This window comes from Acomys minous, assembly GCF_964271855.1.
Source record: "Acomys minous genome assembly, chromosome: 3".
NCBI lineage: Eukaryota > Metazoa > Chordata > Mammalia > Rodentia > Muridae > Acomys > Acomys minous.
Window position 1 is genome coordinate 94,613,747 of NC_140485.1, and position 204,505 is coordinate 94,818,251.

The following is a 204,505-nucleotide window of genomic DNA, read 5'->3' on the forward strand; positions in this document are numbered from 1 at the left end:
TCACATAGATATACCTGCCTCTGCCTTCCGAGTGTACCACCGTGCCCAGCTTCAACAACACACTTTGTTTTTTGTTTTTTGTTTTTTCCCCCTTTTTTTTTCCTGAGACAGGGTCTCTCTATGTAATAGCTCTGGAAGTCTTGGAACTCACTCTGTAGCCCAGGCTGGCCTTGTACTCATGGAAATTCACCTGCCTCTGCCTCCCAAATGCTGGGATTAAAGGCATGCACCACCACCCAGCCAAAAAAAAAAAATCTTATAAGCTAGACATGATTCCAAGTCTGGGGACACAGCTGTGACCAGAACAGACACGTGAGCTTAAGTTCTAGGGGAGCAGATAACAAGCTAAGACATTAGCAAAGGGTGCACGGTATTGTGGTGTGGGCTGAAGCTCTCCTGCTCGCCTAGTGTGCAGAGCACTTTGAGTTCAGTCTCTAGTGTGCAGAGTGTGTGAAGTAAGGCACCATATGGTGCTGAGTGTTGTATGAGATTATAGTTTTACACTGGAGGTAGTAGTTAGGGAAGCCCTAACTGGGGGTCCCAGGGAAGTGAAAGCATGGGAAAGTGAGCCAAGTAGGATTTCATTCATTCATTCATTCATTTTGTTACAGGGTTTCTCTATGTAGCTCTGGCTGTCCTGGGACTTGATCTGTAGACCAGGCTGGCCTCAAACTCAGAGATCTGCCTGCCTCTGCCTCCCAAGTGCTGGGATTAAAGGTGTGTGCCATCCTCCTACCCCACAACAATAAATTTTTATTTATTTTTATTTTTTTATTTTTGAGACAGGGTTTCTCTTGTAGTCCTGGCAGTCCTAGACTCATTTTGTAGACCTGGCTGGCCTCGAACTCACAGCGATCCACCTGCCTCTGCCTCCCGAGTGCTAGGATTAAAGGCGTACGCCACCACCGCCCGGGAAATTTTTATTTTTTTAAAGACAAAGTCTCACTATGTAGCCCTGGCTGGCCTACAACTTACTGTATAGACTAGGCTGGCCTTGAACTCACAGAGATCCACCTGCCTCTTCCCCCATTGCACCTGCCAGATACATTTTTTGAACATGTTTTATTATTTTTATAGGTGGTGTGTGTGTGTGTGTGTCTGTCTGTCTGTCTGTCTGTCTATCTGTCTGTCTGTCTACACCATGGTGAATGTATAGATGCCAGAGGACAACTTTCAGGAGCTGGCTGTCATCTTCCACTGTGAAGGTCCCAGCAATGAACCTCAGATCATCAGGCTTGGAAATGGGTGCCTCTGCCCTTTGAGCCATCTTGCTACCCCTCCTTGATTAGGTATCTTGAAATATAGAGCCTTTCAGACAAAAAAAAAAAAAAAAAAAAAAAAAAAAAACCAGGACATCCAAAAGATTTAGGGTTAAAAAGCAGGCCTTTAGTAATGGCGGTGGGCCAAACACAGGCAGTCTCAACAACCCAGAAGAGAGGTAACTAGTGACCTAAACCAAGGTTTGTGCTCACAGTGTTGGTGGTACAAATTGTGAGAGTCTGGATAATTTTGAATATGGAACCAGCAAAACTGGAAGGCTGCTCACATTTGGAGAGAAAAAGCACAGGGGCGAGGCCTCAGCCCCTGGAAGGCAGTTCGCATCGGATGAGCCTGCAGAGATGCATATGGGTGATGCAAGTGTGTCATGTGCTTGCTAAGCTCCTTTTATGTGAGTTCTCATGTCACCACCCTTCTCCCCTCCAGTGCCTTCCAACCCCACAGCACTGGGTAGACGAGAAAGGTTAGAGGGAAGAAGGGTTGCAGACCTCGTTGGGCTACTTCCTGTTGATTAGAGCTGTCCAGTGCCCAGGGGCAAGTCCAATCTTTGTCCAGCAATCCAGCCAACAGCCATAGCAAACACAGCAGCAGCAGCCACCTCTTCAGAGCCTCTCTGGCCTCTCCTATAAAAGTCCTTAGAATTCCAAATGTAAACTATCCTCAGCTGGCAAAATCACACCCCTGCCAGAGTATAAGATGCATTACAACAAAACAAAACAAAACAAAAAACCTCAAACAACAACAACAACAACAACAACAACACACACACACACACAAAACACAAAAACAAAAACAAAAGAAAAAGATGCATTACAGGATGCTGATATGGACAAGTTGAAGCAGCCCCATAGCCCACACCTGGGATTAAAACAAAAACATAGTCACATAACATCACTGGGTTTTAAAAGAAACCAAAATTCTCAGTACAGAAGTGGAAATCAGTATTTGGTTTGGGGAAATCATCATAAGAAGATGACTAACAATAGGATAAGCAAGTGGTCTGCTGCCTGGTTTATGCCAGTGACCTTCTCAGCCAGTCTCTGCCAGTGACCCCACGGCACATTTCAAGATGGCAGCTCCATCACCTTGGAAAAGGAAAAATGACAGTGTGCCAGGCCCAGAGAAAAAACGAGACATTCAAATGATCCATATGTTATGGGTTATTAGTTTATTTATTTGATTTGTTTGAGACAGGCTTCTCACTCTGTAGCCTAGGCTAGCTTCCGTTTCATGACAGTCCTTCTGCCTGTGTCAGCAGGATGCTAGAATTACAAGCATGAGGTATCACTTAATTTAATTCTCACGTTAGTGAAGACTAGGTTGGCCTAGTTTTACTGAGCCTAGGTAAATTAAAAGATCCGAAGAGAACCTCTTTTTGTTTCCCCCAGTTTTGTTTAACCCACTGTTGGCTGAGCCAACTCCAGACTCAAGCTGCAGGGAAAGGATTCCCCGGTGGACTCCCTTTGTAAACTTCTTATACTTGGTAAACGTTTTTGGAAACTTTGTTTATTCCGTGAGCTCTCAAGGTGGGAAAGTGGCCGGCCCCTCCTGGAGCGCTCCAGCAGGCAGGCCCCTCCCCCAGGCCGCCCCAAACTGTACTAACAGCAGTTCCAGCCCGTCACTGTCACATCCAGATGTAAAGTTCATCTCCAGCTCTTCCACAGGCCCCTTCCCAGCTCAGGACTTGAAATCCCACCAATCCTCACCCTGAAAATCTCTGCCCTAGAAAGTTCCACCAGCTAGGATCCTATTGAAGGGATGACCTTTGTGACGATTACAGAAGCCAGAACTGCTGTTATGACAGAGAGGTCTGGGAGCAAGGCTTAACTGCTGGAGCTCTCCAGGCAGGGGTCTGGCTGCTTCCCTCCCTTGAGGGTTCACAAAGTTTACAAAGGGAGTCCAAGGCAGAGGTTTCCCTGAGGACACATGAATAGCCAACACCAGGCCCTTTTGTGGAGCAGTTTAAAATAAAGACAGTGCTTTATGATTTCCTGTTTCACTTGTAATAATGTTTCTAAAATGATTAAATCTTTCAGGTTTTTGTTTCAGCAGTAGCAGGAAGAGCAGGATTGACAGTAAGTTCCTTACAACAGTTACTTCTTAATTTTATGTGTATGGATGCTTTGCCAGCATGTCTGTGTCATGCTTGCCCAGTACTCAGACCAGAAGAGGGTGTCAGATACTCGGAGTGACAGATGGTTGTGAGCCACCATGTGAGTGCTGGGAGTTGAATCCAGGTCCTCTGGAAAAGCAGCTGGTGCTCTTAACTCCTGAATCATGTCTCCAGCCCCTTAGTTTTCTTTCTTTCTATCTATCTATCTATCTATCTATATTTTTCGAGACAGGGTTTCTCTGTATAATATCCCTGGCTTTGTAGACCAGGCTGGCCTTGAACTCTCAGAGATTCACCTGTTTTCTTCTTCTTCTTCTTCTTCTTCTTCTTCTTCTTCTTCTTCTTCTTCTTCTTCTTCTTCTTCTTCTTCTTCTTCTTCTCTTCCTCCTCCTCCTCCTCCTTTTCCTTCTTCTTCCTCCTCCTCCTTTTCTTTTCCTCCTCCTCCTCCTCCTTCTTCGGACAGGGTTTCTCTTTGTAGCCATGTCTGTCCTGGAACTGACTTATATGACGGAAAGGTTTTAAGTTTAAGCTGGGCATGGTGGCCCACGCCTTTAATCCCAAGGGGCAGAGGCAGGTGGATCTCTGTGAGTCGAGGCCAGCCTGCTCTACAAACCAGCCAAACAAAAACACAACAAAAAGTTTTTAAATTTAAATTCTTGTGTTTAAGAGCTCTATAATGCAAAAGTGCCTTTAACCTGTAAGCCCCACTTGCCCAAGGACAGATAACTTCCTGTAATTCTGGGGGCTGTTGTTCATGTAAGCTAGCTTTTTTTTGCTTCTGTAAAGAAGCTTGGTTGCCCCAATTGCCCCAACTGCTTGATCCTACTACATAGGTGCAAGGTACGTAGGCAGGAAGTACGTCATGACGTATGCTTGTCAGTGATTGGACCAAGGCAAGCAGTGCCTCTTTGGGGTTTGCTTTCATATGCCTCGGACTAACGTAATTTACAGCCATTCTCTGGGAATCCTGGATATGGACTTGGCCAGTGTCCATCAACCTGGCCAGTATTTAATAAACATTGCTTTAAATTTGGCCTTAAAAAATTGTGGTAGTGTTTTCATTCTCTCCTGGTGGGATTAACATATAAAACAGGTTGGCCTTAAACTCAGAGATCTGTCTGCCTCTGACTCTCCAATGCTGGAATTAAAGACGAGGACCATCACTGTCTGGCTAGTTTTCTTAACTTTAAAAAAAAAAAAAGACAAACTTATTTCCCTCTATATTATGCTTATTTAAGTAATGTTCAGTTTGCCGCTTCTGACTACTTGCACAACCATGCCAAAAATTCCGCTATTCCTGCTCATCTGGCACTAAATTATTCATGACTACCAATCTCATGTTTGTCTGCAGTTATTAAGCCGCTGGAATCTCTAATAACGGATAATCTCACTGACTAAGGCAATTGTTTTTCCAGGACAGTGATAGTGGTACCGAAATGCTCCCTGGGAGCTTTTGAGTAGGATAAGTAAGTCAGTGAAAGGAGATGAAACCTATTTTTTCCCCCAGAACAGGGTTTCTCTGTGTAGCCCTGGCTGTCCTGGAACTTGTTTTGTGGACCAAGTTGGACTCAACTCAAGAGACCTGCCTGCCTCTGTCTCGTAAGTGCTGAGATTAGAGCGATGTGCCACCACTGCCTTGTTGAATCAACTTGTTTTTTCAATTTTTATCTACTTTAGGTGTATGAGTGTTGTGCCAGCATGTATGTCTGTGTATCACACATGTGCTGGTGCCCAAGGCGAGAAGAGGACATCAGCTCTCCTGGAACTGGAGATGGATGGCTGTGAGCCTCCAGGTGCATACTGGGAACTGTCCTCTTGACAGAGCAGTCAGTGCTCTTAACTACTGAGCCATCTCTCCAGCCCACAACCTAAGTTTTTAAAGTTCTTTCACTACTCAGAACTGTCAGGGTTCAAGAATAGCCCACATTGACCACTAGGACACCAGACTCAGAAGGATGAAAATTTATTGAATGACAAGGAAAGACTGACCAGTCAGGGACACAGTGTGGACTTGGGAGCCAAACTGTGACTGGTCTGTTTCTTTCTTTTTTTGTTTTGTTTTGTTTTTCGAGACAGGGTTTCTCTGTGTAGCCTTGGCTGTCCTGGACTCACTTTGTAGACCAGGCTGGCCTCGAACTCACAGCGATCCACCAGCCTCTGCCTCCCAAGTGCTGGGATTAAAGGTGTGCGCCACCACGCCCGGCCTGACACTGGTCTGTTTCTAAGGCAGGCTTTTTATAAGAAAAACTGTAATCCCAGAACAGGGGAAGCCGAGGCAGGTCCCTGAGAGACCAGCCTAGTCTACAAAGGGAGTTCCAGGACAGCCAGGGCTATACAAAGAAACCCTATCTCAAAAGAGAGGGGAAACACACAGAGAGGAGAGAGGAGAGAGGAGAGAGAGAGAGAGAGAGAGAGAGAGAGAGAGAGAGAGAGAGAGAGAATAGTTAAAAGTAAAAGCACGGAATACTTTAGGAAGAGAAACAAAGAGAGCCAGTAGTCCCACTTCCCGAATCCATCTCTTGGGTCCTGACCTGAGGCTTAGGTCTAAACCGTAGGGAAGAGGAAAGAACTAAGCAGTCCAGGTCAAGGCGTGGTCCTGCCCATCACTGACCCACCATTGCCCCGGCTCCAGTGCGTCCTACACGGTGGTCTGGCAGCTTGTCAGAACTGTGACGTCTCTTCCCTGAAGACAAGTTCCTCCCCTTTCTCGTTGGCTCCAGGCTTCAGCCTTTTCCTTCTCCCAGCCTGAGAGCTTGGCACCATTCCAATTTCTTACAGACCATTGTTTCAATAGGTCTAACAGCCAAAGAAAGGGACATAAGTGTCTCACTTTATGTTGTCTCCACTAGTGCCAGGTGGGTGCAGGCTTTGGCAAAGCAGCAGAGCAAAGTCTGGAACTTACTCTGCCACATTACACCTTCCTTTTCCTGTTTCTTTAGAAGTCCTCTTCTGGTGAGCACAATCTCACTTCCTGGAATTCCTCTTAGTGTTCTCTTTTCTGGTCACACAATTGCCACTTTGTTCTCTCCCTCCTTCCTCTATGCTAGGCTTTCTTGTCTTCCATAACTCCCAGCTAAACGCTCAGGCCTTTTAGATGCGATCCATAGTTGAAGGGTTCACATTTTAAAAACTTTATTTAAAGGGCCTCATGTAGGCCAGGCTGGCCTATGTAAGTACGTAACTGGCCTGCTAATCCTGCCGTCTCCCTTTCCCAAGTGCTAGGATTACAAGTCTGTGTGCTATTCCTTCCCAAACTGGTGCTGGGGGTGGGGGTGGGGTGGAACCTTGGGCTTCAGGCACGCTAGCAGAATCCAACACGCCCTGCGAAGGCTTTATCTTTCGTTAAAAGTTAATCTTGCATGGGCTGGAGAGATGGCTACATAATTAAAAAGGATGAGTAGCTGACAAGAGTTCGGTTCCTAACACCCAACCCCTGGTGACTCACAGCCGCTTTTAAGTTCAGCCAGCTATAGAGGGTCAGTGGCTACTTATGGCCTCCACAGAAATTGCTTTGGCTATAACACACACACACACACACACACACACACACACACACACACACACACACAAACATACTTAGACAAAAACACACTCTTTTTCAAAAGTCGAATCTCCTTACTTCACTATAACCGCGCTCTCTTCTTGACTATTTGTCATTTGTCTTTAACTAGCCTCAAATGGGGGCAATCGCTTACAAGTTAGTTGCTCTTGTTTATCACAAACACATCTGGGGCCATTTCAGATACTCGTCAGAGACACACGTTGGACACCGGAAGAAAAGAAAATTGAGGGTATATTATACAGGACTGGACTAGGTAACGACCCACTGGGCCACCTACCTATTCCGCACTCTTAGAAGGCGCAGGAATTGTTACTACAAGCCTCAGTGAAACTCCAGCCTGGAAAACCCTGATTCCCTCCGGGCAGGGCGGAGAGTTCGTTCCTGTTGGCTCACGGTGGGCGTGGCGCTCCCTCTTTCGGGCTCCGCCCCCTTAGGGGCGCGCTGCCTGTCGGGACTGGTAGTTCCAAGGCCCACCGGAAGGCGTGAAGCGCAGGCGTTTCTAAGCTTGAGGTCACCTCTCTTTTAACGCTCCCTGGTTCTCAGGCGTGGCCTCCTGGAGCGCCACGGCACCCGGCTGCTACGCCGCGTCTTCTGGTTTTTCAATAAAGTTTTCCTCCCTGTACGGAGCTCAAGATGGCGGCCTCCTGGTCGCCCTTGGTTACCCTGCGCTCCGCGGCGGCGTGCAGCCGGCTGACTGGGAGAGGTGTTGGGTGCGGGGCTCGGGTCGTCGCAATCCCTCCTCCGGCCCCTGGCCCTGGGAAACCCCTTTGGAAAGGTCAGTGGCCGTGTCACGAGCGGGCCGCGCAGGCCCTGGGGTCACCCCACTCTCTGGTCTCTCCCAGCTGCACCCCTGGTTCATAGGATCCTAGAGAAGAGTTCGTGTCTCTTGTTGAGCTTTTGCATTTAGTTGCCCTGAAGGAGCTCTGAGCACCCCAGACAGCTGCCCACCCACAGTATCTTCCATCTGAGGGTCAGAGGTCAGCCCAGTTCTTTCCTAGGCAGCTGGGGAGCTGGCGAGCTCAGGTGTGCCAGTGCCTGGGATGGGGTAAGCAAGAGTGGGGTTGCTGCCTGGGGAGGCTCCCACCTCACCCCATCCAGGTTCTTAAGGCTGGTGGTAATGGGCTAAAAAGTCACGTCAGAGACCCTGTGCCCTACCCCCACCTCGTTCTAGAAGCAGTCTCAAATGAGGGGCCTCTTCCTAATGTTCAGATTCCTAGAGGTGCCAGGTTTTGGGGGAAGGGAGTGTTGTTTTTGGTCACTGGGCTTCGATTCATTCCTTCTACTGTTGTGTGTTTGTCAATGAGTGGATTCTACTTTGACTAGTCAAGCCTAATTTATTGTTTGAGACGTGTGGTCTCACTGTGTGGTGCAGGCTGGCTTGAAACTTGAGCTCCTGCTGCTTCCGGTTCCCAGAAGGGCTAATTTTACCTCTCTGTTCACCGAATAGGTTATTCAAAGACAACAAACCCTGTGTCGTTGTTTCCTCACCACCTAGGCCAGTGATTGGGATCTGAGGAGCAGATAGTTTTGAATGAATGAAATTATTCTCACGGCCTCCCCCATCCACAATTGTGCTTTTCCCTTTCTGATCTCCAAGCGCTTCTTTATATGCCTTAATAAATTGATATAACTTTACAAAGTATATATGTTAATACTGATTCTCATCAGCTCAAAAGATTCCGTCATTGAAATTAATACTAGAACTATCAGCCTTAGGTGGCTCAACTGGCCAAGGGACTTGCTGTCAAGCCCTAGTTCAATTCCCATGATCCCACCACTTGTACACACACACACACACACACACACACACACACACACGTAACATTTTTTATGTAAAAAATTCCCTTCCATTTTATAAACGAGAAATATTGAAATTTAAATCTGATCTGTTGAGTCTGATTTAGTTTCTGCTCCTTTCTTGACCTCCCATAACCCACTCCCCCCCCCCACCTCCTAGCTGACTCCCCCAACCCCTCACCCCCCCCCCATCAAGAAATAACTCCGGGGCTTATTTAGTATTTGCACTTCAGTTTTATGTCCATTTTCCCCTCTTGTTTGAGGTTTCATTTAGCAAAACATTGGCTTACACAAAGGAAGGAACTAAGTGATGGAAAAGGCGGTGAGGAAAGGAAGGGCGGGGTTTTGCTCGATTTGTGGGCAGCACAAAGCTGTGAACCCGAGGTCTCCTGTGTGCTAGGCAAGCCCCCTGCCGCTTAGCTGTATTTTTAGTTCTCTTCACTTTGGCTTTGGGGTGGGGTCTAAAATTGCATCCTAGGCTGGCTCTGAATTCACTCTGTAGTTCAGGTGGGGCTTGATGCTGTGGGCCGTCTTCAAACTCCCGAGAAGCTGGGATTGCCGGCCTGTACCACCAGATCTGGCTGATCATGCCTTAGTTTTTTTCTTTTACCACCTTTTATTGTATGTATATGAGTGTTTATCTGTCTGCACGTATGCATTCTACATGTATGTGTGGTGCCTGCAAGAACCAAGCCTGAGTCCTCTGCAAGAGCGGCCAGTGCTCTTCTCCACGCGGCCATTTCTCTAACTCCTTTAAATTGGTTTGATGTTACTTTCATACCAGGCCTGCCTCAGCCATTTTGTAAACTCCACCTTGAAAAGCGTATGGGCCCTGAAATGCTACTCATCAGGCCCTTTAGGAAGCACATTATGATCTTCAGCCTGGGATATGTGTATCTCATACTTATTGGTATTTTCTGCTAAGTTCTATAGCCCTGGCTGTCTTTGAACTCACAGAGGTCCTCCTGCCTCTGCCTCTGCCTCTGCCTCCTGAGTGCTGGGATTAAAGGTGTGTACCTGGCTAGTTTTGAACTTCTAAATATTTAAGGAAAGACTTTTTTTTTGTTTTTGTTTTTGTTTTTGTATTATTATTATTATTATTATTATTATTATTATTATTATTATTATTATTATTATTATTATGCATACCATGCTCTGCCTATGTGTACACTTGCAGGCCAGAAGAGGGCACCAGATCTCATTACAAATGGTTGTGAGCCACCATGTGGTTGCTGGGAATTGAACTCAGGACCTTTGGAAGAGCAAACAGTGCTCTTAACCTCTGAACCATCTCTCCAGCCCTGACTTTTTATTTTTTAGACAGTAGAGATGCCATCCGTGCTCAGGGGCTCAGGTGATAAGTGTAGCATTTTTTTTTTTTTGCCCCAGGCTGGATCATCACAGCAAGTTTAAGGCCAGCTTGTGCTACATAGTGAGTTCCAATCCAGCCCAGGCACAACAAAGCAACAAACACCTAACAATGAAGAAATCGTATGACAACACCGTTGATTCAGTTGATGTCTTAAACTAAATGTGTGAGTGAATTGGGCCCCAGCTCTTGGAAGGGAGGCAGAATCACAACACTTCACATTTGATAGCTAATATGTGATGAGCCTTCTCTCTTTTTCTTAAAAACAAACAAACAAACAAACAAACCACAAACAAAACCAAACCCAAAAAACCAAAATATTTACATACACACACACACACACACACACACACACAGAGAGAGAGAGAGAGAGAGAGAGAGAGATGTTGTTTTTGTTTTTTTTTTAAAGAAGATCTTGGCTAGAGCTGGCTTAGAACTCACTTGCTATGAGTTCACAAGGCTGGCCTCAAACTTGCAGTCTCCCTCTCTTGGCCTCCCAGCTGTCATTACAGGCGGGAGCCACCAGCCCCAGCTGAGCCTGTTCAGTATTCTAGGCAGTCTCCTGGCCATTTCCTTTCTTACAATCTGCGCTTCGTTTGTTTGTTTTTCAGCCAAGTCTGGAGAGAGCAGCATATGACCCTTACTGGTTTTTATGGTTCTGAGGGAGAGAACAGCCAGAGGCGAAGCTGGGATGGGGAGCCGCCATTTGGGTTCAAAGAGCCAAGGGGGCAGGCTGTCTAAGCTTAGGAAGCTACTAGAAGAGATTTCTTTCAAAGCGATGTGGTCAGCTCTTTCTGCATGTGTGCTCCGGGAAGCAGCAGGCATGCCTGTGTGGGGGAGTGAGGGGCGTTGAACCTGGAAGGAAGTTCAAATAGTTGAGAAGGTACTTTGGTCAGGCCTAGTTATTGCTGTGGTAAAGATGGCCAGGAGGGAATTCAGAGATGGTTTCTTGGTACGATTGACTGTCCTGTAGTTAATAACGTAAGGAAAACTAAGTCAAAAGGAGAAACGGAACCCAAAGGAGTGATTCCATATTTTGGCTTTTTTTTTTTTTAAATAAAACAATTCAGGGCCTATGGAAGGAGCACTTAGAGCAGCAAGCACTTAGAACCACCATCTCTCAAGCCCTGAGGTTCAGTTTGTGATGGTGGCAGGCAGATGATCTGGGCAGGTTTCTAGAGTAGAAAGTCCAGAGGAGGTTTTCCATGGCCCAGGAAGAAGGCCTCCATGATACAGGAAGAAGGCCTCCGTGGTCCGGGAAGAAGGCCTCCATGGTCCGGGAAGAAGGCTTCCATGATCCGGGAAGAAGGCCTCCATGGTCCAGGAAGAAGGCCTCCATGGTCCAGGAAGAAGGCCTCCATGGTCCAGGAAGAAGGCCTCCATGATACAGGAAGAAGGCCTCCATGGTCCAGGAAGAAGGCCTCCATGATACAGGAAGAAGGCCTCCATGGTCCAGGAAGAAGGCCTCCATGATACAGGAAGAAGGCCTCCATGGTCCAGGAAGAAGGCCTCCATGATACAGGAAGAAGGCCTCCATGGTCCAGGAAGAAGGCCTCCATGGTCCAGGAAGAAGGCCTCCATGATACAGGAAGACGGCCTCCAAGAAAAGCAGAGCACACGTGGAGATCTAGGGTAGACACCAAAAAGGAGAGTGTTTCTAGGTTTTCCAAAATACAAAAAGTGCTGCCTAAAATTCTGCTTTATTTAAGCTTGCCTGAGAAAAATGTGTTTCGTGGAGGCCAGAGCCTATGAGGGCCACGTGCCATGATTTCTCTTCGTAGCAGCACCTTTTGGAAGCAGGTGCTATATTTTTAGGTGTTGCTACTGAATGGTACCCTGTTTCCCTTCAGCTCAGTCTGATCTTCAGCACAGGAGCACGAGAGATCCCACCCACCCACCCCAGTGAGAGTGGGAGTAGCAGCAAGCCCCATTCCACCACATGGCCTCGTAGAATTAGTAGTAATGTAGACTGGTGGTTAAGGAAGTTATCTTAGGACTTATTTCATGTGGGGTGTGTGTGTGTGTTGAAGGCCAGAGGTCAACTTTGAGTATTGTTCCTCAGGGTCTATCCACTGGCTGTCTTGAAAAAAAGGTCTTGAGCAGGCCAGGCTGGCTGACCAGTGGCTGATAGGGATCTGCTTGTCAGCTCCCCAGCCCTGGATTGTGAGCGTGCTCTGACTGCCGCGCCAGGCTTTCTGAGAGGGCTGGGGATGAAGGTCAGCTCCTATGCTTGCGCAATAAGAACTGCACACACTGAGCTGTCACCCTAACCCTGTGATGTCCTTTGCATTTCTCAATGTAGTGACTGTGTTTATGTGGAACAATTCAAGCCCGTTAGCATTTCTTAGTAGAAATGCTTCATACCCACTCTTTTTCCCCTCAAGACAGAATTTCTCTGTGGAACCCTGGCTGTCCTGGAATTCATTTTATAGACCAGGCTGGCCTTGAACTCAGAGATCTGCCTGCCTCTGCCTCTCAAGTGCTGGGATTAAAGGTTTGCACCAACCAGCGTCACCTTCAGGTTCTCTCTTGAGAGTGCTTTTTTCTTTTCTTCTTTCTTTTTTCTTTCTTTCTTTCTTTCTTTTTTTTTTTAGGATTATTTTTTAAAAGACCATTATTCTTTTAAACACTAGCTATAGTTCTGGGATAAACTGAGGGTTAGGTGCACTAGGGCTGATCTATAAAAGGGCTGATTAAAACCCCACAAACTTCAGGAGCCCAGAATGGAGCTTCAAAAGCTTCATGGGCCAGGTGACGGTGGCGCACGCCTTTAGTCCCAGCACTGAAGGCAGAGGCAGGTGGATCTCTATAAGTTCGAGGCCAGCCTGGTCTACAGAGTGAGTTCTAGGACAGCCAGGGCTGTTACACGTAGAAACCCTGTCTTGAAAAACAAAACAAAACAAAACAAAAGCTTCATCCTCCTTAAGTAGGTGATGAATGTGAGATATAAATGGTTTTGGTTTGTCTTTTCATGAAAAGAACCACAGTAACAAAAGATGTCAAAAGCCTAGAAATTGCTGGTACAGTATTGGGGCAGTATAGAAATATGCTATCGAAATTCTCCAGCAACAACAAAAAAGGCATTTTGGTTTCTGCACAAATGAAATACTAGTTTTCTTATGCTGTTTCTTTCTGACCTGTGACCAAGCTTTGTCCTAGCTTTCCTATTTTGTTTTGTTATTTTATTTATGTGTAGGAATGTTTTGACTCCATGTATGTCTGTAAATCGCTTGCACTCTTGGTGCCTATGGAGGTCACAAGAGGGGGCTAGATTCCCTGGAGCTGGAGTTACAGACAGTTGTGAGCTGCCTTGTGGGTTCTGGGAATTGCACCCAGGTCCTCAGCTGGAACAGCTCGTGATTAATGAGCCTTTTCTCCAGACTCCTCTTCAAAGCTTTTTTTTGATTTTTGTTTTTGTTTTTGATACAGGGTTTCTCTGTGTAGCCCTGGCTGTACTGGATTCACTTTGTAGACCAGCCTGGCCTCGAACTCACAGGGATCCACCTGCCTCTGCCTCCCAAGTGCTGGGATTAAAGGCGTGCGCCATCATGCTTGGCAAAGTTTTTTTTTTGGGGGGGGGATCCAACTGTTACTCTCTTCTCTTGAAGATGTCTGACGATGACCATACTTTCATGACTGTGCCTGGCCTTGTATGAATTAGTCTCTCCATTTTTGTTTGTTTGTTTGTTTTTTAAAATTTTTTGGTTTTGTGAAAGTAACTTTTTTCGGGGCTGGAGAGATGGCTCTGCGGTTAAGAGCACTGACTGCTCTTCCGGAGGTCATGAGTTCAATTCCCAGCAACCACATGGTGGCTCACAACCATCCACAATGAGATCTGGTGCCCTCTTCTGGCATGCAGTACATAAATAAGTAAATAAATAAATAAATAAGTAAATAAGTAAATAAATAAATGAAAGTAACTTTTTCCACCTGATGTAATTGTCATCTCTGAGGCTTATTGCTTTCGTCTGCTAACCTAGGCTCTGTACATCTTATGTAGATCTGGAATGTTTTCAGCTTCTGAGACTTACTGCTGAATGAGGTCACCCTTTCTAGTACTTTCTAAACTCTGTATATAGTTTATTATATATATGTGTGTGTGTGTGTGTGTGTGTGTGTGTGTGTGTATTTTATATAAATGTGTAGTAGGTAAAGCGGGGCTTTTTATTAGAACAAAAGGGGGAATTGTGGAGGAATTCCTTGAGTGGATGTAGCAGTTGTCAATAAAGTGCTGTTTAGCCAATCAGCTGGGCAGAATGACAGGAAGTAGAAGGTGGGACTTCCACAGGAGGTGGGAGGAGCCTGGAGGGCTTGACAGTTAAGAGTTGAGGGTTGGCAGTTGGAGGAGAGAAGCCACCTGAGAAGTACCAGATTGGCAAGTGCTTGGGGTGTGTAGGTTATGAGGATTAGAGTAGTTTGTTGTTAGATTAGTAGCAGTTTAGACTCTGCCCAGGGTGGTGCTTGCAGCTTTGAATTACGTTTCAGTCTCTTTGTGTCAGTTATTGGCATCCTAGGCCAAATGTAACAGCTGGCTGGTTCAACTCAGCTGTTCTGACCTAAGCGCCTCTCCAAGCTGACTGATTCAAATTGGCTTCTGACTGAATTGCTTTGCTTGGCCTTAAAATAACTCAAGCAATCTGTTTTAGTCTCCTGACTCCTCATCCTCTGTTTAGTTCTTGTCTACACCTGTGTCTACCTTGTTTTCTCTTTAACCTGTCTCTATAAAACTGTCTCAGTAAAAACTACCTCCTCAGCACCAACTGAACTGAACTCAGCTTCTCTGCCTGCACCCTCTGCACTGACTCCCAACTCCACTCCACTGAAGAGAACCAGCGGAAGAGAACTGACTGAAGAGTACTGACTGACTAGAACTCAGAGATCCTCTTGCCTCTGTCTTCTGAGTGCTGGGATTAAAGACATGTATGTACCACCAGGCCTGGACCTAAGCTTTTCTTTGCCTGACACTCGCTCTGTACCAACCAGGCTGGCCTTGCTCAGAGATCTGTTTGCCTCTGTCTCCTAGAATTAAAGGAGTGTCTGTATTCCAACCAAATCACGCAGACCTAGAAGGCCTTTGGATGTGATTCCTTGCCAAAGCAGCTATGTTATCTCATGTATCCCTGGCTGTTTTGGAACTCGCTCTGTAGACCAGGCTGTCTGAGCCCATGGGACAAATCAAACCAGGGTTTACCTGAAAGAGAGGGTGCGGATTGAAAGTGGGGACAGAGACTCGAGAAATAAGGAGTCAAGTCTGGAAATTTCTGATCAAGACTCTCTTTAATGCCGCCGAGTAAGACTTTATATATAGCAAGGTCAACTGGACCTATTGTAATCCCACTTTCCCTAGCCCCCAGGCAAGAATACAATTGCCTGAATAGCTCCCTGTAAGAACTTCCTTAATCCTCTGGGTAGTTCCCTGTAAGGATTTACCTATTTCTCTGGGTAGATAATCCAAAAATAGCTTAGAACAGGAGACCTCCTTCAGCAGGGGTCAACAACTCGAGGGTCACAGTGTGAAGCCTAAGCAGGGGATTTCTAGCATGGCTGAATTTAGCATGGCTCCCCACACCAGGCTGGCCTTGAACTCACAGAGATCCACTTGCCTCTGCCTCCTGAGTGTCGTATGAATCTCTTAACCACATCACACTGCTTTGATGATTTCTTCTTTTAAAAAAATTATTAATGTTGTGTATGTTGTGTGTCTAGCGTGTGTGGGTGTAGGAGTTATGGCCCACGTGTGGAGCTCAGTCAGAACAGCTGTGCGGGGTCAGTTCCCTTCCCATCTTTATACGTGCTCCAAGGCTCGAACTCAGGTGGTCAGGCATGTGCAGACAGCACCCTTCCCTGCTGAGCCACCTTGCTGGCCCTGGTTCTTTCTTCTATTGATGTTTTCATCCTACAGGCCGCTCTTTTCGGTCTGTGTTCTCTCCCAGGTGGCAGTTTTCAGTTATGACATTACAGAGCCCGAACATGCAGTTCCTTTTTTTTTTAATTCATGTTTTAAATGTACTCTTTGACAACTTAATGCATGTACACAGTGCGTTTTGATCTTCTCTACTCCCCCAAGACTCTTCCGACACAACCCCATTCCACCTTGTCCCCTTCTTTTCTTTTTTTTTGTTTTTTGTTTTTCAAGGTTAGGATCTCACTATGTAGCTCTGGCTGTCCTGGAACTCATTATGTAGACTGGGCTGGACTCAAACTCACAGAGATCCACCTGCCTCTGCCTCCTAAGTGCTGGGGTTCATGGACCACTATGCTCAGCCTTTTTTATTTTTTTATTTTTTATAACCCACCAAGTGTTACCTATATTATTAACATTGTGTGGGGTGGACACTGGAGAATGGGCAATGTAGCGTGGATACACTACCAAAGAAAAATTATTCTCCCTCCCTCATCAGCCACCAACTGCTAATAACTCCTCAGCTAGGGGTAGGGTCCTGTGGGCCGCTCCCTCATTCATGCTGGGATGTTGGCTGCCTTGCTCTTGTGTGTTTAACCATTATTGCTGTGAGTTCATTCAAGCAACAGTCCTGTCATTTTCAGGATACAGTATTTTTGTTTGTTTGTTTTTGTTTTGTTTTGTTTTGTTTGCCACTAGTCCCGTTCTCTGGCTCTTACATTCTTTTTGGCCCTCTTTGGTGTTCCCTGAATCTTGGTTGGGCATGTGTATTTGGGAGCTGGTAGAAGTTGATATAGATGTCCCATTTAAGGCTGAGCACTTAACGGTCACTACTCAGCACTTTGGCCAGTTAGTTGTGAAACTCTGCGCTAACTGCTACCCACTGTGGGGCGGGGGGGTGGAGGGGTGGGGGGAGAGGAATTCTCTAACCAAGGTTCTGTGAGTATAGGTGAACGTATTTATTTATGTTTTAATTAGGGTTTTATATTTATTTTACATACACTGGTGTTTTGTATGCACGTAGATCTGTATGAGGGTGTCGGATCTCTTGGAACTGGAGTGACAGACAGTTGTGAGCTGCCATGTGGGTGCTCGGAATTGAACCCAGGTCCTCTGGAAGAACAGCCAGTGCTGTTAGCTGCTGGTCCATCTCTCCAGCCCCAAGTGAATATATTTGGAAGGCAGTTTGACTACATGACCATCTAGCAAAACAAAACAGCAGTAGTAGGTCCTCTCCTTGCCATGTCCCAGTGATACCCACACCCCCACCCCCGATGCATCCCCATCTTTTGACTAGATTTATAGCACCATGTTTGAATTCCCTCTATGGAGCGAGCCTTAAATCCAGCAAGAAAGTAATTGGTTGCTCCCATAACGGTTTTGCCATCACTACACCAGACACATCTTGTTTGGCAGGTCAGTACTGTGCCATTCAGGGTCCAGCTGTGGGTAAGACCATTGATGTTTTCTCTTCCTTTGTGGCTGGTATTGCCTCCAGCACTGATGAAAACTAGTTGCCAGGGAGGAAGTTTCTATTTTGTCCTTTTAAAACCCTTTCCCAGTTGTGCACATGTATGGTGTGGAGTACAATACTTAGATACATAGATACCGTACATAATGATGCTATCAAGATAATTACCAGTCTCATCTCCTTCAACCTGCATCACTAATTTCTGCTGGGAACCCCCAAACTCCCCTCTACCACATCATAAGACACGTAGTAAATTGTTATAAACTGTAGTCATCCCACTGGATTTTGATACCCGTTACCTGGCCTTCCTCTGTCCCCCTTCATCTCTAGCCTGTCAGCTGCCAACTACTCAACGCTTGACTTCTGTGGAACTCAGTTCTAGCTCCAGGTATAAGTGAGAACGCGCAGTAGGCAGCACTTGTCTGTCTGTGCCTGGCTTGTTTCACTTGCTGTAATGCCATCCGGCTCCGTCCACGAACAGGCATTTCTTATGGTCCTTCTCTCATAGGATTATCATATGCCTCATATTTTAAATGCAGCTCCAGCAGACTCCGTTTTAAAAATCCCCACTTGTATGTGGATGAATCTATCCAGGTGAAGATGAGCTGGGGCTAGAAATGTGGCTCATCTCAGTAGGTAGAACACTTATGTAACATGCACAGTGCCCTGGGTTTGATACCCCCATAAAACCAGATGTGGTGGAACCCACTTATCACCTCAGCACTCAGGAAGTGGGGACGGCAGGATCAGAAGCTCAAGGTTATATTTAGCTCCGTCGTAAGTTTGAGGCCAGTCGGCCCTTGTGAGACCCTGCCTCAATTAAACAATGCAACAAAGAGATCAGTCATTTTCTTTATAATTTGAAAGAAAACAGATCTCTTAGGCCTCATTGTCAAATAGCGTGTGAACAGGGCGAATACTAAGGAGTTACTCAGTATGCTGTGCCGTGCCTGTGATTGCTTCAGAATGCTTTTATTCAGATTTTTAGGCAGTATTTTACTGATTTGTTATCATGAAATTTAAAGTACTGCTCCCCCCCCCCCTTGTAACGTTATACACATCGGCACATTTAAGATTAACTACTGTCTAACGGAGAAGAATGATAACCAGGAAGCATTTAGTTTTAATTTTCATAATTTTTCTATTTAAATCAAAAGCACCCTTTTAAAGCCCCCAAATCAGCCTTTTATAAGTAAAGTAAATCATCGTGTGATGCATGCCTTGATGATGGCTTATGTTGTTTGTCTAAAGAAAGAGTTTAATTAAGATTTGATTTTCTTTATTCTGCACCTTGTTTACTCATCACCAAATCAAACACAGGTCTTTAATGTCATGGAGAAGGCTTGACTTTTTGAGTCCTTCACGACCATTTCAGTTCTCAAAAAAGAAGCTGAATATTTATCTTTTGGGTATGATTAGACCGTGACAGAACACAAAGGAACTGCCTCTGACCCCAGGAGAAGCTTCTGCCACCATAGCAGGACATCGCTGGCCAATGGCTACTATTGACAGTTTGCTGGAATCAACACAAATGTACAAATAACTCAGGAATAATTTGTACACAGTATTTGAATGATGTTTAATAAATATGCATTAAAAATCTAATTACAGTAATGAAGTTTACAGCTGAGATTTTAATCCAGCCCTTTAGAAATATTAAATGTGTTTTTCCTGATTGTGCATTTTTCTCACAGCAGTTGGGTAAACATTTTAAACTAGAAATCGAAATGCCTTATAGAGTTTTGATTTCATTTAACTAAGCATGGGTTTTTTCCCCTCCTTTGTGAAGAAGTGAAGATTCTTCAGTCTGTAATGTTGAAGAATTTTCTGTTAGTTCTGTCTTAGGACCAGCAGACATATGTGCTCCCAGATGACCACTGACACGTGACCTGGAGAGCTTTGACTGCCATCTTAATTCCATTCTGGGTCTACTTTCTTGTCTTCAGATGGAGCTGACTATCTGTGTCTTTCTTGTCGATGACTGATGAGGCTCGCTATTATATAAGGCTCGCTATTATATATCAAGTAGCTATTATATGAGACAGTCCTTTGAAAGCTGTCAGAAATGTATGGCTGTGCCAGCAATAGCCGAGCCCCTGATAATGAAGCTACCGGAACGGTGGCTTTCAGTCAGCGAGTAACACTAGTTCAGCTTGTACAGAAGTTGCCTGAATTCTAGAGAATGCTTAAGGTTAACTGTGGCACAGGGAAATGGAAGTTATGCATCCTGAGGCTTTGATGGTTACCACCCCATCCCAGGGGCACTTGACACCCGAGTTATGTTGCTATGAGTTTGTCTCTTTCTGATTACCTGTTGCCTGCCTCTGGTCCATTTGATACAAACTCGACAGACCTGGGAAAAAGGAACCCCAGTTGAGGAGTTGCATCCCTTAGATTGGCCTGTGGTTATGCCTTGGGGGCATTTTTAAAAATTGCTAATTGATGGAGGAGCTCTTATCTCACCGTGGGCGTGGGAGGCAACATCCCCAGGCATGGGGTCCTGGGCTGTGTAAGAAATGTAGTCCCAGCAAACCGGTGAAGAAAGGCAGCTCCTCACCCCCCTGCCCCCGCCCCCCCCCCCAACACCTCCTGGTCTCTGCTTCAGTTTCCTGCCTCTCGGTTCCTGTTTGAGTTCCTGCTGTGACTTCCCTTGGTGGTGGACTTGACTGGGACCTGTAAGCCAAATAAACCCTTTCCTCCTGAAGTTGTTTGGTCAGTATTTTATCACAGGCTTGTAGCGCCACCCCCAGATGTTTTGTTGTTGTTGTTTTTTTAAAGACAGCTCCCGTGTCACGTGTCATGTAGGCAGATCTTAAACTCCTGGACTCAAACAATTCTCTTGCCTTAGCCTCATTAGTAGCTAGGACACTGGCACCCACCTAAGAATGCCTAGCAAACAACTGTTCCCCCCTTTTTACTCTACTGGCTTTAGATACGTTAGGTAAACATTCACCATTAGGCGAAACTTCTAATTCCTAATGCCAATTAAAATTATCTTTAGATTTATTTTAGTTTATACGTATGAGTGTTTTGATTGCATATATGTATGTGTGCCACACAAGTGTCTGATACCCACAGAGGCCTCAAGAGGGTATTAGATTCCCCGGAACTGGAGTTACATATGGCTGTGAGCCACCGCATGGGTGGTAAGGCTCAAACCCAGCCCCTCTGCAAGAGCAGCAAGTGTTCTTCTCAACCTTTTCTCCAGTTCCCCAATACCACTTTTAGGTACTGGGTTACTTTTATAGTCTTAGCTAATACTAGTTACGATACTGCTATGAATATGTCTGCATATATTTTGGTACAGATATATATGTTTTGTAGAATCTATAACTAGGAATATAATTACTGCCTCATATAGTATACATATATTTAGCTAGATTAGATAACTCCAGTTTTCCAAAATGTATACATCAACTTATTTAATTATGGTTTGTTTGTTTGTTTGGTTGTTTTAGTTTTTTGAGACAGGGTTTCTCTGTATAGCCTTGGCTGTCCTGGACTCGCTTTCTCGACCAGGATGGCCTTGTGCTCACAGAGATCCACCTGCCTCTGCCTCCCTGAGTGCTGGGATTACAGGTGTGCATCACTGCACTTGGTTCCGTTTCTTTCTCATTGTGTATCCCAGGCTGGCCTGGAACTCCCAGATATCTGCCTGTCTCAGTTTCTCGAGTGCTGGGATTAAAGGAGTGAATCACTTTTTTTTTTGAGTCCCTTTTAACCCAGGTTGAATTCATGCTGGATTTGTAGTAGAGGCTGACCTTGAACTCCTGTTTTTTCCTGCATCCACTTCCCAAGTTCTAAGGTCAGGAGAGCCCACCTTTCAATCCTCCTGCCTCTGTCGCTTGAGTACTGAATTGCAAGTGTGGGCTAGCACTCCTAGCTTCTCAGAGCATGTCGCTGCCATTTTGTGAGATTTTAGTTCACAAACTGTACTACTGCTTAGTATTTTAAAAAATATTTTAGCCACTTCAGTGAATATGCTCCAATGTTTATTATATATATATATATTGTTTTGTTTTGCTTTTTCCCTGGCAACAGTTAAATAAAAAACAGTTTATTCTGGAGCCCAGTATTAGTAACGATGGCTCATGTATTCAAATGGCCCCAAATCCCCTGTTCATTACCATATTGGAACAGGGTCTCTGTCTCTCTGTGTTGTAGCCTTGGCTGTCCTGGACTCGCTTTGTAGACCAGGCTGTCTTTGAACTCACATCCATCCACCTGCCTCTGCCTCCTGAGTGCTGGGATTAAAGGTGTGAGCCACCACGCCTGACTGGATCCTTCTATTGGAGTGTTTCACACTCGTTTCCACACTTGCTAGTGGGGATCTCTTTATCACTTTACTGCTGTGTGTGGTAAGTGTACGTGTTTGTGTAGCATGTTCAACGTGCCTGTTCTAGTGAGAGGAGAAGCCAGAGGCTAGAGGCCAGAGGTCCTGTAGGCTGTCCTTTTCCCCTCCTCTCTACCTTGCGTTTTTTTTTGTTTTTTGTTTTTGCTTTGTTTTGCTGTGCTTTGTTTTATTGGTTTTTGAAAACAGGAGTTTTCTGTATAGCCTTGGCTGTCCTGGACTCACTTTGTAGACCAGGCTGGCCTCGAACTCACAGAGATCAGCCTACCTCTGCCTCCCTAATTTTGGGATTACAGACACCTGGCTTCTACCTTGGTTTTTGAGACTGGGTCTTTAGCTGAACTGGAGCTTATGGATTGGCTGGCCAGGCTGGCCAGTGAGTTCTAGGTGTTTTCTGTCTCTGCCTCTCCAGTGTGGGGCCGTCTGTGCTGCCCTCCGTGGGTTCACATGGCTGCTGGGGTCCTGACTCAGGCCCTCAGGCTTGGGTGGCAGACACTTGGCCAGTGGAGCTGTTGCCAATAGCCCGTCCTCTGTTATTCTCTAAGGATTTTAGGCTGGGATTTTGGTAGAAGTATTTATTTTTAAAAATTAGTTGGGAATAAATGGTAACTTACAATGAATATTTTATCTTTAGTTCCTATAACATGTTTCTTTTTTTCTTATTTTGCTTATGCCTTTGTGAAAGATTTTTGATGTTTTTCATATGCACCTTGCATATTGATCGATATTATTATTTAGATTTTTTTTTTTTTTGAGATAGGATCTCTCTATGTAGTCCTGGCCCCTCCTTCCATGTGATGCCAGAGCCACACTGAACTCGGTTTAAGAGTCTGTGCCCACAGTCTTGCGTGTCTGAGCATTCTGTCTTGCCAGTGCGCCTCCTCCCTTCCTTCCCCCGGCTCGCGGCTGAATTCTTTGTGTCCTTTTGATCTCCGTGGAAATATCATTTCCTCTCATCCCCTTCCTTATTCCGGACCTAGGCTGCTGCTATCTCTGGCTCTGTGATCTCACAGCCTTCGTCTTTCCCGAGTCTTTGTCCAAGTCTGTAGTTTTCTGAGAGTGCGGCTCCTTACAGGTCATCCGGCTCAGCGGGTTCCGCGTTCACAGGGGTGCGCACAGAGCTTCGTAGTGTAGACGTTGCGTGTCTCCAGCTGTTTACTGCTGAAAGAAATTCTTCTGTTTAGGGTTTTTTTGTTTTGTTTTTTGGTTCTTTTACAGATAATTCTTGTTAAAGTAGTGGCTAAATTCTGTGTTAGCAGGTTCATCCATTTATTGTAGCCACTGATATTTTGAGTTTCCATTGTGATCTAGCTTGTTGTGGTGGAGGGCTGTGTTTTTTCTGTTTTTATCTAGTATCTGTATGATATATGTAACACATATAATTATATATAAATCTAATTACCCTCACAGTTTCTCTTAAGTCAGCTTTGTGAAACTCCAGGGCTTGTAGACTCACATGAAAAGAGTTTCTCTCTGACCCTTTGACTTTGGGCTTTTAGTTGGCAAAGCCACCGCTCTGGTGGGGCTCGGAAGAGTTTGGTCAGCAGTGGTGATGGCCCGCGACTCTACCATGTTGGAGGGCAGTGCCAGTAAGGAGAAAGGCAGGTACTGATTGACCAGGGAGCTTAGGGAGAGCCTGAGAGATGTTTGCCTTTGAGTCTCAGTTGCCTGGCCACGAGAAACAAGAGCACAGCAGTTGTCGTTGCATCTGGTGGCTTTAATGAGGTGGCGGACAGGCTGGCCTTCCCACACTTCTCTCCCCATCCTGGCCAGGTTTCTGCTCACCTGACCTTTTAGTTATTTTGATTTTCTCATGTGAGGAAAAGATGCCAACTTCTGGAAGCTGTCCTCTAACCTGACATGTGTGATGAGACACGATCATGCTCACACTCAACATATCAAATAACACACACACATACACACACACACACACACACACACACACACACACACACACACCCACACACCCCTACCTACCTACCTAAGCATTGGAATTATATGCACAAACTGTCACTGATGCCTGGTTTGAAAATAGGCAGACTAATCACAAATTCTATTGACTATTTCTGGATATGTATCTGTCTTGGAGTGTCCTGGAGATTAAAAAAAAATATTTTTTTCTTTACCTTGGAAATATTCTATATTTTTTATAGATGTGTGATAGCTTGCTTATCTTTAGTGTTTTAAGTTAGCATTTTTGTTTGCCTTCTCCTTCTTCTCCCCTTCCTTTTCCTCTTCCTCTTCCTTCTTTTTTTTTTTTTTTTTCTTTTTTTTTGAGGGAGGAAGCTGGGGTCTTACTATTCAGCCTTGCTTGGTGGCCTGGAGCTCACTGTGTACACCAGGCTGACTTTGAACTCACAGAGACTGGCCTACTTCTATCTTCTTGGTGACTCTTGATCTTTCTGTGGCCCCCTGAACTCCCTCTTGCACACCAAACCCAGTTCTCAGGTGTTTGGGGCTCAGAAATTGTCAGAGTCTTTTTCCTTTTTGGTGTATATGTGTAGTCATGGGGATGGAGCCCACGGCTAGCGGGGCCATTCTGATTTTATTTTGAGATAAGGTCTCGCTAAATTTCTTAGGCTGCCTTCAAAGTTGTGGCTCTGCGTAGCTAGGGTTGCAGGCACAGACCATCACACATGGCATGGAATGTTTTCTATCACCGTCTTACTTTAGACAAATTGTACACAAAAGTATTTTTCATATTTGAGTACATTTTTGCTAATTTTGAGTAAGAAGTAACTAAAAAAATAGCTACCTTTATAAGGTCGTGAGTGTGTGTGTGTGTGTGTGTCCCCTCAGTGGTAGAGCAGTTGCCTAGCATTGATAGGGCCTTGGGTTGGATCCCTATTATTGCCAAAAAATAGTAACTTCAAGTTCTTGTGGGCTTTCCCCCCGTTTTTATTCCCCACCTGAGTCCATAGAGGTTTTTCATTTATGTTTTATGTCTCTAGACGAAGAGTCCCAGGATTTTACCTCCTGTGCTGTGTGCTTTGACTAGGAATGGCCCCATAAGCTCATAGATGTCAATGGTTGGTCATTAGGGAGTGGGGCTACTTGACAGGGGTAGGAGGCGTGGCCTTAGGTAGGACTCTTTCCCTCCCTCTCCTGCCTGCTCGCCCCCATGCGTCCCACCATGCTGACAGTGGACTGAACCTCTGACCTGTAAGCCAGCCCCCATTAGGTGCTCTCTCCTTTATAAGAGTTGCCTTGGTCATAGTGTCCCTTCACAGCAGTAGGACACCGACGAAGACATGTGTGGATTTGTGTTTCTTCTTCAGAGTCCATGATGCCAGCTGAGGTGATCTGTACAGTGAAGCCAGACTGGCTGGTGGGGAGCAGCCTATTCCGCCATTTCCTCAGGTCTCTAAGCTGCACGTCAGATCTAGGGTTGGTCACTGCACACTCTTTCAGCCTACCTATGAGGCCCCCAGCGGTTTCCCCCCGCTCGGTGCTCAACAACCATGTCCAGTTCTCACCATGTTTTATGGGCACAGTAGTGACCCCATGATGACCTTGGAGCACGGCCTGATGAGGATCTGGCATTTGCTTCTGTTCTCAGTGTTGTGGATGCTCTTGAGAGCATCTGCTGGGACATTCGTGCCCACCATGGTGACAGTGAGGAAAGATGGCAGGAGGACCTTTTTTCAAATCTTTCTAACTCTTCTCTTTATCTTTCCCTCCTTTCCTTTCTTCTTTTCCTCCCCCTTTACTCCTCCTTCCTTCCTACCTTTCCCTTTGCTGGGACAGGGCCTCATCACTCTGCCCAAGCTGGCCGAAACTCCCAGGCTCAAGTTGTGCCTGCCTCAGGTTTCCAGTAGCTGTGACCATCTGCAGTCACTAGCTAAACCCCAAGGCTGGGACAGTGTTTAAATATTTCTTGAAGGAAAAATGAAGAAAAATATTTCTTGAAGGAAAAAATTCCTGCTGGATTTTCCTTTTGTATTTTAAAATTTTATCCATTTGTGCATATGGATGGCTTGCCTGTGTGTTTGCCTGCGCACTGAGGAGGTCAGGGAGCTGCATCCCCTAGAACTGGCATTGCAGACTGCTGGAGGCTGCCGTGTACATGCTGGGAATTGAACCTGGGGCCTTTGGAAGAGCAGCCAGTGCTTTTAACCACACAGTCATCTTTCCTGCTCCCTCTTTGGTTTTCTTCTCTGCCACTTTGTCTAATGTCCCAAACTCTCTGGAGATAATGAATCCAACCCTATAAATACCTCCTGACGTTCCACAGGCCCCGGGAGTGCTTTGTTGTTGCCAAAGAGTGAAGGCAGAGGAGTAGAAATTCCTGCTTCTGAAGAGGTCTGGGGGACACAGCGGAATCAGGTGTCACTGTGAGGGAGGCCATCATAGGCTGCCAGGGGAAATGACAATACTGTGGCTGAGGGCCCAGACTGAAGGTTAGAGGGACAAAGGGCTCCCCAGAGATGGAGCTCCTTCCCTTTCTGCACTCCCGGGTACAGGTGCTGCCCACGCTGCCGCTGCCTCCTGACCCAGGAACATGGACCAGTTACTAAGCCTGTCAGTGCTTCAGTTTCCTTAGACAAGGACTAATGTAGCCAGCCTAGCCTTGAACATGCTGTATAGTCGAGGGTGACCTTGAACTCCTGATCCTCTTGCCACTGCCTCCAAGTGCTGAGAGTGTGGGCCCGGCCCGCCGAGTGCAGCAGTTTCCTTATTTTTGAAGCTGGCATGATGCATCTGTCTTACTGGGTGGAGGTGGAGACAGCATGAGTTGGTAGACAGAAGGTGCTCAGTAAAGGTCAGTGGCTGTGCTTGCACCTGTTCTTAACTCCTGGGCCAGCTGTCAGTGGCACCCTAGTTCTAACCACCTCTCCGTCTCTGTCCCCCCCCCCCCCCCACACACACACATAGCTGGGATGACAGGCAGTTGCCACTACATCCAGCTCTGACTAAGCTGTATATACAGTGAGCTCTGGAGTATAGCTGAATCTTCCAGAAACTCGGTTTGCACAAAGCAGGGACATAAGGTATAACATTGAGGTGTTAGAAGGAACAGCACACCGACTTCTTTGGGCTTCTACAATCTTCCATTTTTGTTTGTAGATTAGTGTGTGGAACTTCAGAATGGCATTTTCCCACTGTCCATTTGGAGTACAATAAGACAAATTAATACAAATCAAAATAATATGGTAGCGGCATTACATAATTTATGTATACTGATGTAGTAACAGATTTAATTTAGTGCAGCTTTGGAGAAGTCTTTTGTATTTCAATTTATACAGCTGCTATCCAGGGCCAGGCTGGCCAATCTCAGCCTTGAGCATCTTGCAGTGAGAATCTGTTTTCACGTCTCCTGACTGGCTGAGCAAATGCCTCTTCCTTAGTTCATCTTCAATTTCTCTTTTGTAAAAAGGAGACTGTGTGCAGTTCTAAGTGAAGGTGACTGCTGAGCACTGGTAAAAGCAGTAGGAAATGCTAAACTGGGAGCGACATGGCGTGCTTTGTCCCCAGGTTTCCTAGTCGCAGTCCTTAGAAGCAAAATATTTTACAAATGTAAACGAGGATAAGAAGACCAAGCAGTGGCTGCTGCCTGTGGGAGTCCCTCTGGGCCTGGTCAGGAGCCATCTCACCAGGATGTGACTGACCAGTGGCTGTGACAGGAAGGGAGGGGCCACATGGCCCATAACAATGGGACTCAGGACGCTTTGCTGTTATTTTTGTTCTTTTTTAAAATAGATGAGAATTGAGTGACAGAAAAAAATGAGTAGAAAACCTGGTGTGGTGACACACACCGAGAAGCCCAGGCTCTAGAAGGCAGAGAGGAGGGGGGCTGTGAGTTGGAGGATAGCCTGGGCTACATTGTGAGACTCTAAACACAAACAAAAAGTAAGGAAAGAGAAAAGGCAACTGTTAGGAAGTAGAGAGGGAAAGCTGATGACGAACAAGATATTTGGAAAGGTATGCAGAAGATTCAAAGCCATCTCATGGGGGTACGACAGTGCACACTTCTGGCTCAGCACTGGGGACACAGAGGCAGGCAGATTTCTGATTTCAAGGCTCCCGTGGTCTACAGAGTTAGTTCCAGGCACACGTGTGGAGGTCGGGGGACAGCTTGTGAAAGTGGGTTCTCTCTGTCCCACTACGCAGGCGCTAAACAGACACCATCAGGATTGGTCACAAGTGCTCTTGCAGGGTGAGCATCTCGCTGGGCCAGCATAAGGTTATAGGTCCTGGCTGCTTAGAATGTTCCAGAATTCTGATTGGATGAAGGAAAGTAGATGCACAATGAAGCTACATTGTTTGTAGAGCATCACTCTTTTCTTTTACACACACACACACACACACACACACACACACACACTCACACCAGTAACTCAGGTATTGTCAAGAGCCACTCTTGTAAGCAGTCATTGCTATGAATGGCAGCCTCAGGCCTTCCATGTTAACCTTTGCATCCTGTTTGTACTTAATGTGGTCTTACAAGGTGGGGAAGTAGCCATGTGGGAAATAAGAGTGATATGGGTCCATGTGTGTTCCTCTCTTCCCGCTTTTCTTTAACAAACGGAGGACTTGTAAACTTTGTTTATTATTATGTATATGTATGATGTGCATGTGTAAACAGGTACATGCCACAATCATATATGTGGAGGTCAGAGCACAGCCTACCTTTCATCTTCTTGAGGGTTCCAGGGATTGAAATCAGGTAAGGGCAAGTGCCTTCACCCACTGTACGTCTTCTTGCTAGGCCTAAATTGAATGGGAGATTTCTGTATATAAAAAAGTTGGCCCTATGAAAACCACTCATTAAACAGAATGTCAAAGCCCATAGCAGGTTGCTTTTGGTTTTGCTTCTGGTTTCTTCAGCACTTTGGGAAACCAATATCCTCTGCCCAGCCCACTGGAACATGGGCTGGTTTTGTGGAATGTTGTGTTACTTGATTCTAGAGTTGCAACGAAAGCCAGCTAAGGCCATAGGATGGGTGGCAGCTTTGTCTGTTGATACAAACCGGAAGTTGATGGAATCACATTTGGGTTGGTGGAAGGTATTCTAGGGAGGGTGATGATGGGGAGGGCATCAAAGGCGACTTAGGCAAGAGCTAACGGAAGTCCGAGCTAGGGGGTGTGCCAGGCAGGGGAGGAGGGGAAGGATACAAGATTGAGTGTTCTTGAGGGAAGAAGAGGTTGTGAGAAAGAGGTGAACAAAGTAGTATTGCTTTGAGGTTTCCTAACTTGGTTAAACTCCAGAAAATTAAGAAAGTGAAAAGAAGCCTGGCTTGGTGGTGCACGCCTTAATCCCAGCACTTAGAAGGCAGAGGCAGAGGCCAGCCTGGTCTACAGATCAAGTTCCAGGACAGCCAAGCCTACACAGAGAAACACTGTCTTGAAAAACCACCAAAGCAAAACCAAAACCAACCAACCAACCAGTCAACCAACCAAACAAACAAACAAAAAAGGGGAAAAGAACATTTTTCTCTGATTGTTAGAGTCTTCATTTTTTTTTCCTGTTTGTTTATTTTTTGAGACAGGGTTTCTCTGTGTAGCCCTGGCTGCCCTGGACTCACTCTGTAGACCAGGCTGGCCTTGAACTCACAGTGATCCGCCTGCCTCTGCCGCCCGAGTGCTGGGACTAAAGGTGTGCCACCACTACCCAGCTTCTGACATCAATATCAGGTATAATTCCAAGAATCAATCCAATGCGAACATGGCTCCCAAACCTAGCTGGCCACAAATGGGCAGTCCTGGTCACCCACACCTCTGCCTGGCAGGCTAGGGACTCAGGGGCTCCCATAACCTTTCCCACCTCAGGTCTGGTATTTATCTAAAGGAGCTCACATAGCTCAAGCTTATGACTCATTTATTATAAAGATGCCCTGAAAAGTGAGAAGAGAGCGTGAAGCAGGCATTCTTCCTCCCAGCCCTGCCCCCACATGGAGCTCAGCCCCAGAGTTCTGTGCGCGGGGTTGAACATCAGTCCTCTGCTTGCTCCATCTTTTGACTGCCATCTCTGTCTTGAAGCTGTCAAAGTCAGAATGGGGATCATTGTGAATAACAGAAGGCATACCACACAGGGGATTAAAGGATGTTATTAAAAATAAAAAGAGTAGTGCTGGTGGTGGCTGCTTTAATCCCAGCACTTTGGGAGGCAGATTCACGAGGTTCTCTGTGAGTTTGAGGCCAGCCTGGTCTACAGAGCGAGTTCCACGACAGCCATGGCTACACAGAGAAACCCTGTCTCGAAAAACCATTATTTATGTGTATATACGGATTTATACGCATTACTTTACATGGAGGGTGCTGGGTATCCTGTAACTGGAGCTACAGATCGCTGGGAGTTGCCTGATGTGGATTCTGAGAACTGACCCTCCTAAAAAGCAGTTAATGCTCTTTTCTGCAGAGCTACCTCTCCTGCCCCCTTTAAAATTTCTGTGAGACAGGGTCTTACTTTATAGCTCTGGCTGGCTTGGAATTTACTATGTAGACCAGTGTAGTCTACTATGTAAACTATGACCTCAAATTTATAGAGCTCTGCCTATAACGGCCTTTTGAGTCTTGGGATTAATAGCATGTCCTACTACTTTCTCTGCCTCTTTAAAAAAAAAAGGGGGGGGGCTGGAGAGATGGCTCAGAGGTTAAGAGCACTGACTGCTCTTCCAGAGGTCCTGAGTTCAATTCCCAGCAACCACATGGTGGCGCACAACCATCTATAATGAGATCTGCTGCCCTCTTCTGGCCTGCAGGTGTACATGCAGGCAGAGCACTGTATACATAATAATAAATAAATAAAATCTTAAAAAAAAAAAAAAGTCTATGGGTTTGTCATTTGAGTGCAGTACCTTCACAGGCCAGAAGGGGGCATCATATTTTCCCCCTTCTGGAGCTGGAGTTGTGAGGCTCTCCACGTGGAGCTGAGTTCTGTTCTGTATCTTACCACCAAGCCATCTCTCCAACCCCTACACAGGGAATTCAGAGGATTATTTTTTAGGAACTCTTGACAAGAACCAGGAACAAGGACCAACTATCCTGGTCATCTCCTCCCTTGGGAGACAAAGGCAGGAGAATCTGCAGCTCAGAGTCACGCTCGGCTGTGTAAGGAATTCATCCGCTACCAGAGACCTTGTCTAAATGAACGAATGAAGTCTAAAATCTTGTATGTTTTTGTTTATAGCCTACACGGTCCAGACATCCGAGGACGTGCTCCCAACAGCCGCTTCCGAGGCCCACTCAAAAGCTTTGGCTGTTTGCCACGGACCTCTGGACCACTATGACTTTCTGATCAAAGCTCAGGAGCTGAGGGATGACGGACACCAGAGAAGAGTCATTCAGTGCCTGCAGAAGTTACAGGAAGACCTTAAAGGATACAGCATAGGGGAAGAAGGGCTCTTTTCAAAGGTGAGGTTCTTGAATTTCCTAAAAAGGATTTGGTGCTGTGGGGGGTGGGGTGGGGTGGGGGTGGGGACAGCCGGGAAACCACATGAAGGTTTTCCATAGGCTTGGCTGGCTCTCTGTTTCTGTCCTTTTGATGTCCCTTAGCGCTCCCTTACCTTCACGGATTCAAGCAGGTTCATAATTATTACATCGTGTAGTCCTGGCTACACAAAGTTTCTATGCGATTCCCTCCATCCCCACCTCCCAATCCCACTCCCCTTTCTAGGTCCTCCCGCCTCATCCTGGAAAGCAGCAGGAAGGGTGTGGCCACTTCTCCTCTAGTCCTTTGCTAAGCTTCGCTTCTGACTCTCAGGCGGGGTGAACAGAGTCTTAGGTGCCGTGGCACAGTAGGCGAGGTTGCTAGCTAGCGCTGTTTTGAAGGGCACCTTGGTGTGTTCCAAAGGCCTCCTGGGGACTGTCATGGTGTCCCTTGCCTTCTTGTGATTTGAGAAACACCTCCCGCCTCCCCCTGCCTTTCGCTGAGACCTCCTTGCCCCGCACTCAGCCATTTTTGGTCCTTTCAGAATGCTCTCTGGAGAGCTTTTCATGGCTCCACGGAGGCCATACGGAACGAGGCTTTGTCTCTACAACTTACTCGGTTACTCTGGCTTCTCCTCCTCCTCCTCCCCTTCCTCCTTTTTCTTCAAAAAGAAAATAACTTATACAGGTGTAAGTCTTCTGTCTGCGTGAACGTCTGTGCACCACGTGCCTGTGGCGGCCAGAAGAGGGCGCCAGATTCCCCTCGATGGGAGTTACAGGTAGCTGTGAGCAGCCGTGGATGCTGGGAACCGAGCAAGGTGCTCTGTAAGAGTGACCGACGCTCTTAACTGCTGAGCTGTTTTTCTAGTCCCCAGCCTGGACGTCTGTGGGCAACAAGTAGGCACCAAATCGACTTTGTCCTATATACCCTTGTATTTCTGAGGGTTCGTGCCAGGCTCCTCCACACCCTGCTGTGGTGGCTGCCTGCGGACTTCCTCACTCGCCGTGGAGGGCGATGTCCTCGGAACTCAAGCCTAACCTCTACATGCCTCTATGACCTTTCCTTGCTCTCCGTGCCCAGCTAACGACTTTCTGCCTTTATCGCTCTTACCACCCCCCCTTTGTCTTCTTATTTCTTATTAATTGACTAGTTAATTGATTAATAGGGTCTTGCTGTGTAGATCATGCTGGCTTCAAACTCTTGACAGTTTTTTTTCCTTCTGGTGCGTGGTACTGGGGACTAAATCCGGGACTCGCACATGCTTGTGGGCACTGTAGCCACCGATTACCACGCATGCGCCACTGTGCCAGGGCTGCCTAGTTTTTCCTTTTAAAATAATCCCGTGTGGATGTGAGCTCCTAGAGGTGGACGGAGCATTTGCTTCCTGTTTCCCTCTGCTTTGAGCTTTTGCTGAAGTTCGGCCACCATAGGAACACACACACCTTATCCCACTGTGGGATGTGCCCCATCGCCAGAGGCAGTGTCTTTAGAAGTTGCAGGAACTGCACACCGAGAAGCTAGCTCCTGCGTGATTGACTGGCCCCCACTCTGTTGCTTCCCCAAGCCCAACCATTCCTTCACTGTAAGGCCTTTAGAAAAGGGGGCGCCGGGTAACACACAGCAGTCGTAGTTTATATAAAACTCTGATGAGCGGCTGGAGTGATGGCTCAGGGGTTATGAGCCCTTGCTACCCTTCCAGAGCACCCATGTGGAGGCTCTAGGGGATCTGATGGCTTCTTTTGGCCGGAGAGGGCATCTTCTTATACACGGCATGCATTCATGCCTACACACACACACACACACACACACACACACACACACACACACACACCAGACAGATGACAAATGAGAAAACTCCAATGAAGGTAATTTTATTATTTTTTATTTATTAAAATTGAAATTTTTTTCTTTCTTTTTTTTAAGACATGCCCTAAACTTGCTTGATATATCAATCTGGCCTCAAACTTAGGTCGGCCTGCTTTTGTCTCCTGAGTGCTGGAATTAAAGACATGCACCATCACACCTACCCAATAATCTTAACTTTTTTGTTTTTGTTTTTGTTTTTGTTTTTTCAAGATAAGGCTTCTCTGTGTAGGCTTGGCTGTTCTGGACTCACTTTGTAGATGAGGCTGGCCTCAAACTCACAGTGATCTGCCTGCCTCTGCCTTCCAAGTGCAATTTTAACTTTTAAAATGCTCTTGAAGGATTTGGGACACTAGGTCTGTGATAGACTCTTGCCTAGCATGCTGGAGACCCTGGCTTTTATCCCCAGTACTGAAAACAAAACAAAACAAAAACCAAACAAGAAACAAACCCCCAAAACCTCATAAATACTGAAGAAGAAAACATCTTATGCTGGGTGTAGCACCATTGACTCCAGCTCTCAGGAGGCAGAGGCAAGTGGATCTCTATGAGTTTGAGGCCAGCCTGGTTTACAGAGAGAGTTTCGTGACAGCCAGAGCTACATAGTGAGATCCTGTCTCAAAAAAAAAAAGTCTTACTTTAAAAAATATTTTTATTTTGTTCTTTTATGTATGTGGGTGTTTTGCCTGCATGTGTATCTATACACCACATGCTTGGAGTGCCCTTGGAGGCCAGAAGAGGGTGTCCAACCCCCAGGAACCGTAGGTACCAATGGCTATGAACCACCATGTAGGCATGGGCGCTGGAAATCAAACCAGGGTCCTCTAGAAGAGCAGCAAATGTTCTTAGCCTCCTGGCCATCTCTCCAGCCCCAAAGTCTTGCTTTGTTTTTTTATTTTTCTTTTCTTTTCTTTCTTTCTTTCTTTTTTTTAAAGATTTATTTATTATTTATACAGTATTCTGCCCACACGTGTGCCTGCCCACCACAAGAAGGCACCAGAGCTCATTACAGGTGGTTGTGAGCCACCATGTGGTTGCTGGGAATTGAGCTCGGGACCTTCAGAAGAGCAGCCAGTGCTCTTAAACCTTTGAGCCATCTCTCCAGCCCCCCCAAAGTCTTGTTTTTTATATAAATAAAAAGACTAGCATTGTGTTACTATATTTTAATAAAAGGAATAGTGATTCCTCTGTGTTGAAATGAGAAATATTGAAAAATAAGAGCATGTTTGAAAATAGCAAGGAAATAAATTTCCATTATAACCAGGCCTTGTGGCACCTTGCCATTCCTTCAGTCCTCTGTCTTTGCCACTTTAGGCTGCTACAACAAAATACTTCCAGGTGGAGAGTATAAAAGTGGGAGGCCATTCCTCACCCTTGAGAAGCTAGGTTCGTGATGAAAGCGGAGGCGGCTGGTGATGGCTGCTGCCGGCTGCCGGCTGCCTCTGCCCTGCTGGGCATTCCTGGATTTCAGAAGGCCGGGGCTGGAGGATCTGCGCCTGTTTTAGACCAGCCTGTCCTATGAAGCAAGCTTTAGGCTGCCGGCTACATGAGACATTGTCTCAACAAACAACAAACACAAAAGCAACAATGGAAAAAGAAAAAAACAAACAAGACACATTTTACCTGATTTTTTTTCTCATGATCTAATAGGACACAGATGTTCAGCCAAGGCTTGTCCTGACTCTGTTATTCCTTTCCCTTGTGTTCATGTGGGTGAAGCTGCATGTACACATGTGTGAAGGTGTGTGTACACACGTGTGAAGGTGTGTGTACACATGTGTGTGAAGGTGCATGTACAGGTGTGTGAAGGTGTGTGTACACGAGTGTAAAGGTGCATGTATACGTGTGTGCGCACGCAGGTGCATGTATGCATGTGTGAAGGTGCATGTGAATGGTGCGGAGGTGCATGTTTACATGTGTGTGGAGGTGAATGTACACATGTGTGGAGGTACATGTACACATGTGTGGAGGTGCATGTGCACATCTGCGTGAAGGTTTATGTGTACATGTGTGTGGATGACACAAGTCAGTGTTTGATTGTCCTGCTCAATCACTTTCTATTTACTGCTCTAGCTGGCCGAGGGGCCCGTGAGAATGGGGCCTAAACCTGAGGCGGACTACAGTCTCATGCAACAGCCAACTTCATTCAGAGCATCAGACAAATTATACTCTGGGGGTTAAAGTCACGTGAGTCACGTACATAATCCCAAGGAGAAGCCGTACGTGGCAAAAGCATGCTTTTCCAGAAAGGCGCATAAACGAATAGCAACAGCCAGTTGTAATGAGTAATCTCAAGTGAGCTCACGCCGGCCGCCATGCTGGGGAGGGTGTGCAAGCACGTTCCAAGAACACATCCGAGCTCTGGAAAAAGCTCAGGCCATGGGACTCTTGTCTTGCTTGTTTGGGGTTTTCTCACAAGCGCTCAGAATTCGCCTCCAACAACTGCATTCTTGGACCATGTTCCTCAAATTTCCACCTTATTGACTTATTTGAGATCTCTCACTGAAGCTTGCCTACTGGCTATTGGCTAGCAAGCCCCAGGGACTGTCCAGTTCCCACTTTCCTAGCGCGGCCATTACAGATGTGGAGTGCCACGCCTGGCTTTCCTTGTGGGTTCTGGGGATTTGAACTGTGTAACAAACTCTTTGATTACTGGCCTCTTTCTCTAGCCCAAGACTCAGGACACTTGACATAGTCTGAGAAAAACACATGTAAAACTTTCTTTTTTGAAGATTGTAAAGATGCTACAGACCTATCTCTTTGTTCGTTTGTTTTTCGAGACAGGGTTTCTCTGTGTAGCCTTGGCTGCCCTGGACTCTCTTTGTAGACCAGGCTAGCCTCAAACTCACAGCGATCCGCTTGCCACTGCCTCCCGAATGCTGGGATTAAAGTCGTGTGCCACCACACCCAGCCAGACCTATCTCTTTTAAAACAAGGGGAGAAAAGGCACATGAATCTACCAGTTATCACAAAAGAGAAATCTGAGTGGCTGGGCTTCTCAGTTCACAGATGATGTTTGTGGTGTTCTTACTCTGGGCTTAGACTCACGATTCTGAGGACTTTGAGTATATTCTCCATGCAGATATTTTTGGTGTTCTTGTTTTGTTTTGTTCGAGGCAGGGTTTCTCTGTGTAGCTTTGGCTGTCTGAGACTCACTTTGTAGACCAGGCTGGCCTCAAACTCACAACGATCCGCCTGCCTCTGCCTCCCCGAGTGCTGGGAGTACAGGTGTGCGCCACCAGGCCCAGCTCTTATAGATGTTTAAAGGTCTACTTTGGTGCACTTCTATTGTAGTCCTAAGAAAATGTCCATAAGTCTGCACTATCATATAAAAATAGAACGTACCTTTTTCACCTGGCAATGCTACAGTAAACATTTGACAAAGTTCAGAGTGTCCCCTGTGCCCCAGGATCATCGGACTGCAAAAAATGGGAGCTTCTGGACACTTTGTTACCAAATAAAACTTACAACCAGGTTAATCCAACACATTTAATGTATGCATAATTGTTATTGTGCTGGGAGGTAATTAGGCATAAATGATAAGTAGTTCATGTAAATCACTATAATTAGAATTACTTTTACACAGCCAAATCAAGCGTTTCTGGAGTCAGGGAGGGAGAGAATTAAACAGCCTTGGATTCTTTTTCTCCATTAATCAGGGCTGTGCAGGCACCAGGGTTTTTCACCCTTTGGGAGGAGACTTCATAGCCCGTTTGTAAGGAAGTGAGACTGGGGCATCCATCTATAGTCACGGTTGTCACATAGCCGCGTTTTGCTCAGCAACGGGCTGCATATGCTTGGGCAGTTTCTGTGAGATGATCTTGGGTGAGAAAGCCTCACCTACTAGTGATGTCGTAACAAGCCACTCTGGTTTGTGTGACGCTGCGCAGACAGCTGTGTGAACACGTAGCACCTACAGCTATGAGCAGTGTGTTCTCCTCGGGGCTGGTAACAGGCATAACTTGTCCACAGGGGATACGTGCGCGGTCAGCTGTAAAGCTACATGTTGTGCTCTGACGGACTCTGACTTCCCACTGCTCAGCTAATCTTCCTCTGTGTGTGTATGTGGTGTGTGTTTGCATGTGTGCACGTGTAAGTGTGTGTTCAACATTTGGTGTTTTCAGATGACTAATGCTATGTGTTTTTTATTTCATATTTCATTATTTTGGGGGGCTTCCTTCTACAGTGTGGGTGGCAGGGGTCAAACTCCGATCACTCGGCGGCAGGTGCTTTTGTTCGCTGAGCCATCTCGCCAGTCCTCCACCTCACACCTTGAGATAAGGTCTCTCACGGAATCCGGGAGTCACTGACTGGCATTGGCTAGGCAAGCTGGATGGTGCGCCCTGGGAGCTCCCTGCCTCTGCCCCGAGTCCTAGGGCTACAGCTGTGTGCCTCCATTCCGCACCCAGCCACCTCCCCAACCACTTTTCAGCCACTGTTTTTCTATTTTCATGGTTTTTACTGATTCACATATTCATTCAGTAAGTTGACCAAACACAGCATTAAGCATCATATTTCAAAGGACGGTTTCTGCCAGGAGTGTTCACAGGGGTCAGTCCACCGTGGAGGGGAGGGCGTGGCAGGCAGAGCCTTTAACAGGATGCAATCACTTAGTCGCACCTCCCCCTTAAAGCTAGCCGTGCTGAGCTCCTTCCCAGCTATCCTTGCGCTCTCTGTTGCTGATGACTTTCTGTGCAGTTGGCATCTTTAAGCGCTGTCTAAGATGTTACATTCCTTTAAGCTTTTCAAGAATTAGATATTTTCCTTCAAAGCTTTTTGTTTTCAAAATTAGTTTTGTTCATTTGTTTGTTTGTTTATTATATTGTCTTTTGTGTGTACATGTGTGAACATGCACACACGAGTGTGCCAAACTGCACGTGTGAAGGTCAGAGGACAACTTTTGAGAGTCACTTCTCTCCTTCTGCCATGTGGATCCCAGAGCCTGGACTTTGTCAAGCTTGGTTACAGGTGTCTTCGCTCACAGGGCCATCTTTTCAGGCCTCAGTGACTTGACTTCACTTCTCTTCTAGTCTGGTCTCCCCTCCCCTCTCTTCCCTTCCCCTCTCTTCCCTTCCCCTCCCCTCCCCTCCCTTCTTCTCCCTTCCCCGCCCCTCCCCTCCCTCCCCTTTCTCCTCTTCTCTTCCCCTACTTTCTTGAGATAGGGTTTCTCTGTGTAACAGCCCTGGCTGCCTTCAAACTCACGATGTAGACCAGGCTGGATTTGAACTCCCAAAGATCCGCCTGCCTCTGCCTCCTGAGTGCTGGGATTAAAGGTGTGAGCCACCTTGACTGGCTTTATTTTCTCCTCCTCTTCTTTACATCTGTTCTTGTCTGTATGTGTGTGGGAGGTGCTCCAGTGGAGGCCAGCTGTTCTTTCCTTCTACCATCCTCAGCGTCAGGCTTGCTGGTGAGCGTTTTTATCTGCTTCGCTCAGGAGGTAGAGGTAGAAAGGCCAGAATTCTCTCTAGAGTACATAGGGGGATCAAGGTCACCCTACACTGTGTGAATCCCTTTCTCAACAACCAACCCAATAAATAAACAGGCATATAAACAACAAACAGAAAAGGTCCCCCTCGCCATCTGCATACTCCATCGTCCATGGAGTGTGCAGAGTCCAGCAGGTGAATGCGTGTTTCAGGACACACTGTCATGACTGTGGGCGGCTAGCTTCCCAGGGAGATGTGAGCCGCACAGCTTTGAGGCACTGCGTCACTGCAGTGGTGATGGAGACCATGGAGCTGTCCTGGTTTGCTTTCGCCCCACTGGGCCTCAGTGACCCTGCTTTCCCTGGACGCTGGCTTGGCTTGTGTGTGTGTGGAGCAAAGGAGTGTGGTATCTCTCCTACAACACGGTCCCATTCATCCCATTTGGCACTGTATCAAGAATATATATTTTTTTTAAAGATTTATTTATTATTATGTATATAGTGTTTTGCCTGCATGTACACCTGAAGAAGGCATCAGATCACATTATAGATGGTTGTGAGCCACTGTGTGGTTGCTGGGAATTGAACTCAGGACCCTTGGAAGAGCAGGCGGCGCTCTTAACCACTGAGCCATCTCTCCAGCCCAAGAATATTCTTAACATATGCTACTTCTTTGTTTCTTTGAGACAAAATCTCGGCACATAGTCCAAGTCCACCTGTTGCTGCCTCCCAAGTGCTGGAATTAAAGACATGTGGTGTCACCCTCTTTAGGGACCATCTTCTGTTGCCCACACGTGCCTTTGCTAACTTTCTTTTCTTGGTCTTCTTGAGCCTGTAAGGTTGGCACAGAGTAGGTGCTTAGTGTTCAATCCGTCTTCGTAGCTTGAATGAGTAAAATAAGTAACAAAGCTGTCACGGAAGAGGCATGAAATAATTCTATGTTGATTTGAGGGCAATGTGGCAGCTCTGGACCTGTCCATGTGCCCGGGAGTTCTTGTTTCTGTGTCTGTCTCTGGGAAGGAGTCTGTAGCAATAGTTCCTAGCTGGTATAGAGGATGCCTGCAATCCCAGTGTCATTCTCAGAGCTCACAGCAAGAAGCTGGTGTTTTCCCCAATCACTTCCTCTTAATGAGTTGCTGATCATTTTGAGGACTGTGCTTATGTCCTGGTGTCCCATTGACAGAGGCCAGGGTCAAAGTTTCAAATAGGAGCAGGAGACCAGCAAGTGTTTGTTGGAGAATTGCTTCCTGTCACTTGTCTCCCAGTGGCACAGAGGGGTCCCTAAGGTCCCTAAGGTCCCAGCACAGGGGAGGGTGAGGAAGGAGGAGCAAAGCTTGAAGCTAGCTTGAGCTACCTAGCAAGGCCCTGTCTTTAAAAAGTTAAAAACCATTTATATCTGTATATTTTGCTACAGTCAGAGACTGCACAGGTGTTTAGTTTTCTTTCCTCTGTGTAGACAGGGCCTCTCGATGTTTACCAGGCTGGTCTCTAATTCTTGGCCCCAATCCTACCTCAGTTCCTGGCTAGTTAGAACTGTAGGCGAATACCATCATGCTTAGGAGTGCTTCCTGTCGCCCTTTCTACCTCCCTTCTCTCTCCTTCCCTCCCTCCCTTCCACCGGATGCTTAAACCCCACAGCTTATTCCATCAACTTAAAGTACAAATACTGCCAGTCAGTGGATAGATGCACACACTGGGGGCTGTGTCCACACAAGAGGAAAGCTGTGTGGGTTTGAGTTCCTGAATTTGCTACCTCCTGTCACTCTGCCGCAGCAGCTTTTTTCCACGATGACATTAAGCCAACAGGACTGGGTTTGAGCAAGGGACACACACACACACAAACACACAAACACACACACACACACACACACACACACACACACACACACACACACACTCTGAAGGTGTCTGGGGTAGGTGACACATCCTTGTTCTGTCTACAGCTCCACGGCTGGCTTCTAGCTGCTGCTCTGCAAGCCATTTCTTGTGTGTGTTGTTGTAGAATTTGAAAGCCCCTTTATTTAGATACTTAAATAGGCTTAATTATACTAGTAAACTGAACAAATTGATGTACTTTAGGTTAGGAGGGCTCTTTTGAAAATCAGCTAAAGCCATTAAAAAAAACATTTTCATTTAAAGGGAGTTTATGGATGCTAGCATATAGTTCTTTTTTAGTTTTTAAAGATATGGAGAAACCTGAAGGATGTACTTTTATCAAAAGTGGTCCACGTGGAGGATGCTGTGATGCCAGTTTTTAAAAGATGTAATTATGCTCACACTCCAGCTGGAATCATTGTCTCTGATTCTGCCATTTGGGGAGATAATAATGCAGTTGGGGGGGGGGGAGATGGGGAAACAGGAAAAGTAATATTCCTGCATTTTAAACAAATTAAAAACAATACTTTTTATCTTAACAGCAACACCCTTGTTACCTAGTCGCCCTAATGAAAATTGTTGCTGGAGCGACAGAGGGTGATGATCCCGAGAGGCAGAGGGCGCACGCATTTTAGCTTAGAAAGCTTAGAACCACCACAGATCATTATGGATAGCATTAAAAAAAAAACTTGTTTTATTTTAATTTTTGAGATAATGTCTTGCTATCCTTGCTAGCCTTGCATGTGACCTCCTCCTGCCTCTGCCTTCTGAGTGCTGGGATTACATGGGTGCATCGTGTGCCCAGCACCTTGAATCTTTTTTTTTTTTAATGTTAAAATTGTAATAACACAGAAAACAAAAAGAGAAGATCTAGATCATTAAATGTAAGTAACTGGACCAGTGACTTCGTGTTTACAGCATTTAAAGCAAAGGAGTAGTATTGAAAGCAAATATTCTAGAACATCAATGTGCAAGTGGGCTTTTTCTTGTTTGTTCGCTTTTTTTGAGACAGGGTTTCAAGGACTTCAGGCTGGTCTTGAACTCACTGTGCAGCTAACGACCTTGAATTTCTGATCCTTCTACCTCCCTCAAGTGTAGGGCTGTAGAGGAGAGTTATCACACACAGTGGATGCTCTAATCCTAGCACTCAGGAACAGAGCAGGGAGGAGCTCTGTGAGTTGGAGGCCAGCCTGGTCTACAGAGTGATTCTGGGCACGCTGGGACTACAATGAGCCTTTGTCTCAAGTCTCTGAAGAAAGAGACGGAGGAAACACTAGAAAAATGGAAAGGTAACTCGTGTTCACAGATGGGTAGAATTCATATTGTGAAAATGACCACCCTACCAAAAGCAGTTTACGGATCCAATGGGATACCCATAGTACTCTTTACTGGACTAGAAAAAGACACCCTAAAACTTATATGGAACCAGAAAAGACCCTGGACAGCCAAAGCAACCCTGAGCAAAAAGAGCAGTGCTGGAGGGAGTGCCATTCCAGACTTCAAGATAAGTTAGACAGTTAGAGTCGCCAACCAAAATGGCGCTGGCACAAAACCAGACAGTGGATCAATGGACCACAATAGAAGAGCCAACGTGAGCACAGCCATCTAATTGAAAAAGAGGCCAAAGACATACATTGGAGAAAAGAAAACATCTTTGACAAATGGCATTGGGAAAATCTGATGTTCATATGGGCAGAAAAAAAAATTAAATTGGAAGCTATAGTGGTCTCTCCACACAGAAATTAACCCCAAGTGGATTAAAAAACAAAACAAAACAAAAAACCCTCAATGTGAAACCTGAAACATTAAAATTGCTAGAAGAAAATAGGCAGTAAGTGCTCTGAAGTACAGCATTGGGAGGGGCTTTCTGAAGTGGATCCATTTGCTTACATAGTAAGGCCAAAAAAACAAAAAACAAAAAACAATAAAATTAAAAATATATATACTTTAACAGGATTTGTCTTTTGTCCTTGTGGTTTCTGTTTTTGTTTTGTCTTGCCTATTGAGCTTCAACATTATAAGAACAAACGAGCAGGAAGGTAGGAATAAAGGTGTAAAGGCGGGCAGCCGGTTTACGTGAGAAGTATAATTTGATGGGCGTGGCCCCTGAGAGGAGGGGCGTGGCCTTGGAAAGGCAGAGGGGAAAGGGTTACTGACAGGGGCAGGGGGTGGGGGGCGCAAGGTTGTAGTTTCACACGGGAAGCTGCGGGATTCCAGACACCTTCTGCTTTCTCTCTATAACGAAGCGGGAACTGTATGTGAAAGCGGGGACGGGAAGTGTAGGCTAGCTCCAGGGAGGCTGAGGAGGCTGAGGAGGCTGAGGAGAGCCGCTGCAGAGTAGGCTAGAGGAGGTCTGGAAACGCTGCTGCGCTGCTCTAGGCTCGTCTGTGGTTCCAGGAAGCAAACCCTGGGGGCTGCTGCTCTGCTGTTGAGCTTCTTCCCCAGGCTGGATATAGATCTGAAATTGCTTGAGCTTACTAACTGTATTGTCTAGATTTTTTTTTGAGATAATTATTTTCTGTTCATAAGTGTTTTGTCTGCATATGTGAGGAGGCCAGAAGAGGGTGTTGGATCCCCCTGGAAATAGAGTGGATAGGTGGTTGTGATGCTTTGTGGGTACTAGGAACCAAACCCAGTCTTCTGCACATGGAGAGCTGCAGGTGCTCTTAACCTCTGAGCATCTTTTCAGCTCCCCCTCACTCTGCCATACAATTTTTAAATAATTTCCTTCCTTCCTTCCTTCCTTCTTTCTTTCTTTCTTTCTTTTCTTTTCCTTCCCTCTTCCTCCTCCTCCTTTTTTTTTTTTTTTGGTTGTTGGTTTTTCGAGACAAGATTTCTCTGTGTAGCCTTGGCTCTTCTGGAACTCACTCTGTAGACTAGGCTAGCATCAAATTCATAGAGGTCCACCTGCCTCTGCCTCCCAAGTGCTGAGGTTAAAGGCACGTGCCACCACCTCCCAGCTGTAGCATGGTTTTTTTTATAGTGGTTCTTTTTATTATTAGCTGTCACTGTTACTATCTTATCATAGGTAGGTGTATAGGGGAAAGTATGGCATGCACGAGGGTGAGGACAGTCAGAGCATGGAGGTGTTGGAGGCTGTGTTTCTTGAGAAGGGAGGACTGTTGTATGCAACATCACTTAAAGGGCCGGTGGGCGCGCTCAGCAGGTTACGTGCTTGCCACCAAGCTTGGTGTCCTCTGTGTGATCTCTAGGACTCACATGGTGGGTGGGGAGAGCGGACTCTCAGAAGTTGTCCTCTGACCTCAACGTGTATGCTGTGAAATACACGTGTGCCTCCACTTACACCCATATAAATAAATAAATAACTGTAATAAAAATTAAATGTCATTTATGTAGACTGTTCTCAGCCTTCATTGGTGGAAGGTATCCAGGTTTTATTTTTGTTTTATGTTAATTAATTACTTTTGTTTTTTGAGACAAGGTCTCTCTGTGTAGTCCTGGCTGTCCCAGAACTCTCTTTGTAGACCATGCTGGCCTCGAACTCACAGAGATCCGCTTGCTTCAGCCTCCCAAGTTCTAGAATTAAAGGCCACCACACCTGGCCTGGTATCCAGGATTTAAATTAAGTAGCCAGAAATTATCTATTTTGTTTACTAACTTTTTTTTTGGTGGTGCTGGAGATTAAATCCAGGGGTACCTGATGGGCTGAGGTTCTACCTCACAGCTTCATCGAGTCCTTTTTTTTTTTTTTTTTGAGGCAAGATTTTGTTCACTATGTAGTCCAGGCTAGCCTTGAACTCACTGTCCTCTTGCCTGAGCCTCCAAATGCTAGAATTTCTCTGGATACCAAGCAGTATCTCTTTACCATTAAAAAAAAAAAAAAAAGGTCCAATGCAGGGCCTGCCATGGTGGTGCAAGCCCCTGTCTCAGCACTCACAGGCAGAGGCAGCGAGAGTTCCAGGCCAGCCAGGGCTACATAGTGAGACCCTGTCTCAAAAACATCACTGCCCCATGATAATTTCACCAAACCAAGCCCAAATTCAATTTAATTTAGGAGAGGAATGGGAAGTTAATATGATTAAAATACATTATATTAAAATTTCAAAGTATATTCAAGTATATTTAAGAACATATAAAGCAGTGTAACAAACTGTACATGTAACATACAAAAACGTGGCAGGGTGCTCTTTCTAAAATATATTGGATTATTGAATAGGAAGGAAAAGAAGAAGACAGGCCCCTCAGTGCTTTTTCCTGGCTGCTTAAGTTCTGAGTGTGAGCTCTGGCCATTATATTTGACAGGAAGCAGTGTCTGTAGATGTTCATTTTGTGTGCAGTGGGACATGTCACGGAAATGCTGCGCTCTAAGTTGAATTTTGTTTATTTAGTATATTGATTGCATCATGTGAACGGTACCAGAGGGGTGGGGTGGGGTGGGGGTAGGGGACTATTTCCAGGTGTGGTGGTTCACACCTTTAATCCCAGAACTGGAGATCTTTATGAGTTCGTGCCAGGCTGATCAACATAGCGAGTTACAGGCCAGCCAAGGCTCTACTGTCTTAAAAAACAAACAAACAAACAAAAAACCCAAAACCTCCAAAACAGTAGCAGCAGCAACAACAAATTATTCCTACAGAACATATTTTGAAAAAATTTGAATTACCACAGCACACCCAGTTATCTAACACAGAATTGCTTTCAAAAGATTTCTAGCTGAACCATGGTGGCACACACCTTTAATCCCAGCACTCAGGAAGCAGAGGTAGGCAGAGCTCTGTGAGTTCGAGGCCAGCCTGGTCTACATAGTGAGTTCTAGGACAGCCAGGGCTACACAGAGAAACCCTGTGTAGAAAACCAAAACCAAACCAAAACACCCCTAACATGCAGAATATGCATAGAGATTATTGGCTTTTATGTTAGGTTGCAGATTTGATATTGATCTAAAATTATTTAAGGGTTTCATGCTTTGTGTGTGTGTGTATGTGTGTGTGTGTGTGTGTGTGTGTGTGTGTGTGTGAAGTTTAAAATAGAGAGACACAATGTTTCACATAAAAAAGAAAGAAAAACTGAGATGCTGGCAGAAGTGGAGATCTGTTTCCAGCCAACTCTTAGAATAGTGATGTGCCGGGAGCCGGGGGAAACGGTGCTGATGTTGGAATGAAGGTGGAGAAGATGCGCTTGCCTGGCCTGTCCCAGGGTGTGGCCCACATGGGGAGGTAGAAGGAGCCCAGGGGTTGTAAAACAGAAACAAGAACAGTATGGCTTGGACGCTGAGTTGAGTTTTCAAATTTTGTCTTTTAAATCACAGCTCTGGTTTATGTAGTCCAGACATCCTCCTGCCTCAGCCTTCTGAGTGCCGGGATTACAGGTGACTGCCACTACACTAGTAACTATTTTAACCACTTCTGACTAAACAGCTCACTGGTAATAAATGCAGACATAATTCTGTATATTACTTCTACCCATCTGGTCATGTTACAAAAATGGGACCCTATAACCCTACACAGGAACTTCTCGGTTCTCCTCCGCCCCTGGCAAGCATACTTTCTACTTCTTGCCTATACGATTTTTGGTTTATCTGAATACTTCATATAAGGGTCATAAGGATTCTTTATGTGACCAGCTTATTTTACTAATACAATGTTCTCAAGATTTATCCATGTTGTGGTCTATCAAAAATACCTTCCTTTTAAAGACTGCATAATATTTTGGCTTTGCAGACTTTCACAGCAAGTTTTTTCTACTTATTGTATGTAATGGCCCCTTGGTGTCCTATATATAGCACGGTTGGGAACATTATGTATATGATTATGTGTAATTATTTTCATGATAGAAAATTTGTAATCTGTTCTTAATTTGCAGCTTTTTTCAAGGAACAAACCTCCAAAGGGCCTGTATGTTTATGGAGATGTCGGTAAGTGTTGAGTAAGCGCTGGGCGGCTCCATCAGGAGGCTCTGCAGCTTCCCTCAGGGACAGAAGCTTCCACGGCCACACCTTTCAGTCCAACACCTGAAGGAGCACCAGGCTGGGGGAGTGGGAGGAGGGAGGAGGGACCTCGGCTTCCACCGTGGCTTCTCATAGGCTGTGGCCATATTCTAAGGCACAATCACATCACACAATCCCACATCAGAGTGCAGGATCTCATTACAGCACGGTTGTCTGGCTTACTTCTTTAAAAAAAAAAAAGCTTATTCTTTTTTACCTTTTAATTTCCACACACATTTCTATTAATAATCTAAGCCCTTAGAGTAATGACTTGGTTATTATCATACACCCCGCCCCCCCCCAAACTGGTCTTACTATGCTCCTTGAGCTGGTCTCAGTGTTGTGGACTGAAGTATTCCCCTGCCTCAGCACCACCCTGCCTTGCAGTTCCCTTTAAGTTAGTTAGTAGATTCTGTTAGGGCGTTAGTGGTCGTAGTTCCTTGCTCTCCTGCACTGGGCAGACTTGTCTTTTCTCAGCTCCGAGACTGGTTGTGAGTTGTGAGATGGATGGACGCGGTTCCTTTTCACTAAGAACAGGTGTTGTGTGCTCGCGCCTGGGACACTGCTCCCAGCCCTCGCTCTGGCCACCTCTGTTCTCTGGGAGCAGCACATCACACTTCCTGTGTGCTCACTTTCATGCTCAGTCATCGCAAAACTCTGTTCTTTGTTGTTCCCGTTACCTTAACCACTTCACCGTAAATGGAGATGGTTAGTGCAAAAGGCTGGACAGACAAGGCCGGTGAAGCTTGCTCCATAGTCTAGCTAATTGAATGGAGCTATGGTGTGAGTAATCGGTCTGAGTTCTTGAAAAAACAAAACAAAACAAAACTAGCCACAAATGAGGTGCAGACCTGTAATCCCAGCTCTCAGGAGACCGAGGCAGCAGGTGTGTGAGCTTGAGGCTAGCCTGGGCAATGTTGTATGGCCTTGTCTCAAACAAAACAAAGAGGGAGGGAAAGGGGAAAGAGAGGAGGTGAGGGAGGGAGAGAGGGAGGGGGACTGAGAAAGAGAGGGGGAGAAAGAGAGGGAGAGGGAGAGAGAGAGAGAGAGAGAGAGAGAGAGAGAGAGAGAGAGAGAGAGAGAGAGAGTGTGTGTGTGTGTGTGTGTGTTTGGATAGTTACCAGGATGGTAGGCCAGCCACAGGCATGGCCGATGGATGGCTTTCAAAGGCACTAAAAACAGCTGAGATAACTGGGCTCTGGTTTGCAACATTTTAACTCTCCTTAATCTTAGTCATCTGGCCTTGTAGACTATTTAACACAGGTGTAACTACTCTTCTCTGGAGAAAATGCCAGGTTTAAGTCATGACTCTTAGAGACTAAAGCAACATTGTGAACTTGGTAGAATTTAGTGTCAAGCTCTACTTTTTCCCAAGTCCTCTGGTCTCCTCCTCACCCCTTGACTGGTGTTTGCTGAGCATCTACCTGGTAACAGGCAGCGTGATGCTCTTGGGGATGTGGTGAATACACAGATGAGCCATTGCTCACTCCAAGTTTGTCCCTAGTTCCGCCCCACCCCCACACCCCACCCTCTAATTTTCTCCAGCCTTCAAGTCCTTGGAGACCACCCTTCTCTTCTGTGCTGTGAGTCTGATTACACCAGGCCCCTCACAGAGAGAGATTCGTCCAATATCTGGCCTTGCATGTCTGGCTTATTTTACTTAGCAAAATAGCTTCAAGATGCATCTATATTGTCCCACACAATAGATTTTTCCCCTTAGAGTCTTTGTTTTCACGGTCTTCCTATTTTCAAACCTTCAGTTTAGTTTAAATTTTATAAGTTTGAAGTGAGGTAATTTGAAGAATGTATCATGATATTTTTGCAGGGGCCAAAAAAGTCTAATCACACAAGAATTTTCTCCCTCTTAAAGGCTGAATAATATTCTGTCTCATGTGTGCCACAGGTTGGTATCTACTTATCTGTCAGTGGGTATTTTGAGTCACCCTGTCTTCAGTTATAGTAAATAATGTTGCTATGAACACTACTATATAGATCTTTGCTTGCATTCACACTTTAGGTTATTTTATATACCCCAAAGCGGAGCTGGTGGACAATGGTTGTTGAATATAAAAAGAAAGGAAAGGAAAGGATTGCACCTAGGTATGGTGGAGGAGAGAGTTTATTATAGATATGTTTTTATGTTTTTTTTTTAATCCCTCTCTTTAATCTTTGCTTAAAACGTCTTGACAACTGCAGCTCTGCTTCATACTGGCTCATGCTCAAAGACCTTTCTGTGGCAAAGTCAAGGATCTGACTTCACCTGAGTGGAGATGTCAGGAAAGAACTCAGGCCGCAGGGAATACTTATGTACATGTGGCTTAATTTCTAAGTGTCTGGTTGATCCCTAGTTGATTTTATTGCGGCCATGGAACATACTTTGTCTACTTCAACTCCTTTCATGCCTAAGAAGACTAACTGTGACTTAGGGTTGAATAGTGGGTGTGTACTTGAAACATTAACCCCTTACCGCTGTGTGTAAAATACTCTGTGCCTCCATTTTGTCAAATGTTATGGAAATCCGAATCCTTGCTGTTTTTCATTTCATCTTTACCAAGATAAGCATGTTGACACCTCCCACATTTATTAGATCATTTCTCCTTTTACTTTCACTTAATATGTGTTGAAGCCTCTATGTGAGCACATCTGCATTTATTTATTTATTAAGATTTATTTATTATGTATACAATGTTTTGCCTGCATATATACACCTGCAGGCCAGAAGGCAGCACCAGATTTTATTATAGATGGTTGTGAGCCACCATGCGGTTGCTGGGAATTGAACTCAGGACCTTTGGAAGAGCAGGCAGTGCTCTTAACTGCTGAGCCATCTCTCCAGCCCAAATATTTATTTATTTATTTATTTATTTATTTATTTATTATGTATACAGTGTTTTGCCTGCATGCACACCTGCACGCCAGAAGAGGGCACTAGATCTCATTATGGATGGTTGTGAGCCACCATGTGGTTGCTGGGAATTGAAGTCAGGACCTCTGCAAGAGCAGACAGTGCTTGCTCTTAACCTCTGAGCCATCTCTCCAGCCCCACATCTGCATTTAATATTGATGTTCTTCTTTCCTTTGACTGAGCCTGCTGTGGGCTGGGGTTCCAGCTGTGGGCCACTGTGCCCCCTTGTATTCCACCTTCTGGATGGATCGATTATCTTATTATGGATAAGATAATAAGATACTTCTTTCTCTAGCAGTGCTCCTTGATTCCTTGTCCAGTTTGTCTGGGATTTGTATAATTATTGCAAGTTTCTTATGATGAGTATTTGTGGGGTCGATCTTCTCAGTTTTTACTTTTACCTTTTAAATTTTTTTGAGGTTTAATTAATTCATTAAGTCTATGTGTTTGGGTGTTCTGCCGCCATGCATACAATCCCCAGGAGGACCAGACGATCCCCCGGAGCTGGAGTTCTAGATGACACTGTGGTGCTGAGAATCAAACCTGGGTCCTCTGGAAGAGCAGCCTCTGGGCCGTCTCTGAAGCCCTCAGTTTTCACTGTTGACATGCGTGTCTGAGTATCATGAGGAGAGTCTACACTTTTTACCTTTTGTTATTTATCTCGGGCCTTTTTATTGGACTATGTGGTCCAGCTAGTTTGATGGGATGGAAGGATTCCATTTCACAGCCCCGTTGCTGCTTTTGTTCTAAGATGGAGTTTCATACAGCCCAGGCTGGCCTATAGCTATTTCTGTAGCCTGAGATGCTTCTGAACTCCTGATCCTCCTGCCTCAACCTCTCCAGGGCTAGGAGTGCAAGCCTGTGTTACTATACCCATCTTGTTCTTAGCTGTTGTTGTTTTTAATTTAAAAATTATTTTATTACTGTATTAGTTAGTTTGCTTGTTTTAGTTTGTATGTACATGTGTCTCCATGTGTGTGTGGAGGTCAGAGAACAGCTCGTGGGAGTGTGTTCTCTCCTTCTACTGTGGGAACCCAGAGATGGAACTCTGGGGGTCAGGCTTGGTGTGTCCGTCCCTGCTACACTGGCCTACCTGCCCTGTCCTTAGTTCCTGAAGACTGTTTTGTATGTCCTGGTTTATTCATATGATTAGTTTATTTGTTGTATCTTTAGTATTTATATTTTAGTTACTCCATCCTGTGATTGTTTAAAACATCTTTATTTTGTTATAGTCTTCCTACGTGCGTGCCCAGCATGAATTACTAAGCTTACTGCTGTGTCATGTTCAGCCATGTAGTGTAGTACTTTTTTTTTTATTCCTCCCACCTACCTAAGACTAACATTTGTGCTCATATTGGCCACTACTCACATACGTGCTGTTAACCCTGTAATACGTCACTTTCATGGTTTGTCTTACATCTTATTGAGGCAGGACTTGCTCTGTAGTCTATGATGGCCTCAAATTCATTTTGTAGCCCAGATTGATGTGGAATTGATGCTGGTCCCCGGGTTTTCTTAGTCTTGTTCCTTGTTCTGCCCCAAGTACTTGTGGTAGCACCTTATCCGTGCAGGCATTCAGGCAATATAGTGATTAAGTGACTACGGCATATTTATTATGTTTAAGTAAGATTTTGAAAGTTACATGGTTAAATTAACATGTGGCTTAATATTTTCTTTCTTTCTTTCTGAGACGTGTCTTGCTCTGTAACGCAGCCTAGCTTCCAGCTCACATGATGATGACCTTGCTCTATGTTAAGCTCAATTGAAAGAGTTTGTACAAATATCCAGTATATATAGTCTTCCCATTTTTGGTTGGATTAGTCAAGAGCTTTCCTGGATCAGTGTTCCTTGCAGCAGCATTTGACAGTTCACCGCTTTACTGTTTTTTTGGTAAATGTAAAACTGAGACTCTGCTGTTCCTTATTCTAGCCAGAAGTTCTGTACTGAAGATTTTGGGAAGAGTCACTTTTCAATTTAATTTCAATTTTTATGACAAGTCTGACTGGGGATTGCATCTTCAAATGCAAAAAGACCTGGCGTTGAAATGCATGAGCTTAACGTATTCTACAGTGGAGGGCAGCCCAAAACTGAGTCTGTGTCTCCCTGCCTGCTCAGCTGTCTTTGAATTTTAGTAACTGCATCTCCTGATGCAATGTGGGGACGGGGGGGGGGGGGGGAGAAAGAGGAAAGAGAGGGCGGCAGAGGAGGAGGAGGACTGGAGATAGGACCCTTACGTCTTGGATTCTGAGGTATGAACTAAGTGTGGGTACTGCTGTGGTCCCCCGGAAGCTAGGTTTTCTGTGAGAGAGAAACATGGTTTTGTGCTCGCCTGTGCTCAAGTGACTGACATTCAATTGCTAGTACAATTCCAGGGAGTAACATTTTCGAGGATGGAAAACTAGATCATTTACATTCTAAAGCTTGATTATCAGAGTTTCTGAAGTAGAGCTTGTCTTAGTCAGGGTTTCATTGCTGTGAAGAGACGCCATGACCAAGGCAATCTTGTAAAGAAAAATATTTAATTGGGGCTGCTTTACAGTTTCAGAGGTTTAGTCCATTATCATCACGGCAGGAAGCATGGCAGCGTGCAGGCAGGCATGGTGCTGGAGAAGGAGCTGAGAGCTCTACATGTTGAGCCACAGGCAGCAGAAGGGGACCGTGTGCCACACTGGGCATAGCTTGAGCATGTGAGAACTCAAAGCCCGCCTCCACAGTGACGCACTTCCTCCAACAAGGCCACACCTGCTCCAGTAAGGCCGCACCTCCTAATAGTTCCACTCCCTATGGCCAAGCACTCAAACACATGAATCTATGGGAGCCAGACCTATTCAAACCACCACATTCTGTTCCCTGGCTCCCACAGGCTTGTAGCCATGAGATAATGTGAAATGCATTTAGTCCACCTTCAAAAGTCCCCATAGGAGCTGGAGGGATGGCTCAGAGGTTAAGAGCGCCACCTGTTCTTCCAAAGGTCCTGAGTTCAATTCCCAGCAACCACATGGTGGTTCACAACCATCCATAATGTGATCTAATGCAGACAGAACTCTGTATGCATAATAATAAATAAATAAAACATTAAAAAGTCCCCATAGTCTATCACAGTCCCAACAATGCTTAATAGTTCAGCTTCTTCTGAGATTTATGCAATCTCTTAATTGTAATACTCTACAAAGTCAAATAAAAAACAGATCACATACTTCCAACATACAATGATACAGGATGTACATTTTAATTCCAGAATGTGGAGGAGGGAGCATAGTAAGGAAACACTGGGGCAAAGCAAGAGGGATACCGAAGCCAGGCAAACTCCAAACTCAGCATCTCCGTGCCTGCTGTCAAAATGCTCTTCAGAGCTCGAACTCCTTTCAGCTTTGTTGTCTCTCTTGAGCTGGTTCCACAGCCTGTTAGCAGCTCTCCTTGACTGCTCTCTCATGGCTCTGCCACCTCTTACCTCTTGGTGTCTCCAGGGCAATCCAGGCTTCGCCTTCACAGCGTCACACAACGACCTCGCTAGGCCTCCATGCAGGGGCACCCCGGATGCACGCCTGCCTTTAGCAACGCTCCTTAGTTGAGGAGGGAGAATCCGTAAACCTTTTCTTCTATTCTTGACTCTAAAGGCAGAACAATATGGCTGAAGCTAACAGGTTCTGCTGGTCGTGGTAGCTGGAACATGGCTCCCTTCTTCAAACACATCTTCACCAGCTTTCTGTTTTCAATGGTTTCCTTTGCTGCCTAAGCTTTGCCACCCTGGAACATTCTCTATAGATCGGGCTGACCTTGAACTCAGAGATCTGCTTGTCTCGGTCTCCTGAGTTCCGGCTCCTTCTGCTGAGATTAGAGGCCTGTACCACCACGCCTGGACCTAAGCTTCTCTTTCCTTTTCACAAGATGGAAGCTTAGCTGGGTGGGATCTTGTCCTGAGGTCACCACTCTCTTAATTCCATTTAATCTGTTTACTCTGTTTATCTCCTCGAACACAGGATTTAGCTTCATTCTCCTTCCTGGTACCCCTTCAATCCTCGGACCATACATTTTGTATTTTTCCTTGCTCAGCTTGCTCCTACTCATCAAAATGCTCTTCATAAGAGTTGACATTAGTTACCCCACCACATAATCTATACTAGACTATTTTGAGATTTCCTTCCCTTTTCTTTTTGGTTTTGGAGACAGAGTTTCTCTGTGTGTAGCTCATGCTGTCCTGGAACTTGCTCTGTGGAACAGGCTGGCCTCGAACTCACAGAGATCTGCCTGCTTCTGCCTCCCAAGTGCTTGGATTAAAGTTGTACACCACCACGCCTGGCTTATTTTGAGATTTCCTTTGTCCATTCAATGAATCCAAAAACTCTTCACTTTAGCCTCAGACAAACTTTTCAGCAAGGGCAAAAGCAGCCATGTTCTTTGCTAAGACATCACAGGAACTCTCTCTAGGCTGCATACTAACATTCTTCTCCTCTGAAACCACTCAAGCCAGGCCCCATAGTTCAAATCACCCCCAGCAACACTGTCTACTGTTCTTTTACTGGTATGTCCATTAAGCAGCACTTAAAGACTCTACTGCTTAGCCGGGCATGGTGGCACACGCCTATAATCCCAGCTCTCAGGAGGCAGAGGCAGGTGGATCACTGTGAGTTCAAGGCCAGCCTGGTCTGCAAAGCAGGTCCAGGACAGCCAAGGCTACACAGAGAAACGCTGTCTCGGGGAAAAAAAAAAAGACTCTACTGCTTTCCCAATACAAAGTCCCCAAATCCACATTTCTCCAAACAAAAACACACTTAAGCCTATCGCAGCAATACCCCACTCCTGGTATCAACTTCTATCTTAATTTGGGTTTTATTGCTGTGAAGAGACACCATGACCATGGCAACTCTTACAAAGGAAAACACTTATTTGGGGCTGGCTTACAGTTCAGAGGTTTAGTCCATTATCATCACGGCAGGAAGCATGGCAGCGTGCAGGCAGGCACGGTGCTGGAGAAGGAGCTGAGAGCTCTGCATCTCGATCTGCAGGCAGCAGAAGGAGACTGTGCGCCACACTGGTGTAGCTTGAGCATAGAAGACCTAAAAATCCCCCTCTACTGTGACACACTTGCTCCAATAGTGCCTCAGCTGCTCCAGTAAGGCTCCGCCTACTAATTGTTCCACTCCCTATGGCCAGGGACTCACACACATGAGTCTATAGGAGCCATACTTATTCAAACCACCATGGGGCTCATTTTGAAAAAACGTGTTCTCAACAATAAATAGAACAGAGTATTATAACTGACCGTGTTCTTCTGCATTTATTGTTTAACTTTTTGCCTCCTAGAAAACCTTATTTGTATCTATTATTACTATGCTACTATTACTATGACATACTGGGGTGGGGTGTGGGACCAGGTTCAGGTGGCCAGGGCTGCCCGGGGTGGGGTGGGGTGTGGGACCAGGTTCAGGTGGCCAGGGCTGCCCGGGGTGGGGTGGGGTGTGGGACCAGGTTCAGGTGGTCAGGGCTGCCCGGGGTGTGGTGGGGTGTGGGACCAGGTTCAGGTGGTCAGGGCTGCCCGGGGTGGGGTGGGGTGTGGGACCAGGTTCAGGTGGTCAGGGCTGCCCGGGGTGGGGTGGGGTGTGGGACCAGGTTCAGGTGGTCAGGGCTGCCCGGGGTGGGGTGGGGTGTGGGACCAGGTTCAGGTGGTCAGGGCTGCCCGGGGTGGGGTGGGGTGTGGGACCAGGTTCAGGTGGTCAGGGCTGCCTGGGGTGGGGTGGGGTGTGGGACCAGGTTCAGGTGGTCAGAGCTGCCTGGGGTGGGGTGTGGGTGTGGGACCAGGTTCAGGTGGTCAGAGTGACCGGCACGTGCTTCACCCGCTGTGCCATCTTACCAGCCACCTTCTCTTGATATTCTTACTTTTACTTTCTGAATTCCCCACTGTTCCCAATATATAATAATGCCAATAGGTCAATTTATTCTAGTGTCTTTTAGAAGAAAAGACAGGAGGACAACAGTCATGCCAGGTTATGAGCAGACCTCTTAATGTTGACTACAAACAGGATTATGACGAAAAGGGACATCAGTCTTTTAAAGCCAGTTCATCCGGAAAGCAAACGCCTCCTCCGACCGGCAGAATAACAGCCTCTGGCTTCCCAGCGCAGAGAGCTCTCATTATCTCAAAGCTAATGAACAATCATTAGTGTAATCAGCACATGCTGTTTAATGGTGTTCTTAAATTTTCTCATTTTTGTTTTTAAGGTACAGGGAAAACAATGGTGATGGACATGTTTTATGCTTATGTGGAAATGAAGAGGAAAAAGCGGGTCCATTTTCATGGCTTCATGCTAGACGTGCACAGAAGTAAGTTAGTGATCCCCAGCAGCAGTTTTTTCAGTGTGATAACCACAAAATCATTTTCCTTTTCAGCGAATAAACATGTAAGCTTAAAAAAAAATAGGCCTTTGCTTGAAGTGAGAATTTCTTTGATATCTTTTGTTTTGTGGTATATGGAAAAAGGAATGCATCTAGAGTAGTGGCACACGCCTTTAATCCCAGCACTCGGGAGGCAGAGGCAGGCAGATCGCTGTGAGTTTGAGGCCAGCCTGGTCTACAAAGCAAGTCCAGGGCAGCCAAGGCTACACGGAGAAAGCCTGTCTCGAAACAACAACAACAACAACAATAACAACAACGACAACAAAAGACTTAGTTCTTTTTTTCTTTTTTCTTTTTTAGGTTTTTTGAGACAGGGTTTCTTTGTGTAACCTTGGCTCTCCTAGACTCACTTTTGTAGACCAGGCTGACCTCGAACTCACAGAGATCCTCTTGCCTCTGCCTCCCAAGTGCTGGAATTAAAGGCATGAGCCACCACGCCTGGCTAAAAGACTTAGTTCTTAAGATCACTTCAGTGATGCATATTAGAGCACAGAGGTTAGGCTTGGTGAGGAACGGTAAAGCCACACCTGTTTCAGGAAATTCCTACATTTCTTACTGTGTTACCTACCTATCTTGGAGGCACTCAGTTTGTATTTGCATGTAGATCTTATAGCTCTGTTTGGAAACCTTTCTGCCTGTCTGTCCATCTTGGGTTTTAAAGTTTCTATTCTATTTTACTCTAACTCTATTTTGTTTGCTTGAGATGAGGTTTCTCTGTGTAGCCCTGGCTGTCCTGAAACTTGATCTGTGGGCCAGGCTGTCCTTAATTTAACTCAGAGACCTTTCTGAGCCCTGGGATGCCACCACACCAGGCTTTTTGTTTGTTGTTTGAGACAGCCTGATATAACTTCCGACCCTTCTGCATCACCTCCCGCTGGTGGGATTCAAGTGTGTTCCATCTTGCTTATCTCTTGGTGTTTGTAGATTAGTTCATTTCCTGTATGGTTTGCCTGGCAGCTATATCTCCCTAGAATAGGAACACTGCTTCCCCACTCCCAGTACTTCAGTGTTTAGTATAAATATAGCGCAGGAGCAGGAATGGTTTGAGTGTTTTGGGTTGGAGGGAAGAGAACATTCTGATTAGATATGCCAGACAAGCTGTGTATTTCCCAGGTGGATTTCTGGCCTCTACTCTCATCACTAAAACCCTCGGAACAATCCAGTCTGTGGGTGCATCTCACTGCCTGATGTTGTTGCTTATAAAGTGATTCAACAATGAGACAGAATGACCTTGAATTCCTTATGGTTTTAAGACTACGGTATTTAAGTGAGTTGCTTTGAAGCAGAGAAAGTGCAGCTCCCTTCAATAATCAAATGGTGATGACTGAACTCCGTGCTTGTGGAATCTAAGCTTAATTCTTATGTCCAAGTTAACTTTCCTTCAGAGATTAAAACTGCCTTCTAGTTCCTTGAGTTTTTCTATTAATATAACATCCTGTCTGTTTTGTTTCATACATCTCAGGGATACATCGCCTTAAACAGAGTCTGCCAAAAAGGAAGGCTGGATTCATGGCTAAGTCATATGACCCGATAGCTCCCATAGCTGAGGAAATCAGCCAAGAAGCTTGTCTCCTGTGCTTTGATGAATTTCAGGTAAAGCGGAGATCTCTTCATTCTTTTTTTCTTAGGTTTTTCTTATTACTTTAAAGTGTGTGTGTGCGCATGCTCATGCGTGCACGTGAGCATGTGAATACTCACAAGTGTATACACGCACATATATGGGGATGTGTATTTGAGTGTGAGTGTTCACCAAGGCCAGAGGCATTGTGTCCCCTGGAATTGTTACAGGTGGTTCTGAGCTGCCTGACTTGGGTCTGGGGAATGAAACTCAGGTCCTCTTGCAGAACACTAAGTGTTCTGAGCTGCTAAACCATCTCTCTAGCCCTAAGTGGAGATTTTACACAGGTATAGAACGGCATATTGAATGAAGTATGAATACTTACAATTTGTTCCTGGTCTTTTCAATATTTTATGAATTGATTTCACAGATTCTCTGTTACTACTTCAATTTTACTGACTTGGGCTGGAGAGATGGCTCAGCGGTTAAGAGCAGTGACTGCTCTTCCAGGGGTCCTGAGTTCAATTCCCAGCAACCACATGGTGGCTCACAACCATCTATAATATGATCTGATGTACACTGTAAACATAATAAATAAATCATTTTAAAAAAAAAAAAAAAAAAAAAAAATTTTACTGACTTGTTTAAAGTTTCACAAGCCATGACCTACCCAGGATAAATTGGCCCCTGCTTCTGTGTGGCCACTGGGAAAAGAAAGATTTTATGTAGTTGTGCTTTAAGATCTATTTTATTATTCATTCATCTGTAAGTATGCATCTGTATGTATGCTTATGGCTTGTCCTATTGGCCAGAAGAGGGCGTCGGATGCCTTGGAGCTGGAGTTACAGGTGGTTGTGGTGCTGGGAACTGAATGTGAGTCCTCTGCAAGAGCTTTAGCTGCTTAGCCATCCAACTAGCTCTTTTTAAGTGGTAGCTGGAAGCAGGAGGAGGGGGAGGAGGAAGAGGAAGAGGAGGAAAAGGAGGAGGAAGAGGAAGCAGAGGGTGAGGAGGAGGAGAGTATATGGCATGCAAAGCCTGAAATAGTAATTTATTTTAAGAGAAGTTTGCCAACTTGTAAGTTACAGCAAATGGCATGTGTTTCTCTCCTCCTCCTCCTCCTCCTCCTCTTCCTCCTCCTCTTTTCTGAGACAGGGTTTCTCTGTGTCACTATGGATGTCCTGGACTCACACTGTAGACTGGCTGGCCTTGAACTCACAGCCATCCACCTTCTCTGTCTCCCGAGTGCTGGGATTAGACGTGTGTGCCACCATGCCAAGCTATGTTTCCCTTCTTCTATACCAGACATTTAGATTTGTAAAATAGTGTTTGAGTTTTAAAGGCAAACAATTGATAGATCTCATGTTAAGCTCAGGGGTACGGTTTGTGATAAAGTATGGTGCTTTAAGTGAGAACTGTTCCCATTGACTTCGGTGTTCAAATATAGTGGTGGAACTGTTTGGGAAGGATGAGGAAGTGTGGTCTTGTTGGAGGAAGTGTGTCACTAGGTGTGACCTTTGAGGTTTCAAAAGCCCAGGCCATACCCAGTTAGCTCTCTGTGCCTCCTACTTGCAGATCAAGATGTAAGTTCTCAGCTTCTGCTCCAGCACCAAGCCTGCCTGCTGCCATGCCAGGTGGTCATAGACCCTAACCCTCTGCAACCGTGAACCCAAAGCCAGTTTTGTAGAAGGGATCTGTTGTTATAAATATTAAAAAGGTCCCAGTCATTTGCTATTACTAGTAAAGACTGAGAGCCAGATATTGGGGTGAAAACCTGCTAGCTCAGAGGGGCAGACAAAGCACCCAGCTGACCGTCCGACTCAGCTATGATCTCAGAGGAAGTATCCCCAAAAACTTACTAGCTCAGCTGATAGCTCAGGAGGAAAAGCCAAAAAACTAAAAGCCAAAGAGCTTGCTTTCTCAAAGCTCAAAAAGCCCCCTCTTATTATCCATGCTGTCCTAAATACCCTTCAACTAAAAGTCCTTCCTACTCTTTAATCCCTGATAGGTGGTTTCTTGTTCTACCTCTTAACCCAGCGTTAACTTTATTAAATCCTGTGTACAGAAAGCTCTTGACTTAAAGGTGTGTGATAGGGCTGAGCCAGACCACCATCACCTGTTTACAGTAAACAGAAAGTTCCTGTGTTAAAGGTGTGTGTTAGGGCTGAGCCACACCACCATCACCTGTTTACAGTAAACAGAAAGCTCCTGTGTTAAAGGTGTGTGTTAGGGCTGAGCCACACCATCATCACCTGTTTACAGTAAACAAAAAGCTCTTGTGTTAAAGGTGTGTGTTAGGGCTGAGCCACACCATCATCACCTGTTTACAGTAAACAAAAAGCTCTTGTGTTAAAGGTGTGTGATAGGGCTGAGCCACACCACCATCACCTGTTTACAGTAAACAGAAAGCTCTTGTGTTAAAGGTGTGTGTTAGGGCTGAGCCACACCACCATCACCTGTTTACAGTAAACAGAAAGCTCTTGTGTTAAAGGTGTGTGATAGGGCTGAGCCACACCACCATCACCTGTTTACAGGAAACAGAAAGCTCTTGTGTTAAAGGTGTGTGTTAGGGCTGAGCCACACCACCATCACCGTTTACAATGAGCAGAAAGTTCTTGGATTAACGGTGTGTGTTAGAAGTCAACCACACCAAATAAGAAACAACGTTTTACAATTCACCATCTTGGGGTTCACAATGGCATCAAATATCCTGCCACAGAGATCTTTCCTCTTGTTTTCTTCATCCATATTAAGGCAGCTTGGCACTCACTCTTATATTCTGGAACCTCAAAGGTGTCCTGAGGCAAGGCTTCTCCAGAATAGCAAGTACTCCTTGCCTCTCTAAAGAGCTGCTTTAAGCACGCTAATGCAGAAAGAGAGGGCTTCGCTGGAGATGGCACCCAGTCAACAGTTATGCAGCTTCTAAGAATGTCAGTCTGTGATGATTCATGTATAGTTAAGGCTCCCATAGCTGCGGTAAAACGTCATCGCCAAGGGTTTTATATAGATTGGAGTCTACAGGGATAATAGTTCATGATGACATATTGCAGGTGGCAGGTGGCTGACAGCTACAGCAACAGCTGTGGCCTCACAAACAGGAAGCAGAGTGCTAACTCAAAGTGGCCCACGTCTATTGCAACCTCAAAGCCTGCCTCCAGCAAGGTCATCTCTTCTAATCATCCCCCAACAGCCACCAACTGGGGACCTCATCAGTATTCACATGCCTGAGACTTAAGGGGAATATTTCATTCATGCTACCATAACCAGGAAGGGCTGTATCTCCTCACTTGCCATTAGTATCCTTGTAACTAACATAGTTTTAAATATGTCAGTCTGTGTAGTTAATTTTTAAATTTCATTTCTTCAAGTTTATTTTGGTTTATGTGTATGAATATACATCAGATATATGCAGTACCTGTGGAGACCAGAAGAGGGCATTGACTCCTCTAAAATCTGAGTTATGGATGGTTTTAGCCTCCTTCTGGGTACTGGGAACTAAACTCAGGTCCTATGCAAGAGCACCAAGTACTCCTAACTGTTGAGCCGCCATCTTTCCAGCCCCTTTTATTTTCACTCTAACATTTTTTTAAAAATCAAGGATATGTTGCTATTTAACCTTTGAAAAATGATTCATGCTTTAAAATTTTTTATGTCTCTGTTTATCTCAGTAATATAATTGTCATTTTTTTTCTACTATGAGATGAGGATCTAGAGGTATCACAATTTCCAAGAATTGTCTCCCCTTTGCTCTGCTGAGATGGCTCTGCAGATAAAGATCCCTGATGCTCAGGCCTGGTGACCCAAGCTCAATACCTGGAACCCACAAAAAGGTGAAAGGAGAGAACTGATTCCATAGAGTTTTTTTTAATGATCTCCACACCCATGCCACCATTGCACATATACCCACATGCACACATTAACAAGCGTTCATGACATTTTACAAAAAGAGTAGTTGGGCTGGTGAGGTGGCTCAGTGGGTGAAGGCACCTGCCGCCAGCCTTGTGACTTGAATTTGGCTCCCAGCATCCACGTGGTTGTCATCTGATATCCACATCTATAACTGGACCTGAACATACATAAGTAAGTAAGAAATAACACACATAAGTAAGAAATAAAGTAATATGTAAGTAAATAAATTGACTAATAAGTAATTAAATAAATGTAATTTTAAAAAGAACTGTTACATTTAGCTTTAAAAATAAGTTAAAAACATTCAGAGAGGCAACTGTCATGTTTGCATGGCATGAGAGCTTTTGAAAAACAATACTAAGAAAAGTTAAGGAACTACTATACTTTGAATGTGCAAAGCATTTGGTCCTGAAAAGGCTCTATAACAAGCAGGGCTGGTATTATACCTGTTAGACATAGTGGGCACAGTGTCTGGGGCCCATGATATCTCTGGGAACTCTTGAAGGTGTTTTAACTTGGCTTCTTTCTTTCTTCTCTTCTTCTTCTTCTTCTTCTTCTTCTTCTTCTTCTTCTTCTTCTTCTTCTTCTTCTTCTTGTTTTTAATTTGGGGGACTTTTTTGTTTTGTTTTTTTAGACATAGTTTCTCTGTTTAGACTTGGCTTTCTTCAATATGTTTTGTAGATCAGGGTGGCCTGGAACTCACAGAGATCTGCTTACTTCTGCCTCCCTGAATACTGAGAGTTAAGGTGTGTGCCACCACCGGCTTACCTTGGCTTCTTTTAAAATTCAAAGAATGATGTAAATATGTAGCAATAAACAAGTTGTGTATATATTTACATCCATGTTATATTTGTTTTCATTTCATTTTTGCTTATGTGTATGTGTGTGTGCCTACATGAGTTTATGTGCACCATGGGTGTACAGATGGCCACGGAGGCCAGAGGGCACCAGATCCCCTGAATCTAGAGTCATAGGCAGCTATAAGCAGGCTAGCATGAGCGATGACAAACAAGCCTGGGTCATCTGCAAGAATATTGAGCATTCCTAACCACAAGGCCATCTTCTCAGCCCCTTAATTCTCTTCTTTCTTTCTTTCTTTCTTTCTTTCTTTCTTTCTTTCTTTCTTTTTCTTTTAGTTGTATGAGTAATTTGCCTGCCTGTGTATCTGTGTACTGTGTGTGTGTACATTGCACATAGAGGCCAGAAGAAGGCATCATCTCATCAGGAACTGAAGCTACAGACAGTGTGAGCTGTTACTTGGGTGCTGGGAATCAAACTGGGTCCTCTGGAAGAGCAGCCAGTACTCTTAGCCACTGAGCCAGCTCTCCATGCATTTGTTTTCATATCAACACAGTTATAGATTTTTGTTGTTTTTTTTATTAAGGAAGGATCCAATGAAGGTATATGCTTTTGGGTTCTCCAAAGTCATAATCTTCCATGAAATCCTAACAGGAACTTGGCTGTACTTTCCATTAAGTTCCTAATGGGAGGAAGGAATCAAGAATAAATGTCTAGATTACTGTTTAAATAAGCTGGGTCTTAAGAGAAACACAGGCAACAAAGAGGGTATTTCTTGTTACATATTGAGTGTCTTAGTTACTTCTCTATTGCTGTGAAGAGACACCAAGACAAAGGCAACTTATAGGAGAAAGAGTTTATTGGGGGCTTGACAGGGCTTGACAGGGCTTGACAGGGTTAATCCATGATCGTCATGGTGGAGAGCATGGAGGCAGACAGGCATGATGTTGGAGCAGTCGACAAGAGCTTACATGTTAAGATAACAACCATGAGGTAGAGAGGGAGAGTCAACTGGGAATGCCATGGGCTTTTTAAATCTCAAAGCCCACTCCTTGTGTTATACCTCCACCCCAAGGCCACACCTCTTAATCCTTCCCAAACAGTTCCACCAGCTGGGGACCAAACATCCAAACATATGAGCATATGGGGGCCGTTCTCATTCAAACACTACACTGAGTGAGAGAAGCTCTTAAAAGGATCTTGCCTGCCAACACAACTAATGGAGGTCTGTGTCATCACCTGCCTCATCCAAACTTGGTTTGATAGTCATCCCAGATGCTTGTCTCTATATCACAGGACCTTTTCTGTCCTACTACTAAATAGACTCTGCCTGTCTATAAGTAGACTACAAGCTTGTCAGCAACCGTGGATCTGTGCTTCTTATAGGTTTGATCTAACTAGGGAGACACTTATATAGGGGACCCTGTTGGACCAGTGACCTCTTTGTCTCTATGTGTTCAGGCACTACTTACTTAGGTACTGTATTTCCAAATGAATGTTGTAGGAAGATGAATCATTCTTTCTATATTAAATAATGCAATGAATTGTTTCAGCAACAGTTTTCTTTAACCAGCTAGTTTACCAGTGACTGACACAGGGAGACTATGACTTATTATTAAGCTGTAAGCACTATGCTGGGCAGATTCTGAGCTACTCTAATCCTAGTACCTTTAAAACCCACATAAAAGCCAATCACTTGACAATCTGATGACTCCAGGGGCGGCTTCTACTCCATCAGCTTGTCTTTAAGCACGTGTGCTTGCCGCCATCCTGTCTTATGGCAATCCCCCCCCCCTTCCTCCCCTTCTGCTACTCTGCTGCTTTTTCTCCCTCTCCTCCTTCCCCTTCCTCTCTCAAACCTGAAAACTCCGCCTCCCTCTCTTCTACCCAGTCATAGGATGTCATATTTAGCCAATCAGGGACAACTGGGGAACATTCCTTATCATCATGTGGTATCATGGGAGATAGTTCAACAGTTATAACAGTGCCCAAGGCAGGGGGGAACCAGATCTCAAGGCACTGAAGTTAGCATTTGAGAACACAATTGTACCTTCCTCCAAAACAAATACATTTTTATTTCTATTTTTTATAAATTGGAACCTTGGTTGAGGTCTTGCCTCAAGGCATCTTTCCCACTGTGCCAGCTGGGGTTTGAGCTTTCTCTTTAATGATGCTCTCTCTTAAATAGTTGCAGTTTTTACACATTTCGATCACAACCTCCTTTATGTATTTATTTGGAGACAGGGTCTCACTATGTAGCACCAGCTGGCTTGGGACTCTCTATATAGACCAGGCTGGCCTCAGTCTCACAGAAATCGCATGCTTGCCTCCTGAGTTCTGGGGTTGAGGACTGAATCACCATAGCTGGCCATTTACTTACTTAAGGTTTTATTTATTGTGTTTTATCTGTATAGATGTTAGCCTGTGAGTACATCTGTGCACTATATGCATGCTTGGTGCCCTTGTAGGCAGATGAGGGTGTCACATCCCTGGAAACTGGAGTTAAAGATTGTGAGTTTCCGTGTGGGTGCTGGGAATCAAACCCAGGCCCACTGGAAGCACAGACTGTCCTCTACTGAGCTGTCTCTCCAGCCTTCATTTATTATTATTATTATTATTATTATTATTATTATTATTATTATTAATCATCATCATCATCATCATCATCATCATTATTATTATTATTATTTAAAGATTTATTTTTATTTTAACTGTATGAGTATTTGCCTGCATGCATTTAAGTCCATTGCGTGTGTGCCTGGTGCTTGCAGAGGGCACTAGCTCTCCTGGAACTGTTGCTTATGGATGGTTGTGACTTGCTATGTGGGGAGTAGGAACCAATCCTGGGTCCTCTGCAACAGCAACCAGTGCTCTTAGCTGCTGAGCCCTCTCTCCAGGCCTGCAGAGGCAGGTGGATCGCTGTGAGTTCGAAGCCAGCCTGGTCTACAAAGTGAGTCCGGGACAGCCAAGGCTATACAGAGAAACCTTGTCTTGAATAAAAAAAAAAAAAAAAAGAACCCAGAAACAAACAAACAAACAAACAAACAAACACCTTGTCACAGCTTTAAATTCACTCACATTGTTTTCTTTGCCTAACCAAACTTTTTTTTTTCTTTACATCTGCCTGCTCTGTTTTTTGGCTCTGATTTCCCACTATAATAAACCTGACATCAAGCAATAACCATGCTTCAGTTGAATGCTATCCTATGTTGAATTTTCTCCAACAAATTAAAAGTCCATTGCTTTTGAATTCAGCCTCACTTAAACATTTGAGGACACGAGCAGATCATAGCACATTCGTTGACAGAGTAGAACACAAATGGCCTCTAGCCCGTTCCCAACAGAGTCCCTTTTGTCTGAAAGCTCGTGAACAGTCTTTACCATCCATACTTTGGCATTCTGGCCTTCCAAACTCCCACCAGAACGCTCCACTGAGCTTTGCTTAGAGCGCTCCCTGATTAAGCCCTTCGCTCCTCGTGTGTAATAATAGCACCTCTCAAGCGAAACCAGTTTCCCAGAACCCGAAGACTAAAACTTCAGCCCACGTTTTCTCCTGTCAACATCCTGAATTATCCGATCGTTTTTTAATTAATAGATGGAAATGATAGCATATTACTTAATTTATATTATTTTATGGGTTAATGTAGATTTTTCTCATTTGTTTACTTTTACTGGTTAAATTGACCTTTTAAGAACTGTTTGAGGTGTTGCCTTTCTCTTTGTTGGGATGTTAGATTCCACCTGTTATGTATACCCTTTTTCCCTCCCTTCCTTCCTCCCTCCTCCCTTCCTTCCTTCCTCCCTCCCTTCCTTCTTTTCTTCCTTTCTCCCTCCCTTCCTTCCCTCCCTCCCTCCCTCCCTCCCTTCTTTCCTTCCTTTCTTCCTCCCTCCCTTCCTTCTTTCCTCCCTCCCTCCCTCCCTCCCTTCCTTCCTTTCTTCCTTCCTCCCTTCTTTCAGTGCTGGAGATTGTTCTAGGGCCTCTCGCACACTAGACAAGTCATCCACACGCTGCATCTTGGCTGCTCATACACGCTCTGTAATGGCGGCTGCTCTTTCCTGGGCTCTTGCTCGGCGCCTCTGTGTTTTTGTCGCTTGTTTTTCTTTTTGTTTTCTCTGTGACAAGGCCTCTCTGTGCAGCCCTGGCTGTTCTGGAACTTGCTTTGTAAACCAGGCTGGCCTCAAACTAACAGAGAGCTTCTGAGTGTTAGAATTAAAGTATGTTTCATCCTGTCTGGCCCCTATGTTCTAACAAAAGGTTTGTTTTAATTTGTAATGGTCTGCATGCGTGAACTTAGTGTGGTTGTCCGTGAACTCCAGAAGAAGGAGCTGGAATTATAGGCAGCAGTGTGCTACCTCCCATGGGTTCTGGGAACTGAGCTTGGGTCCTCTGGAAGAGCAACTGGTCTTAACTGCTAACCCTAATGCCTATGTTCTTAAACATGCACTGTGAAATCTAACCTTCCATTTACAGTCAAAATCTACCACAATGCATTACTAACAGGAAAGCAAGTCGCGTATACACTATCTGTAGATAACAGCCCTAGTTAACATTGCTTGAGAGCTTAACATACATTGTACTAAAGTTTTACAACTATGTATTGTTGCTGCTTTTATTGTATTGATGAGGGAATGGAGATCAGAGAGGTTGTGTAACTTAATTGTGGTCACAGAGATAACGCAGCTTAAACCCCGCAGTCTGCCTTGGAACAGCCATGTTATGTATCTTTCTTAGTATACAAAGTCTTGTGCTATGTGCTTAACTGTCTAGTATATGGCGGTTTGGTTGATTTTGGTTGTTGTTGTTGTTTTGGTTTTCAAGACAGGGTCTCTCTGTGTAATCTTGGCTATCCCGGACTTGCTCTGTAGACCAGGCTGGCCTTGAACTCACAGAGATCCACCTGCCTCCCAAGTGCTGAAATTAAAGGCATGAGCCATGGGGCCTAGCTCCATGGGTGTTTTAATAACAGACCCTGAAAGTCATCCTTTAGCCTAGGATAATACTTGCTGGATTTACTAGAAAAGATTTGTTAGGTGCTTTATTCTTAGAGACGGTAGGTGGGCAACTGCCACATCACTTGTAAAATTGAATCATGTCATTAGTCTTGCTCTTTTCACTATTTATTATTGGCCTTTGGGGTGGTAATGAATATAGTGCTTATTTCATAGGGCGGCTCGTGGAATTATTGCTGCATAAAAGCAAGGTCTTATACTTTCTATCTGTGCTCTTGAATTTAAGGAGATTTTAAGGTTCTCTTTTGGCAATGTTTAGCTCACATTTTGCAGAGCGCGTTCTCTCTTCATCTTTATCAAATGTGACATCTCAGATACACTTCTTAGTTTGGTTGAGGGATGGGTCTGGACAGGCCTTTTTTCTTTTTTCTTTTTTCCCCTTTAACTGTGTTTTAGTGGCTGGAATAAAAGAATACCCCATTCTTAAGGTTTTCTTTCAAATCTTTATTATATCTTCTTTGAATATTTATGTTACCTGCCAAACCACTTATGATTCTGAAAACATCAGAATTCTGAGGGAAGACATGTCTAACTAATATAGTATTAAAAAAGCATTTTGATGAGAAGAATGCGGTGTAAAATGCCCCTCCATAGTCTATGAATATCCTTCAACAGATACAGATAAAATTTTTTATAAAGCAGTGCTATTAAAAACTGCTAATAAAAAGTAGGTGCTTGTTTTTGTGCTAATACTAATTACTGATAATGCATGCTTATATTTGCCACTCATTCCATGGTACTGTACCAATCAGTGGGTGACTGAGACTCAAGCACTTATACATGTAAATGAATTACTCCCCCGCCCCCCCTTTTTTTTTTACTTAAGTGAGTCATGCTGGAAGGCAACTCTAGGTCATAAAGATCTCTTCTCTTTAATGCTAATGAAATGTCTCCGCTCTCTGCTCGCAGACTACCCTTATTGGTAATCTGTAGCCTTGTCTTTTGTTCCGGGTGGTAATGAAATGCTGGGTGCTGAACACCCCAGCTCTCCAAGAATGTGGGGCCAATTGTCTTCTGTTCACTTATACTGTAAAATTACTGTTCCCCAGGAAAGCCGGACAAGCATGGGGCCAGGATCAAAGGGTGCACGCTGGCATCCAGCTGCACTGAGCGAGAGTGACTCCTGCTTTATTAATTAGTCATAGCTTCTCCAAGCTAATTTTCTCAGCCAGCACAAAAACATTCCATAATGTAAAAACAGTCTAGTGGAAGTCGACCACAAGTCTTGACTGTCTGTTCCATGCATTTCTGGTTTAAGCTTTTGCGCTGTGTTAACCAGCTGAAAATTCCGCTCTCAACCTCGGGGCACACAAGCTATTTTTCTTTTCTTTTCTTTTTTTCTTTCTTTCTTTCTTTTTTTTTTCTAAAAAACATTTTAGATATCGTCAAAGGACTGCCTTTATTTTTTAGTATTGAATAGCATGGCATTGATTTTCATTTTGAAGTAAATGTAATCGAATTTAAAAACGCAGTTGCTGCTGAATTTTGCAAGCCCGTTCTGTCCCCTCATCAGAAATGCCACTGGTGTTTAAGCGTTTGAAAAGGACCTTCTCTATGAATGTTTTTGGGGAAGCAAAATTTGTCCGTGATCCCGAGCTTCCAGCGGAGAGCCACCAGCAGCAGTTCTGCTCTTTCCTCTTTGGTCAAGGTCCAGGAGTCATTTTATAGAAGGCCTTTCCAGTAGTTTCTTTTAGTTACTGTTTTTAAGTCATTGCTGAGACAAAAAAGATCCCCCTCCTCCCAACGCCGCCCATCGTGGTTTTGTTTTGTTCAGGTGGGTAGGAAATCCTTCACTGTCTCTGGACGATTCCAGCCGTGGAAAGCGAGGTAGTTTTAGACCTGTGCAACTCAGCTTTGACCGGCCGCGTTATGATGGGTCAGTTGGTAACTTGTTGTTTCTTCTTCAAATGGGAAGATTTCCATGAGTTTCTGTGTCCTGTGAGAGAGGGAAATTAAAAATGTGATGCTAGCAAGCACAGGTAAGGCTAATGTTACTGACCGTTTGGAATTTGCTAGTCCAGAAAGTCCCAGCACTTTCCTACAGGGCATGTTGGTGCTCCGCAGCAGCGGTGGTCAGTGGGCATTACCAGACCGCGGCCTGTGGAGTTTCCCCGCTTGATTGCTGATTTCCTTGCGAACTGTAAAAAACTCTTTTAAAAGTTGCCATTAAGCAGGCTTTTTTGATTATGAATTTTGAACAAGAAATAATTTTGGAAGAGATGAGTAGCTGTGCTTCTGTCGCCTAATATACTTTTGCTGCACTGTGCCTTGTATTATCTGCCGATGCAGTTTTGGTTTTTGCCAGAGGTTGTTTTAAAGCACTGTATTAACTGTCCTTGTAAGGGATGGGTTTATTTTTGCCTTTTTTTTTTCTTTTTTTTTTTTTTCAAAGCAGGAATATTTGTGTTCGGAAGGTTAGCAGAGGCTGGCGTGCTGGAAGTGACTGTGGTGCCTTTGGATTATTCATGGACAGTAATAGAAGGCACTTAAAAAGAACAATGAAATTGCTTATTTCTGTGATGGACCATCTGTTGAATTGTTTTGTGCAACAATTGCACAATAGTATCTATGTCATATCATTCTATTTTCAACAGCCGCTGATTATGTCTCATTGGCTACTTGTCCTTATTTCTAAAGTCCCATGACCATTAAAAGTCACCTTTCCAGGGACCTTTGCCAGAAAGGTATTAGGAATTGCAAATAGCCTGTGTATTTTAATGGTGTTATTCTTACTCGCCCACCGTGTGTGTGTGTGTGTGTGTGTGTGTGTGTGTGTGTGTGTGTGTAGGGGGGAGGCAGTATAAGGAGAGTTGGTCATGTTCTAATTAATTGGACTTCCTAAATGTTTAGGACAGTTTCCTGTGCTTTCCACGTGTAGTTGATAAAGAAGTTAGCATAGAACCATTTGATAATTTGGGTAGAAATGATTGACTTGCGGCAAAGGAAGTGTGAGTTTAAAAGACCGTTGGACGGCCTCTCCTGCTTTTAATTATCTACTCTTTTCTTCGTGATGATAATTAGAATTTTCCTCTTGGAATTCACTTCCATCTTAATAAAAAAAAAAAAAGAGCCATTAGCAAATTTGTTAGAGCAGAAGTGAAATTAAAATAAAACAAATGTGTTGTTGTCCACAGGTCACTGACATTGCCGACGCTATGATTCTGAAACAGCTTTTTGAAAATCTGTTCAAAAACGGGGTCGTCGTTGTGGCAACATCCAACAGACCACCGGAAGGTAACACGCGGGCCGTGCTCTCCCAGCCCAATTAGAAGGAGACTTAAGAAGTTTGCAAAAACCCACGTTTCTGTAGTCATTTTCTCATGTTTGTAAACCTTGGTTTCATAACAGGCTTGATTTGAAAAATCAGTTTGAATTTGCATTGAAGAAATATTTCTTGTCTCGAAAAGCCAAAAAAAAAAAAAAAAAGAAAGAAAAAGAAAAAAGAAAAAGAAAAGAAATATTTCTAGCAGGGAGTGGTGGCGCACGCCTGTAATCCCAGCACTTGGGAGGCAGAGGCAGGCGGATCACTGTGAGTTCGAGGCCAGCCTGGTCTACAAAGTGAGTCTAGGACAGCCAGCCAAGATAACCCAGAGAAACCCTCTCGAAAAAAACAAAAACAAAAACAAAAACAAAAACAAAAAAACAAAAACAAAAATCTGTTTTTTAGCAAGCAGAGTGCAGTTGGTCTCTATGATGGATGTAGGTCACCCAACACTAGACACATGATGTGTACATAGAAAATGCAGGTCTTTGTAGCTGCTTTTTATGCCATAAAAGAAAGCTCAGTGAAATGAAAAACTCTTAATTAAATTTTAGAAAAAGATGAATCTCACTTTCATGAGTAGATTTTTTTTCTACTTCACTTAATTTATCATTTCTAAAAAGGCACTTGTGGCTTATTAGGAAAGTATTAAAGAATTAAAATACAAGTAGTAGTTAGACAAAAGTAACACATTTAAAATCTTGGTGGGTTTTTTTTTTTTTCGGTGCACCATGTGATCAGTTAAAGGTGAGGAATTCAAAATTATGTTTCCAGGGGCTGTGAGGTCCTCGCTCAGCATGGGGCCTCGGCCCGGCTCCCTGACTGCACTCTTACCCTCTTACCCTCGTGGTATATTTCCTTTTACATTTCTTTCTCTTTTTTTCACATCAAACTTATGCCCCTCAATATTTGACTTATTTACTTGTGGTTTTGACTCATTGTCTACCCAGGATGACTCGGCTTTCTGTGGGCACTGATGGGAGTCTTTCATCTCAGTCCGTGGGTGTGGGTGTGTTCCATGCACTTTCAGAGTGACTGGTACACAGATAGATCTCAGAAAGAGGCCACAGAATGGATGTGGAATTCGCACATTTCCACAGGGATCTCTGTCTGTAGTGGGCGGTAGCTTGTAGGGCTGACTTTTTGAGACTGGGAGTAAGGACTGAGAAGGCCGCTGCAACATCCTTAGAGGAGGTGGGGCTGCAATCAGAAATGGTCAGATGCCCTTTCTGTTATAGGCAGAGCCAGCAGGTCTTACTGATGCATTGGGTTTTAGAGAATGGAAAAACAGAGACAAAGCCAGCAGACTAGCACTGAACTATGTCCCCGTCCTTCAAGAGCTTTATAAAAAATAAAAATTACTGGCTGAGCATGGTAGTGCAGACCTTTAACCCTGGCACTCAAAAGGCAAAGGCAAGTGCATCTCTACAAGTTCAAGGCCAGCCTAGTCTACATACTAAGTTCCAGGGTAGCCAAGGCAACCTATGGAGACCTTGTCAAGGAAAAAAAAAAAAGAAATAAAGAAAGAAAAAGAAAAGTAAAGGAAGGGGGAGGCGTTGAAGGCTGTGGTTGTTTGAATGAAAATGGCCCCATAGGCTTATATATATTTGGATATTTGATTCCCAGTTGGTGGAACTGTTGGGGAGGGTTGAGAGGCGTGGCCTTGATGGAGGAGGTGTGTCACTGGAGGTGGGCTCTGAGGTTTCAAAAGCCCACACCACCCCCAGAGTCTCTCTTTCTCCACCTGCTGCCTGTGTGTCAGGATGTAAAACTCTCGGCCGCTGCTACAGCATCACGCCTTCCTGCAGGTTGCCACATGTCCCGCCATGATGATCATGGACTAAACCTCTGAAATTGTTATCAAGCCCCCAGTTGGATGCTTTCCTTTATAAGAGCTGCCTTGGTCATGGTGCCTCTTCACAGCAATAGGACACCAAGAAAAAGGAAATAAAGGAAAGCACATGATGTGGACCTGTGGCCTCACACATGTATGTGCTTTGGTGTATGTGCACCCCCTGCACATGTGCATATGGCAGTAACGCCACTCATACATACAAATACTACATCATTCCACTCAGTGAAAACGGTGTTGGCCTCTACTGTAGCTGACCCAGCAATGCCACCAGATTGTCTTTGCATAAGGACAACGTTATGCTCATAAGTGACAAGGTGCTAGAATAATCTAGGAAGGTCTAGCAAGGATTGCTGAAAGAAAAGCAGTGCTTGACGGTGTAGACTATTTGGAGTGGCAAAGCAAAGCAGGCAGTTACAAGGAGAGGCCAGGGGACATTTTGGAGCTCAAGATTTTGTAGGTGTGAACAGGGTCTGTCATATAGCATGCTGAAAGTGAGCTGGAGCTTCCCCTTGGAGAAGACCCAAAGTGAATTCAGGATGCAGAGTTGTCGGAGTTGGACACTAGTCAACTGACAGCCTTTTCTCCACAGGCACTGGAATATCCCCTATTGGCAGAGCAGGCAAAAGTCACCGTAGTAGGATGGATAATATATATGGCTAGCCTGGAACTCACTACATAGCTCAGGTTGGCTTTTTTGTTTTGCTTTTTGAGACAGGGTTTCTTTGTGTAGCCCTGGCTGTCCTGAAACTCACTCTGTAGATCAGGTTGGTTTCAAACTCATAGATCCACCTATCTCTGCCTCCTAAGGGCTAGGATTAAAGGCATGTGCCACCACCACTTGGGTAATCTTTTTATTTTTAATAACATCTTTTAATTCCCTGAGTGGTATGTCTTCCATTATTCATAATGACCCTGTTCTGACTTAGCTTTAAGTACGCTGGGATTAAAGGTGTGCGCTGCCACTGCTGCCACCGCCACCACTGCCGTCACCACTGCCACTGCCACCACCATCACCACTGCCACCACCATCACCACTGCCACCATCGCAACCACCACCACCACCACCACCACCATTGCCGCTGCCGCCGCAGCCGCCACCACCACCACCATTGCCGCCACCACCACCACCACCACCACCAGCGCTTTGGTGCTACATTGGCTTTTAACTTGTGGTCTCCCTGCCTCTGCTTTCTGAATGCTGGAATGAAATAGCTTACTATTCTAATGCAAAGGCATGGTGGTGTGCACATGTAATTCTATCACCTAGGAGGCCAAGTGCAAGTTAAAGGCCAGCCTGGGCTATGGAGTAAGTTCTAGGTCAGCCTGATTTATCTATCTCAACAAAACAAGAGCAAAGCACTCCTAAACCCACCAAATCAAACATCTTAACACATAGAATATAACACATATGTGAATGTGGGTATGCGTATTCATATGTGTGAGCTCATTCGTGTGTGTGTGTGTGTGTGTGTGTGTGTGCGCGCGCGCGCGCGCGCGTGCATAACTTTATTGGTGAAGAAAAAGACAGAATGTTGATATTAGGAAAAGAGAAGATGACAGATTAAGGAGTGGGCCCATGGTCTCGTGGGCTGGGGTGGGAGATTTCCATAGCAGGGTTACAAGAAGAGAGTGTTTCTTGGTGCATGGACTGCTCTGTATCTTGATTATGGCAGTGGTTATATGTGCTCAAGCACACGAAACTGTACTCCAGCCAGAAAAGTTAATTTTATTCTCTGAAAATGAAGAAAAACTGATCTGGCTTGCTTCTCCTTGATGGCGGAGAACGGTCGTGGTCTAACTGCCCCAGTTAAAAGCTGTTCTCTTTTCCGACCAGCAGAACATGCAGCTTTCCTGAAGGTTATAGCTTTGATCCCGCATCCCAGTTAGTGAAAGCTGTCCTTGAAAAGACAGAAGTAACCACTGGGTAGAGTAGTCCGTGTCTGCATTCCAGCGCTAGGATGGCAGAGGCAGGAGGATGGCCAGTGAGTCTGAGGCTATCCTAGCCTACATAACAGGTTCTAGGCCAGCCAGGGTTACATAGGGGACCTTTTCCTTTCCCACCCCCTAGCTAGCAGATTCTCAGATGGCTGTGCTACCTGGGGGAAGAAGGTTCTTGGCAGAGAGTTGGGTAAAGCTAAGTGACCAGAAAGAAAGTAGCATAGTGGAGGAGCTCAGAAGACAGCCTGCATGACCAGAAGGTGACAGGTTTTGGGTAAAACTGGAGGTTGGAGCTGTATTTTTATAAAGCAACAATAAGGATTTTGAATTTCATTCTAAGAGATAACGTAAGCCACTGAAGCTTGCCTCACGCAGGACCGACCAGATCCCAGTCAGGAAGATTGCAGTTTGAAGAGGGGTTTCTGGGTGGAGTGTACGAATGTGGGGGACCCAGGAAGAACATTAGGAAGCAGCCGTAGAACACTAAGCAAGAAGTGGCTGAGCCTTGGTACCAGACAGCGGCTCTCTCGCGGGGACTGTTTGGCTGGAAGGATATTTAGCAATGTCTGGCTGTTCTACCCAAGTGCAGGGTGCACTGGCAGGCAGCAGGGTTGAGGCTGGGACTGCTGCCAGCGACATTGTTAGTGCAAAGAGCTATTCTTCATACAAGGGATCACGTGGCCACACATGTCAGGGGTGCGCAGAATAAGAAACCTGGTAGAGCGTGATGGCAGCGGATCTGCAGAGAACGGCTGGAAAGGAAACCCACAACTTAAAATTTCACATACCCAATTCTCATGTTTTATGTTCCTGAAATGAAGTTGTTCTGTTTTCATAATACTCCAAATTTTTCTTGTTTCGTGATATTCCACTAGGGGAAAAAAATAGTAGAATTAATTGGATGATGACTGAACGAGGGAGTAGGTCAGTAGATCAAATTAGTTAAAAGTTCAGAATTAACGTAATGATTAAACTTGAGAACTCTATGTGAAAAACAGGAGGACAGTGTTAAAGGGAAATGGGTTGTGTCAGTTCGATGACTGTTTTTCATTGTCAGTATAAGTTGGGACACTGAAAAGAAAGCTGTCCCCGAGATTGAGCCCAGAGCTCTAAAGAAGATGTTAGAATTTCTGTTTTTGACTTTTTAGAAACTTAAAAATATTTTTTACTACTACTACTACTACTACTATTACTACTGCTGCTATTATATGTGTATGGTATGGTATTATTTTATGTATATGGTATGTGTGCACCACACACATGCCTAGTGCTGTTGGAGGCCAGGAGAGGATGGTAGAGGCCCTAGAGCAAGAGTTCTAGATGGTTGTGAGCCACCACGTGGGTGCCGGGAATCGAACCCACATCCTCCGTAAGAGCAGCCAGTACTCTTAACTGCCGAGTCCTCTTTCCAGCCTCCAGCCTTTTTTCGACACAGACATTTTTAACTTTTCTGTGTGTGTGTGTATGAGCACACAGGCACACAAGAGTGCCATGCCGTGGTGCGCATGTGGAGGTCTATGAACCCCTGGTAGGAACTCAGTCTCTTTTCCTGCCATGAGGCTCCCAGGAGCTGAACTCAGATCATCAGGTGTGGAGGAAACCCAAACCTGCCTTCACCCACGGAGTCATCTTGTTGGCTCAGATGTCTGTTTTCTGGGTGCTTTTTAGTATAATGAAGATGAATTAGGTAGCGTTGAGATATCCTGGCTGGAGAAGTTTGAATAATCCACTTTCTTAGATCATCATACAACGCTGTCTATGATTTATTTTCAGACTAGTATATTCACAGTGGACATAAGGTGTAGGTCTCGCTGTGATTTGGCTAGAGTGTGTGCACACTCACATTTATGCTATTTATCTTACTACTTAGAAGAAAAAAAATCGAGCTGGGCGTGATGGTTTAATCCCTTGCTTTACTTTCAGGATTTGAGAGGCAGAGGCAGGCAGATCTCTGTGAGTCTGGGGTCAGCCTGGTCTACATGGCAAGTTCCAGGCTCTTCAGAGCTAAACAGCGGGCCTCAGTCTCAACAAAACAAAGCAGCAACAGCGGCAGTTGCCTGGTCACTAATACAAAGGCTGAAACACATTTGGACAAACCTCTAATAGCCTCTCCCAGCAGAGTTATTTCATGAAATGTAACTGGAGTTATTTCTTTAGTATGATATCAGACCTATGTGTTTTACTTCAAAAGAGAGAATTACATTTAGCATTGAAACTATAGACCATTTCTACTCTGTGAGCTTATCAAGACCTACAACTATAGCTTTTTTTATTTTTTAGATTTATTTATTTATTATTATGTATGCAGCGTTCTGTTTTGCATGTACACTTGCAGGCCAGAAGAGGGCATCAGATTACATTACAGATGGTTGTGAGCCACCATGTGGTTTCTGGGAATTGAACTCAGGACCTAGGGAAGAACAGGCGGTGCTCTTAACCCCTGAGCCATCTCCCAGCCCACCTTTTTTTTATTTTTAGGAGTTAATTTTTTGAGAACTTCATACAGTTTATTTTGATCCTATTTAGCTCAACTCTTCTTCCTAGAGCCACCTCCTCCTTCTCACCAGCCCCAACTTTGTATCCTCTTCTTTAATAACCAGTTGACTCTAATTTGTGCTGCCCATATATTTCTGGGTGTAGGGCCTTTCATTGGAATGTGGTTGACCTATCAGGGGCCACACCCTTCAAGAAAACCAACTCTCTCAACCCTAGAAGCCATCACCTGTCTGTAGCTCCTGAGTTAGGTGTAGGGGCTTTGGATTTCATGTTGGAGTGTTGACGGGCTTGACCTTGCACAGGCTTTGTGCAGGCATCCACAGCTGCCATGATGTCTGAATGCAGCAGTCTTGTCAGGCCCACAGACAAGGTTTTCTTCCAGTCGTCCCTGACTCTGGCTCTGACAGTCTTCCCACTCTTTTTCTGTTATAGCTTTGAGCAGGAGATGGGATTCATGGCCTACTCATGGCTGAGCACTCCAGGAAACCTTTTTCTCTTCTGTTTGAGCACCAGCTTTAACTGTGTAACATGAAACTAAATTATAGACAAGAAGAGAAAAACAAGTTAGTGGGGGGTTAGGAGAACCATGCCAAACCTTGTATCTTATCTGAATTCCAGAATGATGAGCAAACACTATCTGAATTGCAGAGCTGCACTGAGCCTACAAATGGCACGTCTTATTCAAGTCTACATGAACAGAAAACACCATAGTATTAGGACAATAAAGATACTGCAACATCCAGTATGGTGACTAAAGACAAAAGAGCAACAGTTTTTTAAAATAGTTGAGTGGCCAGAGCAAAGAAAAGTATACTTCAGGAACTCGGTTTTGTGTTTTTTGAAGATGAGAATCTGGGCACGGTGGTCCAAGCCTGTAATCTCAGCAGCCAGACATGGTGGTCCAAGCCTGTAATCCAGCATGAGGCAACATGAATCAGGAGAGGCTAAATTTGAGGCCACATGGGCTACATAGTGAGATTCTGTCCCAAGGGGAGGCAGGGAATCAGGAAAACAGACTGCGTGGAGAAAAAAAGATTTAAGATTTTTTAAAAAAACAACAAATTGAGCTGAAAGCTTGTTTGCAGAGAAGTCATCTGAAATAAAGAAAGCAAATAAAATAAGAAGATATTAAATCTATGAATGTCAGGATTAGGGGTACCAAAGTATAGACATGAAACTGTAAGAAATGAAATGAGCCATGTTTGGAAGACCAGCTTAAGATGTTTGGCAGAATATAGGACCAGAATACAGAGACCAGAACAGTGGCGACGGAAGTTACATGAAAGAGCATGCTGTGATGGGACTTCACTGAAGAGAATAGTTTGGAGTAAGGAAACACTCAAATGAGGAAGTGGGTGAGAAGGTTATTCTGACCCCTGCTGAGGGGAGTTATAGACACTCAGTGGCAATGTCGCCATTTGGTGTGGCTTCATACTTGAGATCTTCCTGCCTGCACAGTCCGGTTGCTGGGATACAGATCTGAGCGACTCTGTCCAACTTTCTCTCAGAATTTAAAATATGCCTTTTACTGTCTAAATTACTAGAAAAGAAAAGAAAAAGAATTAAAGAATGCTTCTCAGGACAAAAATCTATAGAATAGCCCAAATGTATGAATAAAAACTGTGCAACAAGGTTAGGGGGGTCAGTGACAGGAAATGCCATGGGTGGCACTTCTCTACTGAACCCCATCTGAGCTAAGCAAGCTCCTAGCTCAGCAGCCTTCTTGCAGATAACGGTAAGAGGCTCCTAGCACAATGCTCAGCACTGATGTGTTGATGGTCCTGGAGGGTGAAAAACATACAGATTGCAGAGGGAGGCAGAACTTAGAGGAGGCCCGGTGTGGGCTTTGGCATTGGCATCTGGGGTTGTTCGAGAACCCACAGATTTTATGGCCTGAAGACTCAGATCACAGAGTTTGAGGTGACAGAGAACCAAACCGACATAGCTCCAGGTTCAGTGTGCAAATCCTACCTGTTCCTGAGACCTTCAAACCACACACAGCAGCATAGCATCTGGTCTCCATCGTCAACTTGACTGGCTTAGAAGCACCTACAGATTAGAACGGTGCTCTTCTGAGTCTGCCTGTAAAGTATGTCCAGAGACAATCAACGAAGGGAAAGATCTTCCTGAGTTTGGGCAGGAGCATCGCATAGCTGGGGGCCCAGCTGACATCAAAGGGGAGAGGGGCACTCCTGGAGCTTGGCTGCCTCGAGGGGAGCTCACTGGGTCCGCCACTCCCTCCTTGCCCTGATGGGCTGAGATTTCTAAAATATGAGCCCCAGTACATCTTCCCTCCCTCAAGTTGTTTTTCTTGTGCGTTTTGTTAAAGTGATGAGACGTTTAATGCAGAGAATTGGTATTAAGAATGGGGTCATTGCTGGGAGCTGGCCTGGCAATGTTTCCCAGGAGCCTTTGAAACTGGCTTTTGTAAGGAACTGGAAAAGGTCAATGATGTAGGTCACAGAAGTCCTAGAATACTACGAGAACAACAGTGATTGAGGTGTGTGCTGGTGTGAATGAAAATGGCCCCAAATGCTCATGTATTTGAGTGCTTAGTCACCAGGGAGGGGAACTGTTTGAGAAGATTAGAAGGATAGGGAGGTGTGGCCTTGGAGGAGGTGTGACACTGGGGGTGGCCTTGAGGTTTTAAGAGTCCAGGCCAGTCAGTCTCTCCCTCTGTCTGTCTGTCTGTCTGTCTGTCTGTCTCTCTCTCTCTCTCCCTGCTGCCCGAGGATCAGGTTGTAAACACTCAGCTACTGCTCCAGCACTGTGCCTGTCTGCTTCCCGCCATGATGATCATGGACTGACTCTCTGAAACTGTAAGCCAGCCCCCAGTCAGACGCTTTATTTTATAAGAGTTGCCTTGGTCTTGGCGTCTCTTCACAGCAGTACAGCAGTGGCTGAGGCGGAGCGAGGGCTCGGAAGTTGAGAATGCTGATAATGTGTGGATGCCGAAGCCTCTTGGGGAGTTTCAGGCAGGACCAAGTTTAGAATGGGACTAGGGGGCATGTCACACTGTGACAAAGCTCTTGTTGGCATTTTGTGGAGGGGGAGATACTTTCTTTTTTTTAAAAAAAAGATGAACTAGGTGCACTGGCACACACCTGTAATCCCAGCTCTCAGGGAGGAGACAGAGGCAGGCAGATCTTTGTGAGATTGAGGCCAGCCTGGTCTACAAAGTGAATCCAGGACAGCCAAGGCTATGCAGAGAAACCCTCCCTGTGTTGGAAAAAAACCAAACAAAGAAAAAAAAAGACCCCACACACACAAAAGTAATTTATGGTTGGGCATAGTAGTACACATTTTTAATCCCAGCACTCGGGAGGTAGAGGCAGGTGAATCTTCAAGTTTGAGGCCAGCATTTGAGTGAAAAAAAAAAAACAAAACAACCCAAAAGTGATTTATTATTATTATTATTAGTCTTCTTTTAAAGTTTAGAATATTTGTACTCTGTGCGTAAGTACGTCCATGTGAGTGTGGGCACCTCAGAGGCCAGAGGCATTGCATCTCCGTGGAGCTGGGGTACCAGGCATCTGTGAACTGCCGATCTGAGTTCTGGGACTCCAACTCAGGTCCCTTGTGAGAGCAGTATGTGCTGTTACACACCGTCACCTCCACAGCCTCTAGCAGAGCTAGTTTTGAAGCAGGCCAGCATTCAGACTGTGCTATTGTTATTTCCAGCTACTTTTAGCATAGTTTATAGAGAGACTTGTGGCCAAACAGCAGAACCACCAGGTTTGAAATTTTTTCAGTTTCCCCATGGGGGAAAAAAAAGTGTCCATAAAGTTAAGGACCAAGAAAAATATGGCTGCTGAAGAGATTAAAGCCATTACAAACAAACCAAGCACTTTGCATCAGGATAACGGGAAAGGCCCCTCAGGAGCTGGCCAGAACCCACCTGAAAGAGTGAAGAAGTGAGGGCAACTTTCCTTGGAGGAGAGAGCTTTAAAACAGGACATACCTGTAACCCAAGCATTCAGGAGGCTGACACAGGAGGACTCAAAGCTTGAGGATAGCCTGGGCTACATGGTAAGTCTGCCATAAGCCTACAGGTCGCAGCATGGTTAAAGAAGCTCGTTGCCTTTTAGCATTATCACGCTTGGCTCTAATTTTGCCAATTACTGGCAAGCTGTCTGCCAAATGTTGAATGTTAGTTTCTTTATAAACCACAAAATGGACATAAATAATTTCCTTTTTAGGGTTATTGTGCTTACGTGGAATACTTAGCAAATATGTGGCATCACGTACCAACTATTAAGTTTTAGTTCCTGCAGCTTTTGCCGTCAGTGCTCGCGTGCGGTACGCACACTAAGAGTGAGTGGCTGTGTGCTGACTTGATTATCTCCTTCTTCTCTGTCTCTCTCTGCCCTTGTCCCTTCTCTGTCTCCCATCAGGGTCTCACTCCGCATCCCAGACTAGCAGTGGACTCCCCTCCCTCCTGCCATCATTGTCACCTCCCAAGCCCTGGGATGACAAGCGCGTGCCACCTGCCCAGCTGTGTGGCTACAGTTCTCAATCAAAGGGAAAACTTAATCTACTGTATTATTTGCAAATTTAACAAAATACTGTTTGCACTCCAGTCTTGAATGAAGCCAAACACTGTGGGGAAAAGTATTCCAGCTTGCTGTATTGACCTGACATTGTACAGAAATGTACAGCCATGTTGATTGGTCTATAAATGTTCATTTTTCCCCACTTGTGCAGAAAAAATGCAGTGCTTTAAATATGAAAAGTCTCACCTATGCAGGTTGATTACAGAAACTAATAAAATATTTTCTAAATAAGGAAAGAGAAAAGCTAAATTGTTGTTGTTGCTTAAATGATCTAAAGGTGCTCTTAAAAAAAAAACTACGAGCCGGGCGTGGTAGTCCACGCCTTTAATCCCAGCACTCGGGAGGCAGAGGTGGGCGGATCGCTGTGAGTTCGAGGCCAGCCTGGTCTACAAAGTGAGTCCAGGACAGCCAGGGCTAACACAGAGAGACCCTGTCTCGAAAAACCAATAAATAAATAAATAAATAAATAAATAAATGAATAAATAAAAACTACAATAAAATAATAATATCTTTGAAGGCCAAATCATATTAACCCCATTGAGCCACATAAAGATAGTATGTCAGGAAATATTTTATTCCTACTCTATAGGGAATTTCTCTTGAGTTGCATTTCTACTGCCTTTCTTGCTCTCTTCCAGCTCGTACATATGTGAACAGGCGTCACTCATCCTCTGGGGTTTGAAGCTGGGCTCTTAAGGAACGGACCTGCGGCCCACGCGCATCTCCACAGATGTGCCCGTCACCGCTATAAACGTCCCCTGCATGCACTTCTCCTCTGGGCATTAGTCCAGTCCTTCACTCTGACCGCTCTCTACAAATGAGTGTCCCCAAACCCCAGTCCTCTGTCTTATAAGCCAAATGTTCATTTAGCTCTGTCCTGTCATTAAAAAACAATCACAGGCAAGAACTGGCGAATTTTAACTGCTGTTTAGTAAGTGACGCCAGCTGTTGATCTAAACATAATCAGGAACCTTTACATCTAAGAAAGTTAAAGCTAAATGTGAAAAACTTTGTAGCTAAATTACATTTCAGGAGATGGATCTATTGTATTGTAATTAGCATAATATTTGAATTGCAGAGAAATTCTTCAATTTAATGACTATTATCTCCTTTTTCATTATGAGTTCCATAAAAGCCTAAGGATTTTCAAGCAGACTGATTTCTGCTTAGGATTCTGTTTAGAAAACACTCCTCAGAGCTGACTGTTTTGAATTCTATGTCTTTGTAACGGCTGAGTTTTAAAAATGTAGGCCTTTGTGACATTAAATCTGTAAGGCTTAACAGCGACTGTCATTCTCCGTTAACATTGCTGATGAGCAGAAACGTTTTCATCACGAACACGCGAGCCTTCCCCGTGTTCGCGGGCCTCAGCATTCCTAAGGTGCCTGCTAGTGAGCTGCACAGGGAGCCGCCTATGGCACGTTAAAAAGATACCACGGGGTGCTGGCGCTTGCTTTAGTCCCAGCACTGCCCAGGTGGGGAGGCAAGGGGATCTCTGTGAGGCTGATGAATTCCAGGATAGCCAGCAGGGCCGCTTAGTTAGACCGTGCCTCAAAACGAAAACAAAAACAAAAGTACCTTAAAATAACACCTTAGAATTAATTAATTAGCTAATTAATCAATAATACTCTAGAATGTGGTGCCCATGCATGTTCAACAATGTTGCATATGTTTTTATAACAGATTTCTAATATATAATAGAAATAGTACATTTAAAAAACTGATACATTGAGGGGGGGTGATGTAAATACTATACTCATACATTCCAAAAAAAATATATTTTAAAGTTAAATTCATTGTTGAAACTATCACCTCAACTATGTAGTAAATATTTGTTTCTTCCCAGAGTTTCCCGAGTCCTTTTGTCACCATCCTGCCTTCCTTCCCCAGGCAGCCACTTACTTGCTTTGTTTCTACAGATGGGCTTGTTCTTTCTATGGTTTTATGTCAAGGGACCTGGCCAGGATGCATTGCCTGGGCTCCGGCTTCTATGGCGTCTGCTGTTGTACACTTAGTGCATCCTTCTCATTACGGAACAGTACGTCGCTGTGCAGCCCGCATGACTTGCTGTCTTCCCACGCTTGCTGCGCATCCGGGTCTCCTCCAGGTTGGGGATGTTACAGATAAAGCTCAGGGACCCTTTGCTTGCTTGTTTGGCTTCTTGCTTTTACGAATAAAGCTGCTAGAATGTGGACTGAGCTTCAAACCTTATTGTTTTTACTTATCATCATCATCATCATTATTATTTATTTATTTTGTGAGTGGGGGGGCTCTAGGGATTGAACCTAGAGCCTCATGCATGCTGGGAAAGCACTACCACTGAGATGGCCCCAAGGCCCCACTATGTTTTGTTTTGTTTTGGTTTTTGGTTTTCTGAGAAAGGGTTTCTCTGTGTAGCCCTGGCTGTCCTGGACTCACTCTGTAGACCAGGCTGGCCTCGAACTCACAGTGATCCGCCTGCCTCTGCCTCCCGAGTGCTGGGATTAAAGGCGTGCGCCACCACCGCCCGACTCCACTACATTTTTATATCTGTTCACCAGCAGCTTTTGCAATTGGTGAAAACTGTGGAAATATTTCATTTTAAACCCATTTCCTTACTTAGTGGCATATGGATTCTAGTAAAGAAATGATGTCTTGTTGAACTTTGACATCCACCTAGCCTGGTTAGCATTATCTTGCCTTTTGTGGTGCTGATGTCAGTGAACAGAAGCCTCTTCTAATGCAAACCTTCCCTCACTGTAATGATGCCATGGTTAGTATCTCTAAGAATAAATGGTTTCTAATGACCATTTCATTTTCATAAAAGTATGGCAGTCACAATCTACATAGTGATCAAGTTTTCTCTAAACAAGGAAATATAGATAAGAGCCTATAATGCTATACTTTAGAAAACTGAGACAGTGCAATCTAATTTGTGGCTTTTTACTATTTACTTTTTTACTATTTACTGTTTTCATTTTTATAGTTAAAATTTTTTTTCCTAATAGCTTTAGAGACTGGCCATAAAAGAAAATTGGCGCAATGAGATTTCTAACTCTTGAAAACATTTTCCCAAGAAGTCTTCCTTTAAAAACATTTTTAAGGATTTAGCAGTATTTTAATGTATGTGCATATACGTGTCTCCGCATGTGTGTGAGAGCATGCATGAAGGTGCCTGGAGGCACTGGAAGAAGGCATCCGGTCCCCTGGGCCTGACACTGTTGCTGGGGACTCTGGTCCTCTGTAGAAGCAGTGAGCGCTCTTAACCACCGAGCCATCTCTACAGTTCCTCTTTCTTTTTTGAAGACCTATTTCATTATTTATTTTCGTGGATGGGTGTGGGTGTGTGCACATGTATGTTTGTGCCCAAAGAGGCCAGAATATGTTATGGGATGCCCTGTAGCTAGACTTACAAGCTGCTGTGAGCCTCTGTTTTGATTTTTCAAGACAAAGCAGTTCTATATAGCTCAGGCTGGCCTCAACTGGAGTCTTCTGAGCCTGTGCCATCCTGAGTACTGCAGTTACATGTGTGCATATGTGTGCTGTCCTGAGTACTGCAGTTACATGTGTGCCATCCTGAGTACTGCAGTTACATGTGTGCATATGTGTGCCTCCTGAGTACTGCAGTTACATGTGTGCATATGTGTGCTGTCCTGAGTACTGCAGTTACATGTGTGCATGTGTGTACCTCCTGAGTACTGCAGTTACATGTGTGCATATGTGTGCCTCCTGAGTACTGCAGTTACATGTGTGTATTACATGTGTGCATATGTGTGCTGTCCTGAGTACTGCAGTTACATGTGTGCATATGTGTGCCTCCTGAGTACTGCAGTTACATGTGTGCATATGTGTGCTATCCTGAGTACTGCAGTTACATGTGTGCATATGTGTGCCTCCTGAGTTCTGCAGTTACATGTGTGCATATGTGTGCCTCCTGAGTACTGCAGTTACATGTGTGTATTACATGTGTGCATATGTGTGCCATCCTGAGTACTGCAGTTACATGTGTGCATATGTGTGCCATCCTGAGTACTGCAGTTACATGTGTGCATATGTGTGCCATCCTGAGTACTGCAGTTACATGTGTGTGCCTCCTGAGTACTGCATTTACACGAACATATGTGTGCCATCCTGAGTACTGTAGTTACATGTATGTGCCATCCTGAGTACTGCAGTTACATGTGTGTGCCTCCTGAGTACTGCAGTTACATGTGCATATGTGTGCCTCTTGAGTACTGCAGTTACATGTGTGTGCCTCCTGAGTACTGCAGTTACATGTATGTGCCTCTTGAGTACTGCAGTTACACGTGCATATGTGTGCCATCCTGAGTACTGCAGTTATATGTGCATATGTGTGCCTCTTGAGTACTGCAGTTACATGTATGTGCCTCTTGAGTACTGCAGTTACACGTGCATATGTGTGCCATCCTGAGTACCGCAGTTACATATGTGTGCTGTTATGTTTGGCAAAAGTCTTTCTTTTTTTAAAAGAAAAGTATAAAATTCTTAGTCTGTTGCCACTTTTTAGTTGTTTTTGAAACAAATGTATTTCTGTCTCTGTATTTTGTCTAAGTATGCATTCACAGTGATACATATGTTGGAACTCATCTAAGTAAGAAAATACTGCCAATAACATAATCACCTTATACCTTAGGTTATTAAGAAAATCATTTGGATTTTTAGACAGTTCATTCACTGGCTTTTCTTTACCTTTTGTCCAAATATGTGACCTTGGTACAAATTCAGGAGCAGTTTTCTGTATCAATGTGTTTCTAAAATAGTTAGTCTTACACATCTTTTATTTAGTTACTGGGAATTTATAGGACAAGAAAAGATGATTCCTTTTCTGATGGAATCCTCTCAATTCAAGGCTAAGTGCTTTTAGATGTGCTGTCTTTTTTGTTTTGTTTGTTTTTTCAAGCCAGGGTTTCTCTGTGTAGAACCAGGTTGACTTTAACTCAGATATCTGCCTGTCTGGGCCTGGGACTACAGGCGTGTGCTGACACCCATCCCCCACCCCACCCCACCCCACCCCCTGTCGGCTATGTAGACCAGGCTGGTCTCGAACTCACAGCGATCCACCTGCCTCTGCCTCACAAGTGCTGGGATTAAAGCGTGCGCCACCACACCCAGCCCATATGTCATTTTCTTAAGTTGGATGATTACTCAGGATCCTGGAAATCATTCCCTTACATTATCCACTGCATCGGCCTCCCACATAAAGCTGATTTGCTGGGGTGCTTCGGATCTCCTTTCCGACTGCTGTTTTTTTTTTTTTTCTTTTATTAAAAATGTAGTGAGTCTTATTGTCTGAATAAAAATAATTTAGGTCATTTTTTTTCTTGTGCTCCCTTAGTCAGTAGGAATCTCCATTTGCCAGGCTAAAAGATAAAATGTCATTGTGATACGCTAAAAAGCTTATGCATTTGTTTGTTTCAGATCTCTATAAAAATGGACTCCAGAGGGCTAACTTTGTACCGTTTATAGCTGTCCTGAAGGTAAGGGGCAATCATCTGTTTGCCCACTGACTAGACATGGGGGCGATCCCTGAGTGACTCTGTAAGAACACGTTGGTCTTGCGTCAAGCACAATTCACCTTCTTATTTTATACAGTGATAGTCAGAGACAGGAGCAGAAATGCACCTGTTTTTAGAACAGTGCATACATGGGAAAAATTATGAAGTATAGTCCAAAATTATTCCCTACCTGAGACATTTGATAGTTTACATTTTATAAATCTTAATTTAAGGTTTGCTCATAAATATTATCATAGCATGTTTAAACTTATACATTTCTTTCTGAAGAAAATGTGTGGTGTTCCTTGTTTCCTTCAGGCTAATGGCCATTATTAACATGTTTTCCTAGTTATTAAAGTTGCTATTCTAGAACACCATTATTATAAAAATATTCTAATATATTTAAATGTGATTGCCATCAAGTTATCATGAAATTATGTCAAGTTGAGGCACATAAATAGTTTAAATATTTGTGTGTATCATTGCTGCATAGAGTTTAAAATAGTCTTCATTACAATATCATTAAGAATAAAATAGCCTCCTTTTTTATTGTTAATTTTTAAGTAATTCTTGCATGATTATTCACTAATTCTATAGCCTACCAATATTTCTGGAAAAACCTACTCTGTGCGAAGTGCCAGACTAGTCATAGTAGGTAGTAGAATTACAAAATAGGTGGTTTTTTATCTTCAGATCTTATACTCTAGTTGAGAATGTAAAATGTACATAAATACTTACAGCAGAAAGCAAAGTATATAATTCCCAAATGAGGTACAATTATGTGCCAAATGTAATTTATCTAATTTTAGGTATATAAATATTCTTGGTCCGTATCAACATATTTGAAAAAGAATAAAGTTTTATTTAACAAAAACTAAACTTCAAAAATTCTTCCTAAGGAGGAAGAGTTGAAATAGCTTCACCTACTCTAAGCGCGCAGTCAGGCTCTTTGATAGAATACTTCAGCTGGATTACTGTTGGTGCTGCACTAACCCAGAAGAACTCAAACATCTGTTTCCTTGACCAATTTTATGTTCCCAGGGATTTTAATTTCTCTGAGATATTTATAGATGTGAGGAAAGTGCTTTCAGAAGATCCATACCGTCAGTAATGTCTTTGATGTTCGTGCTTCACACATGGGGAGAGGTGGGTTTGCAGTGTTTCCGCTGTACTCCAAAGTAATATGAGCTACAGAGAGACCAAAATACAAACAGAAATGAAGAAAAGTGGGTGCCCAAAATAGTATCTTCATATGGCACTAATACATAAGCTACAGAAAAAGAGGCTCACGAAACTTGGTTTATATACTTTGGGGGAGGGGGCTCCTTAAACCTTTTATTCCTTTTTGGCCAGTAATTATCATAATTCAGTACACAGTACCAGTAAGAGGCGGCTACACTAACCAATTGAATTCCATTCTCATTCTTTCCCTGCTCTTAATTTTTTTTTTGAAGAGAGAAGAACACCAGAGATGAATAATCCATAATTTCAAATTAAGCATGAACTTACATGCCCAAATCAAAGTAAAGATTGCATTAGAAAATATCTAAAATGTCCAGTTCATTCGAAAGATTTCTCATATAGAACAGAACACTGTCATGAACATAACACAGTTCTTGAACAGAACATGTGACTGGAAGCCAGAGCTGGCTTTGCTGGAGCTTGTCTCTTTGTGCCGGTTCATGTTTGGTCAACCTGACACAGATTAGAGTCACTGGCATGAGGGAGGCTCAACAGAAGCTCAGCTCCGTCAGATGGGCCGGGCGACATGCATGTGGGGCATTGTCTTAATTGCTAGTTGATATGAGAGGCCACGCCCACCAGGGTGGCACCATTCCTACACAGGTGGGGCCTGGGATGTAGAAAAAAGCGAGGCAGGAAAGCAAGGCAGTAAGCGTCGGTCCCCACCTCCAGGCTCCTGCTGTGGCTTCCCTCAGATGCGTTTGAACAGTGTTTTATAAAAGCAAGAGAAAGCAAAGTAGGGACGTTTGTGTGTATGAAGACTTCTTTGTAGGTAAAGATGGCCTCATATTTAATTGAATGACACCTTGCGGCCCAGCTGAGAGAAATGTATAGCAGAAACCAGCCTACAACACATAGAGGTGCTGACAAGATGGCTAAATGCATGGAGGCACTGGTGGCAGGGGAGAACTCACTCCCAAGAATTGTTCTCTGACCTCCACACACATGCTATGATATGTGTAGCTACACGCACATGTGTACACACACACACACACACACATGCATGCACGCACGCGCACGCACACACACGTTCTTTCTAAGTCAAGATATAAAATTAAAAATAACAGAGAATCTTAGCTCAATAAAGAAAAAGTTGGAACTTATTAAGGGAAAGGAATGATACATTTTTCCTTTATGTTCCTTCTTAATAAACAGAATTTGTAATTTACCATAGGATCTTAGAGTTTATTGCTTGATGTATTGAAAAAATAACAAGAATTTACACAAACTCTTAATAAACAATAGAATGTTCATTAGATAATTGGAATGATGGGGAATCACATGTGATTAAAAAGCTATAGGTTTATCAACAAATATGGTATAGCTATATAAAATTACATAAATAGAAAGTAATGTATACACATATATTGGATTAGTATACATATATATTAGGATTGTATGCATATATGTTGGAATAGTGTACATATATTAGAACAGTTTTCTGCCATAAAAAGGATTGAAATTCTGATACAGACTATACCATGAATGAATCTTTAAAACACTTTGCAAATTAAAATAAGCCAGGAACAAAAATAAATATTTTTAAAGCACAATAATGTGTAACTTATTTACGTATGTTACCTAAAACAGACAGATTTATAGCGAACAAGAGTAGACTAAGGGTGGCCAGGTGTTGGACAGAAGGAAGGATGGTTATCTGTTTTATTCTATATGTGTGAGTATCTTGCTCACATGTACGTCTGTGTATTATGCGCATCCTGGAACAGGAGTTGTAGGTGTTGCCATATGGGTTCTGGGAATCGAACTCAGATCCTTTGTAAGATCAGGAGCTCTTAACCACTGAGCCACCAGAAGAATGGATACTCTGTTTACTGAGTACAGAGTATCTATCTGGGTTATGAAAAGGTCTAGAAATGGATACTGGTGATGAAGAGCCGAGTGGATATGTTTAAGGCCAGTGGCTTATGGTGATACATCTATATTATGCATTTTTTCTTTTTCTTTTTTTCTAGATAGGGTTTCTCTGTGTTGCCCTGACTATCCTGCAACTAACTTTGTAGATCAGGCTGGCCTTGAAATCAGAGAGCTGAGTGCTGGCATTAAGACATGCACCACCATGTCCGGCTTTATCTTATACATATTTTCTATAAACGTCTATTTAAAATAAGATTCAAAGTCTCCTGAGAGATTATAAAAATATCCCCAGGTTTCAGTTGAAAAACATTCCTACCAAACACCAGGAAGACCTCAGATTAGGGTGAAAAGAAAATCTGTTGACAGTAGCATCGGTGAAATGACAGACATATTAGAATTATCTGATAAAAATATAAAGTACTTAATAACACTTGTTTCTACAGGCTATGTGCATGTGCCTGATACCGTGGTCTTAGCACTCCACGATTCTAGAAAGTTCTATTGGCAAGCGATGTTTAGTCATTTTAAGCCAGCAGGCCCTGTAGGACTTGGGCACCAGGTGTGTAAGGCAAATGGCAGAATCGTAAGAGAAACAGATTCTCTTAGGAGGAGATGCTTCTCCTAAGCCTTTCTGTAGCTGTGGAGGAATCAGTAGTAAGGACCCAGCGTAACCATGGGAACAAGTCTCCCCAATAAACATAACGACAGGAATCAGATAGAGCCCCGTCTCTGAGCACCATGCAGTCAGGCGTCTGTGAACAACTGCATTACGGAACGCTAAGTTAGAGTCCTTGTCTGCCAATGAAGACGTACGCTTCTAGATGGCACTTGAGTGAAAGAAGTTACCCAGGGACTGAGGACATGTATGTATAAAACACTTGCCAGCAAGCATGAGGCTCAGAGCGTGAACTCTCAGAAGCAGGAGGCAGAGAGAGTCTCAGAGCAAGCTGGTTAGCCAGACGAGCTGTAACAGGAAATCCCTGGCCCAGTAAGAGTCTCTGCCTATGTAAGTATATACGGTAGAGAGCAATTGAGGAAGACAGCCAGTGTCAACCTTGGTCCCTCCACATGCACATACACACGTGTGTGTACACCACACACAAGAAAAGAAGTCCCACAGAAAGTAGAAATAAACAGTGTTTTCGAGGTCTACCCATATTGTCCATACCCGAGCATTTTGGTCTTCATCTTCTCTCTGCGTTCTTAATGATAGCATCTCCCTGTGTGGCCAGGCTGGCCCTGAATTTACTGTCCTCTTGCCTCAGCCTCCTGTGAGCAGGGATGACAGATTGTACCACTGTGCCTGGCCTCTGTTCTTTTGAATGGTTTGATAACAATCTATTATTACGCAGCCTGCTTTGTTTACGCAGTCCTTTGCTGATGGATATTCAGGATGATTTGACATTTTCCCTATTGTGAATAAAGCCACTATCTGGAGGAGGGGCGGGTTTGAGGCAGGGTTTCTCTATGTAGCCTTGGCTGTCCTGGACTCACTTTGTAGAGGCCTCTGCCTCCCAAATGCTGGGATTAAAGGCATGCGCCACCGCGCCTGGCCGAATAAAGCCACTATTACATTTGTGTGCAGATGCCTGTAGTCTAAGTTAGGGTATACGTACCCAAAGCAACTCGGGTGGGAAAGAGCTTCTTGACCGTTCACATTCTGATCCCAGGCCATCACTGAGGGAAGTCGGGGCAGGAAGCAGCTGAGGCTGAGCCGGAAGGAGTGCTGCTTGCTGGCTTGCTCCTCCTGGCTTGTTAACCTGATTTATAGCACCCAGGACCCTTTACTTAGGAGTGGCATTGTCCACAATGGGCTGGGCCTTTGCTTTTTTTTTTTTTTCTGGGGGTGGGGCTTGAGACAGGGTTTCTATGTGTAGCCTTGGCTGTCCTGGTCTCACTTTGTAGACTAAACTGACCTCACAAAGATCTGTCTGCCTGGGATTAGAGGCACGTCCTTTGCATATCAAACACTTAAGAAAATGGTGGCACAGGCCTTTAATTCCAGCACTCACTCGGGAGGCAGAGGCAGGCAGATCTCTGTGAGTCTGAGGCCAGCCTGGGCTACAAAGTGAGGCCAGGTCAGCCAGGGCTGTCACACAGAGAAACAAAACAAAACAAAAACAAAAAAATGTACAGGCTTGCTGCTCTCAGTCCATCTGATATAGGCATTTTTCTCAATGGAGGGTTCTCTTCCCAGACAACTAGTTTGTGTCAAGTTGGCAGAAGGCCAAGCAGGACACCCACATTCTTTGGAGTTTACACTCAGAAGTGAACGTGTGGAATCTAAGGCACTTCAGTTATGTTTGTTCTTGCTGCAACAAGAGGGAGCTAGGGAGGGCAGCGTTTGTTTTCACTCGCAGTTTAAAAAGGCAAACAGTTCACCATGGCTGGGAAGGCGCGGCAGCAGGAGTGTGAGGCCAGCAAGCAAGGGACAGGAGTGCTGGGACTCAGGCAGGACGCTCTGTCCAGTCTGGGACCCAGCCCCAGGGATGGTGCTATCCACGCCCAGGCTTAGTCTTCCTTGCTAGGTTAAAACTTTCTGGAGACGTCGTCATAGATATACTTGTGATGTGTTTCCATGGTGATTCTAAATCCAGCCAAGGTGACGATGAAAATTAACCGCCACATATGGTAATTGTATATTAAGTTTATTTGAGAAGTGGGCATACTCTTTTCTATAATTGTCGTACCACTTTACCTTCCCAGCAGCAATGCTGTAGTGCCTCCACATCCTTGCCTATGCTTGTTTCTTTTATTTAAAAATAAACAAGCAAACAAACAAAAAGCAGTAATCATCCCACTGAGGCTGATGTAGTACCACACATCGTCCCTGAATGTCGTTTCCTCCTTTGAGGGAGCATGGTAGACTTTATCGGTGCCATATGCTCTTGTGGGACCTGCAGCCTCTTCTCTTCTCTGGGGAATCCAGTGTGGTCATTGTGTCAAAGAGGGCGCCAATCAGTGGATTGAGGGACTGAGGTGGGGAGAGAGGTATAAGCAGCTGGAGGAGGCCTTTTCTTTCTGCATGCTCCCAGTGGGGCTCAAGATCCAGAGGTCAGACTCCTCGGTGGTCATATGGGCCATTGCAGCTGACGGTTCTGTTTCTGTGGCCAAGTCCATGGTCATACCAGGACATGAACTTGATGGAGTGGTTGGAGGGAGCATTGCGGCCTCAGCATCAAACGTGGAAGAGTGGGGGTCACTGTTACATGAAATAGAAAGCCATAGCCTCAGTGCAGTCCAGGATACCCCCCCCCATAGAGCGTTTCAGTGTCTATTTAATCAGTTTGTTGCTATCTCACACCTGAGCCCTTTCTCCTCATGCACGTCAGATCCATCGTACGTTACGGGTGGGCACACCGAGAGCCATGCCAATTCAGAGCTGAGCTTTCCCACAGCTGTTTCAGTGCCAGAAGGTTCCCAGATGATTTTCTGGCCAACCCCATGGCTATTCTGCCACAGTGCCCTGGGGGAGCCACTTACAGCCTTCTGGGTGGCAAAATGATGTAGACCATGGTCACAAGTTCCATGGATGTCTTTGGTCAGAGGCTAGGCAGTTGGTGTTGGAGGCACATCTGACAATCTTGAGGGAGTTGAACTTGTTCTGGTTCATTCCATCGCACACATGAGAGTTTCAGCAGAATGCTATATGTATGTACACATATTATTAACATATGTATATACACACATATATATGTTTATGACATGGTGAAGACCCAATAGATAGGTCAGTGAGTAAGGTCATTGACCTGAGTCTGGAACCCACATGGTGGTGGAAGGAGAGAGCTGACTCCTGAAAGTTGTTTCCTGACAACTGTGTATGTACCATGGCACACCTGCACACACAGAGCACACATCCTGCCCCACTCCTCACAATCAATCAGTGTAAATGCATACATTCACACACACACACACATGCACATGCACACACACATGTACATACACATATGCGCATGCACACCAAAAAACAAAAAGCGTAAGCCAAGCTGGCACGGAGCTGGAGGCTTCGCCCTGCCAGCTGGCTTTCATACTGCGAAGGTGATATGCAGGGCTGCGGGGGGAAAAAGTCATCCTGCTGCTCATTACAGCGTTTTTCCATTTTGATGCTTTTCAGAGACTTTTAATATTTGTTCCATAAATAATTTTCAGGGCTTGAATTTACACATCTCCATATCCCCGAAAGTGGCTTTTGCCTTATTAAATGGCTTCATATGCAAAGTCTACCATCTCAGTTATTTCTGCTTGTTGGTTCCCCCCTCCCCCCCCCCCATATCTGGTAATTTAGATTGGATTCTAGACATAGTGATCACTGCACCGAGTCTTTTATTTTCTTTAAATGTGCCGGGGTGGGGGGGGGGAGATTTTTTTTTTTTGGCCAGTGGCTAAATTTCTTGCAGTTAAGCTTGATTCTTTTGAGGGTTTCTGTTTTACTGTGTAGCCCTGGATGTCCTGGAACTCACTCTGTAGACTACCAGCCTGGTCTCAAACTCACAGAGACCTGACTGCTCTGCCTTCAAAATGCTGGGCTTAAGGCTGCGGGTCACCACTGTTTTTGAGGGTTGTTCTTAAGTTATGTTAAGATGTCCGTACCTGGGTCTGTTCCATCACTTCCAGGAGTGACTCACTGAGACTCCAGGCTCTCAGGTGAGCCCGTCGGTGTTCAGGGAATGTTTGTTGACTCTGGCCGTTTAGAGTGCTTATATATTTCCCAGTTTTGTGTGACTTGTTCTTTGTTAAGTCACGTATCCTATGCAGCTATACTATGCAACGTTTGTGGTGGTTTGAATGTGCTGGCACCATAGTCTCAGGCATTTGAATACTTGGTTCCCAGTTGGTAGCACTGTTTGGGAAGGCTTGGGCGTGGCCTTGTTGGATGGTGATGTCACTGAAACTTCAAAGCCTAGTACTATTCCCAGTGCACTCTTTCTGTTCTGTGCTTGTGGTCTGAGATGTGTGCCCTCAGCAACTTCTCCCAGCCTGCTGCCATGCAATTCCTGCCGTTCTAGACCTAATCCTCAGGAAGTGTAAGCCCAAGTAACCTTTTTATTCTGTAAGTTGCCATGGTCATGGTGTTTTATCACAGCAATGAAAAAGTAACTAATGCAGAATTTGGTACCAGGAATGGGGTATGAATATTTTGAGCCATTATGTGTTGGAAGTATAAAATTTGATTTTTCTTAATTTTATAGGGGATTACAGTTAAGAGATAACTTTGTGTCTCAGAAGAGGTTTGGGCCTTCTAGACAGTGTTGAGCCTGCAAGACTTTGAGGACTTAGGGCTTTGGACTAGATGTGTTGTCATGACATAGCCATGAGCCTATGGAGACCAGGGAGTAAAGTGAGGTGGTTGAAGTGAGAATGTCCTGCATAGACTCAGATATTTGAGTATTTGGTTGCCAGTTGACGGAGCTGTTCAGGTAGGTTAAGGAGTTATGGCCTTGCTGGAGAACATATGTCACTGGGGTGTGGGCTTTGAGGTTCCAGAGCCATGGACCATTCCCAGTGTAACATCTCTCCATTGTCCTTGCAGTTCAAGATAGGAGTCTCAGCTTGCTCTCCTCTCTTTTCCTCCTTGCTAGGGGCGCACCCAGGGCCCCTGTGCTCAGCCAAAACTCACAACACCTTGGCTGTTCATAATAAACAAAAAAGATAGGTTTTCCCCACTAGCTGAGGATCTCTTTTATATTTTACCATAGACATAAAAAAGTATAACTATGAAAACTATTAAAAGCAGCAATAAGCTCCAAGTTTTTTGTTCCCACTTTATCTCACATGTTCAGAGGAGCAGTGAGGTAAATGATGGGTTTGCTCACATGAGAGGACGTTGTGTAATCACTCGGGGTGTTATTTTCTAAAGCTCCACAAAGGTATTAGGACAGCATAATGCAAGAGATTGCCCATCACCATGAAAGTCAGACCACAGTGCACATACCGAGAGACACATTGCAAGGAAGCATCTTAAATAGTAATTGAAATTGTGCCTGCCTGAGTAATATTTTCAGTGATTTAACTGTTCTATTTTAGCTATTTCCAGGATGTCTGAAATGATCATATATTATTATTCCAATAGAAAAAAATTTAAAAGATCACATGTGTTCATCGTTTTCAGGAAATCAGCAGATCTATATAGGACTCTCATATTGAAAGTTGAAGTATTAACAAAAATCAAAATGGATCGAACAGGACCACCTTAAAAGTAAATGTAATGGCAGGTGTCTGTCCAGTTTGGGATGCTAGGATGATACCAGCAACTGGGGGTGGGTTGTAAAGAACACAGATCAGTTCTTGACGCTCTGGAGACCAGAAATCCCATGATCACAGAAGCCACTAGTTGTGGATCTAGTGGGCCCTCACGCTGCATCCACTCCTGGCAGAAGGTGGGGGTGGGGTGTGGGGGGGGAGCACATCCATGTGTGAGGGAGAAATGTGGGGGGATGTACTCAATAGCTAACCTGTCTTGACAGCAGCATCAGTCAGTCCCCGAGGCAGCGTGCTCATGCCGCCACCACCTCCTAAAGTCCTCAGTGTGTCTACCACATGCCTCCTGGAGGACTCATTCAAAAGGCTGCAGGAGAGATGACTGAGAGGTTAAAGGCGCCTGTTCAAGCCAGAGACCCAGGTTCAATCCTCAGGACCACGCAAATGTGGAAGGAGAGAAAGGGCCACATAGAGTTGTTCCCTGACCTCCGCGTGCACAGTGGCAAGTCTGCCCTCTCTCTCTCTGTCTCTCTCTGTCTCTGTCTCTCTGTCTGTCTGTCTGTGTCTGTCTCTCTGTCTGTCTGTCTCTGTCTGTCTCTCTGTCTGTCTGTCTGTCTGTCTGTCTGTCTCTCTCTCTCTCTCTCTCTCACATACACACACACACACACACACACACACAGAGTTTTTTTCTTTTCTTTTCACAAAAAGGCCTGTAGGAAGGCAGGCTCAGGAGCAGGAAAGACATGACTAATTACTTGTTACTCCAAACACATGGTAATTGTGCCGACTCAGAAAACAAGAGAAAAGTAAGTTTTTAATTTTTTCAGAGAAATAAAGAAGTCATGTTACACCAGGCGTGGTGGTGCATGCCTTTAATCCCAGCACTCGGGAGGCAGAGGCAGGTGGATGGCTTTGAGTTCAAGGCCAGCCTGGTCTACAAAGTGAGTCCAGGACAGCCAGGGCTATACACAGAGAAACCCTGGGTGGGGGGAGACCATGTTACTAATACAATACAGTAAAGGAGATGAATCTAATATAAGATAGAAGAAAAGTGAGGTGACAGAAATAAAAGCAAAAGGAAAATTGTTGAGGGAAAAACTCCTATAGAGATGACACCAGATACGGAAAACAGGTAGAACCTGTCACCATTCATTCGATTCGTGTGCTTGTGCCTGTGTTTGTGAGTGTGCGTGAAAAGGCTTTGCTGTTTTGTTCATGGTGTACTCAAACACAGGTGTCCTCCTGGTCACCATTCACATGTCTGAAAAATAAAAAAAGACCTAAGGATATAGTAGAAAATAGACCTTATAGATAGAGTATAAAATAGAAAAGTCCAGAAGAGTGTTCACTGTGTATTTGTCTAACTCCACCAAGAATAATATATATTTTTTTTTCTGTTATATAATTTAAAAGAAAAATTCAATAGACAGCAAGAAAAGACATTAATGGGGAAAACCCCAAGTTGACCTGAGACCTGCCCATGCCAGGTAGATTCAGTAATAGCAGAATTTAATCATTCTTACTGTGTTAAAATTCAGTGTCATGGCCGGAGAGGTGACACAGTAGCTAAGAGCCCTGACGGCTCTTCAGGACTTGTGTTTGATTCCTAGCTCCCACGTGGCAGCTAACAACTGTCTGGAACGCCAGTTTCAGGACATCCAGTGTCTTCTTCTGCCTTCCAGGGGTGCTGCACAGAGGTGAGGCACAGACATACACTCAAGCAACGCCCCCCCCACATATTCTTTTATTTCATTTTATGTGTTGGGTCATTGTGTATATCTAAACCCCCAGATATGCCAAGTGAGGTAACGTACTCCTGTAATCCTGGAACTCGGGAGCTTAAGGCACTAGATTGCATGTTCAAGGCTAGCCTGGACTACATAGTGTGACCTTGCCCAAAATCAATAATCCAGTGAATAGATAAGTAAATCCCTGATACATTTCAGAGTGACTTAAATTAAAAACTCCACAAATAGGTACTTTTGGATGTATGGTAATGTAGGAATTACAGTCTTTATAAAATTTCCTGAGCAAATTACTTTTTAAGATTTCATACCACCAGTCAAAATGAATAACTTATAAATAGAGATATTACAGTAAAATAATTGGTGGTAGTTGAATTGAATCTGATTAAACATTTCAGGCAATAACATTTTTATCATGTCATGTGAGCACTTCTGTAATTGAATTAAGTACAAGACGCTGAAGTACGAGGCAAAGAGGCCTTGGCCTGAATGAGCGGTTTGAGCAGAGACCCTGGCGTATGCTGGATTTTCCCAGAGACCCTGGCGCATGCCGGATTTTCCCAGAGAGCATATGATGCCCCGAGACTTACAGAAGTCAGAAGTTACCAGGGAAAGCAAAAAGGCGTTGCTCAAAGAGGAAGGATGTATGAAAAGGATGAAACTGAAAAGAGTGTAAATTTAAAATGTGATCAATAATTAAGTTCATTAATATTTTATGAACTAATCATTACTATTCATCCACTTACTGAGGCTTTGAGAATTTGTATAAAACTTAGATTGCCCCCTCTCTGCCTCCAAATAAAAGCAAGATGTATTTGGTGCACGCAAATAAAAAAAAAAGAAGGACCATGTGGGCAGCACTTCTTGCTCTTATACAAAACGATGATTAATACAGTAATCATTAAAGTTTGCAGTTTGAAAGTCACTGCTGACCATATGATGCAATGTGGTATTTTTTGTTGTGGTATTTGCAAAATTTCAATAATTCTTCTAAGGAATAATTGTTTAAAAGTTTAAAACTGTCTAAGGGTATAATTGTACTAACAAAATTGTTGAAGCCTTTGCTGGCCTCTGCACAGGATCATCCCTTACAGTAAGATGTCTCTGTCTCAGCCTCTACACTGCAGTATTTTACAGAGACATCATAATCTGTATCAAAGCCAGCATATGTAGGTAGTAAACAAATCTAGCCTGCTACCCACTTTTGTGAATAAAGCTTTACTGAAGAACATCATGCTCGTATTGTTTTGTTTTGGTGGTTTTTTTTTAAAATATGTTGTCTATAGCTCTTTTCACACTATAGCAGCAGAGTTGAGTCCCTGTAGCATAGATGAATGGTCTCGGGAGCCTAGCCTTGCTGCCCTTTTCCAGGCAGGATATGGCCCCTCTCCGATGATGCTCGTGAGGACAGTATGTGTAAACAGCACATCCTTTCTGTAATATGTTACTTGCTCGCTGGACAGAACCCCCCCCAGCTAGGGCAGATTCAGTACTAGCTTTTGGAGAAAGCGTTACTTCAAAAGCTGGATAAATGGTTGATAGAAACGGGGAGCTTGGTGGGCCAACAGCCTAGAGGGTGGCCAGGGTCGGTTTCCGCTAATTCGGTAACTCGAAAGTATTGGCTATGCTAGAACCCAGTGAAAATGTCATGTTCATAGATACGTATATACATGCATACATACATACATACATACATACATACACAGTCTTTGTTAGAATCAAGTGAAAATGTCATTTACATTTGTATATGTATGTACGCATGCAATGTCTACATGCATACTATTTATTTGCAGTCTTCGAACTCAAACCCAGGCCCTGGTACAACCCTACAGAGCATTCTACAGTGTAATTTCCTCATTTGTTAATACTATTCAGAAAATAAAGTTAGAGAACAGTAAGGTCCTAGCATTAGCTCTTAGGAATTTTTTCATTTCTGACAAAATGTTGCTCATTTGGAAACATTTTATTATGATTTGGTTTAGCATGCGTTGATTTTAAATATGCAATGTCTATAAATGCTTAATAATAGAAGCGAGCAACCGTTTCATTGTTACTAAGTTTGTGCTATTTAGTATTCAGGAATGGCTGCATAGCTCCTACTTGGTTATATTTCTGGACTGTTAGATTTTCTTGATCAAAAATGTTAAAAAGGCAGTATGATAGATAGCCTATTATCGTGTTTCCTGATAATTGTATCCGGAGGACTCTTAACCTGTTAGTGAACACTCAGAGAGTGTTCTCCTGTGGCAGTCTTCAGCTGCAAACTTTAGAGTAGTTGTTTACGCCCGCAGACAAAACATCGCGGCCTTCATCTTCCATCCAGTACCGGCCCGGGGATCTTCGAGCTGCTAAATAAGTGGATCTCACACTTTGTCCTGCCACGGTTTTCATAGCTGCTGAGATGAGTTTGCCAACGTGTTTCTGGTGACTTTTGTTACAGGCGCTCTCAGTGTGTTAAAGCATCAGAATTAGTGTAGAGATTAGTGTCTACCTAACTGACCTCCACTGCTGTCACCTGACTCAGCCTTACAGGGGTGGCCCTTTGCTAGCGTGACGTCATCTTTACCTAGGGCTGCCCTTTTATTCCTTAAGACCCAGAGAAGTGAAGGAGAGCAGAAGTAGCAGATCAGACTCCTGGAGTCAAGAGAAGCTGGCTTCCCACAAACTACCAGAGTTCATTTGAATCCCATCGGGTGTTTGATGTCTTACAAAGACAAAAAATGATCATTTGATGTGTAATGCATTTCTGTGATTAGGGACTCTTAGGCCTAGGTAAAGTAAGGAAATCTACCCAGCATGTTGTTGTATGCTTGAGAAAAATCTACTTAAAATTACTGGAAAAATATATTGAGAGCAACAAGGATTAAACTTCATTGGTAATAGTGTTTTTGTTTTGTGTTCTTGAAATGGATAAACATGATTAAAAATGAAAAATTGTTGTGATATAATTTTAAGGTGTAATTCTTATCTATCTTTATTCCCAGATGAATTCTTTGTATCAGACAGCCTATAGGAAAGTAATTTGGGGTGTATGCTTTTAAAAATATTTTTTTCTGTCTTGTAAAATGAAAAAGATTGTCTATAAAATATATTAGCTATATACTTATTTTTAACTGAAATACAAGCAGCTGTGTCTTACATGAAAATAATATAGTTTAGGACTTGAATTCTTGTCCTTCAAGAAATAGTTATTTTCAGTTTAATTATAAGAAATCAGTTCTCTGGTGACCAAAAAAAAATGCTTTAAAGGAAGTGTGTCTTAAATATGAATTAGTGGCTTCTTTGAATCGTGAGATAAATTAGTTTAATTACACATGGCAATTTTCTTGGCTAGTGATGTAATGTGAAATAGAATTCTCCCTTTCTCCTTCCCTTAAAACTCAAGCCAATTAAAAGAACTTTTAAGCTCTTTGTCACAGGCCACCATGGAGGTCTGCAGAGAAGAACTTTAATCCAATAAACATTTCATTTAGATCATGAAAAGAAAACATGAGGAGACGCCCCTATAAAGGAGGGTGTTACTATGATTGTACCCATGAGAAGGTGCAAGGAATTTGCCAAATTAACCAAGAGGTCCTCATATTTAACGCACAAACGTGTCAAAACTAACAGAATCATTATTTAATTTGCTTGAACTCTATATTGAGGGAAACTCTGAAAAGCCACAACTGTTTTCTTCAAAGCCCTCACTGTGAAGCTGCATGGACAGGGCAGAGGGAGGTTGTGAGAAATCCAGATAGCACTTAGCCTTGGCCGGAGCTGGTCAGAAAAGGGAATAGATAATTAGGCATAATTAGCGTGTATGAATCGTTGTCTCTCTGCCCTTAGCTTGAATAAATTTTGAAGGAAAAAAAAAAACCCTCGTGGTGCAAAGCCTTTGATGTAGGAAGAGTCATTGTGGCTTGGCAGCATGAAGGCAGTGTTTTATACTTTTGACATAATGGTTGTGGTACAGAAAGCCTGAATGGGCCCTGCACCCCCCCCCTCCCCTGCCTCCTTTACACCAAGGACTTTTGGATTCTCTTGAAACAAAAATGCATCACAAGTTTTCAGTTGTCCCTAATGAGGTAGCGGACCTCATCAGGGCTCAGGCGAAGCCATCTTTAGCTTTGTTTAAATCTTAATCACAGTTTTTTTTTTCCTGGGGAATCTGTTTTTTGTGGTTTTTTTAAATCAACACTTCTCCCCCCGTCTCCACTCCTTAGCTTGCACCTCTAGTGAAAGAAAGGGACAGTGCACAGGAAAGCCAAGTAGAAAAATTAAACAAAGTTTACCACACTGAGGACAACATATTTCTGTGTTTTCAGTCCCTCCCGGTTTGACGAATCTTTCTGCCTTCAAATCAGTAACATTCTAGTAAGACTGCTTTATCGGCGATAAGAAACAACACAGGGAATAATTTTAGACTGTTGTTTGCAAAGAACTTATCTTAAAATTGGAATGACACTAAGTAAAATGAAACTGTGTGACTAGCCACCGTGTTTAAGTTTTTAAATGACATCAGTTTGGTTAGAATATTACTCAGTATGTTTACTGTAAACATCTTTATTTTTGAGTAACCTACAAATCTGAGAGCCTGGCTGTGTGTCCGCAGTGATCCGTGCAGTGTTGTTTCACTCTTGGGAAAGAAGAGCTTGTCCTTGAGAAAGCACTGCATTTATTATGACATTTTTGAGCAATCAGAAGCAACCAAGTCACCTGAAACCCAGTGTTAATTTATTTTGGTAGTTGATTTATGTTTACTTTGATGGTCCAAAATATTTTCAGATTAATCCTCAGCAAAAATAAATTAGTCACCAGAAAACTCAAAAGTAACCCATCTGCAAGGGTGAAGGAAAAACTGAGGTCACTCAGACAGCAGTGTCCCTAAGTAATTCTCCTGTTTCTGATATATTTTCAACCACTTCCATCAGCTGTTTGGCATCACATGGAAGAAAGAAAGAAAGAAAAAACTACCCAGATTGCATTCTAGTTAGTATCCTCCTTTCAACATATCTTAGTTGTAATTTAGTCATCAGCAATCCGTTCCTCCGTGTGTAATCTATGAATCAATTTTTGTAAGTGTCACTTTGCTTAAGGATAGCTTTCTTGTGACGTTGTGATTCCAAATAGACTTTGTTCAAGCCACAGCGCTCTGAGATGCTTTTGGCTACTTAACCTACTTTGCATATTGTGCCATTTGTAGAATAAAGTAGCCTTTTATACTTGAAGTTGATTTGAACTCTGAAAGGCAACACCTGAACATCTCACAAAACTGGATAATTATGGCTGATTGTGTTTTTCAGGTATAGGTCACAGGAAATTCATTTGGGGTAAAGTACGTACAAAGCTAAGAAATATGCAGATTTCCTGTTGTAGGATTGTGTAAAAATTATTTACAGTTAATACTTGCATAAAGGTTAGAAAGGTTGATGAAGTGATATTTAGTTTTGCTTTACTATTCACTGCATGTCAGAATGTAATTATGACTGATTCATGAAACTGTCTTAGAAACGAACCATCTTTATTAAAATGCTGATCAAGATAAGAGCTGACAGTAATAAAGAATAGAACATTTTAGTCTTGTTGCTTTTGAATGATTGCTAATTACCCCAGAGGTCACGTATAGTGCTTGGTAGGATTCATTGACATTATTTCTTTTAAGTCTGCTGTTTCAACAACATCTGAGCACGAAGACACAAACTGTGCACAGCGAACAATAGTTTGGCCAAGTTCCTCAGGCCCCAGATACCTAAGACATTTGTTTTTCTCTGTCAAAATCATAATTATACTAGAGGTCCTTGGCACAAAGTACTTTGTGTGTTCTTTTGCAGTTGACTGTGTCTGTGTCTACATTCCCCATTTTTAAGTTGGTCTCATGTATTGTGCATAGGCTACTGAGGCAGTGATGTCCCGTTTTATATATACACAGCAAAAGCCAAACTATGCATTGACCCATAAGTTAGAATGCATAAGAAGGACTTCCTAATGCATCATTAGAATATATACTCACCGTCAGTAGCTAATGTTTAGTTTCCTTTCTGCTTTTATTAAAAAAACGGATTTTGTCATAGTCTTTAAAGATGTGTGGGGATCTATGTATTTTATTCTTTAGCCTATTATGCTTGGTAGGATGCATATATTAGTAAGATTTAGCTATCTGGTTAAACTCTTTCATAATATCTCAAGTAACTTTAAACATTCTTTACAACCCAATGTAGTTTTTATATATAAATATATATAACACACACATATATACATATATGTGTTAGATGTGTGTGTGTGTGTGTGTGTGTGTGTGTGTGTGTGTGTGTGTGTGCCATTCCAGTTATCCCACATATTTGTATAGTTTCTGTATGACAGATAGACCAAGAGGTTGCTAAGGGCTCTTTAAATTGGACTTGATGATCATTATAAAAAAGGCGTACAGAGCAGCCATAGTGGTGCATGCCTGTAATCCCAGCACTCGGGAGGCAGAGGCAGGCAGATCTCTGTGAGTTCGAGGCCAGCCTGGTCTACAAAGTGAGTCTAGGGCACAGAAAACCCCTGTCCCCAAACACCAAGGAAGAGAGAGAGAGAGAGAGAGAGAGAGAGAGAGAGAGAGAGAGAGAGAGAGAGACAGAGACAGAGAGAGAGAGACAGAGAGAGAGACAGACAGACAGACAGAGAGAGACACACACACACACACACACACACACAGAGAGAGAGAGAGAGAGAGAGAGAGAGAGGGAGAGGCCTACAGTTGGGAGGGAGGCTGAGGGCTCTGGGGGACGTTGGAGGACTAATGGGGGAATGAATATGACCTAAATGCATTGCATGCATGCAGTTCTCAAAGAATTCATACATTTTATTTTAAGAGAAAGCCATCTTTGTCGGGTTGGTTCTGTCACTGACTGGAGCAAACCATTAAATCTTGAAAAAATTTTTTAACCTGTAAGTGATGAGATTGGACTACAAGACTATGCAGCCCTTGTAATTCCGTGCACTTTTTAATTCAAGCTTAAAAGTTTACTATACTTTCTTTCTTTCTTCTTTCTTTTTCCTCCTCCTCCTCCTCCTCCTCCTCTTCTTCTTCTTCTTTGCTCTGTGATGTATTTATTTTCTGCACTATGTTTTAAATGTGGTGCTAAAGTCCTAAACTAGCCAGTCTGAAGAAGTCTTACTGTCTTGCATAGCAAACAGTGTAGAACTTGTGAAATAAAAGAAAGTACTATTTTGATCTCAGGAGGCTGCTTGGTCACTGGCGGTGCTAGTGTTACTGATATATAAATCCTGCCATTAAGAAAATTAGGATTTTTAAAAAAATTATTTATTATTGTGTATGCAGAGCTCTGGCTGCATGTACACCTGCAGGCCAGAAGAGGGCATCAGATCACAATATAGGTGGGTGTGAGCCACCATGTGGTTGCTGGGAATTGAACCCAGAACTTCTGGAAGAGCAGTCAGTGCCCTTAACCTCTGAGCCATCTCTGCAGCCCAAGAAAATTAGGATTTTATAGTGAAAAAAAGAAAAGAAAAGAAAAGCCCAACAGATAACTATCATATAGGAAAAGTACTGTACTACAGAGAGAGCAGCGATGGTAACTGTTCAGTGGTGTAAAATACAGTGCAGTATATAAAAATCTCAAAGTTCAAAAGAATTGTCCTCCCTCTGTAACACCCTCCCTCCCGCTGGTGACTGTAGGGGTGAGTGACAGGCATGGGAACTGAGTGAGCTCTGGGTGGATTTGTGTGTTTACAGAGGATGAGTGATAGCCCAAGAATCTTCCTGCCTTTTGTTTGCTTTTTTACCAGGTCACACCCTTAGTCTGGGTAATGCTACTACAGTTGGAAAGGAGTGAAAATTTCCCTATGAAAAGTGGATAAGACTTAAAGGGGAGAAGTAGAGGAGCACAGGAAAATAAGCTAAATAACAATAACAACAACAACAACAACAATAATAATAGTGTTTTTGTGAGAAGTTATTTGACCTAGAGTTAAGTAAGTTAGAAATAGAGAAAACTGAGAAATACAGAATGAGGCATACATAGCTGCTCTTTTTGAGAAGGTGGCAAGGATGGATGGTGTTCTAGGTTAAAAAGCCCACAAAACATGGGAGTTCCTGATTGTGTATGGAAGACTGACTGCCAGGTGAGGTGTATGTGGGCTAAGTATCCTGTGATTTGGAGTGTCCTTGGAAATAAACTACAGTAACTGGGAGAGCACTGGGATAGCCTTGGCCAGACATTGGGCCTTAAAGTCATACCATATTGGTCTGTGCTAATGAGAACCAGGACAGAAAAATGCTTTGCCAATGTGTTCTCACAAGGTTTCAGATCTTGGAGGGACTTTGCTTCTCCTACGACCTTATTATAGACCATGGCCAACTAGCATCTGTCTGCTGCCATCTTCCTTATGATTGCCTAGCTAGTAGCAGAACGAGGTTAGGATCCTCGTTCCTTCCACCAAACCGTATGTGTCTGTGTGTGTGTGGGCATGGGTGTGTGTGTGTGTGTGTATGTGTGTGTGCCTGTGCGTGTGTGCACTGCGCGAGTGTGTGTACACATGCATGCTGCAGCAAATGTGGAGGTCAGAGGATAGCGTGGAGGAACTGGGTCTGTCCTCCCACCATACAGCTCTCTGAAATTAAATTCAGGTCCTAAGGCTGTGACAGGAAGCTTTACCCACTGAGTCATCTTACCAGCCCATAAATTTAACTTCTTCCAATTCTGGGGAAACAAAGATTTTAAAGGAATTTACTTGATTATTTTGGGAGGTCATGCTATGCCACAAATGTGAAAGCCAGAAGCAACGTGTAGGAGTCTGTTTTCTGTTCCCATCACGTGGGACTTGGCCATCAAACTCAGGGCATCAAACTTGAAGGCAAGGCATCTCTTACCTGCTGAGCCATTTTGCCAGTTCATACATTAACTCCTTATGAAATGATTGCAGTTATTATTATTTTGACTCTTCTGTGATGATATTATAAACATAACCGTGGTTTTGCAATGTCAGCAAGCCATCTTCTGGCATAAATGGAAATGGGATGTCTTACAAAGAGAAACACATGAGTTCCGTGTGTCTTTCCCTTCGACCGCTTTCACCTTTCTGATGAGCAGAAACAGCTCTTCCTACTAACCTGCCAAGTCTGTGTTTTGCTTTCTACCCATGTTATAAATAACTTGAATGGTGTACATGTTAGTCCCTTCCCTATTGCTAGTTACAAAAGGCCATACGCTATTTTTAATTGAAGAAAAGTTTTGTTTTGGTTCATGGCTCTGGACCAGGTGTCTGGGCAACATTTGCTGAGGGTCTTTTTGGTGCTGTACTCTGAGGTCGTGTGGGTATTACATAGCCAGAGACTGGTGGCATGCTTGCATACATGGTGCACATATGTGCAGGCTGTACATGTGTGTTTTCTGATGTCAGTGTTCAGTCAAGGATGCTCCAATCTTGGGACATATGCGAGTCACAATCGCCTTCTGAAAGCTCCACTTCTAGATCCTAGTGCGGCTAATTTCCCATCTTTTCATAACTTCACACTGGGGATTAAACGCCAATGAGTGAAGAATCAGCCAAATGCAATACGTATGAAAATCCCATTTAGAAACTTATTGCTTTCTAAGCTAGTTTTATAAATAAAGACAAAATATACTTATTAAAAATCACTGATATATGACTTCATGTTCACCCAAATTACTGACATAATCACTTAGTCAGTCAGTCAGTCAGTCAATCAATCAGTCACCTAATGTAAGACTGTGGCAGTGTAATGACGTAAAAAGAAGTTTTCTCACTTCTGATTAGATCACCGACTTAGCCTGGGAAACTGAAATGGCCTTAAATGGTATTCAAGGTCTTAAATAGTTGATTCAGGTTTTCTGCAGTTTCTCACTGATATTTTAAAGCTGATAAATAATTTATTTTATGAGTCCAGATATTTTAAAATAAATTTTAAAAATTTACTTACCTTTATTTTATGTGCATTGGTGTTTTGCCTACATCTGTATGTCTATGTGAGAGCATCAGATCTTGGAGTTACAGACAATTGTGAGCTGCTATGTGGGTGCTGGGATTTGAACCCAAGTCTCATGGAAGAGCAGTTAGTGCCCTTAACCACTGAGCCATCTCTCCCAGCAGAGTCCAAATGTTTTTAAATTTTACTTATTTTTGTTTTTTGTATATGATGTTTTGCTTACATGAATTTAAGTGCACCACATGCATGTAGCACCCTCAGAGACCAGAAGAGGGTGTCAGATTCCCTGGGTGTCAGATTCCCTGGGACTGGATAAAGGTTGTGAGCTCCCATGTAGGTGCTGGCAACTGAACCTGGGGCCTCCTCAAGAGCAAGCGAGTGCTCTTGGCTGCTGAGCCATCCCTCTAGCCTTCTAAATATTAAAAAGGAAGTCACTTTTTCTAAGGTTGAAGAGAGACAAAGTAAATCGTTAACATTCCAAGCAAGGCCTCCTGCAGACGACAGGGTTGCTCCTGGCTGGCGTTTCTCTTCCTTCTATGGATGGTGGCGGTGGTGGTGTCTGAAGTCCAAGCCCACTTCAGAGTTCTGACAACAAAGAGACCCCGCTTCTGTGTGTGCAGGTTTCAGTGCTACACATGGAATCTGCTCAGATATCTCAGGCCTGGCTACTTTAAGAATATTTTTAGTCACATGTGTAAAAACTCATTGCTTCAGGAGATGATTGGACGTTTGGACACCTTGGTGCTGCTCACAGCCCACCTCTGTAAGGGAGACTCCTGGTGTTTGAGTTGTTGGAATCCCTTTCTGTACCAGCCCAGTAGCTCGTTACCAAGGCTCTGCCTGCTCCTTGTGTTCACGTTCCCGGTGGCTTGACCAAGCTCCCATGATCCACTGCTCCAGCTTCATCAGTGTGCTGTTCCTCTTTTGTTCATTCAGATAGTTCCTGACAACCCAGGTGCTGTATGTCCTTTGTCGCCACTTAAAGGATGGCGTTTTCCTTGTTGTTTTATATAAATTTAAACAAGAGGAAGTTTGAGGCAGTTATTATGACCAGATATCTGACAGAAACAACTTACGGGAGGGAGGGTTTATTTTGGCTCATGGTTTCAGAGGGATTTCAGTTCTTCTTGACAGAAAGTCCTGATGATAAACCAGGAAACAAAACAAGGCTTGAACCAGGCGTAGATACACTTTTCAAGAGCCCATTCCTAGTGACATCACTTTCTAGAGGCTCCACAGCCTTCCAAACTGCTATAAGGCGGGTACCAAGCACTTAAAGCACAAGTCGGAAGGAGACACTGCATATTCGAATCACCACATCCCACACCTGGAACCCACAAGGGTCAGAGCTCTCTCACAGTGCAAAATGGCTTCAATCCAGCTTCAAAAGTCCCATAGTCTTAGCAGACCTGAAGTTGTAGGTTTAGATTTTCCAAAGACCTACTTTATTTAGGGTTCTTAAACACTTCTCCCTCCCTGCCAACCCATGGATTGACCAGAGGTAGGGGAGAAAGAAGGTTAGTTTAAAAAAAGGGATTGTGGACCTCTTTAGATGTAGTTCCTTTGGGCAATCCGAGTCTTTGTCAGGATACCAGAAGACCAACAAACAGCAAACAGCAAACAACAGCAGCAGCAGCAGCAGCACAACTCAGTAGAAACAGCAAGGCCAAAGCAGCCTGAGCGGCAGGAGCAGCAAGGCTCAGCCAGAGCGCCACGAGAAGTTCTCTGGAGCATTTCTCTCTGCAAAGTAAAGTGTAGAAAAGTTAAGACCAGCGAAGAGATGTGAACTGTTGCAGAGAGTAGTGATGCCAAAGCATTGTCTCACAGCCTGTGGGCTTCTATCTATCCTTTCTCAGGGTCCACGACCCTCACACAAGACAGCTTCCAGCCAGTCATCACGCACCATCTCATGAGTCTGTTTTCAGCTAACAGAGGTCACAAATCTGTTTTTCAGTGGTGGAAAAACATTCCCACATCCCACACCTGGGACCAAAACAAAAAACTTATTCATGTGACACAACAGAGTCTTGCCATCTACTGCTGGTAGGCAACCAATGGCGATGGCAGCATTCACTCGTGGCTTCCCCTGGCACTGGGACTTTCATTTGGTAGTCTGAGGCTTCTTGCAGCAGCGTTATCCTCTCACACGGGGCACCTGCATTCAAACTGTTTGCAGTTTTTAAACCTTATGGCTTTTTTTTTTCATGCATCATTAGTTTTGGTTGGCCTTCCCTGCTCTTCTCTCCTGCCCCCACTCCTCACCGCCCTCCCCACTTACACCTCCACTCCACAATTCCCTTCCACTCTCATATCAAACGAGACCTATGACAACCCTCTCTGCAGTTCTGAGAAGTTATTTCAACCTCCCTGTATCCGTTGAGACTCTAATTACTTTAGAGAAAGTTTCGTGGGCTCCTGAGAAAAATTAAAAGTTTCAGTGTTTGCCTGGAATACTCTATAGTTGACCTATGATGTCATTTATCTATAATGTTTCCATTTATTTTATTTTTTTGTTGCAATGACCCATCTGTTAATGGTAGTAGAGTACAGAAGTTACTCACTCTTACTGTGTGAGTCTGTGGCTTCATCTTGTAGAATTTATTTTATGAAGAGTTTGGTGCAGGTATGCTTAGAATTACAGTGTCTTCTTGAAGGGTTACTCCTCAGTCATAATAAAGTGACTTTACAATTCTCTTCTCACTAGTTTCCCAGGCATTACTGTTGCAATGCTCACTTGTATCCCAGCTTCTTCTGCTTGGAGCACCACGCCCCTTCTTTTTACCCTAAGAGGGCATCTACCTTTGGTGGGGTGTGCTTCTCGGAGGCAGACAATAGATGGATTCTGGTTTTGTTTTTTTAAATCCAATCTGTTAGTCTATGTCTTTTGTTTTAGGGAATTTGGACCCTTGATATCAGAGTTGTTATTGAGAGATGCATGTTAATTTTAGAAGGGAGCAGAAATTCTGAAACAGCTTATCGAGAATTCTGTTTTCTGTATCGTAAGATAAAAGATAGGTAGATAGATAGATAGATAAGGTAGATAGATCTATAGACAGACAGACAGACAGACAGACAGACAGACAGACAGACAGACAGATCACATAGCTCAGTAATTGGCAGAGAAAATCAGTTTATTAAATCTCGGAAAGTTTGCCTATGTTTGGGTGGAAAAGAAAATAGTGCACAACTTGAGGCAAATATCTGAAGCTAGCAAAGTGTCCAATCAAAAGCTCTGCACTTACCGCTACCTGCCCAGTCACCTGGGAAGCGCCATGCAGGCACCTGGGAAGCATCATGCAGGCACAGCTCCTTTGCATTTATTAGGCAGATCCGAAGTAAGCATCGAAGCTGATGGGGATTTGTTGAACTGCAAATGCACATCTTGTGATATAAAACAGTGTGGTGTATTTATGAAATATAAGAAGCATCTTTAGTACATTCTGCAAAGTCAGTCACAAAATTTACATGCATGAGAGAGATTACAAGGAAGCAGTGTCCATATTTTAGCATCAGTTGTGAGAGGTTGGGGAGCTAGCTCAGGCAATAAACTGCTAGCAGGGCAAATGTGAGGACCTGGGTTCATTCCCAGATGAACCCAGATAGGTGTGATGGCTGCCAATGAGTCCCTGGAGCAAGTATGCTAGTGACTAGCACAGATTGGCAAATTCTGGGCTTAGCAGGAGAGTCTGCCTCAGAAAATAAAGTGGAGAGTGGTGAAGGAAAACACCAAACATAAACTTCAGGCCTTGATACTAACAGGCATACTGATGTGTAACACACACACACACACACACACACACACACACACATACACCAGTTGTAAGCCAGTGGTGGTACTAACACTGTAATCCTGTAATCCTAACACTTAGGATTGGTGAGTCACCGATTTGAGCTAACGTGAGCTAAGTCATGAGTTCATGGCTGTCCCTGGCTACATACCGAGACCCTGAAATAACAAACAGGCAGGTTTCATTGTAAATTCTGTGCACCAGCAGCAGATAAGCAAGGATGTTCCCATACCACTGGTGTAAGTGCAGGTTAGTGCAGCCACCTTAGAAAGCCTCTAGTATCCACTGAAGGCAAGCATGTCCTTACTCTGTGTCAGATAGTTCCTGTTGTGGGCACCTCCAACAAGAGCACAGAGACACCTCCGCAGAATCACATGCGAGAATGTCTGTTGCAGTGTTAGCGGTAATGGTAGGTACCTGGGAACCTCAGCTGCCCACCAGTGGTAGAACAAGCTGAGCTCCATAGTGCATGCCTGCAATCCCAGCTGCAGGAGGATCAGGACTCCATGGCCATTACACAGTGACTTAGAGGTCAGCCTGGGCTACAGGAGACCCTGCCTTAAGAAACCAGAAACTGAGCTATAAACCAACAGACACACCCACAGTAGCAGGAATCTGTTCTGGCAGACTCACAAAGAAAATACTTCGGAGCAACAGATAAGCTAGTGACGTACAGTTGCTGGGCACGGGATCTCCACACATAAGGGAGTGCATTCTGTCCCGTTCCGCCACACGAAGCTCCACCGGCAGGCCAAGCTCTCCAGCAGGTGCTGGAGTCCTCATTCTGGGTCCCCTTGCAGAAGTGGGAAGTGATACCAGGACTGCGGAAGTCCTAGTGGTGTTTTGTTTAGATTGGGTGTTTATGTTGCATTTTAGTGACAAAAGCTAACCAATGCAGAAGCTCATGTATTTAAGTTTTTAGTCATTGTTGCTGGAGTGATGGCTCAAGTAGGTAAGTGTGCTTGCTGTACCAGTGTGAAGACTTGACCTTAGTACATATGTAAGAAAAACCTAGGTGTGAACACACGTGCTTGTTACCCCAACAGTGTGAGAGATGGAGATGGATGGTTGGCCAGACACATTGCCTGAAAACCAGTGAGCTCCAGGTTTGAGGAGAAACTCAGCCTAGTGTAGTAAGCTCGAGAGTCACAGAGCAGGACTGCCAATATTTTCATCTGGCATCTGCATGGGTATGCACCCCATGCCTTGCTGCACACACACACACACACACACACACACACATACACAAACACATTCACATGTACATACATGCACAAACATATTATGTGTGCACATTTATACACACATACACATGTACACACACATACACATATGTACACACCCATGTACACATATGCACATACACAAGTATACATGGACACACACATTTGCATGCACACATGTGTGCACATTTATACACACACATTCATATGTACATACATGCACATACTCAAGTACTCAGAGGTACACACATATGATGCACACATACATACATATGTACACATACATACACACATGTACATACAAATACATATCACACATATATTCATCTACACACACATGGGCGTGTGCACACACACATTCTTAAGCTTTAGAAATAGTAGGACATGGTTATCTTAAGTGAGACAGACTTAAGCTGTTGGGATGTAAAGCTGCCTCAGAAAAACTGACGGTATGGCCATTCCTCACCTTTCTGTTCTTGCCTCAGTTTCTCCCTTGTACTTGTCACTCACTCATGGAATTCTGTTCTTGGCATAAAAGGTAGTGTAGTATGTCATAAGCTATTTATTTATTAAGTTACTTTTTCTCATAGAAGTTTTAAGATGTCAAAAATAATTGAGCTTAGAGTCATGTATGTAACAATGTATTTCTCATAGATCTGTTTGTTTTGCGACAAGGTCCCAGGCTCACCCTGTAGCTGGTGCTGACTTTAAGCTTCCTGTCTCCTGTCTCTGGAATTACAGGCATGTGTCGCCATATCTGGTTCTGTGTGCTCCCGGGGATAGAACCGAGAGCTTTTTACACACGAGGCAAACGCTCTACCAACTGAGCTACAGGCGCAGGCCTCATCGGCTGTTTCCCATCTCATTCTTCCTTTGTGTGTGTGTATGGTTTTAAGATTTATTTTGTAGGTGCTGGGTGGAGATTCAGTCCAGCCAATACTCTCAGCCACCGAGGCGTCTCTCCAGCTCCTATGGTTTCTTTATATCTAGGAAAAAGCTAGAGCATGTAAGTTAGTAACACACTTATTTTAATGGAATAGAAGGAGACTTACTTTAAATGTCAGCACTCCTGCTTGGTTTGTCTGTTTATCTGTCTATTTATTTATTTATTTTGAGACAAAGTCTCATTATGTAGACCAGGCTAGCCTTGAATTTAAAAAGATCTGCCTGTCTCTGCCTCCAGAGTGCTGAGATTAAAGGCATGTGCTACCACACCCATTTTGAGATACTTTTTTTTTTTTTTAATTTTTGGAGACAAAATCTTACTATGTAGCTCTGGCTGTCCTGGAGCTCATTGAGTGCTGATATTAAAGGTGTGCATCCCTATGCCTGGCTTACTTTTACTTTTATTCTTTTAAATAGGAGTGGAGGTGTGTGTGTTAATAGAAGAATGAATAACATTTTTAGTTCAGAAAGATACAATTTCGAGAAGAATTAAGCAATAGGACTTATAATATTTGATTGCCTGGGTCAGGACAGTGTCAACCATTTGTCTTTTTACTGGTTACTTACTAATAGCTAAAACCAGCCAACAGTACTGACAGTTTCCATCCCTCAACTTTCTAGTTACTAGTCGCCCCAGGTAACACTAAAAACTCGACTGGTACTACTGTTTTCCCCTCTCTCATACTTTCTCTCTCTCTCTTTTTTTTTATAGGAAGCTGTTAATCTTTAAATAAAATGTATGTGAATTATAGGCACATCTTTTTAGCCCTTTCCTTAGAGGTTAATATGTTGTGGTCTTAAAGATTTTTCCCGACTGACTTCGTTGTTCCTCTGTTTGCACTGGGAAAGCGTGGATGCCTTTCTCCTTTTCAGTTCTGAGGAAGGACCTAGTGCCCGGCACACACGTGCTGGGCAAGTGCTGGACAGGTAAGCTCCAGCCCAGCATCAAACTGGGAACCAAGTAGATGCTACAGGAAGCTCGTCGCCTGTGAGATGCCCTGCTCCGTCCGTGAGGGCCTATTCCGAGTTGCTATGGATAGCGCAGTAGGTGGCGCAGTGCCAGTTGCCGTGGTGCGGTGGCTACTCATATATTTTTCTCTCCAAAGTCAAAGGCCTTTGACTTATGCTCTCGGCAGTATATATTCTCCTTCCTTTTTCTCCCCCTAATTGCATTTTCAGATTATTTAATTGTATTTGTCCTTTGTGCATAAATACACAAACTCTTTGAAAATAAAGTTCACCTGGAGGCTGATTGGTGTGGTGCGGATGCATGAGGACCAGTGCTGTAAAGAGCTCTTGGGGCTTGCCAAGGTACCTGGAAATTAGGGAAATTTCTAGAAACCAGACCCTTCGGGTTTATCCTCCACCTGGGGATGATGTAGCTTTCATTGCCTTCCACCCTTTTGCAAAGTGCTTTGGAGAACGTGGGCTAGAATGGGTGCAAACCATCTGAGAATTTGACATTTATTTTTCTCTAAAAATATAAACTGGGAGTTAGTCTTTGGCAGACAATTAAGAGCTTGCATCCTGGGGCTTTGGTTACAGTTCTTAGCTACTGATTAGGTGATTACTGAATGTACAAATGCAATCATTTCCTGAAGCTAATCACTCACGTGTTTGAGAAGTTAGCTACCCAGAATGAGAAAGTGAGGCTGTGTAACTTCCATTAGCCTTGTTTCTGAGAGACAGAGAGAGAGAGAGAGACAGAGAGAGACAGAGAGAGAGAGAGAGAGAGAGAGAGAGAGAGAGAGAGAGACAGACAGACAGACAGACAGACAGACAGACAGACAGAGAGAGAGAGAGGGAGAGAGAGGGAATTATGACTGAATTAGGAATATTGGGTCACATAGGAAAAACTGTAATTGAGAGGAGATCGTGGAACCTGGCAAATCCACGGCAGCAAGCAGGTAGGTTTGCTGTGTTATGCTGTTTTTGCTCACAGTCCAGGCTGCCTTCTTCAGAGATGCAGAGGGAAACTGGCTCTTTAATTATGTGGGTTTCTTTTTTTTCCTTTGAGCTGGTGGCAAAGCCCTCACTGTCACAGGAGGGGCAGAAGGGAGGGTAAATCTCTTTCCTCAGGGTTTCTACATTCTTCAGAATAGAAGAGAGACGGGTTTGGGAAGCCATGGATGATGGTGCCTTTTGTTCTTCTTTTTTAACAGGTCATATGCAGCAAGGGGAGAGTGGGATGGTGCATTTGGGCACTCCTCTCTGGTGTGGTGGGTTCCAGGCAGTTCTGAGAGTGCAGCCTGGACCGGTGGCTGTGAGGGCATTTAAGAAGCCATGCCTCGGTTAGGTTCAGGGGTCATCCTTTGAACGTGGGCTGCCAAGGCTTGGCTGTATGGTTCCTTCGGAGGTCCAGCTGCTTGGAGCTTATTTTATGCAAAGCCAATGTATGATGACTGTGTAATCCTAGTACCGCCTGCCCATGTGCCTTCCCTTTAGGCTAGTTTTCTGGATCTCTGCTCTTAAGGTGACTAGTAGGAGGTTACTCAGACTATCCTGGTGTGTCCTGAAAAGACCTCTGCCATGAAGAACCCCCTCAATCTCCAGAGCATTGGTCACCCCATTCCACCAGCTCCTTGGCGGCTGTATTGTGGGAGGAGAGAGGATGTGGGCAGTCTTGTGCCCCGGCTGCTGAGAAGGAGCCCTGCAGGGTATACAGCAGTGCACCTCAGCAGGAAGAAGGATGCTGCTTCTCTGGTGTGTCCAGCTGGTGTGTTCTGGAAACTCATTTGTAGACAGCCAATGTCTGTAACATCCAAGCTTAAAACTGGTACTTCTTAGCCGGGCGGTAGTGGTGCACGCCTTTAATCCCAGCACTTGGGAGGCAGAGGCAGGCAGATCTCTGTTGTATATAGCTTATTTTATTAAATAGAAAGGAAGAGATGAAGGAGAGATAAAACTGGTTTTGTTATGATCCCAAGTGTGGCATCAGAATGGTTTTGTGAGAACAGGTGAGGTTAATCCACTAGAAGACCAACCACCTCGTGTGGGAGCTTGATTGTTGCCAGCTGAAAAGATCCCGTGAACAGACTCGGGGAGGAGGTATATAAGTGAGCCAGAAACAAGAGGCGGGGCCTTTGGAGACTTGGGATAGTTTTGGCTGTTCATCGCTCCACTTCGAGACCCTCCTAGAGAGAACCACTTGAGGGAAGGCTTCAGGCCTTTGGGCTCCTGCTGAGGTTCCGGGTTCTGGTTACTCCAGGTTCCAGCAGAAGAAATCCTGGAGAATTGTTCCTCAGAACTGACATCCTTACGGTTTTGTTATTGTATTCTTTAATCCTCTTTTCCTATTGTTTTGGTTAGTTGGGTTATAAGGGATGTATGCTCGGTTAATTAGCTCATAATAAAATCTATTGGTTAAGGAAACTGAACCTACAAAACTCTGAGTTCGAGGCCAGCCTGGTCTACAAAGTGAGTCCAGGACAGCCAAGGCTACACAGAGACACCCTGTCTTGAAAAACCAAACCAAACAATTCAGTCATGGTTCAGCTGGCCATCCAGCTTCCTCAGCCCATGGTGAGCACCGTGATATGATGGCTAGCGACTGGTAAACGTGTTGTCTTCATGTTGTTGCAGAACCTTGTCGGGATGTTGTATGGAGAGTTGAGGTTTTCCTGTGGCGCAGTGGCCTGTGGGCAATTGGATACTTACCTGGCACTTTAGGGTACCAGAGGAAATATGCCAACCACTAGCTAAGAAGGTGCCTCTGACATCATAGGGGATTGGTAGCTATCCTCATTTCTGATTTTTGTTTTGTTTCCTTTATGGCACTAGAGGTTGAGTGTAGCCCTTGTGTGCTAGGGAAACACTCTATCAGAGCTATCCCTTAGCTTTATTTGTACTTTGTACTTTGAGATAGGATTTCACTAAGTCAGGAGGTCCAGTGTTTGGGAGTTTGTTTGCAACAGGGTCTGTGGAGACAGCGTTGGCTGACTTGGCACTATAGGCAGATTGTTTTGTTTTGTTTGGTTTTATTCATTTGTTTATTTTATTTCATTTCATTTCATTTTATTTTATTTTTGAGACGGGGGTTTCTCTGTGTAGCCTTGGCTGCCTTGGAACTCACTCTGTAGACCAGGCTGGCCTCGAACTCAGAGATCTGCCTGTCTCTGTCTCCCTGCGCTCTGGGATTAAAGGCGTGCACCACCACCGCCCAGCTTCCAGATGGTTCCCCAGCAGGACAATGCCTCTGGCTCCTGAGTGCTGGGCTGACAGGAGTGCTCCTACCCATCCCATGGAATACAGTTCAAAGGGCAGATCACACGCCCTGCTTCGTATTGGCTAACATATCAGCACCACATTGTAAGAACGTGTTAGGCTAGGGAGATTTTTTGAGGCGTTTTCAAAGTATTGTCTGTTGTCACTATCTTGGTCTCAGATATTTGAAACATGCAGATTTTATTAATAAAAAATAGTAAAGTCATAAAGATAAAACTTTTCCTCAACTGTTTAAAATGCAGTTTTGATTTTTTTTTTACAGAACTTTTATTTATTTTAATTCTCCTACATTTTATTTTATGTTCGTTGGTGTTTTGTCTGTATGAATGTCTGTGTGAGGACATCAGATCCCCTGGAACTGGAATTGCAGACAGATGTGAGCTGCCATGTGGGTTCTGGGAATTGAACCTGGATCCTCTGAAATTTCAGCTAATGTTCTTAACCCCCAAACCGTCTCTCTAGCCCCCAGTTTTCATCCTATAAATGTTTTTTGACTTGTTCTAAACACCCTGGGCTACTCTGCCGCTTGGTGAGTGAGTATGTATGTATGTATGTATGTATGTATGTATGTATGTATGTATGTATGTTTGTATGTATGTATGTAGTGTGTATGCATGTTCCTTTCATCCCCCAAGCATGTTGCAAAGTTCATGAGATTTGTTTTTGTTTATTTATTTATTTTATTATGTATACAATGTTCTGCCTGCACGTGTGACTGTCCACAAGTTATCATTATAGATGGTTGTGAGCCACCATGTGGTTGCTGGGAATTGAACTCAGGACCTCTGGAAGAGCAGACAGTGCTCTTAACTACTGAGCCATCTCTCCAGCCCCTAGTTCGTGAGATTTATAATAAGGTAATTGGAGTTTGTGTGTGTGTGTGTGTGTGTGTGTGTGTGTGTGTGTGTGTGTGTGTGTACAGCCTGGAGGATGTAAAAAGGATTATTAGGGTGAAGAAAGGATAACGATGCAGGATTATCCAGGCTGAAAGGAGGCATGTATAATAGGAAAGGATGCTAAAGACACGGTGGCTAGAGGGAGATCCAGGGGACAAGGCAGTTGGCAGATATTTAAACTGAAGGTGGGTCTGCAGAAAGTGTCACTTTAGTAAGGGCACTTGTGTGGTTTTAAACGTTGGCACAGATCTATGACCCTGCTCTCGGATTGCCTTTCCTCCTCTTCCGTGCTGAAGTCTTCTTTTGGAGAGATGGCTCAGTGGGTAAGAGCACTGACTGCTCTTCCAGAGGACCCTGGTTCAATTCCTGGCACCCACATGGCAGCTCACAACTGTCTGTAACTCCGGGATCTGACACTCACAGACATACATGCAGACAAAACACCAATGCACATAAAAATAGACAATTTTTTTTGAGCCATCACATCAGAGTCGGACAGGGCAAACCAACTGAAGGAAAAGAGCCCCAAAGAAGGCACAGGAATCAGAAACCCCCTCATTTACACAATCAGGCATCCAATAAAAACACTAAACTGAAAGCCATAGTGTGTGTGTGTGTGTGTGTGTGTGTGTGTGTGTGTGTGTGTGTGTGTGTAGCTGGGCAGGCCCTGTGCTTGCTGTTTCAGTCTCTGTGAGCCTGACTCAGTTGATTCAGGGACCTTGTCCTCCTGGTGCCCCCCATCCCCTCCGGCTCTTACACTCTTTCTGCCTCCTCTTCAGTGGGGTTCCCTGAGCCCTGAGGGGATGGATCTGGTGGAGACATCCCATTTAGGGCCGAGTGTCCCAAGGTCTCTCTCTGTAATATCTGGCTATGGGTCTCTGTATTTGTTAGCATCTGTTGTAAGGGGAAGCTTCTCTGATGATGGCTGAATAAGGCACTGATCTGAGCATAGCAGAATGTCATTAGGAGTCATTTTATCAGTCAGATGATGATGATGATGATGATGATGATGATGATGATGATGATGATGATAAAGACTAGTGATATTAGCCAGGCATGGTGGCATCTGCCTGTAATCTCAGCACTCAGGGAGGGAGAGGCAGGTGGATCTGTGAGTTTGAGGCCAGCCTGGTCTACAAAGCGAGTCCAGGACAGCCAAGGCTACACAGAGAAACCCTGTCATTAAAACAAACAAACAAACAAACAAAAACAACACACACACACACACACACACACACACACACACACACACACACAAAAGACCAGTGATATTTGATTCTTCCCTAGGACCCTGGGCTTTCTAATCTCTAGTATTTGGCCACCCAAGCACTGTTGGATCTGGGTTCCATCTCATGGAGTGGGCCTTAAGTCAAATCTATTCCTTGTTTAAAAAGATGTTTTCTATGTCTCCATTATAGGAATATTGCAATACAGTCCAGCTAGATTCTGGGATAGATTATCGGAAAAGAGAACTCACTCCTGCAGGAAAACTCTACTATCTGTAAGTATCTGTGTATGTGTGTGTGTGTGTGTGTGTGTGTGTGTGTGTGTGTGTGAATTTTCCAAGTTTATCCTTTAATGTCTTATCAGAAGTTTAAGAAAATTAAGTGTTTTATTAGAACCTTGAAAGACTAGTCTGAATTTCATAGTTTTAAAACAAAGTATTATGATGTTAACTTCTTTATACTGCCTTCGCCGTCCTTATTTGCAGCATCTTCTAATGGGTTATTGGGTGACACAGGAAGAACCTAATTAGGTTTTTGGGGAGGACATGACAGATGGTCGGGGATTAATGAGTGTCCCCTCAAAAGAGGCTGTAATATTAAGAGAGTATCTTTAATGTGCTAAAGGAATTAATTATTTGTGGGCATCTCTGACAAGTGTTCCATCCCCGTCCCCCCCACCAAATTGTTGCTGTATTTTGTCAGACAATCTGTCTGTATTTACCGTTGTTGACTGACTCCGATGCATAGCTGATGTAAAAATGTATCCTATATGCAAATACAACAAAGGGTATCTTCAAGTCTTTTAAAAGATTCTCCTGAGTAGGAGCGATGTATGGTAATAGATTATTCAGCACACGCTGAGAAAACAAATACAGTTTGTTTGAAAATGTCACTCGTGAGAACCCGGGTAGGAAAGAGTGCTTTACAGATGGAACTGTTGTTCAGCATGTGCCAACCGTGTTTGGCACACAGTGGGCTCTCAGGAACTATGCCACGGGCCTAATTGTAACTTAACTAAAAGGCATGTTTCTGGTAATTTAAATTTTGATGACAACGTGCATATGAGAGGTTGAGAAAACTTCTTGTCTTTGCCACCCCATAAGCAGAAGTACTTACTGTTTTTGAAGCAGAAATTAGGCAGGAAAAAGATCACATAATTAAAGTTGCATACTTTACAACACACCAAAGGGACTGTTGCGGCTTATGTTCAGATTCTGGTGATTTATTATGAAGCTTCCTCATCTCCCCTTAAGTGCTTAGTCCTTAAGCACTTTATAACTTAAAGCAGTTCTCTCAGCACCATTGTCCGCTTTCATATGGACGCTTTCTTCCCAGTTTCTTTTCTCTTGAGGTTTTCTGAGTCTTTTATTTTTCTGATATTAATGACCCTCCCCCTGACTTCTTGTTGCCTATTTCTAGGTGTTTCAGGTATGTGGTACTTTTCAATACATGGTTATTTCTTTTATTATTTTTTCAAAGGAATGCTCCCTGTTTTTAGGCAAAGTACACTATTATGGAAGAATTAAGTACTACGTAGTGAGGAAATTGTTTTTCTTTCTTTCTTTCTTTCTTTTTTTTTTTTTTTTTGTTTTTGGTTTTTCAAGACAGGGTTTCTCTGTGCAGCCTTGGCTGTCCTAGACTCATTTTGTAGACCAGGCTGGTCTTGAACTCCTTGAACTCACAGAGATCGACCTGCTGTTGCCTCCCGTAGTGCTGGGATCATAGGCACGCGTCACCACGCCCAGCTAATGATGAATTTCTTAAGGAAGACTATGGGCTGGGTCAGTCAGCAGAGTGCTCACCATGCAGTACCAGAGCCTGGGTTCAATGTCCCTCAGCCACGGAAAAGCTGGGTGGGGCAGCATGGGGGGTGGAGAACCGAGGCTGCTGGGTGGGGCAACATGGGGGGTGGAGAATCGAGGCTGCTGGGTGGGGCAACATGGGGGGTGGAGAATCGAGGCTGCTGGGTGGGGCAGCATGGGGGCTGGAGAACCGAGGCTGCTGGGTGGGGCAGCATGGGGGGTGGAGAACCGAGGCTGCTGGGTGGGGCAGCATGGGGGGTGGAGAACCGAGGCTGCTGGGTGGGGCAGCATGGGGGGTGGAGAACCGAGGCTGCTGGGTGGGGCAGCATGGGGGGTGGAGAACCGAGGCTGCTGGGTGGGGCAGCATGGGGGGTGGAGAACCGAGGCTGCTGGGTGGGGCAGCATGGGGGGTGGAGAACCGAGGCTGCTGGGTGGGGCAGCATGGGGGGTGGAGAACCGAGGCTGCTGGGTGGGGCAGCATGGGGGTGGAGAATCGAGGCTGCTGGGTGGGGCAGCATGGGGGGTGGAGAATCGAGGCTGCTGGGTGGGGCAACATGGGGGGTGGAGAACCGAGGCTGCTGGGTGGGGCAGCATGGGGGGTGGAGAACTGAGGCTGCTGGGTGGGGCAGCATGGGGGGTGGAGAACCGAGGCTGCTGGCTTCCTGGCCAGCCAGCGGAGTCAGAGCTGCCAGTCCTAGGTTTAATGAGAGATGCTGTCTCAAAAAAAAAAAATATGAAAGAGAGAAGTGATTGATGAAATCACCAGACATTGACTTCTGGTTTACACATGCACACGCACACATGTGTGCACACGCATGCACGTGCATGCACATACACACACACCTGCGTCATGAAGTCTCTGTCATGGTGCTCACACACTTTCACTGAGTTTTCTTGAGGTTGAAAAGCTGCTTTTGCTGAGAGAATAGGCATTTTTCTCTCTTTGACCTGGGGTACCTTTTCTTCCTGAAAAAAACAAGGTGATTTTATTTTATTTTTAAAAATGTAATTATGTGTGTGTGTTTATGTGTGTGTGTTTATGTGTGTGTGTGTGTTTATGTGTGTGTGTGTGTGTGTGTGTTCCCATAGCACATGTGTGGAGGTCAGAGGCAGCCTGTGGGAGTTGGCTCTCTCTGTTGTGTGTGTTATGGGGTCAAAATCTGGTTGTCAGCTTTTAGAGCAAGCACTCTGCCCTCTGAGCCATCTTGTCTGCACACAAAGCAAGTCATCTCTAGCGCAGTGGAACTTGGTTCCATTCCGAAGGCATGTAGGAGCAGAACACAGACTCATGCTAACATCTCAGGGAGCCAGAGTGCCCAAGGGACCTTGAACTACGGCAGGAAAAGGGGCTCAGGGTGTACCTCTTATTCCCTTGCATAGAGCTCCTTTGAGGCAGCATAAAAGAAAATCCCCTTAAGTCATGACAATAATTCTGCTTTAATTGGAATTTCTTTCTCTCTTTTTACGGTATTAAAGATTGAATTGAAGGGCTGGAGAGATGGCTCAGAGGGTAAGAGCACTGGCTGCTCTTCCAGAGGTCCTGAGTTCAATTCTCAGCAACCACATGGTGGCTCACAACCATCTATAATGAGATCTGGTGCCCTCTTCTGGCCTGTAGGCACAACACTATATACATAATAAATAAATAAATCTTAAAACAAAACAAAAAAAGATTGAACTAAGGACCTCACAAAGACTGTTCAAATGCTACACCCACTACATTACACCCCAAGTCCTGTTATTCCACTTTTTATTTATCACTTATTTTTAAAAGATTTACTTTTATTCTTTTAAACTATGTGTATGGATTTATGTCTGGGGTGGTGCGGTGTATGGGAGCGTGAACGCAGGCACCCTGTAAGCCAGAGATGTAGGTTTCCTTGGAGCTAGACTTACATAAAGGTTATTGTAAGCTGCCCAGAGCAGGTGCCTAGGAACCAAGCCCGGGTCCCCTGCTGATACAGGACAAGCTTGTAGCCGCTGAGCCATGCCTCCAGCTCCTGCACTTCTGTTTTTGAGACACTCTACCTCAGTTGCCCTGCCTGACCTTGAATTTCCTCTGAGACCATCAGGTCTTGAACTTGTGAACTTCCTGCCTCAACTTTCTGGGTAGCTGAGATTGCAGGCCCATGCCTCCAGGCCTAGGTTATCTCAGGGATATAGAAAACCTTACTACGTTTCCCCTCGCAGCAGACTCATGTGTCCTGTGTGTGGTAGTCTTTAGTCCTGTTAAAACTTGATTCTCTTCATTGCTCTCTGGCCCAAATCTGGAGTCTATTTCTGAATATGTGGGCCCCTTGTCAATTTCACTAGAGTCCAGCTGCCTGAAACGCAGAATCCTAGCTTCTCTCCAGGGACATTACCCACTGTCAGACTGTCTTACAAAAGCAAGCAAGCAAACAAATAAAACAGTCTCATATATAATCCTTAACTAAATAGAAATATTCAGGTGAGATTGGTGCATCGAGGATGGCTGGGCCTAGACTAGAAATATTTACTTATAAGCTCAGCATTTTACTCCTTAAAGTTTCTAAATGTAATGAAAAATGCCCCAAGCTAGGATGCAAATACTAAAAATTACCAGAGATTTCATTCAGAGCAACCCATGAAGCTGACGTAGAACAGCGTTCACAGCATGGGCTAGTGTCTGCTTCCTGAGTCACTCAGGCGTCGCCTGTTTGCTTGTAGTCTGTTAGAAATCCCAGGGTGTGGCATTTGTTTGTTTTTGTGTGTGTGTGTTGAGTGTGAGTGTTCATGAGTGAAGGGATGCTCATGCCAGGACATGCGTGTGGAGGCCAGAGAGCAGTTTTGGGTGTCAGTCCTTGTCCTCTGCTTTGTCTAAGTCCGGGCCGTGCTTGTTGCTGCACGCATACTCCAGGCAGGCGGGCCCTGGAGCTTCCAGTAGCTTCTCCTGGCTCCATCTCCCCTGTTGCTACAGGAATGCTGGAGTCACAGGCAGCATCCTCATAGATTCATTTACACCAGGTTCCAGTGACCCAAACTGAAGTCACCAGGCTTGTGCAGCAAGCACGAGTCCCCTTCGAACCATCTCCCCGGCCTTTAGAGCGCCTTCTGCCATGTCCCCGCCTTTAGAGTACCTTCCTGCCATGTCCCCGGCCTTCAGAGCCTTCCTGCCATGTCCCCGGCCTTCAGAGCCTTCCTGCCATGTCCCCACCTTCAGAGCCTTCCTGCCATGTCCCCACCTTCAGAGCCTTCCTGCCATGTCCCCACCTTCAGAGCCTTCCTGCCATGTCGCCAGCCTTCAGAGCCTTCCTGCCATGTCCCCACCTTTAGAGCCTTCCTGCCATGTCCCCACCTTCAGAGCCTTCCTGCCATGTCCCCACCTTTAGAGCCTTCCTGCCATGTCCCCACCTTTAGAGCCTTCCTGCTATGTCCCCACCTTTAGAGCCTTCCTGCCATGTCCCCACCTTTAGAGCCTTCCTGCCATGTCCCCACCTTTAGAGCCTTCCTGCCATGTCCCCACCTTTAGAGCCTTCCTGCCATGTCCCCACCTTTAGAGCCTCCCTGCCATGTCCCCACCTTTAGAGCCTTCCTGCCATGTCCCCAGCCTTCAGAGCCTTCTGCCATGTCCCCGCCTTTAGAGCACCTTCCTGCCATGTCCCCACCTTCAGAGCCTCCCTGCCATGTCCCCACCTTCAGAGCCTTCCTGCCATGTCCCCACCTTTAGAGCCTTCCTGCCATGTCCCCACCTTTAGAGCCTCCCTGCCATGTCCCCACCTTTAGAGCCTTCCTGCCATGTCCCCAGCCTTCAGAGCCTTCTGCCATGTCCCCGCCTTTAGAGCACCTTCCTGCCATGTCCCCACCTTTAGAGCCTTCCTGCCATGTCCCCGGCCTTCAGAGCCTTCCTGCCATGTCCCCACCTTTAGAGCCTTCCTGCCATGTCCCCACCTTTAGAGCCTTCCTGCCATGTCCCCACCTTCAGAGCCTTCCTGCCATGTCCCCACCTTTAGAGCCTTCCTGCCATGTCCCCACCTTCAGAGCCTTCCTGCCATGTCCCCACCTTTAGAGCCTTCCTGCCATGTCCCCACCTTTAGAGCCTTCCTGCCATGTCCCCACCTTTAGAGCCTTCCTGCCATGTCCCCACCTTCAGAGCCTTCCTGCCATGTCCCCACCTTCAGAGCCTTCCTGCCATGTCCCCACCTTTAGAGCCTCCCTGCCATGTCCCCACCTTTAGAGCCTTCCTGCCATGTCCCCAGCCTTCAGAGCCTTCCTGCCATGTCCCCACCTTTAGAGCCTTCCTGCCGTGTCCCCACCTTCAGAGCCTTCCTGCCATGTCCCCACCTTCAGAGCCTTCCTGCCATGTCCCCACCTTCAGAGCCTTCCTGCCATGTCCCCACCTTCAGAGCCTTCCTGCCATGTCCCCACCTTCAGAGCCTTCCTGCCATGTCCCCACCTTCAGAGCCTTCCTGCCATGTCCCCACCTTCAGAGCCTTCCTGCCATGTCCCCACCTTCAGAGCCTTCCTGCCATGTCCCCACCTTCAGAGCCTTCCTGCCATGTCCCCACCTTCAGAGCCTTCCTGCCATGTCCCCACCTTTAGAGCACCTTCCTACAGAAATTCCAGAGACTCTTGACTTATCTCAAGCAGTTTCCAACCTCACCTAATGACAAACTTAGAGAAGCCAATGTTAGCAAGTTGCTGGCGACAGAGAGTTTGGAAGTGCTCAAACACCCACCTAGATGAACACAGCCTATCATCATCTTCCAGTTTTTCACTCTACAGTAGCTGCATTTTTACTCCTCAGACAGGCCAAGTTTCTCCCAGGATTCTCGGCGAGATGGTCTGTGAAACCCAGCTGGCTCCCTTACGCCTCAGGTTTCCGTTTGTGTCTGGGTGACCTCTGGGACCACTGACTTATTTTCAACCTTATGGAGCTTGGCAGGCGTGACCTGTCTCAGGCTTTCCCAAGAATTCAAGTACCTCAGGTTAGCTCTTGTTAGGAGATGGTAACAGGAGATGACGTCATTTTGCATATGCAGTGAGCATGTCTTTCAGCAGGAGGCACAGCTGTGGGGGCCTATGGGTGCTGCCCCGGCCGTTTGGCTGTGGCTTCTGATCGCTACTGCAATCCAGTTGTTTCTTGAAGACAGGAGACTAGGTCACCTTAGTCTTACGTTTTCGGTTTGTTTGTTATTTGCTTCTAGGTACTAAGTTGTGTGTGTGTGTGTGTGTGTGTGTGTGTGTGTGTGTGTGTGTTTGATATGTCTATGGAAGAATCTAGAATGGGATGTTTCCTATTCATACAACACATCTTAAGTACATCCTCCATTCTCAGCACAGAAGCCATGGCCTCATAGAAAGATTTGATTTCATCTTCTCTTAAATTGTATGTGTGTCTATTAAATGTAATATATTTGTATATGTATAGGCAATAATCGTGTGTGTGTATGTTAGCATGCAAATGTGTGGAGGACAGAAGCTGATGTTAGTTTCTTCCCATAGTCACACTCTGTCTATTTTTTTATTTGTGTGTGTATGTGTTTTGTTTTTGTTTTTGTTTTTGGTTTTTTGAGACAGGGTTTCTCTGTGTAGCCTTGGCTGTCCTGGACTCACTTTATAGACCAGGCTGGCCTTGAACTCACAGTGATCCACCTGCCTCTGCCTCCCGAGTGCTGGGATTAAAGGCATGAGCCATCATGCCCAGCTCTGTCTTATTTTTGAGTTAGAATTTTTCTTACTGAGCCTGGGGTGCCCCATCTCTTCTAGAATGGCCAGTCAGTAAGCTCCAGGGAATCCTCCTGTCTCAACCTCCCCTCTCCCCAGAGCTTGAGTTACAGACTCATACCACTGCACTGGGCTGTTACATGGGTGCAGGACCTGGACTCAGGTCCACATGCTTCCACAGTGACCACCTTACCCACTAGCCTAGGTGCTCACAGGAAGATTTTAAACTGAACAGGGGGCAAGGGGCCCAGGAGCCATGTGACTATGGGAGCTGGCCTGGAGTAAGAGTGAGGTCAACGCATGTCTGAATCCCAAAAATCTCATCTAGAGACCAGCAGGAGTAGACCTGTTCCCTCACTGCCCTGACCCCCACCTCTGCTGCCCTTGAGGTGGTCATGCAGCCTGGTGGCCAGGTTACTTCCTTTCCCTTGTCAGGTCGTGTCCAGCAGCACCTGGAATTCCCCTTCATGCAAGTAAGGCGTTCCCAGCACCTTGGCCCTGGCCAATGATGCACACTCACCTCAAAAGCCTCTACCCAATCCCCAAAGGTTCAGAGAGGCTTTATTTCCCCCATATCCCCATTAAATGATCTGTCTCAGTGAAGCCATCTCCCAAAGATGCTGTTTCTTGTGCACTCACTGCTGACTGAGATCCTGCACTGCACCCACCTGCCCTGGCTAAGTTCCCTTTCCTCCAGGCCAGCTCAGTACACAATGAGCCAGGATACCCTGAGGGGAGAAGTGGACACCACATGCCAAGTGGTGCCCATTGTGGATGTAACAGATCTCCGGTACACTCAGGGGACAGGTGTATGCTCCCGGCCTTCTGGCATCAGCCCAAAGGCCCTCAGCCTCCCCACTCTGAGGGTCATCAGCCTATCTTTTCCTTCTCTGTTTTCAGTTAACACCATCACATTGGGTTCAGGCAACTTGAAAGGACAACTGAGTCCTTCTGGCCAGAGCGATTCCTTGACGTTGATCGAAAGCCCCGAAGCCTCTGCCTGGACCCCAACAGCCTGCTAGGATGTCATAAAAAACCCAAACCCTCCATCTTCTTTTCTCTTAAAAACAAAACAATAATCAACCAATAGTTATGCAAAGCCATTTAGGGCAGTCACTGGTTTTTTTGAAATTTGCAGTAAGGCTTACGTTTGGGGACTTTGAGAAATCCCTTACAGAGATGTATCTTCCCTGTCCCCCTGGGAATGTTCTTCTCTGAACCTGGCATTTCCTGATCTATCGTGGGAAATACATCATCACATCAAAAGAAACCCCAGATCAGGAAAATATGGGCCCTTTAAAAAATCCCATATAATAGGTACTGGAGAGATGCCTCAGCGGTTAAAAGCACTGACTGTTCTTCCACAGGTCCTGAGTTCAGTTCCCAGCAACCCATGGTGGCCCACAGCCATCTATAATGACATCTGGTGCCCTCTTCTGGTAGGCAGGCATACATGTAAGCAGAACACTGTGTATGTAATTAATTAATTAATTAATTAATCTTTTTTAAAATCCCATATAATAAGACTCACCAAAACACAAACCATTCAAATGCCTCATTGATACTGGAGCATATCAGACAATCTTAAGGGAACAAGACATCCCACAAGACTGGGAGCTAGTTCCTGGTCCCCAGCTTCTAGGCATAGGAGGCGATGCTCCCATGCCTTCACCACCAAACAAGCCTACAAATGGGAGGACCCTGATGGGTGCACAGGCAGTATATACACTCCTGTGGGCAGCACTGCCACCAGTATTCTAGGAAGAGACATTCTAGAAGCTCTGAGAGTCACCCTCACCAGTCAGCCTAAAGAAAGTTAGAGTAGGGTAAATGATTGTACCCATAATGACAACAATCCCCATACGAACCTTAATAATCCTTCCCTCGGTTACCCGCAATTCTCAGGGGCCTCTGTTAAATATAACACTCCTTGCCTCAACTGGCTTTCTAACGAGCCTATCTGGGTTGAACAGAGGTCTTTATCAAGGAAGAAACTTGAAGCCCTCGCTCAGCTATGAAAGAGCAGCGCAGCTTCTACTCCATCATATTCGCCCTCCCCGCAGCTCCTGGAAACCCCGTGCTTGCTGTCAACAAGAGCTCAGGGGGCTGGAGACTGCTACAAGAACAGCCAATAAAACCATTCGGATTTGGGGATTCCCCCAAAGGGGACTACCCCTTGTCTCTGTTGTTCCCACCAACGCCCCTCTCTTAGGAATAAACATTAAAGGCCGCTTTTTTTTCCCTGTCCTTCATCTTCAATACTGTGAATGCTTTGGATTTTCAGTATCCCAGCCCCATTAACAACTCTGAGCCAGCCTCACAGTATGAAGGGACAGTTCTTCCTCAGGGAATGAAAAACTGTCCCATTATTTGCCAAGAGACTGTTGCCACCACATTAAAACCTTACTTAGACAAAGGTCTCTATGTTTAGCATTATGTGGATGGTTGTCTGGTGTGGGGAGACTCTTCCACCTCCCCTTTGCAACTTACGGGTCAATTAATACCTTTTCTTTCCTCCCTCCTTATTTCACCCATCACATTCTTTGGATGGAAATTTCCCTCACTTCAATATTCCCACTTAAACCCACCTGTTCCTTCCCTCAAACTTTAACTCTTGCCTCCTTACAAAGGATTTTTTTTTTTTGACAGTATTTCTCTTTGTAGCCTTGGCTGTCCAGGACTCGCTCTGTAGACCAGGCTGGCCTTGAACTCACCAGAGACCTGCCTGCCTCTGCCTCCCTGAGTGCTGGGATTACAGGTGTGTGCTGCCATGCCTGGCTCCCTACAAGGCTTTTTTGGGAAACCCTAATTGGCTTCGACCATGGCTTTCCCTCCCCACAAGTACTCTACTACGTTTTTTTGATCGCCTAAAAAGGGATAAGAAATCCCGCCTCCCTGCAAGCACTGTCTTCTGCGGCAGTTGAGGCTTTCAATCCACCGATGCTCCCCTAAAAGACATGGCACTTGCTAGGTATGATCCAACAATGCTTGTATAGCTTCTTAGTTTTAGCTCTTCCTCTGCTCTCATGGGAGCATTTTTCCAGCTCCAGGGAGTGCTAGACTAGCTACACACCCCATTGGGTAGTGCTCCTAGAATTCTGAGGCAGGTATTACCCGCTGTTATGCTCAGAAATGGCAGGGACAGAGCTTTGGGAACCTTAAGAAGATAACTCAATAGCCTTGTCACCCCTTTTTCTCTCTGATATTCAATGGCTGTTCAGAAATCACTCATTTTGCCATTAACCTAATAGGATTCCTGGGACAAGTTGATAACCATTACCCTAATTAAAGGTGGGTTTCTGCCCTACCTCTGTTGAGATGGCTACTCCTTGTCCCTGGCTCTTTGCAAGGAAGCCCATCATCAGGGCCCCCTCCTTGGAGGGAAGAGGGAACCATGGTAGTAATATACAACTCCCCTGAGGACAACCCCCCCATTTTCGGTTCAAAGAATTGCCCCATGTTAGGCACCAGTTCCTGCTCCCCTCTTGGGGTATCCAGGGTCAGTGCACACTGAGCAGGACTGGAGGGAGGGAAGCTTAGCCAGAGTGGGTGGGTGCTACGCAGGATCTCGGTCAGTGGTGAGTACTCAGGGGAAACAGCCTTCTCAGGAGAGAGCTGCAGTGAGACAGCTCATTTAATTGGGGGGTGTGGGGGGGGGGGAACACAGGCTATTAAAACCTTTGAGTAGTGGGTAGAGGTTTTCAGGGTGAGTATGCATCATTGGCCAGGGCCAAGATGCTGAGGATACCTGGTTTGCATAAAGAGGAATTCCAGGTGCTGCTGGACATGACCTTATAAGGGAAAGGAAGTTTAACCTGTAACCTGGCCTCCAGGTTCCATGACCACCACAAGGGTGGCAGAGGCAGGAGATGTAAGGTTACATATGCTGGGACATGCAGGACCAGGGCAGGGAGGAAACATTGCTACTTCTGTTGGTCTCAAGATGAGATTTTTGGACACACCTCAACCTCACTCTTTCTTCCAGCTGGCTCCCCCAGTCCCATGGCTCCTCATCCCCACAAGAGCTGGGTCAGAAACAAAGGATTTTATTAGCCTGGTACAGAGAGCAGCCTGAGTATTATAATATGCCATTCCTTCCTTGTGCTGGGGGCCCCTGGGGGGTGGGAGGGCATTTTCCTGGGTCTCAGGATGATTTCAGAACAGGCCTTGAGTCCTGTGACATGGGAGGAGCCTGAGCTTGTTTGGAACCTGTCATTTTCATGTCTGCCTCCTGTCCCAAGGGTAACATCATCTCATCTCAGTGCAACTTTGGGGAGAGCCAAGGCCTTGCACGTCAGCTCAGTGTATAGGAGACAAAAGACCCACAGAAGGCTGGCTGTCTCAACAGGCCACTGACCAGAGCTGGGAACTTTTCTTTCACTTGGCTCCCAACTACCAGAGTCATGACCACTGCAACATCACTATCCAGCATTCACACGAAGCCGCTGTTAGTGGTCTAGTGTTGCATGACTGTCTTAGCTGCATGAGTGTGGGGATCATGGACCATCCTGAAAATGAAGAAAATATGACCTGGAATACTTTAGACATAACTTATTTTCACTTGACACATAACTTTCTCTCTCACACCCACACTCACACATACACACACACTCTCTCTCTCACACACACACACATGCATACACACATCCCTCCTTTGAATAGATTTCAAAAATAAGTTTCTTCTTCAGTGCTTTTTCAATTAAAGCTTCATCTCACAACCATTCTTGGCTTTCCTCTTCAGAAACATCTTTTCCAAGAAGAGAGCCATTTTGGTGACTGTGTCTTTGAATTATAGTTTTCAAGAAGCAACAATTAGTTGGCACAAAAAGCACCCCCACCCCCACCCCAGTGCTCAAAGACTGGAGCTCTGTTTAAGGGAAGAAAAAAAAAAGATCCAAAAACTAAGAATGACGCTTATGCCCACACACCCACAATTAAAGAGAGGAGGTGTCAGATCCCCTGTAACTGGAGGTACAGACGTTTGTGAGCCACCATGTGGGTGCTGGTTATTGAACCTTGGTCCTCTTGAAGAGCAGCCAGTGCTCTTAACCTCTAAGCCATCTCTCCAGCCCCTTATTTTAATTTTGATTATGACGTGTGTGTGTGTGTGTGTGTGTGTGTGTGTGTGTGTGTGTGTAGATGTGTGCCTATGAGTGTGGTGCCTGCAGAGGCCTCAGCATTGCAGATAGAGTTACAGGCAGTTGTACGCTGCCCACATGGGAGCTGGCGATCCATCTCGGATCCTCTGCAAGAGTAGTGTGTGCTCCTAACAACAGAACCATCTCTCCAGCCACTTTGCAAGGTTCTACTTCCTGCCTGCAAGGTTGCCCCTTCCTGATTTGGAAGGTGTCTGGGGCGCCTTGGGACCATTTCACCACACCCCACAATCACATTGCAGGTGCTTGCGTCCCAGAAAGTGGTAGCTGTAGGTGGGTCTCACCTTTCTTTGCCAGTTAGATAAGTCTATTTATTTTGGCTTTTAATCCCTTTCAACAGTGTTTTATAGTTTCCTGTATACAATATGATTTACAGTTCTTCCATTAAATTCATTTTTTGATAATTTATTCTTTTTAGACTCTATAAATGAATGAATTTCCTCCAGTTTCTTTCCTCCTCCTCCTCCTCCTCCTCCTCCTCCTCCTCCTCCTTCTTCTTCTTCTTCTTTTTTTGAGACAGAGTTTCTCTGTGTATCCATGGCTGTCCTAGACTCGCTTTTTAGACCAGGCTGGCCTCGAACTCGCAGCGACCCACCTGCCTCTGCCTCCCGAGTGCTGGAATTAAAGGAGTGCGCGACCACGCCTGGCCCTTCAGTTTCATTTTTAATGTCTTTATTACTACTATAAAATGCAACAGATTTTTGCTTAGCAGTCTTGCTGAACTGATCTGTTAGATTCTAGGAGTCCTGGAAATTTCTAAATACAAGATGATATTATCTACAAAAACAGTTCCCTTTGTCCTCTGCAAGCTGGGCATTTTTTAAAATTCAGTTTTCTTGTTCAGCTTTTCTTCCCAGAGCTGAGCTCTAGTACGGCATGAGAGACAAGGAGCCCTATCTTGTTTCCGGCCTTATAGAGGACAACTTCAGTTTTACCATTAATTACACCATTGTCTCCGGGTTTTCATAGATGTCTGTTACCAGTTAATAATATTCTTTTTCTTGGCTTGTTGAACATTTTTGTCATGCTAGATTTTGTGAAATGCATTTTCTGTTTTTACCAAGATAATTGTGTGATTCGGGGCCATTGTTATATTAACACACTTTATGTTACTAATTGATTTTTTTTAGATTTTACATTAGGCTTGCGTTTCTGGAATAAATATTGTCATGCTTGTCAGCTTTCCGTCCCTGAGCAGAACATCCGAGTTAAAACCCCGGAGCAGGAGGGGCTTCCTACTTCAGCCCCTGGTGTCATAGATTTGCATCCCCGTGCAGGTGGCGCCACTGCCTTAGGGCCTGTGCTGAGCCAGGCTGGACATCGTGGCTGGGAGTGCGCTGGGGCAAAGGCAGCTTTGGCTGGGAGTGCGCTGGGGCAAAGGCAGCTAGAAAGCGGAAAAGCGCAAGTAGGAGGACACAAGGTACCCGAGTCCTGAAGTCTCAGGCGAGGGCACCCCTCTTACCTAACTGCTTCCAATTAGTCCCACCCCCTAAAGTTCCCCCACCTCCCAATAGTGCTGCGAAATGGGAACCACACCTTTAACCTAAGTTTAACAGCAGAGAAAGAGGGGGTGTTTGGGGCTTGCGGGGAGGGCGGGCCCTTCAGCTCCAAACTTGTAGCGAGCACAGTGTACATCTTTTCTGTGCTTTGCTGGGTTAGGCTTGCCAATACTTTATTGGTGACTCTTATGTTTCTAGTTAGAAGAGATATCCGTGGTTAGTCATCCGTCTTTTAGTCTGGTTTTGATGGCAGGTAACGCCGCACCCTCCTTTTCTCCCAAAGCCCCACTTTTTGGGCCAGTGTCAGTGGTTGGTATCTTCCTAGGAATCTGTGCTTTTCATCTGGGTAGCTCATTTGTCCATTTGCAGCTGTAGGGCAGGTTCAGTGCCCCTCGTCCAAACTTCATAGATGTGATGCAGATTTTGGAGTTGTTTTTGTTGTTGTTGTTGTTGTTTTGTTTTGCTCTTGGAATGTTTGTGTAAAGTTTATGATTGAACACCCCCAAGCTGAAATCTAGACTTATAGATTAGAACTACTTACTTTATTATCTTAGAGTCCATCCGCTTTGATAGTGATGCCATTTCTCTCACTCCTGGTTTCTGGCTGATACTTTGTAAATGTTCGAGTTCATGTTACAGACGTGTAACCTTATGTTACTGGCTCATAGCCGTATGTTACAGGTGCATAGTTGTATGTTACAGGCACATAGCCATATGTTACAGACGCATAGCTGTATGTTACTGATGCATAGTCATATGTAACAGGCGCATAGCCATATGTTACAGGCACATAGCTGTCTGTATGTTACAGGCCCATAGCCGTATGTTACAGGCACATAGCTGTCTGTATGTTACAGGCGCATAGCCATATGTTACAGGCACATAGCCGTCTGTATGTTACAGGCGCATAGCCATATGTTACAGGCGCATAGCTGTATGTTACAGACGCATAGCTGTATGTTACAGGCGCATAGCTGTATGTTACAGACGCATAGCTGTATGTTACAGGCGCATAGCTGTCTGTATGTTACAGGCGCATAGCCATATGTTACAGGCACATAGCTGTCTGTATGTTACAGGCGCATAGCCATATGTTACAGGCACATAGCTGTATGTTACAGGCGCATAGCTGTATGTTACAGGCGCATAGCTGTATGTTACAGACGCATAGCTGTATGTTACAGGTGCATAGCTGTCTGTATGTTACAGGCACATAGCCATATGTTACAGGCACATAGCTGTCTGTATGTTACAGGCGCATAGCCGTATGTTACAGGCACATAGCTGTCTGTATGTTATGGGCGCATAGCCGTATGTTACAGGCACATAGCTGTCTGTATGTTACAGGCGCATAGCCGTATGTTACAGGCGCATAGCTGTATGTTACAGGCGCATAACTGTATGTTACAGGTGCATAGCCACATGTTACAGACACATAGTTGTATGTTCCAATAGCAGCTTCCTGGTTTATATCCTGAAGGGTATAATCACACAAAGTGTTTTCAAGTTTTTAACTGTTAAGACCACAGAAGTATTCTATTTGACATACTTTGGGTATACACTTAAGTAGTAATTAATCACACATTAACTCAAAGGCTACTGAGTGAGAAATTAATAGCAAGTGTGTGGAACTAGTTGAGATTTCAGCTAACAAACTGCTCAGCAAAGCAGTCCCTTGGACAGACTTCCCAGAGCAACCACATCCGTCTGCTCAGCACAAGTCTTTTCTTTCTCCTTTAAACTGCATGTGACAATGGCATCTCTCACCACAGGCCACTTGGGCTTGCTGTCACAGAATAAAACTGGCCCGTCTTAAGCACACTGACTGAAGTACCTAGTTGCAGATCATATGTGTAGGTGTACAATGGGTGAGCAAATAATGTTCGTGCAATTTTTCAGTTTTCTTAACATTATCTTCCCCTGCCCTGCTTTTAAGACAGGGTGTCCCTCAGCCAGGAGCTTACTCTGCAGCCCAGGCTGCCTTTGAACTTATGAAATCCTCCTGCTTCAGCCCCTTGTATCTTAGGATCCTCGGCATGAGATACCACGACCAGCTCTGGTTTCTCAGCATTCTTAACTGCTTGTTATTTCATCTTCAAGTAGATCATGCTTTGAACTGAAAGTCAGTCTGCAGTGTAAGAAACACTGATCTGGCAGAAATCCTGGGTCCTTAGTTACTTACTATGGACTTTTTTTTTTAAGGCTATTAAAACTCCCCTGCCTCTTTGCCTCATTATTCAACCTCTCCCTCATCTTCATTGATCTTAAAACCTTTTGTTCATCTTGCCTTTCTGAAATTATACAAAAAGAAACTTAAAAAAAAAGTATCAAGCTGTGGTTCCGCACGTTAAGCTACTGACTTCTTTTAGGGGAAATACAACACAGAAAGTCAGTCGGCATTTTATAGGGCGACGAGAGGGGCGAAGTTCTGCAATTTGAGAGGAGATCCCACTTTCTGCATTATGTACAGGTCAAGATTAATGGAACCAGGTAAATTATTCACCAGGTGATTGAGAAGGGTGGGAAAATAGAGACTGAAATGGATCTCTGAACAGTCAATTAAGCCTTTGCGTGATTGAGAAGATAAATAGTAGGATAAAAATCCATTTGAACAACCGATTCCGTTATGTAAAACACACCTTACAGGATTTGAAATGCAACCAAGTCTGTTTTCTATTAAGGCAAGTATAAACCAACTTAATTTTAGACCTGCCTCCAGTCCCAGATTATGTTTGGTGTGAGGACAAAGAGCCATACAGTATGAATGCACAAGGAATTAGGAGAGGGCGAGGACTCCCTGCCAGGAAAGTTTGGCAAAGAACCCCAAGAGGAAGGAGAAATTTCTCTGTCAAATCAGCTTTGGCTCTCTGGCATAGAGAGCACGGAGCGAGGGGGACTGAGGAAAGCCAGTCCTGCTCTACTTGTTGATACCTTAACAAGCTGTTGATTTTTGAAAGGGGACAAAGGAACAAAGTGTGGTTAGCATTCTGTCGCCCTGAGTCAGGCCTAATGAAGTGGGAGGTTCTTGAAAAAAATTAATTTCCATTTAAATTCATGCATGACCCTCTTCCAGAAACCTCCAAGTGTTTGGGAATTTTTGTGGAGAATTTCAAATGATCCAGCCATAATAAGCTCTTTTTCAACATGCTCTGTGTCTTTGGGGGCTAAGTTTCATGGAGAATGCCTGATTTCAGCCGTGAATTTTATTTTCAAAATTGGAACGACTGACGAGTTTCTTTTCTTACTGACTTGACGTGGAAAAGATAAACCAAGATTCTCATGCTTTCAAAGCACTCAGGCTTTTAATCCAGGTGCTCCACTCAGGGCTCCCGTGGGAGTGGGTGCCAGCTTTCCTGGCCGCTGAACAGTGATTGACTCCAGGGCTTTTCTGACTTAAAGACACAGTGGTACTGAGCAACAGAAAACAGAACGGTGCCCCCTGAGTACAGTTCCTGAGAGGAACAAAGGTGACAGGAGCAACGAAATGGGCGGCTTTCAGGGCATTGCAGAGCAGATGAAAAGGAGGCTGTGCTGTGCTCTGGAAAAGAGTGACTTTGCCTCAAATCAGAAGTGACCCTAACGCTCTTTCTGTGTCAACTCTTGATTAGCTGTGGAAGGACTTTCTTTTCTTGAATCTTAGCTACACAAAGGCTTAGTATGTAGCAGTGTCGTGCCATGAGCAATTACCCAGAGTCCAGCTGTCTCCAGGGAACTGAAGCAAGTCTGTTAAATTGTTGCAGAGCTAGAGCTCGAACTAGGGACCTGTGAGCACCCGGCAGCCACGCTACCACTAAGCCACGCCCATCCTTCCCGCTCATTTCCGTTTCCCTCAGGAGAGAAGGGGACGCTGCTCACAACACTGGATTCAATCCCCTTGTCTTCAGCTCATTTTGATGCTACTCCCTCGCCTTCAGGATATGACTTTTTATGATGAAAATGCAATGACATAAAACCGAGTGGGATAATTGTGTCATTGACATGTGGCACATATATTTTTGTGGCTCCAAGAGAAAACTCCAAATTAAGCTCATTTTGGGGGTGTATGGTTGGGCATGTGTAGGTGTGTGTGTGTATATATATATATATATTTTTTTTTTTGCACAGGTGGACATGCGCACATGTGTGCATACACATGAGGGCCAGAAGTCTATGTCAGACGTCTTCTTTGGCCTCTCTCTGTCTTATCTCTTTTTTCAGACAAGCCACTTACTGAGCATGGAGCTCACCAGTTCTGCTAGACTGGCTGGTTAGCAAGCCCCAGTGACCATTATGTCTTCACCTCCCCCGTGTTGGGGTTACAGATGTGTGCCACCCTGCTCATGTTTTTTGCATAGATGCTGAGTCATCTCTCCAGCCCCCAAAACCGCTTGATTAGTGCTTTCAGAGGCTGAGCTCTCTGTCGTGGAGATTGACCACAATCTTCTACTTTACATAACGTAACCATTCTTTTGTTTTAGGTCTTTAGGAAAAGGACACTGTGTAACATATATTTGTAAAAGTTTATTTAAAGCACTTATAAAGGCCTGGGAAAATGTCCCAGGGTTTAAGAACACTAGCTGTTCTTCCAGAGAATCATAGTTTGGCTCCCAGCCACCATATTGGATGGTACACAACAGCCTATAGCTCCACCTATAAAGGGTTCGACGCCCTCTTCTGGCCTTTGTGAGCATTTTCACAAATGTAGCATTCTATGTCCCCAACACACACACACACACACACACACACACACACACACACACACACATACCAATAAAAATAATAATAACAAATCTTTTAAAAAATTTTTTTATTTTTCTTTTTTACGTATACATTTATCTTATTACACATAAATACAATAAAGTACATACAGCAAGAAGAGCCAGGAAACAATAAGGAATTATAAAAATGTTACATTTATAATATTTTGGCTAGCTGAATTTGGCAACCTTGAAGAAAACATCTTTCCTATCTTGGTACGTCTAAATGTAAATCAATATCTATCATATCTCATCTCTATCAATCTAAAACACCTTAGACCTAGAAACATCTTAACCCCTAAATAACTAAGCTTAACTGTAAAACTGAGTTATCCGGTCTTAAGCTTCATCAGAGACTTGAGAAGGAATAAAAATTAATTATGTGAGTGTAGCAGAAGTGTAGGGTAGCAGCTTCCAAAGGGAAAAAATGACGGATACAGTTTGCTGCCTGAACAGTCACCCAAAATTCTCAATAACGTTGGAGCATCATCTTCAGCCTTCTGGCCCCAAATATCTGATAGATATATTTGTGAGATAGGAACTATCAAGGACTTGCTTGCCCTGTCTTAGCAGAGTTCGCCATCGACTCCACCTGCATCCAAGCTTGTCCATCTTTAGGCAGAATTCTGACTCTGGCCAAAACAAATCTTACCAAACCCCAAAGTAGCTAATCAAAACCACAGCAAATCCTGGTCTTTCATTAGGGCCGCATGGGTGTGGTTATATTTCTGAATAAGGAGTTTTAGTGAAAGGTGACATTATCCCTTAAATGGTTTCACTTGAGAGCTGTGACAACGCCATTGCTGCTCCTTGCCATGGCAAATGATATATTTTCTTTTTCTTTTTTTAAAATTTGAATGCATTTTCTCTGGCTGAAGCTTTTATAATAATGCTGTACACTTCAGATTTCCTGCTTAAAAGCAACCCAGGGTGAGGGCTAGAGAGATGACTCGGTGGTTCACTATATTGGCTGCCCTTCCAAAGGACCTGAGTTCAATTCCCAGCACCCACACGGCAGCTCACAACCATCTGTGACTCTACTTCCAGGGGACCTGTCACCGTCTTCTGGCCTTTGCAGGCACTATACACACGTGGTGCACAGGCATACATACAGGCAAAACGTCCATATACATAAAGTAAAAATAAATCTTAAAAACTAAAAAACAGTAGGGGAAATCTTAGAGTTTTGAAATATGCAAATTAACATATTATTTACATAAATAACCATGATATTTTATTAAGAAAATATTCCTGGGGCTGGAGAGATGGCTCAGAGGTTAAGAGCACTGTCTGTTCTTCCGAAGGTCCTGAGTTCAATTCCCAGCAGGCACATGGTGGCTCACAGCCATCTACAATCAGATCTGGTGCCCTCTTCTGGCAGGCAGGCGTACATATGAGCAGAATATGTATAAATAATAAATAAATATTTAAAAAAAGAAAATATTTCTGAAAAAAGAAAATATTTCTGGCTTAACTATTTCACTAATTTAATTACATATTACCTTATGTTCTATTCATACCTAAAAATAATTCGAAGCAACTTACACTGAAGTAATTTATAATGTAAGTTATTAGAAAAGTGGGTCACTGTGGGCGGGGGGATGGGGCATAGACTAACCAAGTTCAACCTCCAGCACTCTCTCTGTTGCGTGGTCATAGAGACCATAGCAAGCTAGCGCTAGGCTCCTAACACCTCAGAGAGGGATCCTGTCCCGACAGCGCTGACATCAGGAACAGATCCATCGTCCAGGCCACCCCTCAACATTGCTGTCAGCCCAGTCACTGAGCTACTTGGACATCGTCACCACATTGCTGTGACCAAATACCCCAAGAGAAACGATTGAAAGGGGAAATGACCTATTTTGTCCTGAAACGATTGAAAGGGGAAATGACCTATTTTGTCCTGTGGGTTTGGTCTGTCCACGGTTCTTGAGTCTGTTGTTTCTAGGCAGAACACCGAGGTGCTGGGAACCTGGATGGGAGCCTTACCTCCTGATGCACTTTCTCCCACCAAACCCACATCCTAACACGTCTCTTACTCCCTGTCATAGTTTGAATTCACTAATGCCTTAGTGCACCCATGAAGCCCATGCGCTCCTCAAATGCCCAGCATACCCCAGTAGTGAGCCCTGGAGGGCCATTTCCTGTTGCAACCCTAGTGTCATCTTCTTGCCTCAGCTTCCGGGGGCTGGGATTATAGGCATGCGCCACCACACTTGGCATGATTGGACAATGAGCTCCTTACCGACCAAGCTGTCTTTTTATGGAGCTTCTTAAAAGTCCTCTGGCAGTTGTTCTGTGGGATTTTTTTATATGGTTGATAAATTTTTATATGGTATGACATAAATACTGCCACGGTAGTCTGACTTTGGCCTTGCCATTTATATTTTCCGTCATACAGGAAGTTTATGTCCTTGCATATCCAGTTTAGATAAGTGACGTAGTTTTGAGTCTCTGATAGGACCTCCACCAAGAGGCAAGAGTGGTGCCAGGGAACTCACTGCTGCAGAGTGGCCCAGCGAAGGGCAGCTTTCTCTGTCCCACTGTCAACACACCGCAAAGTTTAGCATCGCTTAAGGCTTTTGTGGCAAGCGCAAGACATACTCAAAGCGGTTTAAATTTGATTTGGAAACATACCATAGGTAACTGAGCCTTTTAGACTAATATAATGGTTAATTATTTTTTTTTCTCTTTATTTTTCTAGTGCTCATCTTTTTAAAAGTTAATGCAGACTGGCAAGGTGGCTCAGTGGCTAAAGCGCTTGCTGTGCCTAGCTTTGATCCCCCAATTCCATGTAAAGGTGGAAGGAAAGAGCAGACCTACAGCGTTGTCCCTGGCCTCCACGTGTGCTCCACGCCCACATGTGCCTGCACATACACATCCTACAGACACACATGATAATGTACATAAAAATAACTGGGGTCTGCATAGATTGTGGGAAGATAAAGGTTTTCTGACCATCATTTGTTAAGGAATTTGAGAATTGTTCTTTCTTGGTTTTATGTCAATCTAGTTAAGTCTAAAAACATCAACCCATGGCATAGCCACCCACTCCACATGCCTTTAAGTCACTATAGAGATGAGGGCCCCGTGCTCTACAGCAGTGCAACGTACTCCTATGGCCAAGTGCATGTTAGCGCAGATGGGCAACAGTCACGTGCCACGCAGACTGCTTTTTTAGAAAACGCTTTTGCTTTGAGAGCCCTGAACACTAATACCTTTTCCTATTTTGGAACTTACAAGTATTTGTTTATGGGAGGGTGATAAAATTCTTATTAGACAGTGTTAAAGTAAAAATAATTTTGCGGTGGGTGTGGTGGCACAGGTCTATAATTTAGCACTCAGGAGATGGAGGCAGGAGGATTACAAGTTATAGGCCAGCCTAGGCTACATGGCAGAACCCTTTAAAACCCAAATAAAATGCAACATGAAATGCTAATCTTGTTATGAAGGAGAAGTTGGCTCTGTGTGTGTGTGTATGTGTGTGTGGGGGGGTGTGAGAGAGAAAGGGGGGGCAATTGAACCCAGGGTCTTGCTCTGCTGGGCAGGTACTACCCTAATTCTGCTTGCTCCACTCTGTATGCCTTTGCAAGTATACTATTAGGACCAGCAAGATGGATAAAAGTGGGTAAAAGTATTCACTACAAAAGCCTGGTGTCCTGAGTTCAATTCCTAGCCCCTGACTCCCCGGGGCTGTCCACAAACACACTGTGGCATATCATGCCCCCCCAATATACACTGGTAATAATACGTAAAATAAAATAAGTTTTACATGGATCATTAACCAGGCACTGTGGAAGCAGAAGCAGGAGGAATACAAATTCAAGGTCAGCCTGGGTTATGTACTGTGATTTTTTTTTTTAAGTCAGGGATGGGGAGATGGCTCAGCTGGTAGACTGTTTGCCATAAGGAAGGAGGCCTGAGGTTGGATTCCCAGCACCCACATGAAAGCCAGGTGCGGAGTCACACTCACCCAGTGCCAATGCTGGAGGCTGGGCTGGGGCTGGGCTGGGAGGCAAGGGGGTAAGCTCAGAGACAGGCAGCCCTGGGGTTCATAGCCAACTGGGGACACCTGCGGAAGACACCTGATGTCAAACTGGCTTCCATGCACTGCATGCCTGTGCGCGCATGCACACACACATACACACACACACACACACACACACACACACACACACACACATGCACGCATCCAGTTCTTAAAAAGATTGGTGTGGGTGTATACTTCCACTGTGTGGTAGAAATTTTTCTAAATGAATGACATCGATGCAGTTGATGTGACTTTTGACATTTACATTGACTTTGTAGTTTGTTGATGCATTTAAATTTGCTTTGCGGGGCTGGCAAAAGCACTGCTAAGTCTGATCACCTGAGTTGAACCACAGAACCCACACAGTAGGAGAAAACCAGCTCCCACAAGTTTTTCTGTGGCCTCCACATACAATGCAAGTATGATAATTTTTTAAAAAAAGTTTGGGTGATTATCTCTTTAAATCATTCTTTCTGTACTGTCATTTAGTTATATTAATGTGGCTTATTTAAAGGTCTTAGTGGGCTTCGTGAAAGTCAAATAGCATTCTCTGTGGAGTCAACCATGGCCAATGATAGTTTTGAGACCCACACACAGGTGGGGCCCCCTCAGGTGACTATGCTGCTGCATTTTATGTTGTTGCATTTGCTACAGGTGGGGAACTCTGCAGTTATGCTAAATGCCAGCAACCTGCTAAGAAGGATTTTGTTTAGTTTAAACTTAATGACTAATTGTCAATAATACAGTATTCAAGCAGGCGTCAGCTACTTCCACAATTAGTCAAGATTGCTTTGTGTCAAAATCAACCATATTGGCAGGTCACCTCGTGTAAGTTTGTATGAAGGACTGGAGGAACTTTGATTTTCACTCAGAGGTTTTTTTTTCCTAAGGCCTTTCTTCTACTAGTTATCTTCTTCTATTGACTGTTAATTTATCAACCCTTCTTTAAAAAAAAAAGTGAGAAGAAAAGAGGCCACAGCACTATCACATTTCTATATGTGAGCTCCTTAAACCATATGGTGATGTCTAATTAGAATACAAAAGATTGTGCGCTAGAGCTCACTCCATAGCTGCTGCGGTTGACAGCATCACAGAAGGACGGGGCTAGGGGGTGGGGATTTCCAACAAGGACACTTTTGAGAGAAACTGGGGTTGTCTGTACGTCTTCAGATGTATGGGAGTGTGACAACATTTCCGATGTGCAGATCAAGTTGGTAGTCGTCGAAGCCAGTAATTTAATTCTGAGTGCTCGGTCCTCTCAGTCAGTGGCTTTGACTCGGTTTTTCCTGCCCTAAAAACACCCTCAATATTTAATTTCACGTGTACCCTCTCAGTGGGGATTTCAAAGGATGCTTGCTGGATGCTTGACTGCCTTGCCTATTTGCTCTTGTTTTGCATGCAAGAGAGAGCCAGAAGCTTTCTTCTCATTGTGTACACATAGTATTAATGGATTTACTCTGCCTGGATCGTCTCATTACTGGAAACATCTAGAAGCTCAGAAGTCTTTCAATGTATGCAAATAAGGCAGGGTCGTCTACCTGAGAGTTAATATTCTCTGCTTTTAAGTGTATTCTAAATCTAATGTTTGTATTTAGACCACAACAGCCTGTTCTCCCTCTTCATGGGCAAAAAGCTAAGCAGGCTCAGGCAGCTGTTTGATGTTGGCTTCAAGTGTTATTAATTTCATATTCTATTATTCTTTTCACTGTAGCACAAGTGAGGCTGATGTGGAGGCTGTCATGGATAAGTTGTTTGATGAGCTGGCTCAGAAACAAAATGATTGTACGTAAGTTAATTTCTCTTGAAAGAGAATACATTTAGAACACAATGCCCAATCTCCACTGACCAATTAATAAGTTCCATTGCTGTATATGGGTTGATGCCACGTTCAAGTGGCAGTCATTGTATCAGCATTTTGTCTAATTTATGTGTTGAATCATGTGCTATTATTCATCAAGCTATGCATTTCCTATCTGTAAGAGATGAATTTTATAGTAATTATCCAGACAAGATTGAGTCTTTGTTCATGTTCCCATAGTAACTAGACCAAGGATTCTAAAAGTGCAAGGCAGAGAGCTGCGGCTGAATAAAGCCTGTGGAACCGTTGCCGACTGCACATTTGAAGAGCTGTGTGAGAGAGTAAGTATCCAGGCCTGGCCAGACTCATTGGCCTTTTCACATGGTAAAATACTTCATGTTTTCCCCTCAGCCAGTTTCAGATTCTAAAATGCTATTCACAGAGTCAGAACCGAGGTGAAAGTCTCAAAAAGGGAAATTTTCATCGATTTGCCAAGCAATTTTTCGAGGTGCTGGCACAAAAAAAAAATCTGCTCTTTGAAGGGCTTTCAAGAGAAATTAAAAATGCAGAGGCAACTGTCAACTGTTGCTGGAAGCAGAAGCAAAATCAGTGTCATGGCTCTTTTGTAAAAGCCGTATGCGAGGGAAGTAAGAAAAATTGAGGTAGGACTGGCAGGAAGGCGCAGAGGGTAAGGACACTTGCAGCCAAGCCTGACCACCTGAGTTCGATTCCCCAGTCCCTTATGGTGGAAGAAAAGAAAAGTGCATGTATGCGTGGGATAAATGGATAAGTGGAATAAAATACTTTTACAAGGAGGAAATAAATGAGGTGAGATTAGTGTGCGGAGAAAGGAAGAGAAGCGGGCTTAGGAGCATCTGAGGAGACGCTGCATACAGAACCACCATCCTTCACAGTCACTGTTCGCTGCTGTGGCGCCTGAGCTGTTTGGGCCTGGTGAAAGAACTTCAATTTCTAAACCATGACATTCGTATTATACTTTAGATAATATATCTCCCAGGTGAAATGTGGGCATCCCTCTCCCGTATTTTAGAACGTCTTTGACTGCAGATCCACTCACTATACATATGACTCTGTCTTTTCAAAGTTCCGGGCTTCTCGGTGCTCAGTGGAATATTTAGTGTCGTTTATCCAGTGTAAGTCTTGAGAAAGTCGAGTAACTTTACAGAGAGTTCCTCAGACGAGCATTATCCTTGGTCTCTGCTTCCTCACCTTCAGCTAACTAAGGAAGAGCTGCTTTGAGGCAAAGGGAAGAACATTTTCATTTATATGAGCATGTGTCTTAAAAGCCATTGACTTACTCCAGGCAAGAGTTCGTCACCTTTGAACCAGAGATGTGTCCAACCTGCAGTTGCTTAGCACTTTAGAAGGGATACGGTTAGGATTAATTAAACGCTTCTGTGGCCGATATGATTCCTCCTGCTTCTGCCAGCGCATCCGTCTTAAGGCCCTGATTCCCCCCTGTATTTGCAGGGAGAAAAATCTACTCAGCCTTGCACTAAGTTCTACTGTCTTTGCTAAAAACAGACTCTATGTTTCCATTTATTTTATGCATAACTGTCTTTGCATAGTTGTAGAGCAATGACCGTGTCCGTCCTTCACCTATGACTTGGTCGTTCAGTTGCACGGGATTGCTTTCTATAGAGCATTCCAGGATTTCATGTAGTTCTTGGTATCTTTCTAATGCATGAGCGTTACGGTTGTTTTTTGTTCGAAGTTCCTGTGACGTCATCACCCCTATCTCGGTTTCCCTTCCTCTAGTCACTAGCCCCTTCGTTCGCCAGTTGCTATGCCTGGGTAGGTTTGCCACTTATGCCATGGTAACTGAGATATTTTCTGCATCGGACAAACCCTGAACGACAGACAAGACGGTGGCTGAGGGTAGTGGTTAGTTCCCCAGTGCCGAGCTCTCGGCGGAGGATGTCTGAGGAAGGGCTACATTTTCAAGTGGCCAGTTCCTCGCTACTATTTTCTTATGATGGTGATTTTGCATTTCTTTGCAGCCTTATAATTGTGGCAATTCAGAGCCTGAATAGTCGCATGAAGAGGCTCCTTGAAATCATTCAACTTCAGATTTAGTCTAAAACTCTTAATTAGTTCTGATGATCTTATGAGCCAGACTACATAGCTGCCAAATGATACTCAATAAAGAGAAAAACAGTGCACCCACCCCAGGTATTGGAGTAAACATCTGGGGGTTGGGTTCCAGCTTTGGGTTATATAACCCAGTTTCTGGAAGGCCCGAGACCCACTCAGCTGCCTCTACTGGCATCATCACAAGAAAACCATCCTGCAAGGAGCAAACCATTGACACTCTGTAACAATGAATGTTGAGCCGTGGGCAAGAGTAATATTTTTGTAGACTTTTAGGTGGGTAGTGATTCGTCTATCAGCATTAGAAGGTGATAGGTAGGCGTTTTTATTGTCCCATTTTAGAGATGGAGACGTGAAGGCATGTAGAAGTTAAGTAACTTCCCTCAGGTCACACAGCTAGTGACTGTCAAAGGGGGACTTGAACTCCTCACTCACGCTGAGTCCTTTGCCTCGATGTTCTGCCTGGGAGTGTCTGGGCAGATTCTGCCTCAGTCCATTAATAGAATTCAAAATCAGCCACAAAGTCCACTCAGATTCTTTGCACATCTCCACGTCTGAGGTGAGCTTTGAGATGTTGAGAGAGCATGAAGCTAGCTGGGGAAGCAGACGGCTTCAGTCATGAGAGGCCCTTTGTACAAATATTGCTGCCTTCGGTCCCTGCTATAATATGAAAGGTGATAGGAAATGCCCTCTTAGGGGCCTGTGGAGGGCAGGGCAGGGTGTGTCTGGTGGACTTGTTGCTGCCGTTCCCTTCCTATGAGCTGCCCCGGAGAAAAGGGAAGCCAGAGATGTTCTGTGCTTCCTGGACACAGGTGACTTAGCACAGTGATTTGTGCAGGGTCCCCGTGAGTCCCCAGCAGTCCTGAGCACCCCATTCTTCATCTGTGTAAACACTAGGACACTCTGCTCTTCTCACTGGGGTGAGATTTCCAGTAATGGTGCTATAGAAGTGACAGGTAAGACCTGCTGAAGACAGAAGACAGTGGCCCGAGGCCAGGCTGTGTCCTCCATGGCTGGGCGCTGGCCGAGGGGGAACAGCAGTAAAAACCAAGCAGAGTGCGCTCCATGTAAGCTGAGTCTCCACAGGGCAGGAAAAATGATTGATTTTGTTAACTTTCAACTTTGAGAACATGTACTGTTAAAATTTTTTTTGGTGTGTGAGGAAATGACAGGTAGACCTTATGAGACTCTCCTGACACCAAATATCATGGCTGCCTTGAGGAAAACCTCCTGAGTTTTTTTTCCCCCTCAAGGATTACCAGTTCTTGCATAGAAGACTGACTGACAGAATGTGGTTATTCAACTTGGCAGACATTTTCTCACAGTGTTTGACAGACATTTCTTGGAAAGGAGTGGAGGCTGTCATTTCAAGTAAAACAATGAACAATATTTGTTACCAGTGAGACAATTTGAGCAAATGAGTAAAAGTTAAAATTTTGGCGCGTGTCTCTGTCATCACGATTCACCAGCTCACCAGTTTTTTAACATTTTTTTTTTCTGGTGAGATTGATAGTGATATCAACAAAAACAGAATTTCAGGATTCTGGGGAGGGGAGGTGGGACTCAAACAGCATCTCTCTGTGACTTGGCTGGCCTTGAACTCCTTGTCCTCCTGTTCAGCCTTCTGCCGTCTGGGATCACAGGCGTTAGCCACCACGTCTGGCAAAATGTTTTAGTAACTGTGTAATTAAACATTTCAACATTTGGATGGTCTAGTTTATTGAAACAACATTTCCCAATAACCAGTGCATAGTGCTGTAAAATTACACATGGCAGAAGGAAAATGCAGAAAGATTAACAGAAAAGAGTGATTGAAAAAGTATAAGTTGGTATGGTAGCATGTGCCTGCAGTGCATTTGGAAGGCTGGATCAAGAGAACTGGGAGTCTGGGGCTAGCCTGGGCTACATAGTGGACTCTTCCTCAGAAAGCTGGGGACAGGGGTGCCCATGATGGCTCAACAGGTGGCCACCAGCCTTGTGGCCTGATTTCATGTCATAGTGGGAAGAGAGAACCAACCCCAGCAAGCTGTCCTCTGACCTCCACACATAGGTGTGACACATATAAAATAAATGTAACTTTAAAACACACACACATAGCCAGGCATGGTGGCGCACGCCTTTAATCCTAGCACTTGGGAGGCAGAGGCAGGCGGATCGCTGTGAGTTTGAGGCCAGCCTGGTCTACAAAGTGAGTCCAGGGCTACACAGAGAAACCCTGTCTCAAAACACCAAAAAAATAAAAAATAAAAATAAAAACACATACATGCAAACACACATATGCACATGCATGCACACACCAGAAATGTTTCGGATTCTGCTGTGCAGCTAATATTTTAAAGACTACCTCTTGTCAACTTCTGTAAACAGTTTAAATAGACATAATTTTTAGATCAGTTTAGGTTTCTAGAAAAAAAAAATGAGAGGAAGCCCACACCTGTAATCTCATGCTGAGGAGGCTGCGGTGGGAGGATCTTTGTGAGTTTGAGGTCAGTTTAGACTACTCAGTCAGTTCTAGGTCAGCCCGGGCTGCAGTGAGCTATTGTCACAGAAAGCTGAAAAAGGAAAAGAAAGAAAGAGGAGGAAGATAGAAAAAGGAAAACAGAACAGAATATAGAGTGTTTACATCCGCTCCCAAATCCAGTTTCTTTTATTATTAGCTCTTCTATTAATATGTTTGCTACATTTAATCAAGAAATCTTGGATACATTGTTTTATTTTATTATCATTTTGCCAATAGCTTGCATTGAACCCCTGAGCTGTGATACAGTGTTCCGTTTCTACTCCACGCACACCTCCTTATGTGGCCTAATGTCCTTTCCTGTTCTAGGATGCCACTGACATGAGGCTATCGTCGTCCTAGTTCTCAATGTCACACTTTCTGAGACTTTCCTCATTTTTGATGCTCTTGACAGTTTTGAGGAGTCCTGGGCGGGCATTTGATAGACAATGCTATTTTTCTCATGATTACACGAGACTGATGGGCTAAGTGGTGCTCCCATCTCATCACACCAAGGGTCTGTACTGTCACCACGGCTCGTCAAGTCTCCTGCATGGTGCTGCTCGGATTTTCCACACGACGGTTATCCTTTCCCCATTCCTTAGTGGTCCCTCTTCGGTAGGAAGTCCTTGTTGCATTTACAGCATCAAAGGATAATCTTATAATTATCTGGAAAGGCTATTAAAAATGCCATCCAACCACTGACCCATACAACCAACTTTCCCTAAATCCTTCAGCCAGAATGACTCACTTGCAATGGGTCGAATGAAGGGACAAATGAGAACCCAGCCATTTTCTATTAAGCCAAACACTAAAGAGATTTTTTTTTTCAAATATGAAACAATGTCACCTTTATCATGAAATTACTTTTATTTGGGAAAATATAACTAGTTTTTAAATGTTACGAGTTTAATGTAATGGTTTGTTATCATTGTGGATTCAAATGGATTTATACAATTTTAATTTTCCTCGGTTTAAATTTCTAACATTAATAGCAAAGGTTAGGCAGGGGAACCCATGTGAACGAGGGCTCCTGGGATTCCTTGATTTTTGTTTGTTTGTTTGTTTGTTTGTTTTGGGTTGTTGTTGTTTTGTTTTACGAGACAGGGTTTCTCTGTGTAGCCTTGGCTGTCCTGGACTCGATTTGTAGACCAGGCTGGCCTTGAACTCACAGTGATCTGCCTGCCTCTGCCTCCCAAGGGCTGGGATTAAAGGCATGCGCTACCACACCCAGCTGTTTTTTTTGTTTGTTTGTTTGTTTTGTTTGTTTGCTTGTTTTTTTGTTTTGTTTTGTTTGTTTTTGAGACAGGGTTTCTCTGTGTGGCCTTGGCTGTTCTGGACTCACTGTGTAGACTAGGCTGGCCTCGAACTCAGAAAGATCCGCCTGCCTCTGCCTCTGCTTCCCAGAGTGCTGGGATTACAGGCGTGCACCACTGTGCCCTGCTTTCTTGTTTCCTAAGAGAACAGAGGGCCTGGAACCACAGCACCCAGGATCCACTTGCTTTACAGTTAAACTTTTGTGACCCCGAAATGAAGGAATCATTTTCAGAGAAAGCAAGCCAAGGCTGATTTCTAAAGGCTTAATGAGTAAACTGGCTGTTCTTGAATTTTCCTTTTGAGAAATGTAATTTTTACACCTGCAGAAAATTGGTTGCTCAACTAGTAACTGTGCACACAGGTAACTGTTTGCAGGAACACCTCATCATTTGTGGTTTAAGGATGACAGGTGGCCAGATGTGTCTGCAGAAAGTCTGGGCAGAAAAATGCATCAGCCGAGGCAATAAGCATGGCCGCCTGTGGGTACTCAGGCTCACTTTCCTGTTCTCTCTCCCTCTCTTCCGCTCACTCGCTTTTCTGTCAGAATCAGATTCGTGGACAGGCCTCCATCTGTCTGTTAGTCTCAATTAAATCATATTAGCTTATGTATTGTTAAACTACCAGTCTTACCCGATCTGGAGAATTCTTGATGGAGCCCTCCCTCCACTCCAGGCTTTATTTGGTTTTATTCCCAATGAAACCACTGGCTGGGAACCGCTCCTGGTTTCTGTCCTGTCTTGGCACTCTCTCAGGAAGCGCTGAGGGATGAATAGCTTTTCTCTGGGCTATTTGCCTAAGGCTGCTGCCTGTAGTCTTGGGATGCCCCCGTTGTAATTAGCGTCAGGGTAGGGGCATTAATCAGCAGGCTGAGGCGGTCCAGGCATCTCTGTGGCCTTTACTCTTCTCAGCATCAGGACCATCCAGGAGGAATTCCTTGTTTCTTACCAGTGCTGACTCCTGACAAAGCCATGTTCTAAATACAGCAGCTAGCCGACCTACTAAGGCCAAGGCAACAGGTCAGCCCAAGGTGACATCACAAAGACCCTAGGGGGGTTGGTCTGGCTGTCGTGGGAATAGGGGCCCAGTGCTGTGTGTTGCTCGTCTCTCCTCTGTAAAGAGGGGTGGTTGTGGCGTTAGAAGGCACCTTTTCTGTCTCTCACTTGTTTGCCAGTGTACTCCTTCCACAGCTGTGGGCTCCACGCGTCCCCCAGCGTCACTTTGGGGTGCACTTTGACCTGCAGAAAGGGAAGGAGGCCATGTTGAGTTAGGTATAAATGCCACCATGTGGGTTCTTAGAATGGAAAGGGTTATAGAACGAATGTATCCTCATAACTGGCGTGGATCGTAGTTTGATTTAAAAGGCAAAATGCACACAAATAACTTAGTACCTCAGTTTATTTTCAGTATGAAACTGTGGGCATAAAGGAGAAAATAATTCTCTGTAAGGTTTTTTTTCATAATTGTTGACTAATTTATGTTTTCAAAGAAAATCTCTCTGTATATTAGGTTATGGCTGGATGGCATTTTCTATATATTTTACTATTTTATTTTATTTTTATTTTTTTGGTTTTTCGAGACAGGGTCTCTCTGTGTTAGCTTTGGCTGGCCTCGAACTCACAGCAATCTGCCTGCCTCTGCCCCCCGAGTGCTGGGATTAAGGATAAAGTAAAAAAAGACTTTTAGAGATATGATCATGGAAGAGCGACTGGATTAGAAAGTTGAAAACCTTTTGGACATAGAGTCACAGTGCTCGTGTCCACGATGAAAGGGGACACAGGGAAGAATCAGAAGGAAGGAAGAAAATCACGTTCCCACATCCTGGGAACATTTCTGTTGGAAGCACATTCTTAGGCAGGGCGCTTTGACCCTGCATGTTTCCGAACTTGATCAAGAACAGCTTCTTTGTGGCTGTTGTTTATGGCTGTAGCCTTAAATATTTTATTCATTTATTTTATGTGTTTGAGTGTTTTGCCTACATGAACATACCCAACACCCCTGGAAGTTAGAGGAGGGTTTCAGATCTCCCGGAGTTGGAGTTAACAGAGGGTTGTGGCCCATATGTGGATGCTGGGAACCAACCCAGGTCCTCTGTAAGAGCAGCCAGTGCTCTAAGCCCCAGAGCCGCCTCTCCAGCCACTCTATAGACTGTAAACTCTGCAAGCCATGGTCTCCTCAAACTCAGCTGCTAGTGCTTCTTTGAGAGAGAGAAACCTGTTTCCCTTCCTAGCAGGATCCTTAATGTTAAGCTATTTGTGACTAGTTTAAAAGCTGATCCGGTTTCTATAGGGTGAGAACTCCTCGTGGCTGTCAGGGAGAAGGAAGTGTGCCGAGCAGCATACTTTCAAAGTGTTCCTTGTCTTGGGGATAAAATTATTCTGTGGGTCTAGTGTAGTAGCAGATATAGGTCCTCGTATTTTATCAATTTTTGAATTTATTTCACTTTAAAATGTTTATTACCATAGAGAACATGACTTGAGATGCTCATTTACTATTTAGTATATTGCCAATTAGATTACTCATTAAGGCATATGTCATTAGATGTTTTGTTATCTTGATATACATGTTATGGGAAAAGCTTAGAAATTGTTAAATGTATTATTTTGCTTCCTAAAATAGCAGTGAAGATATTGAACCAAATAGAAGACTCTGAGGGGGATAAATTAACTATAATATAGGAACTACAAGATTGTCGCATGTTTTAGGGCTATATATTACTTAATTCACATATTAATGTTAATCAAGAAATATGTCTAAGGGCTAGAGAGATGGTTCATCAGTTAAGAGCACTTTTTGCTCTTGCAGAGGACCTGGGTTGGATTCCCAGCACCCACACGGCTCCTCACAAATCTCTGTAATCCCAGCTCTAGCAGATTGGATGTCTTTTCCTGGCTTCTGTGGGCACCAGGCATACACAATAGATACACATGCAGAAAAACCACTCACACCCACAAAATAAAAATAACCTTTTTTTTTTTTTTTTTTTTTTTTTTTAAGGAAACACAGCTACGGGCCGGTGGGATGGCTTAGTTGGTAAAAGCACTTGCCGTGCGACCTTGAAAACCTGGTTCCATCTTTGAAACCCATGATGGAAGGAGAGAACCAGCTTCTAAACCGCGTCTTCTGGCCTCCACACACTTGCCATAGCATGCCCACACTCGGCACATGTGTGCCCACACTCAAACATACGCCACAAACCCACACCACAGTAATAATTAAAGTTTCTGAAAGGAACTATATGAAAGGTTTCCACCTCAAGATTATCATATTGTTCCAAGGGTCAGCATGTGCTGCTTCCTTAGGGCTTTCGTGTCCGTGTGCATTTGCTATGAGAAACATAAAAAGAAATATCGGGAAGTTTTTCTTTCAGGGCCAGTGAACTGGCTCGGTGGTTGCAGCTCTTTCTGCCAAGCCTCGGGGTCTGAGTTCAGTTCTTGGGACCCACACGCTAGCAGGAGACAACTGCCTCCCCCAGATTGCAGTCACCCACCGTGCCTGGCTCTTACAGTCTTTCTACCTCCCTTCCTCATCCATCCCTGAGCCCAGGAGTTTTAGGAGGGTCTGTGCAGTCCCCCCAAAAGGCTGCAGCTTCCACCAGCACCACGTTCCAGGAGGCTAAGGAGCAGGACTGCCTCCTAGGAGGGTCATTGTTTGGCCCTTCGCTCAATCTCTATTCGATCTTTATCCCTGCGTACCTTGTTGGCAGGGTAAATTTTGGGTCATGGGTTTTGTGGGTGGGTTGGTGTCTCACTCTTTCCACTGAAAGTCCTGCCTGGGTATAGGAGGTGGCCGCTCCAGTCTCCATGTCCCCCACTGCTAGGAGTCTCAGCCAGAGTCACCCCCATATCCTCCCAGGAGCCAGAAAATCCCTCACTAAGCTGGAGCTGTGAGGTCAAAGCAGCATCCTGCAACTTAGCATCACTGAAAATCTCTCCAGCCAGAAAAAGTTTCGAGTGTTAGAGGCTGGGTGGGGTAAGGCTGTCCAGGATTTCCTTGAGTGCTTATCTTTTGATAAAATTTGGGCTGCAGATAATTCAAGGTTGAAGACGGCGTGGATAATTCCCTCCATGGTTATTCATGGTTTGAAGGATTTGGCCCTTTGTGTACTCTGCAGCGTGGAGAGGCATTCAGCCTTGCTCAAATGAATGGGCATCTTTGCCCAGCACTTTCATGACGTGAAAAGCATGGGCGAATGGGAGGGAGAATAATAACTCTTAGATGTCCACTTTGTTTCCAGTTCTGATTGCACTTTTCAAATATCCAAGCCTAGGAAGATTCAGTTGTCCCCAGTGGACCTTCTCAAAGGATGCCAAACAAACACAAACCACAGCAAAACCCCAAACCATCGAGCTGCGGACCAAACAGACAAGGACGGACACCTCTGCACTTACACAGCTCTGCCATGCTCAGACATTTGAATCCTGGCATTTAAAACAAGTTCTCCATTATCTAAAGCCTTTCCCTGACTTACACGCCCCCCCCCCCACTTTAATATGCTAAATGTCACGTCCTTACCACTTAGCTCTGATTCCCAAAGAGGCGCAGCTATGGGTCACCTCACAGTTGACATGCCTGTGCAAACCCACAGCTGGTGGGGCCGGAACCTGGTCCTGCATGAGTGTTCTTTCTAATTTCTGGAAAGATCCCAAAGTCAGAGACATTTACAGTGCTTGCCTTCACCTCACAGACACAGCAAATGCTGCCCTCTGCTGTGGGACCATCAGGAGGCCCTGTTATGTAAGTGGCCAAGTGCTGCTCTGTAGGTACTGACTTGTCACTTGGGCAGGGGCAAGCTGTTGCCAACCACTTGGTCGCTACCCTATAGATGTCTGGCTAATGCGTTACATTTAAAAACAGAGCATGGGAAAATGGGAACATTTCAGGGTTGGCCGTACAATTTATCATCCATCTGCTGTAGCCTCTGCAGTTAGACTTCACCATCCTCTGTATGAGACGTTCATAAAAATGGTTAGCCAGCTAATAAAATATCTTTATGAGTGGAAAAAAAGGGGGAATTGTTATAGCATTATTTTAATCAATGAGGTTGTGAAATGATTCTCTAGCCACTTGGGCTGTTTTTCTTCCCCTTGCCAGGATTTTTCCCCCCAGCATCTCCTCAGTTGCTAATATCCAGATTTATATTTTGCAGAAAACTAGTTGCTTATGCAGCTATGCTAATCCTTATTGTTTTAAAGAGGTAATTCTATGTGTTTAACAGCTGAGGGCTGCGTTACACTGCCCTTAGACCACAGCCCTTAAGGCGATTAAACCGGAGACATTGATCAGTAGTAGTAAAGTGCTTGCAAGAATGTGCCTGTAACCCCAGCTCTACCCAGGCCATCAGTAGAAACTAAAACACCATGGCACAAGCCTGTGAGGCCCGGGGTGAAACTCGGAGGTGGAGCATGAGTACCAGGCCTTAGCTTTATCCCTGTCACCACATCCTACTCTCTCAACGCCCCCTCTCACCGTTGGAATAATTATAGGAGCAATCACATACATAGATGGTATGCCATTGGAAAACAAAGCCTGTTATCTGGGTCCCTGGATGTAAGGAGCACAGATTCAAAATGCTGCATGGAGCACATTGGCCAACTCATTTAAATGTATTCCCATTTTTCCAGAACCTGTTTTGCAGAGGGTGTTGCCCTGAAGAACAAAGGAGCCATGAGGAACAGAATCTAGTGATCCAAAGTATTCCGGTGGCTTCTGAAAATAAATAAAATAAAACACCTTAACTCATAAATGTAAGACCACGAGACCTAGCAGGAGAGTGTAGGGAGGCAGCACAGCTTCCCAGTGGGGTAACCTCAGGACATGCTTAGCCTGCGTCAGGAAGGCCCTTACGCCCCAGCCTTACAAACTGAAGAGGTGACTTTGCTTCTCATGGACTCTAGGCGGCCTCCTCAGCTGCCTCAAACTACAGCTGAAAACGTGAGGTTTAGCAGCACCCAGACAGGACATGCTTGCTCTCCAAGTGTCTGAGTGCCCACCCCTGAGCCACACGAACCTATTCACCATTTTCATTCTGTTGTGTGGGTGAACCGAGCTTATTACCTTTCCAAAAAGGATGTCTCTCAGTGTCCTCTGAGTTTTAGATGTGCGCTCAGCACCTGGATACCCCTCCCTGGTCAGCAACAAAGAGGAACTGTAGTGTGATGTCATTGGTCCTGTAGCCCACCTTATGGAGCTGCTTCTGCAGTTTTATATATTATCTTTGGTTGCACAGTGGTTTTTTTTGTTTTTTGTTTTTTTCATTTTGGTTTTTTGTGACAGGGTTTCTCTGTGTAGCCTTGGCTGTCCTGGACTCACTTTGTAGACCAGGCTAGCCTCAAACTCACAGTAGCCTGTCTGTGCCTCCCAAGTGCTGGGATTAAAGGCGTGTGCCACCACGCCCAGCCAGTGCACTAGTGTTTGTAATATATACGTATGTGTGTGTTATATGTGATACTTATTAGTAACTATAAGTCTAGTTTCCTATTTCTTTCTATTTTTTAAAGATTATTTTATGTGTATCTGTGTGAGTATATGCCAAATATTTGCAGGTGCCCATGGAGGCCAGAAGAGGGCGCCACATCCCCCAGAGCTGGAGTTACAGGTGGTTGTGCTCCTCCTTGTGAGCACTAACAACTGAATTCAGAGCAGCAGGAGTAGCAAGCGCTGTCCTTCCTGCTGCCCCATCTCTGCTGCCTCCTCTCCATGTTCTCTCAGTGCTGCCTCTGGTGAGCATTGTATCTTTCTTTTCCTCCCTGCCACAGGCTGTACAGATTAAATGCTTTTCTGCCAACCGTGGGAACTCCCTGCCTCCTCCACCTCAGCTAAACCGGAAGTCCTCCTGGGACTAAACCAAGCCTAGCACTTGTCACATGGTGGCACTTACTGGTGTGACTTATGTCATGAGGGGGTTGTCAGTTCCAGAATCTTATAAATCAGGCTCCTGCAGAGTGTGAGCATTCTGTACTGCAGGAGGCTGGTTCAGGAGGGGAGGTTAGCCTCTAGTCTTGAGTCTCAAGGCTTCATCTGGTCATCATTTCTACACACTTTTAAGATGTGGCTCCTTAGGAGTATCGCACTAGGCACTGATAGGCAATGGATCTGGGAGACTTCGCAGAGTTCCTGACCTTGACATGACATTCACCGAGCGGCATGCATTTGCCTCAGCACCCCCAAGAACACCTTTGGGTAGAATGTCCTAGCACAGTGAGGTATTCCCCAACTGGGTCTTATGAGCGTCATATTCCTGAGACTTCTGAGATCTGACTGCTGGGGAACTACTCTGCTGATACATTTCAGTGTTCTGTTTTCTAATTACGAATTTGGAGTCTGACAGCTATAAGTTGTTTATTGTCAACTCATATGGTGCTTTTGGTTTGTTTTGAGAAGGGCACACTGAGTCTAACTCCCATCAAACATTTGTTCCTGGGGTACTTTAGAAACCGAGGTACTGCCATTCCTGCTGTAAACAAAGCAAGATGCCACATACACACACGTGTCTAACGAGATGCTCTCAGGGTAGCACCCGCAAAGGATTTATAAAGAAAGAGCTCCATAGACGAAGGGTGACTCTTATGGTGGTGAGATCTAGACAGGGCTTGAAAGGATAATCATCCTACTTGAGCTGAAATAATGGTGTAGAATAAGCTTTATAGCCAGGCCAGGAAAGAGAGACTCAAGCTGACAGCCCCTGTGCAGATGCTGAAGTGGACGGCAGCTCACTGGAGGGCAGAGGGCAGCCTGGGGGTAGGGTGTCTCCCACTGGCAACGGCGCATGGAGAAAATCCCCACTCCTGGCACCAGGGTCAAACGAAAGCAGACAGCTGTGCTGTTTCTCCCACAGGAGAAAGAGACAACAGCAAGCGAGCTCTTTACTCCTCAAAGTTTGCCAGGGAAACGGCTACATATAATGCAGCTGTATACTCCCGGTAATTAAGGAAAACAAACGCTCTTTGCAAACTCATTATGGATTTAAAGTTCCTTAAGTTTGCGTCAGGTTTCCACAGAAACAAAGAGTTTGAGACAATAGTGGAGAATGCACAAACCATCGAATAAGTGGATTTTAATTGTTCCTGTCTAGAAAATTATCCAGATAACTAGCCGCATCAAAGACTATTAAACTTTTTAATTGCTCAGGTAGAAAGATGGAGAATGCCGTTATTATCTAGCGGAAGAATCCGCCGCAGATAGTGCTGCGTGAATAACATACTCAAGGATACTCCTAACTGAAGTGCCATTTAGTACTCAGAAGTAATCATGTGCTTTAATTATTCATAGGGCACAATGCATGAATTCACAATATCAATCATGGTTTCAGAAAGTATCATAGCTATGTCTTCCTTACACAGGAGGATGAGCTAATGCAAAATCAAAGTATTTGCAGCCACCATGATAACCCAGTGTCTGCAAGTCAGTTTCCTATTACTATGGCCAAAAGGTCAGTGTGCTTCCAGAGCTCTTACAGGATTTAATAGTTTTCCTCATCTAAGTCATAATTAATTTAGAAGTATTTTATTGGATTATATATACATATATATATATATATATACATACACACACACATACAGGTTCTCACTTAACCCAGCCTGGCCTCAAACCTACTATATATGGCAGGATGACCTTGAACTCCTGATGCCCTTGCCTCCACTGCCCAAATGCTTAGATTACTGTCCTGCGCCACTGTGCTTTTTTTTTTTGCTCACTTTTTATCATAAGTGTACTTTCATACCATAAAATATTTTTCACAACATTGTTGGCAACAGTCCTGTCCCCATCAGATGTCGAGGTTGCCTTTGGCTACACAGCTCTAAGTATCCTTATGTGCACAGAGCCTTTTGTTGGATTTCAATTACTTTGTTCCATTTTCTAGAAGTGTGGTGACTGGGTCAGGTTTCCACCTTGCAAAGGGCTCCTCGTTGAGTGGGACACCGAGTTACTCCTCCGTGGGGTGCGGATCTGTCACACGCTTGCCTGTGTAGAGCAGCAGTTGACTTCCTTTTGCAAAACTGACCTGTGAGAAATAGCCTGTCAGTGTCGCTTTGTGTTTCTTTGGTGATTGTGGACCTTGTGTATGCATGGGCCTCGCTCCACTCGTCTGGTAGCCCTCATACTTTATGTAGCTTTTTTTTCCTTTTTGTTCTGTGAATTGTCAGTTCAAATCCTACATTCATATTTCTGTTGGAGTGCTCTTAAAATGCTTCACGGGTATTCCAGCCACCCCTAATCTCCCCTAATGTCCTCTTAGTGCTGTTCTCCTCTTTCCGTGCAACTCACAGCATCTGCTCAGTCGTTTCCGGGTCTTCCTGCATCCTGTGGGGATGCTACCTAATTCTCTAACTTTTTTCCACTTGGCTCCTGTGTGTAGTAAGTCATCAGCTTTATCTCTGAAAATAAAGTTTATACCATGGCATAAAAATTCAAAGTCGAGACAGGAGTAAATGGCATCGAGTAAATTGCAGAATTTATAGTTGCATGTCCTTACCAGTGATTTAGAACTGAAAGAGCTAGTTCACAGTTTTTCTACATGTGCTGAGCGTGTTAATGACAGCGAGAATGCAGAATTCTGCCGTAGCGCTCTCTAATGGGTAGAATGTGTCCTTTAGCTATTGCTGCATAATCAGTCACCCCAAAACTCAGGGGATTAAAACAATAAGCATTTAGTCCTGCTCTCTGGTGTCCTGGTCAGCTGGGATGTTCTTTTTGGTCTCTGCTGGGCTAGCTTCGGCATCTGCAGTTTTGCTGATCTGCGTTGGACTCTTGTCTGTTTGGGGGCCTGCCAGCTCTGCCTGCGCCCTGCTGCTTTCCCACCGAGACAATTAGCCTCTTCTCTGTGTTCTCAGCTTTTGCAGCAGTTGACCTAGGTAGGAAAACCTCAGGTGCTGAGACCTACGCTTAGAACTCGAAACTGTCTTTTGCCATTTTCTAAGGATTACAAAAACCTAGCCAGGTTAGGAAGTGGGAGGGCCCCTCCACCCGTGTCTTCCTAGGGTCTGTACCCTCTACAGTCCTGAGTGGGTACAGACAGACGGACAAGAACACCTGGAGCCATTTCCGTGCGCGGACCACCCCACAGAGGCATCCTTCATTTCTCCAAAACCATGTCAGATGTTTTCACTTATTATTTTCTAGAAGTTTTTTTAAATCAATACATTTAAATCCTTCCAAACAATTTTGAACACTGAATTTGAGGAAAAAAGGGAAAAGGTGGTGGCATTATCTACATATAGTCTCCTGTAGTCTCTCTAATGGCTGGCGTACATCAAACGTGATGCCATTTGTGTGCCTTGCAGCACTGTCATCAATATGTGGTTCAGTAAAAACATTTCATCTCTGTATGTTATATAATGAAAAAAAATATGAGGCAGCCAGGCATGGTGGTGCACGCCTTTATTTAATCCCAGCACCCGGAGGCAGAAACCAGTGGATCTCTGTGAATTCGAGGCCAGCCTGATTGACAGAGCAAATTCTAAGCCACCAGATCTACATAGTGACATGGTGTGTGTGTGTGTGTGTGTGTGTGTGTGTGTGTGTGTGTGTGTGTGACCTAGTTAAGAAGAAAGGGCTCTGTAGGAGTGGGGGGGCAGATATGGTGATGGGCGAATATATTCCTAATACATTATATATAATCAAAAATTAAATAAAATATAGGAGATAACAAAACTATAAGAGAAGAAATTTCACAAGGCTGTTTTAAAATATATCAAATGTTGAATCTGGATGAAACTTTTAAATTAAACCCTCTCAGCTGTGTAGTGAGAAGCTTGCCTCTGTCAACAGTGCCTTTTAAGACTGAACCTCAGTCTTGATGTGGCTAAACGCAGCTTCTACTAAACACCCTTTAAATGATAATCTAAAGAAAAAGAGAAAACCAATCGAGCCAAGGGCTTGCACTAAGGCTAGTCTCAAATCTGTGATGGTTCAAGCAATTAATTCTCCTGCCTCAGCTACTGGGTAGTCAGGACTGCAGGTGTGGGCACCGCCCAGCTTGAAGAGACATTTTGTTTTCCCTCCTCCTCCTTAGAAGAATGCATATAGATTTCTTAAGTAAAAGAATTCTCCAGAGTCGGGGGACTCCAAGGGAGAAATACCCACGAATGAGGGTCTCTATTCAGACCAGAAAGCATTCAGTATTCCCTAGGGTGCAGGGGCCCTGGGCTATACCCAGCAGTGGGGGGTGTGCAGGCTTGTAGCCCCCGAGGACGGAGGTGGAGACAGGTGACACATGAGCTCAGCTTCCACTACATAGTGCGCCTGAGTCCAGCGTGAGCTACAGAAGAAGAAAGGAAGGAAACATTAGGACGTTTCGTCCTTTCAGTAGAGATGGGATCCAATGCGCGCCTCTGCTGCCTAGACAGCAGCAAAATCTGATAAAAGAAAAATCAGCGTAGACTAACAGCGGAGAGTTAAGAAATCAACATACATCTCCTGCCCACACCACTGCCCAGTGCAGACTGGCCTTACCACCCTTCCTGTAAGTCCTCCACCCACCTTGAAGTCCTCGGAGTCTTTTCTGTTCATCCGGTAAATGAGTAAGGGCGTGAGGGTCCCCTGTTTCTGGGCCAGAGCTTGTGGTGGTCATAGCCCTTCTCCCTTCTGCCAGCCTGACTTGATCCTCGCTGCCAGACCCGCATCCCAGGCAGGTCAGGGAGCATCACTAACGAACGTGTTCAAGAGGAGCAAAACACGGAGACTGTTAATCTTTTAAAATAGAAGTAAGCTGAGCTTGCTCTGGGGGAGCCTCTCAGGTGAGTGGGACAGAAATAAGAGAGCTGTCAAGAGACTTAGTTAACTGCCCCACTTGCGCGGAGTGTGGAGTAACTTCACTTGAGCAAATTGGCACTGCAGCGACTCAGCCGTGCCGTGGGTGTCAGCAGAACGTCAGCTGAGTAGTCAGAAAACATGCAGCTCTGAACTTTGATTATATTATTCTACAAGTTTTTTCCAGTATCAAAAGAGTGATGAAACAGAAGACAGGACTGTGAGTGAGAGCAGGCAGGACTGAAGCCTGCCACTCCACAGACAGTGGCGCTCAAACTGCTCAGGTGGCGTATTCAGGAGCATTTTTTTGGACAGAGAAAAACTGGGTTTGGGAATTTAGGGAAGGACTTGGGAGCCTTAAAAAGAGACATCTTGCTGGGCATGGTGGCGCACGCCTTTAATCCAGCACTCGGGAGGCAGAGGAAGATGGATCTCTGTGAGTTCAAGCCAGCCTGGCCTGCTCTACACAGCAAGTCCAGGACAGCCAAGGCTCTGCTACACAAAACAACCTTGTCTTGAAAAGAGGGGGTGGGGGGGGAGGGGTCTCACCTAGTTCAGCGGAAACTGAGAAAAAATTAAAATGAAAAAATAAAAGACATCTCAATACTTTAATATAATAAATAATAATAATAATAATAATAATAATAATAATAATAATAATAATAAATAATAAATAGTAGTAGCAGCAGTAGCAGATGGCATCTGAGCATGGTGGTACAGACCTGTAATCTAGCACTTGGGAGGCTGAGACAGTAGGATTACAAATTCTAGGCCAGCCTGGGCTACATAGAGAACCCCATCACACACGCACATGCACACACACACACACACACACACACACACACACACACCATCCTAATAGAAATTCTAGAACTGTAAAATGCAATAAAATGCAATTCTAGAACTGTAAAAAAACTTGACCAAATTAAGAACTCAGTAGAAGGTGGGCTGGCAAGATGGCTCCTCAGAAAGAGGTATTTGCCACCAACCTGAGGAGCTGAGCTCAGTCCTGAGGGCTGGGAGGGGGAAGGGGGAGGGGGGAAAAGGGGGAGGGGAAGGGGGGGAGTAACTGACGACTGGGGAACAGTGCCACTCTCTCTGTCTTACGCTCAGTTGCACCAGTTGAATGTAACCGTTTAACGCAAATCCTCTCCATGTCCATTTTCTTTCCTTCAACTGGAAAAGAAGAAAGTATTCGATTATACTTTCTTTTCTTTCTTCAATTTAAAAATAAAAGAATTTTAATTAGCATTAGAAATTTAAGAGACACCGGTTTCAAAATCCTTAAAAACACCTTTTTTTTTCTTTTCTTTTCTTTTCTTTTCTTTCTTTCTTTCTTTCTTTCTTTCTTTTCATTTTCAAGGACTCAAACATTACTCCACCAATAAATACACGCAGTGTGCCCCATCGCGGGGCATCTACTGTAGACGGGACAGAAGATTAGTGCAGAAAAATGACCAGCTCTTGGTTTTGACTGTGATTTTAAACATAGGGATAGAAAACAAGAAAGAATGAGATAGGCTCTTAGATAAAGCACTGAAGGAGCGTTTATCCTTCAAACATTGAATGTAGAATCTGTTTTTACTTCATAATTATGCTGGCAAACATGACGGTTAAATGATGTATTTCTATATGTAATAATGTAGAAATTCCATTTTACAGTTTTCCTATTCTAAAGTGAAATAATGCACCTAATACTTTGAGAGGTGGGATATACTTTCTTTCCTTTTTAAATGTCCTTGGGAAAAGCTTAAGAAAACTTAACAAGGAGCTAGAGAGATGGCTCAGAGGTTAAGAGCACTGGCTGTTCTTCCAAAGGTCCTGAGTTCAATTCCCAGCAACCACATGGTGGCCCACAACCATCTATAATGAGACCTGGTGCCCTCTTCTGGTATGAAGGCACAAATTTGGACAGAATACCGTATAAATAATAAATCAATGTATCTTTTTAAAAAGAAAAGAAAAGAAAACTTAACAAAGGGAGGGGGAAACAGAAAAAAAGAAAGAAAATATTACAATATAACGTAGATGAGAGAGAGACATGAATGCTTGTTATAGAGATGATCTCCGCTTTCTGAGAAAAGTATGCCTTAAGTTATGCAAGTTCATGGGGATGGGGGGATGAAAAGGAACAAAGAAACAAGACTCACATTTTACTCTACTTCCAAAGATAATCACCTTTACTATTTGATCTTCATCTTTCTAGACTGTCTATGCGCCTATGTGTGTGTTAGGATATACAACAAAGACTTCTTTGGAAACAGAGAATTGGGGCCAACATAGCTTGTGTGTGCGTGTGTGTGCGCGTGCGTGTGTGTGTGTGTGTGTGTGTGTGTGTGTGTGTGTGTGATTATTTTGGAGACCAGTTGGGTTTAAAAGAAAGAACTGGCTCATCCCACTGCCTGGCTTGCGTTTTATCAATTTATCTCCTTACTGACTTATTTCATAAATATTAAGCAGTTCCTAAGTTAGGGCCAACATAGTGTGGGCCTAGGCTCCTCCCCTCCCCATGTGTTGAGTACAGAGCCCGATACAGAAGCTGTCACCTACACTTGACTTCATGTGCAGAGCCTGAGAGCATGGTAGGAGGACAGACTGGGCCAGTGCAGCTATCCACTCCCTGAGGCTACCTACCTGACCTCATGACCTCATGACAGAGTCACTGAATTGTTACTGGTAATAGCTATGCAACAGAATGTGGCACGCTAAGTAGTGTCCATGGGCCCTCTTTAGTGAATCCACACGTGACCAGCATTTCCTCAGCACTTACTCTGCTGTCAGGATGTTGATTCCTCAGGACAAACCTGCTAGATAGAATCTCCTTGACCATAAAAGCCAACCTTCAGAGGGATCTGTTTCCAGCCAACCTCACCACCCCTCAATTGTCTTGTCAGATGAGACATCACTTCTAATTAAGCATCCATGTACGTCACCAGATTCAGTCCTGGATTTTTTTTTTCCATTTAAGTGGTACTTTGTAGCCATTTAAACAACAAAGCCACTATGAGAAACACTTACCAATAAAAAGATCATTTTGTTTCCTTTTCTGTTTTAAAGATAGTGTTTCTCTATGTAGCCCTGGCTGCCCTGGAATGCACGCTGTACACCAGGCTGACCTCCAACTCACAGAGATCCACCTGTATCTGCCTCCCAAGTGCTGGGATTAAAGGCGTGCACCACCACACCTGGCTTGTTTGTTTGTGGACAAAGTCACACGGGTCAGAGGCTGATGTCAAACTCACTCGGTAGCCCCAGATGACCGACAGTGCCTTGATTCTCCTCTCTCCACCTCCCCAGTGCTGAGATGCAGGGGTGCACCATGCTGGGCTTAGGCAGCACTGAGACAGAACTCAGGGCTTTTTGTCCATGAGGTCTTCACTCCGCCAGCTGAGCTCCACCCCAGCCCAGAAGGTCCCCCTTCATATTTAAAATTCATCTTACTGGAGCTTACTTCTTTGGAAAAGTCTTCACTAATGAGAACATTTTATTCTTCTTTCTGGTGTTTGTAAAGAGGAAAGATATCTTGCTCTCTGTCTCTGGCCTAACCTAGGGTTTTAATGTGGTAAAATAAAACAGAACACTGCCTTTACCTTCCTAACCATGGGGCAGTGCAGCAGAATTTGGCATGAGCCCATTTTTGCGGCATGAGCACCGCCCTCTTGAACATGTTCATCATCCCAGTCTGCGTGCATTAAAGAGCAACTTCAAATTTCCCCAGTGGCTGTTGTCTGTAAAGGAGAGAGATCCTATTTTATGCTTTATTTTCTTTATGTGAGTGAGCACAGAATTGTTTTCCTGATATGGGGGGGGCGGTATTTGCTAATATAATGGCAACCGCAGAACCTACTGACAAAGGTGTGTAATTTGTGAAACAGCTGAGTGGGCACAATTGTGATTTCCAGTTGCCCTCAGCACTCCGGGCACCTCTCATAATGCTTTCCCTGGGCGTGTGTTTGCATTGATAAGAATCACATCCAAGTACGAAGCGCCAGCCTAATTATAAGAACCACAGAGCAAGCATGAGGGTATACATTTTTTTTTTTTTTTGTATATGCTTTCTGATTTACAGAAGATGAGGCGATCCTAACTGACATAGCTTTGGAGCAGTAGGGCTGCGAGTGCCATTTTCCTACACTAATGCACCATTTGGCCTTCCCCCTGTACCTTCGGGGCACTGTTTTCTGGGAGTGGTGATTCCAAGTCCTCCCAAGGTCCCTGCTGTGGCTCCCAACGTGAGACAAATGCATGAAGCTGCCCTGTGATTTGCAGTGCAGGCCAGGGGGAGAGCAAAGTAATTAGTTCCCATTGGGAATGGCATTTCTCTACACACCAGGCTCGTTTGGCCTCGGGTAAGCCACTCAAGCTCAAAATAGTAATAATCATGAAAATGGCAGAGTGGTGCACACTTGCAACCTCCACACTCCAGAGGCTGAGGCAGGAGGATCACTGTGAGTCCCAAGGCAGCCTGAGCTAGATAGTGAGTTCCCAGCCAGTCTAGGCAACTTAGACTCTTTTCTCAAAAGCAATAACAAAAATGGTTTAGACTCTGAGGCACGCCCCAGCCACCGTGCTAAGTGTTATTTCACACTCATGATTTTGTGAGGGGTGCACCCCTGGCCTACACCCCAAACCACAGGGCAGAAATGAATGGCCATTGGTTAGATGGGACAGCCAAGGAACAGAAAGACCACATAATGAACCTCAAGTGCCCGGTTAATACATAGCATTCAGCGCAGGCACAATTAGCTCTTCTCGGCAGGAGGGACCCGTGGAAGAGCAACAAGGGAAAACCAGAAATGATCCCACTCAAAGCCTGGAACCCCTCCATGGCTGAAGAGAGTGTCATGGCTCAGCTAGGGTGGGGCACAAGATCTGGGGTTGGAGACTCCAGGCAGGGGAAGCTGAGGAACAGCAAGGGTCCCTTCTAGCCACTTGTTATGGACATGCCTGTTTCCTTACGCAACTCTCAAAAACTGGCCTGTCCGGTCCAGCCACCCCAAAGTTACCATCTAAATCACTCTGTGACAAGCTTTCCAATTAAACGAATCCAAAGAAGACACAATGACCCTTTCTTTGTTCTAATTACAGCCACTGGGAGCTAGTGACTATTTGGAATTGTCAAAGAACTTTGATACGGTGTTCGTGCGGAACATCCCACAGTTCTCACTGGCAAAGCGGACTCAAGCACGGAGATTCATAACTCTCATTGATAACTTCTATGACTTCAAGGTAAGGACGGACCCCATTCTCACTGAACTGAACACCGTGCGCCCTCAAGTCAGATGACCTGGGTTCGAATCCTGACCGTACTTCTTCCTTTTCTGCTCTGTGCCTCAGGGTCCCCATCTGTATATAGGGGTAACAGTATCTATGCGCAGACGTAGGTTGTTGTTGTGTGGACTCTGCACGCTGAATGCTGTGTACTTCCTACTAGAAGCAGTGGCAGCCTCCATCACAAATCACTCTGCCACTGCACTAATGTCCCACTGTCCTACAGGTAGATTGTGTATACCAGACTGAGTGCTCAGTGCTCCGTGCTCAGTGCTTAGTGCTCAGTGCTCAGTGCTCAGTGCTATCCGAAGGAATGGCTGGACTAAGAATGATGAATAGCCCTTTGCCCTATGACCCCGCCCCCTGCCCCCCTACCCCACCACCACCACCACCAGCCAGAAACTAACTAGCTAGAGACACCATGCTGCTCTGGTTTTAATCCCTGTGTCTCAGCTGGTAGTGCAGAGCCATTGCCTGCCCACAAAAGGCAGTGTAGCCTAGTGGTTTAAGGAGCAGCCGCTGGCTCCAGGCTCAGCCCCTGCGCTTTATTTAGCTGCCTTCCTTGGAAGTGAAGAATAACAGTAATACTTGTGTGATTTTGTGAGGGTGAAGTGACCATAGAAAATACTAAGGACCTAGTGGGACAGGCAGTGAGCTTGCAACCCAGGCAAACCCCTCTTCACAGTGAGCGCCCTAAAAAGAAGATACCCACAGTAAAAAGAGTTTAAGCATAAAAACACAAAAAGAAAAAAAAACACAAAAAACAAAAAAAACCCCAACTACTCTAAATTTCCCTTCCCAGCCTTTGCTAGAATTAAGCAGTAATTCTAAAATCGAGGGGATTTTGTTGGGAAGGAGGCCAGGAACAGAAGATGCGAGAGTTTAATGTTTTATTTCCTTATCCATTTAATGACCTCGCGACCCTGAGCAAGATGCTAAGCTGAGAGTCGGTGGCAGCTGAGACTTGGCGATTGCCCTCACGGAGCCTAGGGCCCGGGGTCCGAGCAACTCGTCTGTGGAGATCGTGCTGGGTTACCAGTTCAGGATGGCCACTAGGACACGGGAAGAGAACCACGAGAAAAGTGGAGAGAGGCCCAGGGAAGTCCTCTGGGGTCTAGTTACGTCAGAACCATCAGGAACACTTAAAACCCAGATTCCCGAGCCCCTCCACCGCCCACTGTAGCCACGCGTGGGGCCCGGAAGCTCATGTTTGCCCATTCCTTATGAGTGTTCAGGAGATGGAGAGCTCGCTCCAGCACAGGGCAGGAGGGTCAGCCTGGGATGAGCGTGGCTGAGCATGAAGGGCAGCCTGCGGGCTCAGGTGAAACAGCTCAGGAAAGCCTCTGTCGGCAGGCGCAGGAGTCTGTGTGAGCAGGTCAGGATGTGAGGCACTGCCCTGTCCTCACAGTGGGTCTCGCCCACCGGCTGCTGTTATGATTTCTTAAGGCCAAGGCTTCCGGAGGAAAATAGTGGATGTGGCTTTGGAACAGAGGGGTAAAGGTTCACACTGTTTATGTTTCCGCTGGAAACGCCATAAAAAAAAGATCTGTTCCCCATTGCTCAGCCTGTCTCTCAATCCTGTCCTTCCTTTTTTCACTTGTTTAAAGGGATAAAAGCTTTACCTGGCAGTGTGTGGTGGAATACTCACGCTGCCCCGCCCCCAGCATCCTGCCAACTAAACCACACATTTGGAGATTTTTACTCTCTTCTAAAGTATAGTCAAAATTATCTTATTTCAGAAATTGAGAGCATTAGGCAGGCATTATTCTAGAACGTATTCATGAAGATCTGTGAAATAGGACGTTTCCATTTAAGTAGTGAAAAATGTGTCATTTGTGACTGAAAGAATTTATTAAAATATTAACTAGAGTGCTAGTCCCTAAAGTCAACATGTTGTTTTAAAGTATTGATATGTTTAATTAAATGATGATTTTTTTTTTTTGGAAAGGCTCACAACAAGCATGAGCTCTTTGAACATCAGGCGGGACGTGTGTTGGAGCTAGGCATGGTGTCTGTGCCTGTGGTCCCAGTGTGGGGGAGGAAGAGGGGGGGATATAGTGAATTGGGGGACAGCCTACATTACATCTGCCTGAAAGACCAAAATGACATGAAGAACAAGTACTATTTGCTTCTAACCTAATGGACACAAAATATACAAAAGATATAAGCTGGAGGCTGGAGAGATGGCTGAGCGATTAGGAGCACTGGCTGCTCTTCCAAAGGACCTGAGCTCAATTCCCAGCACCCATACGGCAGCTCACACCTGTCTGTGACTCCAGTTCCAGGGGACCTGACAAAACCACCAATACATACAAAGTAAAAAAAAAAATGTTTAAGTAAAGATAGAAATTGTTTTCAATTCTGTGACTGTGTCTGCATACTCACCAAACACTGAGGTAGTGAAAGGAAGCTGAGGTAAAGCTGAGGTTAAAGAGGGCCCTGTCAGGAGCTAATAGGAAAAAGATCTAGAGAGATAGCTCCATGGCTCACCGTGAGTACTGCACTTCCAGAGACCCCTAAGCCATGCGGGCCACTTACAGCTGCCTCCAACTTCAGCTCCAGGGGATCTGGCACCCTCTTCTGAACTCTGCAGGCACCCATGCACGTACCCACATACCAGACATACATAACGGAAAATGAATCTTAAGAGAAAGGGCTTCAGGCAGATCTACGTGGAACCACCATGTCCCCAAAGGCTCCTCCTCTCAAGTGTCTTGCACTAGGCATGTTTCAATAAGAGCTTTGGAGGGGCTCTGGACATCCAAACCACAGCATCAGAGGCGAGAGCCCTGGAGTAGCTCTGCGGTTCCCTGGGTCTGCTTCACATCGGGGCGAAGCTGTGCGGAAAGGCATTGAAAAATGCTACGTGGTTTTCAAACATTGCTTGACCACAAACAACTAGGAAAAAAACACAGACATCCAAAAAGCAAAGACCCAAGCTCCTTACATGTCAAACAGGGTTTCACTTGGTGAGACACCGCTCTTTCAGCGTGAGTGTGGAGTCCCACCATCCGCTCTTTTCCTGGTTCAGGTGCGCATAATTTGCTGTGCGGCAGCTCCCATCTCAAGCTTATTTTTGCATCAGCATCATGACAGTGAGTTGGAGCACAGCAGAATACTGATGGACGATTTGGGGCTGAGCCAGGTAGGTGATGTCAACTTGATTTCTTTTTATTATAAAGCACCTTGATGGCTTGAGGTTCAATACACACTACATTTTGCAGAAGGAGTGTGTAGCCAAGCCATCGAATTGATGCTCTCTGGCTGGCTTTGTCTCAATAGAGAGTCTCGTCTCGGAGCCCCTGGTGAGTGGGTAGGCCAATGCTTCGTTTTCACAGAGCAGCAGCAGAGTCCCGTAGTGCACCTAGCCCGTCCCCGGCTTCCTTCAAAAAGAAATCCACGCTTCACTCCCAGACTTCTCATTAAGCAAATATCTGTAGAGAACCTCTGGGTACCAGGCTCAGGGATGCTCCGTAGGAAACAGACTGAGGTGGTCTGGGTTGTTCTGGAGTTCAGACTCTGCGTTCATCCCAGGCCAAGCGGAGGGAGTCCCTTCTTCTGTGAGAGCACTATGGGCTATATTCATCAGCCACCAACCGTTGACCTGGTAGTCAAAAGTTAAATTGTCAGCCCTGGGGCTGGAGAGATGGCTCAGCACTTAAGAGCACCGGCTGTTCTCCCAGAGGACCTGGGTTGGATTCCCAGCCCCCACATGGCAGCTAACTATCTGCAACTCCAGTTCCAAGGGATCTGATGCCTTTTTCAGGCTTACATGTGCCCTGCACAGACATATATTCAGGCAAGACACCCATACACGTAAAACAAGAAATAATAATTAAATCTCAAAAAATATTTTTTTAATTGCCAACAGTGACCCTAAGAACTGGGATCACATTCTTCTGGGCCCAATGGTAAGGTCTTGTTGACTTGAATAGACAGTATTCATCCTAGGAGTTTGAGAAGAAGGGACCAAGAATGCTTTAACAGGTGAGCTTTGAAAGCACGATTGCTTTGTGTGTCCTCTTCAGGCCCCTGGAGCAAAACACTGTAACATATACAGCTTATCCAACATGGAAGCCAATTCTCACAGTTCTGGTCTGAGCTCAAATTGTCTTGTCATATGCGTCACGTGGTAGGAGGAAGGAAGGATCTCCCTGGGCCTGCTTTTAGGAAGACACCATTCCTGTTCTTGAGGACCCCACTCTCCAGTCCTAATGAACTCTCTAAGGCCCTGTCACCTGATGCCACTCCTTTGAGGATCAAGGTTTCAACGTTCAGACTGTGGTTGTATAGGAATAACGGTTTAACCCCACCCCCGCCCTGTGTGGGAGCCACAGCCCTGTTGCCTCTCAAAGAGCAATCCCTACGTACAGTGGTTGCCTTTGCTGATTTCACGGGGTGCACCTGAGGAGCTAGTCAGTTAAATTAGCTTCCTGTCAGGGGCTCTTAACATTTCCGCAAGAGTCAGGCTCAGACAGAGGCCCAAGTGAGCTGTGCCCATCAGGGAGAGATCAAGGAATGTGACCTCAGGGTCCTAAGTCACAGTGACCCAGTGGGGAAGATGGGCTTAGGGTCTGAAAGAACTTAAGAGCCCAAGGAGAGAAAGGAAAACCAAAGCCATCCTCCATGTTGTATCCAGCCCCGGGGTGCTGACTGGCCTCACAGTGGGAGAGCACCCAGCACACCCCTCAGCAAGGGGACCAAGTATCCCAGGGGCTGAGGGCCAAAAGCAGCTCTCATCTTTGCAAGCTCAGATTTCAAGAAGGTTTTCCCGAGCCGGGACCTACAGGACCTTTCAGCCATTCAATCTAGAAAAGGTTCCTTGACTTGTTCTCTGGAGCGTCCTAACTTATTCGAACTGCTGGGGTTTCTTTTTCTTTTTCTTTTTCTTTTCTTTTCTTTCTTTCCTTTTCTTTCTTTCTTTTTTTTTTGTGTGTGTGTGGGGGGGGAGTTCTTTTTCTCTGTGGGGTTTTTAAGATAGGGTGTTACCTTAAGCTTGCAATCTTCCCATCATAACCCATGGAGTTCTAGGTATAGTGTAAGTCGCCATGCCTGGAAAAACTATCATTTTTTTTTTTTTTTTTTTTTTGCCATTAGCTGCTTTTGGGAAGAGATTTCTTTCTAGCATGTTCCTTTAGAGTTTGCAGAGAACTTCCATTCTGAGTAAAACCTTCTGCACTTGGATTCTCTGTTCCAACTTCGATCTGACATTTTTTTTTTCTTTTCCTTCTGGTTCTGTTGATTACCTATCAGTTTAGAGCAATTGACACTTTAGTTCCATTTAAGAGATTGACATGAGAAAATATGGGAAAACATATTGTCTAAATGGATAAGCCTGAGGTTTTTGTTGTTGTTGTTGTTTAAAACCTGGACTTAATGCACACATGTCCCTTCAAGGTAACGGTTTTCACTGGGGCTGGCTTTTGTCTGTTCCGCTCACAGGACTCAGCGGGGCTCTCCATGTTTACCGGAGAGGAGGAAATCTTTGCATTTCAGCGCACGATTTCCCGGCTCACAGAGATGCAGACCGAGCAGTACTGGATTGAAGGGGACAGAAGCAAGAAGTAGCTGTCACAGTCACATGAATTTAAAAAAAAAAAAAGAGGCACTGGTTAAGGCTGGGAGCTGGCTTTGTGTGACTTGACCGGGTCACTTCCTCCTCATCAATTATGCACTTGTCCTCGGACTGTTTCATCTGAGGCAGTGGACGACGGTGCTGAAGAAGTCTTTGCAGATCCACGTTTTACCTATTTATTTGGACTTAATTTCTGCATCGTAAAGCGGAATCATCACTCCTGAAGATGACTGCAAAACCTGACGTGTTAGCACCTGACTGAACCTTGAACATAAACACACAGTGAATGCAGGATGCCTGAGCGAGCGTCTCTAAGCTTTGGCTGCACAGTAGTCACACCTTAGAAATACATTTGCTATAAGAAGCAGGCAGAATCCATCTCAAAACAAAGGAAGCTTTCTGGACATTTAAACCAAAGGGGAAAGCATTTTACGTTGGCCCCTGCGTTTCTGTTTGTTGGTTGTGGTGAACTGCAGTGATCTCCAGGCCTGGAGAGAACCTATGTCTAATCTGTAGACCCAGGTTGGCGGGCGGCGCCTGATCTCATAAGGACATGGATTTAAAAACCATCAGGCAAGGAGCAAGCGTGAAATTCCAGCTAAGGAGCAGGGCAGGTACCAGGAACGTGACTAGGAGAGTGCTGGAGGAGGCAGAGCCACGGCCACACCAGCAGCAATGTGGACTGACTAACCCCCCATTACCCGAGGCTATCCCCATTACCCGAGGCTACCCCTATCTCCCGAGGCTACTTCACTGTTCCTGCACCTGCAGAGTCCATTCTCCTTGATGCTGAGTGGCAGACTTGAACCCGGTAGGAAACAGGAAAGGACACTTGACAAATCTTCTGTAAATAAAAGCTGAGCTCTCCTCCGTTGAGAGCCTCTCCGATTCATTTAGGTAAAGCCTGTCTTTGCTAAGTTTTATCACCGAAGGGATTTGGGTTAAGAACACTTGCTGGTCTCACAGAGTTCAGTTCCTCGCATCCATGTCAGGTGCCACAAAACCACTTGTAACCCTAACTTCAAGGGACCTGATGCCCCCTTAGCCTCCAGGGCCCCCACATATACATGCCTATATACCCACATGTATAGCATACATACACATAAATGTAAAAAGAGTTAGTCTTGCTTTTAGAAGAGAAAGAGAGGCTTAAATTTGGAGTCGGTTAAGATGGCTCAGCAGACACAAGGGCTTGCTGCACAATCCTGGCACTGTAAGTTCAATCCCTGGGACCCACAGTTGAAGGGAGAACCAGTTTCTCAGTGTTGTCCTGATTGTCACACCCACGCCTGTACTTACCACACACAATGACTGTCACATCCACGCCTGTACGTACCACACACAATGCACATAATAAAAAAATTTTTTTAAAAGGCCCTTTTTTTTTTTTTTCTGAGACAGGGTTTCTCTGTGTAGCCTTGGCTGTCCTGGGCTCACTTTGTAGACCAGGCTGGCCTCGAACTCCCAGAGATCCACCTGCCTCTGCCTCCCGAGTGCTAGGATTAAAGGCGTGCGCCACCACCGGCAAAAAAGGCCCTCTTAATCCTTCTTCAGAAAAGAAAAACTATGAACTCTCAAATGATGTAAAAACCAACTGGGAGACTAGCCAAACAATCATATTCCGATCACTGTATAAATACATTCTTTGAGGCTGTTTGCCATTTATTAAGCTGTCTCTGTCATTCTATTCTGGATAATAATGCTGTTATGTCAAGCAGATAGATGAGTACAGTGGCCAAGCGTGGGAGAAGTCTGAGTTAGAGCTTCTGAAAGTTAAATGTGGTGTAACCTACGCCTGTACATACAGATGCGTGGATGGATGGATGGATGGATGGATGGATGGATGGATGGATGGATGAGAGGGTGGATGGACAAATAGATGAATGGATGGACAGATGGATGGATGGGTGAGTGGGTGGTTGGGTGGGCAGATGGATGGATGGTTAGGTGAATAGATGGATGGTGGGTGGGTGGGTATATGGGGTGTGGATGGGCAGATGGATGGATTTTTGTGGTGCTGTCTACACACTCAGGGCCTTCCCCTATGTTAGGCGAGTGCTCCACCACTGAGCTATATCACTCCTTGAAAGATATTTTTATCAATGTGAGACGCTGTGAATCCCAAAGAGAGTAAGTGATGGGAGAAGGGGTGGGAAGTAGCCACTGTATCACAGCTGGAGAGACACTCGATGGGTGAGAGTGTGCCCTGCTCTCGCAGAGGACCTGAGTTTGCTTCCCAGCGCCCACAGTAGCAGTGAGCTGCCTCCAAGTCTGCTCTCCTCTAGCTTCCAGGGCACCTACACACATGTGCACCTACAGACACATATGTGCACATGCAGATACACATGTTCACATACAGACACACATGTGCACATACAGACACATGTGCATGTGTAGGCACACATGTGCACATACACACGTGCACGTGTAGGCACAGACACACAAGTGCACATGTACACACACATGCACATACATACACATAATTTAAAAATAATCTCTTGAAGAAAACAACTCACTGTGTCCCGAGTTAACACTAGATAGTTGAATAATCTCTGCTTAAAAAGGAGGCCTACGAAGAGAATTACAGGTAAGGAAACCAAGGCTTAGGAGAGTGGCGTCTCCCATGTTTCCCAGCTACAAATCCGTGCCATTTCGCCCTGTTGAAAACCAGAACCCTGTTTAATTGTGACTTGTGATGAGAAGCCATACACAAACACACACCCATCGTCCTGAGCTCAAGTACAAAGTGGTTTAACTTTCCTTTTTTTAAGGTGTGTGTGTGTGTGTCTGTGTCTGTGTGTGTGTGTCTGTGTCAGTATATCTCTATGCATGTCTGTGTGTATTTCTCTGTGCGTGCCTATGTATCTTTGTGTGTCTGTGTGTAGTGCTGGGATCTCAACACAAGGCCTCCCATGCCAGTCAAGGCTCTACCCCTCAGCCACACCCCACACCCCAGTTCTAAAGCTTAGCTTTTGCTTTTCACTTTTTTTTTTTTTAATTAAAAAGCCAGTGTAGATGAATAGACAGATGGACAGAGGACCGACAGAGAAAGGAACTGTCCCTGAGTGTGTGGCATTGGTGGCCACAGTGCCCCCACTCCAGTTCTTTGTTCAAGGTCCACGTTTGGCCTTGGGAGCTCTTGACAGCAAGGCGGGCCTTGGGAGCTCTTCCTGAGCTTGCCCTGAGACGTTGCCCCTTGGGGTTGTACTTTCCAGATCTTGGCACTGACTGTGACCTACATGACCTTAGGAAGGTCTTGGAGTCTGGAACCAGGAAACTTTGCTACCCATTTTTACAGTGCAACCTGGAACACATCCATGCTCTTCGCCTCAGTTTTCTTTCAAAGGACTGATTTAAGGAAAGCAGTAGAAAGCTCGTGGCAGATGGTAGACGCTGGACTGGATAAATGCACTAGCGATCATAATTAGAAATGCTCAGTCCTTGGCTATTGCGTGTTATCGATCTTTGAGGAATGGGAAACTGAAGACACAGCCCACCTCCCAGGGGTTTCTTACAGAGGAGCATGCGCACAGTACCCAGGCCACCCCAGGGACACAGGCCTCTTGCTGAGACACTTGAGGGATGTCCTGAAATCCAAAACCATTCTTTTTTTTTTTCATTAATTACTTTATTTACTTTACACCCCAAATGAAAATCAAGCTGCACATCTGTTACATATGTATAGGGGACCTAGACCCATCCCATGCATACGCTTTGGTTGCTGGTTCAGCCTCTGTGAGTCCCTATGGGCTCAGATTAGTTGATTTCTATAGGTTTTCTTGTGGTGTCTTTGACCTTTCTGGCTTCTTCAATCCACAAGATTCCCCAAGCTCTGCCTGATGTTTGGCTATGGGTCTCTGCATCTGTTTCTATCAGCTTCTGGATGAAGCCTCCCAGAGGACAGTTATGCTAGGCTCCTATCTGGAGGTATAGTAAAATATCATTAGTAGTGCCAGGGGTTGGTTCTCTCAGTGGATAGGTCTCAAGTTTGGCCATTCCCTCAATCTCTGTCCCATCTTTATCCCTGCATATCTTATAGGCAGGGCAAATTTTGGGTCAACATTTTCATCCTGAGTTAAGTAATCCAGACCCAGAAAGACACATATAGCATGTACATGTATTCAACTTATAAGTGGACATTAGCCATAAAATACCAGATAAATATGCTACAATCCACAGACCAAAATTTTTTATTTAAAAAAAAAATGTGAAAAGCAAAAGCTAAGCTTTAGGACTAGGGTGTGGCTGAGTTGTAGAGCCTCGGCTAGCATGTGAAGTCTTGCATGGAGAACCCAGCACTACACACAGACGTGATAAGGAGGGCCCAAGGAAGGATGCTTGAATCTCACTCAGAAAGAGAAATACAATAGACATCGGAGGCAGATGGAATGAGGAAACTGGATGGGGGAGGAGGTGGGGAGGGAAGCAGCAGGGATCAAGTGCATGGAGGACTGAGAGAGAAAAAATGAAATTGGTTGGGGTCGGGCTGGGGGCAGGTCTAAGATGAGCAAGAAACCTAGGCCAAGTGAAACTCCCAGCGATCTATGAGGGTGACCCTAGCCAAGACTCCTAGCAACAGGGGATGTGGACCCTAAAAATGGCCACCTCCTGTAATCATGCAAGACTTCCAAAGGAGAGATGGGGACTACAACCCACCCAAATCCATTCCTTCAGCACAGCCCAAGACTGTCGCCTGGTTGGCAGAAGTCAGCCATTTCTAATGAAGAGGGCGCCATCTTGTGGTCGGTGCGTGAACTGACAGGGAAATCTCACTAGGGCCACTTACAAAGGTATCCTCGGAGATACCTGTTCTGTAATGTTCCCCCGAAAGACCCTGACGTTCAGCAGGATAGGGATTCTTGACTCTGAGTACCTGACTGAGGAGCATTTTCAAGGGACCGCCAACTTCTGCTGTTCTCCCAGGATTTGAAGCTACCTCAAGGCTGTGCTAGCACCTTGTGCCTGCGCCTCGCCCTCCCGGAGACAAAGAGCCCTGCCTTGCTTCCTCACCAGAGCATTGTGGTTTGCAGAGCCCTGTGTTCACCCGCTGTGCGCTAAGTGTGGGGGCCTGCTCATCCCCTCCCCCGGGGAAGCGATGCCCAAAGGAGCAACTTCTCAGCTTGGTAAAGTATTAATGTAACTCTTAAAAATAATAAGTAAACCCACAAGAAGAACGTTATGATGGGCAGATCTGGGCCCAGGGGTCCTGCTCAAACTATGGCACCAGCCAAGGGGACTTCGAACCCCTACCCAGATCTAGCCAATGGACAGGACATTCTCGACAGTTGAGTGGAGAGTGAAGTGTGACTTTCACACGAACTCTGGTGCCCCATATTTGACCACATCCTCTGCATGGGGAGGCCTGGTGGCACTCAGAGGAAGGATAGCAGGCTACCAAGAAGAGACTTGATACACTATGAGCATATACAGGGGGAGGAGGTCCCCCTCAGTCACAGTCATAGGGGAAGAGAGTAAGGGGAAAATGGGAGGGAGGGAGGAATGGGAGGATACAAGGGATGGGATAGCAATTGAGATGTAATATGAATAAATTAATAAAATATATTTTAAAAAATAATAAGTATGCTTTATGTAAATATTATTCTAAATGGACTGTTTTGTTCGAGACAACCCACGTGACAGCAAACTTCTGCTCCTCTTGCCTCAGCTTCCTGAGCGCTGAGATTATAGGTGTGTGTCATCGTGCCTGGATAATATTTGTTTTCATTTCTAGCAGAATGATCTGCGTCCTTCCTCTCCCATCCCCCACTCCCCGCCCCTCCTGCCCCTGCCCCTCCTGCCCCTGCCCCGCCCTCCAAATCCTTTAGAGACAGGCAATTATTTCAGGAGTGGACTGTAATCCTCATATTAGACCTTCTTGTAACCACTACTGAGTTCCCTCCCTGTGGCAAGCTTCAGCTCCATTTCTGAGGGAGGGGCACTGCCCTCTGCTCTCACTCCCCTAGCCAGGCTGGTCCAAAACAATGCCCGAGACCCACAGCACTGTTTCCCTGTTTGTGTATCTGACTTGGAGGGCACAGCTGGAACCTCGATTGATAAAAATGCCTGCATTAGATTGGTGTGTGGGCGAGACTGTGGAGGCATTTTCTTGATTAATGATTGCTGTGGGAGGGCCCAGCCCGCTGTGGGCGGGGCCACCACTGGGCATGTGGTCCTGGGTTGTACAAGAAAGCAGGCTGAGGGATGAAGAGGTGGCTCAGAGGTTAAGAGCACTGACTGCTCTTCCAGAGGTCCTGAGTTCAATTCCCAGCAACCACATGGTGGCTCACAACCATCTATAATGATGCCCTCTACTGGCCTGCAGATGTACATGCAGACAGAACATTGTATACATAATAATAATCTTTAAGGGGCTAGAGAGATGGCTCAATGGTTAAGAGCACTGTCTGCTCTTCCAAAGGACCCAGGTTCAATTCCCAGCAACCACATGGCAGTTTACAATTGGCTGTAACTCCAGTACCTGGGGATCCAACACTCTCACACTAATGCTCATAAAATTAAATTAAATTAAAATTAAAAAAAGAAAGAAAGCAGGCTGAGCAAGCCATGAGAAGTAAGTGGTGCTCCCTACATGCTCTACTGTAGGTGTAAGATGAAATTAACCCTTTCTTCCCCCCCCCACCCCACAGCTTGCTTTAGGTCATGGTGTCTATCACGGCGCCCATCAGGACACAATCCTTTCTAGTGTGTGTGTGTGTGTGTGTGTGTGTGTGTGTGTGTGTAAATGCACCATAGAGCTTCAGGAAAAGTTGCCTAGAACAAGGCACAGAAGTGCAAATCGCATCTTGCTGGTTGTTCTGTGTTGCTGTAATAGAATGCCTGAGGCTGAGCAGTTTACACCAAAGAGATGTGATTCTACCTAGGCAGAGGAGTCCATGGTGGAGGCACACCTGGGGAGGCACACCTGGGGAGGCACACCTGAGGAGGCACACCTGGGGAGGGCCTTTGCTCTGCATCATCCTATGGTGGGTTTTAAAATGGCAATGGTGAAAACTACATTTAGGCTTGGACAAAGTACTTTTGCACCCAGCATCTTCTTCACACTTTTTATTTTTTTAGGTTTATTTATGTTATACATATAAGTATTTATCTGGATGGATGGATGTGTACCGTGTGTATGCCTGGTGCCAGAGGAAATCAGAAGATGGATTTAGATTCCCTGGATCCAGAGTGATGGATGCTTGTGAACCACCATGTGGGTGCTGGAAGGAGAATCTGATTCCTCTGTAAGAGCAGCAAGTGCTCTTAACTGCTGCCGTTTCTCCAGCCCCTTCGCACCCTTTCTTGATTCCTATAGCTACAAAGCCCCCAAGGGCATCTCTTCCCTGACTCCCACATCCAGTCCTGTACTGTCTGCTCTCACATCCAGCAGGGCTCCCTGACTGGGGTGCAAGAGGGAAGGAAGACAAGACAGACAGACAGACAGATGCACAAAGAAACCAAGACCTGGCTAACAGGGCTCTCTGATGGAGAAACCATGGCACCCTGGAAGCTCAGTGTGTTTGTTACAGACATTTGCACAGCGAGGGCGGGCGTCACTGCATACAGCTGGACAAGGAGAAGTAATTACCTATAGTCAGTAAGGACCACTGACTATCTGCTTCATATGGTTGAATTTGATATGTGAAAGCTCTAGCTGTCCTGGAACTCACTCTGTGGACCAGGCTGGCCTCTCACTCACAGACAGACATCTGCCTCCAGAGTGATGGGATTAAAGGCGTGTGCCACCACACCCAGCTCTTATGTGCTCTTTTCCAAGAGCCAGACAAAGATGCAGTCTGGCCAAGATGGACTAACAGTCTCTCAGGGACACACAGACATAATCTGGTAAGCATTAAGAGTGACTTGCCTGGGGATGTGGTGGGTTCTTGAGTCAGACAGGAATCATAGGAAAAGATAAAGCACAGAGGGATGGATGCAGAGTAGAGGTACAGAGTGCTAAGCCCCGCCCCTCATCTCCGCCTTTTTAAATGAGTGTTGAGTGCCAGTAGTGAAACACTTGACAAGTGCCAAGAGCAACAACCAGCTGCTCCTGGAAAACCTAGGAAAGGGGCGAAATGACCAGAATATTATTTTTTCCTGAATGTTTAAAGAGAAGTCAGATGTGACCTGACCTCCAGACTTAATAATTCCCTTTTAGAATCCCAAATGCAGAGCGCAGAGTGTAAAAACTGCTGCTGTCATCAAAATGCACGCCGCATTTTGCACTAATAACCTACCATATTTTTAACCAAACTCTGTAGCATGCAGAATATGAAACTTATTTTCTAAGGAAGTATCGGCTGATTTCTGTTGATTACAGAAACATAGTCTGCAGAATTAAAAAATAATTGCTTATACTTTTATAGAGGTGACATAATCAGATTTCACAACACAAAAATAAGCATCAAACCACACTAACACAATACTAAATTTAGGACAAAGTAGGCCCAATGTTTGCGTGAGCTAAGGCCCCCGGCAGAACCCCACCCACTTCTGTGTCCTCAGAGCAAACTTGAAGATGGAGTGGGAAGGCTTGCCTGTGGGGAGGCCGTGAGAGGGAAAGGTAATGCCGTCCTTGTGGTCATGGTACAAGTTAGGGGCCCCAGGCACAGGCAGGCTCACCTTCCCGCCACAGCGGGTGTGAGTACCTTAGGGAGGCCGAAGGCATGGATCTCAGGCGGGGAGTGAGGGGGTGGGGGTGGGGGTGGGGTGGGGAGTGGGAATGGGGGTGGGGGTGAGGCAGTGAGGGTGGGGGTGGGGGTGGGGAGGCCTGAGTCCTCCTTGACAGCTAGGTCTAGAAGAAGCTTCCCCTCCTAGGCCCTGCCCTGTCCTCAGATGCCATCTCCCACCCCCCATTCCAGTCACCTCCAAAGGCTGGAGCTGATGTTCCAAGGCTGGGGGCAGGGCGGAGGGAGCCCTCAAACCTATTCTGTCCCTGTAGTCTGTACCTGCTCCACTGAAAGAGCTGCAGGTGGCGGGGTGTAGCAAGCGCCTGGGACAGAGGGGAGGAAGCGGAGGGGAGGAAGCGTCAAGGCAGGAGGATCCGCACAGGTCTGAGGCCAGCCTGACCTACGCTGCAGGCCAGCAGGGCCGCCTAGTGAGAGCCTGTGTCAGGAGATCAGTATGTCAGAAGAGTGTAAGGTGCTGCTGTGTTCGCCCCTCTCCAAGCTTTGCAAGTGATGGAAAGGTCTGGGTTAGGGCTGGGGACACCAGTATGAGTCTCAGCTCCTAGAGACTCGATGACTTGGTTTCCTCATTTTTAGCACTGAGGGCTAGTTTGCTTTTTGGACTCGGAAAACCTGGGTTAAATGCATGTTCCTCGCTTTGACAGCTGAGGGACAGATGGCTTCCTCACAGTGTTCCTCCTAGCAATCACATACCAAGCAGTGGTGTCAAGCATGGGTACTTTTTGCTGGGCGATTAGTTTAAGGCTAATTTGTTATTTAATTTCTTGTCCTCCAACCTTAGTGATTCACCGGAAACATCTGGGGTGAGAGCATAGATTATCATAGACGATGCAAGCACACCAGCAGTGGGAGAGCCTAGAAACCGGCATCTTCAGGAAACCGGGTATTAAGATGCGTGTAACGGACAGCGCCGTGGCACACTGGAGGACCAGCGTGGACAGTGGCTGCCAGCAGGGTTGGGGCGTACTACAGGGCACTTGGCTGTCCCTGGGTTGGATCTGGGAGAAGAAAGCACATGCGATTCTGTTTAGTCTCATGGTGTATTTCTAAAATCAGAAATGGAGTTTTTCGTTTATTTGTTTTGTTTTGTTTCGTTTCCCAGCAGCATGGCACTCTCTATCTAGGTCCATTATCAGGCAGCATGGGCTGACTCCTTCACCCCCTCCCCAGGGAAATGTGTCCCCCCAACCATGCTGAGGCCTGACAATGGCACCTTTGTTTGTCCTCCTAGCTAGCAAGGCATCACTTCACATCATGGATGTCACCAGCATGGTTATTGGTAAAGGCAAGACCTTTAAGTCAGAAAGATCTGTGGAGCATTTGCTAGGGAAAGCGAAGCATTTGTGAGTGAAAGGTGAGCCATAGGCGTCTTGTTAATGTCTCGTACCACACGAGAAGTCTTCAGTCGCTTATACCAAGAGTCTTCGAAGAATGACTGGACTCAAAGAACGCAGTGCTTTTTCTTCAGTAAACAGGCGACGGAAAGAAAGCTCTGCTCTGACTTGCTGGCTTTCCTGCATGAGAGATCACTATGACGCTACTAATAACTCTGTCCTAAACTCAGACTCCTGAGGTGGTGACGCCTCACAGCTGCTCTGACCCCTACTATAATCAGGACAATTCTTAGCAAGTTTGGACATATTGCCACGGGATCTGATATGTAGCCAAAAATGATGTCAAGCAATATTGGCAAAAAGTCCCACACTGACAGAAGAAAGGCTCCAAAGAGTCTTCCCAAATGGTGGTCATTTGACATTTGACAGCATCAATTAAGTGAGCAATGGAAAACACAAACTCCTGACTCACACCGTAGGACACAGATGGTAAAGAAAGCCCTCAAGCTATGAAGGGGTCAGAACCAGTAACTTCAAAGTTCCTGGAAAGAAATCTCCAGGCCCACGTGACTCCCTGGAGAAGGTGCCGTGTTCAGCCCCGTCTCTTTCAGAAAATAAAAGTTGAGGGGACACTTCCCTGTTCTCTCTGGAGTTACTCTGACATTGAAACCAGCAGTGACACACACACACACACACACACACACACACACACACACACACACCCTAGGGATTGATGTCCCTCATGAATCTAAACACAAACGCTGTAAAGAAAAATACTAGCAAGTATAACCAGCAACATTTAAAGAGTTATAAGCTATGTGTGGCAATACATTCTTATAACCCCAGCGCTCAGGAGGCTGAGGCAGGGGGATCACAAGTTGGAAGCTGGACTGGGCCACCTAAAAAATGTTAATACATATCTTAGCCAAGGAAAAAATTGTCAGGGTACAAAACTAATTCTGTATTTGAAAAACAATTCGTGTAAGCTGCAGAATTAACGTTAAAGAAGTTTTGCATAATCCAGTAGATAAATGCAGAAGAGGTATTTGACAAGATTTAATATACATTCATGATAAGAATATTCTGGGGCTGGGTGTATATCTCAGTGGTAGAGAACATGCTTGGCCCAGTCTCTAGAAACCACACACACACACACACACACAAACACACATATGCACACAAATGTATGAATACACAGATAATATCAAAAAATGGGAACGTTTAAAAATCTTAAAACAATTCAAAGGAGGAAGTGAACCTATAGTTATCCTCCTCACAGGAATGGGGTGTGTGTGTGTGTGTGTGTGTGTGTGTGTGTGTGTGTATGTGTGTGTGTGTGTGTGTGTGAGGGGTGTGGGGTGTGTGTATGGGAGTGTGGGGTGTGTGTGGAGGTGTATTGGGGGGTGGAGGTGGGGGCATGTGAGGGTGTGCGGATATATAGGGGTGGGAGGTGGGGGGCAGGGATGGAGTGTGTGGGTGTGTGGTATGCGGGTATGTGGGGGTGTGGGGTGTGGGTATGTGTGTAGGGATGGGTGTGTGTGGAGGTATATGGGGGTATGTAGGGGTTTGGAGGGTAGAGGTGTGGGGGGAGTGTGAGGGCTGTGTGTGGTTTATAGGTGTGTAGGGGCATGTGGGAGGTGGGGGAAGTGTGAAGGGGGCTGTGGTGTGGGGGGGTGGGGGAGAGTGTATAGGGGGTGGGGGTGGGGGCATAGCTGATAATGCCACTCTAAGTTCAGAAAGAGCAAGCATGCACCTGCAATTTCCAGATTTTGGGGGGGCGGGTTTCGAGACAAGGTTTCTCTGTGTAGCCTTGGCTGTCCTGGACTTACTGTGTAGTCCAGGCTGGCCTCGAACTCACAAAGATCCGCCTGCCTCTGCCTCCCGAGTGCTGGGTTTAAAGGCGTGCGGCACCACACCCTGCTAATTTCCAGATTCTTATTTAACATAGTTCTCAAAGTTCTGCTGGCAATAAAAGGAAACAGAGTGTAAACAGACCAGAAAGGAAGAACTTAAAAAATTCTCTCTTTTCAAATACTATGATTATCTTAGGATAAAATTCCACAGTAGCTACAAAGACAAAGTTTATAAAGTGGATAGCAAGCAAAGTCAAAGCACAAAAAATAAGCATTAAAGCAAACTATGTCTCCTTACATTGGCAACAAATATACAGACACTAAAATTAAAAAGACAATACAGAAGAGGCAAGAGAGAGGCAGGGAGTCTCCTGCCCTCTCCAGCCTGCCCTGGTCTGTCTCTCCCTCTTCAGGGCCACTGTTCCCTGCATACAACCTTGCCAATGAGGCGACTTCATTCAGATTTGATGGGCAGCCAATCAACAAAACAGGCTCCAGAGCCACTGGAGACCGAGGTCAAGGAAACCACCTAGTTCCAGCCGCAGACAGGAGGTGCCGAGTCCCCACATCTGATCACCGTCCTGTCCCTGAAAGGTGAACACACAGCCATGCCACTCACAGCACAATAGGGAGAGTCACTGAGGCCACCGTCATTTCACACGTACTTGAGGGTGACTCTGAACCCACTCGGGAATGAGAGTGCAGAGGAACTTGGCCAATGAGATTGTTTGGTGCAGGAAAAATGAATTGTGAGGTTTCAGGGTTTGCTTTCACGCCTATCCTCCCCAAGATACCCTGGACTGGATCTGGTGTCACTTGTCCAAATGAGGTAAATAGCTTATGATTGTGTCTCTCAGTGAAAATGCCATGAGACACAGTGGGAGCAGAAGGGGGGGGGGGCATAATTCCACTTCCTGTTATTAAGGCGTAAAGGTTAAACTGTGGAAAAGTACAAGCTGAGCTTTGCCAAGCATATGGCAAACAGCCATGCCTCTAACAAAGGTAAAGGAAGAAGCAACAAGTCCTTCAGTCCCCTTCAAAGGCCCAGGATGCCACCTTCTGCTTACAACCTAGTCGAAGGTTCGTGGGTAAAGGTGTGCAGAGACCTACTGTGACGTAATCTCCCTATTCTCATTCAAGCATTACTCGCTTCTGTTGAATAGTTATGGGCTCTGGGTAAAAGAACAAGCAACTCACAGGGTAACAGACCTGCCTCACCGGGCAGCTGCACAGGAAATGCATGGGCGAGGCCTGTACTCTCTTCCCATGGGCCTGTCATCTGTCCCCACAGTGTGGTGACTGCACTTTGGCACCCACAGGTCCTACCTGGTAGCCTCTGCAAGCGTCCACTGCAGCCCGAGGGCCTCTCTGCCCTTTACAGTGACCTCACAATGGTGTCTTGCTCTTGTTGCTTAAAATCCTTCAGAAGATGTTAGTGTTTCCTGTTTGGATGTGTGGGCTTGGGTGGGACATTTGTTGGCTCTCTTGTGTTTATTCCATCTGCTTAGACATTATTTTTGGTCATTTCCTACCATAAACATTGTTTGGTATTCTGCTTTTTTTAAAAAACCCTATAATTTACCGTTGCAAAAGGAAAAAAGAAAGAGAAGGAAAAGAAGAAGTAGAAGAGGAGGAAAAAAAAAAAAAGACCTTTGTCTGAACCTCACAGCATGGATGTGACTTGAACACTGAAAACTTGGAAAGACTGCCGGTAAAAGGAGAGTATGTTCATGGGATCGATGACTCAGCATGTTCATGGGATTGATGACTCAGCAAAGCAGGTCCGACGGTTCTCCTAAACAGATACACAAGCTCACTGAAATTCCCATCAAAATGCAAGCAGGGACTGTCACGAACTTAGGTAAGACGTAAGAAGAGCCAGAGCAACTTTGAAAACTAGCAACGAAGGAGGAAGACTCACTCTGGCCAACTGTGAGATTAGAACTTCAGTGACAATGACCAGGACTGTGTGGAACTGGTAGGAAGTGGGCCAGAGACTCATGAAGAATAAGGAACTGAGAAGGGAGTCGCACAGGCATGCCCCGATGGTTTTTTTTTGGAATGGTGTGATGACCATGTGTGAGGCCTTTACAAGTGCTGCTGGGGCAAGTCCCTACTCAAGCACGTCATAGCATTACAAAATTTGACTCACAACCAATCGTGACACACAAATAAAATATAAAACTATAAAGCATTTAGAAAAAATTTAGAAGAATGTCTCCAGAATCTAGGCCTTAGCAAACTCCTCAGACTTGACACTTAAGATATAACCCATGGAGAGAAAACAGTGGGTAGCCGAACCTCATCAGGGTGAGAACTTTTGTCTTTGAAATTCTGTCCAAAAGATAAAAGTGAGCTGAAGGTTGGAGGGAAACCTCTGCAAACCACACCCCACACTCCTGCACAGCCAGAGTCTAGATACTAGTCTAGAATATTTGTTAAAAAAAACCTTCTCAAAACTCACCGGTAAAAACCAATCAGCTGGGGCTGGTAACACAGGCCTGTGATCCCAGCACAGATCCCAAGGACTGCCGTGAGTTGGAGGCCAGTCCGAGCTACAGTGCAAGACCCTGTCTCAAAAATAAAACAGAACAGGGGGCTGGAGAGATGGCACAGCGGTTAAGATCATGGCTGTTCTTCCTCAGAGCCCGGGTTCTATTCCCAGCACCCACATGGTCACTCAGAGCCAACTGTCACTCTAGAGTCCCAGGGGAGCCGATGCCCTCTTCTTGTCTTCATGTGCAAGGCACTGTGTGGTGCACAGACAAATGCAGGCAAAACACCCACACACATAAATAAAACAACAACAAACCCAAAATCTAGAAAACAGGGAAAAGATGGGTAGATTTCACAGAAGCGAGGATGCCCATAAATGCAGAAGAAGATGTTCTGCATCCTGATCCAGTAGGGAGATGCAGATTTAAATCACCAGGAGGCATCACTGCACACCCAACAGACAGGGAAGCATGGGCTGCAACACTGAAAACTGTGACCCACCCAGCAATTGTCCTGTATATTTACGTCAAAGATGTCATATATTTCACACTGATGTTCACAGAAGCTGTATATGCGTGTGTGGCAACCGAAGTTACAAACAACCAAAGAGCTTTCTAAGAGGGAACAATTAAACCACCCGTAGTACAATAGCACACCCATGTTGGGGAGGCTACCAAGTCATGGGAGAGAAATGGGCTTAACGGGAAAAAGCCCCAGCCCCTCTATATGCTATGAGATTTCACTTGTGTGACATTCTCGAAATAATATGATTTAGTTGCTGGGGCGAGATGAGCAAGGTGAGGGGGAAGTGCAGTTACAAAGAAATAGGAGAGGTGAGAGCCTATAGAATCTGTAGTAATTTGAATAAGATCTGCCCCACCCAACCCTCTGGGCTCAGGTATTTGAATACTTGGTCCCCAGTTGATGGCGATGTTGAGAGAGCCTTTAGAGGTATGGCCTTGCTGAACGAAGTCCATTGCTGAGGGTTTGGACAGGCGAAGGTGGTGCGCGCCTTTAATCCCAGCACTTGGGAGGCAGAGGCAGGAGGATCGCTGTGAGTTCGAGTCCAGCTTGATCTACAAAGTGAGTCCAGGACAGCCAAGGCTACACAGAGGAACCCTGTCTGGAACAACAACAACAACAACAACAACAACAACAACAACAACAGCAACCCCATATCCCTGAGGGTGAACTTGGAGAGTTTAAAAGATCCCCACATTCTCAGCTCTCACTCTCAGCTTCCTGCTGGCAGTTCAGGATGTGAGATCTCAGTCTGTCCCTGTTGTCACCTTGCTTCCCTGCCACGTGGTGACCGACTCTTTCCATCTGGAACAGTAAATCCAAACAATCTCATCCTCCTCTAAGGTGCCCTGGTCACGGTGTTACATTACAGCAACAGACAGTAACTAAGACAGACTGTTCAGTGTGGTAGCTGAGCTAGCATCAACATCTCAGCGATAATGGGGTGGGGTTGGAGGGCAGAACTGGGTAAGCTATGATTCTATGCTAATCAACACATTTCAAAAGCTTAATTTTAGGGTGGTGGTGGTGCACATCTATAATCTCAGCCCTCTGGAGGTAGAGGCAGTTGGATCTCTGAGTTTGAGGCCAGCCTGGTCTATAGAGTGAGTTCACCGCCAGACTACAGAGTGGTCTACAGCCAGGGCTACACAGAGAAACCCTGTCTTAAGGAAAAATAAAAGTTTAATTTAAAAACTTACATTTATGGAGAGCAGGGACTTACTCTGACATGAACTATGCTGCCCCCTATTGGACCACTTCCCCTTGGTGGGGAGGCCTGGTGATACTCAAAGAAAGCGTAAGCAGGCTACCAGGATGAGACCTGATAGGCTGTGATCATATGGTAGGGGAGGAGGTCCGCTTTTGTTTAAGGGAAGGGAATAGGGTGAAAGAGGGAGGGAGAGGGGGAACGGGAAGATATAAGTGAGGGGGTAGCAATTGATATGTAATCTGAATAAATTATTTAAAAATAAAAATAAAAACTTACATTTAAGTAGCTCGGTGTGGTGGCACATGCCTATAATCTCAGCACCCGGGGAGGCAGAGGCAGTTGGATCTCTGTGATTTTGAGGCCAGCCTGGTCTACAAAGGGAGTCCAGGAACAAATGGGGGAAACCCCCTTACATTTAAGACAAATGTTTTCTAAAAAGTTATATTTGAAACAAAAATGGTTCAAGAAGGTTGTAGGCATAATGTCTCTTGTCTTTAATCCCATCCCTCAGGAGGCAGAGGCAGGAGACTCTCCGTGAGTTCAAGGCCAGTTTGGTCTATGTGCTGAGTTCCAGGCTAGCCGGGACTACACAGTGAGATCCCGGCTCAGAAAGTTGGGGAGGGGGAATCAGGGAAGGAAAACCGTTTTGTAGATGTGTGGGCATCAGTCCAGGTGAGGGAATTTTGGGTTCACCACAGACAGGAAAGGGGAGATGAGTGTGGAAATGCTAAGTTCTTTTCAAACATGATCTCCTGTTAGACAGGCTGGCCTGGAACTCTTCTTGCTCTTGCCTTGGCCTGTCCAGCGGTGTTAGGACTGCAGGTGTGCAGTACCATGCCTACCTACTACCTTGGGTTTTGGGGATAATAGTAATAGCACTGGGAAATTATTGAAGCCCTGGGTTCAATCCCAGCACCACATAATTGAGCACTCTGGAAGTGGAGGCAGAAGGATCCCAAGTTCAAGGACATTCTCCATTGCATAGCTAGTTCAGCACACCTGGGGGACATAACTCTGTCAATATCACCATCACCATCATCATCACCATCATCATCGTCATCACCACCATCATCAATGTGCATTCCAAACTGAATATTTCTGAGTGTGATGGCCTGCCCCTCTAACCTCAACACTAAGGGGGATAGGTCAGGAGGATTGCTGAGAGTTCAAGGCAAGCTTAGGCTACAGGAGAAAACTCGGTCAGTACACACACACACACACACACACACACACACACACACACACACACGAATATTGATACCCTTCTCTAGACAGTGGATCCCAGGAGTGACACAGGGGTTTTCTCTCCCTTGCCTGTCCCTCCTTGTCATTTGCGTGATCACTCCCAGCCACAAGATGGCAGGAGAAGACCAGAAAATTCAAGCACAGACTCTGGTCCTGAGGAAACCTGGTCAGTTTGCTCTTCAGGGTGGGTTCATTGCCCTGCAGGAAAAGCTTTTTTTTTTTTCCTTCTCTCTTCTTTTCTTTCTTCCTTTCTTTTTTCTAGCTTTCTAGAAGAAGCCATCAGAGGTGTGGGCTAAAGCAAGTGGGTGCTGCAAAGTTTGATCATGGAAGTTGCCAACAGGAAATAGGCACTGTGGTCCTGTAACATGCCCCCCCCCCATACCTCCCTATATCCCCGCTCTGTGCACAAAGCTGGGGCTTTGTGGTAGCCAGCCTTGCTGTGATAAAGCCAGTGAGACCAAGCCCAGCAGATACAAGTATTTCTAGAAAAAAGATGTTGTGTGTCAGGCTGCCTGTCCCCACCCTCTACCACAGGTTCAGGGAACCTGGTATCCCAGTAGCTATGGACCTTTGGATGAGTGCCCAGCATGTCTGGAATCCCAATGTCATTCCTAGTACAGTAGCCCAGGGTCCCCAGCCAGGCTACAAACATGTAGACAAAGCCAACTCTTGGCAGGTGCCAGTCAATTAAAAAAAATTTCCCCCCTGGGACAGACACTGGGACCTAAGAAGTGTGGCTAAAATCTCAGAAAAGTTCTGGGCCTCTCCATTTTAGGAGGGCACACAGATTGTGGGTGAGGGGGAGAAGCAGCCATTCATCAGAGGGCACTTTCACATCCTTACCTGGAAATGATGGGCTCCTTCATCCTGGTCCATTGGCATGAATTTACCCCTTCCTGAGTATGTCTGAATGTCCTCATCGGGGCAAGTTAGGGGGCGGGGTCTGTCTTAGAGGTGACTCATTGTCTAGAAGATGCTGAGAGGCAGGTCCCTCTGGCCAGCTAGGACTCTTCATCTTCCTTAACACATACTGTGGTTTCTTGGTGTCGTGAGCTATACACTATACTGCATGTTTTTCTTTTAATCGGGCAGTTCTTATGGCTCCCCCAGAGGTTTTTCTGTCCTCATCTTGCCCCTCCCAGTGCTTCATGGATGATGTCCAGGGGCTAAAAAACCAAAGGAGCAGGGCATACTGGGACAGACATGCCGAGTGCCCCACTGTTCGGGGGGTGGGGTACAGCGCCCAGGGGTGCAGCTCTGGTGCTGTCTCAGATGGACAGAGCACAAGGACCTGAGTAGAGCAGTCTGGGCTGTTGTCTGTGCGAGCGGCTTCTGGAACGGGCATCTTAAACAAGCCTGGCGCTTTGCAAGGACTAGAGACGGGAAGTGGAGAGAGGCCACTGATGTAGTGTTTCAGAGCAAGTGAGGCGTATTCTGAAGGGTGCAACCAAATGCACAGACCAGCTGCCGCCTGGCCGCACAGGCTGGCGGCCCCTGCTGCGTGGCTGAATGTGCACAGAGATGCCCTCTGTCTTGGCCATTTTGCAAAGATCTGGGGGCATGGCGGCAGGGGAGGCAGGGGGCGGGGTGGGGGCACAGTGGTACTCGGCAGCAGCAGAGTAAGGAGCACACAACTAAGGGGTTAGTGATGACCTGCAATGACACCCAGAGAGAGCCGGTGTCCAGCAGCATCTCCCAGCAAGGATGGCAGCGGCCAGTGGCAAAGTAGACCACCCCACCCTAGATAATTGCAGGATTCACACAGGCAAATCAGGACAGATGCTTGCTGAGGCCACCACTGGCAGGCCCCATGTCACCTCCCAAGATGGTTTTGAGGCTTTGTGCTTTCAAGAGAGAAAAGATCCCAGCCAAGGGCTTCCTCCATCGCTGGGGTGGGTAAGTAGTCAAGATTGGAACGGGGAGGTGGAACTGGCTATAAAACCCAGAGTGCGTGTTGGGGACTTCATAAAGCATACCTGTTTCAAAGGAGGGGTTCTTTGAATGTCCTCACCAGGGCAGGTTAGGGGTCTGTCTTAGATACATGTGACTCATTGCAGAAGAGTCTCAACCGCCTCTAGTCTCAACACTTGTTGGGCTGAAGCTGGAGATATCAAGCTGAGGCCAGCCTGGGCTATATAGTGAGACCCCGCCTCTAAAAATTAAAATAAATAAATAAACAAGAAGGGATCTTTTCATTCCTTTTGGTGCCAGCAGATACACTTTAGTCAAGGAGAGTGTTTATGGAAGCTAGTATCCACCGAGGCAGAATTCCTTGCTGTGGGGAAGCGTTGGCAGTTTTTCCTTAGCTTTGTTTCTAATGAAAAGGAAGGCCAGGCATGGTAGCCCAAACCTTTAATCCCAGCACTTGAGAGGCAGAGGTAGGCAGATCTCTGAGTTTGAGGCTAGCCTGGTCTACAGTGCCAGGACAGCCAGAGATACACAGAGAAATTCTGTCTAAAAAAAAATAAAAAATAAAATAATAAGTAATTTAAAAAAGAAAAAGAAAAAAGAAAAGAAAGAAAAGGAAGCAAGGGGTGTAGGAACGGAGAGATTTGGCAGTCAGATAGAAAAAATATTCTTTAGAATTTTTTTCAAGCCTTTCAACATATGAGGATCCCTTTTTGTGTTAAAAGGGTGCCCAGCGCTCCAACAACTTCGTTGTATTACTTTATGTCCACTGAGAGACACACCCATAATTGTAATCATAAACTTAACAGAGCCTAAGTGCACTCAAGACTAGCAGAGCATGGGGGGCCGAGGTATTTTCCATCTCAGATGATGCTCCTGTAAACCCAGGGGGAGCAAGCTAACATCTGTATCCTTAAAGGGGTCTTCCATCTAGTCTTTAAGAACAGGCCTCCTCCTCCTCCTCCTCCTCCTCCTCCTCCTCCTCCTCCTCCTCCTCCTCCTCCTCCTCCTCTTCCTTCTCCTCCCCCTCTACCGTTTCCCTCCCTCCCACACTGCTTGGCAATAGCACCCTAGTAAGCAATTGTGATCTTTGGGGTAAGGTAGTGATGCTGCGAAATATTCCCTTCCCATAGTGCCCTTGGGAAACTCAGTAACTGAGAGGAGGTGGGGCGCGGCGGGGGGTGGGGGGGTGGGGTGGGGAGTGAAGATTGTGAGAGGGAGGGGAAAGGCTGCAGTACCGCGCAGTCAGCTATGAGGCTGGACAGGCTAGCAGCTGCTTTGCGCGCCCAAACTGGGGGCCATAGCCTATCTTTGGACTTAAAGGTTTTCTTTAAGTCTTTCTGATTTCATTTCGTTTACTTATCTATGTTCATGTGTATGGATGCCTTTCCTGCATGTCTGTCTGTAGACTACACGCACGCGGAGCCTGAAGAGGGCACGAGGAGGCCAGAAGAGGGCGTTAGACCCCCGGGGCCTGGATCTTTCTAATTTTCACTTCACCGGGTATTGAGGCTGTACAGCTCCACCACCCCGCCTCCTCACCTCGCTCTGTGGGAAGCTCACCTGTAGTCAGCTCTCGGCCTCTAGGGCCAGGCCATGCCAGTCTAGGGAGAGCAGCAGGTGGCTGCGAACACCTCAGTGCCTTCAGAACCCCCAGGCCCCACACACTTGAGATAGCTGAGCCTGTGGGCAGAAACAGCGTGAGGACAGAAAGAAGTATTTGCTTGATAGCTTCATGTTGAGGCGTCTCCGCTGGGTAGGCAGGGAAGGCCTGCAGGGAAGCTCAGTTCCCAGTGGCAGAGAAGCTGGTTTCAGCAGACTAGGCGCTGGAGGTCAAGGCCAGAGGCCACTGTTAAACTCTAACCATCAAAGGTCCACTCCAAGTGACCCACTTCTGTCGGCTAGGCCCCACATCCCCCTGTCTAGCACCCTATGACATCATTATGTGTGCCAGATGTCCGGGATAAAAAGGACAAACCCATCCTATCTCTGTCTCTGTCTGTCTGTCTGTCTGTCTGTCTGTCTGTCTGTCTCTCTAAGGCACCCCTCCCCCTTCCCTGCTCTCTCAACTTCTACAATAAACTTCTCCATAGCATATCTTTTGCTGGCATCTTATTTTTTTTTTTTTTAGTTTTTATTTATTTATTTATTTTTTTGGCATCTTATTTTTAATCATAACAAGCCATATAACAGAGCCCATCAGCTCACTTACAGACTCACCCCAGCATGACGGAAAACACACTTGACCCCTCTACATAGAATTCTGCCCTTTTACCCTGGATACCTTAGAAGAAACAAAACAGTGGGCTGCTCTGGCTGCCCTGTCCAGCCAGGAGCCCAGAATTTGGGTAGTGGGGAGGAGGGATAGTCTGCCCTTGGCCCCAGGAGAGGCTGTCTAAGGCTTCAATGGGGGCAGAGGTGTGGGCTGCAGGAGGACCTCCCCAGGCCAATCACAGGCAGCACAGATGTGCAAGAAATCCCAGAGGACATCAGGACCCAGAATGCAGAGCGGGACCCCTAGGGCACTATGGGAAAGTAGCACGAACAGGTTGCCTTGCAGGAGTGCCAGCTCGGCGGAAACCAGGCTGTCCTGCAGCCAAGACGTTTAGAACCCACACTGAGATCTGGTAACTCGACTGTAACATTGTTTCTGCTGTTTGCACTGACACATACTTGGCATCTTTTCTCAAGGCCGTGATTGCATTAGGCACTTGCCAAGGGCTTCATTCAATGTAACTTTCTATAGCTCCCATCCATGATGTGCTGATCCAATAAAGGTCATAGGTGGGCAAATTCTGTATCCAATGACATTACAGGTGTGGGCAGAGGCCAGGGGTCAGCATCTCTTCCTTCTTCCCACCCTCCTCCTCCTTCTTACTCTGCATCTGCTATGTGTGAACCGTACAAAGACAACCACTCACTGTCCCTGACTGACCAGAGCTTCCGGTCTATGGGGCCACAGCAAAGATGGCTCTTATCAAGGAGACCTCAAGGTACTGTAGAGATGGCTCAGCAGTTAAGAGCACTGTTTGCTCTTCCAGAGGCCCTGAGTTCAATTCCCAGCAACCACATGGTGACTCACAACCATCTATAATGAGATCTGGTGCCCTCTTCTGGTGTGCATGAACACAGTGTGCCCATATACATAAAACAAATAAATCCTTTAAAAAAATATGAAAGAGAGAAAGAAATAGGTAAAGCATGAAGAGCCAGTGAGCCCTGAGGAGCTGGGTAATAGTTGATGAAGAAACTGAGGTGAGTAGTCCCCGATCCCAGGACAGATCCTCTAGTGCACCCCCTACTCCACCCCCAAGAAACTGAGGTGCATAGTCTCTGATCCCAAGGCGGATCCTCTAGTGCCCCCCACCCACCCCCTGAAGAAGAAACTGAGATGCGCAGTCCCCAATCCTAGGGCAGATCCTCTAGTGCACCCCACCCACCAAAAAACTGAGGTGCACAGTCCCCATACCAAGGTGGATCCTCTAGTGTACCCCCTACCTTTTTTTTTAAGATTTATTTATTATTATGTATACAGTGTTCTGTCTGCATGTACACCTGCACACCAGAAGAGGGCATTAGATCACATTATAGATGGTTGGGAACCACCATGTGGTTGCTGGGAATTGAACTCAAGTCCTTTGGAATAACAGGTGGCGCTCTTAACCACTGAGCCATCTCTCCAGCCCCCCATCCTCTACCTTTTGTAGAGGAGGAAATTGAGACCCAGGAAAGGAATGGAGCAGATGAGCTGAGGGTGAAGGCCCAGTGGGTTCCCTGAAGGTGTTCTGGTCCAGAGTTCTCAACATGTGCTTTAAGAGAGAGAGAGAGAGAGAGAGAGAGAGAGAGAGAGAGAGAGAGAGAGAGAGAGAGAGAGAGAGTTGGGACACAGCCATTGGCTTGCAGTGAGCCAGAAGGATGCTGAAGGAGAAGTGGGCTTCTGAGGACGAGACACAGCAGAACCAATGGCTTAAGCAACTGGAAGCCTTCAGGAGAAACCCACTTTGGAAAGAGAAGTGTGGTGGCCTGGGTAAAGCATATGAGAACAGAGCCAGGCCTGGTCCCAGCAAGGGGCTCCCTGGGCCACGGCTGACATGTTACAATCCAGCCAGAGGGTCGGGCGGGAAGAAGGCAGGATGTAGTTGTGAGGTGACGTGAGGACAATGTGCTCCACACGGTCAGCCAGCTCTTCGGTTTCCTTGGTTATGACATGAGGAGACCCCTATCTCCTTTACGGGGAACTTCACCAAGACTGAAGACACGCAGCGACGTCTTTCCAGGCTCCGTTTCTGAGCAGGCGTAGAATACATAAGAGCTAAAAGTGAATCGTTGCAACCCGTGGTTACTGAAGGAAGAAAATACAAAAGTGGGAAACCCAGTTTTGTGAAGCTTGTGTGTATGTGTTTGTGATAGGCATGTGTGTGTGTGTGTGTGTGTGTGTGTGTGTGTGTGACAATTGGTGGAGCTGGTTCTCTCCTTTCGCCTTCAAATGAGTCCCAAGGATCAAGTTCAAGTCACTAGGCTTTACAGCAACTGTCTCCCAGGGTCCGCTTGTGTTTTCTTTGTAATCATTCATTAAGCCGCACCATTAGCATAAACTGAAAACTGTCCTGCAAGTATGTGTGTGTGTGTGTGTGTGTATACATATGTATATTATGTTGTATTTCTTGATTAAAAAATAGGAGTGAAAAGAAGAAGACCTTCAAATGTAAAAACCTACTAAAATATGCTAAAAATACCTTGATGCCTTTGCTTTATGTTGGGTAAGTTGTAATTTAAGGCCAATAAACTTGTTTCATATCCAAGAGAAAGAAATACCCTTTGGGAAAGATGACATTATGGGTTTGAGAAGGAAGTTTCTGAGCCGCCTCACATTGCCATGTAAATTAAATGAGTCTTTCTCGCACGCAGAAGCTCAAAATTATTGATATAAACTTCGGCCTGATCACTTTAATATGAATGTACAGTTACCACGTGGCGGGAGGCCTAACAACAGCATAGAGAGTGGTTTTTATTCCCTAGAGAAAGGGGCGCTGTGTTAGGTGTTTATTTGGGAAGTGGTCAGTTTAGAAGAACAATTTATTGATAATATTTGGGATGGGGGTCAAAATGACTCTGAGAACTCCTTCGGCGTGGGCCTCTGCTTTCTTCCAAATCCAGTCTGAACGTAGCAGTTAAAGGGACTGGAAGTTGTCAATTAATCCAGCATTGTCAGGTGTGGGGTGACACACTGCTTTCCGAGGTCACCAGCCTGTCACTTGGGCTTTTTTCTCTGCTGCTGTCCACCGAGAAAGGTCGGCTTGTGGTGGCCACAGCCTCTTTCCTTTCCAAAATCCATGTATGTCATGTGGGACCTTCTGGTCAGAGTTGTCATGGCAACCCACTCCCTCTTCAGCGATGTATTTTTGTGATCAACAAGTGAAGGGAATAAAAAGCTTAGCTTGTGTTTCCATGAGCTGGCACGATCTCTGCCTTCTAAGGGCTTTCCGTTCCCGAGGGAGAGCAGCAAGGCCTGAATCTAAGAGGCTCCATACGAGTGGTCAGTCCCCAAACGGGCTGAGGGCCCCCGGAGAGCATCCGTTTATGCACTTGGCTTCATTGTCCATTTCAAATATAGACTTAAAAAATCATCTTAAATAGAAAACTAAGCCTTCTGATGATACAGTTGAGAAATAAGATTCTACGGGGACTCCTGGTGCTATGTGAGCAGTTTTCTTTTTGGTTTTGTTATTTATCAAGTTTAGTTTTCATCAAAAAGTTCATTCTGAGCCGGATTCAGCGGCGCACAACTGTAATCCCAGCACTCGGGAGGCAGAGGCAGGTGGATAGCTGTGAGTTCGAGGCCAGCCTGGTCTTCAAAAGCAAATCTAGGCCAGCCAAGGCTATGCAGAGAAACCGTCTTGAAAAAAAACCCCCAAAACAAAAAAAGTTCACTCTGAGCACTCTGAGTATTTCCTTGTTTTATCCTATTGAACTGAAGTATTTTAAATACAGGGTTAGATTCTGCAGTCAGTTGCTAAGCAGAGTTGAGGTGCAGGATTTTTTTTTTTTAAAGATTAAAATGTATTATTTTAAAAGTTATGTTTAGGCGTGTGGGTCTGCACGTGGGTTTGTGCACATGACTGCAGCTAGGGTTACTATTATGAGTGACCTGCTGGGAATTGAACTCAGGTCCTCTGCAAGAGCAGAAAGGGTCTTAACTGTTGAACATCTGTCCAGCGCTTATGTGGAGTTGTGCCCCTAAGTGTGCCTGTGTCCTTGAGTATTGTCCCCCCCCCCCCCCCCCACTCCAGGCTGGCCTCCAACTATTGATCCCTCTGGCCCAGCCTCCAGTGTGCTGGGATTTCAGGAATGTGTCACCACAGCCAGCTGCTGCCCTTTCCTCTCTATTCAGAACAAACTTCCTAGTTTAGAATGGGAGACAGCGGTGGGAAACAGGACCAGTGACGATGCACTGGCTAAGTAGCTAACAGGGAGGCGAGAAGGAAGACGGAAGGAGGGAGGCAGGCAGGTTTGGTTTGCTGCACTTTGGGGTGTAGACAGCCCACGGAGTCCATCCAAACAACCACACAAGTGCCTGCAGGAACTGCCGGGGTGTACCAACTCCAGCCACAGTAGAATGGGCAAGGGGCGAGGGGTGGGGTGGGAAGGTTAATGCTCAGGCACCCGGAAGGATGCATGAATCCCGGACGAGGGCCTGACTGAGTGGTTACCAGACCTTCCTATAGTTCAAGAGTTACAAATCTAGATTTCCATTTTTTAAAAATTTAAATAATTTATTCAGATTACATCTAGAATGTTGTTCCCTCTCTTGTATCTTCCCTTTCCCCTTCCCTCCCACAAATCTATATTTCAAATAAAAACCTTTTTTTTTCCTTTAAAATGCTGACAACAATATTTGAAAACACCCAAGAGAGAGCCACACAGGGACAGACCTGGCCGGACAAGCCACAGCTCTGGCTGGCTGTGGAAGTCTTGGGGACCTGTGGCTCCTCTGGCTCCAGTTTTCTTGATCAAGGCCAAGTGGCTGCCGTACAGTTCCTTTCCTCTGCACCTGTGGCTGGGGAAGCAAATAAAGCCTGAGAGAGACACACCTGCCATGGGCTCTGACAAACTTGGAGCCGGATTCTGAGGCTGCCAGTCCCTGAGTGTGACCTGAGGCAAAGGTCCTGTAGGATGAGAGGGATGGTCTCCCCCCTGCCCCCCCCCACCCCCCCGCCCCCCCACCTCCCCCCCCCACCCCCCACCCCCCCAACCCTCCCCCCACCCCCGCAGGCTGTTCTGGATGAGCCTGCCTTCTTGAGTGGAATAAGGTAATAGCCCTGTCCTCGTGCTTGGAAGGACCCAGTCGCTACTGTGAGAGACCACAGGAGCATGCAACAGAGCTCCTTCGTCGTGCAGTGGTCCCTGCGTGAGAGGGTCTCCCGCACCCTTGCCTCTGATTTGCCTGGCAAATGCTGAAAAGAAACCTTCAGAGCCAGACTCTGCCTTCAGAACGCAAATGTAGTTGGTTCAGAATGGAGCCTGGCTATCTTCTATGTTTTAAAAATAACTTTTAAACATTTATTTAACATGCACACACACACACACACACACACACACACACACACACACACACACGGGCACAAGCCTTTCATGGTTAGCATGTGGAGGTCAGAAGACAATATGTAGAAGTCAGTTTTCTCTTTTCTTTTTTTGGGGGGGAAGGGGACGGGGGTTGAGACAAGATTTCTTTGTGTAGCCCTGGCTTTCTTGGAACTCACTCTATAGACAAGGCTGGCCTTGAACTCAGAGATTTGCCTGCCTCTGCCTCCCGAGTGTGGGGATTAAAGGTGTGCGCCACCACAGCTGTCTGGTTTCCTTTCATCACATGGCTTATGGGGCAGAGATCACCTTCCTAGGCTGAGCCGCCTCGCTGCTCCATCTTCACGTTATGACAGCGCCTTAGTACAGAACTCTAACCCAAATGCTTCCTGTCTACAGCATCCCTTAGCCCAGTCTGGACCTGGGGCTCTGGGTCTGAAAAACATCTCCCAAAATCGAGAGCTGGTAAATGAAGGGGTCAGACTGACCTCAGGACCTGGGGCTTGTCATTTAGCGCTATTGAACCAATCTCATGCGGACTCTGTGAGGTTTAACCTGCAAATGACATGCTCAGACCAGGGCCTTGAGCTCGCCAAGTGACAAGTAGAGGCTAGCTAGCTGTCACTACCTCCTCATGCCAAAGCGGAACCCACCTCAGAGTATCATCTTCCCACTTTCCTCTGAGGTAAGCATTTGTTGATGGCGTCACGGGCTCCCTGAGCCTCTCATGCCCATGTTTGCCCTCCACATGAACTACAGGCAGTCACTGGTAGAGGAATTCCAGGGCATCTTCTCAGGTCATGCTTGTGGCAGCAAATGGGAAGAGGTAGGAGGTGTAGGTCCTCTTAGAGAACAAACGATGCACAATCTGCCTGGAGTGACGCTCCATGGGACACTTTGTCACATGATGTTCAACAAAGACATCCTACCATGACTGGCTTGGTGAGAGAATATTACAAAGAACAGGACTGGGAGCACCCATATATCTGCATGTTGGGGACTCTCTCCTTTTTAGTTGGGCCATGTATTTGTTGAGATAATATAGAAGTCAATGCAGAAGCAGAGCAAACACTTTCTTTTATTTTATTATTTTATTCATATTACATCTCAATGGTTATTCCCTCCCTTGTATCTTCCCATTCTTCCCTCCCTCCCATTTCCCCCTACTCCTCTCCCCTATGACTGTGACTGAGGGGGACCTCCTCCCCCTGTATATGCTCATAGGGTATCAAGTCTCTTCTTGGTAACCTGCTATCCTTCCTCTGAGTGCCACCAGGTCTCCCCATCCAGGGGACATGGTCAAATATGGGGCACCAGAGTTCATGTGAAAGTCAGTCCCCACTCTCCACTCAACAAACACTTTCTTGTATGCAGTGTGCTCAGCACCAAGAATTTAGTCTCTGGGGTTGGAGAGGAGCACCTGGCCTGCCTACAGGGAGGACTGTGCTCTGAGGTTGGAGAGGAGCACCACAGCCTGCCTACAGGGAGGACTGTGCTCTGGGGTTGGAGAGGAGCACCAGGGCCTGCCTACAGGGAGGACTGTGCTCTGCGGTTGGAGAGGAGCACCAGGGCCTGCCTACAGGGAGGACTGTGCTCTGCGGTTGGAGAGGAGCACCACAGCCTGCCTACAGGGAGGACTGTGCTCTGGGGTTGGAGAGGAGCACCAGGGCCTGCCTACAGGGAGGACTGTGCTCTGCGGTTGGAGAGGACCACCAGGGCCTGCCTACAGGGAGGACTGTGCTCTGGGGTTGGAGAGGCGCACCAGGGCCTGCCTACAGGGAGGACTGTGCTCTGCGGTTGGAGAGGCGCACCAGGGCCTGCCTACAGGGAGGACTGTGCTCTGGGGTTGGAGAGGAGCACCAGGGCCTGCCTACAGGGAGGACTGTGCTCTGCGGTTGGAGAGGAGCACCACAGCCTGCCTACAGGGAGGACTGTGCTCTGGGGTTGGAGAGGAGCACCAGGGCCTGCCTACAGGGAGGACTGTGCTCTGGGGTTGGAGAGGAGCACCAGGGCCTGCCTACAGGGAGGACTGTGCTCTGCGGTTGGAGAGGCGCACCAGGGCCTGCCTACAGGGAGGACTGTGCTCTGCGGTTGGAGAGGAGCACCAGGGCCTGCCTACAGGGAGGACTGTGCTCTGGGGTTGGAGAGGAGCACCAGGGCCTGCCTACAGGGAGGACTGTGCTCTGCGGTTGGAGAGGCGCACCAGGGCCTGCCTACAGGGAGGACTGTGCTCTGGGGTTGGAGAGGCGCACCAGGGCCTGCCTACAGGGAGGACTGTGCTCTGCGGTTGGAGAGGAGCACCAGGGCCTGCCTACAGGGAGGACTGTGCTCTGCGGTTGGAGAGGAGCACCAGGGCCTGCCTACAGGGAGGATTGTGCTCTGCGGTTGGAGAGGAGCACCAGGGCCTGCCTACAGGGAGGACTGTTCTCTGCGGTTGGAGAGGAGCACCAGGGCCTGCCTACAGGGAGGACTGTGCTCTGCGGTTGGAGAGGAGCACCAGGGCCTGCCTACAGGGAGGACTGTGCTCTGCGGTTGGAGAGGAGCACCAGGGCCTGCCTACAGGGAGGACTGTGCTCTGCGGTTGGAGAGGAGCACCAGGGCCTGCCTACAGGGATGATTGTGCTCTGCGGTTGGAGAGGAGCACCAGGGCCTGCCTACAGGGAGGACTGTTCTCTGCGGTTGGAGAGGAGCACCAGGGCCTGCTGACACAGAGGATTGTTCTCTATGTACCACCGCGGTCCCTAAGGAAGCTGAGCCTGTACTTCCCAGCCCCGCTTCCAGCTAGGTATTCAATATTCACTTTATTCAGGTTAAAATGTTTAAATGTTGTTCCTCTAGTAGCTGAATTTACAGAAAAACGGATAATCACTATTATAAGTCATTCACAGGGGGAAAATATAAAACTTTGTCAGTAAGAGGTAGGGAATGTTTGGGGGTTTTGTTTGTTTGTTTGTTTTTAAACATTAGCTACATAGTGAGTACAAGGCCAGCCTGGACTACATGAGTCCCTGTCTTAAAAGCAAAAACAGAAGATGTCTGCCTTAAAGGTAACACAGGCATTTGACTGGCTCAGCTTTCCTATAATAATAACGTTCAGATGAGAACAAAGGTCGTGGGAGGAAATGGAGGCTATCAGGAGGTCTACAAAGGGCAGGCCAAGGGAAAGGCAGCACGAAGGAACAGTGCCTGAGGTTCGACAACAGTGTGTTGTCGAAGTTTTTCCTATGGGTACAAATGTCATGCATAAATCCCCTGGTTGAAACACACACATCTGACACTTACCAACGCTATCTACATGTCCTTGGTTTGTCTTGCATTGATTCCAAACTCTTGAAATATTCAACTTTTAAGTATTTTTTGGTGGCACCAACTAAGGCTGTAAGTCTCTGAGAGAAATGGCATTTTGTGTCTGGTTCCCATTCCCTACTGTCAGGGTCAGAGTGCTCTCAAAATGAATCCATCTTAATGTCCCAAATTTTTGGATGCCCTTAGGATATGCATTCAGTAAATGAACACTCAACCTGTTTACAGTGAAAATCTAGTGGCTCAGAGCCCAGCCAGTGTTAACACATTCTTTTTACTTCTGCAGGTCTGCACTCTAATGGGACGAACGGCTTAGACTTACAGATGCATAGTTTTCTTTCATAGCATGTTTTTGGTGTTTTAGAACAGTAAGTGAAGTTTTTGGCGCTTGGCGTAATAAACCCTAACCTCTCTGCACAAATCCCCACCCACTTGGGGCACAGGCACTCGAAGCTGAGTTTGTGATCCCACATCACCATCTTAGTGGAGCAGTCGAAAGGAACAGGGGCAGGTCCTAAGGTAACGTAGCAACCCTAGAAGGCAGAATTCCTTTCTTCAGCTCTTCCCAAAGACAAGCCGAGATGACGGCAATACGTTTATTGGGCCGAGCTATGCACCCCCGAAAACCTGCCCTTAAGGACCGGGGATATTTGGAGCAAGGGCACAGACCATGAAAGGTGTCAAGAGTCCACCTTGTGGCCCAGGTGTGTGCACCAGTGTGTAACTAAGGCTGCGGCTTTGTTCTCCCGAAGGCAGGAGGCGGGACTGCACGCAAAGGCGGCAGCGTTTGACGGCTGGCGCCCGTCCTCCCCGCAGCAGCTTGGGTCGCGCGCGAACCTCGCCGTCCGGCTGCGCGGCCCGAACCTCCCGCTATGATGCGGGAAGCGCGTTATGTATGTGCCAACACGCAGGCAGCCTTAGCCAGCAGCGCCCGGGGAGGCCGCAGCGCGGGCCTCACCGCGTCCCTCCGCCGACGCGGGCGGCCCCACGCGCCGGCCACACATTCCATTTCAAAAATAACACACACGTGTGCTGGTAAACAAGCGCGCGAGTCGCCGTCGCCGCCGCCGCCGCCGCCGGGGACGCGCGTCCGGGGCGAGCCCGTGCAGCGCGCGCCTTCCTCCCCGCACGTGTCGCCCGGCGCCGCCCGCAGGCGTCTGCGCACCTAGACTCCGCCCCCAGCGGCTAGGCTCCGCCCCCGACCGTCAGGCACCTCCCCGGCCACCAGGCTCCTCCCACTCGGTTCTCTCCCGGGTCCAGGGGCCCTTTAGCGCGCGGCGACAGGGCTGGCTCTCCTCGCCGAGGTCCAGCAAGTTTCCTCCCCTGTCGGGGCGTGCGGCCCAGGTCCGCTC

The 204,505-nt window shown here is 45.4% G+C and overlaps 1 protein-coding gene across 3 annotated transcripts; it reads left to right on the top strand.

The window, feature by feature from the left end:
• Positions 1-7,467: 7,467 nt before the first annotated feature.
• AFG1L (AFG1 like ATPase) lies at positions 7,468-178,505 on the top strand. Of its 3 annotated transcripts, none has more exons than XM_084774452.1 (13): positions 7,468-7,728; positions 30,974-31,197; positions 46,200-46,251; positions 55,448-55,549; positions 57,084-57,214; positions 70,028-70,127; positions 86,416-86,474; positions 119,981-120,063; positions 144,408-144,478; positions 144,735-144,835; positions 167,257-167,397; positions 170,471-170,584; positions 177,694-178,505. In XM_084774452.1, the coding sequence occupies exons 1-13, from the start codon at positions 7,587-7,589 to the stop codon at positions 177,733-177,735; spliced, it is 1,362 nt and encodes a 453-aa protein (XP_084630578.1). In that variant the 5' UTR covers positions 7,468-7,586; the 3' UTR covers positions 177,736-178,505. The 3 variants fall into 3 exon arrangements, with proteins under 3 accessions (XP_084630578.1, XP_084630577.1, XP_084630579.1); XM_084774451.1 differs by lacking the exon at positions 177,694-178,505 and adding an exon at positions 172,882-174,679; XM_084774453.1 differs by lacking the exons at positions 7,468-7,728; positions 46,200-46,251; positions 177,694-178,505 and adding an exon at positions 172,882-174,679 and having other exon boundaries at positions 31,068-31,197.
• Positions 178,506-204,505: the final 26,000 nt, after the last annotated feature.

Coding starts and splice junctions, on each gene's coding strand:
- AFG1L (XM_084774451.1), top strand. CDS start 7,587: ATGGCGGCCTCCTGGTCGCCCTTGGTTACCCTGCGCTCCGCGGCGGCG. Junction 7,729..30,973: donor TGGGAAACCCCTTTGGAAAG/GTCAGTGGCCGT, acceptor TTTTGTTTATAG/CCTACACGGTCCAGACATCC. Junction 144,836..167,256: donor TTGAAGAGCTGTGTGAGAGA/GTAAGTATCCAG, acceptor TTCTAATTACAG/CCACTGGGAGCTAGTGACTA.